Below are 244,843 nucleotides of genomic sequence, written 5' to 3'. Positions count from 1 at the left end.
AGTGGTTAGGATTCGGCGCTCTCACCGCCGCGGCCCGGGTTCGATTGCCGGTCCAGAGACTTAATAATTTTCCTTTTTTAAACTTGTGCAACCTGTCACAATTAATTTAATCGGTTATTACACATACATACCATTTACATTGCAAATCTATCAATACCACTATAAAAATATATTATAAGTCATTGTGTACTTTTGAATAAATCCATGGCTAATGCTACATTTATGACATGAATACAAAAATATCCTCCTTCGACACGGATTTGAAACAGCGATCTGAGGATATAAGCATTCGCTGTTCTGCAGTCCCTCCCGCTCTACCAACTGACTTCATTTTCCTCATTTGTGAGTTAGCTTGGATTATTTTTTAATTAGGAAACTGGAAATGCACGTTTGTTCTCTATCGGGGAATGTGCGAACAATAGGCGCATTTATGCGGTAGGAAAAAGGTTTCTTTTTCGATCCGGATTTCAGCATTTAGTGTTCTACAGTCTTCCGCTCTAGCAACTGAGTTATGGATTTTTAGAGAACTGTGGATAAACTTGAAGTGTTTTGAATTATTCTGTATGATTGGATTCGTACACCTTGACTATTCTTTAAGAAACTGGAAATGCATATAATTCTCTATAGGGGGATGTGCGAACAACAGGTAAAAATATTTTGGGGGCGCATTGATGAAAAGATTCCTCCTTCGAGCCGGATTTGAACCAGCGACCTAAGGATTTCAGCATTTTGCGTTCTACAGTCCTCCGCTCTACCAACTGAGCTATCGAAGGGACATGGAGAAATCTTTGGGCAAAAGGTACATGTTTGTATGTAGTCTTAGTCTTCTCTACCGGATGTTGATCAACGTCGACCATTCAGCAATCGTGAGATTTCCGTGTATTGAGCGCTCATCAGAACTGTCGACATGTGTCCAAACGGGTCTTTCCAGGCACAACTTTCTTCAATTATGGAGACGCTGACGACGTCTGCCGTTGCAGAGATTACAAAACTGGTCGATTACAGTTCTGCCCTTCTATTCTCGGAGATATCCCGACAACAGGAGAGAACGACGCTCTTCGGAAGGCATTGTACTGTATGCAAATCGAGCTCGGGACCGAGAGACCAAAGCAGGAGCACCTCTTCTGTTGATATATCTTTAGAAGTTCAGCTTTGCGACGAGATCCGTAAGTTCAGTGTGACGATGTTCTCTTGTAGCGACTGTAGCTAGCTCTGTGTCATCATGCATGTTGAAAGTCACTATAAGTAGCAAACATCACCATTTTATTGTTGTGTGCAGAGAATAATAAAGGCGTGGGGACCACTGGTTTCCGGACAAGCAGTTGGTTGTGAGTGAGAGGCACTATGGAGTGGATGCTGCCATCAGGTGGGAGAAACCAGTGCACCGCAGCGCAGAACAGTGAAGGAAGAAGTTGGTTGACACTCATATTTATGGTGTCTGGTCCCTGAACTGCTGCATGTCAATGTTGGCCTAGCTATATGGATGGTGTATTGTATAAATTAATTATAAGACTAGGATGGAAAAACACCTCTCATTATGTTCTTGTTTTACCAAATTGCCCACTTTAAAAAAAATCTTTAACGGCATATTGACAACCAATGAATAGCGAGTGTAGCGGTCCATGTTTTCATATCACATTAGAAACCCAGTGTGCCAGAGAGACAAGTATTGATCTAAAATACGAAGTTCCTGTCGGTCAGTGGCAGTCACTCACCCATGTTGTTCAGTTTGTGTCCACATACAACTTTAGCTTTGGAGTGCAATGGCTTGTATGTTACAGAAGTGGTATAATGATAGTTTAAACATTTAACCTACTATTTGTTGCAGTGTCCAGGCGTGAAACAGGTCATTTTACAACCTGACCTAAAAGGTGAGGACAGGCCAGAGGAGGTTGTGGAGGCTAGTCACCCGGAGGAAGCAGAGCACATCATTATCGGTGGAGAAAGGAAATGGTAGTTATATCTGACAATACTACTAACACTGTGATCATGTTGACAGTGTTCTGTTGTGTGAACTGCACTTTTTCTACCTGTGTTTACTGGCCCTTCTCTATTTGAATATGTGCATGTATGTATGCTAGGAGCACAGCAACATTTCCCAACAGGGATAAACCAGAAGTTAGCTTATCTATCTTATCTTATGTTAAAACCGACTTTAAATGAAAACTAACTTGAATGTTAAACGCATGTTGTTCTGATACTTCCCACTAAACTACGTTGTCATTGTCAACAAATGCTCAAAAACCGTCACTTGACTCTCACTGTTTCTGCAGGTGGCCTGTCCCTAAAAGATGATTTCCAGGCCATGGACGAGAGCCAGTCAGGCGTACCACAGCTCCACAGCAGAGCCCGAGGAAGAAGACACCAGCCAAGACTTCAGCGAAGAGCTGGAGATGTGGAGTCAAGTCTGAGCCGGGGTCAGAGGCGACACCGTGAGCTTCACCCCCAGTGTCGCAGAAAACAAGATGGTCGACCACCTCACAGGCAGGGAAATGCACGCCTGTTCATACTGCAACAAACGCTTCAACTACGTAGCCAGGTGATAATCCACGAGGCGGGTTCACACGAGGGGAGAGGCCGTTCGTCTGCAAGCAGTGCGGCAAGGGTTTCTCCCAGATTAACAACCTCAAGAAGCACCAAATCTGTCACAGGGGAGGGGAGGGGAATCACGAGTGCGGGGAGTGTGGAAGGCGTTCTGCCACACCCAGAGCCTGAAGAATCACATGGTGGCAGCTCACGGCTTCGGTTCAAGGTTGGACTGCGAGACGTGCGGCAAGGCGTTTCACAATCAGAAAGCTCTCATCGCACACTCCACCAGTCACAGCAGGGCTTTTGGCTGCGAGATATGCGGGAAGGCTTTCAGTACAGAAACAAACTCTTAAGACCCACCAGTTCACTCACACGGGGGAGCGTCCGTTCATCTGCAACTACTGCGGCAAGAGCTTTGCCTACCTCTGTAACCTTAAAACTCACAAGAGGGTTCACACTGGGGAGAAGCCCTTTGGCTGTGAGCTGTGTGGCAAGTGTTTCACTCAGAAACACTGCCTGGAGAAACACTTGTGTATAGATTAAAGAGCTGTAGATATACAGAGTGCCTGCAGCAAACGACCGTCTATGTTTACGTGTTGGCACCAAATGTTCAATGGCCGTAACATTCTAATCTGCGTTCTGACTAGAATGTTTGTGGTCCTGTAGTCTGGGTACCAGTCTGTTTAGCTAACGTTCCACTCCTTGTGCTATGGGCCACAGAGACTGGCCTTTCTTCAATCTCAGCGTTTAATATGCAGCTGGATTTTGTGACGAGTTGCTGATTTGTTGTTGGAAATAACGTTATTGTTTGGCAATGGCACAGAATACAAGGGTGGTATGTTAGCTAACCAGACTGGTACCCAGACTAGTGGTCTTGTGCTATCATGGGGGAAATTCTAAACCTAAAACCAAGTTTGTTGAACTCTGCGTATTCTATTGCTTTGTTGAGGAGACTTGAGTGTTTCTAGTAAAGTGTCTACATGTGTGTGGGACAGATTGACCTGTGCATACATTTATTGTTTTTTCTTATAATATCACATTGTTATTTTAGGTAATTTGATCAATGTTTAGTTAAATTTTAGCTGACATTTTAATTTGCACGATTACGAAAGTACATCGACATTTACTACTACAACTTCTATCATTACTGTGGCGGTAACAATTAGTGTGGGGGATTGACACACAAAGCCAAATCCCCCCTTCACATTCTGATTGGACAGAAATAGATCTCCCCTGTTGAGTTAGGTTTCTCTCAAAGTTTATTGGTCATCACTAGCTTCCACAGCAACAAAGTCATAAACCCGCCCGTTTCTACAGTTTCTCTTCTTACATTTTGATTTTAAACCTAACCACACTGCTATTCTTATACCTATAACCCTAACCTTAACATGAAGAGCAAAAATGAAAATACATACATTTTGATATAGCCAGTTTTGACCTTGCGGCTAGTGAAAAGTTTATTCTGATCAAGGTCGTTTTCCCTACTGACCTTTTTTACTGTACTACAAATATTAGCCTACATATATTTTATTTGTTTGTTTTAACAAATGTAATTTTGACAAATCAGCTGGTATTCACTGTGTACATTATATCCAATCCATGCTTTAACGTTGTAATGATAAAATATTGTATTCTGTCCTGATTCTGTCCACATATATAGCATAACATATACTGTTGTATTTCATTGGGAAAACAGTTCTTGACAATACGTATTTCACTTGGTCTGGGTATTAAGTATTGCTAGAATAACTTTTTATTTCTTTCACTTTCTGACCTTATATGTATGGAAATGGCCGACCATGACTGTGAAAAAAACTTGTGGTACTGTCTTACAATGGATGGGCCGTGTCTGCGCACAAGCTAAACATGCAGACGGAAAAGTGAGGAGATGGCCCACAACACTGTCTTCGTCAACTCCTACTCACACCGTCTCAGCACTGTTGACTGAAGTTGATATTTTGTGATCCGAGGTCGTTCCCCTCATGTTTGTTCCCCACCGACTGAGGTTCTTCAATGAAACTTGGAGTGAGGTGAATGCTGACCGACTACCACTGGACTACTCAGTGAGGTGGCAAACACCTACCACACATTTTCTGACACCATCAACCACATTGGGAACCTGGATTGGGTAAATGGTGAATCATCCTATGAAGCAAACCATCTTGTTTCGAAACTTGAGGATTTCAGTTTGTTCCAGCTCTTCACCTACGCCAGGTTTCTCCCAACATTGATGTTGCATTTGACACTCTGAAGCACAAAGCAATGGATGTGGCAGCCTGCAAAGCTAACATTGAGGAGCTGGTTCAACACATCCAGAGCAAGAAGTTTGACTCTGCCTTTGACAGTGTCTACCAGAAGGCTGAGAGATTGGCTCAACACCCATGCAAAAGTCTCAAGTAGACGGATGACTTAGACCCTCTGACACACTTCAAGGCTGTACTACGAAGCTCTGGAAACCGTCATCTCTCAGATCCAGGTTTGTTACGCACATCTGGATGACCTACGCTTCCTCAAGCTGCTGGATCCAGCGAAGTTCACTGACATGAACATCCATTTCGCAACAGATGTGGTGGATAGCCCAGTGAAGCTCTACGAGGGCTTCTTCAACATGGACAGGCTCAGAGTGGACCTGAAGGCATTCTACATAGGCCAAGGACAGCAGCAGGACAGCCACAAGCTCTGTGAATGGATCTGTTTCATCCGGTCCCAGAAGAACCCACTACCAGAGCTCTACAAGCTGATGTGCCTTGTGGTGACCATTGGAGTGACCTCAGCTGACGTGGAGGAAAGCTTCCCCTGCCTGAAGCGCATTCATGACTTTGTGAAAGGGGAAAAGTTGGACGATCAGCTCCACCAGAACATGGCCATGATGTGCATAGAGAATGAGGGTTTGTCACGAACTCGGGGCGCAGCACTGGTATGACAAAGTCACGAACCTCTGGGCCAGAAAGACCAAGAGAGAAGATGAGTTCATCACCAAGGTATGTCACCTTTAGAGAGTGTGGGTGTCTGAGTGTGTGCCAAACTATACCACTCTATTGTTTTTGATGAAATGGCCTGGTTATTGTTATTTAGAGCAGTATGAATGTGTCGTTACAGATGGCTGCAGGAGGGTTGAAAGGGCAGGCAGCAAGAGGACCTCCACAGCAACAGAGGAATCTCAGGAGCCACCAGTCAGGAAGCATGATGACAAGGTTTTTCTCACCTGAATGATCTGAATCTAGATTACAACACACAGGTCTTGCCATCATTGTATGATTTTTTTTTTTGTGTGGAATTGAACTGAAGCTTACGGACAATGTCAAGGTGATGAGTTATTCACCATTTTTGATGAACAAATAAGGTTTTATATGTAAGATGGCTAAATAAAGAGCAAAATTGTTGATAATTATTATATTATTTTTTGTGGCCTGGTCCTACAAGAGCTATTTGTCACTTCCCATGAGCCGGGTTGTGACAAAAACTCACTCATTCTCATGTTTAATACAAATATTGTATAGTTTGTGTGTGGCAGGCTTACAATGATGGCAAACCAACAACAGTTGTGTTTTGCTGACCCTGGTGCCAGAGGTGGTACGCAGCTGGAGGTTGAATGTTTGAAGGGGTATGGGACTATAAAATGTTTGGGAACAACTGCCTTAGACAATTACCCCCTCCACAAAAATATACCATATGTTGAATGCTTAGGCCTAGTTTTGTTTAAGTTATCTGATGGAATTAAACGCATATAAATAGAATGGCGTTCCCATTCAAGTTAATTAACCCATTCTATTCATTAGCCATTTGTTTTAACTAGGAAAGACAGTTAAGAACAAAGTATTATTTATAATTACAGCCTAGAACAGAGGGTAAACTGTCTTGTTTCGGGGCCGAATGACAGATACGTATCTTGTCAGGTCAGGGATTCCATCGGGCAACCTTTACAGTTTCTGGCCCAGCCCTTTAACCACTAGGCTACCTGCTGCCCCAAGAACCCACCTGTCGCCCCATTTAAAACAATTTGATTGCCGAAATATGATCAGATAACATTGGCGGGTGATTGGACAGATGTGAGTTCCCAGAGTTACTTTTATTTGGTTCGTAAATTATACTGATTACAGTAGAACCCTGATTTATTTCATTTTATAGGTGTAGCCAGCCTACTACAGTAGTTCAATCAACTCCCTTTGCTCTTGGTCGTTTATGCCAATGGAGCCCAGTAGGTGGCGGTATAGGCCTACACATTCCTCATTTTCATTAGTGGCTGGTGCGCTATCACCGTCACAAGAAGCCAGCAGAAAACGAACGGGTGGACATTTGAGTTAAGTTATTACAAGACGTAGATACATTTAACCTTGAGATTTATGGTTTTTCTGTGACATTTATTCATGCTAATAGTCATGTCAATGATAACCAGAAATGTACATCAGAATTTGAGTTTAACAAGTTGTCACCGTCACTTTGTTTTCGTGAAAATAAATATTGTTTTAATGACAAGAACTAGTTGCACTTTCTCCAGGTTGTGTATGACCTACGTTCATTGTAAAAAGCTTTGTTTGAATAGAACAACTTATAAAAAGGTGCCATTTTATCTTCTATGAATTCTAAAGTTAGTTTCCCCACCATATTTTGAGATTAGGTTTTTTTACGGCTCACTTTTCTGCCATGTACAGTATAAAGATGTCAAGCCCAAGACAGATCTCGATAAATGGGTCAATTGAGGCTTAATAAATTGAGGACCCTCCAGTCTTTTTGTCCTCGTCTCAAATCCTTTATACTGATCTATTTTATATGCGTAGAATTAAAAAGCAAATGTACCGGTCTTAGACAATACTGCCATCTTTCAGAAAGTACCAGCCTATACAATGTCATAGTACTTAAAAAATGTTTATTACTGGAAAACAATAACGGTTGAGGTACATAAATGGGAAATGACATTTGAAATCGCATCACATTTAGCCCTTTGGCGAACACTTAGTCATTTACAGTCAGTAAACAGTCCATGTTGAAAGCGGTTAGAAAAGGTGTCAAGCAATTAACAGTATCTTCGCAATGTTGACTAACAGCGATAGTTGTGCACGCAGATGAATGGTAATTGTCCGCCACATCCGCAGTTCCTCCACCCCTGGCCCACTACCAAAGGAAAAATGACAAAAGAAAAGTAATGTCGGTCATTTCATCGGCTTAGTTCTGGGACTATGCTACATCTTTAGGTTCATGTCTTACCAGCAGATTGCAGGTACATGCAGGAGTTGCTGGTTGCGGTGCTCTGGCTGTACCAGTTGGTGTAATACATTCCTGAGCGGTCGATCCACATCCAATATCCCTGAGTAAACAAAGAGTCATAAGTCTTAGCTGCACTACTGTCCCTTACCACTAACAGATCTGATATCATACCTAGCTACATGATTAAAATATCAGAAGCTATTTAAACACAAGGCTCAGAGTGTTTTCCGGCCATGTGCTCTGAGGGAAAACTCTAGGGCCCGGAACTGTTCTTGACGGTCACTGTCAGAAAAACTTGGGCGCTACGTATGCTTAGATGGCGGAGGTTTTCAGGGCAACCCTTTCTCTCACCTGGAGGTGAAGAATCCACCTATCCAGGCGGTGGCTCTGTTGGCTGTTCTGGTTATCTGTTGCAGGTAACGATACTCGGGGAGGAGCTGGCAGAGGCCAGGCTGGCGCCCAGTTCATTGCAATGTTCCTGAAAGAAGAGTGGTGAAGTGAGGGGTGAGACACGTGCACACACTCACACAGTAGGCCTGCACATGAACAAACGTGTTGCCCTCCCTCATAGTGACATTACATTATACAGACACAAACGCACATTTTTTGAAAGTGAACCATTTGCAGTCATAGTAACATATTCACGTCAAGATTTTCGACACTATATTACATTGAGAAGTGCGTTACCTCGGCTCCGAACCAGGACCGAGGAGTGTTCACAAACATGTAACACTTGGACTGGTAGCTGAACCATCCGTCAGGGCAGAACCTGCGTGCCGCTGTGAAGACGAAGATAAAATACAACAATGATTTGACATCGCAATACAAGGAGTTGATATTGTCAGGAGTATGAACTTTCCCAAAAAGTGATCTCATAATGTAAGACATGAATGTTTATTTAGTCATGCTGGTGATTTTCCCTCCCTGCTGATGGGAAACCAAAACATTATTTCATTGTGATCATGCATTGCACGGTATACACAGGCATCAATAGTAGAACCAGTGATGGTTAACTTAACATCATTCATCATGGAGAGTCCTACCTTTATCTTTAGGTGCTGCTGCAGCCACCTCAACTGCCTCATTCTCATCTTCTGAAAAGACACCTAATCACATAATAAGACGAGAATATCACTTTGAAAGCCACCAGCAAATCACAGACAATGAGATTCAATATATTTATTTTCATAGCTAATATTTTATACATGGACTGTAGTTTAATTAGTTTGTTTTGTACCAATGTGAAGAAATTGTTATTGATCAGGAAATTATGTGATGCTCAAAAGAGGTGATGCTCCACAATAGACATTGATGCTCTTGCTTGATTAAAGCCTATAGAGAAGAACTGACCTGGGCGTCACTCAGCTTCTCCTCTGCTACAGGAGCCTCAACCTCAACAGCCTCTTCTGCAGAAACATGGAACAAGGAAATCAATTTGACTTTCATTCAACTGGGAATTGGGAGAAATATTGATTCAGTGCTCTATTACTGCTCTCAGTACAAACATAATTAGAGCTACAAACCTGGGGCACTTTTTGGCTCTTCTACCGCCACAGCATCACTCTCCACAGGAACTTAAAGGGGAAAACACAACTATTGTCATTATTTAGTAACAATGAATTACCCTGTGCTGTATTAGTGACATTGTTGAGTATTTGGCTGACTTACCTGCTGCTGCCCTAGCAGAGAGGGCGACACAAAGTAGTGCAAAGATGACCAGAACCTTCATGGTGGTGATGATTGTGGTGCTGCTTGTCTGGATGAAAAGGGAGAGGACGTGTTGGAGAATCAACTAGAGAGAGTGATACACAATCATTTCAGACTATCACTAGACACTATTGTAAAGTGGCTGTTCCACTGGATGTCATAAGGTGTATGCACCAATTTGTAAGTCGCTCTGGATAAGAGCGTCTGCTAAATGACTTAAATGTAATGTAAATGACAAGAGTATTTCCCTACAGAAGACAACCTTAAAAATATAGCTGAAAGTTCATCATCACCACAGTAAATACATACATCTAAACGGAGAAAGGGAGAGAAAATAAGACATGTTGAATGAGTCGACACTCGGCAACAGATGCTGTAGTACCTTTTGTAGTAGGTAAATAAATTCCTCAGGTAAGCCAGTGATGGAGTGATGAGTGGAGATTCGTACTCTCTTTATATACGGTTGTGTCCCGCAAACTTTCACTTATGCCCTTGCCGTGAATGACGAAACAGCGTTGGACTTTGACACTTTATAGCTGTGTTTATACTTCAGATGAAAAATTCCAGTTTCAACCTGGACTCGGGGGTAGACATAACATAGTAAAAGTAAATCCAGGACACTGCCGTTTAGTATGGTATGTTACGTTTCGTTTTAATTTTTTGGGATGTCCATCATCCCTTTCATCTTATATGGTATGAATTAAAAATGTGTATGATATGTTACAAATTGCAATTCGTACAAAGTTATGAATTTGCAAAACATATATGTTACGAATTCCATTTTTTGTGGCTAATGTTAGTTAAGTGGTTCAGTTTAGCTAGGTTGCTAATGTTAGCTAGGTTGCTAACGTTAGTCATGTTAGGAGTTAGGTTGAAAGCTTAAGTTTAGGGGAAGGGTTAGCTAACATGCTAAGTAGTTGCTCCGTAGCTAAAAAGTAGTAAATATTTGCTAATTAGCGCAAATGGTAAAGTTGTCCATGATAAGATTTGAATACACATCCTTTGGGTTGCTAGACATTCATGTTATATGCCCACTCATCCACCCCGACCAACCACCTAATTTATTTTTTGACCAACCACCCTTCTTTCGTTTTTGCCTGAAGTAACCGTCTGTCTTATGTAACCATACAAATGTAACATATCATACTAATTTGGGTTTACTATGTTACGTCTAGTCTTTGAGACCAGGCTGCCAGATTATGAATTAAAATACAGCCTTTATCAATGTCACTTACTGTGTTCCAGTAAGCGGTGGTAAAATAATAACAATGTCCTTATTGTGATCATGTCTGGAACAGTGCCCTGGAGATCACCTTTAATTCTTTGCTGTCCATAAACTGCTTCCTTAACTGACTTGATGTCATCCAAGGAGTGAGTCGGACATGAAAAAATATTATGTTTCAGACTAACTTAAATGTATCATCAATATGTGGTGACTGGAATGGTATCAAACCCATGGAGACCATGTGTTTCCAGCCATTAATATGAGCTCGTCCTCCCCAATTAAGGTGCCACCAGCTGCCTGTGTCGTAAGTAGCCTTGGCTTCTGCGAGCCGGAACGCCTCACATGAGCAGGAGCCTATCTTCTGTTTCTGCATTGTGAAGCAGCTTGGAAAAAGATGCTAGTCTATTGCAATGGACATTAGACTACTAAGTGTATGTTGTGTAGTAGGATGTTAGTAGCCCATGTGCATCACCCTAATCATTTGGTATTTGTCCCCCACTTAATTTAGTCTACTGTTGGTGTCCACATCACCAACGATCTGTCCTGATCCAAACACACCAAGACAGTGGTGAAAAGGGCTCGACAAAACCTGTTTGACTTAGGCTGTTGGCATCTATTATGTCATGTTGTCAGTAAAGATTTATTGTCAATGTGGATTGTCTTTTCAAGAAATAAGATAAAGACATTCCATACAGGATGGAAATTGGTCTACTGCTTTTGTCCCTCCGATATACATTGAAGAGTCTGCAATCTGCTGTTGCTACATCCATTTTTGGACTAATAAATTAATGCTATGTACCCATTGATTCTTGAAGAATATAACTCCTAAATGCTGAGTTTAGGTCAACTGTCGTAACCCATCATAATCCAAATTATAAACTTGTTTTACTTCAATGAGTGTAAATAAAGTAAGTATAAACAAACACTATATAGCCTCAAAACATGGCTAAAACTATCATTGTGATCGATGGAAGGTGAATTTCCGAGTGGTAACATTTTTACAACCCCATCCCTCAGCTTTTTACAGGAACAGGGCAGGATTTGTTATTGTTTCAACTGGTGATTGCAGCTTTAAGTTGGAGAGACTGGAAATGTTAGACAAATCGCTGCAAAAGAACAATAAAGTGATTATAAATAAATTAACATACCCCTACGTTATCTCAAGGTCAATAGTGCTGAGAAAAACGTACTGTAAATTGAATCAATCCATGTCCGTATTGATTTTCCATGTTTACAATTTCCTTATCACCATTATGGTTTCATCATCACTTACTGGAACACACATTCTTGTCCTTGTCCTTGATAAATGCTGTATTTGAATTCGAAATCAGATCTGAAGTATGTACACAAAGCCATATAGTATATATAAGATGTATAATATAATGATATTGGTATTATATTGACCTTGATGATATTGCTTCAGTATTGTATTTAATTTAAGTCAAACTAAATCCTTTCATGTCTGACCCACTCCTTGGATGAAAAGGAAATGGTTTATGGTCGGGAAATAATAAACGTGACTTCCTTGGCAATGTTCCATACACGATCACAATAAGGACGTTTGTGTTATTTTGCAATCTCTTACAGGAACACACCTTCAAACAGGGGCTGGCCATGTTCTGCTGACCTTGAAAGTGCTATATTTGAATTCCTAGCATGGGATTTTTCATCTGAAGTATAAATACAAAATCATAAACCGTCAAAGTCCAATGCTGTTTCGTAATTCACAGCACGTGCGTCAGTGAAATCATGCTGGACAGAACAGTACATAAACAGCGGAGAAATCTCCACTCCATCACTGGCCTACCTGAGGAAGAGTACCTGAGGAGAACAACAGTGATTTACCTACTACAACAGGTAAGAGTCCTATAGTGTCTGTTCCCTGAGTGTCAACTTGTCTTATTTTCTCACCCTTTCTTAATTTAATGTATGTATTTACTGTGGTGGTGATGAACTTGTAGCTAGATTTTAAGGTTGTCTTCTGTGGGGAAATATTCTTGTCTAGTAATAGTCTGAAATGATTGTGTATCACTCTCTCTAGTTGATTCTCCAACACGTCCTCTCCCTTTTCATCCAGACAAGCAGCACCACCATGAAGGTTCTGGTCATCTTTGCACTACTTTGTGTCGCCCTCTCTGCTAGGGCAGCAGCAGGTAAGTCAGCCAAATACTCAACAATGTCACTAATACAGCACAGGGTAATTCATTGTTACTAAATAATGACAATAGTTGTGTTTTCCCTTTAAGTTCCTGTGGAGAGCGATGCTGTGGCGGTAGAAGAGCCAAAAAGTGCCCCAGGTTTGTAGCTCTTATTATGTTTGTACTGAGAGCAGTAATAGAGCACTGAATCAATATTTCTCCCAATTCCCAGTTGAATGAAAGTCAAATTGATTTCCTTGTTCCATGTTTCTGCAGAAGAGGCTGTTGAGGTTGAGGCTCCTGTAGCAGAGGAGAAGCTGAGTGACGCCCCAGGTCAGTTCTTCTCTATAGGCTTTAATCAAGCAGGAGCATCACTGTCTATTGTGGAGCATCACCTCATTTCCTGATCAATTACATTTACTTCACATTGAAATCTGCTGCAAATATTGTTTGTATATATTTGCAGGAAGTGAGTGTGAGATTGTGTTGTGTATTATGTGCCTCATTTGTTGATAAATTATATTTGAGGCATTCTGTTTTGTCATACTTCACATAGGTACGAAACAAATTATTTTAACTACCTGTCACCTATAAAATATACCTATGAAAACAAACATATTTATATAGTATCTATTACTCCCTGACATAGTGATTTGCTGGTGGCTAAATAGTAATATCGAGGACTGTTTTATTTGTTGTGCTTTTCCAGAGGATGATGTACAGACTGAGGCTGTTAACGAGGTGGCTGTGGCACCTAAAGGTATGTTGACACCTTTTATGGTGAATGATATAAAATAACAACTATCACCTTTATTGGTTCTACGATTGCGGACTTTCTGTACATCGTGCAATGCATGGTCACACAATGAAAGACAAGTGTTTTTTGATTTTCTGTTAGCTGGGAGGAGAAAAACACCAGTATGACTAAATGCACGTTCATGTTTTATATTATGAGATCAAAGTTCATACTCCTGTCAATATCAACTCCTTGTATTATGGTGTCAAACAATTGTTGTATTTTATCTGCGCGTTCACAGCGGCACGCAGTTTCTGCCCTGACGGATGGTTCAGCTACCAGTCCAAGTGTTACATGTTTGTGAACACTCCTCGGTCCTGGTTCGACGCTGAGGTAATTGCGCAACGGGCAATCGGGTATAAACCCTTGCAGCATCAATAGCAGGAACAAAAAACGATGAGTCTGTCGGAATTGTCTCACGAACAACTTTATTTTCAATAACTTACAAATTCTACATTTATATATAAAGTCATCAATAATCAGATAAAACCTGAGCCTATAATATTCTTTATAACACTGAATTGGCTTCGGCTAAAAACGAATAGGTCGATAATTATCATTAGGCTATATGCCTTTTGCCTACCTAACTGTAAAAATCCTAAATAGAATCAGATAAAACAAATCGATATTTATAACATACTTCATAACACTTTAAAAAAATAACATTGGCTGATGCTAAAAACGAATAGGCTTCAGGACATGCATTTTGCCTGTATAGCAGCCTAAAATAAGTAAGTAGCCTACGAAAATAACCTATATTAGTGCGAATAAATAAACAGTGCAAATAAGTCTTTCAAGGTTTGACAGAATATGTTTAGCCTATTCTATAGTTTATGTCTTTCGAATAAGACCTATCTGGATTTGAATAGGCCTAAAGGCTACATTTAAATAAATAAAAATTAAAAGTGCAATTAGGAACCATAAGGTGTACGTGTCTCACCCCTCACCTCCCGCTCTTCTTTCAGGAACATTGCAATGAACTGGGCGCCAGCCTGGCCTCCGCCAGCTCCTCCCCCGAGTATCGTTACCTGCAACAGATAACCAGAACAGCCAACAGAGCCACCGCCTGGATCGGTGGATTCTACCTCAGGTGAGAGAAAGGGTTGCCCGACATAGTGAGTTTTCACATAGTGAGTTTTTCGACATAGTGACCTGACCAGAAACAATTCTAGGTCCCAGAGCTTACCCCCAAGAACAGGAAAAACTCTGTGCCTCAGCATAGCTACTGATATTTTAATCATGCAGCTAGTTATTATATCAGATCTGTTAGTGGTAAGGGACAGCATTGCAGCTTGTGGTGGTTAATTTCTTTACTATCAAATGAGGAGGCTAACTTATCACTCAAGTCAGAGCTATACCTAAACTAAATATTAAGTATTATTAAGTATTAATAAGGGAACACACACATATAAAGTTAATCGATTGAGTGCTCTACGATAATGATGGATGGTCAATGAATCACCCTCAGCTGATTCATTGAGAGCCCCCAGATTACATTACATTACATTTAAGTCATTTAGCAGACGCTCTTATCCAGAGATAAAAGTACAAAGGTCTTTTATAGCCAAGATACACCCCTTTCAACCTACATGATGAACAACAGATGTATGGAATGGGTCACAAGGTTAAGACTAGTATGAAAGATACTTATAATCCACAGCAGACAGTATCTGCTGTAAAAACAGTTATCTTTGTGTAGAGACCAGGTCTGGCCCTGGGGTCATCTCTCCCAGGTACCATATAGAACAGAAATATTAACTCATGCTATGGAATGAGGTCTCTTTGGTTTTATCACCCAAAATACATCATAAATCTCCTGTCAGTGTTATCTCCCAGTGGCCCACTTTCAGTTCACAATAGAGTTATAAGAACCCTCTATTCGGTTGCAAAAAAAACAACCATTTGATGCAATAAAACTATTATAACATAATCTTGCAATTTTGCTCTCACAAGCTGTAGGTAAGACTTATGACTCTTTGTTTCCTCAGGGATATTGGATGTGGATCGACCGCTCAGGAATGTATTACACCAACTGGTACAGCCAGAGCACCGCAACCAGCAACTCCTGCATGTACCTGCAATCTGCTGGTAAGACATGAACTTAAAGATGTTCCGCCTGGTCTCGTGGACTAGACATAGTAAATGTAAATCCGGAACACTCACATTAGTATGATATTACCTGAAAAGTAATGACAGGTAGCCTGGTCCCAGAACTGTATGACGTGTTAAAATATGCCAGATAAAACTACTACGATTTTTGTTTGTCTTTTGTAGTGGGCCAGGGCTGGAGGAACCTCGGATGTGGCACACAATACCCATTCATCTGCGTGCACAACTATCGCTGTTAGTCAACAAGATATTGCTAATTGCTTGACACCTTTTCAAACTGCTTTCAACATTGGCTTTGTTTACTACTGACTGTAAGTGACTTTATGTGTTCGCCAAAGGGCTAAATGTGATGCAATTTCAAATGTAATTGCCCATTTTATGTACCTCAACCTGTATTGTTTCCCTGTAATAAACATTTTTTTAAGTACTTTATGACATTGCATAGGCTAGTACTTTCTGGAAGATGGCAGTATTGTCTACGATAATCTCTGGCTCTTAAAAGGGGCAATATAACAACATGGATATGGTGCTTTTTGTTGACAGCATAAAATGGGATGAGAAAAGGTCTGATATGACTGAAAGTCTGTATTTCAATGTACTTATTGAGTCTTTATTGAGCCTGTCTTTGGCATGGCTAAGGCTCTGTTAAATCGAGTGAAGGGTGTGGATAGAGGTGTGTTTGGATGGGACATTTGGCAAAGAATGTTTTAACGGCCTTATTTGGATAAGAGGGTTTCCAATAAGCAACGTTAAAAAACATCGCTGACAAATCAAATTGTATTTGTCACATGTGCCAAATACAACACCCTACAGTCAAATGCTTCCTTAACCAACAATGTAGTTAGGAAAAATAATTGTATTTACTTAAATAAACTGAAGTAAAAAATAAATTTATAATAATTAAAGGGCAACAATAAAATAACAGTAGCGAGGCTAAATACAGGGTGTTCCAGTACAGAGTCAATGTGGAGGCTATATACAGGGTGTACCAGTACAGAGTCAATGTGGAGGCTATATACAGGGTGTACCAGTACAGAGTCAATGTGGAGGCTAAATACAGGGTGTACCAGTACATAGTCAATGTGGAGGCTATATACAGGGTGTACCAGTACAGAGTCAATGTGGAGGCTAAATACAGGGTGTACCGGTACAGAGTCAATGTGGAGGCTATATACAGGGTGTACCAGTACAGAGTCAATGTGGAGGCTATATACAGGGTGTACCAGTACAGAGTCAATGTGGAGGCTATATGCAGGGTGTACCAGTACAGAGTCAATGTGGAGGCTATATACAGGGTGTACCAGTACAGAGTCAATGTGGAGGCTATATACAGGGTGTACCAGTACAGAGTCAATGTGGAGGCTATATACAGGGTGTACCAGTACAGAGTCAATGTGGAGGCTATATACAGGGTGTACCAGTACAGAGTCAATGTGGAGGCTATATACAGGGTGTACCAGTACAGAGTCAATGTGGAGACTATATACAGGGTGTACCAGTACAGAGTCAATGTGGAGGCTATATGCAGGGTGTACCAGTACAGAGTCAATGTGGAGGCTATATACAGGGTGTACCAGTACAGAGTCAATGTGGAGGCTATATACAGGGTGTACCAGTACAGGGTCAATGTGTGGGGGCACAGGTTAGTCAAGGTAATTAAGGTAACACGCGTTTAAGGTAATATGTACATGTAGGTAAAGTGACCATGCGTAGATAATAACAGAGAGTAGCAGCAGCGTAAAAAAGGGGTGGGAGTGGCTATACAAATAGTCCAGGTAGCCTTTTGATTAGCTGTTCAATTGTCTTTTGGCTTGTGGGTAGAAGCTGTTAAGAAGCCTTTTGGACCTAGACTTCTTGCTCCGGTACTGCTTGCCGTGCGGTAGCAGAGAGAACTGTCTATGACTAGGGTGTCTGGAGTCTTTGGCCATTTTTATGGCCTTCCTCTGACACCGCCTGGTGTAGAGGTCCTGGATGGCAGGAAACTTAACCCCAGTGATGTAGTGGGTTGTGCGCACTACCCTCTGTAGTGCCTTGCGGTCAGAGGCCGAGCAGTTGCCATACCAGGCAGTGATGCAGCCATGCTCTCGATGGTGCAGCAGATCACGTTGTCTTGGTCATTCTATATCTGTGGTAAAAACAATAAACATATATGATGTACTGGAAATTAATCATTTTACTTTGCACAAGATCTTGAGACTAATACAACCTCCATATAGTTTGTCTGGGGTTAAGATAACTCCAGTGCTCAGTTTATAACATGATAACATGATAACCAATAAGCATAATTTTAAAAAAAAACATTGATTTACTCAATGTTAAACGATGATTCTGCAAACCATAGGAATAATTCATTCGTTTTCCTCTCTAGCAAGCTGTCGTCAGAGATGTCCCAAGATAATATTTAGTGCTCAAAGATTTGACTCTGGATAATGCACATTCTAGTCTCCACGCGGTAGGTGGCGCTTTCTATCTAAACTTTCTGAACGCTGATCGGATGCGTGCGCAAAGACAGTTATTAAAGATGGCGGCGCATTGACAACAATCCAGGGATTCTTACAAATATTACTACTTCGTGAACAAACTGGGGACAAAATCGTTTATTAGACGTTTTGAATTCATTTGAATCGTCATAGTTATCAGTAGTTGTGACCAGGTTTCACAAAAACAAGTGTTTAAAATGTCGGTAACGCGTGTTTTGCATCAACGGATAAGCTCTGTCATGGGCATATTAGCCTCAGCTGCTGTGACCGAGATTTGCAAATTAGTGGACGATTGCTGTGGAGCGTTACGTGTAGAAGTCTCTCAAAGCAAGGAGCAAATCCTATTGCTAGAGAAGCAACTCAGCCTGGCGGAGTCGAGGTACAGGTCGGTGAGTGGCAAAGGGCTGACGCCTGTCACCGGCGACTCACCAATAATCAACAGTTCGTCGAGCGATTCACCCGCGGCGAATGCCGATGATGCGGACGAAGAGGAAGGTAGGCTACCGATTTTTTCTAAATGCCTGTTGTCAGACTTTGAGCTAATGATTTGCCAAGAATTGGTCAAGTTGACCTCTCACTCTCTCTTTTCCAGTTAACACTCTTGAGGTGGACGGTGTCAATGGCAATCAGCACGCTCTGTGGAAAGAGGTATCCACAGCACCAACTGATGAGGCTGGGCCCCTCACACTGACCCCTGGCCCCATAGTCAGTTCCAATGAGGACACTGGGCCCCCCGCAATGACCCCTGACCCCATAGTCAGTTCCAGTGACATACCCAGGAAGGTAAGAAACTGTACACATAGTAAATAACATTTTTGTGGATAGAAATATACTATATATACAAAAGTATGTGGACACTCCTTCAAATGAGTGGATTTGGCTATTTCAGCGACACCATTGTTGACAGGTGTATAAAATCGAGCACACATTTACATTTACATTTAAGTCATTTAGCAGACGCTCACAGCCATATAATCTCTATAGACACACATTGGCAGTAGAATGGCCTTACTGAAGAGCTCAGTGACATTCAACATGGCACCATCATAGGATGCCACCTTTCCAACAAGTCAGTTTGTCAAAATTTTGCCCTGCTAGAGTTGCACCGATCAACTGTCAGTGCTGTTATTGTGAAGTGGAAAAGTCTAGGAGCAACAATGGCTCAGCCGCGAAGTTGTATTCTACATAGGCTCACAGAAGGGGACCGCTGAGTGCTGAAGCGCGTAGAGTGTAAAAATCGTCTGTTGTTGGTTGAAACACTCACTACCAGTACCAACTGCCTCTGGAAGCAACGTCAGCACAATAACTGTTCGTCAGAAGCTTCATGAAATGGGCTTCCATGGCAGAGCAGCCACACACAAGCCTAAGATCATCATGCACAGTGCCAAGTGCCGGCTGGAGTGGTGTAAAGCTCGCCGCCATTGGACTCTGGAGCAGTGGAAACTCGTTCTCTGGAGTGATGAATCACACTTCACCATCTGGCAGTCTTAGGGAAGAATCTGCCTGCCCCAATGTGTAGTATGAACTGTGTCAGACAATAACGGTGGAAGAGGAATAGTGGTCTGGGGCTGTTTTCTAGTGGAAAGTCTGTTATAACAGCAAAGGGAGGACGAACAGATGTCCACATACTGTTTTTGTAGAGTAGACAGGACATGGCTTTCTGATGTATTAATGTAGGAAACAAAGAATTGTCATTTCTATACAAAACATTTTGTATCTGCATGTTGCTGAACTATTGGTCCCCAATTTGGGACCATGTAAATTTGCGTCTCTGGATTTTCGGAACATTTTCTCTTTATTATTGACTATTCATTATTGTCTTTGTTTTTCCACAGCAACATATTACCAGTTTCCGAGTTGGTGAAACTCCCAAGATACAACCGTGCACCACGTGCTGCTCCCTCTACCACTGCCCCTTCTGCCGACCGTCTGCGTTCAAACCCAACGAGTTACACCGGATCATCCCACACATCCAGAGCCACCTGAAAAGTGCAGTTCAGAATGACGGTGAGGGGAACTTTGGAAACCGCAGTGTCAGAAAATAACGATTTCCTTGTACTCAGTAATGCTTTGTAGTTGTTCAATTGAGTTGTACGAATGCCATGTTGTACGTGCTAATGTCCTTGTACACTTTACTTTTTAAAGTCACTATCTAACATTCTTTTTTTTACACTGATTGTTTTATTTTCACCCTTTTCTGTCAGAGTACATCGTCTACAACTGCAAACTGACGTGCAGAGACTACCCTCACTACCACTGCAGCTATTGTGACCATGTACTCTGCAGAAAAGCGTTGTTTATAGAACATTTCAGAGCTTGCAGAAAGCGGAACGGGACTCAAAGACCTGCCCGTGTTCAAGCTCAATCTCCATCTGTTGCTCCACCCCTCCAGCAACATCCCTCTCCAGCCCAGAGACCTCTCGCCCATTCAACATCCACACCTGTCCTGCCTCTCACATTTATACCTGCTGTCCCTTCCAGCTCCAGACCTGCCACCCCTCCGAGCTTACCAGTCGCTCTTCAAACTCTAAACACAGACACACCTCCAATGGAAAAACCAGATGCTTCTTCCAGTCACAATCCGGTCACACGCCAGGATTCGGAACCCTCCTCGCCCGAAGTGTACAGCTGCCCTCCTACGCCGCTGATTGAGACCGAGAGACCGCAAAGACCTTCCCAAAGGGACGCAGTTCCTGTACAGACTCAGTGTGACCACTGCGGCATCATCCTAAACAAGAAGAACTTCAAGGTTCACATGAAGAGGAAACACCACGAAGAGTACATCGCTGCGGAGAACGAGGAGGCCCTGAGGAGATACCTGGCCGAATCCAAGATGGACGTGCCACCCTGGTGCCGTACCACCAAGGTCCAGTGCGATCTCTGCGGAATCAGACTGAACAAGAAGAATTTCAAGAACCACATGAAGAGGAAACACAAGGTGAACGTGACGGCGTCGGCCTTCCAGGAAGCTTTCGACCGGTGCCTGGGCGAACAAGGCCTGTTGGTGGTCGAGAGCTCGTTGCCCGGCTACACTTATACTAGGACGCAGGAAAGAGGAAGGCGGAGGAAGAGCGTGACAATGACCTCTTTCCGGACATCGACATGGAAGAAGAACAAAGCGACAGGTTCCCGGACACTGGCGCACTACTGGCCCAGGAAACGGACATGGCAACCCAGCAGTTGCAAGGAGAGAGAGTGCTGACTGGAATGGTAAACTGTCAATGGTTGGGCTTAATATGTTTGGTCTTATAGAGGGTAGGGGAGAGAGGTAGGCCAAATGAAAAGACAATGTCTGATTATCTCACTGATTCAATACAGCTCAGAGATCAGTACTCTAGAACCTAGCTATTCACTCACCTCTTCTTTATTCCCAGAATGCTCAGAGGTACCATGGTCTGGGGAAACCTCATCTCCTGGAGGTAAGTACAGTACCTGTAGATTTATCTCACATAGAACAACCAGAAAATTACTTTCCTTCTTTCCTAATATCATATTTAAATCAAATCAAATTGTCACGTGCGCTGAATACAACAGGTATTACAGTGAAATGCTTACTTACAGGCTCTAACCAATAGTGCAAAAAATATATTAGGTGAACAATAGGTAGGTAAAGAAATAAAACAACAGTAAAAAGACAGGCTATATACAGTAGCAAGGCTATAAAAGTAGAGGCTACATAGAGACACCGGTTAGTCAGGCTGATTGAGGTAGTATGTACATGTAGATATGGTTAAAGTGACTATGCATATATGATGAACAGAGAGTAGCAGTAGTGTAAAAGAAGGGTTGGTGGGTGGGACACAATTCAGATAGCCCAGTTAGCCAAACCGCTGACACTGTTTTGATTCGCCATACAGGATTCAACTGAAAATAACGATTGGATTACCATTCATATAATAAATATACTTATATTATGATGATTCCTCACAAAACTAGAACCAAAAAAATACAGTGATTTGGGGGATATTCATAATGTAATCTATAGAAGGGTTCTTAAATATGATTTAAGATACAAATGTAAACAATCCTTCCTCCACGGGACACTAATATTGATTAAATTGAGTGAAAATCCCCCAAATCATCATTGTTGTTTCTAGTTTTGTGAGGAATCACCCATAAATGCCTTCTGGAGTTTGACATGTAGCCTACCTAGTGACTTTCCTGGCCTCTTTTATATACAACTCCACTGCTTTAGGAACCAAATGTTCAACAACAAACACTTCACCAAAATACGCAGCTAAAACACTGGAACCATTGAAATGATGCACTTTCTTGCAGCTTCCTCTTGAGTCGCTGGTGTGGATCTTCCGGGACGTACTGCGTGTGGATGGAAAGAGAGGCTACTGGAACCTGTCTCTGGTCTGCAGAACCTTCAATGCCATCCTGACAAATGAAATCATCAGGAAGTACTCCACAGGGAAGGTTAGTATCGACAACAACATACGTTTAAAAAAAAGCATATGGTAAACAGGCAAAAAATATATATTTGTTAATTCAATGTCATGCAGTGTTGGTTCTGAGGACAGTTTCATGTACCATATGTTTCCAGATGAAGGAATGTGTCTGACAATCTGTTCTGTGTTTCTTTTAGAGATCTGATCCTGAACCCCTGTAGTTACTTAGAGGAGAAGCCAGTACATTGTGCTTACAGGTTACTGTGAATGACATAATGTGCTAATATGCTCACTGCATACACACCTATTACCAATGTTATTACTACCAATGTTTATTTTTTTATTTACAACGTTCTCATTTATTGTAAAAACAAAAAGCAAAATGGTATCTAGTTGTTTTGCTATCGCTGAGGACTATCTGAAATCCCATTGGCTATTTATCCATTCTATATTCAGATTTTGTATATATTTTTACTGTTAGTGTTCAGAGTTAGAGTGCATTCTCAGTGTAGTGCTTCAGTTATTTTGGAGACTACTAACCCTTAGCCTACTCAACAAATTACTTACTTTTAATTGATGGAATGTATTTATTCCTTTATAATTCAGTTGTATTCTGATTTTGTATTTTTGTACTTGAACTAAATAGTAAAATCATTTTTGGATGACAGTGTGTGTTTTGATTTAATTCACAACAGGCTGGTTTTTAAAACATTTGATTGCTTTTTAGTAGGAACAACATACGATATGATTCAGCAGCAGGTGGCAATGTTGGAACATAAGTCGTATGTGTAAGCAACCTTTATTTTGAAAAGCCAGCCTTTATTTCGGAGAAATTATCCAGGAAGTAGCCGAAAATGTTTGTTTATAAAAAAATAGTGTAACGTCCATGGCCTTCATTGTGTAGTCTCAAGACGTTGACTGAGCACTTAAGTTTCAAATTACTATAACATAAGTGTTTAACATTGACATAGTGCAAAGGACATGTACGATACAGTCGCCTTTAACGCTCAGCTAGCCTCCATCGTTGAGGTTTTGGCAAATGCAGCCGTTGCTGAAATCTGTAAACTTGTAGATGATGGCCATGCTGCCTTACGTTTGGAAATTTCCCATAGCCAGAGAGAAATCGATAACCTGCGGAGGAAGCTGCTGCTGACAAAATTCCAGAATTCTCGACGAAGCGCAGAGAAATTCGGAGCCCTCCGGCACACTGTCAGCAAGCGGGACACAGATCTTGTTGCCCGGGTTAGAGGGAGCTTCAAGGAAAGTCAACAGGCATACTTGGATACTGTTTAGTTTTTTTTTACCATCTTTGAAAACGTAAAAAAAGAATGGGTAATGTATAATATATAACGTTTGAGGGTTTCTCTTTTCTGGTGCAGTGGAGAATCGCTGTGCCGAGCGTAAAGGAGAAATTTTATGCAGGATGCCACCAGCTGGAGAGACGCAGGACGCACAGCGAAAGACAAGGATGTGGGCATGCCGGTCAGTTGTCATACACAGGCCCAAATGTATTAGTTTGTTTTTATATTTCAAATGGTGGTGGGGGAGTTTTTCTATTAAATTGTTTCTGGTGAATACAAAACAGATGGCAGATATGCAAGAGATGCCTCTTATCAAAATGGAGAACCTTGGCACCAGCAGTCCGGAAGGTATTTTTGTTCAACTTATTTTGTTCAACTTAAGTCCATACAATATACACTTTATGTTGAGTAAAGCCTTCAATGTTATTGCTGGTTTTGATTAACTTCTTAGTCATAAGCCATAACTAATAAATAAGGCAAAAAATAATCCGTCTTCACTACAGGAAGCTGATGCTGTGCTTTACGTTGACCCATTTCAGAGATTGTCCAACCAGTTGGTGAGAGCAGTGAGAAGATCATTGTGGCAGAACAAGGTTCTTCATCATCTACTGAACCCACAGACCTGGACCAGCAGGGCAACAGACACAGAGCTCCAGACACCTCACTCAATATAGAACCTGAAAACCAGACGTTCCAGCATCCAGCGTCACAATACAGCAGAACAAGACAGGACCATCAGGTTGCTGAGGGTGTGACCTGGGAAACTGACCATCAACCCATAGAATACAGCCTGTCCCATTGGACAGAGAACCAAGAGACTGACAACCCAACTGTGAATGCTCCTCACAATGCAGGGCCAGACTCCAAGAGGCTGTCTGAACATCCAGAGAGGAGAGGGGCGCCTGGTAACTCTGGGGTCTACATGTCTGCTTTGGGCTCTCTGGACTGGCTGCCTGATGTGGTGCTGGTGGACTCAGTTCCCATTAAAGTGGAGGCAGATATGAGTTCAGAATGGAGCATAACTGGCCAAGAGTTGACATCTGGAGAGGTCTGTTCAGACAGCAGGCAGCTTGTGGACAACAGAGGAAGAGGGGAATGGAGTCTGGACAGACAACATGTCCCCCTGACACTCAACATGCAGAACAAGGGACAACTGTAGGATCAAGGTCCAAGTTGCCAGATTTCAACGGACTGTCCACACGAAACAGCTTTTCATCCCCAAGTGTTACTCTCCTCCAGGTTCCCGAAGAGGGAAGCCAGTCAACTTCCCGAATTTCAACAGAGGCTTCACTTCATCGAAAGGCATAGAAAAGCAGCCACAACAGCTGATGTCTCACTCCACCCAGAGGCAGCTCCGGTGCAGCCTCTGTGGAAAGCCCTTTCCCAAGCCGGCGCACCTGCAGAGGCACATGCGGGTCCATACGGGTGAGAAACCGTACGGCTGCAGCCACTGCACCAAGCGCTTCTCCCACAGCCACCAGCTGAAAATGCATGAGAGAGTCCACACCGGAGAGAAACCATTTCAATGTGTCTACTGTGGGAAGTGCTTCACCCAGTCTGGCCACATGAAGAAGCATCTCCTTGTCCACACTGGTGGCAGGTCACAGGATATTATGCTGCCCTGAGTGTTCCAAGGTGAAGTTTCCCCTAGGTTACAGATCTTGGATCAGTTTCCTCTCCCCAATCCTAAGCTTAAACATTTGTCCTAAAAAAATGCAGAACTGCCCCAAGATCAGCATCTAGGGGCAACTTCACAATAATGATAGGCAGGGCCAGGAGTTTTCCCTCACCATGTGACCAGACCAGGGAATCATTCCTGTCCCTAGTTGTAAGGGGAATGGCTCCACACTATTGGGGTTTTCATATGAAGACTGGGTCTATGTGTTTTTTAGTATTGTTTTATTGGAAGTATTTAAGTTTTCTTGTTTTTCAATCAACAAACAAAACAATCCACATTCACAGATGTGGAAGAAATAAAAAATAAACAAACAACAAATTTGCAGCAGTACTATCCGTGAACGTGTTAGCTATTTCCAGCTTTAACTGAGACAACGAGCAAATAACTTGTTTTACAGCATGTATATACACACATTACCTTAATCTCCCCATTCTGTCCAGTTTGAAATATAGTTGAGTAGTGGAGACCAGAGTCAATTGAACCTGCGCCGTCTCTCGCGGAGGTCACAAGTGAGCTTTTCAAGAGGAAGAAAGTCAACAACCTGGTCAATCCACATTTTAAATGTAGGACAGGAATTAGAAGCCCACCTTGGTAGAATACATTTTTTAGCAAAGTATGTGATAGTCATAAACACATGTTCTCTGTTTAGATCAAGAACAAAGTCCTGCTAAGCATTAAGAAGACAGCCACGGGGGCATATCAAACTACATCTAATATGTTCTATGCAGCAGGATGTATAGATTGGCAAACTCTGTCCGTCTCCCCGCAATGCCAAAACACATGCATGTAAGATCCACATTCAGACACCGGAGGTTGGTGGCACCTTAATTGGGGACGACGGGCTCGTGGTAATGGCTGGAGCAATGCCAAAACACATGCATGTAAGATCCACTTTCAGACACCGGAGGTTGGTGGCACCTTAATTGGGGACGATGGGCTCGTGGTAATGACTGGAGCTGAATTGATGGAATGGTATCAAACACATGTTTTCTATGTGCCATTTACTCCGTTCCAGTTGTTACAAATCGTCCTCCCCTCAGCAGCCTCCACTGCTTTCAGATGTACGTCTTTTACAATCAGGAGACATGTCTGTATTCTATGGAGTCTCACTGTGGTGTAATACAATTTGTACAACATTTTTAAAAAAAAATAGATTATTTCATTTTTATATTAGTAGAGGACCAGTATACCCTGTGGCAAACATCTGTCCATAACTCCTCACTGATAGTCAAAGGTCCTTTTCACAGATTATTTTCGAAGGAGTAAAGGAAGAGCCCACATTCTCAGATGGGAGTCTAAAGATATCGGAGATTTAGCCTTTGATGGATTGTGCTGTAGCAAGAAGGGTCTCAACTTCATTGAGCTGAGCTCTAAACCTCCTCTTGGAAGTGACATGAGGAATTTACGTGTCTAATTTGAAGATATTTAAATTGGATCTTGGCACATTGAATTCACTGCAGAGTTCTTGAGAGTATTCCAGCATGACAATTCCACCAGCCATACTGCTCATTCTGTGTGTGATATCCTGCAAGACAGGAATGTCAGTGTTCTGCAGGGCCAGCGAAGAGCCCAGATCTCAATCCAATTGAGCAGGTCTGGGACCTGTTGGATCGGAGGGTGAGGGCTAGGGCCATTCCCTCCAGAAATGTCTGAGAACTTGAAGGTGCCTTGGTGGAAGAGTGGGGTAACATCTCACAGCAAGAACTGGCAAATCTCGTGCAGTCCATGAGGAGGAGATGCACTGCAGTACTTAATGCAGCTGGTGGCCACACCTGATACTGACACTTACTTTTTTCAAGGACACATTATTCCATTTCTGTTAGTCACATGTCTGTGGAACTTGTTCAGTTTATGTCTCAGTTGTTGAATCTTATGTTCATTCAAATATTTAAACATTTGCTGAAAACGCAGTTGACAGTGAGAGGACGTTTATTTTTTTGCTGAGTTTATACTCTACAGTTTGAAATGTAGCTTTACTATTCTTTTTTATATATTTAACACCACTGCTTAGGGAGTGGATCTTCCAGGATGTGTTGCATGTGGACAGGAAGAGAGGCTCTCTGGTCTTTGGAACCTTCTACACCATCCTGAGAAATGAAATCCTTAGTAAGTACTCCATAGTGAAAGTTAGTATAAAATATTATGGGACACAAGCAATTTTTTGGGATAGTAACTCATCGATTCAATGTCATGCAGTACTCTGAGGAGAATTTCATTATTTATACCATACCTTTCCCCCCAAAAAATGTGGGTCGCTACATTGTTACAAACATTATTGTATGTCAACACTGCGCACAAACACCTCATGTCTGTGTCCCATAGGTTTTATATAATTTACTTGTGCATTCGTATTCCATTATTTCTATTTCTGGCTTGTCTGACAATTTGTTCATTTTACAGAGATCTGATCCTGAGCTAGCCTGAGGACTCACACTAAATTCTTCAGCTGCTGTCGTTCACCACATACTTTAGTCTGAGACTGCCATCATTGAAGTTGTTTGTGGTGATGGGGGGCACTAATAATAATAATAATATATGCCATTTAGCGGACGCTTTTATCCAAAGCGACTTACAGTCATGTGTGCATACATTCTACGTATGGGTGGTCCCGGGAATCGAACCCACTACCCTGGCGTTACAAGCGCCATGCTCTACCAACTGAGCTACAGAAGGGCTGTTGTATAAAATAAAGTTATCAGCGATTGGATCGTCTTGAATCAATCAGATTATTCAAGCCAATAAAATATGTTCTAACCATAGTTTTAATCCAGTGTGTTCTGGCTCTGGCCCAACCCATCGGTTTCTGGACCAATCAGACAGACCCAGATGCGTTTGCATTCGGTGGTGAATGTTCGGAGAGGTACTCAGATCCAGACTCATTGCGGAGAAAAACTGACATCCGTGGGCGTGGCGTAGAGTTTGGCAGGAGCAAGTAGCCTTGATAGCCAGGAAAACCCTGAGCACCAGTAGTATCTGAGAGTAGGTGAAGCCAGTATTTTGTGGTTGCAGGTTACTTTAAATGACGATATAAACCATTACATAATCGCTGCGCTGCATACAGCCCTATTACCAATGTGATTATGAAAGGGGGCTTGTGATGGAAGAGACCCCACTTTAAATATTTGTCATACTTAATTTTATTATTATTTGGAAGGCTACTCCTCTTACACCTTTTAATTAAGCTAGAAACGTCATTCAAACTTTAAATGTGCTGCGAGGTTAGGACCAGTGTGCATGCATAGAACTCTTTAAATTATTTTTTATTTAACCTTTATTTAAATGTGCAAATCCGATAAGAACAAATTCTTATTTACAATGACGGCCTGCACAGGCCAAACCCGGACGACGCTGGGACAATTGTGCGCCGCCCTATTGGACTCCCAATCATGGCCGGTTGTGATACAACCTGGATTCCAACCAGGGTGTCTGTAGTGACGCCTCTTGCACTGAGCTGCAGTGCCTTTGACCACTGCACCTCTCGGGTGCCCCTTTTGTACTTTTTAAACTACTACGCTTTTAGGCCTTTATTAACTTTCTTAGTTTTTATTCAACATTCTAAAGGTCCTATTGTGACATGTGACATCAACTCCCAGACTTCCAACATCCATTCACGGTGAAGAATGCAACTTTTGACACAAATCGGCAACTTTGACCACATTTCCAGCACTTTAGATAAAAACCTAGAGGGTATGACATTGAGGTCTACTTCTCTGGTATTTAAATCTGGAATGAGAACATAATTATCTACTACCAATCAAAAGATACAGCTGTTTGTCTCATCCTTCAGCAGCTTTGTTGCTATGGATACCAATGCATTTCAATTGCAGAAAAATGGGCCATAGACTAGAATGGACAAAAAAAATGTTTTTTGTTTTTGTTTAGACCTCCTTTTTCACCATTTTAAGCTATCAACTCCAAACCAACGTTGACAGGTTCGATCTGACCATACTTAGATTGCTCGTCAAAATATTTTTTTCTTCTTATATACTTTTTAACCATAACCATTTACAATTTGCATTAAATTAACATCGGTTTGAATGAGGACCATAGGAATACAGAGGTAGCTATTGAAAACGGTCTTGCTCCTTGGCCAATTAAACTACCAGACCAACATTAAAATGTTCAGGCTTTCCTAATTTAAAATTATTTTAAACTGTTATTGCCTATAACTATATCAATTTGCAGAAATTAGCATAAAATAACTCACCAACAGTAAACTATTGAAACGTTCAAGATAGACCAAACCAACTTTGACATGTTAAGGCCATTGTAACTTGAAATGATTTAAAACATTTAACTATTACTATATAAATAGTTAAGGTTTTATACTACTTCCACTACCACAAAATACTTTTAGAGCTAAAGAAAGCCCCACAACTTTACTTAATGTAAAGTTAGCAATGTTTTTTTTTCCATTTACAATATTCTAATTTGTAAAAACAAACAATGAAATGTTGTTAGCTAGGAATCCCATTGGCTATTTATCCATTATATTTACAGATTAACATGTGTGCTTTCTCAGTGCGGTGCTTCAGTTCGTTTTGAGACTACTAAACCTTAGCTTTTATTTACTTATTTTTAACCGAATAAATATATGTATTCTCTTTAAATTCAGGTTGTTTGCGGATTCTATATTTTTGTATTTGAACTTAATAGTGAAATAATTTTTTGGAGGACAAGGAAGGCGGATTTTCAAAACATTCGATTCATTTTAGTAGCACCAACAACATGATAAAGCAGCGGGTGGCAACGTTGACAGGTAGAACTAACAAGTCGTGTGTGTAACCAATTTTTTATTTTAAAAACCAACCTTTTATTTTGAAAAACAGTTCAGGAAGTAGCCCTAGTTTTGTTTCCGGAATTAATTTCTGTGTTTGTAGTATACCGTCAACATTGTGAACTTTAAATTCTCAAAACATTGACTGAATACTGCAAATTACTATAACATCATTATTGAATATTTACATAGTTCCAAAGACATGTGCGATAGCGTCGCCTTTCATGCTCAGCTAGCTTCGATAATTGAGGTTTTGGCGAATGCAGCGGTTGCCGAAATCTGTAAACTTGTAGATGATGGCCATGCTGCCTTACGTATGGAAATTTCCCATAGCCAGAAAGAAATTGATAACCTGCGGAGGAAGCTGCTTTTGACAAAATACCAGAGTTCTCAACGGGGCACAGAGAAATTCGGAGCCCTGCGACGCACAGTTCACAGGCGCGACACCGATCTTGTTGCCCGAGCAAGAGCGAGCTTTGTTGGAAAGTCATCAGGCAGACATGGATATTGTATGTTTTTTACCTTATTGAAACACGTTCAAAATCATTTGTAATGTAGAATATATAACATTTATGATGGTTTATTTTTCTGGTGCAGTGGAGAATCGTTGTTCCAACAGTGAAGGGGACAACTTCACAAAGGATGTCACGAACTGGAATGACGCAAGACGCACAGCGACAGACCCGGATGGGAGCATGCAGGTCAGTTGTCATAGACATGGTCAAATTGATGATTTGTTTTCTCATTTCAAATGGTGTCGGGGATATTTTTCTAATCAAATGTTTCTGATGATAACAAAACAGATGGCAGATATGCAAGAGTCACCTCTTATCAAAATGGAGAACCTTGGCTCAAGCAGAACAGAAGGTCATTTTATGCAACTAATCAAATCTATGCCATTTACACATTGTTGAGTAAAGCCTTTATTGCAGTATTTGATAAACTTCTTAGTCATAAGCCATAACTAATAAATAAGGCAAAAAAATAATCCGTCTTCACTACAGGAAGCTGATGCTGTGCTTTACGTTGACCCATTTCAGAGATTGTCCAACCAGTCAGTGAGAGCAGTGAGAAGATCATTGTGGCAGAACCAGGTTCTTCATCATCTACTGAACCCACAGACCTGGACCAGCAGGGCAACAGACACAGAGCTCCAGACACCTCACTCAATATAGAACCTGAAAACCAGACGTTCCAGCATCCAGCATCACAATACAGCAGAACAAGACAGGACCATCAGGTTGCTGAGGGTGTGACCTGGGAAACTGACCATCAACCCATAGAATACAGCCTGTCCCATTGGACAGAGAACCAAGAGACTGACAACCCAACTGTGAAAGCTCCTCAGAATTCCGGGCAAGACTCCAAGAGGCTGTCTGAACATCCAGGGAGGAGAGGGGCGCCTGGTAACTCTGGGGTCTGCATGTCTGCTTCAGGCTCTCTGGACTGGCTGCCTGATGTGGTGATGGTGGACTCAGTTCCCATTAAAGTGGAGGCAGATATGAGTTCAGAATGGAGCATAACTGGCCAAGAGTTGACATCTGGAGAGGTCTGTTCAGACAGCAGGCAGCTTGTGGACAACAGAGGAAGAGGGGGAATGGAGTCTGGACAGACATGTCCCCCTGACACTCAACATGCAGAACAAGGGACAAATGTAGGACCAAGGTCCAAGTTGCCAGATTTCAACGGACTGTCCACCCAAAACAGCTTTTCATCTCCAAGTGTTACTCTCCTCCAGGTTCCCCAAAGAGGGAAGCCAGCCCCCTTCCTGAATTTCAACAGAGGCTACAATTTTTCATCGAAAGGCAAAGAAAAGCAGGGGCAACAGCTAACATCTCACTCGCCCAAGAGGCAACTCCGGTGCAGCCTCTGTGGAAAGCCTTTCCCTCAGCCGGCGCAACTGCGGAGTCATATGCGGGTCCATACGGGGGAGAAACCGTACGGCTGCAGCCACTGCACAAAGCGCTTCTCCCACAGGCACCAGTTGAAGATGCATGAGAGAGTCCACACCGGAGAGAAACCATTTCACTGTGTCTACTGCGGGAAGTGCTTCACCCAGTCTAGTCACATGAAGAGGCACCTCCTCGTCCACACTGGTGGCAGGCCACAGGACACTGTGCTGCCCTGAGTGTTCCAGGGTGAAATTTTCCCTTGGTACAGATCTAGGATCAGCTTCCTCTTCTCCAATCCTAACCTTAACCATTAGTAGGAAAACATCTAAAACTGACCCAAGATCAGTGTGTAGGGGCAACTTCACACTACTCCGCCTGGTGTAATTATAGGCAAGGCCAGGAGTTTTTCCTCACCACGTGACCAGACCAGGGAAAAACTCCTGGCCCTAGTTGTAAGGGGAATAGCTCAACACTACTGTGTTTTAATATGCATACTGGGTCTTTGTTTTTAACAGTTTGGATATTTACCACATTGAACACTACCATCGGTGTGTAGTGGTAGTGTTTTCAGGTCAGCTGTCTTGATGCTTGGTCCGGAGTGGATTGATAATGTATAAGTTATTACAGGTGAAGATTTTAAACATCCTTATGAATTTGTATTGGTGCAGTGGTAAACCAAAGAACAGCAATTAACAAAGAAGCTCTGGACAGGTGTCTGGGTGAGCTAGGCCTGTTGGTGGTCGAGAACGCATTGCTCGGCTCATCTCGTACCTGGACATAGGGAGGAGGAGGGTGCAGGGAAGAGTGTGACGATGACTGTCACTTTCTGGACATCGACATGGCAGAAGAGAAGAGCCACAGGTTCCCTGGGTGCCAGCACACTCCTGGCCCTTGAAACAGATCTGGCGACCCAGCACGTGCAAGGCGAGAGTGCTGACCTGGAATGGTAGGCTGTCAATGGTTGACTTTATAGAGGGTTTATTATGGTTAGATTTATCGGCGGCTTTATAGAACTATCTTGATATCACTTTACACTTTCCATAATATTCAGCCTAGGAAAACCTATTCAAAGTGGCAATTTGTTTTTGAGTCCCAGAATTAGAATGAATAGAATTAGAATCCATTCAATCAGAATTCTCTCTTGATTTATTCTTTTCCATCCTGATGTGTTTCGAGTAAGCTAAACCAGTTAGGATGTGCACCAGTACTCTCGAACAAAGCTACTCACTCACCTCTTCTTTACTCTCAGAATCCCCAGAGGTACCATGGTCTGGGGAAACTTCATCTCCTGGAGGTAAGTAACAGTACCTGTTGGTTTATCTAACCTAGAACAGGCAGAACATCACCTTCCTACTTTCATAATATCAGATTTGAAACCGTTCACTCATTGTTTTTGATTATCCATACATGATGCTAATTATTTTTTGTGATAAATTCATATAATAGATTAATATAAATGTCTTCTAGACTTGGACATGCAGCTTAGGTGACTTTCCTCTCTCTATATATATATAAAACATACATACATACCACTGCTTAGCGGCCAAACTGATTGTTCCGGACTAGCACCTGAACTATAAAATATGGAAACCACTGAATTAACTTTCTTTGCAGCTTCCTCTGGAGTCGCTGGTGTGGATCTTCTGGGATATGCTGCGTGTGGATGGGAAGAGAGGCTGCTGGAACCTGTCTCTGGTAGCGGAACCTTCCGTACCATCCTGAGAAAGCTGTCATCAAGGCAAAGAGTGGCTGCTTTGAAGAATATAAAGGATATTTTATATGAACTCTTTTTTAAATTACTACATGATTCCATATGTTAATTCATAGTTTTGATGTCTTCACTATTATTCTATAATGTAAAAAATAGTAAAAAATAAAGAAACCCTTGAATGAGTAGGTGTGTCCAAACTTTTGACTGGTACTGTATATACTTTTAAAACTATAACCAATAAAATGTTTCATAAATGAACATGGGTTTGGATGAGAACTATAGGAATACAGAGGTAGATATTCAAAACAGTCTGGCACCTTGGCCAATTAAGCTACAAGACCAAACTTTAAAACATTCGGCTATCCTACCCTTAAAATGCTTTAAAACTGATGGACTATAACTACATTTGCATAAAATTCTCTGTAAAAGGAACTATTGAACTGTTCCAAGTTAGAGACACCAAACCAATTTTCACATGTTGAGGCCATCTTAACTAAAAAAATATTTAAAACATTTAAAAACTATAACTACAAATGTGCATAAATTAGCATATCCATAAAAGCGTACAGCAGTTGTCGGAGTTTAGAGTGACGAAAAGTAGCTAGCTAACAGCTCTCTTGTCTCGTCATTGAGCAGCCCAAATGTAGCTGTTGCTATCGGTACTCACACATGCAGAGGAGAGCATGGGGCAGTGCAGGAAGCAAGGGACAAACCGAGATTAGCTACTGATACTAATGGAGGAAGTTACTGTGTTTCTTATTTTGTGTTGAGAAATCGGGCTACGATAGGGTAGGTCCTGAGCGTCACCAGCATGGGTAGGGCTCGGCCTAAAATGTCATGCCCCTGCTTTTCTTTTCATTCAAATAGTTCAACTACCACTAAAATACTTTTAAAAAGATGTCATCACTAGATGCACCATCATATTTCCCTTCCCAAATAATAGCCTAAATGTTTCTAATTCCTTATGAGTTTCTCCCTTCCACCACAACAGAAAGTCTTCATTTTCTATCTCACTTTGAACAACAGACCTATGAATACTCTACTGTTTGATCATTACATCATCAAACAAAAATCAAACTTTATTGACATTTTTACCAAATGCATCTATTTATCTGAAACCCCCAGCATGGATTGAGTTGCTTTGCTTTCCTACGAGTGTTGTCTACATAATCCAGCCTTTTATTACCATCATCTGACAGATCTATGTCCTATGTCTTTCTTCTTTCAGTTTTCACACTCAACTGTAGTTTAGACATTGTGATCTTACTGCCCTACAATCCAAAGCAATAAGGTTGATATAGTAGTCTGTCAAAGTAATCAGACCAATTGTTTTACCTAATATAACTTGACTACAGTGCATTCAGAAAGTATTCAGACCCCTTCCCTTTTTCCACATTGTTACGTTACAACCTTATTCTAAAATGGATTAAATTATTATTTTTCAATCTACACACTACACTATAATGACAAAGTGAAAACAGGATTTTAGAAATGTTTGCAAATGTATAAAACATTTAAAAAAATACCTAATTTACATAAGTAATCAGACCCGTTGCTATGAGACTAGAAATTGAGCTCAGTTGCACCCTGTTTCCATTGATTCTCGATATATTTCTACAACTTGATTGTAGTCCACCTGTGGTAAATTCAATTGATTGGACATGATTTGCAAAGGCACACACCTGTCTATAAGGTCCCACAGTTGACAGTCCATGTCAGAGCAAAAACCAAGCCATGAGGTTGAAGGAATTGTGTCGAGGCACAGATCTGGGGAAAGGTACCAAAAAAATTCTGCAGCACTGTGAAGGTCCACAAGAACACATTGACCCCATCATACTTAAATTGAAATAGTTTAGAACCACCAAGACTCTTCTTCTTGGTCGCCCGGCAAAACTGAGCAATCGGGGGAGAAGGGCCTTGGTCAGGGAGGTGACCAAGAGCCGGATGGGCACTCTAACAGAGCTCTAGAGTTCCTCTGTGGAGATGGGAGTACCTTCCAGAAGGACAACCATCTCTGCAGCACTCCACCAATCAGGTCTTTAGGGTACAGTGGACGGACATAAGCCACTTCTTAGTAAAATGCACATGATAGCCCGCTTGGAGTAAACCAAAAGGCACCTAAAGTCTCTTAGACCATGAGAAACAAGATTATCTGGTCTGATGAAACCAAGATTGAACTCTTTGTCCTGAATGCCAAGTGTCACATCTGGAGGAAACCTGGCACCCTCCCTACGGTGAAGCATGGTGGTGGCAGCATCATGCTTTGGGGAAGTTTTTCAGTGGCAGAGACTGTGAGACTAGTCTGGATCGAGGGAAAGCTGAATGGAGCAAAGTACAGAGAGGTCCTTGATGAAAACTTTCTCCAGAGTGCTCAGGACCTCAGACAGAGGGTGAAGGTTCAGCTTCCAACAGGAAAATGACTCTAAGCACACAGCCAAGACAACGCAGGAGTGGCTATGGGAGCAGTCTCTGAATGTCCTTGAGTGGCCCAGCCAGAGCCCGGACTTGAACCCGATCGATCTCTGAAGAGACTTGGAAAATAGCTGTGCAGTGACGCTCCCCATCCAACCTGACAGAGCTTGAGAGGATCTGCAGAGAAGAATGGGAGAAACTCTCCAAATACAGGTGTGCCAAGCTTGTAGCGTCATACCCAAGAAGACTCGAGGCTGTAATCACTGCCATAAGTGCTTCAATAAAGTACTGAGTGATGGTCTGAATACTTATGTAAATGTCATATTTCAGTTTTATTCATTATTTTTTTTGCAACATTTTCTAAAAACCTATTTTTTATTTTTCATTATGGGGTATTGTGTGTAGATTGAGGGGGGCAGGGGACTATTTAATCCATTGTAGAATAAGGCTGTAAAGTAACAGAATGTGATAAAAGTCAAGGGGTCTGAATACTTTCGAATGCACTATTTAAAGTAAATGCTTTGCTTTAAATAGTAAAGTAAACTGGTTCAACTTCTTCCACTTTAAGGAGCTAAAGCAAGCCCCAGAACTTTACTTCATGTAAAGTTACCATCTAGTTAGTAATTTCTTTATACAGATTTGTAATTTATATAAAAAAAATATTTATATCTAGTCAGATTGTTATTTCTACTGTTACATTATTCAGATTTAGAATGCATTCTCAGTGTGGTGCTTCAGTTAGTTTGGAGACTACTAACCCTTAGCTTTCTCTCTTGATTGACTTATTTTTAACTGAAGGAGTACATTTATTCCTTTTAAATTCAGGTTGTATGCTGAGTCTATCTTTTTTACTTTAACTTATTAGTAAAATTGTTGAAGGACGACGTGTGCTTGTTATGTTTTTATTCACTTAATTGAAAGGCAAATTATAATTTGGTAAACAATTTGATTCCTTTTAATAGCAGCAACAATATGATACAGCAGCAGGTGGCAATGTTGGAAGATTGAACTAAGGTAAATCGTGTGTGTGTGTGTGTGTGTGTGTGACCAACCTTTATTTTGAAAAGCAAACTCTTTTTATTTTGAAGAACGATCCAGGAAGTAGCAGAACAAAAACAACTACAATTGTGTTCAATGCTCTATGGTGTGAACTGTGTAGTCTGAAGACGTTGACTTTACACTGCAATGCAAATTACTATAACATAAGTGCTTAACATAAACATAGTGCTAAGGACATGTCCGATACTGTCGCATTTCATGCTCAGCTAGCCTCCATCGTCGAGGTATTGGCGAATGCAGCCGTTGCCGAAATTTGCAAACTTGTAGATGACGGCCATGCTGCTTTACGTTTGGAAATTTCCCATAGCCAGAAAGAAATTGAGAACTTGCGGAGGAAGCTGGTTTTGACTAAATGTCAGACTTCTCGACGGAGCGCAGATAGATTTGGAGCCCTGCGACGCACAGTTCACAGGCACGTGGACACTAATCATGTTGCCCGGGGAAGAGGGAGCTTTGTAGTGAAGTCGACAGGCAGACTTGGATATTGTAGGTTGTTTACCTTATTTAAACACTTTTAAAAATGGTTGGTAATGTAGAATCTATAACGTTTACGAGGGTTTCTCTTGTTTGGTGCAGTGAAGAATCGTTTTGACGACATTGAAGAAGGCAACTTCATGCAGGATGTCACTACCTGGACAGACGCAGGACGCACAGCGACAGACCATAATGGGGGCATGCAGGTCAGTTATAGACATGGTCAAATGTATTATTGTTTAATCATATTTCAAGTGCTGTTGTGGATATGTTATTAATTAAAGGTTTCTGATGAATACAAAACACAGATGGCAGATATGCAAGAGGAAACTTGTGTCAAAATGGAGAACCTTGACACCAGTACAATAGAAGGTATTTGTTGTTGTTGAAACTAATCCAACCCTATGCAATGTACATGTTCAGTAAAGTTGTCAATGTTTATTTCAGTATTTTATTAACTTCATAACTCATAACCAATAAATAAGGCAAAGAAGAAAACGTCTCCACTACAGGAAGCTGATGCTGTGCTTTACGTTGACCCATTTCAGAGATTGTCCAACCAGTCAGTGAGAGCAGTGAGAAGATCATTGTGGCAGAACCAGGTTCTTCATCATCTACTGAACCCACAGACCATCTGGACCAGCAGGGCAACAGACACAGAGCTCCAGACACCTCACTCAATATAGAACCTGACAACCAGACGTTCCAGCATCCAGCATCACAATACAGCAGAACAAGACAGGACCATCAGGTTGCTGAGGGTGTGACCTGGGAAACTGACCATCAACCCATAGAATACAGCCTGTCCCAATGGACAGAGAACCAAGAGACTGACAACCCAACTGTGAATGCTCCTCACAATGCAGGGCCAGACTCCAAGAGGCTGTCTGAACATCCAGAGAGGAGAGGGGCGCCAGGTAACTCTGGGGTCTACATGTCTGCTTCAGGCTCTCTGGACTGGCTGCCTGATGTGGTGATGGTGGACTCAGTTCCCATTAAAGTGGAGGCAGATATGAGTTCAGAATGGAGCATAACTGGCCAAGAGTTGACATCTGGAGACATCTGTTCAGACAGCAGGCAGCTTGTGGACAACAGAGGAAGAGTGGGAATGGAGTCTGGACAGACAAAGTGTCCCCCTGACACTCAACATGCAGAACAAGGGACAACTGTAGGATCAAGGTCCAAGATGCCAGATTTCAATGGACTGTCCAACCGAAACAGCTTTTCATCCCCAAGGGTTACTCTCCAACAGGTTCCCCAAAGAGGGAAGCCAGCCCCCTTCCCAAATTTCAACAGAGGCTCCACTTCTTCATCGAAAGGCATAGAAAAGCAGCCGCAACAGCTGACGTCTCACTCCAGCAAGAGATATCTCCGGTGCAGCCTCTGCGGGAAGCCCTTCCCCCAGGCGTACCTAAGCAGGCACATGCGGGTCCATACAGGGGAGAAACCGTACGGCTGCAGCCACTGCACCAAGCGCTTCTCCCACAGCCACCAGCTAAAGAGGCATGAGAGGGTGCACACCGGAGAGAAACCGTTTCAATGTGTCTACTGTGGGAAGTGCTTCACTCAGTCCTGTCACATGAAGAAGCACCTCCTCGTCCACACTGGCGGCAGGCCACAGGACGTTGGGCTGCCCTGAGTGTTCCAGGCTATAGTTCAGACTAGATACAGATCTAGGATCAGCTTCCTCTCCCACAATCTTAACCTTGACCATTAGTGGATTTTTTAAATTCTTTAAATTGACCCAACATCAGCATCTAAGGGCAACTTCACACTACTCCTCCCAGTGTAATGATAGGCAGGGCCTGGAGTTTTTCCTCACCACGTGACCAGGCCAGGGAAAAACTCCTGGCCCTAGTTGTAAATGGAATGTCTCAACACTACTGTGGTTTATATATGAATACTGGGTCCATGTGTTTTTCACTTTGAATGGTTTCCTCATTGACCGCTTCCCTCTGTGTGTAGTGGTCGTGTTTTCAGGTCAACTGGCTTGATGCTTGGTCCAACGTGGATTGATCATGTATAAGTTATTACAGGTGAAGATTTTAAATGTATTTTAGTCAGTTAGCAGACACTCTTATTCATAGCAACAAGAGCATTTAGGGTTAAGTGCTGTGCTCAAGGGCACATTGACAGATTTTTCAGCTTGTCGGCTAGGTGATTCCAACCTGCGGCCTTTCAGTTATTGGCTCAACGCTCTTAACCGCTTGGCTACATCCTTATGAATTTTTATTTGTGCAGTGGGGAACCAAAGCACAATAATTAAGACTACATTTCCATTAACCTGTCAATAAGACAGATTCCCTATCAGACTGATAGACTGTAACGATGTAGATAGATTTTATATCATTGTGAACAGAGTTCCGGAAGCACTGGACAGGTGCCTGGGCGAGCAAGGCCTGTTGTTTGTTGCTCGTCTCTGTTCGTACTTGGACGCAGGGATGAGGAGGAGGAAGGCGCAGGGTTCCCAGACGCCAGCACACTCCTTGCCCTGGAAACGAACCTGGCGACCCAGCAGTTACAAGGAGAGAGAGAGAGTGCTGACTGGAATGGTAAGCTGTCAATGTTTGTTGTTTATACAGGGTTTAACATGGTTGGATTTCTAGAGTTCGATAAAGCCATCTTGATACCCCTCTACCCTTCCCATCATATTCTGCCTAGGAAAACACTTTTCTATTCAACGTTGCTGAGATATTTAGTCACATAATTAGAATCCATAGAATGGTCCTTTGGAGGATGGATTTTTGGGATATATTTGACATATGTATCCTAAAGCGTAATTAATTGAAGTTTGAATATTTATGCCATTTTGGCCTGACCAAATATTACTTTTTAAGGTTCCACGCTTCAGTTATAGGTGCTACAAAGCAACATTTAGTGTCATATACAACTTTACCACTTGCTCTGTATTTTGATTAGTATATTGATTGCAATAACACATTTCTTGCATTCATTTATGAATATTTATAAAGGAATATTAAAAGTACATGTTTTTTTATTTATTAGGCTTTAAACATTTTTTTTTACAAATATTGTCAAACATAATGTACAATTCAATTCAAAGTTCTGCTAGCTTTAAAGTTATGGCTTCTTTTATAGAGATACTTTGGCATAGTTAACAATGTAACCAATCACAGCCCTCCTTTGTTCCTAGGCCGTCATTGAAAATAAGAATTTGTTCTGAACTGACTTGCCTAGTTAAATAAAGGTCAAATAAAAAAAAAACGTTTTTTTAAAGTGTCATTGCACATCCTGCAAATCAACAGCAGAGGTGACTATTTTGAATCCATTTTCACATTCACTCTGTTGGTAATGCTTAAAAATGTGTTTATTACTCTAAAAGTAGCAGAGATTCCACTCTGTATCTTTGATATGCCCATAGTGTATTATGTCCAATAATATATTGAAAAATTAGCCAAATCAAAAGTGGGATCTTTTCACTTCATGTTGATATTTTTCTATATTCTGAAATATATGTAAGAAATGTTATTGAAATCAAAATGCATATGACAGAGCAAGCAATTTATCTTCATATGACACCATGTATTGGCATGTAGCACCTACAGATGAAACAATATGGAGTCTTACAGGAGTCCTGGGTAATGTCAAATTCAAACTAATAGTTAGTTATTTCTAAATCATGCTTTAAGACACTGTTAAATATATATATATATATCTCCTCAGCAAAAAAAGAAAGGTCCTCTCACTGTCAACTGCTTTTACAGCAATCTTAACATGTATAAATAGTTGTATGAACATAACAAGATTCAACAACTGAGACATAAACGGAACATGTTCCACAGACATGTGACTAACAGAAATGGAATAATGTGTCCCTGAACAAAGGGGGGTCAAAATCAAAAGCAACAGTCAGTATCTGGTGTGGCCACCAGCTGCATGAACTACTGCAGTGCATCTCCTCCTCGTGGACTGCACCCGATTTGCTAGTTCTTGCTGTGCGATGTTACCCACTCTTCCACCAAGGCACCTGCAAGTTCCTGGACAATTCTGGGGGGGGGAATGGCCCTAGCCCTCACCCTCCGATCCAACAGGTCACAGACATGCTCAATGGCTCTTTGCTGGCCATGGCAGAACACTGACATTCGTGTCCTGCAGAAAATCATGCACAGAACGAACGAGCAGTATGGCTGGTGGCATTGTCATGCTGGAGGGTCATGTCAGGATGAGCCTGCAGGAAGGGTACCACATGAGGGAGGAGGATGTCTTCCCTGTAACGCACAGCGTTGAGATGGCCTGCAATGACAACAAGCTCAATCCGATGATGCTGTGACACACCGCCCCAGACTATGATGAACCCTCCACCTCCAAATCGATACCGCTCCAGAGTACAGGCCTCGGTGTAACGCTCATTCCTTCAACGATAAATGCGAATTCCGACCATCACCCCATGTCAGACAAAACCGCGACTCGTCAGTGAAGAGCACTTTTTGCCAGTCCTGTCTGGTCCAGCGACGATGGGTTTGTGCCCATAGGCAACGTTGTTGCCGGTGATGTCTGGTGAGGACCTGCCTTACAACAGGCCTACAAGCCCTCAGTCCAGCCTCTCAGCTTATTGATGGAGGGATTGTGCGTTCCTGGTTTAACTCTGCCAGTTGTTCTTGCCATCCTGTACCTGTCCCTCAGGTGTGATGTTCGGATGTACCGATCCTGTGCAGGTGTTGTTACACGTGATCTACCACTGCGAGGACGATCAGCTGTCCGCCCTGTCTCCCTGTAGCGCTGTCTTAGGCGTCTCATATTACGGACATTGCAATTTATTGCCTTGGCCACATCTGCAGTCCTCATGCCTCCTTGCAGCATGCTGAAGGCACGTTCACGCAGTTGAGCAGGGACCCTGGATAGCTTTCTTTTGGTGTTTTTCAGAGTAAGTAGAAAGGCCTCTAGTGTCCTAAGTTTAAATAACTGTGACCTTAATTGCCTACCGTCTGTAAGCTGGTAGTGTCTTAACGACCGTTCCACAGGTGCATGTTCATTAATTGTTTATAGTTCATTGAACAAGCATGGGAAACAGTGTTTAAACCCTTTACAATGACGATATATGAAGTTATTTTGATTTTTACGAATTATCTTTGAAAGACAGGGTCCTGAAAAAAGGGATGTTTCTTTTATTGCTGAGTTATTTATATATTTCAATAAACAATCCTGTTGTGTGTGGAGGGGAAGTGAGGCAACTGGAACCTGTTTCTGGTCTGTCGAACCTTCAATACAATGCTGACTAATTACGTTTTCAGGAAGTACTCCACATGGAAGGTTAGTATGCTCTGAGGTCAGTTTCATGAACCATGTTTCCCCCCAAAATCCTTCCAGATAAAGGAATGTCATGAATCTCATTCTGTGATTGGTTGTTACAGTCTTGCAAACATCATTGTATGTCAACACTGTGCAAACACCTCAAAAAGGGTCTGTGTCCCATAGACCTAAGATTCTTTACTTGTGCATTCATATTCCATGTATTCCATTCTGGTTTGTCTGACAATCTTTTGTCCTGTTATGTGTTTATTTTCCAGAGATCTGATCCTGAACCCAAGTAGTTACTGAAAGGAGGAGAAGCCAGTACATTTGGTTACAGGTCACTGTGAAGGACAACATGTTATTTAGGTGTTTAGCTATTACTCAAGACTATCAGAAATCCCTTTGGCTATTTATATACAGTACCAGTCAAATGTTTGGACACACCTACTAATTCCCAAGTGGGCCGCCAGAGTGACGCAGCGGTCTTAGGCACTGTGTCTCAGTGCTAGAGGTGTCACTACAGACTCTGGTTTGATTCCAGGCTGTGTCACAACCGGCCGTGATTGGGAGTCCCATAGGGCTGCTCACAATTGGCCCAGCGTATTCTGGGTAAGGGTTTGGCCGGGGTAGGCTGTCATTGTAAATAATAATTTGTTTTTAACTGACCTGCATAGTTAAATAAAGGTTCAAAAAAATACTTTGAAAGTTTCTTCAAGTGCAGTCGCAAACACCATCAAGCGCTATGATGAAACTGGCTCTCATGAGGACCACGACAGGAAAGGAAGACCCAGAGTTACCTCTGCTGCAGAGGATACGTTCATTAGAGTTAACTGCACCTCAGATTGCAGCCCAGAATAAATGCTTCAGAGTTCGAAACATCTCAACATCAACTGTTCAGAGGAGACTGAATCAGGCCTTCATGGTCGAATTGCTGAAAAGAAGCCACTGCTAAAAGACACCAATGAGAAGAGACTTGCTTGGGCCAAGAAACACGATCAATGGACATGACTGGGGGGAAGTCTGTGCTTTGCTCTGATGAGTCCAAATGTGCAATTTTTTTTGTGAGATGCAGAGTAGGTGAACGGATGATCGCCGCATGTGTGGTTCCCACTGTGAAGCATGGAGAAGGAAGTGTGATGGTGTGGGGTGCTTTGCTGGTGACACTGTCTGTGATTTATTTAGAATTCAAGGCACACTTAACCAGCATGGCTACCACAGCATTCTGCAGCGATATGCCAGTCCCAATAAGTGCAAACGAGATGGGATATCATTTGTTTTTCAACAGGACAATGACCCAACACACCTCCAGGCTGTGTAAAGGCTATTTGACGAAGAAGGATAGTGATAGAGTGCTGCATCAGATGACCTGGCCTCCACAACCCAGTTGAGATGGTTTGGGATGAGTGCCCAGCATATGTGGGAACTCCTTCAAGACGGTTGGAAAAGCATTCCTCATGAAGCTGGTTAAGAGAATGCCAAAGAGTGTGCAATGCTGTCAAAGCAAAGGGTGGCTACTTTTAAGAATGTAAAATCTAAAATATATTTTGATTTGTTTAACACTTTTTTTGGTTACTACATGATTCCATATGTGTTATTTCATAGTTTTGATGTCTTCACTATTATTCTACAATGTAGAAAGTAGTAAAAATAAAGAAAACCCTTGGAATGAGTAGATGGGTCCAAACTATTGACTGGTACTGTATTCTGTATTACATTTCAAATATATATTTGTCTACTGTTACATTGTTTAGAATTGGAGTGCATTCTCATTGTGTGCTTAAGTTAACCCGTAGCCTACTCTTTAATTTACTAAGTTTTACTAACTTGTTTGTTTTAGATTGTATGCCTATTCTGTTTTTTTGTGTAGAACTAAATAGTAAAATAATCATTTTTGGAGGACAAAGTGTGTGTTTGATTAAATTCACTACTTCAATGAAAGTCAAAGAAGGCTGATTTAAAAAATATATAATATTCCTTTCAGTAGCAGCTACAATATGATACAGCAACCGGTAGCAATGTTGGAACTAACATACGTCGTGTGTAATCAACGTTTATTTTGAAAAACGATCCAGGAAGTAGGTGACATCTTGTTTCCGGAACAAGAAGAGTTGCGTGAAGAAGCGTAGTTTATATTGGAAACAGTGAAGTCTTAAGACGTTGACTGAACAATGCAAATTATTATAACATAAGCGTTTAACATAGAGCCAAGAAGATGTCCGATACTGTAGCCTTTCATGCTCAGCTAGCCTCCATCATTGAGGTTTTGGCAAATGCAGCCGTTGCCGAAATCTGCAAACTTGTAGATGACGGCCATGCTGCCTTACGGTTGGAAATTTCCCATAGCCAGAAAGAAATCGACAACCTGCGGAGGAAGCTGGTTTTGACAAAATTCCAGAATTCTCGACGGAACGCAGATAAATTGGGAGTCCTGCGACGCACAGTTCACAGACGCGTGGACACCGATAATTTTACCCGGACAAGGGCAAGAGAGAACTTCGTAGAAAAGCCAACAGACAGACTTGGATATTGTAGGTTTTAAACTTATTTCAAAACGTTAAAATGAATGGGTCATGTGAAATATATGACTTTTGAGCGTTGTTCTTTTCTGGTGCAGTGCAGAATTGTTTTGCCGACAGTGAAGGGAGCAACTTTACGCAGAATGTAGCCAACTGGAGAGACTCTGGACGCACAGCAACAGACCGGGATTGGGGTATGCAGGTCAGTTGTCATAGACATGGTCAAATGTATTTTATTTCCCCATATTTCCAATGGCGTTGGGAATATTTTTATAATAAAATGTTCCTGATGAATACAAAACCCAGATGGCAGATATGCAGGAGGCACCTCTTATCAAAATGGAGAACCATGGCACCAGCAGAACAGAAGGTATTTTTGTTAAACTTATCTAATCTATGCACTTTACACTTTGTTGCTTGACCGATCCTTCAATGTTTATTGCAGTATTTGATTAACTTCTTAGTCATAACCCATAACTAATAAGGCAAAAAATAATCAGTCTCCACTACAGGAAGCTGATGCTGTGCTTTACTTTTCCCCATTTCAGAGATTGTCCAACTGGCCAGTGAGAAGATCATTGTGGCAGAACCAGGTGCTTCGTCATCTACTGAAACCACAGACCATCTGGACCAGCAGGGCAACCGAGAAAAAGCTCCAGACACCTCACTCAATATAGAACCTGAAAACCAGACGTTCCAGCATCCAGCGTCACAATACAGCAGAACAAGACAGGACCATCAGGTTGCTGAGGGTGTGACCTGGGAAACTGACCATCAACCCATAGAATACAGCCTGTCCCAATGGACAGAGAACCAAGAGACTGACAACCCAACTGTGAATGCTCCTCACAATTTAGGGCAAGACTCCAAAAGGCTGTCTGAACATCCAGAGAGGAGAGGGGCGCCTGGTAACTCTGGGATCTGCATGTCTGCTTCAGGCTCTCTGGACTGGCTGCCTGATGTGGTGATGGTGGACTCAGTTCCCATTAAAGTGGAGGCAGATATGAGTTCAGAATGGAGCATAACTGGCCAAGAGTTGACATCTGGAGACATCTGTTCAGACAGCAGGCAGCTTGTGGACAACAGAGGAAGAGGGGGAATGGAGTCTGGACAGACAAAGTGTCCCCCTGACACTCAACATGCAGAGCAAGGGACAACTGTAGGATCAAGGTCCAAGATGTCAGATTTCCATGGACTGTCCACACGAAACAGATTTTCATCCCCAAGGGTTACTCTCCACCAGGTTCCCCAAAGAGGGAAGCCAGCCCACTTCCTGAATTTCAACAGAGGCTCCACTTCGTCACCGAAAGGCATAGAAAAGCAGCCACAACAGCTGACGTCTCACTCGCCCAAGAGGCAACTCCGGTGCAGCCTCTGTGGAAAGCCCTTCCACCAGCCGGCGCACCTGCGGAGTCATATGCGGGTCCATACAGGGGAGAAACCGTACGGCTGCAGCCACTGTACCAAGCGCTTCTCCCACAGCCACCAGCTGAAGATGCATGAGAGGGTGCACACCGGAGAGAAACCATTTCAATGTGTCTACTGTGGGAAGTCCTTCACCCAGTCCGGCAACATGAAGAAGCACCTCCTCGTCCACACTGGTGGCAGGCCACAGGATATTGGCCTGCCCTGAGTGTTCCAGGGTGAAGTGTCCCCTTGGTACAGATCTAGAATCAGCTTCCTCTCCCACAATCTTAACCTTTACCATTAGTAGAAAGAAATGCTAAACTGACCCAACATCAGTGTCTAGGGGCAATTTAACACTACTCTACCGGGCGTAATGAAATGCAGGGCCAGTAGTTTTTCCTCAGAATGTGACCAGACAGGGGGAAAACTCTTGGTCCTAGTTGTAAGGGCTCCACACTCGTGGATTTTCATATGAAAACTGAGTCGATGTGTTTTTAACAGTTTGATTGGTTTCCACATTGAACAGTTCCGGTTTGTAGTGGTAGTTTTTTCAGTTTACTGGCTTGATGCTTGGTCCAGAGTGGCTAGATAATGTATAAGTTATGAAGAAGACTCGATCCCGAGCTAGCCTGATGACTCTCACTAAATTATTCAGCTGCTCTGTCGTTCACAACATACTTTAGTCTGAGACTGCTATCATTGAAGTTGTTTGTGGTGATAAGGGACACTGGGTGTTGTACAAAATAAAGTCATTGGTAATTGCATCGTCTCTAACCAATTAAAAATGTCCATGCCAATGACTAATTTTAGAAACATATCTTTAATCACGCGTTTTCTGACTCTGGTCCAACCCAATCGGTTTCTGGACCAATCAGATGGCCCTGGATGTGTTCGCATTCAGTGAAAGGTCTGTGAGGTACTCCGATCTGGACTCATTGCTCTCAAGAACCTGACGTCCGAGGGAGTGGCAGGGTTTGGCCAGAGCAAAGAGTCTTGGGAGCCAAGAAAACCCTGAGCCCCAGTAATATCTGAAAGTAGAATCCAGTACATTGTGGTTACAGCTTCCTGTGAATGACGACATAAACCATTATATTATTGCTGTATGATTGCTGCACTGCATACACCCCTATTACCAATTTAATTATTAGTGTGGTTTGCTAAGCGCGAGACCCCACTTTAAATTTGTCATGCTTTTATATTATTATTATTTGGAATACTACTCCTCTAACACCGTTTAAGCTAGAAACGCCATTCAAACTTTAAACGTGCAGAGCGGTCAGGACCAATGTGCTTGCATACAACTTTATATAGCTTTTGTACTTTTTAAACTATTAAGCTTTTTGTCCCTTATTTACTTCTATGGTTTTTATTCAACATTCTAAAGGTCCTATTGTGACATCAAGTCCCAGACTTCCAACATCCATTCATGGTGAATAATACCATTTTTGACACAAATCTGCAACTTTGACCACATTTCCAGCACTTTAAATAAAAACCTAGAGGGTATGACATTGAGGTCTACTTCTCTGGTATTCAAATCTGGAATCGGAACATAATTATCTACTACCAATAAAAAGTTACAGCGGTTTGTCTGAGTTTAGAGTGACGAAAAGCAGCTAACTGAAGTCAGATGTCTCGTCGTTGAGATGCCCAAACGAAGCCGTTGCCATGGATACCAATGCATTTTAATGGTAAGAATGTGCCACGTACTAGAATGGTAACCTTTTTAAAAATAATCTACATTTACAGTATCTCCTCTTTAACCATTTAAATTATCAATTCCAAACCAACATTGATATGTTCAAACATTAATATGTTCAGACTATTCTAAATTCAAAATTTAGATTGCTTGTCAAAAGATTTGATGCTATATATACACATACAATTGGTAGAAATGAACATGGGGTTTGAATGAGAACCATAGGAATACACAGGTAGCTATTCAAAATGGTCTTGCTACATGACCAACTTTAAAACATTAAGGCTATCCTAACTTCACTCTTTAAGATCTTTATCAACTACAGATTTGCATAAAATAACTGCACCGTTCAATTTAGGGACACCAAACCAGCTTTCACATGTTCAGGCTATTCTAAATTCAAATGATTGAACTGGTATCAACTACAAATATATAAATTAGCACATCAATCAAAAGTTAGAGATCTTTGTCGGAGTTTAGTGACCAAAAGTAGCTAACTAACGTCAGCTCTCATGTCTCATCATTGAGCCGCCTATGGAGCCAATGCTATAGATACTCAGGCAGAGGAGCGCATGGTGCAGCGCAGGAAGCAAGTAACAGGAAGTTACTGTGTTGAGCAATCGGGCGCTGGTAGGGCCTGAACGTCACCGGCATGGGTAGGGCTCGGCCTAAAATGTCATGTATTTCTGCTTTTCTTTTAATTCAAACTTCTGAACACTTTCCCAATAGGTTAGACAGAAACTTAGTGTATGATGTCGTCCTCTACGTCACTGCTATTCAAGCTGAAATGGTGATCACTGTTAGCCTAAATAGTTTCTTTATTAGATACAACTACAGCTAGCTAACAATAGTTCTACATACAAACCTATTATACATAGTTCAACTTCCACTAAAATACTTTTAAAGATCTGTCAACACTAGCTGTGTCATATTTCCCTCCCCAAATAATAGCCTAAATGTTTCTAATTCCTTTTGAGTTTCTCCCTTCCACCACAACAGCAAGTCTTCATATTCAGAAAGGAAAAAAGTTGCAGAACCATTATTTATTTTCTCTCGTTTCAACAAGACTGCATTATACAACAGATCACAGCCAGAAACAAGCATGTTAGCAAAGCTTGAATTAATGAATGGATATGCAGCAGGGAAAACGACAGGGCATCTGGCTAAAGATGCACGGCATATTGCCAACAAGACAGGTCCAAAATAATTTTGGAGTTTCTGACTTTGAACAGCAGACTTCTGAGTTTCCTACAATTCGTTGTACTGTTTGATCATTATATCATCATTCAACAAAAATCGAACTTGATTTACACAATGTTTTACAAAAGGAAATCATGCATTTATTTATCTGAAACACGAGCATGGATGATTGAGTTGCTTTGCTTTCCTTCGAGTGTTGTCCACATGATCCAGACTTTTGTTACCATCATCTGACAGAAGATAACTGGAAGAAGAAAGACAAAGTTTTCACTCAACTACTGTAGTTTAGACATTTTTGTCTAACTGCCCCACAATCCAAAGAAATAAGGTTTATATAGTAGTCTATCAAAGTAATCAGACCAATTTGTTTTACTACATTTTAATTGATTGTACTATTTGCTTTAAATAGTAAAGTGAAACTTGAGCTTCCACTACCACAAAAATACTTTAAAAGCTCAAGCAAGCCCCACAACATTACTTCATGTGAAGGTACCATCTAGTGAAGTGTTTTTGTATTTAGTGTCATTTATTGTAAAATCAAATCTCCTAAATGTTATTTACACTGAAAAAAATATATGAATGCAACAATTTATAATATTTTACTGAGTTACAGTTCATATAACTGCATTTATTCACAGTCAACTGAAATAAATGCTTTAGGACCTAATCTATGGATTTCACAGCTGGGAATACAGATATGCATTTGTGGGTAACATACGTTTAGAAAAAGGAAAAATTGTGCTTATGGAACATTTCTGGGATCTTTTATTTCAGCTCATGAAACATGGGACCAACACTTTACATGTAGCATTTATATTTTTGTTCAGTGTAGTTGTTTACCCATTACTCAGGACTATCTGAAATCCTATTGGCTATTTATTCATTCTATATTCAGATATTTAAATATTTCTACTGTTACATTGTTCAGAATTAGAATGCATTCTCAGTGCGGTGCTTCAGTTAGTTTTGAGACTACTAACCCTTAGCTTTCTCTCTTGATTGACTTATTTTTAACTGAAGTAGTACATTTATTCCTTTTAAATGCAGGTTGTATGCGCATTCTCTATTGTTGTACTTAATCATTATTTTTGGAGGTCAGTATTTTTTTTATTCACTTAATTGACAGTCAATGAAGGCTGATAAAACAACATTAGATTCCTTTCAGTGGCGGATACAATATGATACAGCAGGAGGTGGCAATGTTGGAAGTTTGAACCAACATATATCGTGTGTGTAACCAGCATTTTATTTTGAAAAGCAACCCTTATTCTGAAAAAAAAGATCCAGGAAGTAGCGTAACAAACGAGATGTGTGTGAAGTATACGATATATGGTGTGAACTGTGTCGTCTCATGACGTTGACGGAATACTCAAATGCAAATTACTTTAATATAAGTGTTTAACATAAAGGACATGTACGATACCGTCGCCTTTCATGCTCAGCTAGCCTCCATCATTGAGGTTTTGGCAAATGCAGCCGTTGCCGAAATCTGCAAACTTGTAGGTGACGGCCATGCTGCCTTACGTTTGGAAATTTCCCATAGCCAGAAAGAAATCGATAACCTGCGGAGGAAGCTGCTGCTGACAAAATTCCAGAATTCTCGACGAAGCGCAGAGAGATTTGGACCCCTGCGACGCACAGTTCACAGGCGCGTTGACAGCGGTCATATTGTTCGGGGAAGAGGGAGCTTCGTAGGAAAGTCAACAGGTAGAGATGGATATTGTAGTTGTTGTTTTTTAACCTTATTTAAACACGTTAACAAATAATTGGTAATGTATAAGATATAACGGTTATGAAGGATTCTATTTTCTGGTGCAGTGGAAAATCGTCTTGACGACAGTGATGGAGGCAACTTTATGCAGGATGTCACCAACTGGCGAGACTCAGGACTCACAGGGACAGACCAGGATGGGGGCATGCAGGTCAGTTGACATGGACACAGTAAAATTGATAATTTATGTTTGCATATTTCAAGTGGTGGTGTGATTTTTATTTTACCCATATTTTACCAGGTAAATTGACTGAACACATTTTCATTCACAGCAGGGACCTGGGGAATAGTTACAGGGGAGAGGAGGGGGAATGAATGAACCAATTGTAAACTGGGGATGATTAGGTGGCCATGATGGTATGAGGGCCAGATTGGGAATTTAGCCAGGATCCCTACTCTACGATAAGTGACATGGGATCTTTAGTGACCAAAGAGAGACATGACACCTGTTTTAACGGCCCATCCGAAAATGTGTTGGGTGGCGGAATGTCCCTAATCATTTTCTTCTCATATTTAAAATGTTGGGATATTTTTCTAATAAAATGTTCCTGATGTATACAAAACACAGACGGCAGAAATGCAAGAGGCTCCTCTTATCAAAATGGAGAACTTTCACAACAGCAGAACAGAAGGTATTTTATTAAATCTATCCAATTTACACTTTGTTGAGTAAAGCCTTTATTGCAGTATTTGATAAACTTCTTAGTCATTATTCATAACTAATAAATAAGGCAAAGAAGAATCCGTCTCCACTACAGGAAGCTGATGCTGTGCTTTACTTTTCCCCATTTCAGAGATTGTCCAACCAGTCAGTGAGAGCAGTGAGAAGATCATTGTGGCAGAACCAGGTTCTTCATCATCTACTGAACCCACAGGCCTTCTGGACCAGCAGGGCAACAGACACAGAGCTCCAGACACCTCACTCAATATAGAACCTGAAAACCAGACGTTCCAGCATCCAGCGTCACAATACAGCAGAACAAGACAGGACCATCAGGTTGCTGAGGGTGTGACCTGGGAAACTGACCATCAGCCCATAGAATACAGCCTGTCCCAATGGACAGAGAACCAAGAGACTGACAACCCAACTGTGAATGCTCCTCACAATGCAGGGCCAGACTCCAAGAGGCTGTCTGGACATCCAGAGAGGAGAGGGGTGTCAGGTAACTCAGGGGTCAGCATGTCTGCTTCAGGCTCTCTGGACTGGCTGCCTGATGTGGTGCTGGTGGACTCAGTTCCCATTAAAGTGGAGGCAGATATGAGTTCAGAATGGAGCATAACTGGCCAAGAGTTGACATCTGGAGAGGTCTGTTCAGACAGCAGGCAGCTTTTGGACAACAGAGGAAGAGGGGGAATGGAGTCTGGACAGACAAAGTCTCTCTGTGACACTCAAAACACAGAGCAAGCAACAACTGTAGGATCAAGGTCCAAGATGCCGGATTTCAATGGACTGTCCACCAAAAACAGCTTTTCATCCCCAAGGGTTACCCTCCACCAGGTTCCCCAAAGAGGGAAGCCAGCACCCTTCCTGAATTTCAGAGGCTCCACTTCTTCATTGAAAGTCATAGAAAAGCAGCCACAACAACTGATGTCTCACTCCACCCAGAGGCAGCTCCGGTGCAGCCTCTGCGGAAAGCTTTTCCACAAGCCGGCGAACCTGCGGAGTCACATGCGGGTCCATACGGGGGAGAAACCGTACGGCTGCAGCCACTGCACCAAGCGCTTCTCCCACAGCCACCAGCTGAAGATGCATGAGAGAGTCCACACCGGAGAGAAACCATTTCAATGTGTCTACTGTGGGAAGTGCTTCACCCAGTCTGGCCACATGAAGAAGCATCTCCTTGTCCACACTGGTGGCAGGCCACAGGACGTTGGGCTGCCCTGAGGGGAGTTTTTCTACACCACATGACCAGACCAGGGAAAAACTGGTCTTTCCCCATAGTTCCTCTTCCACCCTAGTTGTAAGGGGAATGGCTCCACACTACTGGGGTTTTCATATGAACACTGGGTCCATGTGTTTTTAACAGTTTGCATAGATACCACATTGAACGCTTCCCTCTGTGTGTAGTGGTTGTGTTTTCAGTTCAGCTGGCTTGATGCTTGGTCCAGAGTGAACTGATAATGTATATTATTAAAGGTGAAGATTTTAAACATCACATTTGAGTCAGTTAGCAGACACTCTTATCCATAGCAACTTACATGTGCAATAAGATTTTTCAGCTTGGTTGGCTTTGCAATTCGAACCTGTGACTTTTCAGTTACTGACTCAAAGCCCTTAACTGCTAGGCTACATCCTTATGAATTTGTTACCAATCGTATTCATATCAAACAGCAGTTAAGAGTTCAGGAAGCACTGGACAGGTGCCTAGGCGAGCGAGGTCTGTTGGTGGTCGAGAGCTCGTTTTTGTTTTTACTTGGATGAACAGAGCCGGGGATGAGGAGGAAGGCGCAGGGTTCCCAGATGCCAGAACACTCCTGGGTCTGGAAAAGGACCTGGCAACCCAGCAGTTGCAAGGGGAGAGAGTGCTGACTGGAATGGTAAGCTTGCCAATGTTTGTGATACAGGGTTTAATATGGTTGGATTTGTAGAGCGTTCAGTAAAGCCGTATTGATCCCCCTCTACCCTTCCCATCACATTCTGCCTAGGAAAACTATTTTCTATTTACAGTTGCAATGAGATTGAGTCCCAGAATTAGAATGAATAAAATTAGAACCCTTTCAATTCAATCAGAATTATGGTTTATTCCTTTCCATTCTGACTGTTTTGAGCAGGCTAGACAGGTTAGGATGTGCACCAGCATTGTAGACCCAAGCTACTCACTCACCTCTCATTTATTCCCAGAATCACCACAGTTATCATGGTCTGGGGAAACTTCATCTCCTGGAGGTAAGTACAGCTCCTGTAGATTTATCTCGCATAGAACAACCAGAAAATTACCTTTCTGCTTTCCTAATATCAGCATTTGAAACCGCTCACTTTGTTTTGGATTCTCCATACATGATTCTACTGAAAATAACGTTTAGATGACCATTAATTTAATACATATACTTATATAAGGATGAATCCTCACAAAACTAGAACACTTTAAAAAAAAATATGAAATGCAATCTGTAGAATGTTCCTTTGGAGGAAGGATAGTTGGGATATATTTGACATTTACCTTAAAGCATAATTGAAAAGTATTTAATTGAAGTTGGAATATTTGTTGCTATGTTGTTGCCTTAGGTCTCTCTTTATGTTGTGTTGTCTTTTGTCGCAATGATTTTTCTTATACTGACCTGCCTAGTTAAATAAAATAGTGACATTTTGGCCTTACCAGGCCTCCTTTAAGAGTAAATATTTCAGTTGTAGGTGCTTCAAAGCATCATTTGGTGTCATATTCAACTGTACTGCTTGCTCTGTAATATGAGTAGTATTTTGATTGCAATAACACGTTTCTGACATTCTTTTTTACACGCTTCAGCACTCGGAGGTCCTGTTCTGTGAGCTTGTGGGGCCTCCCACTTCGCAGTCATTGTTGCTCCTAGATGGTTTCCACTTCGCAATAACTGCACTTAAGAGTTGAGCAGGGCAGATATGTGATGAACTGACTTGTTGTAAAGGTGCCATTCTATGATGGTGCCACATTGAAAGTCACTGAGCTCTTCAGTAAGGCCATTATTTTGCAACTGTAGCTATGGAGACTGCATGGCTGTGTGGTCAATTGTACACAAGGGTGTGGCTGAAATAGCCAAATCCAATCATTTGAAGGGGTGACCACATACCTTTTGGGTGTATATATAGTGTATTATTTCCCATGTTTATAGGCAATAGGCTATAAAGGCCTGGGGGAGTTGTATAATTCAAATAAAACCAGAGAGGAAGAGGCGAATTTGTAAGACAAGAAGACATTGGAAGATGCAGATGACCAAAACAGAGCAGCTTCTGCCTTCTGCTTCTCTCTCGTTCACGCTGGCCTGCCTGTCTCTTCGTTAATGATGCTAGTTGGTGTGTGTTCAGTCTTTGGTCTGTTGCGTGTAGAATATCCAAGCCAATTCATGGCACCGATTTCTACAGTCAGTCTTGCTGGTACGAGGTAGTCTACTCGAACTTTTTGTCTCATATGAAATTATAGTAGACTTCCGGTAGCCTGTATCGATTACGCTTTTCAGACATAATGGAATGTGACCCCTTCAAATCCCGTCGGCTACTGCATGTTTGTTTCTCTGTCTGTTCGGGTAGGTATTACACTATGGGTTTTAAAATACCGACACGAAACCTTATCTGGTGATATGAACGGATATTTTCTTTGTTAAGGAATGCCATTATGCCGCTTCTGAAGCAGGACCAAGATCCATCACTATGCAACCAGAACTATCAATCAAATAATTGCTGCCTGCGCGCAGTCCACTCTCCTAAAAGAAATGACTAACGTTTGTTAAATACCGTAATTTACCGAGACATGTTGTAGAAATAAAACGCATCTAGCTACCATACCATACAAATTAAAATCAGCGATGTTTATTGTTGTCTGGGGGAAAAATACAGTACATTTTACACCGGAGCAGAATTATACTGGCTGAGAAGGTACAGACCTGATGCGGCACTTTTTTTATTGTCTGAAAAGTTACCTGTAGCTGCGTTCTACGCCTGTAAAGGGTGGCTGTATATATAACTTAATTTGCTGGCCCTGGCGGTCATACATAGTTAATAGGACCATTATTCTGCATTGTAAATTAACGTGTTATTTTATATCTATTTTTCTTATCGTTTTAACGGAAAAACTATATAAAAAATGGCCGTTTAAACATTGAGCAAAATTGTCCAGTTGTCACATCCCTAATTCAAAGTATATATATATTTTTTTTTTGGGGGGGGTTATTTTTTTACAATTATTGTCAAACGTACTTTACAGGAGAATCAAAGTTGTGGTAGTTTTACATTTATGTCCCATTTTATACAGCTAAATTGGCAATGTAACCAATCACAGCACTCCTTTTACGTCTATCATTGCACATCCTGCAAATCCCTAGCAGAGCGCGACCATTTTGAATCCAATTTCACATTCACGCTCTTGGAAATACTTAAAAATGTAATCATAAAAGCAGCAGAGATCCCACTCTGGATCTTTGGTATGCACCGACAAATGACATAATATGGAGTCTTGCAGGAGTCCTGTGTAAGCAAAATATCACATATTCCAACAATTCCTTTTTTTTATTTTTTAAGATGCATGTCAAATATGTCAACAATACTTCCTCCAAAGAACCCTTCTATGGATTAAATTGAGTGAAAATAATAATTTTGTGAGGAATCGCCCATAAATGTTTGACATGTAGCCTACCTAGTGACTACCTATCCTCTTTTTATATATTTATATATAAAACACAACTGCTTTAGGGACCAATAACAAACACTTAATCGATATAGGCAACTAAAACACTGAAAGCATTGAACTGATTCACTTGCTTGCAGCTTCTGGAGTCACTGGTGTGGATCCTCCGGAATGTGTTGCGTGTGGACGGGAAGACAGGCTACTGGAACCTGTCTCTGGTCTGCAGAACCTTACACACCATCTTGACAAATAAAAACAATCAGGACATACTCCACAGGGAAGGTTTGTAACCACGATGACATACAGTGCCCTCGGAAGGTATTCAGACCCCTATAGACTTTTTCTACATTTTGTTAGGTTACAACCTTATTCTAAAATGGATTAAATATAAAAATGTCCTTAGCAATCTACACACAATACCTCATAACAAAGCAAAAAACAGGTTTTTACAAATGTTTGCTAATTTAATTAAAAAAAATAAGTATTCAGACCCTTTGCTATGAGACTCGAAATTAAGCTCAGGTCCATCTTGTTTCCATTGATCATCCTTGATGTTTTCTACTAATTGATTGGAGTTCACCTGTGGTAAATTCAATTGATTGGACATAATTTGTAAAGGCACACACCTGTCTATTTAAAGGCCCCACAGTTGACAGTGCATGTCAGAGCAAAAACCAAGCCATGAGGTTGAAGGAATTGTCCGTAGATCTCAGAGACAGGATTGTGTCGAGGCACAGACCTGGGGAAGGGTACCAGAACATTTCTGCAGCATTGAAGGTCCCCAAGAATACAGTGGCCTCGACCATTCTTCAATGGAAGAAGTTTGGAACCACCAAGACTCCCTAGAGCAGGCGCCCAGCCAAACCAAATTGCCAGGTCGCAAATGTAAATGAGAACTTGTTCTCTACTTGCCTACCTGGTTAAATAAAGGTGAAATAAATCAATAAATAAAATTAACAAAACTGAGCAATCGGGGGAGAAGGGCCTTGGCCAGGGAGGTGACCAAAACCCAATGGTCACTCAGACAGAGCTCTACAGTTCCTCTGTGGAGATGGAATAACCTCTCAGAAGGACAACAATCTCTGCAGCAATCGAACATCTCTGAAGAAACCTGAAAATGTGTGAGTAGCCATGCTCCTCATCCAACCTGACAGAGCTTGAGAGGATTTGCAGAGAAGAATGGGAGAAACTCCCCAAATACAGGTGTGCCAAGCTTCTAACGTCATACCCAAGAAGACTCGAGGATGTAATCGCTGGTGAAGGTGCTTCAATCAAGTGCTGAGTAAAGGGTCTGAATACTAATTTCAGTTTACATTTTTATAAATTAGGAACATTTATAAAAACCTGTTTTGGTTTTGTCATTATGGGGTATTGTGTGTAGATTGAGGGGGTGGGGGGAATGAATAATCAATATTTGAATAAGGCTGTAACCTAACAAAGTGAAAGTATTCAGACCCCTTGACTTTAAAAAAAAGCCTATGGGATTCAGCCAATTGTTTTTCATTTATTCAGAATTTCATGAACCATATGTTTCCATATGTATGTTACCATGTGTTTTCATATTCCATGTATTACATTCTGGTTTGTGTCTGACAATCTGTTTTGTTCTGTGGTTCTTTTCCAGAGATCAGATCCTGAACCCCAGTCGTTACTGAAAGGAGGAGAAGCCAGTACATTGTGGTTACAGGTTACTGGGAATGACGACATGAACCATTATATGCTCACCACATGCTTGCTGCGCTACCTACACCCATATTACCAATGTTGTTATTATTACAAATTTTTATTTACAATGTTGTCATTTATTGTAAAAACAAAAGGCAATGTTTAGCTATTACTCAGGACAATAAGCAATCCCATTGGCTATTTAGACATTCTATATCCAGATATTTAAATATTTCTACTGTTACATTGGTCAGCGTTAGAATGCATTCTCAGTGTGGTGCTTCAGTTAGTTTTGAGACTACTAACCCTTAGCCTACTATTCAATTGATTTACTTTAAATTGAAGGAATGTATTTATTCCCTTTTTAAATTCAGGTTGTATGCTGATTCTGTATTTTTCTACTTGAACCAAATTAGTAAGATAATCATATTTGGAGGACAAAGTGTTTGTTTTAATTACCTTAATTCCAAGTCAAAAGGCTGATTTTTGTAACATTTGATTCCTTTCAGTCGCTACAATATGATACAGCAGCAGGTAGCAATGTTGAAACTAACATAAGTTGCGTGTAACCAATCTTTATTTTGAAAAACGATCCACGAAGTAGAAGACATTTTTTGTTTCCGGAACAAAAATAAACAAAAAAGAGAACCTGCGAGAAGCTAGCCACAATAAGGACTAGCCACAATAGTGGAATTTACGGGTTGTCTTCAAAATAAAAGCTCTCATTTGACTGACTTCAAACGGATACAAGTGGATTCCTTGGGTGCGTATGTAAATTCACTCTGGCTATCTACTCTGATTTCAGAGCATTCTCGTTCGAGTATGCCAGAGCACAGAATAACTGAGTTTACTAACACGCAACACTAGTTGAATATGACGGGTGTCAGTAAAGGTTGACAAAAAACATTATTCAATTGTTGCTAGCAGCACTGTTAGTCACTAAAGCTCTAGATAACATGAAAACAGCCTAACTAGCTCTGCTCGGGTTAGTATAATGGTCAGAGTGAGGTGGTTTCTCATTTGTGTCTGGAAGTAGCTAGCCAACTTTAGCCAGTTTGCTTCTGTGCTTGACTGCAGTTGTGAGGTCAGAAACCTCGGATCAACCCTACTCCTCGGCCAGAAAAAAACACTCTGAATTTACAAACGAACGATCTGACAACACTGAATTTGAAAACGGCTCAGAGCGCACTTTGACACACTGAAGGTAATTTACGAATGCACCCATTAGTTTGACTAGATAATGCTAAACAAGGTCTTATTGAGAGTCACATCTCTTTTATAAGAGAGCCCTGTATACATTACAATAAAAACAGAATAATAAAACAGGTGTATGAAACTAATTCAGCGCACAATAAAATAAAACATTTAATAATAGGTTGGACTGTTATGTAAATTCAACAAAAGAGAATTGTTATTTTGATAAGAACAAAAAACAGTTAATCCCATTGTGGATCTATTAGACTAGAATTGCATTGGGGGCATACTTATATGCACTGTACAGGCTTTCCTATTCATCTTGGGTCCATGAAATGGGTTATTAGCCTACTTAGTGACACCAACAGATTACAATTCTGACGAGTTTACACATATAATAGCGTTGTAGCGCATATTGTGGGACTGAAATGAGCCACATTAAGCTCTAAGTAGGCTAATACCCCATCATTGCAAAATGAACAGTACCTGTCAAGTTTGGACACACCTACTCAGTCAAGGGTTCTTTATCTTTTACTCTTCTCTGAGTTGTAGAATAATAGTGAAGACATACTATGAAATAACACATATGGAGTCATGTATTAACCTAAAAAGTGTTAAACAAATCAGAAATATATTTTAGATTCTTCAAAGTAGCCATCTTTTGCCTTGACAGCTTCACAAGGTAGTCGCCTGGAATGCCTTTCAACTAACAGGTTTGCCTTGTTAAAAGTCCATTTGTGGAATCTCTTTCCTTAATGCATTTGATCCAATCAGTGGTGTTGTGACATGGTAGGGGTGGTATACAGAAGATAGCCCTATTTGGTAAAGACCAAGTCCATATTATGGCAAGCAAAGCTCAAATCAGCAAGGAGAGATGATAGTCCATCATTACTTTAAAACATGAAGGTCAGTTAATCTGGAAAATTTCAAGAATTTTGAAAGTTTCTTCAAGTGTAGTCGTAAAACCATCAAACGCTATGATGAAACTGGATCTCATGAAGACAGCCACAGGAAAGGAAGACCCAGACTTACCTCTGCTGCAGAGGATAGTTCATTAGAGTTAACTGCACCTCAGATTGCAGCCCAAATAAATGCTTCACAGAGTTCAAGTAACAGACACATCTCAACATCAACTGTTCAGAGGAGACTGCATGAATCAGGCCTTCGTGGCCGAATTGCTGCAAAGAAACCACTACTAAAGGACACCAATGAGAAGAAGAGACTTGCTTGGGCCAGGAAACACAAGCATTGGACATTAGACCGGTGGAAATATGTCCTTTGCTCTAAGGAATCCAAATGGGAGATTGTGTTGGTGAACGGATGATCTCCACATGTGTGGTTCCCACCGTGGGTCTGGTGACAGTCAGTGATATTATTTAGAATTCAAGGCACACAAAATATGTTTAGATTGAACACTTTTTGGGATATTACATGATTCCATGTGTTATTTCATATATTTATTGTCTAAACTATTATTCTACCATGTATAAAATAGTAAAAATAAAGAAAAACCCTTGAATGGGTAGGTGTCCAAACTTATGAGTACACCCCTAATGCAATTCTAAAGTATAATACATCTACAGTGCGATTTAAACAGAGTCACTTTTTTATATCAAATTAACTAGCTATTTCATCTTAAGCATTATCTAGTCCAAATATGTCATGTTTACAATATTTGTATCCATTTGAATCACTTCCAATGGCGGACATTTATTTTGAAGGCGAACAGCAAATTCCACTATTGGAAAATCCTTATTGTGTCTAGCTCCACAGATAAAAATATATTTACGTTTGAAGCATACCGTGTGAACTTTGAGGACGTTGATTGAACACTGCAATGCAAATTACTATAACATAAGTGTTTAAATTAGACATAGTGCCAAGAACATGGCCGATACCGTCGTCTTTCATGCTCAGCTAGCCTCCATCATTGAGGTTTTGGCGAATGCAGCCGTTGCCGAAATCTGCAAACTTGTAGATGATGGCCATGCTGCCTTACGTTTGGAAATTTCCCATAGCCAGAAAGAAATCGATAACCTGCGGAGGAAGCTGGTTTTGACAAAATACCAGAGTTCTCAACGGGGCACAGAGAAATTCGGAGCCCTGCGACGCACAGTTCACTGTCGCGACACCAATCGTGTTGCCCGAGCAAGAGGGAGCTTAGTAGGAAAGTCATCAGACAGACTAAGATATTGTAGTTTTTTAAACCACATTTCAACACGTTAAAAATAATGTTCATGTAGAATATATTTGATATTGTAGTTAAGAAACATATTTCAACACTTTTAAAATAATGGATCATGTAGATATGTAACGTTTTATAAGGGTTTGTGTTTTCTGGTGCAGTGGAGAATTGTTTTGCCGACAGTGAAAGGGGCAAGTTAACGCAGGATGTCACCAACTGGAGAGATTCAGGACACACAGCAACAGACCAGGATGGGAGCATGCAGGTCAGTTGTCATAGACACTGTCAAATATATGATTTGTTTTCTCATATTTCAAATGGTTTTGAGGATATGTTTCTAATAAAATGTTCCGGATGAATACAAAACAGATGGGAGATATGCGAGAGGCACCTCTTATCAAAATGGAGAACCTTGACACCAGTAGAACGGAAGGTATTTTTGTGCAACTTATCAAATCTATGCAGTTTATACTTTATGTTAAGTAAAGACTTAAGTGTGTATTGCAGTATTTGATAAACTTCTTAGTCATAAGCCATAACTAATAAATAAGGCAAAAAATAATCCGTCTCCACTACAGGAAGCTGATGCTGTGCTTTACATTGACCCATTTCAGAGATTGTCCAACCAGTCAGTGAGAGCAGTGAGAAGATCATTGTGGCAGAACAAGGTTCTTCATCATCTACTGAACCCACAGACCTGGACCAGCAGGGCAACAGACACAGAGCTCCAGACACCTCACTCAATATAGAACCTGAAAACCAGACGTTCCAGCATCCAGCGTCACAATACAGCAGAACAAGACAGGACCATCAGGTTGCTGAGGGTGTGACCTGGGAAACTGACCATCAACCCATAGAATACAGCCTGTCCCAATGGACAGAGAACCAAGAGACTGACAACCCAACTGTGAATGCTCCTCACAATGCAGGGCCAGACTCCAAAAGGCTGTCTGAACATCCAGAGAGGAGAGGGGTGCCTGGTAACTCTGGGGTCTGCATGTCTGCTTCAGGCTCTCTGGACTGGCTGCCTGATGTGGTGATGGTGGACTCAGTTCCCATTAAAGTGGAGGCAGATATGAGTTCAGAATGGAGCATAACTGGCCAAGAGGTGACATCTGGAGAGGTTTGTTCAGACAGCAGGCAGCTTGTGGACAACAGAGGAAGAGGGGGAATGGAGTCTGGACAGACAACATGTCCCCCTGACACTCAACATGCAGAACAAGGGACAACTGTAGGATCAAGGTCCAAGTTGCCAGATTTCAACGCACTGTCCACCCAAAACAGCTTTTCATCCCCAAGGGTTACTCTCCTCCAGGTTCCCCAAAGAGGGAAGCCAGCCCCCTTCCTGAATTTCAACATAAGCACCACTTCTTCATCGAAAGGCATAGAAAAGCAGCAACAACAGCTGACATCTCACTCGCCCAAGAAGCAGCTCCGGTGCAGCCTCTGTGGAAAGCCCTTCCCTCAGCCGGCGCACCTGCGGAGGCACATGCGGGTCCATACAGGGGAGAAACCGTACGGCTGCAGCCACTGTACCAAGCGCTTCTCCCACAGCCACCAGCTGAAGATGCATGAGAGGGTGCACACCGGAGAGAAACCATTTCACTGTGTCTACTGTGGGAAGTCCTTCACCCAGTCCGGCCACATGAAGAAGCACCTCCTCGTCCACACTGGTGGCAGGCCACAGGACGTTATGCTGCCCTGAGTGTTCCAGGGTGAAGTTCCGACTAGATACAGATCTAGGATCAGCTTCCTCTCTCCCAATCCTAACCTTTACCACTTATGGAAAAAACATGCTAAACTTACCCAACATCAGCATCTAGGGGGAACTTCACGCTTCTCCACCCGGCATAATGATAGGGAATAAGGGGAATGGCTCCACACTATTGGGGTTTTCATATGAACACTGGGTCCATGTGTTTTTAACAGTTTTGATGTTTTCCACATTGAACACGACCCTCTGTGTGTAGTGGTAGTGTTTTCAGGTCAGCTGTCTTGATGCTTGGTGGATGCAGTGGATTGATAATGTATAAGTTATTACAGGTGAAGATTTTAAACATCCTCATGAATTTGTATTGGTGCAGTGGTAAACCAAAGAACAGCATTTAAGAATTCAGGAAGCTCTGGACAGGTGCCTGGGTGAGCAAAGCCTGTTGGTGGTTGAGAGCTCGTTGCTCGGCTCTTCTCTTACCTGAACGCAGGAAAGAGGAGGAAGGTTCAGGGAAGAGGAGGAAGGTTCAGGGAAGAGCGCAACGGTGACCTCTTTTCTGGACATCGACATGGCAGAAGAGCAAAGCGACAGTTTCACGGACACCAACACAGTCCTGGCACTGTAAATGGACATGGTGACCTAGCTGGTGCAAGTAGAGAGAGTGCTGACTGGAATGGTAGGTTGTCAGTGGTTGTGTTTATAGAACTATCTTCATACCCCTTTACCACCTTCATCATATTCAGCCTCGGAAACCATATGCTGGTTTTTGAGTCCCAGAATTGGAATGAATTGAATTTCAACCCAATCAATTCAATCAGAGTTCTCTCTGGTTTATTCCTTTCCATTCTGACTGTTTTGAGCAGGTTTGGCAGGTTAGGATGTGCATCATCACTGTAGACCTGGAGTCTTCAACCTTTCCTTGCCCAGGGATCCCCGCCCAGGCAAACCGGCCAACCAGGAATCCCCACTCAGGCAAACCGGTCAACCAGGGATCCTCATCATATGTTAGCAAAACATTTTTCACATGTCTTATCATCAGGAGAATGGCAGGGAGAAGTTATCAACATTTTTAAATAAATATTATTTTTTAAGAATTTTGACCTTGCCACATTATAATTGGAAGAGGAACTCTAACATAGTCTATAAGCTAGAACGGTAACTCCAAACACATTTTCACTAAGAGCTGCTGTTTAGCTGGTTAAACAAAGGTTGACTGGGGGACTATTGACTGGGGGACTATTGACTGGGAGATGACTATATGGGGGGCTATTGACTGGGAGATGACTGACTGGGGGCTATTGATGGAGGACTATTGACTGGGGGCTATTGACTGGGAGATGACTGGATGGGGGCTATTGACTGGGAGATGACTGACTGGGGGCTATTGGGGGCTATTGATGGGGACTATTGACTGGGGGCTATTGACTGACTGGGGATGACTGGGGGCTGACTTGACTGGTGGATGGGGCTGACTGGGGGCTATTGACTGGGGGCTATTGATGGGGATGGCTATTGACTGGGGGCTATTGACTGGGAGATGACTATATGGGGGACTATTGACTGGGGGCTATTGACTGGGAGATGACTATATTGGGGGCTATTGACTGGGGGCTATTGACTGGGAGATGACTGACTGGGGGGCTATTGATGGGGGGGCTATTGACTGGGAGATGACTATATGGGGGCTATTGACTGGGAGATGACTATATGGGGGACTATTGACTGGGAGATGACTATATTGGGGGCTATTGACTGGGGGCTATTGACTGGGGGATGACTATATGGGGGGCTATTGACTGGGGGACTATTGACTGGGGGGCTATTGACTGGGAGATGACTATATGGGGGACTATTGACTGGGGGCTATTGACTGGGAGATGACTATTGACTGGGAGGACTTTTGGGGGCTATTGACTGGGAGATGACTGATGGGGGCTATTGACTGGGAGATGACTGACTGGGGGCTATTGACTGGGGGCTATTGACTGGGAGATGACTATATGGGGGCTATTGACTGGGGGCTATTGACTGGGAGATGACTGACTGGGGGCTATTGATGGAGGACTATTGACTGGGAGAGATGACTGCTATTGATGGGGGACTATTGACTGGGAGATTGACTGGATGGGGAGATGACTGACTGACTGGGGGCTATTTACTGGGAGATGACTATACTGGGGGCGCTATTGACTGGGAGATGACTATATGGGGGCTATTGACTGGGGGAGATGACTGACTGGGGGGGGGCTATTGATGGGGGACTATTGACTGGTGGGCTATTGACTGGGAGATGACTATATGGGGGCTATTGACTGGGAGATGACTGACTGGGGGCTATTGCTATTGATGGGGGGACTATTGACTGGGAGATGACTGGATGGGGGACTATTGACTGGGGAGATGACTGGATGGGGGATTGACTGGTGGATGACTGACTGGGGGCTATTGACTGGTGGATGACTGACTGGGAGATGACTGGTGGATGACTGGGGATGACTGACTGGGGGACTATTGACTGGGAGATGACTGGATGGGGGCTATTGATGGGGAACTATTGACTGGTTGATGACTGACTGGGGGACTATTGACTGGTGGATGACTGACTGGTGGATGACTGACTGGGGGCTATTGACTGGTGGATGACTGACTGGGGGCTATTGACTGGGGGCTATTAACTGGTGGATGACTGACTGGGGGACTATTGACTGGTGGATGACTGACTGGGGGATGACTGACTGGGGGCTATTGACTGGGGGACTATTGACTGGTGGATGACTGACTGGGGGATGACTGACTGGGGAGCTATTGACTGGGGGACTATTGACTGGTGGATGACTGACTGGGCGCTATTGACTGGGGGCTATTGACTGGTGGATGACTGACTGGGGGCTATTGACTGGGGGCTATTGACTGGTGGATGACTGACTGGGGGCTATTGACTGGGGCTATTGGGGGCTATTGACTGGTGGATGACTGACTGGGGGGCTATTGACTGGTGGATGACTGACTGGGGGCTATTGACTGGTGGATGACTGACTGGGGGCTATTGACTGGTGGATGACTGACTGGGGGGCTATTGACTGGTGGATGACTGACTGGGGGCTATTGACTGGGGGCTATTGACTGGGGGACTATTGACTGGTGGATGACTGACTGGGGGACTGGGGGCTATTGACTGGGGGACTGGGGGGCTATTGACTGGGGACTATTGACTGGATGGCTATTGACTGACTGGGTGGATGATTGACTGGGGGCTATTGACTGGTGGATGACTGACTGGGGGGCTGGTGGATTGACTGGGGGCTATTGACTGGTGGATGACTGACTGGGGGCTATTGACTGGATGGATGACTGACTGGGGGCTATTGACTGGTGGATGACTGACTGGGGGCTATTGACTGGTGGATGACTGACTGGGGGCTATTGACTGGTGGATGACTGACTGGGGGCTATTGACTGGTGGATGACTGACTGGGGGCTATTGACTGGGGGCTATTGACTGGGGGCTATTGACTGGTGGATGACTGACTGACTGGGGGGCTATGACTGACTGGGGGCTATTGACTGGGGGCTATTGACTGGGGGCTATTGACTGGTGGGGGGCTATTGACTGGGGGCTGGATTGACTGGGGGCTATTGACTGGTGGATGACTGACTGGGGGCTATTGACTGGGGGGCTATTGACTGGGGGCTATTGACTGGGGGCTATTGACTGGGGGCTATTGACTGGGGGGACTGGGGGCTATTGACTGGTGGATTGACTGGGGGCTATTGACTGGGGGCTATTGACTGGGGGGACTATTGACTGGGGGCTATTGACTGGGGGCTATTGACTGGGGGGACTATTGACTGGGGGCTATTGACTGGGGGCTATTGACTGGGGGGCTATTGACTGGGGGCTATTGACTGGGGGGCTATTGACTGGGGGGCTATTGACTGGGGGGCTATTGACTGGGGGCTATTGACTGGGGGCTGATTGACTGGGGGCTATTGACTGGGGGCTATTGACTGGTGGATGACTGACTGGGGGCTATTGACTGGGGGGGGCTATTGACTGGGGGCTATTGACTGGGGGCTATTGACTGGGGGGCTATTGACTGGGGGGCTATTGACTGGTGCTTTCTTAACGCCTGTGTCAGATACTCCAGTGAGTGTAATTTACTCAATATTAGGTAGAAATAAAGTTGACATCATTAGACATTCTTTTCTACTGTAAGTATATATTTTGTTGCTAGCGATATTTATAAAAACATTTTAAATATATATATTTTAATACCCCTAGGGGGTGCGGCCCCCCGGTTGAATAGCTCTGCTCTAGAAACCAAGCTACTCACTCACCTCTTCTTTAATCCCAGAATCCCCAGAGGTACTATGGTCTAGAGAAACCTCATCTTCTGGAGGTATTAACAGTACCTGTAGATTTATCTCACCTAGAACATCACCTTCCTACTTTCATAATATCAGATTTGAAACCACTCACTCGTTGTTTTTGATTCTCCATACAGATTAACATTCATATAATAGACTAATACAGTTGGTGCAAAATGTATTGTGTTTACACTGAGTGTACAAAACATTAAGAACGACTGGCTAATATTGAGTTGCGCACCCCCCTTGCCCTCAGAACAGCCTCAGTTCTTCAGAACATGGACTCTACAAGGTGTTGAAAGCATTCCACAGGGGTGTTGGCCCATGTTGACTCCAAGGCTTCCCACAGTTGTGTCAAGTTGGCTGAATGTCCTTTGGGAGGTGGACTATTCTTGATACACACAGGAAACTCAAAAAGAGAAGAGGACCAAGGCACTCTTCATATAATTGATTAAAATGCCTTTATTAGTACGGCATGTTCAATAGAAACAAAGTTTTAAAAAACCAATGTGTTTCGGCTGCATGGCCTTCGTCAGGGAGAACAAGAAAAAGGAATACAATGTCCTCTTTTGAACAGCTTTTCAATTAGCCTTAATTGGAAGAGGGAGTTGAGAAAACAGGAAACTGTTGAGCGTGAAAATCCCAGCATCATTGCAGTTCTTGACACAAACCGGTGTGCCTGGCACCTACTACCATACCCCGTTCAAAGGCACTTAAATATTGTGTCTTGCCCATTCACCCTCTGAATGGCACACATACCCAATCCATGTCTCAATTGTCTCAAGGATAAAAAATCATTCTTTAACCTGTCTCCTGATTGAAGTGGATTTAATAAGTGACATTAAGAAGGGATCATAGCTTTCATCTGGATTCACCTGGTCAGTCTATGTCATGGAAAGAGTAGGTGTTCATAATGTAATGTGTTGTACACACAGTGTGGGTGTGTTTATCTGTGTGTGTACATGTGTACTAACGTGTGGAGAATCAGAGCAGGTGGTCGGTCCAGTTCAAGTGTTCAAGCAGTCTGATGGCTTGTGGACAGAAACTGTCTCTTGAGCTTGTTGGTATCAGACCTCGTGCTCCAATACCATCTGCAGGTGGTCGGTCCAGTTCAAGTGTTCAAGCAGTCTGATGGCTTGTGGACAGAAACTGTCTCTTGAGCTTGTTGGTATCAGACCTCGTGCTCCAATACCATCTGCCCAACGGTAAGGAAGTGAACAGCTTGTGACTGGGGTGTGTGGTCCTTGATGATGCTGCGGGCCTTCCTCAGGCACCGTTTCCAGTAGATGTCTTTGATGGGTGGAAGCTCGGTCCCAGTGTTGTACTGGGCCTTCTTCACCACTTGCTGGAGGGCCTTGCGGTCATGGACGGAGACATTTCCGTACCAGGCAGTGATGCAACTGGTCAGGCCGCTTTCGATTGTGCAGCGGTAGTATTTGTAGTGGCATGACAAATTTCTTCAGCCGCCTTGACAATAGTGGTGGTGGTGTTGGTCCATGACAAGTTCTTAGTGATGTGGACGCAGAGGAACATAAAACTGTTTACTCTCTCTTCTGCAATCCCATTGATGTGGATTGGGGTATGTTCCCTCCTCTGTTTCCTAAAGTCAACAGTCAACTTTATTTGCTGACGTTGAAGGGGAGGTTGTTGTGATAACACACTTACCTCCTTCCTATAGGCTGACTCGTCGTTGTTGGTTATCAGGTCTACAACTGTGGTGTCGTCAGCAAATTTGATTACTGCGTTAGTGTCGTGCAAATCCACGCAGTCGTGGCTGAACAGGGAGTACAGCAGAGGGCTGAGGACACACCCCTGGGGGGCCCTGTGTTAAGTGTCAGTGTGGAGGAGGTGTTGTTGCCAATCCTCACACCTTGTGGTCTGCCCATCAGGAAGTCCAGGATCCAGTTTCAGAGGGTGGTGTCCAGACCAAGGGCTCTGAGCATAGTGCCAAGCTTAGAGAGAACAATAGTGTTTAATGCTAAACTGTTGTCAATAAACAGCATTCTCACATAGGTGTTCCTCTTGTCCAGATGTGTTAGGGCTGTGTGAAAAGCGATGGAAATGGCATCTTCCACAGATCTGTTGGAGCGGTAGGCAAATTGGAGTGGGTTCCGTGTGCCTGTGATTCAGCTCATACCAAGACAAGAACTCAGGACCTCTGCCTCGCTAACACACTTGACCGCCCTCCTGAAGGGTTACAGCTCATGCGCTATTGAAAAAGTCCTGCTATTACGCAAGGATGACGCTTCGGCCTGCTGAATAAGTTTCACAGATCCTCATCTGCTACATTCACCACCTTAACTGGCTCCACAGCGCCCCCAGTGGTTGAACCATCACAACTGTAGAGTCCAGTGGCACCGTTGTAAAGGACGTCACGCTGCTTGTTTAGCGAGTACAGCTTCCCCCCGATTCAGCTCATAGGGCGACTCAACCTCAGGACTTCTGCCTCCAACCCACGTGACCGCCCTCCTGAAGCATTCTAACCACAATGCTATTAAAAAAGGCCTTTAATTGCACAAGTGTTGTTAGTTTCACGTGTATGTTTGTGTTGGACGTGTTAGTTATTGTTAGAGGTCCGTTTCAATTCTCCGGCAAGGGTAGTCATTATAAGGTCAACGTGACAATGGGTTAAGACTGTGTTAGCCTGTGAGCTAAAGCCTAGGCATTGGTCCTGTGACTTGGATGAGTCTTCAAGGAGGAGGTCAAATGAGGGTGAAGTCTAACAGGTGGTTTGATGACCACGCTTTTGTGATAAGTGACTTGTCACAAAAGTGGAGCCCTGGGTTAAACTTAACACGTCTTCAGCCAGTTTGCTTATCACATGCATGGATCACCGAACCACGTCTGTTGCATTCTCATTAAATGGGTTGCACAGATGTTTCTGTTTGCCACAGAAAGTGGTCTTGTGCAGGAGGCCTGATTTGAACCCCAATCAGTTATATTGGTGCCGTGATCTCTGAGTATGAGGTCAAAGGAGAGTGAAATGTAACCGAGGTGGTTCGATGAACCACTCTCTTTTGATGAGTAACCTTGAAGACTTGTGTTAGCTTCCTGTACTAATCCCTATGGGCTTTAGTTATGTGGGCTAACACAGTCTTGTGAAATGCAGGAGACCTGGTTCTAACCCAGTCATTCATAAGAGCAAGATTAAATAGGGAGTGGAAAGGCTGTGCTTAGAAGGGCTGTGACGGGGCAATGTTTACTTATGGGAGACACTTTTTTTTGTGTCACTCCCTTCTAACACAGCATGTGATCGTCATTGAGGGGAACCGAAGATATGTCCATATTTCAGGAATGGGGTCATAATAGTTTATTGCCAAAATGGTTCAAACGGTGGAGCCAGATTCAGAGGAATTCTTCCATGATTTGACACACTGCTCGTACGACTGTTGCCGCTAAAGTTTCCATAACGGAATCTACACGCGCACGAAAAACGAAGTTGGACATCTTTGTTATTATTTAGCAAGCAAACAAACTTTCCAGAGTAAAACCCTTATGTGGTTAAACAATCTACTTCCGGAGACAGTTTACCGTAAACACTGAGATCACAGAGATGTATTTGCTGAGATAAAGCTAAATGTATTACTCTCATTCTCAAAGACAATACCTTTTTCAAATTTCCCATGAGTTGCTTTATTTCTTTTGAACTTTAACACAACCATGTTGATTGTGACAAAATCTTAGTTTCGCCTGATTATTTTCAACACTTTGCGTCACAAATACTGTAGGAATTTATACAATAAGTTGAACATTTTAGACAAAAATAACCAACATGAACCAATATAATAATTTGCAGTCAAACATTTAGTGTCACTTCTTTTTATAACATTTTTACAAAAGGCTCCAGAATACAAAATAACAGTCAGGGGAGAATTAAACAGATAACAACCTTTAAGCCAGAGCAATCATACACATACAATTTACAATCAATTCAGAAAACACTATCCCAAATCACAACACAACCTATAATTTCCGTGTGTGAACTGTCTGGTGTCTTATCAGATTGCTCAGAAAGGAGAAGTTCTTCCCACACTGGGTGCAGTGGAACAGTTTCTCACCCGTATGGACACTCTGATGCACTTTTAAATTGCTGGAATGAGAGAACTGTTTCCCACATTGAGCGCATCTGAAAGGTTTCTCCCCTGTGTGTACTCTCTGGTGCCGCTTCAGGCTACACAGCTGGCTGAACTGCTTCCCACACAGGGCGCACTCGTACGGTTTCTCCCCCGTGTGAACCCTCTGGTGCATCTTGAGCTGGCACAGGTGAGGGTACTCCCTCCCACAGAAGGTGCACCTGTAGGACCTCGCCCCATCCTCCCTAGACCCTCTGTCCTGATGAGTCCCAGTCACGTCGCCCAGGTGGGTGTCGGGGGCGCTCCCAGGGAAATCCACCCAGGTGGGGTACTGCAGCTCCTCGGTTTCCGTGGAGTATGGAGTGGCGGTGGTTGCGGGGTTCTGAAAGTTGCCGAGGCGGTTGTGGAAAGCGCTGTCCATGCCGATGGTGTAGAAGTGATTGTCAGGTGAGTTCTGTCTCGCTGCTGGCTGGACACCTGGGTGAGGATGATGAAGATAAGTGTTACTCGAATGTCCTCCAAGAAGCATGGCATCTGCTTCACTATGTCCTCCTTGATGATGCCCGTGTTCCATTATGTCACCTTGTCTCCACGACGAGGGCGTGCCATCCCCATCGTCAACAGGAAGGGGGTCGATAACTATGACCTCCGACATGACTTCTGAATCGACCTGGGAATACTTGTGTTCACTCCTCACCATCTGAGAAAGTGGGGGAATGGGGTTCAGCTTTGTGAGAGGCGAGGGGCTTCCTGAGACCGTCTCGGCAGCATAACTAGAACAAGACGGCCAATCATTCGCTGTATCACTGCCTCTTCGCTTATGGGAGTTTACAGGCAGATCGGTTGTTCTCTCGGGGTTCAGGCTACACTGCTGTTTACCAACAGGTCTTGGACCTGTGAGTTGAAACACCTGGCTCAAGCTCTCAGGCTCCGGGTCTGACTTGAAAACAGTGTCTGATCTGTTGACAGTCACTATGCTCTGTTTGGTTCTGAGCTGCTCAGTGAGCTCTGTTTGGTCCGTGTCTAGAGAGGTCGGTGTGTTTGGGTCTGTCATTCTGTGGCCACTATCAGTACCTGAAGAGACAACAAAAGCATGATGGTCATATGCAGTCAAATAAAACAATGAGGTTGTCAATCAGTATGTCATTTTTCATTACAGCAATCCATAAATCATTACCTGGGATCTCCCTCAGACCCTCTTCTTTCTTCCATGGCTGGAGGTCTCTCTCCCCTTCCACAGTAGATTTGGCCTGAAAAGAGGAGGGAGGAATTAAGTAGAGAGACATGAGCTCTACAAAGCTCTCAAACAAACAGATCTATTATAACTCAGCTATTACTAGGCTATAATATTGATCTAATGGCTTGAATTAAGTTGTTAATTTACTGACTCAACTCATGGACACAGAACATCTAAAGCTTCTCAAAACATATGAAACTAAAACTGGACCTCAATAATTCACTTGTAATTTTGAAAAATGTCCTTTCCTTACATTACATTTAGGGTCAATGTGAGAATATATATTTAGAGTCAAAAGAAGCACCATGAAATTATTTGAAAAATATTATTTATTGAGGGAATTATAGGATTTAATGAATAAACAGCAACAGCCATTGATGAAATTGTTACAGAAGACCAGACAGTTTTTCAGTCTCACAGTAGAATTTCAGTATCTGCTATAACTTTAGTGTGACGCACACAGTATTATTAGAAGAACACAACCATGATCAACCTTAACAGTCAATGTGAGTGATGCTGTTGGCCTTAAAGAAGCTAAGAAAACATAACAGTCTTTGTAGATAATTTAAATATTGAACCACGTTGTATTGTAGACGTATGAGACCAGGGCAAACATCCTGCAGACATACGACTATGTTAGAACCAATGACGTTTGAACTCATCATATTTCTATAACAGCTTTTTTTCAATAGGAATCTCTTGTTCCATGTCAGTTATCAATGATGAAGCTTCTGATGTCTTTTCAGATTGCTGGTGTGGGAGAACCTGCGCCCGCACTGTGCACAACTGAAGGGCTTCTCGCCAGTGTGGACGTTCAGGTGCATTTGGAGATGGCTGGCGCCCTCAAAGCTCTTCTCACAGAAGTTGCAGGCGAACCCCCGCTTTCTGGTGTGGATGACAGCGTGCTGCTGCAACTCACTCTCGTGGACAAACTTCTTATGGCAGCTCGGGAAACCGTACTGTCGTTCTACGGTGCCAGGTCTAACATCTGTGGCAAGATTACTCAAATGACAGGAAGTTGTGGTGCTTGGTCTAAAATGGCTGACAGGAAGTGAGGTATGAGCTGGTTGTTGAACTCCTCTTCCTGGTATTTCAGAGTGTCTATGGAGGCTTGCCAACGAACACCAACTAGCTTTGTTGGCCTCGCCTGCATTTCCTGTGTCAAGATGGGTGCCTGTATTTATCTCTGAGGACCGGAAGCCGGGTGAAACCAATAGCGGTGTGTTGTCTTTCATCAAATCATGGCAAATCATTGGTGCATTTCTGTTAAACACTCCCACTCCCTGCTTATTTCCAGTCCCATTGTCCTGTGGTGTAGTAGCTGTACCCACCTGACCCCACTCGAAACCTCTATCCACCTGCTGGCCACTAGATACACTGCTCATATCTGTGGCCGAGCTGGTCTGTGTTTCTGGGCCCACTGGGCCACTCCCTAGGTCCATTACTTTAGTGTGAGCAGCAGAGGCACCATCATCAGTCACTACTACCTCTTTCCATACCTGGTTTAAAGAATCTCTTAGGAGATTGAGGTCCCCGTTCAAGTCACACTTTGTGTCCAGACTCGGTCTCTCTGCTTTGGGTTCAAATCCTGTGTACTGCTGGGGTCCCTGGTTCACATTCCCTGTTTCTGATTGGAGGAGGATGGCATCAGATCCACTGACCTCCATAGCGGTGTTGTAGTTGTTGTTGCTTCTGGGGCCACTGGACTGGATGGCAGTGTCCTCTGTGGTGGCTGCAGCCGGTTGGGTGGTTAGTTCTCTGCTGCCCTCCACTGTTCTAGCTGGGTGGCTGAACCTAGAGTGATGGTCATCGGCTTCTCCCTCCACCTTGATGATCAGCAGGTCTGGTTCCCCTTCCTCTGTCTCTGCTGACTGCTGATGGGGTTAAGTGGGAGAGATGAGTGAGTGAGACAGAGCATACACTATCTACTGAATGGAGATATGGGCGTGAAATTCATAGTAATTGTCTTGTTGTTATTGTGTTATAATCAGTGGTGTAGTGGAGGGTAAACTCCACCTTCTGTATGTTACACATGCCTTTTACAACCCTTTGGCACAAAAATGCATTTAAAGTATAGGGACTGTTACTTTACTCACTGATCATCGTTTACCAACCATATTTTTAACCACTACATCACTAGTTATAATGTGCTGAGATACTCGTCTATACAGACATAACCTCATCCCCAGGCGGAAGGAAGTGTCTGGTGTCCGAGACTAAAACAGATATAAGTCTGTGACAGTCTAAAATCGTCTGTTAAAATTGGAACTTACCTCATCACTTGTAGCATCCATATGCTTTGATGGAGAGACATCGTCTTGGTCCACGTCTATGGGCTGTCTGTCTCTTTGAATGCTGCTGTTCCCAAAACTCCTGTTGGAAAGTCTGGCTCTGCTTTGCCAAGTAGGTCCTGGAAATAAAAGGGGGAGGTTCATTTGACCCCATCCATCAATGGTGCTTTACAAAGAACAAAACAAACATATGTTCATGATGTATGTTATGTGTCTGTAGAGCTAAAAGAATCCTAGCTGTGTTGACAGTACAAAGAAAGCATGATGCATCCTCAAATCTTATTTTATTGGTCACGTACACACATTTCACAGATGTTATCGCAGGTGTAGCGAAATGCTTATGTTTCTAGCTCCATCATGGCAGTAATACCTACTGTAACACAGTGAAATGCTTGTGTTTCTAGCTCCATCATGGCAGTAATACCTACTGTAACACAGTGAAATGCTTGTGTTTCTAGCTCCATCAGGGCAGTAATATCTACTGTAACAGTGAAATGCTTGTGTTTCTAGCTCCATCATGGCAGTAATACCTACTGTAACAGTGAAATGCTTGTGTTTCTAGCTCCATCATGGCAGTAATACCTACTGTAACACAGTGAAATGCTTGTGTTTCTAGCTCCATCAGGGCAGTAATATCTACTGTAACAGTGAAATGCTTGTGTTTCTAGCTCCATCAGGGCAGTAATACCTACTGTAACAGTGAAATGCTTGTGTTTCTAGCTCCATCATGGCAGTAATACCTACTGTAACACAGTGAAATGCTTGTGTTTCTAGCTCCATCAGGGCAGTAATATCTACTGTAACAGTGAAATGCTTGTGTTTCTAGCTCCATCATGGCAGTAATACCTACTGTAACAGTGAAATGCTTGTGTTTCTAACTCCATCAGGGCAGTAATACCTACTGTAACAGTGAAATGCTTGTGTTTCTAGCTCCATCAGGGCAGTAATACCTACTGTAACAGTGAAATGCTTGTGTTTCTAGCTCCATCAGGGCAGTAATACCTACTGTAACAGTGAAATGCTTGTGTTTCTAGCTCCATCATGGCAGTAATACCTACTGTAACACAGTGAAATGCTTGTGTTTCTAGCTCCATCATGGCAGTAATACCTACTGTAACACAGTGAAATGCTTGTGTTTCTAGCTCCATCATGGCAGTAATACCTACTGTAACACAGTGAAATGTTTGTGTTTCTAGCTCCATCAGGGCAGTAATACCTACTGTAACAGTGAAATGCTTGTGTTTCTAGCTCCATCAGGGCAGTAATACCTACTGTAACAGTGAAATGCTTGTGTTTCTAGCTCCATCAGGGCAGTAATACCTACTGTAACAGTGAAATGCTTGTGTTTCTAGCTCCATCAGGGCAGTAATACCTACTGTAACACAGTGAAATGCTTGTGTTTCTAGCTCCATCAGGGCAGTAATACAATACAAAACAATACAGACACATCCAAAAAATAAAAAAAGGAATCAAGAAATATCAGAACGACCATGGTCAGAGTCCGGAATAAATATGTATGTATATGATGGTATATATAGACAGTATATGAGTAGAAAAGGTGTGTACAGCAGTAGTTATATAGGATGAGCCTTGACTAGAATACATTACATCCATATAAAGTGGGTAAAACAGTATGTAAACATTATTAAAGTGACCAGTGTTCAATGACTAGGGCAGCAGTCACTAAGGTGCAGGGTAGAGTATTGGGTGGTAGCCGGGCTAGTAACAGTGACTAGGGCAGCAGTCACTAAGGTGCAGGGTAGAGTATTGGGTGGTAGCCGGGCTAGTAACAGTGACTAGGGCAGCAGTCACTAAGGTGCAGGGTCGAGTATTGGGTGGTAGCCGGGCTAGTAACAGTGACTAGGGCAGCAGTCACTAAGGTGCAGGGTAGAGTATTGGGTGGTAGCCGGGCTAGTAACAGTGACTAGGGCAGTAGTCACTAAGGTGCAGGGTAGAGTATTGGGTGGTAGCCGGGCTAGTAACAGTGACTAGGGCAGCAGTCACTAAGGTGCAGGGTCGAGTATTGGGTGGTAGCCGGGCTAGTAACAGTGACTAGGGGCGACAGCGTAGCCTAGTGGTTAAAGTGACTAAGTTCAGGGCAGGGTACTGGGCGGAGGCAGTCTAGTGGGGACAGTCTGATGGCCTGGAGATAAAAGCAGTTTTTCAGTCTCTCGTTCCCTGCTGTGATGCACCTGTAAAGTCTCCACCTTCTAGATGGTAGTGAGTGAACAGGCTCAGCTGGCTGAGGTCCTTGATATTCTTATTGGCCTTCCTGTGACACCTGTGCTGTAGATGTCCTGGCAAGGGTGCCCCCGGAAATACGTTGGGCTAACTGCACCACCCTCTAGAGAGCCCTGCGGTGCAATAGCAGTACCAGGTGGTGATACAGTCCGTAAGGATGCTCTCAATGATGCATCTGTAGGTTTATGAAGGTCTTTGGGGCCAAGCCAAATTTCTTCAGCCTCTTGAGGTGGATCTCAATAATTACATCTAGGCCGAACTGTATTGACAGTACATCAATCATGGCTGTATTATACTAGCTTTGAACTTTGTAAAACACAATTGATGGATGGGGTCAAATTGAAGATTCATGTTTAATTTAATTTGTATTTATTTCAGCTTTATTTAACCAGGTAGGCTAGTTGAGAACAAGTTCTCATTTGCAACTGTGACCTGGCCAAGATAAAGCTAAGCAGTTTGACACATACAACAACACAGAGTTACACATGGAATAAACAAACATACAGTCAATAATACAGTAGAAAAAGTATATATACAGTGTGTGCAAATGAGGTAGGACAAGGGAGGTAAGGCAATATAAATAGTCCATGGTGGCGAAGTAATTACAATATAGCAATTAAACACTGGAATGGTAGAATGTGCAGACGATGAATGTGCAAGTAGAGATACTGGGGTGCAAAGGAGCAAGATAAATAAATACAGCATGGGGATGAGGTTAGTGGATGGGCTATTTACAGATGGGTTATGCACAGGTTTAGTGATCTGTGAGCTGCTCTGACAGCTGGTGCTTAAAGCTTCAGTGATTTTTGCAGTTTGTTCCAGTTATTGGCAGCAGAGAACTGGAAGGCGGTCAAAATAAGAATTGGCTTTGGGGGTGACCAGTGAGACATACCTGCTGGAGCGCGTGCTACAGGTAGGTGCTGCTATGGTGACCAGTGAGCTGAGATAAGGGGGGACTTTACCTAGCAGGGTCTTGTAGATGACCTGGAGCCAGTGGATTAGCTGACAAGTATGAAGCGAGGGCCAGCCAACGAGAGTGTACAAGTCGCAATGGTGGGTAGTATATGGGGCTTTGGTGACAAAACGGATGGCACTGTGATAGACTGCATCCAATTTTTTGAGTAGAGTGTTGGAGGCTATTTTGTAAATGATGTAGCCGAAGTCGAGGATCGGTAGAATGGTCAGTTTTACGAGGTTATGTTTGGCAGCATGAGTGAAGGATGCTTTGTTGAGAAATAGGAAGCCGATTCTAGATTTATTTTTTGGATTGGAGATGCTTAATGTGAGTCTGGAAGGAGAGTTTACAGTCTAACCAGACACCTAGGTACAGTATTTGTAGTTGTCCACATATTCTAAGTCAGAACCGTCCAGAGTAGTGATGCTAGGCAGGTGGGCAGATGCGGGCAGCGATCGGTTGAAGAGCATGCATTTAGTTTTACTAGCATTTAAGAGCAGTTGGAGGTCACGGAAGGAGTGTTGTATGGCATTGAAGCTCGTCTGGAGGGTTGTTAAAACACAGTGTCCAAAGAAGGGCCAGAAGTATACAGAATGGTGTCGTCTGTGTAGAGGTGGATCAGAGAATCACCAGCAGAAAGAGCGACATCATTGATGTATACAGAGAAGAGAGTCAGCCCGAGAATTGAACCCTGCACCCCCATAGAGACTGTCAGAGGACCCGGCCAACAGGCCCTCCGATTTGACACACTGAACTCTATCAGAGAAGTAGTTGGTGAACCAGGCGAGGCAATCATTTGAGAAACCAAGGCTGTTGTCTGCCAATAAGAATGTGGTGATTGACAGTCGAAAGCTTTGGCCAGGTCAATGAATACGGCTGCACAGTATTGTTTCTTATCGATTGCGGTTATGATGTCGTTTAGGACCTTGAGCGTGGCTTGGAAACCAGATTGCATAGCGGAGAAGGTACGGTGGGATTCGAAATGGTCGGTAATCTGTAATTTAATTTATAATACGCGCACAGTGTCAAATTCATCATCATCACCAACCTGTCGTTGCAGTTTCTCGATGGTTGTGTCTGTTTATGAGGCGTATTCCATGGAAGCGATTGTGGACGGACCCCTCTGAAGACTTTGTTCTATCTGCTCGAAACCTGGTGATCTGAAGTTCCATCAATTTCATTTTCCTCCGGAGAAATTCGTTCTCCTTGTGGCTTTGGGACATCTTCAGGTGCACAACAGCATAGCCATCGTCAACAACTTTGCAGATTTCGGCAACAGCCGCGTTGGCAAGCACCTCCATGATTGAGGCTATCTGCGCCTGGAACTCGACCACGGAACCCGACATTGTCCCCCGACGCTTTTGGTCCCTTTTCAATATGTAAACAGTCTTTGTGTTTTCTTTATTATGAGTATCTAGCAAGCTATTCAAACAAATACAATAATATCAGAAACTAAACATGGATAGCTAGCTAGCTTTGTTTGTAGCTCGCTTGTGAGATTATTTTTCCTGTTCCTCATCACAGTAATGTAATCATATGCTGGACTTGAAAGTTGGACACCGCCACCTACTGTATAGGAGTGCTCCACAATAACAACATGGAGCTCCATAATAACAATGTTGGAGCTCCATAATAAACATGTTTTCTGGTGTAAACAATATTTCATGATTTTTCTAAAATAAAGCATTTAACTATTTCTGGTATTTTTAATAGAAATAAACGACAAACAGTTAATTAAAACAGTTAAATTACAACAGTATGACAGACTAGCCTACTATTCATATATATGAATTCCATCAACATCTTTACAGCCTATCAATCTGATAGTAAATCTAAAGTATATTGTTGACAGGCAAATGGAAATAATTTTTTAATTACTGTTCACCTATACACATTCATAAGGATGTTTAAAATATTTACTTGTCATAACATTATCAGTCCACTCTGGACCAAGCATCAAGACAGTTGAACTGAAAACACTACCACTACACAGAGAGGGTAGTGTTCAATGTGGAAACCATTCAAATGGATCAAAACACATAGACCTAGTTTTCATATGAAAACCCCACTAGTGTGAAGCCGAGCCATTCCCCTTAAATCTAGGGCCAGGAAGTGTTCCCTGGTCTGGTCACGTGGTGAGGAAAAACTCCTGCCCCTGCCTTTCATTATGTCACAGGTGGAGCAGTGTTAAGTTGTACCTAGATGCTGATCTTGGGTCAGTTTTAGATGTTTTTCCCACTAATGGTTAATGTTTTCCATGTCTTTGGGGAACCTGTTGGAGAGTAATCCTTTGGGATGTAAAGTGTCCTCTCCTGACACTCAAAACGCAGAGCGAGGGAGAACTGTAGGGTTGAGGTCCAAGTTGCCACATTTCAATGGACAATTCGCACCTTGAACCTCAACCCTACAGTTTCCCCTCGCTCTGCATTGTGAGTATCAGGGGGACACCTCTCTGTCTGTCCAGACTCTATTCCCCCTCTGTGTCCCCCTCTGTGACAGTAGTTTGGCCTGAAAGGAGGAGGGAGGAATTAAATTGACAGGCATGATCTCTACAAAGCTCTAAAACAAATGCAAGTCTATTATAACTCAGCTATTACTAGGCTATAATATTGATCAAATGGCTTGAAGTAAGTTGTTAATTTACTGACTAAACTCATTGACACAGAAAATGTAAATCTTCTCTGTCTTTAAAACATTTGAAAGTCAAATCGGACTGCATTAATTTCCTGTACTTTTAAAAGGAAAAAATCCTTTCCTTCCAACTTATTGAACTGATTTAATTTGGAAGCAAAGTGAGAATATATATTTAGGGTCAATCTATTAAAAGGTCAATATATATTTAGGGTCAATTTATTTGACCTGTTTATCAGGTACACCCACCTAGTACCGGGTCGGACCCCCCTTTTCTTTCAGAACAACCTGAATTATTCGGGGGAATTGATTCTACAAGTCTGAAACGTTCCACAAGGATGTTGGTCCATGTTGACGCGATGGCATCACACAGTTGCTGCAGATTGGATGGCGGTACATCCTCGCCACCAGCCTGTACTGTTGACACCAAGCAGGATGGGTCCATGGACTCATGCTGCTTACGCCAAATCCTGACTCTGCCATTAGCATGACGCAACAGGAAATGGGATTCATCAGACCAGGCAATTTGTTTCCACTCCTCAATTGTTGTTGATTGCGTGCCCACTGGAGCAGCTTCTTCTTGTTTTTAACTGATAGGAGTAGAACCCGATGTGGTCGTCTGCTGCAATAGCCCATCCATGACAAGGACAGATGAGTTGTGCGTTCCGAGATGCCGTTCTGCACACCACTGATGTACTACGCCATTATTTGTCTATTTGTGGCCTGCCTGCTAGCTTGCACGATTCTTACCATTCTCCTTCGACTGCTCTTATCAACGAGCTGTTTTTTGTTTTGTCACTCCAGCCTCGGGAAACCCTACACACTGTCGTGTGTGAAAAGGTCGGACATTTCTGAGATACTGGACCTGGCATCAACGATCATACCACGCTCAAAGTCGCTTAGTTCACTCCTTTTGCCTATTATAACGTTTAATTGAACAGTGACATTGCCTCGATGCCTGTCTGCCTGCTTTGCCTGATTCACTGTCTGTAGGAGCGTTCCATTTTCTTGAACGGGGTGGTGTACCTAATAAACTGGGCGGTGAGTGTATATTTAGGGTCAATATATATTTAGGGTCAATCTATATAGGGCCAATCTATATAGGATCAATCTATACCGAAAAAAATATAAACGCAACAATCAACAATTTCATATAAGTAAATCAGTCAATTAAGATACTTAAATTAGGCCCTAATCTATGGATTTCACATGACTGGGAATACAGACGTGCATCTGTTGTTCAGATACCTTAAAAAAAAGGTAAAGGCGTGGATCAGAAAACCCTTCAGTATCTGGTGTGACCACCATTTGCCTCATGCAGCACGACACACATCCTTTGCATAGAGTAGATTAGGCTGTTGATTGTAGCCTGTGGAATGTTGTCCCACTCTGCTTCAATGGCTGTGTTGCTGGATATTGGCGGGAACTGGAACACACTGTTGATCCCGAGCATCCCAAACTTGCTCAATGGGTGACATGGTGAGTATGCACTATGCAGGCCATGGAAGAACATTTTCAGCTTCCAATAATTGTGTACAGTTACTTGCAACATGAGGCCGTGCATTATGCTAAAACATGAGTTGATGGTGGAGGATGAATGGCACTACAATGGGCCTTAGGATCTCGTCACGGTATCTCTGTGCATTGAAATTGTCATCGTTAAAATGCAATTGTGTTCGTTGTCTGTAGCTTATGCCTGCCCACAACATAACCCCACCGCCACCAGTCCGGCCGACCAGTCCAATATCTGTCTGGCCGACCGGTCCTATATCTGTCTGGCCGACCGGTCCTATCTGTCCGGCCGAACGGTCCTATATCTGTCTGGCCGACCGGTCCTATATCTGTCCGGCTGACTGGTCCAATATCTGTCTGGCCGACCGGTCCTATCTGTCTGGCCGACCGGTCCCTTCTGGTCAGAGGAGAAAGGAAGAGTCAGAGAGAGAGACAAAAGAACATCAACAAGACCTTTCATGATGTGACGGGGAAGATAGCCAAATTGTTGGTATGGCGCAACAACACTCGTGTGCACATTCCCCTTCGATGGAATTGTGAACCTTTCTGCAAATGAGTTCATATCATATCTAATTCAATACATTTCAATTTGTCTGTTCATAGAAAGTCAGTTTTCTTTCTCTCAATCTTTCATTTACATAGGTCAGGATTGAGCTGGGCTGGACCAAGAGTGTAAAAGGTTACGGCTTGTGATTACATCACTGGTGAAAAGTCAGTGATAAAAATATATTCAGTTGACATTCATCCCACTGGGCAAAAACTGGTTGAATCAACTTTGTTTCCATGTCATTTCAACCCCCAAAAATTAATGTGATGACATTGAATCAACGTGGAAAATTGATTGGATTTTCAAAAAGTGTCACGACTTCCGCCGAAGTCGGCCCCTCTCCTTGCTCGGGCGGCGTTCGGTGGTCCACGTCACCAGCTTTCTAGCCATCGCCGCTCCATTTTTCATGTATCCATTTGTTTTGTCTTGTTCCCTGCACACCTGGTTTAAATTCCCCAATCAATCTACATGTATTTATTACTCTGTTCTCCATCTTGTCTTTGTGTCAGATTGTTTGTGTTACGTGTGTATTGTTGATGCACCAGACTGGCTTGTTTTTCCCGTTATTTTTCACAAAGATGTTTATTGTTAAACATAATTCTTGTGACTGTTTTGCACATTTTGCACTTTTGCCTAAATAAAGTGTGCGCCTGTTTCACAAATCTCTGCTCTCCTGCACCTGACTTCGCTACCAGTACACACACATCTGACAAAAAGTCATCAACGTAAGGGCATTTAGTCTTTTTTTCACCAAACTTTTAACCCAAATCCAATGACATGGTGACTTTTTTTTGGTTGATTTCATGTTAATTAACTGGACCAAATGTTAATCAAAACTAGATCAGTCAGGGCCCAGTGGGATTTTAGTCTGTCAGCCCTATCTTCTTTGACATCATCCTCTCTCCTTCCCAACTTTCTCCCCTCCTCTGGCTCTCTCGCTCTATTCCTGACACAGGCCTGATGAGCTGCTCTCAGGAACAAAATGGCCAGATAGGACCAGTCAGCCGGCCAGATAGGACCAGTCGGCCGGCCAGATTAGGACCAGTCGGCCGGCCAGATTAGGACCAGTCGGCCGGCCAGATAGTAACAGATGGGTCCGGTTTATGTCGTGCCAATTCACTCTCTGGATGACACACAAACACAATCCATGTCTCAATTGTCTCAATGCTAAAAAATGACTTCTTTAGCCTGCCTCCTCCCCTTCATCTACACTGATTGAAGTGAATTTAACAGGTGACATCAATAGGCGTATTTAGGGTCAAGAAGCACCATGGAATTCTTTGAAAAATATTATTTATTGAGGGAATTATAGGATGTTATCAATAAACAGCAACAGCCATTGGTGAAATTGTTACAGAAGAACAGACAGTTTTTCAGTCTCACAGTAGAATTTCAGTATCTGCTATAACTTTAGTGTTAGAAGAACACAACCATGATCTTAGCAGTCAATGTGAGTGATGCTGTTGGCCTTAAAGAAGCCAAGAAAACGTAACAGTCTTTGTAGATAATGTAAATATGAACCACGTTGTATTGTAGACGTATGAGACCAGGGCAAACATCCTGCAGACATACGACTATGTTAGAACCAATGACGTTTGTACTCATGATATTGCTATAACAGCTTTTTTCAATAGTGTTAGGTTCTAATTCTCAGAGTAAACAACTCAACAGACACTATGAAAGCTTAACCAAGTTTATTCTCCCAGAGGATCAATACAGCTGCATTCAGACAAACATGTTTCCACTAACGAGTTTATATACTCCAGTTTAGATGCACTCCTCCTTGTCTCAAACCCTGACATCTGTTATGGTTCGACAGGAAGACGAAGTGATGACCTCAGCCCCCTTGATGCCTAATCCAAAGCTCTCGCCCCTTATCAATGCCTGCCACATGTGATCGCTTCCCTGCCCAACTCACGGCTCTCATGGTGCCTGGTACCAGACTGTGTCTCTTCTCCTCCCAGAGGACCCCTCCCATAGGATCCCTGATGGCTAACAATAACATATTCTGAAATAATGTAAACGTTATACATTACCCTCGCTCCCTCTGTGACATATCCTGACATAATGTAAATGTTATACATTACCCTCGCTCCCTTTGTGACATATCCTGACATAATGTAACTGTTATACATTACCCTCTCCCCTCTGTGACATATCCTGACATAATGTAACTGTTATACATTACCCTCTCCCCCTCTGTGACATATCCTGACATAATGTAACTGTTATACATTACCCTCTCCCCCTCTGTGACATATCCTGACATAATGTAACTGTTATACATTAGCCTCTCCCCCTTTGTGACATATCCTGACATCATGTAACTGTTATACATTACCCTCTCCCCCTCTGTGACATATCCTGACATAATGTAACTGTTATACATTAGCCTCTCCCCCTCTGTGACATATCCTGACATCATGTAACTGTTATACATTACCCTCTCCCCCTCTGTGACATGAATAAGTATATTTCATATTCTCAGAACCCAACAATAGGAATCTCTTGCTTCTGTGTCAGTTTTCAATGATGAAGCTTCTGATGTCTATTTAGATTGCTGGATTGGGAGAACCTGCGCCCGCACTGTGCACAACTGAAGGGCTTCTCCCCAGTGTGGACGTTCTGGTGCACTTGGAGCTTGCTGGGGGACACAAAGCTCTTCTCGCACAAGGTGCAGGCGAACACCCGCTTTCTGGTGTGGATGACGACGTGCTGCCGCAAGTCACTCTCGTGAACAAACTTCTTATGGCAGCTCGGGCAACCGTACGGTCGTTCTATGGTGCCAGGTCTAATGTGATTAGCAAGATTACTTGAGTGAGAGGAAGTTGTGGCGCTTGGTCTAAAATGGCCGACAGGAAGTGAGGTATGAGCTGGTTGTTGAGCTCCTCTTCCTGGTATTTCAGAGTGTCTATGGAGGCTTGCCAATGAGCGCAAACTAGCTTTATTGGCCTCACCTGTATTTCCCGCGTCAAGACGGGTGCTTGTATTTATCTCTGTGGGACGGAATCCGGGTGAAACCAACTGCATAGTGTTGTCTCTCATTGATTTGTGGTGTACAGGGTGAATCGATGGTGCGTTTCTGTTAAACACTCCCACTCCCTGCTTATTTCCAGTCCCATTGTCCTGTGGTGTAGTAACTGTACCCACCTGACCCCACTCAAAATCTCTATCTACCTGCTGCCCACTGGATACAGAGTCAATCACTATCACATGTTCTGATGAAGAATGGAATGACTTGGGGGGAAAGCCAAGGACGACGTCAGATCCACTGACCTCCATAGCGATGTTGTTGTTGTTGCCTCTGGGGCCACTGAGCTGGAAAGCGGGGTCCTCTGTGGTGGCTGCAGCCGGTTGGGTGGTTAGTTCTCTGCTGCCCTCCACTGTTCTAGCTGGGTGGCTGATCCTAGAGTCCTGGTAATCTGCTTCTCCCTCCACCTTGATGATCAGCAGGTCTGGTTCCCCTTCCTCTGTCTGCTGGGGTTAAGTGAGAGAGATGAGTGAAACAGAGCATATGCTTTCTACATGCCTAAACATCAGACTGTTACCATGGTTACCCCGTGGATATTCAGTCTGAAAGAAGTCTGCCTAAAAAAGAAACAGCCAGAAGAGTCTCTGCTGACTGCTGACTGCTGATGGGGTTAAGTGGGAGAGATGAGTGAGTGAGACACAGCATACACTATCTACTGAATGGAGATATGGGCATGACATGGGATTTAGTGAACTTCATAGTAGTTGTCTTGTTGTTATTTTGTTATAATCAGTGGTGTAGTGGAGGGTAAACTCCACCTTTTGTATTTTGTGCAAAAGCCTTCATAAAGACATTGGGTAGAAGTAAAATAATAGACCAATACAAATATAATTTTACATATACAGTGCATTCCAAATGTATTCAGACCCCTTGACCTTTTCCACATTTTGTTACGTTACAGCCTTATTCTAAAATGGATTAAATTGTTTTTTTCCCCTCATCAATCTACACACAATACCCCATAATGACAAAGCCAAAGCAGTTTTCAGACATTTTTGCAAAAAAAAAAAAAGAACTGATCTCACATTCACGTAAGTATTCAGACCCTTTACTCAGTACTTTGTTGAAGCACCTTTACCAGCAATCACAGCATTGAGTCTCCTTGGGTAGGACGCTACAAGCTTGGCACACCTGTATTTGGTGAGTTTCTTCCATTCTTCTCTGCAGATCCTCTCAAGCGGGTTCAAGTCTGGGCTCTGACTGTGCCACTCAAGGACATTCAGAGACTTGTCCCGAAGACACTCCTGCATTGTCTTGGCTGTGTGCTTAGGGTAGTTGTCCTGTTGGAAGGTGAACCTTCACCCCTGTCTGTGGTCCTGAGCGCTCTGGGGCAGGTTTTCATCAAGAATCTATCTGTACTTTGCATCTTTCCCTCAATCCTGACTAGTCTCCCCAGTGCCGCTGAAAAACATCCCCACAGCATGATGCTGCCACCACTATGCTTCATCGTAGGGATGGTGCCAGGTTTTCTCCAGACGTGACGCTTGGCATAGTCCATAGAGTTCAATCTTGGTTTCATCAGACCAGAGAATATTGGTTCTTGTGTTCTGAGAGTCCTTTAGGTGCCTTTTGGCAAACTCCAAGCAGGCTGTCATGTGCCTTTTACTGAGGAGAGGCTTCCGTCTGGTCACTCCATCATAAAGGCCTGATTGGTGGACTGTTGCAGAGATGGTTGTCCTTCTGCAAGGTTCTCCCATCTCTAAAGAGGAACATCAGATTGTTGGTCACCTCCCTGACCAAGGCCTTTCTCCCCCGATTGCTCAGTTTGGCCGGGTGGCCAGATTTAGGAAGAGTCTTGGTGGTTCCAAACTTCTTCCATTTAAGAATGATGGAGGCCACTGTGTTCTTGGGGACCTTCAATGCTTCAGAAATGTTTTGGTACCCTTCCCCAGATCTGTGCCTTGATACAATCCTATCTCGGAGCTCTACAGACAATTCCTTCGACTTCATGGCTCGGATTGTGATCTAACATGCACTGTCAACTGTGGGACCTTATATAGACAGGTGTGTGTCTTAACAAATCAAGTCCAATCAATTTAATTTACCACAGGTGGACTCCAATCAAGTTGTAGAAACATCTCAAGGATGATCAATGGAAACAGGATGCACCAGAGCTCAATTTCAAGTCTCATAGCAAAGGGTCTGAATACTTAACAGTTGAAGTGGGAAGTTTACATACACTTAGGTTGGAGTCATTAAAACTACATTTACATTTACATTTAAGTCATTTAGCAGACGCTCTTATCCAGAGCGACTTACAAATTGGTGCATTCACCTTATGACATCCAGTGGAACAGTCACTTTACAATAGTGCATCTAAATCTTAAGGGGGGGGGTGAGAGGGATTACTTATCCTATCCTAGGTATTCCTTAAAGAGGTGGGGTTTCAGGTGTCTCCGGAAGGTGGTGATTGACTCCGTTGTCCTGGCGTCGTGAGGGAGTTTGTTCCACCATTGGGGGGCCAGAGCAGCGAACAGTTTTGACTGGGCTGAGCGGGAGCTGTACTTCCTCAGTGGTAGGGAGGCGAGCAGGCCAGAGGTGGATGAACGCAGTGCCCTTGTTTGGGTGTAGGGCCTGATCAGAGCCTGGAGGTACTGAGGTGCCGTTCCCCTCACAAAAACTAGTTTTTCAACCACTGCACAAATTTCTTGTTAGCAAACTATAGTTTTGGCAAGTCGGTTAGGACATCTGTGTTGTGCATGACACAAGTAATTTATCCAACAATTGTTTACAGACAGATGATTTCACTTATAATTCACTGTATCACAATTCCAGTGGATCAGAAGTTTACATACACTAAGTTGACGGTGCCTTTAAACAGCTTGGAAAATTCCTGAAAATGATGTCATGGCTTTAGAAGCTTCTGATAGGCTAATTGACATCATTTGAGTCAATTGGAGGTGTACCTGTAGATGTATTTCAAGACCTACCTTTGGCGCAATTTAGATTTTGTTACCTAGATGGAAGCAGTGTGTGTGCAAAGTTTCAGATTGATCCAGTGAAGCATTACAATACCGGACAATATTTTGTATCAAGTCTGCCCAAATGTGCTGAATTGGTCAATTGATACATTTTCAAGTACATAACTATAGAGAACATACAAAAAGTATATGGTACACACTACCAGGAATGTCATACATGATGGATCATTAGCATATACACTAACTTTCAAACATCTAGATGGCCGGGTGGGGTGGGTGTGGAGCCAGAGACAGCAAGGCTTCAAACTGTAGAACCCAGTCCCCACATTTGAATATAAAACTGTATTCTTATCAAACAAAACTATGCTACATTTTTATCTCTGGGACCTTCATGATGACAAATCAGAGCAAGATTACTGAATGTAAGTACATTATTTACCTTCAGAGATGAATGTATATCAAAGCAGTTGCCGTGCTAAGTTTTAAAGTATTTTTTTTTTCACTGTGAAAGCTACTGTAAATTGGACAGTGCAGTTAGATTAACAAGAATTTAAGCTTTCTGCCCATATAAGACATGTCTATGTCCTGGAAAGTTCGCTGTTACTTACAACTGTGTGCTAATAACATTAGCACACGTTAGCTCAACCGTCCGGGTATAGGGACACCGATCCCATAGAGAGTAAAAGACCATGTTTTCATTAATTTGATTATATAACTCTTGAATCACATTCAAAAACAGCAAGGTACATGATCCAGGAAGTAGACAGGACTGTCATAGCGTATTGCTATTACCTAACTGACATAATGCTAATCCATAGCTTTTTTTACATAGGAATCTCTTGCTTCTGTGTCTAGGGTTGGCACATTTACCGTATAACCCTGTAACCGATGGCTATGGATGAAGACTGTCATGAAAATGTAATAAACCATAAAAACTAAATATATATTTAAAAAAAATATATTTTGTGGATCGAACAGCTGACAGAAAACGGGACGGCCGGGCATTTGTGAGGTTGAGTCAATTTCTTCCATAGAATTAGGAATTAGAATACAAGAATGTACATGAAAGGTCTTACGACAGTATAAAAGATCAGCCATTTTGTTCAGTGAGTTGGTTAACCACGGGCAGCCAGTGTGCTGCGATAAGATATTGTGTAAAATAATGAATTTGAAGATTAACTGCACAGTATATTTATTAGCTAGCCAGCCAGTTTAAGTTGAATGATTTCCAATAATTGTTCAAATGAACTGCCAATATGCCAACATTCCATACAAACAGTGCAGTCAATCCACAGCCATACACTGGCTGAAAACAGCTGATGATAGGTCTTATACAAGTTGTAAATGCAATACGTACTGATATTGTATCATATTACAACATTCACAGCTTTCAAAGAAAACAAACCGTGAGACATTTATGGTCCGTTTAGATATATTTTAGAGACTATTTATACAGAAAATGTGTATAAAACCTGTATAAACTGTATTTATAATTTCATGACAATATTTTAGGTTAACAATCATTATATTTCTGATATATCACGTCTTACTTTTATAATTCATAAAAACAGGAAATGTATCACCTCTGCCTCTACTGCCATCCGTTCCAATTAGACCGGATTGGATTTCTCCCTGATCACAATGGCTGCCATTCTCACTCCATTCTAGAACTGAGTGTTTATGACACAGCCCCTCTAGTAATTGAATAGGATCTCCATGGTTTCTGCTGTAACATGGACTCTCTGAAGTGATGAAACGTTGTTGCTACTTGCTGAAACAAGTCAGGAGTGGAGGAGAGGACAAAATGTGCATCTTTTGCTATTCAAACGGTTGTAACGGTGACCAGAGTCATTTGGCTGACCAATTACTATCATCCAAAGTTCCTTGACCGTCACCGCCCTATTTGTGTCAGTCTCAATGATGAAGCTTCTGATGTCTTTTCAGATTGCCAGAGTGGGAGAACCTGCGCCCGCACTGTGCACAACTGAAGGGCTTCTCCCCAGTGTGGACGTTCTGGTGCACTTGGAGCTTGCTGGGGGACACAAAGCTCTTCTCACACAACGTGCAGGCGAACACTCGCTTCCTGGTGTGGATGATCATGTGATGCTGTAAGTCGCTCTCGTGGAGAAACTTTTTATTGCAGTTCGGGCAACCGTATGGTCGTTCTACAGTGCCAGGTCTAAAGTGTGAGGTGAAAGTCCTGGAGTGAGAGAAAGTTGTGGCGCTTGGTCTAAAATAGCCGTCAGGAAGTGAGGCAGGAACTGGTTGTTGAACTCCTCTTCCTGGTATTTCAGAGTGTCTATGGAGGCTTGCCAACGAGCACCAACTAGCTTTGTTGGCCTCACCTGCATTTCCTGTGCCAGGCCTGCATGTATTTTCCTCTGAGGGTCGGAAGCCGGGTGAAACAAATTGCGTTGTGTTGTCTCTCATCGATTTGGGGTGAATCATTGGTGCGTTTCTGTTAAACACTCCCACTCCCTGCTTATTTTCAGTCCCATTGTCCTGTGGTTTAGTAGCTGTACCCACCTGACCCCACTCTAAATCTCTATCTACCTGCTGCCCACTGGATACAGAGTCAATCACGATCACATGTTCTGATGAAGAATGGAATGACTTGGGGGAAAACCTGTGGTTTTCTAACCCTACACTTCTCATTTCTATGTCTGAGCTGGTCTGGGTTTCTGGGCCCACTGGGCCATTCCTAGGTCCATTACTTTAGTGTGAGCAGCAGAGGCGCCATCATCAGTCACTACTACCTCTCTCCACACCTGGTTTAAAGAATCTCTTAGGAGATTGAGGCCCTCGTTCATGTCACTCTTTGTGTCCAGACTCTGTCTCTCTGCTCTGGGTTCAAATACTGTGTGTTGCTGTGGTCCCTGGTTCACATTCCCTGTTTCTGACTGGAGGAGAATGGCCTCAGATCCACTGACCTCCATAGCTGTGTTGATGTTGTTGCCTCTGGGATGGAAGGCAGGGTCTGGAGTCGGTTGGGTGGTTAGTTCTCTGCTGCCCTCCACTGTTCTAGCTGGGTGGCTGATCCTAGAGTCCTGGTCATCTGCTTCCCCCTCATCCTTGATGATCAGCAGGTCTGGTTCCCCTTCCTCTGTCTCTCCTGACTGCTGATGGGGTTAAGTGGGAGAGATGAGTGAGTGAGACAGAGCATACACTATCTACTGAATGGAGATATGGGCATGACATGGGATTTAGTGAAATTCATAGTAGTTGTCTTGTTGTTATTGTGTTATAATCAGTGGTGTATTGGAGGGTAAACTCCACCGTCTGTATGTTACACATGCCTTTACAACCCTTTGGCACAAAAATGCATTTAAAGTATAGGGACTGTTACTTTACTCACTGATCATCGTTTACCAACCATATTTTTAACCACTACATCACTAGTTATAATGTGCTGAGATACTCGTCTATACAGACATAACCTCATCCCCAGGCGGAAGGAAGTGTCTGGTGTCCGAGACTAAAATAGACATAAGTCTGTGACAGTCTAAAATCGGCTGTTAAAATTGGAACTTACCTCATCACTTGTAGCATCCATATGCTTTGATGGAGAGACATCGTCTTGGTCCACGTCTATGGGCTGTCTGTCTCTTTGAATGCTGCTGTTCCCAAAACTCCTGTTGGAAAGTCTGTTTCTGCTTTGCCAAGTAGGTCCTGGAAATAAAGAGGAGGTTCATTTGACCCCATCCATCAATGGTGTTTTACAAAGTACAAAGCAAACATACAGTAATACCTTCATGACGTACACTACTGTTCAAAGGTTTGGGGTCACTTAGAAATGTCTTGTTTTTGAAAGAAAATCACATTAAAAAAAAAAATTATCATTAGAAAACCCTTTTGCAATTACAGCTGAAGTCGGAAGTTTACATACACTTAGGTTGGAGTCATTAAAACTCATTTTCAACCACTCCACAGATTTCTTGTTTGCAAACTATAGTTTTGGCAAGTTGGTTAGGACATCTACTTTGTGCATAACACAAGTAATTTTTCCAACAATTGTTAACAGATTATTTCACTTATAATTCACTGTATCACAATTCCAGTGGGTCAGAAGTTTACATACACTAAGTTGACTGTGCCTTTAAACAGCTTGGAAAATTTCTGAAAATTATGTCATGGCTTTAGAAGCTTCTGATAGGCTAATTGACATCATTTGAGTCAATTGGAGGTGTACCTGTAGATGTATTTCAAGGCCTACCTTCAAACTCTTTGCCTCTTTGCTTGACATCATGGGAAAATCGAAAGAAATCAGCCAAGACCTCAGAAAAACAATTGTAGACCTCCACAAGTCTGGTTCATCCTTGGGAGCAAATACCAAATGACTGAAGGTACCTCGCTCATCTGTAGAAACAATAGTACGCAAGTATAAACACCATGGGACCGCGCAGGCGTCATACCGCTCAGGAAGGAGACACATACCGCTCAGGAAGGAGACACGTTCTGTCTCCTAGAGATGAACATGCTTTGGTGCGAAAAGTGCAAATCAATCCCAGAACAACAGCAAAGGACCTTGTGAAGATGCTGGAAGAAACAGGTACAAAAGTATCTATATCCACAGTAAAACGAGTCTTATATCGACATAACCTGAAAGGCCGCTCAGCAAGGAAGAAGCCATTGTTCCAAAACCTCCATAAAAAAGCCAGACTCCAGTTTGTAACTGCACATGGGGACAAAGATTGTACTTTTTGGAGAAATGTCCTCTGGTCTGATGAAACAAAAATAGAACTGTTTGGCCATAATGACCATCGCTTTGTTTGGTGGAAAAGGGGGGAGGCTTGCAAGCCGAAGAACACCATCCCAACCGTGAAGCACGGGGGTGGCATCATGTTGTGGGGGTGCTTTGCTGCAGGATGGACTGGTGCACTTCACAAAATAGATGGCATCATGAGGAAAGAAAATATGTTGATATATTGAAGCAACATCTCAAGACATCAGTCAGGAAGTTAAAGCTTGGTCGCAGATGGGTCTTCCAAATAGACAATGACCCCAAGCATACTTCCAAAGTTGTGGCAAAATGGCTTAAGGACAACAAAGTCAAGGTATTGGAGTGGCCATCACAAAGCCCTGACCTCCATCCTATAGAACATTTGTGGGCAGAACTGAAAAAGTGTGTGCGAGCAAGAAGGCCTTACAAGCCTGACTCAGTTACACCAGCTCTGTCAGGAGGAATGGGCCAAAATTCACCCAACTTATTGTGGGAAGCTTGTGGAAGGCTACCTGAAACGTTTGACTCAAGTTAAACAATTTAAAGACAATGCTACCAAATACTAATTGAGTGTATGTAAACTTCTGGCCCACTGGGAATGTGATGAAAGCTGAAATAAATCATTGTCTCTACTATTATTCTGACATTTCACATTCTTAAAATAAAGTGCTGATCCTAACTGACCTAAGATGCCACATTTTTACTAGGATTAAATGTCAGGAATTGTGAAAAACTGAGTTTAAATATATTTGGCTGAGGTGTATGTAAACTTCCAACTTCAACTGTATGTTAGCACAGCTAAAAACTGTTGTCCTGATTAAAGCAACAATAAAACTGTCATTCTTTAGACTAGTTGAGTATCTGGAGCATCAGCATTTGTGGGTTCGATTACAGGCTCAAAATGGACAGAAACAAAGACATTTCTTCTGAAACATTACCTGACTATTTACATATCGGGGGTTACCATTCGGGTATATATTTGAAACCCAACCTATGCTTAATCCACTAAAATATGTCACATTCAATGTAAAAGGTCTTAACAGCCCGATTAAGAGGAAGAGAGTCTATACATAACTTAAGAAATGAAAGGCTGACATTGTGTTTTTACAAGAAACACATCTTACAGACAGTGAAACTAAAGAGGGAATGGGTATGACAAGGTTTTGAGTCCTCTTTTAACTCCAAAGGAAGAGGAACTGCAATTCTGATAAGTAGACACATCCCGTTCTGCGTCAACAATTAAATGCTTACCTTCTAATACAACTCCCTCCAGAGTTCTATAAAGAATGTAAGGAGCTGTTGGTCCCCTACCTTATGGAGGAACTTAAAAAAGCAGGAGAGGACAACTGCTTTCCAGAGTCTCTCTCTCAAACAGTGATAACAGTAATTCACAAGAAAGGGAAAAACCCGCTAAAGTGCACCAATCTCTCCTTAACACAGATTGTAAACTAGGATCTAGGAGACTGGAGTCATGTCTTCCCCTGTTGATCAACCCAGATCAGACTGGCTTCAAAATGAATAGATTGTCCTCCAATAATGTCAAAAGGTTTTTTGATATAATTCACCTTGCTAACAAAAACAAAATACTTAAGTGTCGCAGTCTCCCTCGACGCCGAAAAGGCCTTTGATAGGGTTGAATGGCCATATCTCTTTCACTTTTTGGAAAAAAGTTTAGGTACCGTGTTTCTAAATAGACATTGTAACTACGTAGCTAATAACTGTTGTAATGGGGAACATTATTGTAGCAACACACCTTTGGAGGGAAGGCAATCCCGCGCTGTGTTAGCTAAGTTTTAATAATATATATATAATATATAATAATATATAATATATGCCATTTTAGCAGACGCTTTTATCCAAAGCGACTTACAGTCATGTGTGCATACATTCTGTGTATGGGTGGTCGCTATAATAATTAAGGATGAAGTGTGTATGGGATCGAACCCACTACCCTGGCGTTACAAGCACCATGCTCTACCAACTGAGCTACACATGTCATCGGGTGTAGTTCGTAAAGGTTGAAGTGTGTATGTTAGGATGGTAACGTTATAATAATTAAGGATGAAGTGTGTATGTTAGGATGGTAACGCTATAATAATTAAGGATGAAGTGTGTATGTTAGGATGGTAATTAATAATTAAGGATGAAGTGTGTATGTTAGGATGGTAACGCTATAATAATTAAGGATGAAGTGTGTATGTTAGGATGGTAACGCTATAATAATTAAGGATGAAGTGTGTATGTTAGGATGGTAACGCTATAATAATTAAGGATGAAGTGTGTATGTTAGGATGGTAACGCTATAATAATTAAGGATGAAGTGTGTATGTTAGGATGGTAACGCTATAATAATTAAGGATGAAGTGTGTATGTTAGGATGGTAACGCTATAATAATTAAGGATGAAGTGTGTATGTTAGGATGGTAACGCTATAATAATTAAGGATGAAGTGTGTATGTTAGGATGGTAACGCTATAATAATTAAGGATGAAGTGTGTATGTTAAGATGGTAACGCTATAATAATTAAGGATGAAGTGTGTATGTTAAGATGGTAACGCTATAATAATTAAGGATGAAGTGTGTATGTTAGGATGGTAACGCTATAATAATTAAGGATGAAATGCCAGGAATAATAAGTGTGAAGTTTGATTTCCTCCCTTCTGTAATAAGCAGCCAATGAGCTATTTTTCCTTTATTCATGTGTTTAATCTGATACTGTTATAGCTCTGGCTAAACTGTTATGTATGTAAGCACTTCAGAGTTATAACAAGCTAATAAGTCACTCGTAAGATAAGAAGGTTGTAAGAGTGTGTTTAACTGTATTTTCATTTACTTTATAGTTCTCACGGAAGGTGATAATTCTGACTAAAACTACAGAATGAAGGCGCCAGTTAAAATCAAGGAACGGTTGTTCTCGTGGTTACTGGAGGGAGCTACCCCCACCTTTTCCCTCTCGTCATCGAATCATTGGCTTTGAGGTGGGCCCCCATACCCATAAGTTATCACTCTTTGCGGACAACCTTATCTTATTTCTAACAAAGCCAGAACATTCCCTCTCCCACTTACAGAACCGTTATAGTTCTTTCTCTGGATATAAGGTCCATTTGGATAAAAGTGAAATCTTACCTTTGTCTGTCTTTGACCATCAAAGAGTTACATCAAGCATCAGTTACCTTTTAGATGGTTGCCTATGGGCTTGACATATTTGGGCATTTTATTTATTTATTTTGTTTGACCTTTATTTAAGTAGGCAAGTCAGTTCAGAACAAATTCTTATTTTCAATGACGGCCTAGGAACAGTGGGTTAACTGCCTGTTTAGGGGCAGAACGACAGATTTTTACCTTGTCAGCTCGGGGGTTTGAACTTGCAGGTTACTAGTCCAACGCTCTAACCACTAGGATACCCTGCCACCCTGTAAAATGGTGGATGGTAATCTGAACAACCTCTATAAACTCAATATGGCCAGCTTGTTGCATAAGGTGGAGGGTGACCTGTGTAAATGGATGGACTTGCCTCTCACTCTACTGGGTAGAATCAATGTAATTCAAATAAATGTCCTGCCCAGATTTCTATATTTGTTTCAATCTCTCCCTATCCCTGTGCCCGCAGCATTCTTTTTCTCTCTCGACAAGCTGACCAGATGGTTTATCTGGCACGGCAAAACCCCAAGGGTTTGCCTGGATAAACTGACCCTTGATTACGGCCAAGGGGGCTTAAACCTCCCCAATTTCAGAATGTACAATTGGACTGCCGTCTAGATTTCTAGCTCAGAGGTTTGACAATTGTCCCTCTCCTTCATGGTTGAACAGTTTGATAAATTATTTAATTTTTGTTTTGAATCATCTTAATTGGAAAATGCAATAATAAAATATATATATATTTTAAATCAGCAGTTTCCAGCTACAATAGTAATTTACAACATTGACAATGTCTACACTGTATTTCTGATCAATTTGATGTTATTTTAATGGACAAAGTGTGCTTTTCTTTCAAAAACAAGGACATTTCTAAGTGACCCCGAACTTTTGAACGGTAGTGTATGTAATGTGTATATAGAGCTAGAGGGATCCTAGTTGTATTGACAGTACAAAGTAACCATGATACGTCATATGTGGACTGTCAATAATACAGCTGGGCCCTAACTTTATTGACATTACATAAATCATGGAAGTATTATACTTGCTTTAAACTTTGTAAAACACAATTGATGGATGGGGTCAAACTGAAGAATAACGTAATGTAAGCTATGTGCACAGTGTCAAATTCATCATCATCACCAACCTGTTGTAATCTCTCGATGGTTGTGTCTGTTTAGGAGGCGTATTCCATGGAAGCGATTGTGGACGGACCCCTCTGAAAACTTTGTTCTCTCCGCCCGAAACCTGGTGATCTGAAGTTCCATCAATTTCATTTTCCTCCGGAGAAATTCGTTTTCCTTGTGGCTTTGGGACATTTTCAGGTGCACAACAGCATAGCCATCGTCAACAACTTTGCAGATTTCGGCAACAGCCGCGTTGGCTAGCACCTCCATGATTGAGGCTATCTGCGCCTGGAACTCGACCACGGAACCCGACATTGTCCCCCGACGCTTTTTGCCCCTTTTCAATGTAACAGTATTTGCGTTTTATATATTATGATTATCTACAGTTATCTACCAATCTATTAAGACAAATAATCATAACAGAAACTTAACGTCAATTTGCAGCTAGCTTTGTTTGTAGCTAGCTGGTGAGATGTTTTATTTGATTTCCTCACGTCACAGTAATGTAATCATACGTGGACTGTAGAATTTAAAGTTGAACACCGCCACCTACCGTACAGGAGTGCGGTTGTACCTACGTAATGAACAACATGTTCTCTGGTGAAAACAATATTTCATTATTTTTTTAAATAAATCATTTCACTATTTGGGGTATTTCTAATAGAAATAAACAACAAACGATTTACAACAGTATGACAGCCTAGATATGACTTTAATCCACATATTTACAGCATATCAATCTGATTGTAAATCTACTATATCTTGTCGAAAGGCAAATGGAAATAAATGGTTAATTGCTGTCCTTTGGTACATCCCCGGAAACGATACAATTTCATAAGGATGTTCAAAATCTTAACTTGTTATAACTTATACATTATCAGTCCACTCTGAACCAAACATCAAGCCAGTTGAACTGAAAACACGACCACTACACACAGAGGGAAGCATTCAATGGGGAAACCAATTAAACTGTTAAAAACACATGGATTCAAGTTTTCATATGAAACCCCCAGTAGTGTGGAGCCCTTACAACTAGGGCCAGGAGTTTTCCCCTGCTCTGGTCATGTGGTGAGGAAAAACTCCTGGCCCTGACCATCATTACACCTGGTGGAGTAGTATGAAGTTGCACTGGAGCTGCCTCTTGCCCAAGCAAGGCGTTAGCTGTTGTGGATGCTTTTCCATGCATTTCGATGAAGTAGTAGAGCCACTGTTGATATTCGGGAACGGGGCTTGCTTCCCTCTTTGGGGAACCTGGTGGAAAGTAACACTCGGGTGGACAGTCTGTTGAAATCGGGCGACTTGGACCTGGATCCTACAGTTCTCCCTTGCTCTGCATTTTGAGTGTCAGGGGACACTTCTCTGTCTGTCCAGACTCTATTCCCCCTCCCCATCTCTCTCTTCCACATCAGATTTGGCCTAAAAAAGAGGTGGGAGGAATTAAATTGACGGGCATGAGCTCTACAAAGCTCTCAAACAAACACATCTATTATAACTCAGCTATTACTAGGCTGTAGTATTGATCCAATGGCTTGAATTAAGTTGTTCATTTACTGACGTAACTCATTGACACAGAAATCTCAAAACCTCTCTCTACCGCACCTGCTGTCTCTACTCTCTACCTTTGAATACTTTGCTATGAAAAGCTAACTGACATTTACTCCTGAGGTGCTGACCTGTTGCAACCTCTATAGACACTGTGATTGTTATTTGACCCTGCTGGTCATCTATGACCATTTGAACATCTTTAAGAACGATCTGGCCTTATGGCCATGTACTCTTTTAATCTCCACAGGGCACAGCCAGAAGAGGACTGGCCACCCCTCAGAGCCTGGTTCCTCTCTAGGTTTTTCCTGCCTTCCTAGGGAGTTTTTCCTAGCCACTGTGCTTCTACATCTGCATTGCGTGCTCATTGGGGTTTTAGGCTGGGTTTCTATATAGGCACATTGTGACATCTGCTGATGTAAAAGGGGCTTTATGAGTACATTTGATTGATCGAAAATTCCCTGTACTTTTGAAAGGAAAATGACCTTTCCTGCTTGATTTAATTTGTCAGCAAGGTGAGAACATAGATACCTACCAAAATAAAAGAAACACCAACAAAGTGATTTAATAGGGTGTTGGGCCACAACGAGCCAGAACTGCTTCAATGCACCTTGGCATAGATTCTACAAGTGTCAGGAACTCTATTAGAGGGATGTGACACCGTTCTTCCACGAGAAATTCCATCATTTTGTGCTTTGTTGATGGTCGTGGAAGACACTTTAAAAAAGTGTTCAATTGGATTGAGATCTGGTGACTAAGACGGTCATGACATATGGTTGACATCGTTTTCATGCCCATTAAACCATTCAGTGACCACTGGTGCCCTGTGGATGGGGGCATTGTCATCCTATGGGGAATAGCCTTTGTCGACAAAATAATGGCCTACCCAGCATTTTTATTCATGACCCTAAGCATGATGGGATAATAATTGATTAATTAACTAAGGAACCACACCTGTGTGGAAGCACCTACTTTCAATATACTTTGTATCCCTAATTTGTTTTCATTATTTTGGTAGTTACCTGTATATTTAGCGTCAATCTATATAGGGTCAATATATATTTAGGGTCAATCAATATAGGAGGGGTATTCAAATCTTACCCTATTGAGGTCCGGATCCTGCTGGTTTTCTGTTCTACCTGATGGCTATATAGGGTCAACCTATATTTATGGTCAATATACTGTATATTTAGGGACAATATGTTTAGGATCAATCTATATTGGGTATATATATATACAGAATCAGTCAAAAGTTTGGACACACCTACTCATTCAAGGGATTTTCTTAATTTTTTAAAAAATTTCTGCATTGTAGAATAATAGTGAAGACATCATAACTATGAAATAACACAAATGAAATCATGTAGTAACCAAAAGTGTCAAAATATATTGTATATTTCAGATTCTTCAAAGTAGCCACAGTTTGCCTTGATGACAGCTTTGCACACTCTTGGCATTCTCTCAACCAGCTTCATGTCACCTGGGATGCATTTCAATTAACAGGCGTGCCTTGTTAAGTATATTTGTGGAATTTCTTTCCTTCTTAATGCATTTGAGCCAATCAGTTGTGTTGTGACAAGGTAGGGGTGGTATACAGAAGATTGTATTTTACCAAATAGGTCCATATTATGGCAAGAACAGCTCAAAATAGCAAAGAGAAACAACAGTCCATCATTACTTTAAGACATGAAGGTCAGTCATTCCGGAATATTTCAAAAACGTTTTTACTTTCTGTGCAGTCGCAAAAACCATCAAGCACTATGATGAAACTGGCTCTCATGATGACCGCCACAGGAAAGGAAGACCCAGAGTTACCTCTGCTGTAGGGGATAAATTAATGAAATTGTTAACCTTTATTTAACTAGGCAAGTCAGTTTAAGAACAAATTCTTATTTTCAATGACGGCCTAGGAACCGTGGATTAACTGCCTTGTTCAGGGGCAGAACGACAGATTTGTACCTTGTCAGCTCGGGTATTCGATCTTGCAACCTTTCGGTCACAAGTCCAACACTCTAACCACTAGGCTACCTGCCACCCCATTAGAGTTAGAGTTACCAGCCTCAGAATTTGCAGCCCAAATAAATGCTTCACAGAGTTCAAGTAACAGACACATCTCAACATCAACTCAACAAGACCCAGCTAGCACAATTGGTTCTTTGGAAATTGTAGGAACCTAAGTTTTTGGTTTCCCATTGGTTCTGGAAACGAAGTCATATGTTTCCTGACTGGTAAAGCTTAATGTCTTTTAAACGTTCTAAAAACAGAAGTGAACATTTAGCTTGTTCTGGGAGATTCTAAAAATATTTTACTGTGGTTCCCTGAAAGTTTTACTGGGAGGTTTTATTGACGTTCTGAGAATGGAAATCCTAGTTTTCTTTAAAGGTAATTAAATAACGTTCTGAGAATGTTTCAATAATACTTTCATAACACTGCTGGCTTAGTTTGGGTTAACTGTTTTGAACTCCAAGCACAGATGGGCCACATGCAAACACATTTCTTTCTTTAGTATGGCACGGCATCAGTGAGATTCTAAACTATGATCTTCTGTTCTCTATCCATGAAATGAGTTCACTGTGCCACCATGATGGAGCTAACACGCCATGTTCATTTTTTTTTACTTATACAAAGCCGTTCATTTTAGCCTATTCAAACAGACCCCTTTCAAAGGAAACAAGCACTCATTAAGATCTGTTGTGGCCAATAAGTGGGAACGGCCAACACATCTGAATACACTTAACCAGATAGAGGATAGAGTTATGCTGATGCTAAGAAAGGAATGCATGTTTTTACAAAACATTCTTAGAAATGTTACTAATGATTTCTGGTGGTTTTTATGGAACGTTTTAGGAAACCTGTTGGAAACGTTACGCTGAAATTCACAACTAAGAAAGATATGGTTCTCAGAACGTTATGTGCTAGCTGTGGTCAATCTATATAGTGTCAATCTACATTCAGGGTCAAGAAGCACCACGGAATTCTTTGAAAAATATGATTTATTGATGGAATTATAGGAATTGACAAACAAACAGCAATAGCCATTGGTCAAATTGGTACAAATGGACAGTACAATTTCAGTAGCTGCTATAACTTTAGTCTGAGGCAGTTATATCGAACCATTATCAACCTTAACAGTCAATGTGAGTGATGCTGTTGGCATTAAAGAAGCCAAGAAAACGTAACAGTCTTTGTAGATAATGTAAATATGAACCACGTTGTATTGTAGACGTATGAGACCAGGGCAAATACCCTGCAGAAATACGACTATGTTAGAACCAATGACCTTTGAACTCCTGATATTGCTATAACAGCTTTTTTCAATAGGAATCTCTTGCTTCCTTGTCAGTTCTCAATGATGAAGCTTCTGATGTCTTTTCAGATTGCTGGAGTGGGAGAACCTGCGTCCGCAATGTGTACAACTGAAGGGCTTCTCACCAGTGTGGACGTTTAGGTGCATTTGGAGCTTGGCGCGGGACACAAATCTCTTCTCACACAAGGTGCAGGCGAACGGCCGCTTTCTGGTGTGGATGACAGCATGCTGCCGCAAGTCACTCTCGTGGACAAACTTCTTATTGCAGCTCGGGCAACCATATGGTCGTTCTACGGTACCAGGTCTAACGTCTGTGGCGAGATTACTCGAGTGGGAGGAAGTTGTGGCACTTGGTCTAAAATGGCAATCAGGAAGTGAGGTATGAGCTGGTTGTTGAACTCTTCTTCCTGGTATTTCAGAGTGTCTCTGGAGGCTTGCCAATGAGCACCAACTAGCTTTATTGGCCTCACCTGTGCCAACATGCATGCCTGTATTTATCTCAGAGGCCCGGAAGCTGGGTGAAACAAATTGCGTGGTGTTGTCTCTCATCGAATCGTGGTGATTCATTGGTGCATTTCTGTTAAACACTCCCACTCCCTGCTTATTTTCAGTCCCATTGTCCTGTGGTGTAGTAGCTGTACCCACCTGACACCACTCAAAATCTCTATCTACCTGCTGCCCACTGGATACAGAGTCAATCACTATCACATGTTCTGATGAAGAATGGAATGACTTGGGGGAAAACCTGTGGTTTTCTAACCCTACACTTCTCATTTCTGTGGCCGATCTATTCTGGGTTTCTGGGTCCACTGAGCCACTCCCTAGGTCCATTACTTTAGTGTGAGCAGCAGAGGCGCCATCATCCGTCCCTACTACCTCTCTCCACACCTGGTTTAAAGAATCTCTTAGGAGAGTGAGGTCCCCGTCCATATCACACTTTGTGTCCAGACTCGGTCTCTCTGCTTTCGGTTCAAATCCCATGCGTTGCTGGGGTCCCTGGTTCACAGTCCCTGTTTCTGACTGGAGGAGGACGGCGTCAGATCCACTGACCTCCATAGCTGTGTTTGTAGTTGTTGTTGCCTCTGGTGCCACTGGACTGGAAGGCGGAGTCCTCTGTGGTGGCTGCAGCCGGTTGGGTGGTTAGTTCTCTGCTGCCCTCCACTGTTCTAGCTGGGTGGCTGATCCTAGAGTCCTGGTCATCTGCTTCTCCCTCCACCTTGATGATCAGCAGGTCTGGTTGCCCTTCCTCTGTCTCTGCTGACTGCTGATGGGGTTAAGTGGGAGAGATGAGTGAGTGAGACAGAGCATACACTATCTACTGAATGGAGATATGGGCATGACATGGGATTTAATGAAATTCATAGTAGTTGCCTTGTTGTTATTGTGTTATAATCAGTGGTGTATTGGAGGGTAAACTCCACCTTCTGTATTTTACACATGCCTTTACAAACCTTTAGTGCAAAAATGCATTGAAAGTATAGGGACTGTTACTTTACTCAATTTAAACATCACTAGTTATAATGTGCTGGTATATACGTCTATACAGGCATAACCTCATCCCCAGGCGGAAGTGTCTGGTGTCCGAGACTAAAACAGACGTAACTCTGTGACAGCATGAAATTGGAACTTACCTCATCACTTGTAGCATCCATATGCTTTGATGGAGAGACATCGTCTTGGTCCACGTCTATGGGCTGTCTGTCTCTTTGAATGCTGCTGTTCCCAAAACTCCTGTTGGAAAGTCTGTTTCTGCTTTGCCAAGTAGGTCCTGGAAATAAAGAGGTTAATTTGGCCCCATCCATCCACAGTGTTTTACAAAGAACAAAACAAGCATAATACGTTCATGACGTGTGTAATGTGTGTATAGAGCTAGAGGGATCCTAGCTGTGGTGGCAGTACAAAGTAAGCATGATACGTTCATGACGTGTGTAATGTGTATATAGAGCTAGAAGGATCCTAGCTGTGGTGACAGTACAATATACACTCAGTGGCTAGTTTATTATGTACACCGCTCCGTTCACGAAAATGGTTTGCTCCTACAGACAGCTAGTCAGGTGGCTGTGACTTGCTGTATAAAGCAGGCAGACAAGCATCGAGGCATTAAGTTACTGTTCGACTGAATGTTAGAATGGGCAAAACGAGTGACCTAAGCAACTTTGAGCGTGGTATGATTGTTGGTGCAAGGTGTGTCGGTTCCAGTATTTCAGAAGCGGCTGGTCCTGGGCTTTTCGCGCACGACAGTTGTCTAAAGTTTACCGACAATGGTGCAGGAAACAAAAAACATCCAGCTTGCGGCAGTCCTCTGCGTGAAAACAGCTTGTTGATGAGAGGTCGAAGGAGAATGAAAAGAATCGTGCAAGCTAGCAGGTGGGCCACAAACAGGCAAATAATGGCACAGAACGGCATCTCAGAACGCACAACTCAGCCGTCCTTGTCACAGATGGGTTGTTGCAGCAGACGACCACACCAGGTTCCACTTCTATCAACTAAAAACAAGCAGAAGTGGCTCCAGTGGGCAACGCCATCACCAACACTGGACAATTGAGGAGTGGAAAAGCATTGCCTAATCCAACGAATCCAGGTTCCTGTTGCGTCATTCTGAGGCAAAGGCAGGATTTGGTGTAAGCAACATGAGGCCATGGCCCATCCTGCCTGATGTCAACAGTACAGGCTTGTGGCGGTAGTGTAATGGTGTGGGGAATGATTCCTGGCATATGTTAGGTCCCTTGATACTAATTGAGGTACGTATCCATGCACCAGAGAATTCTGGCTGTTCTGGAGGCAAAGGGGGGTCTGACCCGGTACTAGACGGATGTACCTAATAAACTGGCCACTAACTGTATACATCCTGCATGTATGCATAACGCATATAGGGCTAATGTCAATAATACATCCCTAACTGTATTGACATGCATACATCACAGCCGTATTATGCTTGAATTCTACTTTATGAAACACCATTGATGGATGGGGTCAAACTGAAAAGGATCCTAATGTATGTGCACACTGTATAATTTAGTATCACCACCAACCTGTCGTTGCAGTTTCTCGATGGTTGTGTCTGTTTAGGAGGCGTATTCCATGGAAGCGATTGTGGACGGACCCCTCTGAAGACTTTGTTCTCTCTGCTCGAAATCTGGTGATCTGAAGTTCCATCAATTTCATTTTCCTCCGGAGAAATTCGTTCTCCTTGTGGCTTTGGGACATCTCCAGATGTACAACCGCATAGCCATCGTCAACAACTTTGCAGATTTCGGCTACAGCCGCGTTGGCTAGCACCTCCATGATTGAGGCTATCTGCGCCTGGAAATCGGCAACGGAGCCCGACATTGTCCCCCGACGCTTTTGGCCCCTTTTCAATGAAACAGTGTTTTTGTTTTTCTATATTATGATAATTCACAATTATCTATCTAGCTAGTAAAATTGATACAATCATATCATAAACTAAACATCGCTAGCTTGCTTTGTTTGTAAGTAGCTGTTGAGATTGTTTTTTCGTCATCTTCACAGTAATGTAATCATAAACTGGACCGTGCAATTCAATTGAAAGTACAACACCGCCACCTACTGTAGAGGAGTGCTCCACAATAACAACAATGGTTTAGATGTGTAGAACTGCATTCACATAGGATTTACGGTATTTTTACCACTCAAGAACAGCAATTGTTCAGGTATGTAATACGGATTTCACATAGGATTTACCGGTGTGTGTGTGTGTGTGTGTCCCACAATAACAACAATGGTTTAGATGTGTAGTACCTGCTTTCACATAGGATTTACGGTCTTTTTTTCTGTACAAAAAAAGAAGGTACTTTTTATATGGCCCCCTTACAAACATGCCTATTTTATACCACATTCTTACCTGAAACATATTTTCAAAAGAATAGAATAACACATTTTGGGTTTAATTAGGCTACGTTATGTCCAAATGAATTAAATTAATAGTTAATTATTTTGTTCATTGAACAGACAAGACCTACCTACCCGATCATAGTCAACACATATATATTTTATAATAATAATATATTGGAATACGGGGGGGGTTACATTTATATTTTTCCCACACAACTGGTCACGGAAATGTGTGGAACCGGTCATATAAAAAAAGTGGTATTTTGAAACAGCCCAAGTCCATGCTTTTTTGTTCCACGTTTCATCTCTACCCTCACTCCACTTGGTTAAAGAGCAGGTGCGTAGGCTCTTACATTGATAGTATCTTCATCATGATACCAATAGAAAATACTAGCAATCTATATTTTGAAAAGAATGTGATTCTCGTGTTCATATTTTACAACCTCCGCGGGCTTTAAGAGTTGCCTAAACGCGATCGAACAAAAAAATGGTGCTACACTTGATTTAAGCTACACTATTGCATACTAAACGACTTGAGTTTAGAGCAAATAGCCCACCTGTTAAACTACTGGCAAAATACTCTAATAAATGAGCTAGACAACTAGACAAGATGATCAGAGCAGCACTCAACTCAACTATAGATAACATTTCCCTAGACTAATTGCAGCCTAACCAATATCCAAACGGAGATTCAGTGAAAACTCAAATCTGACGATGATTGATTTATCAACAGGAGTCCCCAAGCTTGTCTCAAATCACAACAGTGTTGACAATTATCATCTAGTTGACCACAGAGAGGTAGGCTATTGTTCAACATGTATTACATTGATTGGAAAGACTTTGGGAGTTTCAGTAAACAACCATTTGATTCATGCCTTCAGCTTGATACCAGCAGCATCCCATTGCTGGTTTGCCTCTGAAGCTAAAGCAGGGATGGTTCCTGGATGGGAGACCAGGTGCTGCTGGCAGTGGTGATGTAAAGCCAGTAGCGAGCACCCCCCTCTGGTCTAAGGAGATCCCCAGGGCAGTAGAGGGGACATTGCCCTACGAATGGTGCTGTCTTTCGGATGGGATGTTAAACGGGTGTTCAGACTCTCTGTGGTCATTAAAAATCCCATGGCACTTATCGTAAGAGTAGGCTCTATAATTTTATTGTAGCCTATCAGTCTTATAGTACATCAATATTGTTGAGAGGCAAAAGGAAATTGGAATTCTTATGAGATTGATCTTTATTGAATTTCGCTTGCTTATATTTCTGCGTGTTAAATATGGCTTTTAACTAGGTCTATGTATTGTAATTTACCCCAGGACGTTGCTGTAAATCACAATGTATTCTCAGTCAACTCACCTGGTTAAATAAATAATAAATACAATTCAAATAAATTACTGTACTGCACCAATAATTTTTAAAATCTTCACCTGTTATAAATTATGGATTATCAGTCCACTCTGGACCAAGCATCAAGCCAATTGAACTGAAAACACAACCACTACACACAGAGGGTAGTGTTCAATGTGGTAACAATCCAAACTAGAGGTCGACCGATTAATTGGAATGGCCGATTCATTAGGGCCGGTTTCAAGTTTTCATAACAATTGGTAATCTGCATTTTTGCACACTGATCATGGACGATTACATTGCACTCCACGAGGAGACTTTGTGGCAGGCTGACTACCTGTTATGTGAGTGCAGCAAGGAGCCAAGGTAAGTTGCGTTGCTAGCTAGCATGAAATGTATCTTATAAAAACACAATAAATCTTAACATAATCACTAGTTAACGACACATGGTTGATGATATTACTAGTTTATCTAGCTTGTCCTGCGTTGCATATAATCGATGCGGTGCCTATTAATTTATCATTGAATCATAGCCTACTTCGCTAAACGGGTGATTTAACAAGCGCATTTGCGAAAAAAGCACTGTCATTGCACCAATCATTGCATCAATCCCTATACCAGTCTGCTGTTCCCACATGCTTCAAGAGGGCCACCATTGTTCCTGTTCCCAAGAAAGCTAAGGTAACTGAGCTAAACGACTACCGCCCCGTAGCACTCACTTCCGTCATCATGAAGTGCTTTGAGAGACTAGTCAAGGACCATATCACCTCCACCCTACCTGACACCCTAGACCCACTCCAATTTGCTTACCGCCCAAATAGGTCCACAGACGATGCAATCTCAACCACACTGCACACTGCCCTAACCCACCTGGACAAGAGGAATACCTATGTGAGAATGCTGTTCATCGACTACAGCTCGGCATTCAACACCATAGTACCCTCCAAGCTCGTCATCAAGCTCGAGACCCTGGGTCTCGACCCCGCCCTGTGCAACTGGGTACTGGACTTCCTGACGGGCCGCCCCCAGGTGGTGAGGGTAGGCAACAACATCTCCTCCCCGCTGATCCTCAACACGGGGGCCCCACAAGGGTGCGTTCTGAGCCCTCTCCTGTACTCCCTGTTCACCCACGACTGCGTGGCCACGCACGCCTCCAACTCAATCATCAAGTTTGCGGACGACACAACAGTGGTAGGCTTGATTACCAACAACGACGAGACGGCCTACAGGGAGGAGGTGAGGGCCCTTGGAGTGTGGTGTCAGGAAAATAACCTCACACTCAACGTCAACAAAACTAAGGAGATGATTGTGGACTTCAGGAAACAGCAGAGGGAACACCCCCTATCCACATCGATGGAACAGTAGTGGAGAGGGTAGCTAGTTTTAAGTTCCTCGGCATACACATCACAGACAAACTGAATTGGTCCACTCACACTGACAGCGTCGTGAAGAAGGCGCAGCAGCGCCTATTCAACCTCAGGAGGCTGAAAAAATTCGGCTTGTCACCAAAAGCACTCACAAACTTCTACAGATGCACAATCGAGAGCATCCTGGCGGGCTGTATCACCGCCTGGTACGGCAACTGCTCCGCCCTCAACCGTAAGGCTCTCCAGAGGGTAGTGAGGACTGCACAACGCATCACCGGGGGCAAACTACCTGCCCTCCAGGACACCTACACCACCCGTTGTTACAGGAAGGCCATAAAGATCATCAAGGACATCAACCACCCGAACCACTGCCTGTTCACCCCGCTATCATCCAGAAGGCGAGGTCAGTACAGGTGCATCAAAGCTGGGACCGAGAGACTGAAAAACAGCTTCTATCTCAAGGCCATCAGACTGTTAAATAGCCACCACTAACATTGAGTGGCTGCAGCCAACACACTGACACTGACCCAACTCCAGCCATTTTAATAATGGGAATTGATGGAAATGATGTAAATATATCACTAGCCACTTTAAACAATGCTACCTTATATAATGTTACTTACCCTACATTATTCATCTCATATGCATATGTATATACTGTACTCTACAACATCGACTGCATCCTTATGTAACACATGTATCACTAGCCACTTTAACTATGCCACTTTGTTTACTTTGTCTACACACTCATCTCATATGTATATACTGTACTCGATACCATCTACTGTATGCTGCTCTGTACCATCACTCATTCATATATCCTTATGTACATGTTCCTTATCCCCTTACACTGTGTATAAGACAGTAGTTTTGGAATTGTTAGTTAGATTACTTGTTGGTTATCACTGCATTGTCGGAACTAGAAGCACAAGCATTTCGCTACACTCGCATTAACATCTGCTAACCATGTGTATGTGACAAATAAAATTTGATTTGATTTGATTTGATTTGTGTAACTAAACATAAACATCAACGCCTTTCTTAAAATCAATACACAAGTATATATTTTTAAACCTGCATATTTAGTTCATATTGCCTGCTAACATGAATTTCTTTTAACTATGGAAATTGTGTCACTTCTCTTGCGTTCTGTGCAACAGAGTCAGGGTATATGCAGCAGTTTGGGCCGCCTGGCTCGTTGCGAACTAATTTTACATAATTATGACATAACATTGAATTGCAATGTAACAGCAATATTTAGACTTATGGATGCCACCCGTTAGATAAAATACAGAACGGTTCCATATTTCACTGAAAGAATAAACGTTTTGTTTTAGAAATTATAGTTTCCGCATTTGACCATATTAATGACCTACGGTCAAAGGTATATGAAATACAAATGGTATAGAGAGAAATAGTCCTATAATAACTACAACCTAATACTTTTTACCTGGGAATATTGAAGACTCATGTTAAAAGGAACTACCAGCTTTCATATGTTCTCATGTTCTGAGCATGGAACTTAAACGTTAGATTTTTTACATGGCACATATTGCACTTTTACTTTCTTCTCCAACACCTTGTTTTTGCATTATTTAAACCAAATTGAACATGTTCATTATTTATAAGAGACTACATTGGTTTTATTGAAATATTATATTAAGTTAAAATAAAAGTGTTCATTGTTCATTCAGTATTGTTGTAATTGTCATTATTTCAAATATATATATAAAAATCGGACGATTCATCGGTATCTGCTTTTTTTGGTCCTCCAATAATCGGTATCAGTATTGAAAAATCATAATTGGTCGACCTCTAATCCAAACTGTTAAAAACACATGGACCCAGTGTTCATATGAAAACTCCAGTAGTGTGGAGCCAGTCCCCTAACAACTAGAGAGGAGTTTTTCCTGGTCTGATCACATGGTGAGGAAAAACTCCTGGCCCTACTTATCATTATGCCAGGTGGAGTAGTGTGAAGTTACCCCTAGAAGCTGATCTTCGGTCAGTTTAGTATATTTTTGTCCACTAATGATTAAGGTTAGGATTGGGGAAGAGGAAGCTGATTCTAGATCTGTACCTAGGGGAAGCTTCACCTTGGAACACTCAGGGCAGCACAACGTCCTGTGGCCTGCCGCCAGTGTGGATAAGGAGATGCCTCTTCATGTGGCCGGACTGGGTGAAGCACTTCCCGCAGTAGACGCAATGAAATGGTTTCTCTCCGGTGTGCACCCTCTCATGCATCTTCAGCTGGTGGCTGTGGGAGAAGCGCTTGGTGCAGTGGCTGCAGCCGTACGGTTTCTCACCCGTATGGACCCGCATGTGCCTCCTTAGGTATGCCGGCTGAGGGAAGGGCTTTCCGCAGAGGCTGCACCGGAGCTGCCTCTGGGTGGAGTGAGACATCAGCTGTTGCGGCTGCTTTTCTATGCCTTTCGATGAAGAAGTGGAGCCTCTGTTGAAATTCAGGAAGGGGGCTGGCTTCCCTCTTTGGGGAACCTGGTGGAGGGTAACCCTTGGGGATGAAAATCTGTTTCGGTTGGACAGTCCATTGATATCTGGAAACTTGGACCTTGATCCTACAGGTGTCCCTTGTTCTGCATGTTGAGTGTCAGGGGGACACTTTGTCTGTCCAGACTCCATTCCCCCTCTTCCTCTGTTGTCCACAAGCTGCCTGCTGTCTGAACAGACCTCTCCAGATGTCAACTCTTGGCCAGTTATGCTCCATTCTGAACTCATATCTGCCTCCACTTTAATGGGAACTGAGTCCACCATCACCACATCAGGCAGCCAGTCCAGAGAGCCTGAAGCAGACATGCAGACCCCAGAGTTACCAGCCACTCCTCTCCTCTCTGGATGTTCAGACAGCCTCTTGGAGTCTGGCCCTGCATTGTGAGGAGCTTTCACAGTTGGGTTGTCAGTCTCTTGGTTCTCTGTCCATTGGGACAGGCTGTATTCTATGGGTTGATGGTCAGTTTCCCAGGTCACACCCTCAGCAACCTGATGGTCCTGTCTTGTTCTGCTGTATTGTGATGCTGGATGCTGGAATGTCTGGTTTTCAGGTTCTATATTGAGTGAGGTGTCTGGAGCTCTGTGTCTGTTGCCCTGCTGGTCCAGAAGGCCTGTGGGTTCAGTAGATGATGAAGAACCTGGTTCTGCCTCAATGATCTTCTCACTGCTCTCACTGACTGGTTGGACAATCTCTGAAATGGGTCAATGTAAAGCACAGCATCAGCTTCCTGTAGTGGAGACGGATTCTTCTTTTGCCTTATTTATTAGTTATTGGTAATGACTAAGAAGTTAATCAAATACGGCAATAAACATTGAAGGCTTTACTCAACATAAAGTGTAAATTGCATAGACATGATAAGTTGCATAATACCTTCGGTTATGCTGGTGTCTAGATTTTCCATTTTGATATGAGGTGCCTCTTGCATATCTGCCATCTGTGTTTTTGTATTCACCAGAAAATGTTTTATTAGAAATATATCCTCACCAACATTTGAAATATGAGAACACAAATAATCAATTTGACCCTGTCTATGACAATTGACCTGCATGGCCCCATCCTGGTCTGTAGCTGTGCGTCCTGCGTCTCTCCAGTTGGTGACATCCTGCATACATTTGCCCCCTTCACTGTAGGCAAAACGATTTTCCACTGCACCAGAAAAGAGAACCCTTCATAAACGTTACATTACACGTCATTTTTAATATGTTAAAATGTAGTTTAAAAAAGACCTACAATATCCAAGTCTGCTTTTTGCCTTTTCTACGAAGCTCTCTCTCTCCCGGGCAACATGATCGGCGTCCACTCGCCTGTGAACTGTGCGTCGCAGGGCTCCAAATCTCTCTGCGCTCCGTCGAGAATTCTGGAATTTTGTCAAAACCAGCTTCCTCCGCAGGTTATCAATTTCTTTCTGGCTATGGGAAATTTCCAAACGTAAGGCAGCATGGCCATCATCTACAAGTTTGCAGATTTCGGCAACGGCTGCATTCGCCAAAACCTCAATGATGGAGGCTAGCTGAGCATGAAAGACAACGGTATTGGACATGGCCTTCCTTGGATTGGTACTATTTATATGTTAAACACTTGTATTATAGTCCTACTCGCTCATTTGCAATGCAGTGTTCAGTTAATGTCCTGAGACGTCACACCATAGATATACCGTATGCTTCGAACACATCTCTATTTCGTTTGTTTTTGTTCCGGAAACAAAAGGTTGTCGGCTACTTCCTCGATATTTTTCCAAAATAAAGGTTGCAACACACAATATTTATGTTAGTTTCAACATTGCCACCTACTGTATCGTAGCTGCTACTTAAAGGAATCAAATGTTTTACAAATCAGCCTTCTTTGACTTATAACAAAACAGTGAATTAAATCAAACACACACATTTTCCTTCAACAATGATTATTTACTATTTAGTTCAAGTACAAAAATACACAATCATCATACAATATGACGTTCAAAGGAATAAATCAATGTCCTCAGTAAAAGTAAATCGAAGAGTAGACTCAGGGTTAATACTAGTCTCAAAACTAACTGAAAACCACACTGAGAATGTACTCTTAAGTAAACGCTTGCTAACTCTGAACAATGTAACAGTTTTAAGAGAAAAATATTTGAATATAGCATAAATAGCTAATGGGACTGAGTGGATTGATAATGTATAAATTGTGACAGCTGAAGATTTTAAACATCCCTATGAATTTGCTTCCATGTAAGCATTTCACGGAAAGATTGTATTGGGCGCATGTGAGAAATACAAATGTGATTCAATATGTTTTGGTGCAGTGGCAAACCAAAGAACGGTATTTAATCATTTAAATTTGCATCTCAACAATATAGATGTACTATTAGACTGGTCGGCTTCAAGCAAATTATAGAGATGTGATGGATGGAATTAATATCTATTTAATGTCAGTCATGCTGTTGTTATTGCTGTTTTTATCATGAAACATGGTTTACGCCAGAGAACCTGTAGTTTATTATGGAGCTACAACATTGTTGTTATTGCTGTTTTTATCATGAAACATGGTTTACGCCAGATAAGCTGTAGTTTATTATGGAGCTACATTGTTGTTATTGTGGAACACTCCTGTACAGTAGGTGGCGGTGTCCAACTTTCAACTCTACCATCCAGCATAAGGAAACCTAATCTCACCAGCTAAAAACAAAGCTAGCCAGCTTTGTGTAGTTTCTGATATGATTCTCTTTAATTTAATAGCTAGCTAGATAACTGTAAATTCACATAACATAGCAAACATAAAAACTGTTTCGTTGAAAAGGGGCCAAAAGCGTCGGGGGACAATGTCGGGTTCCGTGGTCGAGTTCCAGGCGCAGATAGCCTCAATCATGGAGGTGCTTGCCAACGCGGCTGTAGCCGAAATCTGCAAAATTGTTGACGATGGCTATGCTGTTGTACATCTGGAGATGTCCCAAAGCCACAAGGACAACGACTTTCTCCGGAGAAAATTGAAATTGATGGAATTTCAGATCGCGAGGTTTCGGGCTGAGAGAACAAAGCTTTCAGAGGGGTCCGTCCACAATCGCTTTCATGGAATACGCCTCCTAAACAGACACAACCATCGAGAGAAGGCAACGACAGGTTGGTGGTGATGATGAATGTGACAGTGTGCAGCTAGTCTAAATCGCTAAATCGTTGTTTTGTACTTTGTAAAGCACCATTGATGGATGGGGTCAAATGAACCTCCCCCTTTATTTCCAGGACCTACTTGGCAAAGCAGAGCCAGACTTTCCAACAGGAGTTTTGGGAACAGCAGCATTCAAAGAGACAGACAGCCCATAGACGTGGACCAAGACGATGTCTCTCCATCAAAGCATATGGATGCTACAAGTGATGAGGTAAGTTCCAATTTTAATAGACGATTTTAGACTGTCACAGACTTATATCTGTTTTAGTCTCGGACACCAGACACTTCCTTCCGCCTGGGGATGAGGTTATGTCTGTATAGACGTGTATGTCAGCACATTATAACTAGTGATGTAGTGGTAAAAAATAGGCAAGTAAAGCGTGATTGCCGTTTGCGGTGAGTAAAGTAACAGTCCCTATACTTTCAATGCATTTGCCAAAGGGTTGTAAAGGCATGTGTAAAATACAGACGGTGGAGTTTACCCTCCAATACACCACTGATTATAACACAATAACAACAAGGCAACTACTATGAATTTCACTATATCCCATGTCATGCCCATATCTTCATTCAGTAGGTGGTGTATGCTCTGTCTCACTCACTCATCTCTCCCACTTAACCCCATCAGCAGTCAGCAGAGACAGAGGAAGGGGAACCAGACCTGCTAATCATCAAGGATGAGGGGGAAGCAGATGACCAGGACTCTAGGATCAGCCACCCAGCTAGAACAGTGGAGGGCAGCAGAGAACTAACCACCCAACCGGCTGCAGCCACCACAGAGGACCCCGCCTTCCAGCTCAGTGGCCCCAGAGGCAACAACAACTACAACACCGCTATGGAGGTCAGTGGATCTGACGCCGTCCTCCTCCAATCAGAAACAGGGAATGTGAACCAGGGACCCCAGCAACACACAGGATTTGAACCCAGATCAGAGAGACAGAGTCTGGACACTAAGTGTGACATGAACAGGGACCTCAATCTCCTAAGAGGTTCTTTAAACCAGGTGTGGAGAGAGGTAGTAGTGACTGATGATGGCGCCTCTGCTGCTCACACTAAAGTAATGGACCTAGGGAATGGCCCAGTGGGCCCAGAAACACAGAATAGCTCAGACATAGAAATGAGAAGTGTAGGGTTAGAAAACCACAGGTTTTCCCCCAAGTCGTTCCATTCTTCATCAGAAAATGTGATAGTGATTGACTCTGTATCCAGTGGGCAGCAGGTAGATAGAGATTTAGAGTGGGGTCAGGTGGGTACAGCTACTAAACCACAGGACAATGGGACTGGAAATAGGCAGGGAGTGGGAGTGTTTGAGAGGAACGCACCAATGATTCGCCCCGTTCACCCGGAATCGATGAGAGACAACACTATGCAATTGGTTTCACCCGGATTCCGGCCCTCAGAGATAAATACAGGCATGCATCTTGACACAGGAAATGCAGGTGAGGCCAACAAAGCTAGTTGGTGTTCGTTGGCAAGCTTCCATAGACACTCTGGAATACCAGGAAGAGGAGCTCAACAATCAGCTCATGCCTCACTTCCTTTCTGCCATTTTAGACCAAGCACCACAACTTCCTGTCACTCGAATAATCTTGCCACAGACATTACACCTGGCACCATAGAACGACCGTATGGTTGCCCAACATGCCATAAGAAGTTTGTCCACGAGAGTGACTTGCGGCGGCATGTGGCCATCCACACCAGAAAGCGATCATTCTCCTGCACCTTGTGTGAGAAGAGCTTTGTGTGCGCCAGCCATCTCCAAATGCACCTGAACGTCCACACTGGGGAGAAGCCCTTCAGTTGTGCACAGTGCGGGCGCAGGTTCTCCCACTCCAGCAATCTGAAAAGACATCAGAAGCTTCATCATTGAGACAAAGGCTGTGACCGTCATGGAGTTTTGGATGGTGGTAATTGATCAGCCTAATAACCTTGGTCACCATTATAACCGTTTGAATTGCAAAAGACAAACATTTTCTTCTTTCCTCCGCTCCTGACTTGTTTCAGCAAGGAGCAACAAAGTTTCATCACTTCGGAGAGTCCATGTTACAGCAGAAACCATGGAGATCCTATTAAATTACTAGAGGGGCTATGTCATAAACACTCAGTTCTAGAATGGGGTGAAAATGTCAGCCATTTTAGTCAGGGAAAAATCCAAACCAGTCTAATTGGAATGAATGGCAGTAGAGGCAGAGGTGATTCATAGATGCAGTAAAGAGGTCAATGGAATGCAGACCGCGGGGAATAGAAGAAGGATGCCAGATTGGCGCAAGTTCAACAAATCTTAACTAACAAAGTGGATATTCACAAATCCGTCATGATTGTGCCTCTTGAGTGGAGCAGCGGTCTAAGGCACTGCTTTGCAGTGCTAGCTTAGTCACTTCAGATTCTGGTTCGATCCCAGACCCATCAGGCAGCGGACAATTGGCCCAGGGTCTTCCGGGTTTGGGGACAGCCGGGTTGTCCTTTTCCCATCGCACTCTAGCGACTCCTGTGGCGGGCCATGCGCAATGCACCTCCCCATTAGTTTGTCTGGCTTCCAGGTTAAGCGAGCAGCGTGTCAAGAAGCAGTGTGGTTTGGCGTTGTTGTGTTTCGGAGCACGCACGGCTCTCGACCTTCGCCTCTCCCGAGTCCATACAGGAGTTGCAGCGATGGGACAAGACTGTAACTACCAACTGGGGAGAAAAAGGGGTAAAAAAATTAAATACAAATTCGTCATGATTGTTGTATTGTAAAGAGGTCCACAATGTGGTTACTAAAGTCCCATTTGGATATATTTGGCTGTTTTCGCTGCATAACATTTAGAAGTGTAGTCCCTTTTCAGATTTAGAAGAAGTGACTGCTAAATGCTAACTCCCGTTCAAATAAACTGTTAGCATCGCTAGCACAGAGCAATCGTTGATAGTAGTTTTTAACTGTAATGCAGTTGAATGATGAAGATAACATGAACATATATTGGGGTTGACATCCATACAACCATTATACTCTGATTTTTACCTCAACATAGTGTGAAATACACACATAAACAATAGCCTAAATGTAGGCTAATTTAGCTGGGTGGCAACAAGGAGATTCATTCCTTCATCTTTCACCCACACGTTTCAATGGCATTCATATTGTTTTGGTCGAATTCCATTGACCTCTACTGCATGTACTGTATTTCTCTGTTTTACTTATGCAGAACAATTAAAGTAAGGTGTGTGATATCAGAGATTGTGTAATATAATGAGTGTTAACCTAAAATATTGTCATGAAATTATAAATACAGTTTATACAGGTTTTATACACATTTTCTGCATAGTCTCTAAGATATATATAAACAGACCATAAATGTCTCACGGTTTGTTTTCTTTGAAAACTGTGAATGTTGTAATATGATACAATATCAGTACTTAATGCATTTACAACTTGTATAAGACCTATCATCAGCTGTTTTCAGCCAGTGTATGGCTGTGGATTGACTGCACTGTTTGTATGGAATGTTGGCATATTGGCAGTTCATTTGAACAATTATTGGAAATCATTCCACCTAAACTGGCTGGCTAGCTAATAAATATACTGTGCAGATAATCTTCAATGTATTGTTTTACACAATATCTTATCGCAGCACACTGGCTGACCGTGGTTGACCAACTCGCTGAACAAAATGGCTGACTTTAATACTGTTATAAGACCTTTCATGTCCATTCTTGTGTTCTAATTCTATGGCAGAAACGGACTCGGCCACACGAATGCCTGACCGTCCCATTTTCTGTCAGCTGTTCGATCCGCAAAAAAAGCGTTAATTGACATGTTTTTGCGGTTATGACGGTTCATTTACTTTTCATGATGGACTTCATCCATAGCCATCAGTTACAGGGTTCTACGGTAATTGTGCCAACCCAAGACACAGAAGCAAGAGATTCCTATGGAAAACAATCTATGGATAACCTTCATGTCAGTTAGGTTATAGCAATACATTATTTTTATTGTCATTTATTTATTTGTATTATTTTTTGTATTTATATATATTTGTATTTTTTAAATATATATTTTTATTCTGCGTCGTTGGGAAGGGCTCGTAAGCAAACATTTCATAGTAAAGGCCTGGATTCAATCACATCAAGCGTTAACCTGGCTGTGTTCAAGGTGGAACTATGTTGGAGTTGTAGCCATCAAATCGGTGAGCAGCTGGTCTTGCTCTCATTGTCACAAAGCCACATCCGCCCCACTTGCGTTAGAAGTTCGGAACGTGAAAGTGTAGGCTATTAAACAAAAATAATGAGGATTTCTATCAGCCTAATCAAGGTGTGGATTACATCTCACATTCCAGTGTTCGAACTTGTAAACTAGGCTGCATGGGATTTCTCTTAATCTAACTCTGTGCATCCAATGGCGATGTCCGCTTTAGGTATAATGCCAGGAGCCGCTTGTGGATTTGACAGCTCTAACGCAGTTCTACCTCCAACACGCCAAAACAACCACTGGGTGGATGTCGGCTAAATTGATGTCGGCTAAAGCGGATCTGATTTAATATATCCCAAAATCTACACCCATTGTATTTGGCACATGTGACTTGAAAGTCCTGCCTACTTCCTGGATCATGTCCCTTGCTGTTTTTAAATGGGATTCAAGAGTATGAAATCAAATTCATATAAACGCTGTCTTTTAATATACACTCATTACCAAAAGTATGTGGACACCTGCTCGCCGAGCATCTCATTCCAAAATCATGGGCATTAATATTTAGTTGGTCCCCCCTTTGCTGCTATAACAGCTTCCACTCTTCTGGAAAGGCTTTCCATAAGATGTTGGAACATTGCTGCGGGGACTTGCTTTCATTTAGCCACAAGAGCATTAGTGAAGTCGGGCACTGATGTTGGGTGATTAGGCTTGGCTCGAAGTCGGCGTTCCAATTCATCCCATAGGTGTTCGATGGGGTTGAGGTCAGGGCTCTTTGCAGGCCAGTCAAGTTCATCCATGCCGATCTCGACAAACTATTTCTGTATGGACTTCGCTTTGGGCACGGGAACATTGTCATGCTGAAACAGGAAAGGTCCTTCTGTTGCCACAAATTTGGAAACACAGAATCATCTAGAATGTCATTGTATGCTATAGTGTTAAGATTTCCCTTCACTGTAATGAAGGGGCCTAGCCCGAACCATGAAAAACAGTCTGAAACCATTCCTCCTCCACCAAACTTTATAGTTGGCACTATGCATTGGGGCAGGTAGCGTTCTTCTGGCATACGCCAAATCCAGATTCGTCCGTCGGACTGCCAGATGGTGAAGCGTGATTAATCACTCCAGAGAACATGTTTCCACTGTTCCAGACTCCAATGGCGGAAAGCTTTACACCACTCCAGCCGGCGCTAAGTGATCTTAGGCTTGTGTGCGGCTGCTCGGCCATGGAAACCCATTTCATGAAGCTCCCGACGAACAGTTATTGTGCTGACGTTGCTTCCAGAAGCAGTTTGGAACTCGATAGTGAGTGTTGCAACCGAGGACAGACGATTTTTACACCCTTCAGCATTCGGCTGTCCCGTTCTGTGAGCTTGTGTGGTCTACCACTTCACGGCTGAACTGTTGTTGCTGTTGACGTTTCCACTTCACAATAACAGCACTTGCAGTTGACCGGGGCAGCTCTAGCAGGGCATACATTTAAACAAACTGATTTAAAATGTGAAAAATTAAATAAAAAATGTAAACATTTTTTACCCAATTGGTAGTTACAGTCTTGTCACCGTACGGACTCGGGAGAGGCAAAGGTCGAGAGCCGCCGTCCTCCGAAACACAACCCAACCAACCCAGCCGCACCAATGTGTTGGAGGAAACACCGTATACCTGGCGACCGTGTCAGCGTGCACTGCGCCAGGCCCCCTGCCGGCTAAACCCTCCCGTAATCCAGACGGTGCTGGGCCAATTGTGCACAGCCTCATGGGTCTCCCGGTCTTGGCCATCTGTGACAGAGCCTGGACTCTAACCCAGAATCTCTAGTGGCACAGCTAGCACTGCGATGCAGTGCCTTAGACCACTGAGCTATTCAGGAGGCCACTGATGAACTGATTTGTTGGAAAGGTGGCATCCTATGACAGTGCCACGTTGAAAGTCACTGAGCTCTTCAGTAAAGCCATTCTAGTGTTAATGTTTGTCTCTGGAGATTACATGGCGGTGTCCTTGATTTTATACACCTGTCAGCAACGGGTGTGGCAGAAATAGCCAAATCCACTAATTTAAAGGGGTATCCACATACTTTTGTATATATAGGGTATATGCACAATTATATTCATATAAGTGGATTAATTTACTGTTACCCAAATTCTTTTAAAGATTTTTGCGCAAAATACAAGTATACCCTCCAGTTCTCCACTGATAAGAACACAATAACAAGGAAACTGCAATAAATTTCACAAAATCGATTGTCATGCCCATATCTCCATTCAGTAGGTAGTGTATGCTCCGTCTCACTCACTCATCTCTCCCACTTAACCCCATCAGCAGTCAGGAGAGACAGAGGAAGGGCAACCAGACCTGCTGATCATCAAGGTGGAGGGAGAAGCAGATGACCAGGACTCTAGGATCAGCCACCCAGCTAGAACAGTGGAGGGCAGCAGAGAACTAACCACCCAACCGGCTGCAGCCACCACAGAGGACTCCACCTTCCAGTCCAGTGGCCCCAGAGGCAACAACAACTTCAACAACACCGCTTTGGAGGTCAGTGGATCTGATGTCGTCCTCCTCCAATCAGAGACAGGGAATGTGAACCAGGGACCTCAGCAGCATACAGGATTTAAACCCAGAGCAGAGAGACAGAGTCTGGACACAAAGTGTGACATGAACGGGGACCTCAATCTCCTAAGAGATTCTTTAAACCAGGTGTGGAGAGAGGCAGTAGCGACTAACGATGGCACCTCTGCTGCTCACACTAAAGTAATGGACCTAGGGAGTGGCTCAGTGGGCCTAGAAACACAGAATAGCTCAGACATAGAAATGAGAAGTGTAGGGTTAGAAAACCACAGGTTTTCCCCCAAGTCATTCCATTCTTCATCAGAACATGTGATAGTGATTGACTCTGTATCCAGTGGGCAGCAGGTAGATAGAGATTTTGAGTGGGGTCAGGTGGGTACAGCTACTAAACCACATATCAATGGGACTGGAAATAGGCAGGGAGTGGGAGTGTTTGAGGGGAATGCACCAACGATTCGCCCCTTTACCCCTGATTCGATGAGAGACACTATGCAATTGGTTTCACCCAGCTTCCGGCACACAGAGAAAAATACAGGCATGCATTTTGGCACAGGAAATGCAAGTGAGGCCAACAAATTTAGTTGGCACTCGTTGGCAAGCCTCCATAGACACTCTGAAATACCAGGAAGAGGAACTCAAGAACCAGCTCATTCTTCACTTCCTGTTGGCCATTTTAGACTAAGCGCATCAACTTCCTCTCACTCCAGTAATCTTGCCACAGATGTTTCAACTGGCACCGTAGAACGACCGTATGGTTGCCCAAGCTGCCATAAGACGTTTGTCCACAAGAGCGACTTGCAGCAGCACATGGTCCTCCACACCAGAAAGCGGGGATACGCCTGCACCTTGTGTGAGAAGAGCTTTGTGTCCCCTAGCAAGCTCCAAGTACACCAGAACGTCCACACTGGGGAGAAGCCCTTCAGTTGTGCACAGTGCGGGCGCAGGTTCTCCCACTCTGGCAATCTGAAAAGACATCAGAAGCTTCATCATTGAGAACTGACATGGAACAAGAGATTCCTATTGAAAAAAGCTGTTATAGCAATATCATGAGTTCAAACGTCATTGGTTCTAACATAGTCCTATGTCTGCAGGATGTTTGCCCTGATCTCATACGTCTACAATACAACGTGGTTCATATTTACATTATCTACAAAGACTGTTACGTTTTCTTGGCTTCTTTAAGGCCAACAGCATCACTCACATTGACTGTTAAGATCATGGTTGTGTTCTTCTAACACTAAAGTTATAGCAGATACTGAAATTCTACTGTGAGACTGAAAAAGTTGTTTTTCTGTAACAATTTGACCAATGACTGTTGCTCTTTATTCATTCCTATAATTCCATCAATAAATAATATTTTTCAAATAATTCCATGGTGCTTCTTTACCCTATAGAGATTGATCTTAAATATACAGGTAACTCCCAAAAAACACTTACATAAATGAGTGATACAAAGCATATTGAAAGCAGGCGCTACTACAACGGTGTGGTTCCTGATTTAATTAAGCTATTAACATGCCATCATGCTTAGGGTCCTGTATAGAAATGCTGGGCAGGCTATTATTTTGGCTACCATGGCTATGCTGCCATAGGATGATAATGCCCCCATCCACAGGGCAGAAATGGTCACTGAATGGTTTGATGAGCATGAAAACGATATAAACCATATGCCTTGGCCGTCAGTCACCAGATCTCAACCCATTTGAGCACTTATGGAAGATTCTGGAGTGGCGCCTGAGAGAACATTTTCCACCACCATCAACAAAACGCCAAAATAATGGAATTTATCGTGGAAGAATAGAGCGCCAATAGAGTTCCAGACACTTGTAGAATCTATGCCAAGGTGCATTGAAGCTGTTCTGGCTCGTGGTGGCCCAATACCCTATTAAGACACTTTGTTGGTGTTTCCTTTATTTTGGCAGTTACCTGAATATTGACCCTAAATATATACACTACCGGCCAAAAGTTTTAGAACACCAACTCATTCAAGGATTCTTCTTTATTTTTACTATTTTCTACATTGTAGAATAATAGTGAAGACATCAAAACTATGAAATAATACATATGGAATCATGTAGTTTGACTGGTAGTGTATATTGACCATATAGACTGTAGATTAACCCTAAATATATATATTCTCACATTACTTCCAAATGAAATCAGGCAGATCGAAGAAAAGGAAATTATTGCAGTCCAATATTAGTTTTAAATGTTTTGAGAACAGATAAGCTTCATATGTTCTGTATCAATGAGTTAAATCAGTAAATTAACAACTTAATTCAATCCATTTGATCAATAATATAGCCTCATAATAGCTGAGTTATAATATACATGTATTTGTTTGAGAGCTTTGTAGAGATCATGCCTGTCTACTTAATTCCTCCCTCCTCTTTTCAGGCCAAATCTACTGTGGAACAGGGGGACACAGAGGGGGGGAATAGAGTCTGGACAGACAGAGAAGTGTCCCCCTGACACTCACAACGCAGTGCTATGGGGAACTGTAGGGTTGAGGTTCAAGCAGACACTACGTCACTGTCAAATCTAAGGGTAGAGCTCGATAAGTCAAGCCCCTTGGGTGCTGCCATAGAGTTACATTAGAAGTGCCCATCCAAGAAGGCTCAAGGTCATTGGCCACAAACATTACACAACAAGTTGGAAATCGCAAATTCAACAATTAGTGGTTTGGAAGGGATCAGTGACTGCATGCATTGCAAAGCAAATCACTAGCCTGCTATTCAGTGGAGTGGGTGTGTGTTCCCAATTTTCAGTTTAAGTTTGTCTTTTACAAATTTAAAATGATAAACATTCAATATCGGCCATACTGTCAATCCAGCATGATTTATGCAGCGCTCAAGACAACTGTTAACTCATAACTGGAAAATCTGACTTCAGTGAGTTCAAGACAACTGAGAACTCAAGCTCTGACTGGGAAAATACGTTTTGAAAGGTCATCTAACTCGGAATTGTAAATCAAGAACTCGGGCCTCTTTCTAGACCTGAAGATCACTGAAGTCATCATGATTCAACCTTGTTTTTTTTCTTCTCTCAAGTTCCCAGTTGTCTTGAAAGCACCATAAATCCAGAGAATGCCTGACTTTGATGACAAAGTTTGATGACAAAATTTGCCCACGAAGGACCGCCACGCCACCTTCCTGTTCAATTGAGCACAGCACAACAAGGTCTTGTATGCTGCTGCATAAATTATTTAATATGACAGGGAGATATGTATACTCTAGCTAAGAAAGTAATGCTCAGTGTATGTTGTATAGTAAGCTGTTAGTAACCCATGTGCCTCACCCTAATAATGTGGTCTATTTTCCCCTATTAATTTCACGTACTGTTCTGACTTGGTGGTGCACATGTAGCCTATAACCTGTTTTAGAGAAATGTAATCATTGGATATTGTAAGAGCTTTCATTGTCTGCTTATATGCCCCCTTTATTTATCCTACGGTTCTGACTTGGTGCACAGGGAGAACACTGTAATAACGGCCCATGTTCTGAAATCTGTCGCTGTACATTTCAAATGTGCTGAACAAATAGTTGACCACGTCCGTTCTAGCTTGCTCATTAATGTCTTAATCGAAATTATTTAAAAAACAATCTGATATGGCTGACTTGCTTCAACAAATGTGGTTTCTACTGACAATTGAGATGTATAAACTAGGACATAAGGGGGCGACAAGTGGATAAAAGGCAGTAAATTAAGATGGATTAGCTGTTTCGCTGCCAGACACAGCTCTGCTGATAGCCAGGTGTGGCAGTGGAAAGGTGTTGAGACTGCTATTGGGACTCTGCTGTTGGGACAGCTTTATGTAGGCCCTAACAGTTTGCGGGCCCCGTTTGTCACCGTTATAGTGCAATTAATGTATTGTTTAGCGTTGTGTTGAGTAGTGGCTTTGCTGGCATGCACCCCCAATTTTTTGTGGGGTTTGCCCAACCAAGACTTACATGCTAAAATCGCCATTGAGTTCAAGTTGCCAGATTTCAATGAATGGCCACCCGAAACAACTTTTCATCCCCAACGGTTACTCTCTGCCAGGTTCCCCGCAGAAGGAAGCAAGCCACATTCGCAAATTTAAACAGAGATTTGAAAGGCATTAAAAATCAGCCGCAACAGCTAAGGTCTCGTTCGGCCAAGAGGGAGCTCCGGTGCAGCCACTGCTCCAAGCACTTCTCCCACAGCCAACAACTGAAGATGCATGAGAGGGTGCACACCGGAGAGGAACCACTTAAATGTGTCTACTGCGGGAAGTGCTACAAACAGTCAACACTCTCCTAGGTACAGATCTAGGATCAGATTCCTCTCCCCCAATCCTAACCTTAACTATTAGTGGGGGGGGGAATCAAAAACTGACCCAAGATCAGCTTCTAGGGGCAACTTCACACTACTCCACCTGGCGCAATGATTGACAAGGCCTGGAGTTTTTCCTGTGATCAGACCAGTGAAAAACTCCTGGCCATAGTTGTAAGGGGAATGACTCCACACTTCTGGGGTTTTCATATGAAAACTGGGTCCGTGTGTTTTTGAGTTTGATTGGATTCCACATTTAACGCTACTCTGTGTGTAGTGGTTGTGTATTTAGGTCAACTAGCTTGATGCTTGGTCCAGAGTGTTTTAATAATGAGTGAGTTATTACAGGTGAAGATTCTAAACATCCGTATGAATTTACATTGATGCAGTGGTGAAGCAAAGTACAGTAATTAAGAATTGAAATGTCCCTTTGCCTCAAGATATTTACTGTTCACTATTTATAATAGAAATACTACAAATAGTGTAATGCTTTTTAAAAATTTTAAATCATTAAATATTGTTAGGCAAATATCATGTTTATAATAGCTACAACATTGTTGTGGTGGAGCACTCCTGTACAGTAGGTGGCGCATATGATCACATGAAAGTGATGGGGAACAGGAAAAAAATTATCTCAACCGCAAGCTAACGTTACAAACAAAGCTAGCTAGCTATCGAAGTTCAGTCTCTGGTATTATTGGATTTGTTTTAGTAGCTTGCTAGATAACTATATATCGTCATAATATATAAAACAAAGACTGTTTACATATTGAAAAGGGGCCAAAAGCGTCGGGGGACAATGTCGGGTTCCGTGGTCGAGTTCCAGGCGCAGATAGCCTCAATCATGGAGGTGCTAGCCAACGCGGCTGTAGCCGAAATCTGCAAAATTGTTGACGATGGCTATGCGGTTGTACACATGGAGATGTCCCAAAGCCACAAGGACAACGAATTTCTCCGGAGGAAAATGAAATTGATGGAACTTCAGATCACCAGATTTCGAGCGGAGAGAACAAAGTCTTCAGAGGGGTCCGTCCACAATCGCTTCCATGGAATACGCCTCCTAAACAGACACAACCATCGAGAGACTGCAACGACAGGTTGGTGATGATGATGAATTTGACAGTGCACATAGACTAAATTACATGAGTCTTCAATTGATCCCATCCATCAATTGTGTTTTACAAAGTTTAAAGCAAGTATAATACTTCCATGATTTATGTAATGTCAAAACATTTAGCGCCCAGCTGTATTATTGACATTCCATATATGACGTCTCATGGTTACTTTGTACTGTCAATACAACTAGGATCCCTCTAGCTCTATATACACATTACACACGTCATGAACGTATTATGCTTGTTTCGTTCTTTGTAAAACACCATTGATGGATGGGGTCAAATTAACCCCTCTTTATTTCCAGGACCTACTTGGCAAAGTAGAAACAGACTTTCCAACAGGAGTTTTGGGAACAGCAGCATTCAAAGAGACAGACAGCCCATAGACGTGGACCAAGAGGATGTCTCTCCATTAAAGCATATGGATGCTACAAGTGATGAGGTACAGTTGAAGTCAGAAGTTTACATACACTTATGTTGGAGTCATTAAAACTGTTTTTCAACGACTCCACAAATTTCTTGTTAACAAACTATAGTTTTGGCAAGTCGGTTAGGACATCTACTTTGTGCATGACACAAGTAATTTTCCAACAATTGTTTACAGATGATTTCACTTATAATTCACTGTATCACAATTCCAGTGGGTCAGAAGTTTACATACACTAAGTTGACTGTGCCTTTAAACAACTTGGAAAATTAAAAAAATTGAGGTCATGGCTTTAGAATCTTCTGATAGGCTAATTGACATCATTTGAGTCAATTGGAGGTGTATCTGGCCTACCTTCAAACTCAGTGCCTCTTTGCTTGACATCATGGGAACATCGAAAGAAATCAGCCAAGACCTCAGAAAAACAATTGTAGCCCTCCACAAGTCTGGTTCATCCTTGGGAGCAATTTCCAAATGCCTGAAGGTACCACGTTCATCTGTACAAACAATAGTATGCAAGTATAAACACCTTGGGACCATGCAGCCGTCATACCACTCAGGAAGGAGACGCGTTCTGTCTCCTAGAGATGAACGTACTTTGGTGTGAAAAGTGCAACTGCACATTGGACAAAGATCATACTTTTTGGAGAAATAATCTCTGGTCTGATATAACAAAAATAGAACTGTTTGGCCATAATGACCATCGTTATGTTTGGAGGAGAAAAAAAGGGGGGATGCTTGCAAGCTGAAGAATACCATCCCAACCGTGAAGCATGGGGGTGGCAGCAGCATGTTGTGGGGGTGCTTTGCTACAGGAGGGACTGGTGCACTTCACAAAATAGATTGCTTCATGAGGAGGGGAAATTGTGTGGATATATTGAAGCAACAACTCAAGACATCAGTCAGGAATTTAACCAGTTTTGGAGACTGGTTAATGTTTGTAATTTTGGATGACTGATGTGCCAAAAGTAAACCTTAACATTCTTATTAAAATGAAGTGGTGATCCAAATTTTTACTTGGATTAAATGTCAGGAATTGTGAAACTGAGGTTAAATGTATTTGGCTAAGGTGTATGTGAACTTCCGGTGTATGTGAATTCCCAATTCTAACAGACGATTTCAAACGGTCACAGACTTGTCTGTTTTAGTCTCGCACACCAGACACTTTCCCCTGGGGATGAGGTTATGTCTGTATAGACGTGTATGTCAGCACATTCTAACCAGTGATGTAGTGGTAAAAATAGGTGGGTAAACTTTTATCACCTATACTTTACATTTACATTTAAGTCATTTAGCAGATGCTCTTATCCAGAGCGACTTACAAACTTTCCCCTATACTTTCAATGCATTTTTACACTAAAGGTTTGTAAAGGCATGTGTAAAATACAGAAGGTGGAGTTTACCCTCCACTACACCACTGATTATAACACAATAACAACAAGGCAACTACTATGAATTTCACTAAATCCCATGTCATGCCCATATCTCCATTCAGTAGATAGTGTATGCTCTGTCTCACTCACTCATCTCTCCCTCTTAACCCCATCAGCAGTCAGCAGAGACAGAGGAAGGGCAACCAGACCTGCTGATCATCAAGGTGGAGGGAGAAGCAGATTACCAGGACTCTAGGATCAGCCACCCAGCTAGAACAGTGGAGGGCAGCAGAGAACTAACCACCCAACCGGCTGCAGCCACCACAGAGGACCCCGCCTTCCAGCTCAGTGGCTCCAGAGGCAACAACAACCACAACAACTACAACACCGCTATGGAGGTCAGTGGATCTGACGCCGTTCTCCTCCAGTCAGAAACAGGGACTGTGAACCAGGGACCCCAGCAACACACAGAATTTGAACTCCATAGCAGAGAGACATAGTCTGGACACAAAGTGTGACATGAACAGGGACCTCAATCTCCTCATCAGCATGCTTCAGTTCAGCTGGTGCCTAGCCGAACCGTACGAGTGTGCTTGCATACTCCCTTAAAAGACCTTCGCTTAAAAAACAAGAAAAATACGGCAATTGTACTGTTTGTCCATTTTTAAACATCGTAGCCAGTCTATACCTCCTCAAAATGGTCTGAATGAATCTAAGATAACTCAAGAAATCTTCATTTCAATTTGCAATTTTACATCTAACTAAGATGTTTGGTGCAGTAGTTTTCAATGAAAAAATGTGCATGAAAACGAGTCGTCTCTCTTGAATGACAACAATTACTTTATTGAAGAATCCCTATTGTTGACCAATCACCAACGAAGGGGCGTCGACTTCCGCTCTGAACTTCAGCATGCCTCCAGAAAAAAAATTATGTGCCCGAATAGCTGGAAAAAAACCTCACCGAAGTCCAAAACGAACAAAATTGTCACATAATGTTGTCCTAATATATGCACGATCTCAACCGAACTGTTTTCGACTGGGAAGCATGCAGACGCCTTAAGAGACTCTTTAAATACAGCCACCCATCTTGACACAAGAAATGTAGGCGAGGCCAACAAAGCTAGTTATTAAGCCTCCGTAGACACTCTGAAATACCAGGAAGAGGAGCTCAACAACCAGCTCATATCTCACTTCCTGTCAGCCATTTTAGACCAAGCTCCACAACTTCCTCTTACTCAAGTAATCTTGCCACATATATTAGACCTGGCAATGTAGAACGACCTTACGGTTGCCGAACTGCCATAGGAAGTTTGTCCAAGAGTGACTTGTGGCTGCATGCAGTCATCCACACCAGAAAGAGGACATTCTCCTGCACCTTGTGTGAGAAGAGCTTTGTGTGCACCAGGCAGCTCCAAATGCACCAGAACGTCCACACTGGGGAGAAGCCCTTCAGTTGTGCACATTGTGGGCGCAGGTTCTCCCACTCCGGCAAAAAGACATCAGAAGCTTCATCATTGAGAACTGACACAGATAGGGCTGTGATTGGAATTTTGGATGACGTAATTGGTTATAACTGTTTGAATTGCAAAATACTCACATTTTCTCCTCAGCTCCTGACTTGTTTCAGCAAGTAGCAACAACGTTTCATCACTTCGGAGAGTCCATGTTACAGCAGAAACCATGGAGATCCTATTAAATTACTAGAGGGGCTATGTCATAAACACTCAGTTCTAGAATGGAGTGAGAATGGCAGCAATTGTGGTCAGGGAGAAATCCAATCCGGTCTAATTGGAACGGATGACAGTAGAGGCAGAGGTGATACATTTCCTGTTTTTATGAATTATAAAAGTAAGACGTGATATCAGAAATATAATGATTGTTAACCTAAAATATTGTCATGAAATTATAAATACAGTTTATACAGGTTTTATACACATTTTCTGTATAAATAGTCTCTAAAATATATCTAAACGGACCATAAATGTCTCACGGTTTGTTTTCTTTGAAAGCTGTGAATGTTGTAATGATACAATATCAGTACATATTGCATTTACAACTTGTATAAGACCTATCATCAGCTGTTTTCAGCCAGTGTATGGCTGTGGATTGACTGCACTGTTTGTATGGAATGTTGGCATATTGGCAGTTCATTTGAACAATTATTGGATATCATTCAACTTAAACTGGCTGGCTAGCTAATAAATATCGCAGCACACTGGCTGACCGTGGTTGACAAACTCCCTGAACAAAATGGCTGACCTTTTTATACTGTTATAAGACCTTTCATGTCCATTCTTGTGTTATAATTCCTAATTCTATGACAGAAACGGACTCAACTACACAAATACCCGGCCTTCCCATTTTCAGTCAGCTGTTGCTTCCCCCAAAAATATAATTATTATATACAGTACCATTCAAAAGTTTGGACACATCTTCTCATTCAAGGGTTTTTCTTTATTTTACTATTTTCTACATTGTAGAATAATAGTGTAGACATCAAAACTATGAAATAACACACATGGAATCATGTAGTAATCAATGTGTTCGTCAAATCAAAATATGTTATATTTGAGATTCTTCAAAGTAGCCACCTTTTGCCTTGATGACAGCTGTGCACACTTGGCATTCTCTCAACCACTTGACATGGAATGCTTTTTCAACAGTCTTGAAGGAGTTCCCACATATGCTGAGCACTTGTTGGCTGCTTTCCCTTCACTCTGCAGTCCAACTCACCCCAAACCATCTTTATTGGGTTGAGGTCAGGGGATTGAGGGGGCCAGGTCATCTGATGCAGCACTCCATCACTCTCCATGATCAAATGTTCCTTACACAGCCTGGAGATGTGTTTGGTCATTGTCCTGTTGAAAAACAAATGATAGTCCCGCTAAGTAGAAGCCAGAAGGGATGGCGTATAGCTGCAAAATGCTATGGTAGCCATGCTGGTTAAGTGTGCTTTGAATTCTAAATAAATCACAGACTGTGTGTTACCAGCAAAGCACCATCACACCTCCTCCATGCTTCACTGTGGGAACCACACATGTGGAGATCATCAAATTTGGACTCAGACCAGACCAAAGGGCAGATTTCCATCCGTCTAATATCCATTGCTTATGTTTCTCGTCCAAACAAGAGTCTTCTTATTATTGGTGTCCTTTAGTAGTGGCTTCTTTGCAGCAAATCGACCATGAAGGTCTGATTCACGCAGTCTCCTCTGAACAGTTGATGTTGAGATGTGTCTGTTACTTGAACTCTGAAGCATTTCTGAGGCTAGTAACTCTAATGAACTTCTCCTCTGCAGCCGAGGTACCTTTGGGTCTTCCTTTGCAGTGGCGTTCCATTTTTGCGACTGCACTTTCAAAGTTCTTGACATTTTCCTGATTGACTGACCTTCATGTCTTAATGATGGACTGTCGCTTATTTGAGCCATAATTTGCCATAATACGGACTTGGTCTTTTATACCACCCCTACCTTGTTGTTTATACCACCCCTACCTTGTTACAACACAACTGATTGGCTCAAACGCATTAAGAAGGAAAGAAATTCCACAAATGAACCTTTAACAAGGCACACCTGTCAATTGAAATGCATTCCAGGTGACTACCTCATGAGAGAGAGTGCCAAGAGTGCAAAGCTGTCATCAAGGCAAAGGGTGGCTACTTTTGAAAAATATCAGATCTCAAATATACAGTGCCTTGCGAAAGTATTCGGCCCCCTTGAACTTTGCGACCTTTTGCCACATTTCAGTCTTCAAACATAAAGATATAAAACTGTATTTTTTTGTGAAGAATCAACAACAAGTGGGACACAATCATCAAGTGGAACGACATTTATTGGATATTTCAAACTTTTTTAATAAATCAAAAACTGAAAAATTGGGCGTGCAAAATTAATCAGCCCCTTTACTTTCAGTGCAGCAAACTCTCCAGAAGTTCAGTGAGGATCTCTGAATGATCCAATGTTGACCTAAATGACTAATGATGATAAATACAATCCACCTGTGTGTAATCAAGTCTCCGTATAAATGCACCTGCACTGTGATAGTCTCAGAGGTCCATTAAAAGCACAGAGAGAATCATGAAGAACAAGGAACACACCAGGCAGGTCCGAGATACTGTTGTGAAGAAGTTTAAAGCCAGATTTGGATACAAAAAGATTTCCCAAGCTTTAAACATCCCAAGGAGCACTGTGCAAGCGATAATATTGAAATGGAAGGAGTATCAGACCACTGCAAATCTACCAAGACCTGGCCGTCCCTCTAAACTTTCAGCTCATACAAGGAGAAGACTGATCAGAGATGCAGCCAAGAGGCCCATGATCACTCTGGATGAACAGTTATAAACTGGATGGTTCGAGCCCTGAATGCTGATTGGCTGACAGCCTTGGTATAAGAATTTGTATACCACGGGTATGACAAAACATATTTATTTTTACTGCTCTAATTTAGTTGGTAACTTTTATAATAGCAATAAGGCACCTCAGGGGTTTGTGATGTATGGCTAAGGGCTGTGTCCAGGCACTCTGCATTGCGTCTTGGTAAGAACAGACATTAGCCGTGGTATATTGGCCACATACCACACCCCCTCAGGGCTTATTGCTTAATTATATTGGTATTAGTGGATTAATTTACTTCTAGCCAATGTATTTTATGATGGTTTAAGCAAAATACAGAAGGTGGAGTTTACCCTCCACTACTCCACAGATTATAACACAATAACAACAAGACAACTACTATGAATTTCACTAAATCTCATGTCATGCCCATATCTCCATTCAGTAGGTGGTGTATGCTCTGTCTCACTCACTCATCTCTCCCACTTAACCCCATCAGCAGTCAGCAGAGACAGAGGAAGGGGAACCAGACCTGCTGATCATCAAGGATGAGGGGGAAGCAGATGACCAGGACTCTAGGATCAGCCACCTAGCTAGAACAGTGGAGGGCAGCAGAGAACTACCCACCCAACCGGCTGCAGCCACCACAGAGGACACTGCCTTCCAGCCCAGAGGCAACATCTACAACAACAACTACAACAACACCGCTATGGAGGTCAGTGGATCTGACACCATCCTCCTCCAATCAGAAACAGGGACTGTGAACCAGGGACCCCAACAGCACACAGGATTTGAACCCAAGGCAGAGAGACTGAGTCTGGACACAAAGTGTGACATGAATGGGGACCTCAATCTCCTAAGAGATTCTTTAAACCAGGTGTGGAGAGAGGCAGTAGGGACGGATGATGGCGCCTCTGCTACTCACACTAAAGTAATGGACCTAGGGAGTGGCTCAGTGGACCCAGAAACACAGAATAGCTCAGACATAGAAATGAGAAGTGTAGGGTTAGAAAACCACAGGTTTTCCCCCAAGTCATTCCATTCTTCATCAGAACATGTGATAGTGATTGACTCTGTATCCAGTGTGCAGCAGGTAGATAGAGGTTTCGAGTGGGGTCAGGTGGGTACAGCTACTACACCACAGGACAATGGGACTGGAAATAAGCAGGGAGTGGGAGGGTTTAACAGAAACGCACCAATGATTCACCCCAAATCGATGAGAGACAACACAACACTTTTGGTAGCACCTGGTTTCCATCCTACAGAGAAAAATACAGGCATGCATCTTGACACAGGAAATGCAAGTGAGGCCAACAAAGATATTTGGTCTTCATTGACAAGCTTCCATAGACACTCTGAAATACCAGGAAGAGGAGTTCAACAACCAGTTCCTGCCTCACTTCCTGACGGCTATTTTAGACCAAGCGCCACAACTTTCTCTCACTCCAGTAATTTCGCCTCACACTTTAGACCTGGCACTGTAGAACGACCGTACGGTTGCCCGAGCTGCAATAAAAAGTTTCTCCACGAAAGCGACTTACGGCATCACATGACCATCCACACCAGGAAGCGAGCGTTCGCCTGCATGCTGTGTGAGAAGAGCTTTGTGTCCCCCAGCAAGCTCCAAGTTCACCAGAACGTCCACACTGGGGAGAAGCCCTTCAGTTGTGCGCAGTGCGGGCGCAGGTTCTCCCACTCCAGCAATCTGAAAAGACATCAGAAGCTTCATCATTGAGAAGCGACACAGAATCAAGAGATTCCTATGTAAAAAAAAAAGAGCTATGGATTAGCATTATGTCAGTTCGTTTTATAGCTAGCTTTATATAACACGCTGTGAAAGTCCTGCCTACGTCCTGGATCATGTACCTTGCTTTTTTTTATGGGATTCAAGAGTAAATAATCAAATTCGTGAAAACGCTGTCATTTGATATACAGTTGGGTCCAAAAGTATTTTGTTGTTGTCGTTTTGGCTCTGTACTCCAGCACTTTGGTCATATTTATGATTTTTATGCCAAACTCTCACTCATCATTATTCACGATTCATTCATGATTATCTGCAATCATGGTAGCATCCATATTAATGTGGACGTGTTTAGAAACGCATTCTATTCTTATTTGCAATAAAAGTGACTCCAGAATGACACAATACATTATGTACCATTCACAGCTTCTACCCTCAAGCCATTAGACTGCTAAACTGTTCATCAAATGGCTACCCAGACAATTTGCATTGACCCCCTTTTTGACACTGCTGCTACCCGCTGTTTATCTATGCATAGTCACTTTACCCCTAACTACATGTACATATTACCTTGACTAACCTGTACCCCACTGTATATAGCATTGTTATTTTATTGTGTTAATTTTAAAAAAATGTATTTATTTTGTGCAAATATTTTCTTACTTACTTTAAAATAAATTCTGCATCGTTGGTTAAGGGCTTCTAAGTAAGGATTTCACGGTAATGTTTACTACACCTGTTGTATTCGGCGCATGTGACAAATACAATTGGATTTGATTTCTATTGGGTACAAAATAATCTGTAAAACAACCTGCAAATGCATCCAACAAGTTTTTGAATTTTTACCTTTATTTAACCAGGCAAGTCAGTTAAGAACAAATTCTTATTTTCAATGACGGCCTAGGAACAGTGGGTTAACTGCCTGTTCAGGGGTAGAACGACAGATTTGTACCTTGTCAGCTTGGGGGTTTGAACTTGCAACCTTCCGGTTACTAGTCCAACGCTCTAACCACTAGGCTACCCTGCCGTGAGAGTCACACATTTGATGAAGGTAGGAATATTGCACAAATATGATCAATGGTTCATTTGCCAGAAGACAACCTATCTTTACATTGTCAAGTATTGAAATCTGGCACGAATCCCAGACATTTTTTGCGATCAAAAAGTTGTATTTCTCTTAATTTCCAATGTAGTGAGAGTGGTTGTATCGCAATGGTACATCATACCGGCCAAATGTCTACCTTCTTGAACGGCAATAGCTCCTATACACATGAAAACGCCTTACCCCTGGTATCGATAGAGCATCGCTCACACAAAAACAATATAACATTCAAAATTGATGAATCTTTCCTGTAAAGTTTACAGTCTGTAATTTAACCTCCTAGTCATTGTATCATTTCAAATTCAAAGTGCTGGAGTACAGAGCCAAAAGAACAACAAAACATGTTCACTGTCCAAATACCTTTGGACCTCACTATAAGCAGGCAATGGTGTGTGAATCATGTTGGACATATTGGAATCAGAATCAAATAGATTTACACCAAAACAGTCTTTATGGGCAGAAGTGTTTTACATGATTCTAAACAAATGATCTAATTTACTCAATTCATACATTAACCACCATCAAATTATATTATTGCACCTATATTGGATTTTGGACACCATATTGGATTTGAGGTCAAATCTAGGTTGCCCCCAAAAATAATCTGTGGTTTAATTACATGAGTAGGGGCATAAGATACAAAATCCTTCAAGGAACCTTGGACCCAAAATGTTTAATTTTGATGTCTAAGCCCACTTGTTTTCTTTAGAGCCGATTTACAATAGCCACAACAACAACAACAACAACGTGTAACTATGTATTTTTATCAGGCAGGACCAAACAGAGCTGAATGAGAGCAATGACTTGGAAAGTTGTCTTATTCAGCTACCAAAAAGTGTACATTCGTCGTAAATATCTATAGTTGATATTTCCACCTATTGTATCTCTGTGTTTACAGGTCTATATTTCCAAGATACATTAAGGTATCCTGATGCTGTTTGCCTGTGTATGTGGGGCAGACAGCAAATATTGGGTTACATAAGGTTATGTGGGAATGCCACTTCCAGCCTGGCATTATTGTGCACTTTTCTTAGTTTAGGGCGTTTGTCACAATATCTATCAATTAACCACTTCTTCAGCAAAATAATTTTACACAATCACCCATTTTAATAAATGACAGCCATTATAGATGTGGAAAAAAAACATGTTTTGTAATAGCTCGGGTTGGGTCGTTTTTTTTATTACTTCGCTACAACGTTGTTGTGATGGAGAACTCCTGTACAGTAGGTGGCGGTGTTCAACTTTAATTGCACAGTCCAGCATATTGATGAAAAGGAAAGAATCACCGGCTACAAACAAAGCTAGCGATGTTTCGTTTCTGGTAGGATTGCCTTTATTTTAATAGCAAACTAGATCCTGTAGATTATTATAATATTATAGAAAACACAAAGACTGTTTTAATATTGAAAAGGGGCCAAAAGCGTCGGGGGACAATGTCGGGTTCCGTGGTCGAGTTCCAGGCGCAGATAGCCTCAATCATGGAGGTGCTTGCCAACGCGGCTGTAGCCGAAATCTGCAAAGTTGTTGACGATGGTTATGCTGTTGTGCACCTGAAGATGTCCCAAAGCCACAAGGAGAACGAATTTCTCCGGAGGAAAATGAAATTGATGGAACTTCAGATCACCAGGTTTCGAGCAGAGAGAACAAAGTCTTCAGAGGGGTCCGTCCACAATCGCTTCCATGGAATACGCCTCATAAACAGACACAACCATCGTGAGACGGCAACGACAGGTTGGTGATGATAAATTTGACCGTGTACACAAAGAACATCCTATAATCAACATTATTGAAAATAATACAATTATTATAATACTTATTTTAGAAATCCTTAGCCCTTCTTGAAGGCGCACAAGGCCCATTGTCACCCACTGTGTATGTGGTAGTACTAATTTGTAGAGTGGCTCTATTGTTCCTCACAGCATGATTTCTTTTCACTATCCTTAACGTCTAAATAATCCCTATGTTGTACTGAAATATGAACACAGAAATACATTAGAGCAGGTGTTGTAAATGTTTTGTACACTCAGTGTATGCCATGCTTACTTTGTACTGTCAACACAGCTAGGATCATTCCAGCTCTATAGACACATTATAATACGTCATACAGGTATCATGCTCCCTTTGTTCTTTGTAAAAACACCATTGATGGATGGGGTCATATGGAAGATGATCATCATTTTGTGAACATCATAGTTATTAATTTATTTATTTTGACCTCCCCCTTTATTTCCAGGACCTACTTGGCAAAGCAGAGCCAGACTTTCCAACAGGAGTCTTGGGAACAGCAGCATTCAAAGAGACAGACAGCCCATAGACGTGGACCAAGACGATGTCTCTCCATCAAAGCATATGGATGCTACAAGTGATGAGGTAAGTTCCAATTTTAACAGACGATTTTAGACTGTCACAGACTAATGTCTATTTTAGTCTCGGACACCAGAACGCTTTGCCTGGGAATGAGGTCATGTCTGTATAGCTGTGTATGTCAGCACATTCTAACACAATAACAAGGCAACTACTATGGTTTTCACTAAATCCCATGTCATGCCCATATCTCCATTCTCTCACTCACTCATCTCTCCCACTTAACCCCATCAGCAGTCAGCAGAGACAGAGGAAGGGCAACCAGACCTGCTGATCATCAAGGATGAAGGAGTCGACGACGACCAGAAATCTAGGTCCAGCCACCCGGCCAGAACAGTGGAGGGCAGCAGAGAACTAACCACCCAACCGGCTGCAGCGACCAGCAAGGATCCCGCCTTCCAGCTCAGTGGCCCCAGAGGCAACAACTACAACAACAACGCTATGGAGGTCAGTGGATCTGACGCCGTCCTCCTCCAATCAGAAACAGGGAATGTGTACCAGGGACCTCAGCAGTACACAGGATTTGAACCCAAAGCAGAGAGGCAGAGTCTGGACACTAAGTGTGACATGTACGGGGGCCTCGATCTCCTAAGAGATTCTTTAAACCAGGTGTGGAGAGAGGTAGTAGGGACGGATGATGGCGCCTCTGCTGCTCACACTAAAGTAATGGACCTAGGGAGTGGCTCAGTGGACCCAGAAACACAGACTAGCTCAACCATGGAAATGAGAAGTGTAGGGTTAGAAAACCACAGGTTTTCCCCCAAGTCATTCCATTCTTCACCAGAACATGTGATAGTGATTGACTCTGTATCCAGTGGGCAGCAGGTAGATAGAGATTTAGAGTGGGGTCAGGTGGGTACAGCTACTACACCACAGGACAATGGGACTGGAAATAAGCAGGGAGTGGGAGTGTTTAACAGAAACTCACCAATGAATCACCACGATTCGATGAGAGACAACATGACACAATTTGTTTCACCCGGCTTCCGGCCCTCAGAGATAAATACAGAAATGCATCTTGGCACAGGTGAGGCCAACAAAGAAAGTTGGTGTTCGTTGGCAAGCCTCCAGAGACACTCTGAAATACCAGGAATAAGAGTTCAACAACCAGCTCATACCTCACTTCCTGTCTGCCATTTTAGACCAAGCGCCACAACTTCCTCTCACTCCAGTAATCTCGCCACAGATGTTTCACCTGGCACTGTAGAACGACCGTACGGTTGCCCGAGCTGCCATAAGACGTTTGTCCAAGAGAGTGACTTGCGGCGGCATGCAGTCATCCACACCAGGAAGAGGACGTTCTCCTGCACCTTGTGTGAGAAGAGCTTTGTGTGCGCCAGCCATCTCCAAGTTCACCAGAACGTCCACACTGGGGAGAAGCCCTTCAGTTGTGCACAGTGCGGGCGCAGGTTCTCCCACTCCAGCAATCTGAATCGACATCAGAAGCTTCATCATTGAGAAGCGACACAGAATCAAGAGATTCCTATGTAAAAAAAGCTATGGATTAGCATTATGTCAGTTAGGTAATAGCAATACGCTATGAAAGTCCTGCCTACTTCCTGGATCACGTCCCTTGCTGTTTTTGAATGGGATTTAAGAGCATATAATAAAATTAATGAAAACAGTCTTAAGATATATGTGCAGTTATATTTGTATTAATGGAATCATTTATTTCTGTCCAATGTCTTTATGAAGGTTTTTGTGCAACATACAAAAGGTGGAGTTTACCCTCCACTACAGCACTTATTACAACACAATAACAACAAGACAACTACTATGAATTTCCCAAAATCCCATGTCATGCCCATATCTCCATTCAGTAGATAGTGTATGCTCTGTCTCACTCACTCATCTCTCCCACTTAACCCCATCAGCAGTCAGCAGAGACAGAGGAAGGGCAACCAGACCTGCTGATCATCAAGGTGGAGGGAGAAGCAGATGACCAGGACTCTAGGTTCAGCCACCCAGCCAGAACAGTGGAGGGCAGCAGAGAACTAACCACCCAACCAGCTGCAGCCACCACAGAGGACTCCGCCTTCCAGTCCAGTGGCCCCAAAGGCAACAACAATTACAACAACATCGCTATGGAGGTCAGTGGATCTGACGTCGTCTTCCAATCAGAAACAGGGAATGTGAACCAGGGACTCCAGCAGTACACAGGATTTGAACCCAGAGCAGAGAGACCGAGTCTGGACAATAAGTGTGACATGTACGGGGGCCTCAATCTCCTAAGAGATTCTTTAAACCAGGTGTGCAGAGATGTAGTAGCAACTGATAATGGAGCATCAGCTGCTCACACTAAAGTAATGGACCTAGGGAGTGGCCCAGTGGGCCTAGAACCACAGAATAGCTCAGACATAGAAATGAGAAGTGTAGGGTTAGAAAACCACAGGTTTTCCCCCAAGTCATTCCATTCTTCATCAGAACATGTGATAGTGATTGACTCTGTATCCAGTGGACAGCAGGTAGATAGAGAATTTGAGTGGGGTCAGGTCAATGGGACTGGAAATACGCAGGGAGAGGGAGTGTTTGAGAGGAACGCACCTACGATGGCAAGCCTCCACTTTGAAATACCAGGAAGAGGAGTTCAACAACCAGCTCATACCTCACTTCCGGTCGGCCATTTTAGACAAAGCGCCACAACTTCGTCTCACTCGAGTAATCTTGCCACACACGTTAGACCGGACACCATAGAGCGATTGTACGGTTGCCTGAGCTGCCATAAGAAGTTTGTCCACGAGAGTGACTTGCGGCAGCATGTGGTCGTCCACAACAGAAAGCGGGCGTTCGCCTGCAACTTGTGTGAGAAGAGCTTTATGTCCCGCACCGATCTCCAAATGCACCTGAACGTCCACACTGGGGAGAAGCCCTTCAGTTGTGCACATTGTGGGCGCAGGTTTTCCCACTCCAGCAATCTGAAAAGACATCAGAAGCTTCATCATTGAGAAATTGGACAGAAGCAAGAGATTCCTATTGAAAAAAGCTGTTCTAGCAATATCATGAGTTCAAACTTGATTTGTTCTACAGTGCATTTGGGAAGTAGTCAATCTATACACACTACCCCATAATGACAATACAAAACAGGTTATACATTTTTGTGTGTGTATATATATATATATATATATATATGGAGGTCAGTCATATATATATATATATAAATAAATACAACTGGAAATATTACATTTACATAAGTATTCAGACCGTCTGTACTTTGTTGATGCATCTTTGGCAGCAATTACAGTCTTAAGTATTCTTGGGTATGACGCTACAAACTCGGGGAGTTTCTCCCATTCTTCTCTGCAGACCCTCTCAAGCTCTGTCAAGTTGGATGGGGAGTGTCGCCCAGCTCTGGCTGGGCTACTCAAGGACATTGAGACTTGTCCCGAAGCCACTCCTGTGTTGTCTTGGCTGTGTGCTTAGTGTCATTGTCCTGTTGGAAGGTGAACCTTCGCCCCAGTCATGTCCTGAGCACTCTGGAGCAGGTTTTCATCAAGGATCTCTCTGTACTTCGCTCTGTTCATCTTTCCCTCAACCCTGACTAGTCTCCTTGTCACTGCCACTGAAAAACATCCCCACAGCATGATGCTTCCACCAACATGCTTTCCCATAGTGATGAGCAGTGCCTGGTTTCCTCCAGATGGGATGCTTGGCATTCAGTCCAAAGAGTTCAATTTTGGTTTCATCAGACCAGAGAATCTTGTTTCTCATGGTCTGAGAGTTCATTAGTTGCGTTTTGGCAAACTCCAACCGGGCTGTCATGTGCCTTTTTACTGAGTGGCTTCCATCTGGCCACTCTACCATAAAAAGCCTGATTGGTGGAGTGCTGAAAAGATGGTTGTCCTTCGGGAAAGTTCTCCCATCTCCACCGAGGAACTCTGGAGCTCTTTCAGAGTGAACATCGGGTTGTTGGTCCCCTCCCTGACCAAGGTCCTTTTCCCCCAATTTCTCAATTTGACATGGGGCGGCCAGCTCTAGGAAGACTCTTGGTGCTTCCAACTTCTTCCATTTAAGAATGATGGAGGCCACTGTGTTCTTGGGGACCTTCAATGCTGCAGAATTGTTTTGGTAGCCTTCCCCAGATTTGTGCCTCAACACAAACCTTTCTCTGAGGTCTACGGACAATTCCTTCAACGTTATGGCTTGGTTTTTGCTCTGACATTCACTGTGAACTGTGTGACCTTTTATACAGACAGGTGTGTGCCTTTCCAAATCATGTCCAAGAAATTGAATTTACCACAGATGGACTCCAATCAAGTTATAGAAACATCTCAAGGATGATCAATGGAAACAGGATGCACCTGAGCTCAATTTCGAGTCTCATAGCAAAAGGTCTAAATACTTACAGTACCAGTCAAAAGTTTGGACACCTACTCATTCAAGGGTTTTTCTTTATTTTTACTTTTTTCTACATTGTAGAATAATAGTGCAAACAACCAAAAAAAAGTGTTAAACAACTATTTTATATTTGAGATTCTTCAAAGTAGCCACCATGTGGCATTCTCTCAAACAGCTTCACCTGGAATGCTTTTTCAACAGTCTTGAAGGAGTTCCCACATATGCTGAGCACTTGTTGGCTGCTTTCACTTCACTCTGCAGTCCAACTCACCCCAAACCATCTTTATTGGGTTGAGGTCGGGATTATGGGGGCCAGGTCATCTAATGCAGCACTACATCACTCTCCATGATCAAATGGCCCTTACACAGCCTGGAGGTGTGTTGGGTCATTGTCCTGTTGAAAAACAAATGATTAGTCCCACTAAGTGCAGGCCAGATGGCATGGCGTATCGCTGCAGAATGCTGTGGTAGCTATGCTCATTAAGTGTGCCTTGAATTCTAAATAAATCACAGACTGTGTCACCAGCAAAGCACCATCACACCACCTCCTCCAAGCTTCACGGTGGGAACCATGGAAGTGAGGATCATCAAATTTGGACTCATCAGACCAAAGAGCAGATTTCCATCCGTCTAATATCCATTGCTCATGTTTCTCGTCCAAGCAAGTCTTCTTATTATTAGTGTCCATTAGTAGTGGCTTCTTTGCAGCAATTCGACCATGAAGGTCTGATTCACGCAGTCTCCTCTGAACAGTTGATGTTGAGATGTGTCTGTTACTTGAATTCTGTGAAGCATTTATTTGGGCTGCAATTTCTGAGGCTGGTAACTCTAATGAACTTATCCTCTGCAGCAGAGGTAACTCCGGGTCTTCCTTTCCTGTGGCGTTCCTCTTGAGAGACAGTTTCATCATTACGCTTGATGGTTTTTCCACTGCACTTGAAGAAACTTTAAAAGTTCTTGAAGTTTTACGAATTCACTGACTTTCATCTGTAATGGACTGTTGTTTCTCTTTGCTTATTTGAGCTGTTCTTGCCATAATATGGACTTGGTATTTTACCAAATAGGGCTATCTTCTGTATACCACCCCTACCTTGTTACAACACAAGTGATTGGCTCAAACGCATTAAGAAGGAAAGAAATTCCACCAAATAATTGAACAAAACACACCTGTTAATTGAAATGCATTCCAGGTGACTACCTCATGAAGCTGGTTGAAAGAATGTCAAGCATGTGCAAAGCTGTCATCAAGGCAAAGGGTGGCTACTTTGAAGAATCTCACATAAAATATATTTTGAATTGTTTAACACTTTTTTTGGTTACTACATGATTCCATATGCGTTATTTCATAGTTTTGATGTCTTCACTATTATTTTACAATGTAGAAAATAGAACAAATAAAGAAAAACCCTGTAATTTTGCTTTTATTTATTTAACTAGGCAAGTCAGTTAAGAACAAATTTTACCCCTAACCCAGACAACGCTGGGCTAATTGTGCCCCGCTTATGGGACTCCCAATCACGTCCGGTTGTGATACAGCCTGGAATCAAACCAGAGTCTGTAATGATGTGTCTAGCACTGAGATGCAGTGCCTTAGACTGCTGCACCACTCAGGATTCCCCATCGGGAATGAATAGGTGTGTCCAAACTTTTGACTGGTACTGTATGTTAATAAGTTATTTCCGTTTTATTTGTATACATTTGTAAAAATGTCTTTGTCATTATGGAGTTGTGTGTGTGTGTGTAGATTGACGAGAAAAAGAGCTTGTCATCAGTTTTAGAGTAAGGCTGTAACGAAACAAAATGTGGAAAAAGCGAAGGGAAGACTTTCCCAATCCACTGTATGTCTTCAGGATGTTATCCCAGGTCTCTTATGTTTTATAATACACCACGTGGTTCATATTTTACATTATCTGTATACACTTCAACCTTCTCTTCTTGCCCAGGGACCGCCTCCCAGGCAACCGATCATATGTTAGCCAAAAAAATGACATCTTGAATGATAATGGCAAGGAGAAATGGTAAACTTTTTATTTTATTTTTTCTAGATTCAGTATTTTGACAACCACATTTTATAATTTGAAGAAGTTTAAACTCTAACATGGCCTACTGGCTAGAAAGTTAACTCCAAACACATTTCTGCTAAGTGCAGCTATTTAGCTGATTTTAAACAAAGGTTAGCCATGTGTTGACATAAATGTATGTTCAAGTAAAGAACTTACTAGCAGTCAGTGGCACTTGCCACACTGGTAGCCTATTCACAGGTGCTTTTTCAAAGCCTATGCCACACACGCCAGTGTAATTGGCTCCAGTGAGTGTAATTGGCTCCAGTGAGTGTAATTGGCTCCAGTGAGTGTAATTGGCTCCAGTGAGTGTAATTGGCTCCAGTGAGTGTAATTGGCTCCAGTGAGTGTAATTGGCTCCAGTGAGTGTAATTGGCTCCAGTGAGTGTAATTGGCTCCAGTGAGTGTAATTGGCTCCAGTGAGTGTAATTGGCTCCAGTGAGTGTAATTGGCTCCAGTGAGTGTAATTGGCTCCAGTGAGTGTAATTTACCCAATATTAGGAAATGTGTTGACATCTTTAGAAATAAAATATTATCTCTTCTAATTCAAAATGTGTTTATTCTGTTTTTGCAAATGATATTCATAAACATTGTAAATACACTTTTCTCCACTTTTTACATGTGTGTATATATAATTATTATTTTTTTTTTTGCAGACCCCCCTGCAGTTTTTTTTGATCAATTCCTATAATATAATCAATAAATAATATTCTCACATTGACCCTAAAATATACAGAGAAAAAAAGGCAACATGTAAAGTATTGGTCCCATGTTTCATGAACTGAAATAAAAGATGCCAGAAATGTTCCATATGCACAAAATGCTTCTCTCTCTCAAATGTTGTGTAGAAATGTTTACATCCCTGTTAATGAGCATTTCTCTTTTGCCAAGATAATCCATCTACCTGACAGGTGTGACATATCAAGAAGCTGATTATACATCATGATCATTACACAATAGATTTTTTTGTCGATGGCAATTTGAATGCACAGAGATACCGTGACGAGATCCTGAGACCCACCTCCATCACCTCGTCTTTCAGCATGATAATGCATGGCCCCATGTCACAAGGATCTGTATACAATTCCTGAAAGCTGAAAATGTCTGTTCTTCCGTAGCCTGCATACTCGCAAGCATGTTTGGGATGGATCGACATGTACGACAGCGTGTTCCTGTTCCCTCCAATATCCAGCAACTTGAAGAGGAGTGGGACAACATTCCACAGGCCACAATCAACAGCCTGATCAACTATGTGAATGAAATGTCACACCAGATACTGACTGGTTTTCTGATCCACGCCTCTACATATTTTTTAAGGTACAGTGTCTGTAACCAACAGATGCATATCCATATATTAGGGCCAAATTTTAATTTAATGATTTCCTTATTTGAACTGTAACTCAATTGTTGCATGTTGCGTTTTATTTTTGCTCAGTGTCTACTGTGTATTCAAATCAAATTGTATTTTTCACATGCGCCGAATACAACAGTTGTAGACTTTACCGTGAAATACGATCCCTTTCCCAACGATCCAGTTAAAAAGTAAGAAAAGTTTACCAAATAAAAATAGTAAATTGTAACTCAATAAAATGACAATAATGAGGTTATATACAAGGAGTTGTAACGGATGGGTTGTTGCAGCAGACGACCACACCAGGTTCCACTCCTATCAACTAAAAACCAGCAGAAGCGGCTCCAGTGGGCAACGCCATCACCAACGCTGGACAATTGAGGAGTGGAAAAACATCGCCTGGGTGACGAATCCTGGTTCCTGTTGCGTCATGCTAATGGAAGAGTCAGGATTTGGTGTAAACAGCATGAGGCCATGGCCCCATCATGCCTGGTGTCAACGGCACAGGCTGGTCGTGTAAGGGTGTGGGGAATATTTTCCAGGCACGTTAGGTCCCTTAATACCAAAAGGCACATGCTCTTATCCAGAGTGACTTAATAAATGACTACCTGAACTAAAAGACTAGTGCCCCATAGTACTCATTTTGTCATCATGAAGTGCTTTGAGAGGCTAGTTAAGGATCATATCACCTCCACCTTACCTGACACCCTAGACCCACCTCAATTTGCATACCGCCCCAATAGATCCACAGACAATGCAATCGCCAAAGTCATCGGACTGCACACTACCCTATCCGGACAAGAGGAATACCTATGTAAGAATGTTCTTCATTGACTAGTTCAGCCTTCAACACCATAGTACCCCCCAAGCTCATCATTGAGCGCAAGGCCCTGGGCCTGAACACCCCTGTGCAACTGGGACCTGGACTTCCTGAGGTAGGAAACAACACCTCCACTACGCTGATCCTCAACACAGAGGCCCCACAAGGGTGTGTGCACAGCCCCCTCCTGTAGTCCCTGTTCACCCATGACTGCATGGCCACGCCCACATCGAAAGTCAATCTTCAAATTTGCAGACGACACAACAGTAGTAGGCCTGATTACCAACAATGACGAGACACCCTACAGGAAGGAGGTGGGGGCCCTGGTGGAGTGGTGCCAGGAAGATAACCTCCTACTCAACGTCAACAAAACGTGGACTTCAGGAGACAGCAGAGGGAGCACGCCCCTATCCACATCGACGGGACCGCAGTGGAGGAGGTGAAAAGTTCCTCGGAGTACACATCACTGACATCTGAAATGGTCCACTTACACAGACAGTGTAGTGAAGAAGGCACAACAGCGCCTCTTAAACCTCAGGAGGCTGAAGAAATTTGGCTTGGCACCTGGAACCCTCAAACTTTGACAGATGCACAATAGAAAGCATCCTGTCGGGCTGTGTCACCGCCTGGTACTGCATCGCCCGCAACCGCAGGGCTCTCCAGAGGGTGGTGCGGTCTGCCCAATGCATCACTCGGGGCACACAGCCTGCCCTCCAGGACACCTACATCACCTGATGTCACAGAAAGGCCAAAAATATCAAGGGCATCAACCACCCGAGGCAGGGCCTGTTCACCCCGCTATCATCCAGAAGGCGAGGTCAGTACAGGTGCATCAAAGCTGGGAACGAGAGACCGAAAAACAGCTATCTCAAGTCCATCAGATTGTTAAATAGTCATCACTAGCCAGCTACCACCCGGTTACTCAACCCTGCCCCTTAGAGGCTACATGTACATAGACATGGAATCAAAGTGACCAGTGTTCCATTATTAATGTTTACATACTGCATATGTATATAATGTATTCTACTGTATTTTAGTCAATGCCACTCTGACATTGCTCGTCCTAATATTCCTTAATTCCATTATTTTACTTTTAGATTAGTGTGTATTGTTGTGAATTGTTAGATACTACTGAACTGTTGGAGCTAGGAACACAAGCATTTCATTACATCCGCAATAACATCTGCTCAATATGTGTATGTGACCAATAAAATTAGATAGCTAGGTCGGACAACCTATCATATCACAGACAAAGTAAATTTTTAAAATGTTTTAGCGATCAGAGTCAGGGCTAGTAGGAGGGGAAAAGGGAAGAGCGAGTGTTAGTTCACGAAAGCCAATTATGGGAGATTCTGGAGCGTTTTCCACCACCATCAACAACACCAAATTGATGGAATTTCTCGAGTAAGAAATGTGGCATCCCTCCAGTAGAGTTCCAGTAGAATCTATGTCGAGGTGCATTGAAGCTGTTCTTGCAGCTTGTGGTGGCCAACACCCTATTAAGAAACTTTGTTGGTGTTTCCTTTATTTTGACAGTTACCTGTATATTCTCACATTGCGTCCAAATTAAATCAGGGAGTTGGAAGGAAAGGACATTTTCCTATTAAAGATACAGGGAATTACTGCAGACCAATATTAGTTTTAAATGTTTTGAGGACAGAGAAGCTTCAGATTTTCTTTGTCCATGAGTTGAGTCAGTAAAGGAGCAACTTCATTCAATCCATTTGATCAATAATGTAGCCTAGTCACTTTTACCCCTACCCACAAGTACATACTATAATGTATTACCTCAACAACCTCGAACCCAGGAACATTGAATCGGTACTGGTACTCCTTGTATATAGCCTCGTTATTGTTTTAATTGTGTTACTATTTACTTTTTTATTTTGCAAATATTTGTATTTTTAACTGTACTGTTGGGAATGGGCTCAAATAAGCATTTCACCGTAAGATCTTCACCTGTTCTATTTGAAGCATGTAACCAATACAATTTGATTTGATTTAGTAATAGCTGAGTTATAATACACCTGTATTTGTTTGGAGAGTTTTGTAGAGCTCATGCCCGTCGAGTTAATTCCTCCCTGCTCTTTTCAGGCCAAATCTACAGTCAAAAAGGAGTCTGGACAGACAAAGAAGTGTCCCCCTGACTCTCAAAACACAGAGCGAGGGAGAACTGGTCCAAATTGCTAGATTTCAATGGACTGTCCACCCGAAACCGCTTTTTCATCCCCAAGGGTTACTCTCTAACAGGTTCCCTAAAGAGGGAAGCAAGCCCCCTTCCCGAATTTCAACAGGCTCCACTTCTTCATCGAAATGTATAGGAAAGCAGCTGCAACAGCTAATGTCAGCCAAGAGGCAGCTCCGGTGCAGCCACTGCTTCAAGGGCTCCTCCCACAGCCACCAGCTGAAGATGCATGAGACGGTGCACACCGGAGAGAAACCATTTCAATGCGTCTACTGTGGGAAGTACTTCACCCAGTCCGGCAACATGAAGAAGCACCTCCTCGTCCACACTGGTGGCAGGTCACCTGACGTTGGGCTGCCCTGAGTGTTCCAGGGTGAAGTTTCCCCAAGGCACAGATCTAGGATATGCTTCCTCTCTCCCAATCCTAACCTTGACTGGTTGTGGAAAATAAAATAATAACTGACCTAAGATCAGCATCTAGGGGCAAATTCACACATCTCCGCTTGGCGTAATAATAGGCACGTGGTGTGAAAAAACTCCTGGCCCTGGTTGTAAGGGAAAAAACTCCACACTTCTCATATAAAAACTGGGTCCATGTGTTAACAGTTTGGAAGGTTTCCACATTGAACATGACCCTCTGTGTGTAGTGGTTGAGTTTTCAGTTCAACTGGCTTGATGCTTGGTCCGAAGTGGATTGATAATGTATAAGTTATTACAGGTGAAGATTTTAAACATCCTTATTATTTGTATTGGTGCAGTGGTGAACCAAAGTACAGTAATACAATTTAAAAATCATGAAAAATCATGAAATGTTTACACGAAATAGCATGTTTCTTTCGTAGGTACAACATTGTTGTAGCACTCCTGTACGGTAGGTGGCGGTGTTAAACTTTAAATGATACAGCCCAGCATATGATTACATTACTGTGACGAGGAAAATAAAGCTAGCTACAAACAAACGCTATCTGTCGATGTTTAGCTTCTGATATGATTGTATTTGTTTTACTAGATTGCTAGATAACTATATATCGTCATAATATACAAAACATAAAGACTGTTTTCATATTGAAAAGGGACCAAAAGCGTCGGGGGACAATGTCGGGTTCCGTGGTCGAGTTCCAGGCGCAGATAGCCTCAATCATGGAGGTGCTTGCCAACGCGGCTGTAGCCGAAATCTGCAAAGTTGTTGACGATGGCTATGCTGTTGTACACCTGGAGATGTCCCAAAGCCACAAGGAGAATGAATTTCTCCGGAGAAATATGAAATTGATGGAACTTCAGATCGCGAGGTTTCGGGCTGAGAGAAAGTTTTCAGAGGGGTCCGTCCACAATCGCTTCCATGGAATACGCCTCCTAAACAGACACAACCATCGAGAGACTGCAACGACAGGTTGGTGATGATGATGAATTTGACAGTGCACATAGACTAAATTACATCAATCTTCAATTTGACCCCAACCATCAATTGTGTTTTACAAAGTTCAAAGCAAGCATAATACTTCCATGATTTATGTAATGTCAATACATTTAGCGCCCAGCTGTATTATTGACATTCCATATATGACGTCTCATGCTTACTTTGTACTGTCAATACAACTAGGATCCCTCTAGCTCTATATACACATTACACACGTCATGAACGTATTATGCTTGCCATGTTCTTTGTAAAAAAGACCATTGATGGATGGGAGCATATAGAAAGTGATCATAATTGATTAAACTGTCATATACTATATATATAAAGGTATGTGGACACTCCTTCAAATGATTGGATTCGGCAATTTCAGCCACACCGTTGCTGACAGATGTATAAAATCGAGCACACAGCCATTGCAATCTCCATAGACAAACATTGGTAGTAGAATGGCCCGTACTGAAAAGCTCGGTGACTTTCAATGTGGCACCTCCATAGGATACCACCTTGGCAACAACTTAATTTGTCAAATCTCTGCACTGCCAGACCTGCACCGGTCATCTGTAGGTGCTGTTATTGCAAAGTGGAAACGTGTAGGAGTAACAACGGCTCAGCCGTGAAGTGGTAGGCCACACAAGGTCAAAGAACGGGAACACAGAGTGCTGAAGCACATAAAAAATGGTCTGTCCTCGGTTGCAACACTCACTGCTGAGTTCCAAACTGCCTCTGGACAATACATCAGCACAAAACTGTTCGTCGGGAGCTTCATGAAATGGGTTTACATGGCCCGAGCAGCCGCACAGAAGCCTAAGATCACCATGTGCAATACCAAGCGCATCGGCTGGAGTGGTTTTAAGCTTGTTGCCATTAGACTCTGAAGCAGAGGAAACGCGTTCTCTGGAGTGGTGAAACACTATTCACCATCGAGCAGTCCCACGGGCGAATCTGGGTTTGGCGGATGCCAGGAGAACGCTACCTGCCCCAATGCATAGTGCCAACTGTAAAGTTTGGTGGAGGAAGAATAGTGGTCTGGGACTGGTTTTGGCGAGGCCCCTTAGTTACAGTGAAGGGAAATCTTAACACTTCAGCATACAACTACGTTCTAGACAATTCTGTGATTCCAACTTTCTGGCAAAAGTTTTGGGAATGCCCTTTCCTGTTTCAGCTTGACAATTCCCCCTTACACAAAGCAAAGTCCATACAGAAATGGTTTGTTGAGATCTGTGTGGAAGAACTTGACTGGCCTGCACAGAGCCCTGACCTCAACCCCATCGAACACCTTTGGGATGAATTGGAACGCTGACTGTGAGCCAGTCCTAATCGCCCAACTTCAGTTCCCGACTTAAAGCAAATCCCTGCAGCAATGTTCCAACATCCAGTGGAAAGCTTCCCCAGAAGAGTGGAGAATGTTATAGCAGCAAAGGGGGTACCAAACTCCATATTAATGCACATGATTTTTGAATGAGAGTTTTGACGAGCAGGTGTCCACATTCTTTTGGCCATGTAGATCTAATTATTATTATTTTATTTCCAGGACCTACTTGGCAAAGCAGAAACAGACTTTCCAACAAGAGTTTTGGGAACAGCAGCATACCAAGAGACAGACAGCCCATAGACGTGGACCAAGACGATGTCTCTCCATCAAAGCATATGGATGCTATAAGTGATGAGGTAAGTTCCAATTTTAATAGACGATTTTAGACTGTCACAGACTTATATCTGTTTTAGTCTCGGACACCAGACACTTCCTTCTGCCTGGGGATGAGGTTATGTCTGTATAGATGTGTATGTCAGCACATTATAACCAGAGATGTTTGCAGTTAGTAAAGTAATACTCTCTATACTTTCAATGCATTTTTGCACAAACTGTTTGTAAACGCTCACGCAAAATACAGACAGTGGAGTTTACCCTCCACTACACCACTGATTAGAACACAATAACAACAAGACAACTACTATGAATTTCACTATATCCCATGTCATGCCCATATCTCCATTCAGTAGATAGTGTATGCTGTGTCTCACTCACTCATCTCTCCCACTTAACCCCATCAGCAGTCAGCAGAGACAGAGGAAGGGGAACCAGACCTGCTGATCATCAAGGTGGAGGGAGAAGCAGATGACCAGGACTCTAGGATCAGCCACCCAGCTAGAACAGTGGAGGGCAGCAGAGAACTAACCACCCAACCGGCTGCAGCCACCACAGAGGACCCCGCCTTCCAGCTCAGTGGCCCCAGAGGCAACAACAGCATCCACACTGCTATGGAGGTCAGTGGATCTGACCTCATCTTCCTTCAATCAGAAACAGGGATTGTGAACCAGGGACCAGGGCAGTTTACAGGACTTAAACCCAGAGCAGAGAGGCAGAGTCTGGACACTAAGTGTGACATGAACAGGGACCTCAATTTCTTAAGAGGTTCTTTAAACCAGGTGTGGAGAGAAGTAGTAGCGGCTGATGATGGCACCTCTGCTGCTCACACTAAAGTAATGGACCTAGGGAATGGCCCAGTGGGCCCAGAAACACAGAATAGCTCAGACATAGAAATGAGAAGTGTAGGGTTAGAAAACCACAGGTTTACCCCCAAGTCATTCCATTCTTCATCAGAACATGTGATAGTGATTGACTCTGTATCCAGTGTGCAGCAGGTAGATAGAGATTTAGAGTGGGGTCAGGTGGGTACAGCTACTAAACCACAGGACAATGGGACTGGAAATAAGCAGGGAGTGGGAGTGTTTAACAGAAACGCACCAATGAATCACCACAAATCGATGAGAGACAACATGACGCAATTGGTTTCACCCAGCTTTCGGTCCTCAGAGATAAATACATGCATGCATCTTGACACAGGAAATGTTGGTGAGGCCAACAGAGCTAGTTTGGTGTTCGTTGACAAGCCTCCATAGACACTCTGAAATACCAGGAAGAGGAGCTCAACAACCAGTTCATACCTCACTTCCTGTTGGTATTTTAGACCAAGCACGACAATTTCCTCTCACTTGATTAATCTCACCACACACGGTAGACTATGCACCGTATAACAACCGTACAGTTGCCCGAACTGCCATAAGTAGTTTGTCCATGAGAGCGGCTTGCGGCAGCATGCTGTTGTCCACACCAGGAAGCGGGGGTTCGCCTGCACCTTGTGTGAGAAGAGCTTTGTGTGCACCAGGCAGCTCCAAATGCACCTGAACGTCCACACTGGGGAGAAGCCCTTCAGTTGTGCACATTGCGGACGCAGGTTCTCCCACTCCAGCAATCTGAAAAGACATCAGAAGCTTCATCATTGAGAACTGACACAGAAGCAAGAAATTCCTATTGAAAAAGGCTGTTATAGCAATATCATGAGTTCAAACGTTGTCATATGTTTTCCTTAGTCTATCTATTGCATGTTAAAAAAATGTTTTTAGCATTTGTTACATTTTAGTAATTTATCAGACGCTCTTATCCAGAGCGACTTACAGGAGCAATTAGGCTTAAGTGCCTTGTTCAAGGGCACGTCGACAGATTTTTTACCTAGTCGGCTCTTGCAGAGCGCTACAAATTTGCAAAACGTATGACATGTTACGAATTACAATTTGTGTTGGCTAACGTTAGCTAGGTGATTAGATAGCTGGGTTAAGGTTATGAGTTAGTTTAAAGGGTTATGGTTAGGGGAAGGGTTAGCTAAAATGCAAAGTAGCTAAAGTTGTCCATAATGAGATTTGAACACTCAACCTTTCGGTTGCTAGACTTTTGCGTTGTTCACCCACCCATCCACGCCGACCAACCACACTCCTTTCATTTTTGTCTTAAGGAACCTTTTTTCTTATGTAACTGTACCAAACGTAACATATATTCATTTGAGGGTCACAGATTTTGATGTAATATAGACATCTAGTCTATGAGACAAGGCTGGTTTACAATACAAATGTTTACATTATCGGCATAAACTGTTAAGTTTTCTTAGTTCCTTGGCTCCTTCAAGGCCAACAGCATCACTCACAATCACTTTTAATGTTGTTAGTGGTTGTTTTCTCATAAGAATACTGCGTGCCTCACAACATAGCAGATTCTGCATTTGTACTGTGAGTGTGAAAAACTGTCCTTTTGTACCAATCTGTTCATTAAATCCTATACTTCCCTCAATAAATAAATATTTTTCAAAGAATTATGGTGCTTCTTATTTATTTAAATTTTTTACCCACTTTTTCTACCCAATTTTGTGATATCCAATTGCGATCTTGTCTCATCGCTGCAACTCCCTAACGGGCTCGGGAGAGGCGAAAGTCGAGTCATGCGTCCTCCCAAACCAATGTGTCTGAGGAAACACCGAAGTCAGCCTGCAGGCGCCGGGCTCGCCACAAGGAGTCGCTAGAGCGCAATGAGCCAAGTAAAGCCCCCCCAGCCAGACCCTCCTCTAACTCGGGCGGCATTAGGCCAATTGTGCGCCGCCCTGTGACTCCCGGACACGGACGGTTATGACACAGCCTGGGATCGAACCCGGGTCTTTAGTGATGCCTCAAGCACTGTGAAGCAGTGACTTAGACCGCTGTGTCACTCAGGAGGCCCCTCACCCGACACTGACAATCATACCATGCTCAAAGTTTCTTAGGTCGCTTGTTTTACCCATTCTAGCGTTGAATCAAACAGTAACTGAATGCTTTGATGCCTGTTTGCCTGCTTTATTCAGCAAGCCAGGGCCACCAGACTCACTGTCTGTAGGAGCGAACCATTTTTGTGAAGGGGGTGGTGTACCTAATAAACTCACATTGACCCTAAAATATATATTCTCACATTGACCCTACATAAATATTCTCACATTGACCCTAAATATATATTCTCACGTTGACCCTAAATATATATTCTCACGTTGACCCTAAATATATATTCTCACGTTGACCCTAAATATATATTCTCACGTTGACCCTAAATATATATTCTCACGTTGACCCTAAATATATATTCTCACGTTGACCCTAAATATATATTCTCACGTTGACCCTAAATATATATTCTCACGTTGACCCTAAATATATATTCTCACGTTGACCCTAAATAGATATTCTCACGTTGACCCTAACATATATATTCTCACAATGACCCAACATATATATTCTCACATTGACCCTACATAGTGTATTCTCACATTGCTTACTAATGAAATCAGTCAGTTGGCAGCAAATTATGTTTTCCTTTCAAGGGTACAGGAAATTATTGCAGTCCCAATTTTAGTTTCAAATGTTTTGAGGACAGAGAAGCTTCAGATTTTCTGTGTCCATGAGTTGAATCAGTAAATTAACATCTTAATTCAAGCCATTAGATCAATATTATAGCCTAGTAATATCTGAGTTATAATAGACCTGCATTTGTTTGAGAGCTTTGTAGAGCTCATGTCTGTCTACTTAATTCCTCCCTCCTCTTTTCAGGCCAAATCTACTGTGGAAGGGGAGAGAGACCTCCAGCCATGGAAGAAAGAAGAGGGTCTGAGGGAGATCCCAGGTAATGATTTATGGATTGCTGTAATGAAAAATGACATAATAATTGACAACCTCATTGTTTTATTTGACTGCATATGACCATCATGCTTTTGTTGTCTCTTCAGGCACTGATAGTGGCCACAGAATGACAGACCCAAACACACCGACCTCTCTAGACACGGACCAAACAGAGCTCACTGAGCAGCTCAGAACCAAACAGAGCATAGTGACTGTCAACAGATCAGACGATGTTTTCAAGTCAGACCCAGAGCCTGAGAGCCTGAGCCAGGTGTTCCAACTCACAGGTCCAGGACCTGTTGCTAAACAGCAGCGCAGCCTAAACCGCGAGAGACCAACCGATCTGCCTGTAAACTCCCGTAAGCGAAGAGGCAGTGATATAGCGAATGATCGGCCGTCTTGTTCTAGTTATGCTGCCGAGACAGTCTTAGAAAGCCCCTCGCCTCTCAAAAAGGTGAACCCTATTCCCCCACTTCCTCAGATGGTGAGGGGTGAACAGGAGAATTCTCAGGGCAGTTCAGAGGTCAAGTCTGAGGTCATAGTTATTGACCCCCTCCATGTTGACGAGGGGGAATATGGGGATGGCACGCCCTCGTCCTGGAGACAAGGTGACATCATGGAACCCAGGCGTCATCAAGGAGGGCATAGTGAAGCAGATGCCATGCTTCTTGGAGGACATTCGAGTAACACTTATCATCTTCATCATCCTCACCGAGGTGTCCAGCCAGCAGCGAGACAGAACTCATCTGACAATCACTTCTACACCATCGGCTTGGACGGCGCATTCAACAACCGCCTCGGCACCTTTCAGAACCCCGCAACCACCGCCACTGCTCCATTGGACGAGGGAACCGGGGAGCTGCAGTACCACCTGGGTGGATTTCCCTGGGAGCGCCCCCGACACCCACCTCGGCGACGGGACTGGGACTCATCAGGACAGAGGGGAGAGGGAGAAGTCCTACAGGTGCACCTTCTGTGGGAGGGAGTACCCTCACCTGTGCCAGCTCAAGATGCACCAGAGGGTTCACACGGGGGGAGAAACCGTACGAGTGCGCCCTGTGTGGGAAGCAGTTCAGCCAGCTGTGCGGCCTGAAGCGGCACCAAAGAGTACACACAGGGGAGAAACCTTTCAGATGCGCTCAATGCGGAAAACAGTTCTCTCATTCCAGCAACCTGAAAGTGCATCAGAGTGTCCATACAGGGGAAAAACGTTTCCACTGCACCCAGTGTGGAAAAAACTTCTCCTTTCTGAGCAATCTGATAAGACACCAGGCAGTTCACGCAAGGAAATGATAGGTTGTGTTGATTTGTTGTGTTGATTTAGGATTGTGTTTTCTGAATTGATTGGAAATTGAATGAGGTGTGTGATTGCTCTGGCTAAATGCTGCAACTCTGAATTTTTCGACTTGTTAGTTATACACGTGTTCAACCAGTTAGCAAGTCAGAGGTTTCCCAGTTCCGACAAGCACCTACAGGCGGCATTAAAGGTCGTTACCTGTTCTTTTTATTCACTATTATTTTGTATTCTGGAGCAATTTGTAAAACATTTTTATTTTTAAGAATGACTCAATGTTTGCTGCAGATTGTTATATTAGTTCAACATACAGTAAGTATCATGTTGTCTATCAAGTTTAACTTTTTATTATACAACTTCCTACAGTATTTGTGTAGTTGAAAATAATCAGGCCAGAATAAGATTGTCACAAGGAACATGCTTGTGTTAAAGTTAACGTTTTTTGTGATGTTTTGAGAAATAAACCAACTCATGGGAAATGAGATGAACATATTTTGTCTTTGAGAATAATGCATAAAGCTTTATCATCAGACGGTAAACTGTGATCTCAGTGTTTACGCCCTCTCCGGAAGTAGATTGTTTAACCCCGGAAAAGGGTATTGCGCGGGTAAGTTTGTTTGCTAGCTAGCCTGCCTAGTAAGGTTGGCTTCATAGCAATCACAGAAAAATAAAGTGGTGACAGCTGCATAGAAGTACGGTATTTGACAAGAGTTAAAGGGTATATTGGGAGGTGGTGTCCCGTCCCCCAGGCCGTTTGCATGGTGTACTGTACTACCTGATAGGATCATGTAGTGGAATGGTAACGTTAGTGGGTTTTTAATGAGTGTAGGTGGCAGCTGCAGAGAAATACCTTGGCGTACGAGATTTTACTGCAGAAGAAGTAATGGGGGATTTTATTGAAATAGGGGTATATACTGTAGGTGTAGGGTTAGTTGGTGGATTTATTTATTTTAGGAACAGGAATAATGAGAATTGAATGTTGGTAGGAAATGACTGGCCTCAATTTTTAGTACAGCAGCGGTGTATGTACATTTAAATTGTATGCGATAGGCCAATCCCGAAGAAGGAGAATCAAATCAAATGTATTTATAAAGCCCTTCTTACATCAGCTGATATCTCAAAGTGCTGTATAGAAACCCAGCCTAAAACCCCAAACAGCAATGCCGGTGTAGAAGCAATGCAGAGAAGAGGCTAGCTGGCTTGTGCTTGTAGTCAAATAATATAAAAAAATATGTTAAACGAAATCGTTTTTCGTGCGCGTGTAGCGTCCGTTATGGAAACTTTAACAGCAGCAGCCGTGCGAGCAGTGTGTCTAATAATGGAAGAAAGCTACGCTGCTCTACGTGTAGCCATGAACCGAACAGGAAGCCCCTGACGATGGAGAAGGAGACTGTGCAAGCATTTAACCCATGCCGTTCTCCTGATCGTATACAAATGGAAGGTGAGATCACAAATCAAATGATTTGTCACATGCGCCGAATACAACGTGTAGACCTTACCGCGAAATGCTTACTTAACATTACAAGCCCTTGACCTACAATGCTGTTTTTTTAATGTAAGGGGGGGGCGTGCTTTGTTAAATGTTAATTTGTGGAATTCCTTTACTTCTTAAATGTGTTTGAGCCAATCAGGTCTGTTGTGACAAGGTAGGGGTGGTATACAGAATATAACCCTATTTGATAAAACACAAAGTCCATATTATGGTAAGAACAGCTCAAATAAGAAACGACCGTCCATCTTTACTTTTAAGACACGCAAGTCAGGCAATCTGGAAAATTTCAACTCATAAAAAAGGTGCCATAGATTTTTCAACTAACCTGCTCTTGGCGATACTAAAATATAATTTCAAAATGGTCTGAGAAGAACAACATTGGCAGGGCAATTCAAGCGTAGACGATATGCAGCAATGTATTGGGCCTATAGCCTACTGCACAAACCTCATTGCTACTGAACTGTCTTTAATTGGTTAATGTTGCGTACATGGGCTTAGTCATGTTTTTATTTTATCTGAGCGCAAGAGCTCGGCTGGCATTTTGACTCAGTGATCTAGACTCAGAAAAGGTCGGTGACCACTGATCTAGAGGTTAGCTCTGCCCTGGACCATAGCTAGAAGATAGCTAGCTACCTATAACCCTGTATGGGTGTTTGCTTGGCCCACACTCAATCTTGGGTTAGGGTTAACTATCACCTAGCCCTTTTGACTCCAATATGGCTTGTGTAAATGAGAGCAAGCGATCACCCAGGTAAACACTACACATTGGGGGTGAATGAAGGAGTCAGTTGTCCCCAATAAATATGGGATCCAATGTAAATCCCTTTAAGTACAGATCATCATTAGCTGTAACACTATGCAGTCAATGTTAGGGCAACTCTTTTTTTCTAGTAAGTTAGATATTATGGAATATGGGCCTTCGTAGCTGGGGTACTAAAGGTACTGTGATTCACAGTACCCAAATCTTAACTGGTATGTTACCCCACCAGGTTTGAGAAAGACCCCTGTTGATGAACAGCAGGATGAAGACGAGGCCAGCGGTGCTGATATGGAAGATGATCCCATGGACCATGATGATCTCACAGGTCATGATGATTACACTCCACTGTTACCGATGTCATCGCAAGGACCATCACAGCCTGTTAAACCAAAGACCACATCCTCTCTGGTTAAGCTTACGGAAGATGAGGTCAGTGGAGCTTGTGATCATATACTGGGGGCCTAATTCATAAATGAGACTATATGAATTATACTCTCATTTCGTAGCAAATTATACGTTTCAACGACATGTACGGACAATACCAAGGTAAACAATGCAATTTCTTAATGTTAAAACAAATAAGAGGCATAATTTAACATTTCATAGCTAACTTGTACTAAGAGTTGGCTGGCCGGCCGGCTAACGTGAGTTGGCTGGCGGCGTTGCTTTTATGTGTTTGGGACATTGAATATATGTGAACATTCCATGATATTTGCTATCCACAGTGTGTTGCGTTGAAGCCAGTAATGTGTTATTGTCCGTGGTTGTTTGTGTGTGATGTCAGATGTATGTATTTTGTATATTAATACGCCTTACCCCTAATCCTTAATATAATCCTATCCTTTCTGCATGCACTTTAATTGATACTCCAATAAATATGGCACCATAGAACTCTGTTAAGCCCCACAATTAGCCGATCTCATTATCTTTTTATTGACATTAAGTTATTTGTAACAGGTGCACCATTCTATTGTTCCTGTCAATTCTCTACTATCACTCACAAGATGCACAACCTGCTGCAAATTGTTCCACTGTCCACTTTGTCTCAGCTTTAAACCAACCAAACGCTCAAGATTACAGCGCCATGTTGATGTGCACCTGAAAAATGCGGTGTCTTTCAAAGGTATGCGGATGTTTTAACCATGTAGTCTGGTAGATTGTATTATCATTCTTGTCAAGATGTGCTTTACTCATTTCCGTCTCATTTTTCTAGATAAAAAGATTTGCAAATGCAATTTGGACTGTAGGACAGATGGCCATTATCACTGCCCCCAGTGTGAGAGAACTATCATCAGGAGGGATGCCATGACAAGTCATCTGCTGTTGTGTCAAGGGGCTTCCGCTCCTGTTTCATCAGCTGTACTGCCCACACCTGCTGTAAACCAGCGTATTCAAATCACCACCCATATCCAACTGCCTCATAGTCCAGCCTATAGGACTCTGACGACTATGTGTGATCACTGTGGCTTTGTGCTCCTGAGAAAGAACTTGAAGCAGCACCTGCTGAGGAAACACCCGGAGATAGCCACTCCATTGGAGGGAGCACAATCAGATCCTGTGTCTGTGGCACAACAACACGGCACCATGAAACACGCTGAAGGGACCAGGCGGAGACGGAGACTGACCGCCACCTGCACCATATGTGGGCGTCCGGTGACCATGAAGAACATGCGAGCACACATGAACAGAAAACACCCTGATTCCTGGTAGATGCCTGCTTTGCAAACATAGGCATTATAGCCTGATCCCAGATCTGTTTGTGCTTTTGCCTTTTGTCATTGAGAAGCAAAACAATTTGGCCAAGGAAAAGAGTACAAGGAGTGGAATGTTAGCAAAACAGGTTCTGGATTTCAGGCTATAGGCTTAATGCATCAACTACTTAATTGATGGCTGAGTTCTATTATATATTTTTTTATAACAAATCTTGTACATTAATGTTGTATATATTTTTTTACCATACAAATAGAGAAAATTGCATTTGTTAATCTGACCCTTCAGTGTTATTGGGTTATGTTTATGACTTGGCTGCCAGTTCCATTTCCAAGGCCTGAGTTCTGGTCTTGCAAACAAGCACAACAAACAATTGGGGAGAATTTATAGAATATAATTTATACCACTATAAACATTTAGTTATTTTGAACATTTCTTGCAGTCTCTATAACTTGTTAAAGTTGACTATTGTACAAAGTATGTTGAAAAGCTGGGGAATCATGCTCCACTCACTCACACCAAATAATGGTGGTTCAAATCTAGGCTGTTATAATCAAGTTATTTAGCTTAGAATGTTATAGCTGTAGAAAGGTACATAGCAGCTCATAAGATCAAGAGGATGAGAATGTTTGAAAGTTTGTTCTGGCAGTTTGTCTTGTTGTTTTTGTTTAGTGGGAGAGAGAAAAAACGCCACTTACGCTGTTGGGAAATGTATTACTATTTTGAGTATCAAATAAATTCAACAAAAGATGTAAGAAGCTGCTAGACTCAAGGGCGTATCTAAACGTGTATTTACGGTATTTCACCGGCCCGCCCAACCTCATCAGCTGTCCGGAATTAATCCAAAGAAAACTTCCGGAAGAGGTGTGAAAAGGTGAAGCCACCATCTGATAACAAAGAAGATGTTCACTTCTTACATAGAAACAGATTAGATTGATTGTTGTTGTCTACTTGGTAACAATGTCGCACGAACTCGCTTTTCGTTGTCGCGTCACCTCCATTATGGAAGCTTTGACAGCAACAGTCGTGCAAGAAATCTGTCAATTTATGGGAGAAAGCTATGCTGCTCTTCGAGTGGAAATGTTGCATGAACAAAATAAAAAAGAGACAAGGATGGAGAAGCCAGCGAACTGCCGCAAGAACTTTTCAAAACCTGGTGAGATGTTAACAGTTAGCTATTTAATGTACAACACACATTTTAGCGTCTGGTGTACATCCATGGTTTAATTAGGTAATAATGTACGAGGGGGTGTGGTATATGGCCAATATACCACGGATAAGGGCTGTTCTTCTACACAACGCATCGCAGAGTGCCTTGACACAGCCTTTAGCCGTGGTATATTGGCCATATACCACAAACACCCGAGGTGCCTTATTACTATTATAAACTGGTTTCCAACGTAATTAGAGCACTAAATATAAATGTTCAGTGTACGGTCTGAAATACCATGGCTGTCAGCAAATCAATTATTCAGGGCTTGAACCACCCAGTTTATAACACGCAATAACCCCAGAGTGCTAAACCACCACTATAGCGGTGTCTGTATATATATATAAAATCATTAATGCGTCTATTTTCATTATTTGTATGTTAGTTAGCCCACCAAGTTTGGGAAACTTTCCAATCGTGGGGCAGATCCTGAATAAACAAGAGGCCAACTATCATTGGCTAGAAGACGGTGCTGTTTTTGAAGGCCTAGCATCACCAGTGACGGAGAGACAAGAGCCATCACAGCCCCCTGGTCAGATTACAGACAAGGTAAATTCAGTTTGGTTTGTCCCACCTACTTTGTAAGTGAGGACCACCACACGAGATGTTTGTGTTGTTGTTGCATCCCCAACATAACTGGCTGTAGTTTAGAACGTGATTCATTAATAATGACATTGTCTTTTGGAAGGTACCATGGCCAGTATGGCTCATCAAACAGGAGGAAATGGCTGATGATGATTTGGAATCGGAAGGTTAGTTGAAGCCACTATTTTCAATCAGGATGTAAAGTATTTTATTTCTCTTGTATTACATTGTGTATTTGTCATAATTATGTAAGTAATTCATTTTTGTAATGTACATTTAAAAAACAATCCATTACAAAAACAAATGTGTGTGTGTATATATATGAACAACAACTTAGACACACAAACACACTACATTTCGTCTGCCCAGACCAGCATGCTCACACCCCATCCCTCGTGCCTGGCCACACCCCCATCCCTCGTGCCTGGCCACACCCCCATCCCTCGTGCCTGGCCACACCCCCATCCCTCGTGCCTGGCCACACCCCCATCCCTCGTGCCTGGCCACACCCCATCCCTACTGCCTGCTCACACCCCATCCCTACTGCCTGCATTATTGTTTGCCACTTGGCCTTAAATTGAACCGATTCATTTTTCTTGGTCGCCCTTAATAATTCAATAATAAATCATGACATTTTTCCATTGTGTCAATGTCAGTGGATTGATTGACTTCCAAGTTTATGTATATGTTTTTGTCAAGATGAGTGATGATAAAAGAATCGTCCAGCCCATTGGGTAACTCACTACACCCCAATATGTCATGTCTTAAAATATGCAGACCGATGGATTAAAAATACATTTACATTGTAATACTTCTGACAGCCAACTTTGTAGCTCCAACCACAATTTCTGGGCATTATAGCATTCCCAGAAAGCATTATTGGGTCATTAATAGTTTTACACTTAAGACATGACTCTGCCGTTGTGCTGAATTTTGTCTCTTGTATAATCAATTATATACATTATACTGGATTAAGCGTACATTTGTTTACTGTAATTTTGGTAGTTATTCTCCATCTTTCCCTCCATCTTGTGCCAGCATCAGTTATTTTTCAAATCTTGGTTCCAATAGTTTATATTTTTTTTTTCTAAGAGATTGTCAGTTGGATATGCTCTCTGCTTTCTAACAAACATGAAGGCAAGACAAACTGTTTGATTTACGCTAATCAACGTGGTCTTTATTTTATTTTGCACTTGTAAAGACCATCACAAAGTAAACAATAGCTTTACAATGACTCATTAAAAGGGAACTGTGACATTCATTGTTGGTGACTTCATTTCCAGGTTACGGCGAGTGGGTTCCAGAGACTCCCAAGGCCAGCCAGAATATCACTGGAGAAAGTGATGAGGAAGAGAGAAGTCAAGCCTCTGGGGGATCCAGAGAACTTGGACTCGACGACTTCAAGAGAGAACAGAGTCCGTTGCTGGTGTCAGCTGAGGATGCTGTGACACCCATAAAGACAAAGTATAAAGCACGCATGTTAGAACACACTGGGAAGCCACGTTTCCGCTGCGATATCTGCGGTGAGAAATTCCAGCGTCAGAGCGGCTTGACCAGGCACCAGCGGCACAAACACAACACCGTGAAAACCTACAGTTGCACTGTGTGTGGGAAAGGGTTCACCTACATCAAATCCCTCAGCACGCATGAGCTCACGCACTCTGATGTCTCTATCAGTTCAACTATAACTCTGGATGAAGCCAAGGCAAGGAAAAGAGGTCTGACTGATGAACCCACAGACAGAAATGCAGCGAGAGATGTGAGTTGTGTAAAATGTTGCCCATTACCACTACCTTGAAGATGCATGACTGATCACAAGGCGTCCATTGTTTTGATGTGTTTTTCTAGATGATCAGTGCCATCCTTCACTCAAAGCCAGGTGGAGAAAAGGTGTTCCAGGAGTATGGGAAAACCAAAGGTCTTACGGATAGCACACGGAGACTGATGGTGAACATTATTGTGGCCGACATGATGGAAAATCATGGGTACGTATGATGACAAATGGTATAATATTTAAGTGTATGATTTGTCAAACTTAAAGGTATTAGACACCCCAAAATGAAAGTCTGCTAGATGTTTTCAGACCTTAAAAGCAGACTACTGTCAATATACTGTATGTCCACATCATTGCTTGATAGATTTTTGTTGCCAATTCTTTCCGTTCATTTTGAGGTATAGTTACTATATCTACAAACCAATGGTTCAGAATGGAAACATGGCTCGACAGTAGTGTACTTTTGAGGTATGAAAACATCTTAAAAGCTTTTATTTTAGGGTGCCCTTTGACACAAGCTCCATTACTGTGGCATTGTGATTTTAGGTCTGAAACACCAGCCATGCATGCATTCCCTGTATTTAGAGTACAAGCCTGTCTGTTGATACCGAGGGGTTTCCCTAGAGACATCCCTCCGCTTTAGATCACAACATGTGGTGGGGCTTCAGTTTTGCTGAGAAATGAATCACTGATTATCGCTTTTACTAGAATTGTTACTGTTTTATTTTATTTTCCTCAAAGTAGGATCCCCCCATCAAGTGTCCGCACCAACTACGCCCTGGGGATTGTGACTTTATTCCCGTTCTTGAATGATCCAGATTCAGAGCATGGCTATGTAAGTATGAACGGAGGACTGAATTCTCTCTCAGCGGATACCATGCCTACAGTTCCAGGATGTTAAATGAAATGGTGTTGATAATTTTGAACTGTTTCCTTTTTTGATTGACAGGAACAATATTACGACGCAGCTAGTGGGTCTGGTTATCTGACCTGGAGAATAAAGACAGTGGGGCGCAACAAATCATGTAAGACCAAGAGGAGAACCAAGTCCACCTATCAAAATGGTCCAAAGGCTCAACACAGTTCCCCTTCAGTTGTTGAGGAACTGTTAGGTGATGAATGCAAAGGCACAGCTAAGTTACTCCTGCACAATATTATCCCAATTATTTGCTAATTTCGCTCATCTGTTATCAGTTGATCGAGACATTTGGTAAATCATTGTTGGGTTGTTTTTGTAATGTCCAACAGATTGTAGTTAGAGCTCTTTAGCAAATAGTAGTAATGGTAGGGAGTTGTTTTTCTTTCAGATGAACAAGTGTCCATGTCTGAGGTCTTGATCTGCTCAGTTGGGTCTGATTCCTCTGGATCAGCTTTAACTCTGGAAAAATCCAAGGCACGAAAAAGACGTCTGACTGATGAACCTACAGACAGAAATGCAGCAAGAGATGTGAGTTGTGTAAAATGCTGCTGTTAGCTCCACTACTAGCGCGTTAGTGATAATACTTTAAAACACGTGTAGCTGTTTCTGTTCCGCCTATTTACATACCCTTGTCTTCTTGTCCATTACCAGTACCTTGAAGATGCTCGACTGATCACAAGGCGTCCATTGTTTTGATGTGTTTTTCTAGATGATCAGTGCCATCCTTCACTCAAAGCCAGGTGGAGAAAAGGTATTCCAGGAGTATGGGAAAACCAAAGGTCTTACGGATAGCACACGGAGACTGATGGTGAACATTATTGTGGCCGACATGATGGAAAATCATGGGTACGTGAATAATTCAATGTGTTAGAAATGTGTGATCACGGGGCCTACCGGGTGGCGCAGTGGTCGCTATTCCACCAGAGACTCTGGGTTCGAGCCCAGGCTCTGTCGCAGCCGGCCGCGACCAGGAGGCCCATTGGCCTAGCGTCGTCTGGTTTGGCCGGCGGGGATATCCTTGTCTCATCACACACTAGCGGCTCCTGTGGCGGGCCGGGCGCAGTGCACGCTGACCAGGTCACCACGGTGTTTCCTCCGACACATTGGTGTGGCTGGCTTCCGGGTTGGATGCGCGCTGTGTTAAGAAGCAGTGCGGTTTGGTTGGGTTGTGTTTTTCGGAGGACGCAAGGCTCTCGACCTTCGCCTCGATGCAGCGATTAGACAAGACCGTAACCACTAACAATTGGATACCACAGAATTGGGGAGAAAAAGGGGGTAAAAGTAAAAAGAAAAATTGTAATGTGTGATGACAAAAGCTGTTATGTTTAACTGCATGATTTTAGTCAAACTTCGAGTACCTGTGTGTTCATACTGGTGGGTTTCCACAGCTTTAGATCAAACCATGTAGCGGGGCTGACAAAACGTCCATTTTTAAATGTTTTATTCAACCTATTTAACTAGGCACGTCACTTCAAATAACTTCATTTCCTGATGGAACTTCCTATGTACTGATGGGTGGATGCATACAATACACATTAAAACCTAAAACAGTATTTTATTTAAAACATTTTATTTACATATTTTTTGTAATCTTCCTTGAAGGAGGATCCCCCCATCAAGTGTCCGCACCAACTACGCCCTGGGGATTGTGACTTTATTCCCCTACTTGAATGATCCAGATTCAGAGCATGGCTATGTAAGTATAAATGTAGATCTGAATTCTCTCTCGGGATACCAGGCCAAAGGTGCCAGGACATTAAAACGGTGTTCATCTTTAAAAAAAACTTTTCTTATTGATTGACAGGAAAAATATTATGATGCAGCTAGTGGGTCTGGTTACCTGGCCTGGAGAATAAAGACAGTGGGGCGCAACACGTCATGTAAGACCAAGAAGAGAACCAAGCCCACCTATCAAAATGGTCCAAAGGCTCAGCGAAGTTGCCCTTCAGCTGTTGAGCAACTTTCGGGGGATGAATGCAAAGAGGCGATATCTGTGCTTCAGCATACAACAACTAATGAGTCACTGGTTCGAGAGAAGATGATGGCAACGTTCCAATACAGACAGCAGGTGGTTCATGATCCGGGGAAGTCTTCAACTGTCCTAGATGTCTTCCCCAGATTCCTTGACACTACAGGCTTGGTAAGACTGTATGAATAGAATTCATAATGTTTTGGTGATTTTAAAAGAAAGTGGAAAGAGAATTCATTTTGAATGTTTTTGTTGTTGAATGTACTTCAGATCAACCAAGATTTCACCAGACTTTTCGGAGAGGTGGTGTCTGGGACATTTATGGCGAAGTGGCCAACATATTTCAAACCCAGGGTCATCGCAGATTGCAAAACCCTTCCCTTCAGCGAACCTGTGGAAGACCTCCTCTCATCTGCTCAGCAGGAATCCAATGATTATGGTACTAGTGCAGAACTCATATGTTCTTTGGTATTTCCAATGACTTTTCTAACTTGACCATACAATGTCTGAGTGAAACTGGCATGTGAGCTTTTACTGAGCATTTCTTGTTTTCCACTGAAAAATTAGGATGGGAGAGTGACTTGGCAGCCATTTTGTTGCTTCTGCATCTCTTACCCCCGACCTCAAAGGGCCCGAAGACTGCAAAGATCCGTACCTCTCAAGCTGCTGACCATCTGGTTAGATTTATGAAGGTTTGTGCACCTTTCTTTAGGACAGTACTTGTTAACAATACAGAGCTCCTGTTAACCCCTCCCCTGGGGTTAACAGGAGCTTTATGACAGTTTCACATAATGTTCTCCAGAGGTGTAGCCAAAGTCAATTATATCTAATGTAAATAGGATAACCATCCATTTTATGAAACTCTGAGCGCATATGAGTGAAAATATAGTTAAACTAAACCCTCATCGCTAGGTTGCTTATATTAAGATTATGATCACTTTATTGATCAATTGCATATAAAGGTCCAACCGAAATTTGACTTTCGCTTTTAACCCAACCCCGCTGAAAGACACATGCATATTCAGGTTTTGGAGAGGTGCGGGGGGGCTGCCACGCTGGGTGCCTGGGGAGCTGCTGTTGTGGGAAGTAAAGTACCCGTGGGCACAACAGAAGGCAATGGCATCTAGAATGGAACCGGCAACCCTCTGCCTGCTTACTCACCTCTAACCGCTAGGCCAGCGTTTCCCAACTCAAGTACCCTCAACAGCACACGTTGCATCCCCTGACAAACTCACTTGATTCAACTTAACGGCTTGATGATAAGTTGACATGTTTCAGGTGTGCTTGTCCAGTGCTACAATAAAATGTGTACTGTTGAAGGTACTGGAGTTGGGAACCACTGTGCCAGGCTACCTGCCTAGTGGTCATGTGGTCTGCCCTCGGGATTGTGGAACACGTTATTTACTGTTGTCTTGTACTCTTTTCCTCAGGTAGGGACAAGTATGGTGACCTTCCTTGAGACAGTTGGATATGAGCAGCAGCCCTTCCTCCTCTGTGTCGGTGAAAGGAAGAACAGCCTTCAGAAGTTTTACATTGTCGTCGACCAGAAGGCCATCCCATGCAAGGGCCAAACATCAGTGGCAGCTTTTGACGAGCTCTTTAAGGCACACTATGTCTTCAGTGTGTCCTACCATGAAGCGTTGTGTAACTTCTACACATTCATCCAGACCACCGTGTACGGTATCGACGTGGGGAAGGCAAAGGAGTCCTCAAGAGTCAAGGAGATTAGAGTAAGGCTGCTTAACAAAGACCAGGGGAGTGGTGCCGCCGGAGCACAAGGGAGCGGCGCTCCCACCCTTTTTGCAATTTGAGAATATAAGTTAGTAGTTGAATAGAATAGAGCAGTATCACCATCTGCTCTATTTCGCTCCTGAAACAGTAACTCAAGAAGATCTAAGTGTGTATCCCCATGAAGCTGATTGAGATCAAATGATTGTCATGCAGATGCAGTTTGGACATTTCACCAGTAAAACTCAAATAATTATCGTTCACCAATGACACTGATGGCCTATTTGTAAATTAGATACCCTCAAACACAAAGTTCGGTATATTACATTTTAGTGAGAGAATGTGAGCATAGGGCAGATGTTGCAGTTGGAGAATGCATTTTGTGCATATTGTATTATAATATTCATTAGGTTACATCTGTCAGTACAAACTTTGATTGTAAAATTATGTAATTAACTTTTTGGGGGTTGGCTCCCTCACCTAACAATAACAAATGGCACCATACCACTTACATAGATCTGAGAATTGAGATGTGTTTACTTGTTTTATTTTGTAAAATACACTACAGCAGTTGTGCATTGCTTTTTTGACAAGTTTCATCATGGTTTGTCAATAAAACGTCATTCAATCTGGACAGCAAGTGTTGTAGATGATAATAAATCAGTCAATTGAAATAAATTCATTAGGCCCTAATCTATGGATGTCACATAACTGGAAATACAGATATGCATACATTTAGTACATTTCACTATATGTAAAAACAAAGGTAGGGGCATGGATCAGAAGACCAGTCAGTATCTGGTGTGACCACCATTTGCCTAATGCAGCGAGATATCTCCTTTGCATAGTGTTGATCCAGCTGTAGAATGTTGTCCCACTCCCCTTCAATGGCTGTGTGAAGTTGGTGGGAATTGGGGCATGCTGTCTTACACTTCGATCCAGAGCATCCCAAACATGCTCAATGGGTGACATGTATGGAATTGTGTTTAGATCCTTGCAACATGGGGCTGTGCATTATGCTGAAACATGAGATGATGGCATGACAATGGGCCTCAGGATATCTCCGCATTCAAATTGCTATCGATAAAATGCAATTGTGTGTGTTGTCTGTAGTTTACACCTGCCCATAACATAACCCTCACCGCCACTTATCAACGAACCACATGACGCAATACACGCTATCTGCCTGGTTCAGTTGAAACCGGGATTCATCTGTGAAGAGCACATATCTACAGCCTGCTAGTTAGTGGCCATCAAAGTTGAGCATTTGCCCACTGAAGTCGGTTTCCTCGCAGAATTGCAGTCAGGTCAAGACCCTGGTGAGGATGATGAGCTTCCCTGAGACGGTCTCTGACAGTTTGTGCAGAAACTCTTCAGTTGTGCAAACCCACAGTTTCATCAGCTGTCCAGGTGACTGGTCACAGACAATCCCGCTGGTGAAGAAACTAGATGTGGAGGTCCTGGGCTGGTGTGCTTACACATGGTCTGCGGTTGTGAGGCTTGTTGGATGTACTGCCAAGTTCTCTCAAATAACATGGAAGGCAGCTTATGGTAGAGAAATGAACATTAAATTATCTGACAACAGCTCTGGTGGACATTCCTACAGTCTGCCTGCCAATTGCACACTCCCTCAACTTGAGACATCTGGGGCATTGTGTTGGAACAAAACATTTTAGAGTGGCCTTTTATTTTCCTCAGCACAAGATGCACCTGTGTAATAACCACGCTGTTTAATCTACTTTTTTGATATACCACACCTGTCAAGTGGATGGATTATCTTGACAAAGGAGAAATGCTCACAAACAGGAATGTAAAACAAATGTGTGCACAGTTTTAGAGGAATAAGCTCTTTGGAAAAGCTGGACAATTTCTGGAGTCTTTTTCAGCTCATGAAACACTACATGCTCCGTTTATATTTTTCATTATAAATTATGGAATTGAGATTCTTCTGATGTAAATCCGTTTTTTTTCTTATTTTGTATACAACACAAATATTGCGGGAAAATGGAGGCCGATGAAGGTCGTCACTAGTTACCACAGCTGCAAAGTCATACATCCCGCCTGTTTCTACAATTTATTCTAAAATTGTATTTTAATCCTAATATTAACTACACTGCTAACCTTAATAAAGTCCAAAAAGCAAATTTCGTTTTTAAAATTCTTTACGATATAACCAATTATGACTTTGTGGCGGTGGTAACTAGTGACCACCGCACATAAACGAGTACTTACGGTACGTCACCAGCGCCACCTCGTCAGCTGTCCGGAACGAAACTGCTAACACCAACTCAATTGTTCCGCAAGTAGTTAATTTCCTAGTTCACTCCTGTAAACTCCTGTAGCCATGTCTTTCGAACTCGCCTTTCGTAGTCGTGTTGCCTCCATTATGGAAACTTTGACAGCAACAGCCTTGCAAGACATCTGTCAACTTATGGGAGAAACCTATGCTGCTCTTCGAGTGGAAATGGTGCATGAACAAAATCAAAGTTCGAGGACAAAATTGCAGGCGATGGAGAATGGGACAGGGGTGGAGAATCCAGCGAACTGCATGGAGCGCATTCATAAACTCAGTGAGATTAAATATCTAACGATAATTATACCTATATACTAATTGTCTATAGGAAGTGGGGATAGATATACAATAGCTAGCTATGTCGCCTAGTTAGCTAGCAGTCGCCTATTTATGAAAGTCCGAGAGCGCTATTATTCATGACGTCGCCTGATCCTTCAGCGCTACAGTAGGCCTATTGCTGTGCTCCTAATGTAATTTCTTTAGTTTTAGTGAAGGTGCTTTACAAATACAATATATTTATCCGATAAATATCTACCATCATGGTTGGTGATTGCATATTTCCACTACATGTTTTTGAAGTTTGTCTCGTATAACCAACATTTTCAGAATCTCAAGCTTTATTTGTGTTCGTTTCCCCGCCAGGTTTGAGAAACTTCCCAGTTGTCGAGCAAATCCTCAATGAACAAGAGGCCAATGGTCTTTGGCTAGAAGGTGATCCTACTGTGGAAGACGATGGTCCACCCTCACTGGTGCCAGAAGGAGAAGAGCCAGCACAGCCTCTTAGTCAGACAACAGACATGGTGAGTTGAGTTTGCTGATTTTGTAAAGGTAGAGGCAGGTAACTGCCAAAATAAATGTGAAAATATTATGTTAATAGGGTGTTGGGCCACCAGAACACCTCCAATGCGCCTTGGAATAGATTCTACAAGTGTCTGGAACTCTACTGGAGGGATGCAACATTTATCCATGAGAAATTACATCATTTGATGTATTTGTTGATAGTGGTGGAAAATGCTGTCTCGGGTGCCGCTCCAGAATCACGCGTAAGTGTTCAATTGGGTCTAGATCTGGTGACTGAGACATACTTTAACCCCCCTCCTTTTAGACCCCTCTTTCAAGGTCCCTGAGAGTTCTTCTAGCCGTGGTAGCCTAACTAATGGGCAACTGGGCATATTTATACATTCCCTAAACATGATGGGATGTCAACAGGGCCTAAAATGAACTTTTTGGTCCACCAGCCACTGTAAGGTAGATTTAAATATCTACCACCCACTCGGATTTTTTTTACCAGCCAAAATATTCTCTTTACAATGAAACCAACAAAAAGCAAGACAATGGATGAGCATGCTTTGTAATGTTAGAAACAAATGTATTACTAGTAAGAAGTAAAGTGGTGTATTGTTTTCATTTAATTTCATACGACCTGAATCTTTTAACCAAAATATCATAGATGAGACAAATGTTTTCACCTTGCCCTTTAAGGGTGGGAGGTTACCGTGATAATGCTAAAATGAGTCATGTTTGTGCCTGTGAGTGAGTCTGACTAGTAGCAGCTGTCTTTTCCCGAGGAAGTTGAAATGCAAACATTGAAAAAAAAAAAACTTACCTTGTGGAAAAAATGTAAATATCCAAGAAACAATGTCTCACTTAAGCAGACTTTAGTTTAAAGTAAATTAGACCAACTTGTATGCCTTACTTTCATTGTGCGCACAGCCCCCAGCCAGGCAGTGTTGCAGCGCAAGGTGGGGTATGTTATATACTGTAGGATTCGTAGTTACTTGACTTTTAGTCTTACTTGCTTGTATGAACTATTTTCCTTTAGTAATTTATAACTGTGCAAATCCTTTGACATTTTGACAACTCGGATGACATTTTCTGTAGGCTGCTGCAATGAATGACCCATTGGAACCCAAACTTGGCATGAACATTTAGCTTACAAGACATTTTAAATGTAAGGTCTGGTGGATGATTCAGTCAGTGCCATTAGTGATGATATGACAAGGCACTGGCTGGTTTGTGGGTCTGGGATGAGGGCTGTGTGTGTGGCAAAGCACTGCCGTTTGGCGTGCAGCACGTTGGCAGTGCTTGCTGTGACTCGTAGTGCAGCGCATCGCGGGCTGTATGGAAGTGTGCCAAAATGACTTGACAACCCAATGTGCCACGGACCAGATTTGGCACGAGATATAGATATAGGAGAGAATGCAGATTAAATAAGTCATTTTAAGCCTTGAGACATGGATTGTGTATGTGTGTCTTTCAGAGGGTGAATGGGCAAGACAAAAGATTTAAGTGCTTTTGAACGGGGTATGGTAGTAGGTGCTGGGCGCACCGGTATGTGTCAAGAACTGCAAAACTGCTGGGTTTTTCAGTTTCCCGTGTGTGTCAAGAATGGTCTACCACCCAAAGGACATCCAGCCAACTTGACACATTGGAAGCATTGAAGTCAGCATGGGCCAGCATCCCCGTGGAACGCTTTCCACACAATCTAGAGTCCCTTACCCGACAAATCAGGCTGTTCTGAGGGTGAAAGGGGGTACAACTCAATATTAGGAAGGTGTTCTTAATGTCTTGTACACTCAGTGCATTCCATGATGTGTTAAACATATTCCATTATTTTGGTGTTATTCCCCCTGTAATCTTTTCTATTGATTTTTTTATTTATTTATTATTAAAATGACTGATGTTAGTGTTATCATTTTATTTATGATTACTAGTTTAATTAAAGGCTGTCTTTTGGAAGGGGGTGGAGACATGGCCTGCACCACCGGTCATCAAACAGGAAGAAATGGATGACGACGACATGGAGTCTCAAGGTCAGTTTCATCTTTTACTCTAATCTATGTTCAATACAAAAGCACAGACTAGCTCAACTACACTAAATTGTAACAATTATAGTCACTGTGTGTTGTTGTTGACTTCCTCTTCAGCGTACGACAAGTGGATTCCAGTGACCCACTGGGCCAATCAGAATATCACAGGAGAAAGTGACGAGCAAGAGAGAAGTCAATCATCTGGGGGATCTAAAGAACTTGGATTTGACGACTTCAAGACGGAACCAAGTCCGTTGCTGGTGTCAGCTGAGGATGCTGCTCCACCCATAAAGAAGAAATATGATAAAAGGTACACCTGTGAAATATGTGGAAAGACTGAGAACAAGAAAGCCAGAATGACGAGTCACATGCGAAAGCACACAGGGTTGCCCTTTAACTGCGATATCTGTGGCGAGAAATTCCAGTGTCAGAAATTATTGACCAGACACAAGCGCTTCAATCACTACACAGGGATCATCTACAGTTGCTCTGTGTGCGGAAAAACGTTCATGCAGGTCACATCTCGCGACACGCATGAGCGTGGTCACACTGGAAAAAACTATTGGTGCTCAGACTGTGGTGAGACATTCAAGGAGCGCCAGGAACGCGACACACATGAGTGTATTGTTTACAAGGGAGACCGGCCCTTCAGCTGCTCCGAGTGCAACAAGGACTTTGAAAGGCAGTACCATCTCAAAAAACACCAGCTGGAAAAACACTCTCAAATGGTGGAGCAGACTGTCGAACCTGAACCAGAACCTGAGTCCAAGGACATTGAGGACCAACAGAGTCAGCTTGAGTCTGAGAGTTCTGAGGCACCCACACATTTCACCTGTGACATATGTGGAATGACTATTATGAATAAAGGCAACATCAACAGACACATGTTAACACACACAAGGAAGCCCTTTAGTTGCGATATCTGTGGTGAGAATTTTAAGCGCAAAGCCCAATTCACCCGACATCAGGGCAAACACGCAAAAGTTGAGGAGAAAGTAGAAAAACCCTACAGTTGCTCTGTGTGCGGAATGATGTTTGTGTATTCTAAAATGCGCAACAACCATGAGCGCAAACATATTGGAGAAGACTATTGTTGTTCAGACTGTGGCAAGAAGTTCAAGGAGCGTCAGGAGCACGAGTGCATTGTTTACAAAGGAGACCAGCCCGTCAGATGCTCCGAGTGCAATGAGGACTTTGAAAGGCAGTACCATCTCAAACAACACCAGCTGGAAAAACAACCTCTATTAGTGGACCAGACAGTCGACCCAGAACCTGAGTCCAAGGACATTGAGGACCAACCGAGTCAGTTGTTTGAGTTAGCGGAGAGCTCTGAGACAGAGGCATCCACGCGTTTCACCTGTGACATATGTGGTATGATTATTATGAATAAAGGCAACATTAGCAGACACATGTTAATACACACAAAGAAGCCCTTCAGTTGTGATGTCTGTGGTGAGAATTTTAAGCGCCACACCTGTTTAGCCAAACATCAAGGAAAACACAAGAGTGTTGAGGAGAAAATAGAACCATACAGTTGCTCTACGTGTGGAATGAGGTTTGTATTACCTCAAATGCGTGACAACCATGAATGCAAACACATTGGAGAAGACTTCTGGTGCTCAGGATGTGACAAGACGTTCAAGGAGCGAGGGGATCGCGATGAGCACAAGTGCACTGTTTACAAGCGAGACCGACCCTTCAGATGCTCAGAGTGCAATGAGGACTTTGAAAGGCAGTACCATCTCAAAAGACACCGGCTGGAAAAACACCCTCTAATGGTGGACCAGACACGTCCCGGTCATGATACTGCGACGGTAGTACAGGGAGCACAGCCTTCAAATGACGATGACCCTAAGGCTGATATGAGTACGTTAGGTGGAAAAGTTCCAGTAACAAACTCGGGTTAAGTTGACACAAGTGAAATGGCTTCAACTGAATTAAGTTGTTTTGTTCAGTACAAAAAGGATAGACATGGATTTGAATGAAGGGGTGACTGATAGCGTTGGAAATAGTGTGTAGAACAGTGATGGGACTGGGATTCAACTCCACACAGGCAGGATATCGCATCTCCGACCTTTACTGCACAACTAACTTCATGTTTGGCCTAGATTCGATCTGGACTGTTACAGCGTGCTTCACGTTTGAAATTACATTTCCGATTGAACCAAAATATGCAGCATTTAACGTGAATAGACTGTGATTCCCAAACCACCCCCTCACCCCTACCAACTCACTCGGAGGGCCCTCTGTTGTCACGTGTTGCTGTCAACTCCCGAGGGTGACTTCCAAAGAGAGGCGAGGGGATCAATAAACTGTCTACTTCGGGACACACTCTTGGGTATACTGATGATTTGTCTGGACTTATGGTTTGTTTATATAGCAGGTTAGGAGAACCAACGCAGCCGGTTAGGATAATTAACGTAGTAGGTTAAGAAAAGGGTTAGAGTTAGGCTTAACTAAAATGCCACAGTTGTCAACAAATAGATGGAGCTGTAGGTCTACTCCGTCTAGCCACAACCATCAGCTATGTCAGGGGTTCCCAAACCCAGCCCCCCTTACAACATTGTGGAACATCCTGTGCCCCACTTCTATTTTCTAAGTATATTTCTCTGTTCACACTTCCCTTGATGGCTGGGAGAATTTTGCAGGTTTAAAGCTCATTTTTCTTATTCTATACATTTAGCCAAATCAGTGTGTTAATACGATATTTGAGTGACTCAAACATTACAACAATCTATGGCCTAAAAACGTCTTGACAGAAAGGGTTGTATTAGAGTTGTTAATCAAAATGGAATTGAGAAATATTTGTGACTCAGTGGTTTCAGTAACAGCATTTATTTTTTAAAGGTTTGTCAACTCGATATGTTCTTGTTTATTGAGAGGAATAAAAATGTGTAAAAACCTGTATCGTTTGGTTTTATTTTGCATGTACAATACAAATACTGGATATGCTTGTCAAATCGAGGAGGCAGATAAACGAGTGTTTATGGTATATCACCGGTGCAACCTCGTCAGTTGTCCGGAACCAAACGTCTATCAGCAATTCAAACACTCCAACAGTAACTTAACACTGCGAATTTAGCGTGGTTAGTGAGTTTTGTAGCCATGTCTTTTGAACTCGCGTTTGGTTCTCGTGTTGCCTCCATTATGGAAGCTTTGACAGAAAAAGCCGTGCAAGACATCTGTCAACTTATGGGAGAAACGTATGCTGCTCTTCGAGTGGAAATGTTGCAAGAACAAAATCAAAGTTCGACAAAGTTACAGGCGATTGCAAATAACATCGAGAAGGAGAAGCCAGCGAACTGCATGGAGATAATTCAAAAACCAGGTGAGCTAGCTACGTTGGTTATGCGTATAGGCTGTGTCTGTAGGAAGCTTGCCTACAATTAGCCAGCCATGTCACTTACTCACTTGAAGCCTACAGTAACTGACGTTGCACATCTCCCGGTCGAAGAGGATATCTAATAGTCTGGACAGTAACGTTAACGAGCCTCAACGATTCCGGGAGACTCTTCTCTCGTCTCTAACATGCGTCGTTAGGCTCACTTTTTGTTAACAGTCCCATCACAAATCAAGATGGTTGAATAAACTTTATTTTACAAGTTGCCTGCAGATTTTTGTCCTTATGTTGGAGGTAATCTGAGACACTACGCTGGTCTGTTTTTTTGTCTTTCTGGTTCGTATTTTCAATGCAAACACAATTCGCACGCCACTTGCATAATATGTCAACGATGGCCGAGTTTAACCGAAGCACCGACCAAACATTGTCCCACGCAGTTACCTGGTAAATTTCACAAACGCACCCAGTTGATTAAGAAGGGATGCGCTTTGGTTGACCATGTTGACATATTGTTGTATCACGTGAAATGCGTCTGGAGAAAATACAAGCAACAGAACCTACTAGTGCAACAGAAAGTCGGGTTACCACTTTCCACCGCTAAAAGGACTATGCAAAATTGCATTGTATTCACAATTCTGGCTTGTAAAGAATTGCTTTTTTTTTTTTACAGAAATTTATTTCTGACTAAATGTCCATGGATTAACCTTGGTAACAGTCTGTTGCCGGTAGCGAGGCGGATTACTATGTTATCACCTCTTTAGTAAAACGTAGCTATAGCAAATGCAACCTAGTTCTCAGAAAAACATAGTTACACCATCCTGCCATGAGTAATGATTGTATGTGTCCACTATGTTTGGGAAATCTGAGCCTCGATATCTCTTTTGAAAATCTGTACTTGTATGTTAGCTTCCCCAACAGTTTTGAGAGACTTCCCAGTCGTGGAGAAAATCCTCAATGAACAAGAGGCCAATGGTCTTTGGCTAGAAGGTCACCTTACTGTTGAAGACGAAGGTCCACCGTCACTGGTACCAGAGGAAGAACAGCCATCACAGGCTTTTGGTCAGATGACAGACATGGTGAGTTTAGCTTGTGGTTTGGCTGTCGATTTAAGATACGTCTCAGAGCTGCACTGACTACTCCCAGCCAGATGTCATTGAAAACCATGCAAAGTTTCAAGTCCTGTGTAGCAGGCCTGTAACTGCAAGTAAGGCTTTGAATGAGGCAAGCTCTATACTGTCTAGGCTACAGATGATAATATGTTTAGGGCTCCTTAAACATAAATGCCCTTCTGAAAACATTTGTGTAAAATATATTCCATAATTTGTGTCATTCCCCCTGTTTTTGTAATTTTTAAAAATGCAAGTGTTGGTGTAATTGTTGCTGTATGATCAGTTTAATAACAGCATTGCTTGTCTTTTGGAAGGGGGTGGAGACATGGCCTGCACCACCTGTCATAAAACAGGAGGAAATGGATGATGACGACATGGAGTCTCAAGGTCAATTGAAGCTATTATTTTAATATGTTTAATACAAAAATCACAACTCTGCAGCATGAGTTATTCTTAGCTTCTGTATTTGTCACTGAGAAATATCCCTGTGAAATGTATTGTTGGTGACTTCCTTTTCAGGTTATGGCAAGGATATTCCAGACACTCACAAGGCCAGCCAGAATATCACAGGACAAAGTGATGAGGAAGAGAGAAGTCAAGCCTCTGGGGGATCCAGAGAACTTGGACTCGATGACTTCAAGAGAGAACAGATTCCGTTGCTGGTGTCAGCTGAGGATGCTCCGGCACCCACGAAGAAGAAATGTAATAAAAGGTACAGCTGTGAAATATGTGGAAGGACCGAGAGAAAAAAACGCAGAATGACAAGTCACATGATAACACACACAGGACTGCCCTTTAGCTGCGATATCTGTGGTGAGAAATTCATGTTTCAGAATTACTTAAACAGACACCAGCGATTCAAACACACAGTGAAAACCTACAGTTGCTCTGTGTGCGAAAAAACCTTCCGGCAGGCCACATCTCGCGACAGGCATGAGCGTGGTCACGCTGGAAAAAACTGTTGGTGCACCAACTGTGGTGAGATGTTCAGGGAGCGCGGGGATCGTGACGCGCACGAGTGCATTGCTAACAAAGGAGAACGTCCCTTCAGCTGTTCCGAGTGCAGTGAAGCCTTTCAAAGGCAGTACCATCTCAAAAGACACCAGCTGGAAAAACACCCTCTAATGGTGGAGCAGACTGTCAACCCAGAAAATAGAGTTGAGGAGAAAAGCGAAAAACCCTGCAGTTGCTGTGTGTGTGGAATGATGTTTGTATATCCTAAATCGCGGGACACCCATGAACGTAAACACATTGGAGAAGACTACTGGTGCTCAGGATGTGGCAAGACGTTCAAAGAACGCCAGGGTCGCGATACGCACGAGTGCATTGTTTACAAGGTAGACCGGCCCTTCAGATGCTCCGAGTGCAATGAGGACTTTGAAAGACAGTACCTTCTCAAAAGACACCAGCTCGAAAAACACCCTCTAATGGTGGACCAGCCACCTCCCAGTGATGATACATAGTTTTGTATGGTTTAAAAAAAATAATGACCATGCCCAGACCTAACTGCTCACACCCCCCTCAGCCCCTGCCTCAAACTCCACCATTTTGTCTCTCTCCGTTGTTCAACATTTATTTACATTGTAATACTTCTGACAGCACACTTTCTAACTCTGCCTGTAACCTTTGGATTTTATAGCATTCCCAGAAGGTATGGATTGTCAATTTAAATATTATTCATTACTACATTTAGCTAACATTAGATAGATATTCTAGAGATTCTTACCCTTGCCTTGATTCGGCATTCCAGATCATCATGGTATTTGTAGTTTATGATACACATTAGCAACTAATTAGCATTTCATTTAGGGGTGGGGGTGAATATATTGATACACCACCTTGTCCTAGAGAGATTTACACCTATCAAAACGTCACAGGGTAAGCCTACACAAAACACAGCCCATATTTTAAGTGTTTCTAAAATCCCCAATGGGAAAAATGAATGGTGGAAAAAATGATTGGATTCATTTCTGTTTGATGGCTGGGTATTATGACATACTGTGGCACTCAGTTCTTGGTTCCAATAGTTAATATTTTTTCTAAAGGGTTTGTCAGTTGGATAGGCTCTCTGCAAAGTTTTGAATAGCTTACCTATCATATGAATATCCTTTTTTGACTCCAATAGGATTCCCTCAAGATGTTCTGATGTCCAAAAAGATTTCAAATATAAATGTCTTGATATTAAACTTTTAAGTTGCATGTATTTGAAAATCTCTACATTGGTCAGTCCAGATTTTTCCCCCCATGGACTGTCTCAATACACCGCATCCGGCGACCTTCCACATCTGCATTGGAAGGTGGCCGAGCTACAGCAGTGTAGGTCAGACCATGAGACATCCCGAAAATTGGTTTATCAGGAAAACGGCTGTAGCGTACAAAAGGTTTGGCCTGGAGAAAGATGAGACCCTACCGAACATGATGGTGGTCTACATTTACTCTGACCCCACCCCGTCCAAACTATTTTGGCTACAAACTAATATGACTCCATGGTGGAAAGGGGAGATTCTCACCAATTGGTTTCTTGGACCAATCAGAACAGTTGTTTGCGTTCTAGAAATAATCTGCAAGGCCTCAAATCCAAACTCATTAGAGAATACACTTTTTTGTTGGCGTGGCGTTTGGGTAGCCAGGCAAAGGGATCGATAAACCCATCAATTTAGAACACACTTGTGACTTGAATGATGCAATTCATGTTCCACTTAAATAATAAAACGAGCATGAAATTCAAAACAAATCCCCCTGTTTTACAAGATATAAACCTCGTAACAGTTACACATTTTCATTTGGGAAGTATTATATATTTTACATGTCATGTCTCAATCTGCCATAAATGCACATAGCCTGTAATCAGGCACCCGCCATTTTGTGTGAAATTGCACCAATTCAATAACTCTGTGCCTTATGTGATTTCACTTTGCTCTGAAGCTGCCAGTGTTGCTGTAATGGAGGATCTAATTAATTAGCAGGTTAGAAAGACTAATGTAGCACGTTAGGAGAATGAGGTTAAGGTTAGGAAAAGGGAGTTAGGTTTAGCTTATCCATCTAGCCACAACCATCAGCTTTGCAAACAAACCATAAGTCCCGACAAACCATCCAGGGGAGTCTGAGGGGAGGACGGCTCATAATAGAATGTAATTTGCTACTATTCCACTCCAGCCATTACCACAAGCCCATCCTCCACAATTAAGGTGCCACCAACCACCTGTATAACACCGGTTCTCAATTGATTTTAGGGTGTATTGTGTTACCTGCAATTCTATGTTGTTTTGAATATTGTATTGCTTTAGCAACATTGGATTTTCCCTTTTCATGTATATAAACTTCTTTTTTCAAATCTGGACAGCAAGGGTTGTGGAAGAACAGTTGATCAAAAGGAAGGAAATTAGATTTTTCTTGACTCATCAGGGGTTTCAGTAACGGTATTTTTTTTTAAAGGTTTGTCAACCCAATATGTTGCTTTCTAAGAGGAATAAAGTTTTTTCAACCTGTCGTTTAAGTTTATTTTGCATGTATAACACAAATATTCAAAGTTGGAGAAATTAAGGAGGCAGATAAGTGTTTACAGTATATCACCGGTACAACCTCGTCAGCTGTCCGGAACCAAACAGCCACCAGCAATTCAAATGTTCCACCACAGACAGAAGGGTTTCGTTTTAATTTATAACAGATTTGGCTCCACGGTCATTTCATTCTAGCACACTAGCTAACATTTACCAGGTTAATTAGCCATGTCTGTCGAACTCGCTTTTCGTTCGTGTTGCCACTATTTTAGAAACGTTGACAGAAAAAGCCTTGCAAGACATTTGTCAATTTATGGGAGAAACTTGTGCTGTAGAAATGTTGCATGAACAAAACCAAAGCTCGACAGTCACAGGTGATGGAGAATACCATCGGGAAGGAGAAGCCAGCGAACTGCTCAATTAGGTATTATGCTTATTAGGTTATTTGCCTGTGCAGGAAGCTCGGATACAATTACTTCCCCGCCTGTCGGCTAGCTCGCTAGTGGACTTCGCTCCAGGTGACTTTTGTCGTCATATCTCTCGGAGCGGAGAGGATGGCTAGCTAGCAGTCGCGTGTCTGACGGACGGGCGTCCCGGCTCCAATTCTGGCTTCTCGTTAGCGGACAAATCTCCACTCCATGGTGAAAAATTAACTTCCTCTACCAGGAAGTGGAGTTTAGTCTGATAGCCAGTAATAGGCCTATTGCTTAGCTCATAATTTCCTTAGTACCTTTCACTATGTAGCAAATACAATATATTTATCGGATAAACATAGCTATCCCATGAGTGATGGCATATTTCCATTGTGGTTATGAAATCTGAGCCTCGTTATCCCTATTTTGTGTTGAACCACATAAACTAGATAAACGCTATATATCATCTAGGCTACAGATTAAACGTTTTAGGTTTGTTACTGTGTCTGTTTTATTTTCTTTACATCTCTTCCTCACAGCGCTTTGATAAAGAGAGGCGTGGGTTGGCTGGTATATCTGCTTTCCAATGCATTAACAGATTACATATACATTTTAAGATAAAACATTGCACATCAATTATACTTCAATAATGTCATAGCCTAAACAAAAAAAACGAATACTTTTTATTTGGCCCACATTTTAATCAAATAGACTAAGGGAAATCCAGTAGATCAAAAGTGCCACTTAAACACAAGCCACATTCTTACATGCAGGAACCAATGGGATGCTTGAGGCGGGCATTCCAGCAGATGCAGAAACACCACAAATTGTTGGCCTGCAAATCAGACTCTTGAATATGGACAGCAAGGGTTGTACAAGCAATGTTGTGTTTTATATTTTTTGTTCAGTAAACATGTAAATTGTTGGTCTGATGTTTCATGAGATGAAATAAAATATCACAAATGTTCCATATGCAAAAAAAACACATTTCTCATTTTGTGCACATTTGTTTTCATCTGTTAGTGAGCATTTATCTTGACAGGTGTGGAATATTAAACAGTATGATCATTACACAGGTGACTCTTGTGCTGGGGACAATAAAAGGTCACACAACACAGTGCCACATATGTTGTCTAAAGTTGAGGGAATGTGCAACTGGCATTCAATGTTCAGTTCTCTACCATAAGTCGCCTCCACCATAATTTCAGAGAATTTGGCAGTACGTTCAACCTGCCTCAACCGCAAACCACGTCACCCCAGGACCTCCACATCCGGGATCGTCTGAGGGGGTGCTAAGGAGTATTTCTGTCTGCAATAATAATGCCTATTTAAGGTGAACAACTCATTCTTGTTGGCTGGGCCTGGCTACCAAGGGTGTAGTTTGATGCCCTCCCAAGCCCACCCATGGCTGTGCCCCTGCCCAGTTATGGGAAATCCATAGAATATAATATGTTTATTTCCATTGACTGATTTTCCCTATGAACTGTAACTCAGCACAAAACTTTGAAATTGTTGCATGTTTGGTGTATATTTTTGTTCAGTGTAAATCAATGATGGAATTGATAGATCTTTCTTCTGATTTATCAGTTGTTCCAGTAACAGCTTTCCTTTAGGTTTGTCAACTTTAAAACAACATTTGGAGAGGAATAAAAATCAGTCAGTGATATTTACATTTTATTATTTTACAACACAAATATTGATAACAGCAGGAACATTTTAAGGAGGCAGATAAAGATTGTCTATTATATTGACAAGAAATTCAAGTGACTGCTGCCCCTGTCTACGGCCTCATCACCGACCTGCCTCTCCCCGTACCCACCGCAGACTCCCAGGTAAACGCACTACCACAGGTTCATTGAAGTGTAGTTTACCCAGTAGATATCTGGCTAATACCGACATAATACCTACATGTATAAGTTAAGGAGACTACTTGGCATGTAGTTTAGACGCCCCAAGAGGTTTAATGTAGCAATGTTTCATCAGGACAGACAAATACCCACAGACTGACCTCTTCTTCTTGTTAGAATCATTGGGGGCATCTATTATACACTGCTCAAAAAAATAAAGGGAACACTTAAACAACACAATGTAACTCCAAGTCAATCACACTTCTGTGAAATCAAACTGTCCACTTAGGAAGCAACACTGATTGACAATAAAATGCACATGCTGTTGTGCAAATGGAATAGGCAACAGGTGGAAATTATAGGCAATTAGCAAGACACCCCCAATAAAGGAGTGGTTCTGCAGGTGGGGACCACAGACCACTTCTCAGTCCCTATGCTTCCTGGCTGATGTTTTGGTCACTTTTGAATGCTGGTGGTGCTTTCACTCTAGTGGTAGCATGAGATGGAGTCTGCAACCCACACAAGTGTCTCAGGTAGTGCAGCTCATCGAGGTTGGAACATCAATGTGAGTTGTGGCAAGAAGGTTTGCTGTGTCTGTCAGCGTAGTGTCCAGAGCATGGAGGCGCTACCAGGAGACAGGCCAGTACATCAGGAGACGTGGAGGAGGCCGTAGGAGGGCAACAACCCAGCAGCAGGACCGCTACATCTGCCTTTGTGCAAGGAAGAGCACTGCGAGAGCCCTGCAAAATGACCTCCAGCAGGCCACAAATGTGCATATGTCTGCTCAAACAGTCAGAAACAGACTCCATGAGGGTGGTATGAGGGCCCCACGTCCACAGGTGGGGGTTGTGCTTACAGTCCAACACCGTGCAGGACGTTTGGCATTTGCCAGAGAACACCAAGATTGGCAAATTCGCCACTGGCGCCCTGTGCTCTTCACAGATGAAAGCAGGTTCACACTGAGCACATGTGACAGACGTGACAGTCTGGAGACGCCGTGGAGAACGTTCTGCTGCCTGCAACATCCACCAGCATGACCGGTTTGGCTGTGGGTCAGTCATGGTGTGGGGTGGCATTTCTTTGGGTGGCCGCACAGCCCTCCATGTGCTCGCCAGAGGTAGCCTGACTGCCATTAGGTACCGGAATGAGATCCTCAGACCCCTTGTGAGACCATATGCTGGTGCGGTTGGCCCTGGGTTCCTCCTAATGCAAGACAATGCTAGACCACATGTGGCTGGAGTGTGTCAGCAGTTCCTGCAAGAGGAAGTCATTGATGCTATGGACTGGCCCGCCCGTTCCCCAGACCTGAATCCAATTGAGCACATCTGGGACATCATGTCTCGCTCCATCCACCAATGCCACGTTGCACCACAGACTGTCCAGGAGTTGGCGGATGCTTTAGTCCAGGTCTGGAAGAAGATCCCTCAGGAGACCATCTGCCACCTCATCAGGAGCATGCCCAGGTGTTGTAGGGAGGTCATACAGGCACGTGGAGGCCACACACACTACTGAGCCTCATTTCGACTTGTTTTAAGGACATTACATCAAAGTTGGATCAGCCTGTAGTGTGGTTTTCCACTTTAATTTTGAGTGTGACTCCAAATCCAGACCTCCATGGGTTGATAAATTTGATTTCCATTGATACATTTTGTGTTTTTGTTGTCAGCACATTCAACTATGTAAAGAAAAACGTATTTAATAAGAATATTTAATTCATTCAGATATAGGATGTGTTATTTCAGTGTTCCCTTTATTTTTTTGAGCAGTGTATGTCTAGGAATAGTCTCTGTGGGGCATAGTCTCTGTGAGACATAGCTAGTATCCTTCCACTGTCAGGTGTTGAACCACACGCATCAACTTTTGTATTTGTGTAACTATTTCTTTCGGACATGCCTTTCGTTCTCGTGTTGCCTTCATTATGGAAACCTTGACAGCAACAGCCGTGCAAGACATTTGTCAATTTATGGAAGAAACGTATGCTGCTCTTCGAGTGGAAATGTTGCAAGAACAAAACCGAAGTTCGAGGACAAAATTTCAGGCGATGGAGAATAGCAAGGGGAAAGAAAAGCCTGCGAACAGTATGGAGAGCGTTCAAGAAGACGGTGAGATGAAATATTTACAGATAGTTATGCCTATTGACTATTTGTCTGTAGGAAGCTAGGAGACAAATAATACACTAGCAGGCAAGCAAGCAGTCGCCTGAATGTGCAGCCCCGGAGGGCACTGTTATTACTGACTGAATATTAGTGCTCCCTGCTGGACCTTATGGCTATAGTCTGTAGGGGGCACCCTACTCCCTCAGTAGTGAAAAGGTGCTTTGCAAATACTATTCTAAATATATGCAATCATGACGAGTGATGGCATATTTCTACTACATGTTTTTGTGAAATCTGAGCCTTATTATCCCTGTATGACCAACATTTTCAGAAAAACTCTATTTGTATGTTACCCCCCCCCCCTCATCAGGTTTCAGAAACTTCCCAGTCGTGGAGCAAATCCTCAATGAACAAGAGGCCAATGGTCTTTGGCTAGAAGGTCACCTTACTGTGGAAGATGCAGGTCCACTGTCACTGGCACCAGAGGAAGAACAGCCATTGCAGAGTTTTGGTCAGATGACAGACAAGGTGAGTGGAGCCCTTTTCTTTGATTGGCTGGTGATTTTTGTAAGGGTAGATATGTCTCGCAGAGATGAGGCCCAGACATATTTAATTGAAAACCATGCAAGCTCACGCCCAGCAAAAATGTGTAGCAGGACTTTAACTGTAAATAGTATATTAAGGCTTTGAATGACCCTTAGATCAATTCAAATGGGCTTTCCGAGTGGCGCAGCGGTGTAAGGCACTGCATAGCAGGGCTAGAGGCGTCACTACAGATCTGGGATCGATCCCGGTCTGTGTAGCAGCCGGCTTGCAACTGGGATACCCATGAGGCGGTGCACAATTGGCCCAGCGTCGTCTGGGTTAGGGGAGGGTTTGGTTACCGGGATGTCCTTGTCCCATTGTGCTCTAGCGACTCCTGTGGCGGGCCGGGTGCAGGCACGCTGACACGGTTGCAAGTTGGGCGGTGTTTCCTCCGACACATTGGTGCGTCTGGCTTCGGGGTTAAGCAAGCAGTGTGTAAAGAAGCAGTGTGGCTTGGCAGGGTCGTGTTTCACAGGATGCATGGCTCTCGACCTTAGACTCTCCTGAGCCCATACAGGACTTGCAGCGATGGGACAAGACTAACTACCAATTGGATATCATGGAAAAGGGCAAAAATATATATATAAAAACTCAGAAAACCATCTAGGCTACAGATAAACCTTTTTAAAGGCTGTTTTCAAAGATTCTCATTTAAGCATAAAATATGCCCATCCAAATATATTTGTTTGTATTAAATATATTCCATGATTTTGGTGTCATTCCCCTGCTGCATTATGTTTTGTAATGGAAACCCCTGCAACAAGATGCTTGTCTAACTGTTGCTGTATGATCTACTCTCTTAGAGGCTGATAAGAGTTAATAACACCATTGGTTGTCTTTTGGAAGGGAGTGGAGACATGTTCAGCACCGCTGGTCATTAAACAGGAGGAAACGGATGATGTCATGGAGTCTCAAGGTCAGTTGAAGCTATTGTATTACATGTTCAAGCTCTGCAGCATGAGTTAGTGCCTTCAGAAACTATTCAAACCCCTTGATTTATTCCACGTTTTGTTAAACCCCGAATTCAAAATGGATTAAATACAAAAATTCTCACCCAATAATGACAAAGTGAAAACATGTTGTAAGAAATGTTTCCAATTTTGAGCAACTCCAGCCGCCGCTTGGCATTGCGCATGGTGATCTTAGGCTTGTGTGTGGCTGCTCGACCACGGAAACCAATTTAACGAATCTCCCGACAAACCGTTTCTGTGCTGACGTTGCTTCCAGAGGCAGTTTGGAACTCGTGAGTGTTGCAACCAAGGACAGGCGATTGTTGTGCGCTACGCACTTCAGCGGTCCCATTCTGTGAACTTGTGTGGTCTACTACTTTGTAACATTGTTGCTCCGAGGACGTTTCCACTTCACAATAGCAGGACTTACAGTTGACTGGGGCAGTTCTAGCAGGAAACATTTTTTTTTAACGAACTGACTTGATGGTAAGGTGGCATCCTATGACTGTGCCATGTTGAGTCACTGAGCTCTTCAGTAAGGCCATTTTACTGCAAATATGGAGATTGCATGGCTTTGTGCTTTTTTTATTTATTTTTTAAATGTAAAAAAAAGTAATAGTTTTTACACCTGTCAGCAACAGATGTGGCTGAAATTGCAGAATCTGCTAATTTGAAGGGGTGTCCACATATTTCTTTGAATATATAATGTACCTGACCTGCCGGCCCTACCTACCTGGCCGGCTCTGCTCCCCCGGATTGCCGGCCGACCGGACCCACCTGGCCGGCTCTGCTCCCCCGGATTGCCGGCTGACCCTACCTACCTGGCCTGCCGGCTGACCCTACCTACCTGGCCGACCAGACCCTGAGTCAGTACTTTCAAGAAGCACCTTTGGAGGAAATTACCGCTTTGTGTTGTCTTGTGCAGAGCTGATAGACGTTCCCATCTGGATTTGGGTATTTTCTCTTTTTTTCATTGTAGATTTTTTTCAATCTCTGTTAAATTAGATGGGGAGCGGCGGTGAACAGAGATCTTCAAGTGTTTCCACAGATTTTCAATGGGATTCTGGTCTGGGCTTCAGCTGGGCCACTCAATGACTTTTACATTGGCTGTATACTTGGGTTTGTTCTGTTGGATCGTAAATATTCGCACCAGTCTAAGGTCATTTGCACTCTGAAGCAGGTTCCTATCCAAGGATTTGTCTGTATTTGACTCCATTCATTGTTCCCTCTTTCCTTACTAGTCTCTCATTCCCTGCCGCTGAAAAGTGTCCCCATAGTATGATGCTGCCACTACCATGCTTCATGGTAGGGATGGTGTTAGACGGGTGATGAGCTGTGCCTGGTATTCTCCAGACATAGCGCTTTGCATTCAGCCCAAAGAGTAAAATGTTGGTCTCATCGGACCAAAGAATCTTTTTCCTTATGCTCTCTTTCACATGCCTTTTTGTAAACTCCAGCCGTGATGTCATTTTCTTTTTTCTCAGAAGTGGTTTCCGTCTGGCCACTCTTAAATAAAGCCCAGATTGGTGAAGTGATATAGAGACTGTTCTAGCAGGTTCTCCCATCTCAGCCAAGGAACTCTGTATTTATGTTGATGGTTATTGGTCACCTCCCCATCCAAGGTTCTTGCCCAGGTGCTCAGTTTGGTTGGACAACCAGTTCTTGGTAGAGTCTGGGTAGTTATGTATTTTGTCCATTGCCCAATGATGGAGACCAATGTGCCCTTGACTGTTTCCAACACTGGAAATTGTTTTCTAACCTTACCCAGATGGAATTCTTTCAGATCTACATACAGTACCTTGGACATAATGGAATAGTTTCTGTTCTGACACGTGCACTTTCCATTGTGGTAACTTTATATAGACGGAGGTGCGTTCAAAAATATTTGGTGAGCTTGAAGCAATGAGTGTGGCGTACAGTATTTAAAGGGCAGTGGCCATACTGACGAAGTTCCCCAACCCACAACCAATGACACAGTGCATTCAGAAGTATTCAGACTCCTTGAATTTTTCGACATTTTGTTACGTTACAGCCTTATTCTAAAATGGATGAAGTTGTTTTCCCCCTCGTCAATCTACACAACACCCCATAATAGGAATGCAAAAAAGTTTTATTTTTGTGTAGCAAATGTATTAAACAAAAAAAAGATCACATTTACATAAGTATTCAGACCCTATACTCAGTACTTTGACGCACATTTGGCAAAGATTACAGACTCAAGTCTTCTTGGGTATGACGCTACAAGCTTGGCAAGCCTGTATTTGGAGCCACTACCATGCTTTGCCGTAGGGATGGTGCCAGGTTCCCTCCAGACGTGACCCCAAAGAGTTCAATCTTGGTTTCATCAGACCAGAGAGAATTGTTTCTGGCTTTTGGCAAACTCCAAGTGGGCTGTCATGTGCCTTTTTAATGAGAAGTGGCTTCCGTCTGTCCACAGTACCATAAAGGCCTGATTGGTGGAGTGCTGCAGAGATGGTTGTCCTTCTGGAAGGTTCTCCCATCTCCACAAAGGAACTTTGGAGCTCTGTCTGAGTGATCATCGGGTTCTTGGTCACCTCCCTGACCAAGGCCCTTCTCCCCTGATTGCTCAGTTTGGCCTGGCAGCCAGCTCTAGGAAGACTCTTGGTGGTTCCAAACAACATACATTTAAGAATGATGGAAGCCATGTGTTCTTGGGGACCTTCAATGCTGCAGAAATGTTTTGGTACCCTTCTCCAGATCTGTGCCTCAACACAATCCTGTCTCTGAGCTCTACGGACAATTCCTTTGACCTCATGTCTTGGTTTTTGCTCTTACATGCACTGTCATCTATGGGGCCTTTATATAGACAGGTGTATGTATGCCTTTCCAAATCTTGTCCAAGCAATTGAATTTACCACAGGTTGAATCCAATCAAGTTGTAGAAACATCAAGGATGATCAATGGAAACAGGATGCACCTGAGCTCAATTTTGAGTTTCATAGCAAAGGATGTGAAAGTTTTCATTTTCAATAAATATGCAAAAATGTATAAAAACATTTTCACTTTGTCATTATGGCGTACAGTGTAGATGGGTGAGAACAAATATTTCATCCATTTTGAATTCGGCAACAAAATGTGGAATAAGTCAAGGGGTATGAATACTTCCTGAATGCCCTGTATGCTCTTAGCTTCTAATGGACAATATGACGAGTCACTGTGAAACAAACCTGTAAAATGTATTGTTGGTGACTGCCTTTCCAGGTTACAGCGGGTGGATGCCAGAGTCTCACAAGGCCAACCAGAATATCATAGGAAAAAGTGATGAGGAAGAGCGAAGTCAAGCCTCTAGGGGATCCAAAGAACTTGGACTCGACGACTTTAAGAAAGAACAGAGTCTTGCTGGTGTCAATTGTGGATGCTGCAGCACCTACAAAGAGGAAGAAATATAACATCAGATACACCTGTAAAATATGTGGAAAGACTGGGACCAAGAAAGGCAGAATGACAAGTCACTTGATAACACACAAAGGGACTTCTAGTTGTGATATTTGTGGTGACAAATTCAAGCATCAGAATGGCTTGACAAAGCACAAGCTACTCAAACACAGTGTGAAAACTTAGTTGCTTAGTGTGCGGAAAAATGTTTTTATATTCTAAAATACGTGACTACCATGAGCGCATACACGTTGGAGAAGACTACTGGTGCGCGGACTGTGGCAAGACGTTCAAGGAGCGCCAGGATCGCGACATGCACGAGTGCATTGTTTGCAAGGGAGACCGGCCCTACAGCTACTCCGAGTGCAACAAGGACTTTGAAAGGCAGTACCATCTCAAACAACAACAGCTGGAAAAACACTCTCTATTAGTGGACCAGACTGTCGACCCAGAACCTGAGTCCAAGGACATTGAGGACCAACCGAGTCAGTTTGAGTCAGCTGAGAGTTCTGAGGCACCCATAAGGAATGAACCAATACAATACACTTGTGAAATATGTGGAACAACTTGGGCGACACAAAATAGCATGCGCTCTCACATGTTTATACATAGAAAAAAACAAAGGAAACACTATACCTGCGACGTCTGTGGCAAGGTATTTAGGCTCAAATCACCTTTCACCAAACATCAGCTCAGACACAAGGGAGACCTGCCCTTCAGCTGCTCAGAGTGCAACAAGGACTTTAAAAGTCAGTACCAGCTTAAAAAACACCAGCTTGAAAAGCACCCTCTAAAGGTGGAGCAGCCGTGTTCTGATCTTGTATGGACAGCGACCTGAAGGCCGATATCGGTGCCTTTGGTTGGTAAGTTCAGGTCCCACAACCTGAGTTAAACAATGATCGTGGTGATGTCTAACGTGTGCTCTGTCTGAGAATGTCAACTACTATTTATGCTCTTCACTGAACATGACCCAATTAAAATGGCTGTATCTGAATGAACATTTTTAAGTGTAAGAATTTTTGGTTTTAATGTCGGTTTTTTTGCCCATAATTTTGGCTTTGGCAAAATTGGATTTTTCCTTTTGTTTGAAAAGCATGATTTAGGCTTCATCATTGTTAAATAGCTTGTCGTATTTGAATAAAAACATATCCAGATTTACGTTTCCATTTCATAAAAAGGGCAACTATGGAATGAGTGAGCGATTACTGATTTGTAAATACAGAGCAACTTTCTCCACCTGGAACTGAATGTGTTTACTTCTGACATGGTGAGTTCTCCTATAGAGGGAGGCGGAATCGGAGTAGAGCAGCATCCTAAATCAATTGGGTCGATAAACTGGTATTTACGGTAGACTAACGTCATGACCTCTGCCACCCGGAAGTAAACAATGACATGTTAACTGCTAGCGAGCTGAACACAAACAATATCGCCGAAGATTTTCACATACATATAGTTAGTGCTTTTTGATGACATGGTACTTTTACTCTACAAACCATTCATCCAATACACTTAATGTGTAAGCTTTGAGTGAAATAACGTTAAGCGATAATGTCGAATTCTGTACCTTTTCACTCTCAGCTCGCCTCCATCTTGGAGGTATTGGCTAACGCGGCAGTGGCAGAAATCTGCCAACTTGTAGACGAAGGCTATGCCGTGTTGCGCCTTGAAATATCGAGAACTCAGAGCGAAAACCGGGCTTTGAAGAACAAACTACACCTGGTGGAGGTTCGTTCTAGGGAACGATCTGTCAAAAGAAGCATCGTACCCCCATTGTCGAGCTGTTTTGGTGCGCAAGTAACAGGTGAGTTTCTATAGTCTACCAATGCAATGATAGACATTGAGTTTTGGTGCAGGAAATATTATTTGTGGACTGTATGTTCTCAATGCCGTGCATGTCATGAATTTATTGTTTTTCCACTCCGATATAGATCAAGTCGAAGAGAAGCAGTCCCCGAGTGTAAGGAGAAATGGAGGATCCGTGGTGTTGGGGGACAGGATCACTAGGACTGTCAGTGAAGAGGTTAATGGATTCTAAGTTACATATCTGATATAGTTGCAGACAAATATATCAGCACTCTTGCACTTTTATTAAATAGTTCCCCATTTCTTAAATAAGTACTTTGATCACCAGATTTTCCACATGGCTTATTTTTGTACATTTAAGTTGAACATTTTAATTTTAAAAAGTAAAGACGATGGCATGGATAAAATTATTGGCACCCCGGGAGCTAGTACTTGGTTGCACAGCCTTTGGCCAAGATAACTGGAGACAAGCGCTTCTTGTAGCCATCAATGAGCTTTCCACACCTTTCTACTGACACTTTGGCTCACTTTTCAGCCGCAAACTGCTATAATTGTTTAATATTTGAGGGATGCCATCAACTGCTGTTTTTAGATCTCGCCTTAGGTTTTTGAGATGATTCAGATCTGGACTTTGCTGGCCACTCCAGAACACTCCAGCCTCTCTTCTTAACCATTTGTGTGTGTGTGTGTGTGTGTGTGTGTGTGTGTGTGTGTGTGTGTGTGTGTGTGTGTGTGCTTGTTGTCCTGCTGGAAGACCTATAACCTTCAACAGAGACCAAGTTTTTGGACACTGGGTTTAACATTAGACTACAAAACACCTGAATCTGCTGATGGCTTGCGAGCTACCAGAGGTAGGGAGGGTGTTATTTTCATTGAATGCTTAATTTGGTTGTCAGTAAACACAGAGCTGATCTGTATTGCCAAAGAGTTTTTTTTATTTATTATTGGTCAACAGAACATTTGGGTGGATTTTGGTAAGTTAAATCAAGCATTTTGTGTCTCCTTCAGCAGTGTGATCATCTTATGTCTACCAAAAACCAAACAAAGCATTCAAAGAAAATAACACCCTCCCCACAATCAATTATGGGGGTGGTTTGTGGGGTTAATTTGCTGCTTCTGGTACTGGGGGTCTTAAATGTTTGCAAGACATTATCAAGGTGTTTTGGAATGCAATGTTCAACTCAGTGTCTCTGTTGAAGGTCCTCTTCCAGTAGCACAACAACCTCAAACGCACACAAAAAAAGCACCCTGGAATGCTTCAAGAAGAAGCGCTTGACTGTTCTGGCCAATGAAACTTAAGTTTACAAAAATAACATTGCAGAATCCATGTTGAAAATCCAATAAGGTGTGGTGACCAAAAGTTAGACAAAAATGTATTTCAATTTATTTTAGAATAAATGGGGAATTATTTAAGAGCGCACTCCAACTGTACTTATAGACTGTGTGGTTATTCCTGGAGTGAACTTGAGGATACAGCAGGACAGTTAGAGTTCAGTCCAATTCCTCCTGTTGTTTTGCAGAACCTTGACACGACTGAGCATCCTGAGGTAGTGGTTGTAAAAGAAGAGAAATTGGAAGAGGAGCTGAGAGACTGTGGCTCAAAGCACAACCAGCAACCCAGGAGACTGAGTAGGTACCACACTTGGTCTAGTTACAAAAAGTATACAATCGCATCATGAAATTGTTATCTTCTCTCGCTCTCATTCTTGTCCTCAGTTAGTGTGTCTCGGTCTCTTGTTGCTGTGAACGATCAAATCCTGAATGCAGAAACTTCACCTGTGGAGGTAGCTGAGGAGAAGCGGGACAGCGACAACCGGAGGCTCCAACAGACCGCGAACACACACAGCACGGCAAGCCAGCACACACACAGCTCGGACTGTGTGACATATCAGAGAGAGAGTCATACAGCAGCTGGCCTCTCTCGCATAGAGGATGGTAGAGACATGCTTGATCCATCTTGTTCTTATTTGGTGGAAACGGACTCTACTAAGCCACTTGATGCCCAGCCGCCCTTGACTCCGAGTGGGGTCACAACCTTGTGTGACAGTATGGCTTCCTCTGCCTCACTGGGCTGGAAGCAGGAGGCCGGAGGAGTTGACACTCTTAAAATGGAGGCAGGAATGCCCTCCTGGACCAAAGGGAGGGATATTGGAATGGGCCTGGCCGCTCAGTGTGGAGGTGACATCCCTGGGAAAAACAGGGAGTGTATTCAGCTGGGGAACGGCACAAACGTCTGTCCTCAGAGCAACGTTAACTTAAGGGAGAGCGAGTCATCGGAAGGGCGCAGGTCCAGCGAACCGGATGTAAAAGGATTCGATACCTCCTTAGACTATTTTTTCTCTCCTTCGGAAATGGCCGGGATACAGACTCACCACCGAGGAGACGGCGCTGGAGACGAAGAGCTGACCTCTTGTCCGTATCCTGGCGACAATGGTTTCGTCAGCCCTTCAAACTCGACACAAGGGGGCCTCCCCTTCTCAAACAGACTGGCCAACTGCCAGGAATGTGGACGGCTGTTCTCCAACTCGCTAGACCTCGCACTGCACCAAAGAATTCACATGGGGGAGAAACTCTTCAGCTGCGCCCAGTGTGACAAGCAGTTCCTCCACCTGCACCAGCTCAAGACCCACCAGAGAATACACGCCAGGGAGAAACCCTTTAGCTGTTCCCAATGCGGGAAGCGCTTCTCCCAGTCCAGCCACATCAAGAGACACATGAGTGTTCACACAGGAGAAAAGCGGTTTGGCTGCAGCGTATGCGGCAAGAGGTTTTCACAATCCTGTAGCCTCAAAGTGCACCAGAGCGTCCACACCGGAGAGAGACCGTTCAGCTGCACTCAGTGCGGGAAGAGTTTCTCTGTGCTCGGGAACCTAATGAGGCACCAGAGTGTCCACAGTAGAACGCAGGATTAAGTCTTGAATAATTCATGCACACTGTACTCTGTTTATATCATGTTGGTAAAATATTGATAATGAATTTTGTACATCGTGCATAGTAAACATTGTTGTTTTGTAATAATATCCTGACGTAAACTGTCTCTTGGTGTGATGTGAACATATTAAAACATTACCCCTGAAAAATGAATGTGGAGTTATCATGCTTGTTCAGTGCATTGAATGAAAAACTGCTCAAAGTCACTAAATGATGAGCCTATTGCTATTAAACCTACTACTTCATCAAAGGCTGCTCTGTAAACGTGGGTTGTCAAGATTTATTCACATTATTTGGGGTAAGGCTATTATGTTTTAACAATTTAAAAATGATATGAAAAATATTGGTTGTGTGTGTCAGCTCTCGTGCAGTGTAATGTTTAGAATAGTTTGTCCTGTCTACTTTCAAACTCCGAAGGTGGCGGTAATGTGCAAATCCAGGCAAACGAGAAGAGCGGTACGTCATCAACAGGCGACACGATAGCATCCTTCTAGACCCGAAGCAGTATCGTTATTCAACAATAACAAGCTAGGGCTTTACATAAGTATTCAAACTAGTATAATCATCCAACATTTTTAAGCAACGATAGGCAATTTGGCTAAAGTATTTCGGTTGTAGATCAAACGGTGCATGAAGAGCAGAAATGGCAACAATGGCGGACTGTGTTGGTTATCAATTGCAAATAGCTTCGATAATGGAGGTGCTAGCCAATTCGGCGGTGGTCGAGATCTGCAAAATTGTTGATGATGGTTATTCCTCTCTGCGTTCCCAAATGGAGCAGGAAAGAGTGCAAATTGAGAGGGAGAGAGAGCAAACCGAGAAAGAGAAATATGTGCTCCGACGAAAATTACGCGAAATGGACGTGAAGATGCGGAGCTATGAGCGAAGACTCAGAAGACGCGATCTACGGAATGAAATGCATGCAGTTAATTTGAGACCACATGAAGGTACCGACAGCTTATTATTATTTATATATATATATAAACAGGGCTGGGTTTCTAAAGGCAATCCGTTAGTTACCTGTCAGCAACGTAATGTTTGTCTTGCCCAAACTCCCGAACGTAATCTGATTACTTTCCCTTTAAGAGGCATTAGAAGGTAAAAATGAATATTACCAATTGAACGAGAGCTATTGCGGGATGAATCCATGTTAGCGTTTACATACATGGCCATAAATCGATGTTGCATTTTACTGTATGGGTTGGCTTTGTAGGTTTCTTCGAACCCATTACTTTCTACTACAGATAATAATACAATTAGGTTATCTTTACATTAACAAAGTCTGTCCGATTTCCAGTCATTCCAATTAATTGAATACCCCATGATCTTGAAGAAATATATATTAGCCAAATTATTTTACCGGAGCATAAACCCAAAACGAAGGATTTATAAACCTACTTTGTTGTTTATCTTGTCATGGAGGACTGATCGGCCTCATTGCTTCGAGTTGAAAAATAAATACTGCTCTCATGGAATGGCATGCATTGAGCACTACCGAAAAGTACCGTTTGCTTAAGAAAAATGAATGACATATGCTTTGGTATTTCCATAATTGGCATCTATCAAAAGTGCGCGAGTTTGAGCATGTGTCTGTTAGGTAAATGGACTCCCATACAAAACAAGATTTTAGTTTTGAAACGGCAGTAAAAGTGCAGTCGACTGGTATTTTGCACGCAGTGATTGTAGTTGAACTGCAGGTATACAGCACTGTAACTGCAAAATTACTGCAGTAAAAAAAATACTGTCATTTTGAACGAAGTATTTGCGACATACTGCAGTTTATACTTCCCTCTGACTGCAATCTTTTTTTGTGAGGGCAAGTTTTGGGAATCAGCACAAATTAGATTGAGCAATAAAAGCCCCACTCGTGGACTTCTTAAATGAAACTTGTGTTTGACAGTATGGAGCACAATAACACGGAGTGTAGAAGGGAGGAACTCCCTCAAACTGTTATTCCATAGGGTGGGTTCAACATTATGCAGCTGTTGCGAGAGTGCATACTTCACTGGCTGTTCAATTAAACCAGTATTGGGATAAAGTACACACAATGACAGTGCCTTCAGAAAGTATTTGCACCCCTCGACTTTGTTGTGTTACAGCCTGAATTCGGAATGGATTCAATGTTTTTTTCTACACACATCACACCATAATGACAAAGTGAAAACATGTTTTTAGAAATGTTTGCACATTTACTGAAAATTAAATACAGACATTTAATTTACATAAGTAGTCACACCCCTGAGTCAATACTTTGTAGAAGCAACTTTGGCAGCATTTACAGAGGTGAGTCTTTCTGGGTTTGTCTCTAAGAGCTTTCTACACCTGGATTATGCAACATTTGCCACTTATTATTTTAAAAATGATTCAAGCTCTGTCAAATCGGCCATTGTCCTGCTGAAAGGTGAATTCATCTCCCAGTGTCTGGTGGAAAGCAGGCTGAACCAGGTTATTGTCCTGCTGAAAGGTGAATTCATCTCCCAGTGTCTGGTGGAAAGCAGGCTGAACCAGGTTATTGTCCTGCTGAAAGGTGAATTCATCTCCCAGTGTCTGGTGGAAAGCAGGCTGAACCAGGTTATTGTCCTGCTGAAAGGTGAATTCATCTCCCAGTGTCTGGTGGAAAGCAGGCTGAACCAGGTTATTGTCCTGCTGAAAGGTGAATTCATCTCCCAGTGTCTGGTGGAAAGCAGGCTGAACCAGGTTATTGTCCTGCTGAAAGGTGAATTCATCTCCCAGTGTCTGGTGGAAAGCAGGCTGAACCAGGTTATTGTCCTGCTGAAAGGTGAATTCATCTCCCAGTGTCTGGTGGAAAGCAGGCTGAACCAGGTTATTGTCCTGCTGAAAGGTGAATTCATCTCCCAGTGTCTGGTGGAAAGCAGGCTGAACCAGGTTATTGTCCTGCTGAAAGGTGAATTCATCTCCCAGTGTCTGGTGGAAAGCAGGCTGAACCAGGTTATTGTCCTGCTGAAAGGTGAATTCATCTCCCAGTGTCTGGTGGAAAGCAGGCTGAACCAGGTTATTGTCCTGCTGAAAGGTGAATTCATCTCCCAGTGTCTGGTGGAAAGCAGGCTGAACCAGGTTATTGTCCTGCTGAAAGGTGAATTCATCTCCCAGTGTCTGGTGGAAAGCAGGCTGAACCAGGTTATTGTCCTGCTGAAAGGTGAATTCATCTCCCAGTGTCTGGTGGAAAGCAGGCTGAACCAGGTTATTGTCCTGCTGAAAGGTGAATTCATCTCCCAGTGTCTGGTGGAAAGCAGGCTGAACCAGGTTTTCCGCTGGGATTTTGCCTATACTTAGCTCCATTCAGATACTTTTTATCCTTAAAAACTACCCAATCCTTAATGATTACAAGCATACCCATAACATGATCACTATGCTTGAGAATATGAAGTGGTGTACTCAGTAATGTGTTGTTTTGGATTTGCCCCAAAAAGTGAATTACTTTGCCACATTTTTTGCAGTATTACTTTAGTGCCTTGTTGCAAACAGGAGGAATGTTTTGGAATGTGTTTTATTATGTACAGGCTTCCTTCTTTTCACTGTCAATTAGGCTAGTAGTTGTTGATCCCTCCTCCGTTTTCTCCTATCACAGCCATTAAACTTGAACTGTTTTTTTTAAAGTCACCATTGGCCTCATGGTGAAATCCCTGAGGGGTTTCCTTCCTTTCCGGCAAACGGAGTTAGGAAGGACACCTGTATCTTTGTAGTGACTGGGTTTATTCATACACCATGTAATTGTAATTCATTAATAACTTCACCATGCTCAAGGGGATATATTCAATGTATTTTCATGTTTTATTAATTTGTAAACATTTCTAAAAACATATTTCCACTTTGACATTATGGGATATTATGTGTAGGCCAGTGAACAAAATCTCAATTGAATCCATTTTAAATTCAGGATGTAGCACAACAAAAATGTGGAAAAGGTCAAGGGGTGTGAATACTTTTTGAATGAATTGTACACATTTGTGAACAACCATCAACCACAATCCGGCAAAGGTGCAAATGGCTAAATGAGAGAACAGCAGTATGATTCACATCAATGCGCTATGTAGATATCAATAATAGGTGATATCCGTGTCGTCCGTAGGCTACAACACCACTGCTGTCATCCTGACCTCAAAGGGTTTATTCAAGTTGGATAATCTTTGGATGATGACAGCAGTCGCACCATTGGAAGACATAGCTTGGATTGTAGCCTACAAAAGCCTATTCCTGCTCTTTTCCCGCAATCCATCAAACACCTTGGGTGTGTCATCAGTGGTCTCTGACATCATAGTGGTCTCTGACATCATAGTGGTCTCTGGCATCATAGTGGTCTCTGGCATCATAGTGGTCTCTGACATCATAGTGGTCTCTGGCATCATAGTGGTCTCTGGCATCATAGTGGTCTCTGACATCATAGTGGTCTCTGGCATCATAGTGGTCTCTGGCATCATAGTGGTCTCTGACATCATAGTGGTCTCTGACTTGTGGTCAGACTCACTCAGATGAAACAAACTTAACTTGCGCCTTTTTTCAATGTTGATTTGAATGTCATCGAGAAAACAGAAAAATTCACGCAAACATTGTTTCTGAATTTAAAGGTAATCCTAGGAGTAATCCTCGTTTTTCAAAAGTATCTGTAATCTAATTACAATATTTTTCCTGGTAACGGATTAGTTTGTTTGTTTGTTTGTAAGCAGTTTCACTAAGCATATCAGAATAGGAGTGCTGATTTAGGATCAATTTAGCCTTTTAACCTGAATCATAATGAATAAGAGCAGGGCACCTGATGGGCAGGGCACCTGATGCTAGATCATCACTCCTACTCTGAGACACTTTGTGGATATGTGCCCAGATCTTCATACAATGATCCTAATAATGACAATGCTTCGTAGTTTCAGTGTCTTCAATTGCCATGCCAGTGAGTAATGACCAGGCCCGAGGTCCCCTGGCTACAGTCGAGGACCATTCACAATACCACCACATACCTCAGGTGTGTTTTTGCTGTCAAAATGAACGTAAATGACATGGAATAGGCTGAAACGTAATCTGTATTTTTCTATTTTATTTACAGGAAGACAGAACTGCATTGTCCCTAATCAAGCAGGAAAGAGTGGACAGCTGTGGCGTGGACCTGAAGGTAGAACAAAACATCCGCTCAGAGAGTAGACCCACTGGTAAGTTTCAGTGCAGATATTGATTACTTAGAACACTTTTTTATTTACAATCCACTCAGCTGTTGAAATACCCAACACACAGGCTACTACTGGCCTTAACTGAAGACATCAACACTTAGCCCTTAGCTAAAGACATCAACTCTTAGCCCTTAGCTGAAGACATCAACTCTTAGCCCTTAGCTAAAGACATCAACTCTTAGCCCTTAGCTGAAGACATCAACTCTTAGCCCTTAGCTGAAGACATCAACTCTTAGGACTTGTGCTGTGTTTAAAGGCAACCTATTGTATATGATTAGGAATGTCTGATCATTGTGTTGATTACTCCTTTTTCATCCTTGATGATAGTTCCAGAACCCAAGGACGATGACAGCGAGAGACATAACATGGCTGACACTCACAGCTCGCCCACTGCAGCCACAGAGGACCCCACTGAGCCCACTAGGACCAGTGGATCGGAAGCTAACCTCAAGTCAGAGATGGGGACAGAGGGTGTGAACCAGAGACCCCAGCAGCCAACAGGACCAGATCTCAGCACAGAGATACTGAATAGCCCTGGTTTGGATCTGGCTCTGATGCAGGAGAGGGTCCTGGGGCATCTGGGACTTTCCTTGGCCCAGGCAGCAGCCGCAAACGCAGAGGCTGCTGGGCATCCATCTTGCTCCTACCAAACCCAGGCTGACGTAGAGAGCCAGTCCAGACAGTTCCCCGGCAGCGATATGGGTGTCTTCGCCCCCTTTGACATGACAGCTCCTCCTCCTCCCGCACCGCCAGCGAATCAGAGGCAGCCGCATGGAGCAACGACGACGAACGAGCCAATGGGCTGTAACTTCTGCGGCCGCATCTTCCACAGCCAGGCGTCCCTGGAGGTGCACCAGAGGGTCCACACGGGACAGCGGCCATTCAGCTGCCCACACTGCGGCAAGTCATTCGCGCAGCCCAACAACCTCCGGGTGCACCTGCTAATCCACAGTGGCGAGAGGCGGTACCGGTGCTCGATCTGTGGGAAGAGTTTCATTTCGTCAAGTCACCTTAAGAGACACAGGACCGTTCACACCCAGGAGAAACCCTACATCTGCTCTCGGTGCGGCCAGTCCTTCACTCAACTCTGCAGCGTCCGGAGACACAGACAGCAGTCGCGGTGCGGAGAGCCGCCTCACGCTCAAAACGAACTTTCTGCTTGACTGTAGAAAAGGTGTTGTACAGTACGTGTGTGTGTGTGTTAGCTGTATCTGAAGTGATTTACAATAGCTATAGGTTTCCTGATCAAAACGTTTCGCCTTTTAGTCTCTTGGATGATAGGTCCACAGATAGAAGTTGAGAAATGTATGTTGTTAACTCTAAATTAATATTTACCTAAAGATGACACTCATTAGCTTTATGTGACTGTTTAGTACAATACATCCTGTCTTACCTTGGTCATAAGGTAAGATGGGGTTGTCCCTGGGAAAGGCTTGTTTTTAGAGTAGTACTTTATTGATCCCAACTTGGGACATGGTTTTATTTTACCACTAGAAGAAGTCCAGGAGGACGAAGCAGGACATTACGGAGCCAGTGGATTGGACTGAGCCCTCGTCTGGCATGGCTGACTTCACTGTGTGACTGAATCACAGGGATGAACGATGCAACTAACAAAAAGTTTTCCTGCATGTTTTGAAGGAGTTTGCTGACAGGGTCATTTGAGACCAATGCACATTCACGTGCTAGTCGGAACTAGGAAACGCTGAAATTAATGACTTGCTAATTGGCTCTAGTTATCATAGGTGTTTATACACTTGCTGCGCTGAACCAGTTACCAAGTCGGAAATGTTTAAGTTCCGACTAGCACATGAACGCGGCAATAGGTATAACACAGGTGAGAAGCAGTTTACACAGGCAACCCAATTCTGATATTTTTCTCCAAATTGGTCTTTTGACCAATCACATGAGATCTTTTCACATCCAATCTTTTTCAGAGCCGATCTGATTTGTTAAAAGACCAATTAGTTGGGGGGAAAAGATCTGAATTAGGCTGCCTGTGTAAACGCAGCCGTTGAAATGCACAGTGCGCGGACAGTTTACACAATCAGGTATCGCAAGAGAAGGGTTAATACATGACAGAGGAAGTGCAGGTTTATGCTGTCAAATCAAATAAATGTCAATTAAATTCATGGGAAATGGCCCCCTGGATAGCTTTTTCCTGCAGTATTTGTATTAATTGCTCACACCAATCACTTATATCTGCTTCCTTGTAAGTAATCACAGCTCTCTGATTGGTTGGATTGGTTATACATATCCAATCAATTGTCTATATATACACACACAATGTATGTGCTAACCTCAAGAAACAAGAATGGATGCATTACTTAACCAAATCCCTGTCGCGGAAATTCAGCATTACAGCGTGATTGAAATGTAAAGGTCGATGTTCCTGCGTTAATGGAGACTGCATTCACTGTAAACGTTGCAGATGTCGGCGCAATATGAAATCCCATTTTAACACGCTATCTGTAATGCTTCAGCAATCCAGATTGAATAGAGCCCCTAGACCATGGTTTTCCAACAGGTACACTACCCTTCAAAAGTTTGGGGTCACTTAGAAATGTCCTTGTTTTTGAAAGAAGAGCAAATGTGTCCATAAAAATAACATCAAATTGATAAGAAATACAGTGTAGACATTGTTAATGTTGTAAATGACTATTGTAGCTGGAAACGCCTGATTAAAAAAAAAAAGAGGAATATCTACATAGGTGTACAGAGGCCCATTATCAGCAACCATCGCACCTGTGTTCCAATGGCACATTGCGTTAGCTAATCCAAGTCTTCTAGGCAGAGTTGCAAAGAAAAATCCATATCTCAGACTGGCCAATAAAAAGAAAAGCTTAAGATGGGCAAAATAACAGACACGGGACAGAGAAACTCTGCCTAGAAGGCCAACATCCTTGAGTCGCCTCTTCACGTTGAGACTGGTGTATTGCAGGTACTATTTAATGAAGCTGCCAGTTGAGGATTTGTGAATTGTCTGTTTCTCAAACTAGACACTAATGTACTCTTGCTCAGTTGTGCACCAGGGCCTCCCACTACTATTTCTATTCTGGTTAGATACAGATTGTGCTGTTCTGTGAAGGGCGTAGTACACAGTGTTCTACGAGATCTTCAGTTTCTTGGCCATTTCTCGCATGGAATAGCTTTCATTTCTCAGAACAAGAATAGACTGACAAGTTTCAGAAGAAAGGTCTTTGTTTCTGGCCATTTTGAGCCTGTAATCGAACTCACAAATGCTGATGCTCCACAAACTAAACTAGTCTAAAGAAGGCCAGTTGTATTGCTACTTTAATAAGAACAACAGTTTTCAGCTGTGCTAACATAATTGTAAAAGGGTTTTCCTAATGATCAATTAGCCTTTTAAAATGATAAACTTGGATTAGCTAACAGAATGTGCCATTTCAACACAGGAGTGATGGTTGCTGATAATGGGCCTCTGTACTCCTATGTCGATATTACATTTACAAAATCTGCAGTTTCCAGCTACAATAGTCATTTACAACATTAACAATGTCCACACTGTATTTCTGATCAATTTGATGTTATTTTAATGGACAAGAAAATAGTATTTTCTTTTTGAACGGTAGCGTATATGGCGAGCTACCAGTAACTCGCAGCCCACCTATGAGTAACTCGACAAGCAATTAATGTGTTCCATTGCAAAGCTACTATCCAATCAAAGCCACATTGATATTATCCCACCCCTGGTTAGCCAGTTTTGGCTTAAAAAGACAAACGTAACACAATATCTGCCAATTAATTTCCAGCACAATTTTTTTTCCAGAAGTCACAATTGTTCTTCTGATGTGATTTGTTCGTTGTTCCTCTATGAATAATTGTAATATTGAGTAAAAAAGATATCTATTTTTTTTTTATTCTTGGTATATTGACAGAAAACGGATATTGTACACCAAGGACCCGTTGAAGAGTTGCAGGGTAGAAGAGAATCAAATAATGTGCTATAAATTGTGTAGCTCGAAAAAATGTTTAGTTTTTTTTAAGTATCTATCATGCTCGAAAAGTTTAGATGCCCCTGCCCAAGACATTTACTGCGGATTATACCATGTGTTTACGGTAAATTAAAATGTCGTAAAAACGTCATCATTAAGCGACACCGACCATGGCTATTATTGTAATTTATGAAAACAATAATTCGCTTTTTGTTTTGAATTTAATGCTAGGGTAAAGGTTAGTGTGATGTTTAAAATCAGATTTTATGAAGATAAATTGTAGAAATAGGCGCGGTTTAGCCATCCAAGTGGGGTGCTTCATTTTGGAAGGAGTAACGTTAGTTAACTACCTACTACGGATTCCATGGACTGCAGTGGTTCAACTCAAACTTAATCTGACTGAGTCATACTACGGGAAAAAAACAGCGAGACACTGTGATGAGACCGTGCTTCCTGCCTGCCAACGGACTTTCTCTCCCCGATTTGCCACCTCCCTCCCGCTAACTAACTTTAGTGAAAACCCATGTAAACCAGCCTTTCTTAAAGTATGGGTCGAGGACCTGTTAATGTTGGGTCGCGACGTGTCAGAGTACATGTATAATTATGTAATGAATTACTGGAATTGATTTGGCCAAGTGCAACTGCGGTCTCTGTTCAGTGCGCTCTCTGCTTAGCAACGGTCTCTGCTCAGTTTATCACCTGTTTGTGTGGAAGATGCCCATGTGCTTCGCGGTGTACCTGATATTTTTTCTTGAAGATCCCTCCGCGACCCACAAGCTGCTGCGCTGTCTTTCAGCAGCAGATGATGCGCTGTGGTTCAGCGGCGGATGATGCGCTGTGGTTCAGCGGCGGATGATGCGCTATCGTTCAGCGGCGGATGATGCGCTGTCGTTCAGCGGCGGATGATGCGCTGTGGTTCAGCGGCGGATGATGCGCTGTGGTTCAGCGGCGGCTGATGCGCTGTGGTTCAGCGGCAGATGATGCGCTGTGGTTCAGCGGCGGATGATGCGCTGTGGTTCAGCGGCGGATGATGCGCTATCGTTCAGCGGCGGATGATGCGCTGTCGTTCAGCGGCGGATGATGCGCTGTGGTTCAGCGGCGGATGATGCGCTGTGGTTCAGCGGCGGATGATGCGCTGTGGTTCAGCGGCGGATGATGTGCTGTGGTTCAGCGGCGGATGATGCGCTGTCGTTCAAATTGACTCATGCTAGCAACAAGTTCTGACTGAGCGCAATCGTCATGAGAAGCCAATACACCGATGACTTTCTCGCTCTGTCATACAAACTTTGAGAAATAACGAGGACCTTCCTCAATGTGTTTTGTGCGGGAAAGTTCTTAGTAATGAGTCAATCAAAACGAACAAATTCATATAACGACACATTATACCCTGGGAATTATTTCAGAACAGGGCAGAATGCTTCAGGAAACAGTGCTTCGACTGTGGGAAAGTAAATCCGCTAGCAAGGCATTGTTGTCATTTTATAACAGGTGATGATAAGCAGAAATAAGGGAGTACTCTCTCATACTAATAGATGTGAGTTTCTCTTTCAAACAATCCCCTGGCCTTGTACACAGCTAATAGCTACCGTTAGCAAAAGCATGCTAGCTAGCTACTGATAGTGCAACCCTAACAGCACAGATGAAGATGAACAATTATCAGGCCTACTGTACAATTTACTGTAGAAATTATTGTTGAAAACAGGTCTAGATTGGAACTGTTGCTGTTAAAATACAAGTCATAATTTGTATTCTGAACTGAAAGAAACTGATTGAAGCGAGATACTTTTTGAGGCAAACAAGTTCTGGGTTGCTCATCTACAGCAGGAAGCGGTCTCCTGCCTAACTGAGAAAGCAGTAGTTTTTCTGGTCCAGTTTGGCACCACATACCCATGTCAGTCAGGGTTCTCAACTCTGGATTACTTAAAAAACAACTACTTAAAAAAAACAATAACCTCAGTGTTGCACTGTCAAAAACTGATCCCAGAATAGACATGCTTGTTGAAAACGGTCTGTATTTTCTGCTCTACATCCGTGTGATTGTTTTTTAAAATATTTTTTATTTAAATTGAACCTTTTTATTGAAATAGGCAAGTCAGTTAAGAACAAATTATTATTTACAATGACGGCCTACCCCGGCCAAACCTGGACGATGCTGCCCTATGGGACTCCCAATCACGGCCGGATGTTATACAGCCTGGATCAATCAGTTTATTCCAGTTCAGGATAAAAGTTATGACTTCTGTTTTAACAGCAACAGCTCCAACCTAGACTGCCTTTCGGGCAATAATTTCTACAGTAAGATGTACAGTAGGCCTGAACATTTGATCTGTACTGTTACTTAGGGTTGCACTATCAAAAATCCTGCTTGTCTGTTCTGTTATGTATGTATCTGTGTGATGTGATCAATCTGGGTGAAAATAAACATGAATAGTTATTTATATGGCAATTTAATTTCATTGTTATTTGTTTTTGTCTATATTGCATTTGTTTTAGGCATAAGGGCAATGAAATGTACCAATATGTACATATAGTTGCATATGTTCCTAAACTTGGGTCCCAGGAAAACATCATTTCTAATTTGGGTCTCAGGCTGAAAAAGTGTAAGAACCTCTGCTGTAAACAATCAACAGTCTACCTTTGTACGGGTTTTCAGCCAAACAGGACAGGTTTCATTCATAAACTGATTGTTTGGTAACGTTATTTTGATGTTCTGATGAAATCACGTTCTGGTTGTATCGGATTCAGACTGCATTTTGCAACACAGGTAGCGTCGATCATGGAGATGTTGAGCGAAACAGCCGCAGCAGAAATCTGCAAGCTCTTTGAGGATGGCTCCTCCAATTCATATTTGGAAATAAAGCAAAACATGGCCAAGAAATACAATGCTATGATAGAAGAATTAAACATTAATTGAAAGTAATCGAAACGAGCATGGAAGGACTACTTGCCACACAGGCAGAGTGACAAAACCAACATTTGGTTAGCAGACTACACTAAATTCCTAGATTCATGATGGAGTTGAGTGGCGAATATTGTGTGCGGACAAGTTCCAACGTCACATAAAATACATGTTTTTTTTTAAATGAAAATCAACGATTTCCGAGTCCGTAAGGGAGTTGCAACGATGGGACAAGACTAACTACCAACTGGATAAAAATAAAGATTTCAGCACACAAAGTAAATGCGTGCTATTCCTTGGGTGCTACAATGCGCAGACTGGTCTCATAGACTAGACGTAACAAAGTAAACTTAAATCCGGGATACTGAAATTAGTATATATTACATTTGGTATGGTTACATAAAATGGGTTACTTAAGGCAAAAACAACGAAGGTTGCTTGTTCGAATCCCCGAGCCGGCAAGGTGGAAAAATCTGCCGTTCTGCCCTTGAGCAAAGCAGTTAGCTCCCCCACAACAACTTCTCCCCGGGCACAGATGACAGAAATGTCAATTAAAGCATATACCCGCACCTCTCTTGATTCAGAGGAGTTGGGTTAAATGCTGAAGACACATTTTGGTTAAATGCATTCAGTTGTACAACTGGCTAGGTATCGTCTTTCCAAAACGTTCCATGTTCGAATCTCATCACAGGCAACTTTAGCAACTTTGAAACTACGTATTACTGTTTAGCTACATTGCAACTCCTTAGTATGTTAGCTAACCCTTCCCTAACCTTAACTTTATAACCTAATGCCTAACCTTAACCCCTAATCCCTAGAGCTAGCTAACGTTAGCCACAACAAATTGGAATTCATAACATATCATATGTTTTTGCACATTCGTAACATAATGTACAAATTTCATTTCGTTGTGCTGAATAATTAATGCTTTTTGAGGTCGTATCGGTTATACATTTGTCACAGTTCGATTTTGGTTTAGCATATCTTCTTCAACAATAAATGCATTATGAAATAATGAGATTACAATGATTTTAGCTTGTTAATGGAAATTCCAGAGTTTATAAACCCAGAGGTGCAACATTGTGAGACTTCTGGGAATTGTGAAACAGACCAGGCTGAGGTTTGGTGTTTGATAAGTCAATGAGAGAAGTGAAAAATTCTTCCTTAGTTGTTAATTTTCTCGAAATCTAAAGGCACAACCTAGATTTGAGCCAACATATTAAGTAGTTGAACATGTTATTACTCCAACCCCATGAAAGTTTCAAACTGACACATTTAAATTTGTCATAAACAACTTTATATCAAAGGAGTGCCTTTAAGTTCACGGCCTGCACATGCGCAGTTCGGTACGAGACGACCGTTAGACCCGATGATGTGTTTCTGTGCATGAGCTTAGCTAGCAAACATCTCCATGACGAGACCTAGAAGTGTGATCGGGAGGATTTCATACTGTATTGTCTTGGGTGTATCCTTGCAGAGATCTTTATCTGTCTGAGCCGGAAAATGTATTATGGTCATTGTAGTAAAAACTACAACTCCCTTCAGCCCAGCGTCTCACATAGTTTCTGACTTGATTTCTCTCTAGAGTGTAATTCAAGTAATTTAACTGACGTTGGTCAATTAGTTGTTTAATAACCGAACCCCCCCGAAATGTTGTTAATCGCTCAGCACTAGCAATTCATAACATATGATACGAATTGTAATTCGTAACATACCATAATAAATGGATTACGGACATCGAAAAGTACATACCATAACATATCATACTAAAGGTAGTGTCTCGGATTTACGTACAGAATAATACGAAATGCTCTGAGACCACGTTGCAATGCCAGCTATTCTTTGGGTGCTGAAATCCGTAGTTTTTTATTTAAAAAATATTTTATTTGATGTCAGAGCTCCAGTCCGCCCACAATATTCGCTGCTCAACTCCATCATACGTCTTGGAGTCGAGTTTAGTCGTCTACTGTGCGTGTACCCTATCTGGCTTGCTACCAATGAACTTGCCAGACCCATTGAATGCACCCACCAAAGTCTAAAATAGTCCTTGATAAGATGGAAAGAATGAAAATCAGCAGTAGATTTCTAGGTCAGCACAGGATTCGAGGTCCAGATTTGAATTTGCCTGAGCTAGAACCATGAACTCCAGTGTCCCAGCATAGTAGATCTGAGGAACAAAATGTTGAGTTGGCTACCACTTGCATGCTAACTTAGTCTAATGATACATTTCTAAACCAAACAACCATATCTGATCATTGTGGTCAGGTGGTTGGAAGTTGTAGTTTGTGACATAGATTCACTCACTCATTTGTCATCATTCTGACAGAGAATGGCAATGTCTCACTTTCTCCAGGAGAGGGAATCCTCTGCATGCAAACTTGCAATTTGAGTGAGGATGAGCACAACACTGTGCACTGTGCTGGTGAGCCCACTACATCACTTTATATGACTATCCATAATATTCCACTTGACAATATCAGAATAATATTCCTGAATGAAAAACTGTTGTTTATTTCTACAGGAGGCAAGCTCCAAATTGCCAGGAGTCAAACAAGAACATGTTGCATGTTGGGACGGTATTCATGAAATGAACACAATGAGCCGTGGGACCAACACTGCTCTCAAGTCAGAGGCAGACACTGAGGGAATGATCCAGACAAAACAGCAGTCAGGAGCTGAACACAGTGAAAGTGTCTTCCTAAGTCTGAACCCAATTGTTTGAATTCGGCCTCTCTGCCCCAGACGCCGAAGACTCCTCGTGTTCCTACGCCACAGACACCAGAAGATAGTCGACGCAGTTCTCAGACACCCCAGCGAGAGCAGCACCGCCGGCAGCATAGCTCCAATACAGATTCCCCCAGGACAGGCAAGGAATCGCTACACTGCAAACAATGAGGCAAGACTTTAAGCCAACGCCCAGTGCTAGAGGCACATGAAAGAGTGCGCTCAGGGGAGAAGACGTATATGTGTGAAACGTGCGGCAGGGGAGAAGACGTATATGTGTGTAACGTGCGGCAGAGGAGAAGACGTATATGTGTGTAACGTGTGGCAGGGGAGAAGACGTATATGTGTGTAACGTGCGGCAGGGGAGAAGACGTATATGTGTGTAACGTGTGGCAGGGGAGAAGACGTATATGTGTGTAACGTGTGGCAGGGGAGAAGACGTATATGTGTGTAACGTGTGGCAGGGGAGAAGACGTATATGTGTGTAACGTGTGGCAGGGGAGAAGACGTATATGTGTGTAACGTGTGGCAGGGGAGAAGACGTATATGTGTGTAACGTGTGGCAGGGGAGAAGACGTATATGTGTGAAGACGTATATGTGTGTAACGTGTGGCAGGGGAGAAGACGTATATGTGTGTAACGTGTGGCAGGGGAGAAGACGTATATGTGTGTAACGTGTGGCAGGGGAGAAGACGTATATGTGTGTAACGTGTGGCAGGGGAGAAGACGTATATGTGTGTAACGTGTGGCAGGGGAGAAGACGTATATGTGTGTAACGTGCGGCAGGGGAGAAGACGTATATGTGTGTAACGTGTGGCAGGGGAGAAGACGTATATGTGTGTAACGTGTGGCAGGGGAGAAGACGTATATGTGTGAAGACGTATATGTGTGTAACGTGTGGCAGGGGAGAAGACGTATATGTGTGTAACGTGTGGCAGGGGAGAAGACGTATATGTGTGTAACGTGTGGCAGGGGAGAAGACGTATATGTGTGTAACGTGTGGCAGGGGAGAAGACGTATATGTGTGTAACGTGTGGCAGGGGAGAAGACGTATATGTGTGTAACGTGTGGCAGGGGAGAAGACGTATATGTGTGTAACGTGTGGCAGGGGAGAAGACGTATATGTGTGTAACGTGTGGCAGGGGAGAAGACGTATATGTGTGTAACGTGCTGCAGGGGAGAAGACGTATATGTGTGTAACGTGCTGCAGGGGAGAAGACGTATGTGTGAAACGTGTGGCAGGGGAGAAGACGTATATGTGTGTAACGTGTGGCAGGCAGGGGAGAAGACGTATATGTGTGAAACGTGCGGCAGGGGTTTTCGCAAGTCGGAATTCGCAACATGCACCTAAAGTTTCACGCCGGCGAGAAGCCGTTCGTCTCCACGTTGTGTGGGAGGAAGTTCATGACCTTGAGTCACATGAACATCCATGGTAAAGGAAGCCGGTCAAATGCTGCAAGTGCAGGAAGTGGTTCCTGGATATAGACAGCTGCCAAAAGCACCAGGTGGCACGGCGCGGTGTGACCAACACCAACACTAACCTTCTCAGCTGTGACGAAAGTTGTTCACTCTAGCCTGTCATCTGAACAGACGGATACAGAAACAACGCAAGTCACAATGAACAACAGAATCAATGGTTGTCTGTCTCTATCTTTCTGTGTTTGTCTGTCTCCATCTTTCTGTGTTTGTCTGTCTCTATCTTTCTGTGTTTGTCTGTCTCTATCTTTCTGTGTTTGTCTGTCTCTATCTTTCTGTGTTTGTCTGTCTACATCTTTCTGTGTTTGTCTGTCTCTATCTTTCTGTGTTTGTCTGTCTCTATCTTTCTGTGTTTGTCTGTCTCTATCTTTCTGTGTTTGTCTGTCTCTATCTTTCTGTGTTTGTCTGTCTCTATCTTTCTGTGTTTGTCTGTCTCTATCTTTCTGTGTTTGTCTGTCTCTATCTTTCTGTGTTTGTCTGTCTCTATCTTTCTGTGTTTGTCTGTCTCTATCTTTCTGTGTTTGTCTGTCTCTATCTTTCTGTGTTTGTCTGTCTCTATCTTTCTGTGTTTGTCTGTCTCTATCTTTCTGTGTTTGTCTGTCTCCATCTTTCTGTGTTTGTCTGTCTCCATCTTTCTGTGTTTGTCTGTCCGTCGGTCATTACGAAGAGAAGGCTGATGAACGTGATAGACTTGGTGGCTCAGGGCCTGAGTCCTTGCCTTCCATTCAGACCATTCAGGCTATACCTCTGAACACCTTACTACAGCTCACCTTAGCTATCATGTGAACCAGCGGTATTCACATCTTACCCTATAAGGTCTAGAGCCTGCTGGTTTTCTGTTCTACCTGATAATTAATTGCGCCCACCTGGTGTCCCAGGTCTAAATCAGCGCCTGATTGGAGGGGAAGAATTTTAAAAAACAACAGTGGAACTGGCTTGACGTCCTGGGTCCGTATCCACAAAGTGTCTCATAGTGCTGATCTGAGATCAGTTTAGCCTTTAGTTCATAATGAATAAGACTGAATGGGCAGATACATTTATCAAAAACACATTCCACCAAATATTAATATATATATTTTTGATATGAGGAAGAAAAGCCTTATGCATGTATTTTGTTTAACTAGGCAAATCAGTTATTCTCTTATCTGTTATTCTCTTATCTCTTATTTACAATGACGGCCTAATTATGAAAAAAGATCTGAATCAAACCCATTGAATTAATAGAAGTAAATCAAAACTAGAGCTAAAACATGAAACAAGGGGAATGTTGACTTTAGGCAGGGAAAGTTACAAGTCGTTGAACTCAAATAAGAGTCGGAAGGGCCATGTTTAAGAGGACGCCAGTAAAAGGTGGTATTGTATCACCAGTTGGGTTATGAGAAGGGAGGATAGATGAGGAAGACACTACAAAAGGCAACCCTCTTCCTACGCAATAGACCACGAGACACAACAAGGTTTAATCAGAAGGTCAATGGCCAGACTATGGTGGGAAGTCACTAGCCATTTTTCAAAGTACAGCAGAACACTCGTGCTGACTCCGATGTTTAGACACTAGTGGGCAAATGGAACCCTATTCCCTATATAGTGTACTACTACTGACCAGGTGCCATTTGGGATGCAGCCAGTGTCTTCCATGGTGGGTTGTCAGGGTAGGGTGAACAGAGCGTCAGTAACACTGGTGGTTGAACAGAGCTCACACGCCATGGCAGGAGCGTCCACCATAGTAGTTTTGGGGCTTTTGTTCCTCACAGAATGCCACTCGGTAAGATTTATTTACATTTTGATTGGCTTTGTGCATAATTCTACTTCCTTAACACCCACTTACATTGTGATGATGACATTTTATGTGCCATTTTGGTGTATTCTGCATCCACCTGCATGTATGTTTGTGTGTGTCTGTTTGTGTGTGCATCGTCTGTCTCTGCATCCAAATATAGTTCATATCAGATTACATCATAACAGGTTTCTTTATTTATGTTATTGTTTAATGTACTGAGATTAGCATTTGTAGGCTAACATAAAATGAACAAACTTGTTCGTTTATCTTGAAAACTGTGATAGAACGGATCATTCTGATGACTTAAAAATCAGTTTTGTTAAATGAGTTGTATAGCCTGAGAGAGTGAAAAGGATCCCCCTCTCCCCCTGTCCGTCCTGTCCACTAGGCCCCAGTGCAGTGTGGGGAGATGGTGGGGCGTCTGCAGGCTGAGATGGAGCACCTGGTGAGGGTGATCAACGACCAGCACCACTACATCCAGGGGCTTCACTTCAGCCAGGCCCAGAAGCTGCCCCAGATCCCCCAGACACACCTCCAGACTGGGGGACAGTACAAAGGTCAGGCAGGGGGTAGAACCCCATAGCTCCTTTTGTTCATGTGGAAGTCTATGGGTAGAACATAGAATGAATGGAATGTCTTTTTACTGAACTGGATTTAGTTTTGTGTGATTCATGTTTGATTAGCTATTCAATTTTGTTTTTAAAACAGACATAAATAGTGAAAGATAATGTCGCTGTATAAGGAATGGATTGGGTGCCATTTGGTGTGCAAGCACTGTAACCATGTCCTCTGTGTGTTAGACTGTGCTGAGATCTTTAAGGATGGGAACTCCGTTAGTGGCCTGTATATGATCAGACCGGACCAGGCTCCCTCCTCCTTCATGGTGTTCTGTGACATGAGTGATGGAGGAGGCTGGACTGTCATCCAGAGGAGAAAGGACGGAACGGAGTCCTTCGACAGGTAGGTGGAAAGAAAACGTGTGATAAAAGGGCCTAAAGTGGCTACATTTAAGACCTACGCGTCTCCTGTAAGACCTTATGACCTGTGAACCATACCAGACAACATCATGGTGTCATCATACTCTTTATAATGTGATCTAACTGATGGAATATGTCAACCAAGTTATATTTAATGATATAACTTAAAACATCCTTCCTCCCAATTATATTTTTGTGAGAATTGCCAAAACAATCTGAGATACTAAAACATTTTCCGCTCCTGCTGGCGTGGAATCTCATTGGTTTCAGGTTAAGCATCACGTGCATGTGAGTGTGTCTCCCTCCCTCTACAGAGCGTGGGTGGAGTATAAGCATGGTTTTGGAGGCAGCGAGTCAGACGGAGAGTTCTGGCTAGGGAACGACCCCCTACACTACCTCACCTCTCAAGGTGAAGAGGAAAACCTACAACTAGGGCTGAGTTTTTCCCCACCACTTGATCTGACCAGGAAACACTCCCGGCCCCTAGGAACAGGCTGTAATAGTAATATGACCCAGAGTTTTTCCCCACCACTTGATCTGACCAGGAAACACTCCCGGCCCCTAGGAACAGGCTGTAATAGTAATATGACCCAGAGTTTTTCCTGGCCTTAGTCAGGTTATAACTAGGACACAGAGTTTTCCTGGTCAGGTAACAACTCTTGGCTACAAAAAACATCTAAAAGGCATGTGGCCAAATTCACATGGAATGTACCTAATAATGACAATGAATTGCTTTTATATTACATAGAGATTTTAACTACAGTAGAGCTTAATGAGCTCAATTTCCAACTTGAGGTAATTTGACTTATAATGGACTCAAGTCCAAAAATCTTTTATTGGCTTAAATCCTTGTTAAGTTTACTTATCTCAAAATGGCCCTGAGTGCTTTACATTTGCCACAGCAACTCATCCATCACCACTACTGTCTCACCCACCTGGGTGACAATCGGTGGCCATTTTGGCTCTTTATGACCGGTATTTGACTCTGTTTTCTAGGCGACTACAACCTAAAGATCAACATGGAGGACTTTGACGGAAACCAGCGCTTCGCCAAGTACAAAAACATGAAAGTTGATGATGAAAAGGTACACGTGAACACAACACCACGGTCTTCACAGCAGACATTCCTCACACGGAACAGACACGGTTTTCCCATAACATTGGGTGTCACTATTTTGTCTACTCTTGTTCAAACAGTACAAAAGGCAGTTGAGATCTTGATAGAATGTAAAGAACAAGAACGTTTGTAGTCTCTCCTTCCTTTGTCTTTTTTAACCCAACACCCCCCCCTTCCCTTTCTTTGTTGACATAAGTCCTTGTTCGCAAAAAAATCGAACCAATCTACCGTTCATACTGTATAAACTGGGGATTTCCAGGACTAGTATACAGAGCATGCGCTGATCAGCTGACATTTTCCACCTCTCACTGACCATGTCTGTAATAGCTTTTGTGTTTCAAGTTAACCACTATAGTTCCTGTGCCCAAGGAGGCCAAGGTAACCTGTCTAAATGTCTACTGCTCTGTAGCACTCACAACTGTAGCAATGAAATGCTTTGAAAGGCTGGTCATGGCTCACATCAACACCATTATCCCAGACACACTGGACCCACTCCAATTCACATACAGCCCCAACAGATCACGCCATCTCCATTGCACTCCACACTGCCCTTTCCCACCTGGATAAGAGGAACGCCTATGTGAGACTGTTGTTCATTGACTACAGCTCAGCGTTCAACACCATAGTGCCCTCCAAGCTCATTACTAATCTCAGGACCCTGGGACTGAACACCTGCCTCAGCAACTGGATCCTGGACTTCCTGTTGGGCCGCTCCCAGGTGGTGAGGATTGTCAACATCACATCCACCACACTGATCCTCAACACGGGAGCCCCTCAGGGTGCGCGGCCGTGCACAACTCCAATACCGTCATTAAGTTTACTGACGGCATGACAGTGGTAGGCCCGATGACCAACGACGATGAGACAGCCTATAGCAGGGCTCTCCAACCCTGTTCCTAGAGAGCTACCTTCCTGTAGGTTTTCATTCCAACCCCTTGTTGTAACTCACCTGATTCAGTTAATCAACCAGCTGATTATTAGAATCAGGTGTGCTAGATTATGGTTGCAGTGAAAACCTACAGGACTGTAGCTCTCCAGGGACAAGGATTGAGACCTCTGGCCTATAGGGAGGTCAGTGACATGGCAGTGTGGTGCCAGGAGCTGATCGTGGTCTCCAGGAAATGGTTGGTCGAGGACGCCTCCATCCACATTGACGGGGCTGTAGTGGAGTGGGTCGAGAGCTTCAAGTTACTCGGTGTCCACATCGCTAAGGAACTAACATGGTCCATACACACCAACACAGTCCTGAAGAAGGCTCAACAATGCCTCTTCCACCTCAGGAGGCTGAAAAGATTTGTCATGGGCCCTCAGATCCTCAAAAAGTTCTACAGCTGCACCATTGAGAGCATCTTAACTGGCTGCATCACTGCTTGGTACGGCAACTGCTTTGCATTCGACCACAAGGTGCTACAGAGGGTAGTGCATATGGCCCAGTCCATAACTGGGCCGAGCTCCCTGCCGTCCAGGACCTCTATACCAGGCGGTGTCAGAGAAAGGCCCTAAAAATGATAAAACACTCCAGCCACCCAAGTCATGGATTGTTCTCTCTGTTCCCACACGGCAAGCGGTACCGATGCACCATGTCTGGAACCAGCAGGACCCTGAACAGCTTCTACCCCCTAGCCTTAAGACAGCTAAATAGTTAACCAAATAGCTACCTAGATTATTTGCATTGACTCCCATCTGCACTAACTCTTTTGACTCATCACATATGCTGCTGCTACTTCTTATTATATATCCTGTTACCTAGTCACTTAACCCCTAGCTATATGTACATATCTACCTCAATTACCTCGTACTCCTGCACATCGACTCGGCTATGTACACGGGGCACCAGTACCAAGGTATCGCTACTCATTGTGTATTTATTATTTAGTGTTATTACTTTTCTATTATTTTCTTTCGCTCTGCATTGTTGGGAAGGACCGGTGAGTAAGTATTTCACTGTTAGTCTACACCTGTTGTTTCTCTCTGCATTGTTGGGAAGGACCGGTGAGTAAGTATTTCACTGTTAGTCTACACCTGTTGTTTCTCTCTGCATTGTTGGGAAGGACCGGTGAGTAAGTATTTCACTGTTAGTCTACACCTGTTGTTTCTCTCTGCATTGTTGGGAAGGACCGGTGAGTAAGTATTTCACTGTTAGTCTACACCTGTTGTTTCTCTCTGCATTGTTGGGAAGGACCGGTGAGTAAGTATTTCACTGTTAGTCTACACCTGTTGTTTCTCTCTGCATTGTTGGGAAGGACCGGTGAGTAAGTATTTCACTGTTAGTCTACACCTGTTGTTTCTCTCTGCATTGTTGGGAAGGACCGGTGAGTAAGTATTTCACTGTTAGTCTACACCTGTTGTTTACGAAGTATGGGACAAATACAATGTGATTTGAATGTCCTTGAGCAAAAGGTCCTGGGGAAAACCAGCTATCCTCTTCATTCACCTTCTCAGCAGTTTTCAAAAAGATACATCTCAGCAGTGCTCTGTTTAGGAGAACATTGACTGTGTTACAGTATAAGCATGTTTACATACCTTGGTCTATCACTCCTGGTCATCAGCCTATTACCTAAAGTTGTGGTGCCTTTTACACTTGGCGTGGGGAATTCTGGCCCAGGACTCTGCAGTGTGTGCACACCAACGTAGGCATTTGTTTGAGGTCTAAATTGAAGACTACAATTAGTTGAAATTTGAGATCAGGTGTTTGGTTAAAGGGGATAGTTCAGTGATTTTACATAGTTAAATATTCAAAATCACTGAATTATTTCCCCATAAAATACTTAAAAAGTTACTCCCTAAAATACTCCTCTTCCCCCTCCAGAACCAGTATAAGCTTCATCTGGGTGAGTACACTGGCAATGCGGGGGACGCCCTCTCCGAAGCCCACTCCCATCCCAGTGGGCAGTGGAACAGTCTAGGGGCCGGTCAACTGGGAGTCAAGTTCAGTACCTACGACCATCCCAACAAGGACGATGAGAAGTGTATCCGCCATGACATGTCAGGCTGGTGGTTCAGCAAGTATGACCTTCTGCATTACTGTGGAGATTCAGTAACCTCTCAACAGAGTATTGACCTTCTGCATTACTGTGGAGATTCAGTAACCTCTCAACAGAGTATTGACCTTCTGTATTACTGTGGAGATTCAGTAACCTCTCAACAGAGTATTGACCTTCTGCATTACTGTGGAGATTCAGTAACCTCTCAACAGAGTATTGACCTTCTGCATTACTGTGGAGATTCAGTAACCTCTCAACAACAGAGTATTGACCTTCTGCATTACTGTGGAGATTCAGTAACCTCTCAACAGAGTATTGACCTTCTGCATTACTGTGGAGATTCAGTAACCTCTCAACAACAGAGTATTGACCTTCTGCATTACTGTGGAGATTCAGTAACCTCTCAGAGTACAGTATTAGTATTGACAAAAACAGAGTATTCTTCTGCATTACTGTGGAGATTCAGTAACCTCTCAGAGTATTGACCTTCTGCATTACTGTGGAGATTCAGTAACCTCTCAACAACAGAGTATTGACCTTCTGTATTACTGTGGAGATTCAGTAACCTCTCAACAGAGTATTGACCTTCTGTATTACTGTGGAGATTCAGTAACCTCTCAACAGAGTATTGGCCTTCTGTATTACTGTGGAGATTCAGTAACCTCTCAACAGAGTATTGACCTTCTGTATTACTGTGGAGATTCAATAACCTCTCAGAGTATTGGCCTTCTGTATTACTGTGGAGATTCAGTAACCTCTCAACAACAGAGTATTGGCCTTCTGTATTACTGTGGAGATTCAGTAACCTCTCAACAACAGAGTATTGACCTTCTGCATTATGATATTTATGCCTCTAACTTTCTCACTAATCATTATTCACGATTCATTCACAATTATCGTAATCATGATCATAATCATGGTAGCATCCACATTAATGTAGAATTGTTGAGAAATATTATATTCTTATTTACATTAAAAGTGACAATACATTATTTGCCCTTCTTTTCTGTTGGGCACAACATAATCTGAAACACAACCAAAACAAATCAACCAATGGTTGCGTGCCATCGACAGTGTTATTGACTGATAGATTGCTATAACATATATGGTTAGCTGGTAAAATATTTCTCCAGGAGTTGTAAGATCTGGCAGATCAAGCAATGGAACGCGACCTTCTACTATGAATCTCAGATGTTGGTGTCATTCTGCGTCTCTCCACCAGGTGTGAGTCTGGCAACTTGAACGGTCACTACTACAACGGGCCGTACCAAGCGGTAATGGATGACGGGGTGGTCTGGTACACCTGGCACGGCTGGTGGTATTCAATCAAATCCGTCGCCATGATGATCCGGGCCTCCGATGTCCATCCGGCTGGATCTGATGTTTAACTGAACAGAACGCCAGACGACATCGATCCTGTTAAGAGTTTTGCCTCACTTAGGATAGGCTGAAGGTGGTGTTACATCATAGAGAACATCCAATCATAACAATCTTGATGCTAATTGAGGTAAAACAGTAATTATGCTCATAGATTATTAAAGGATTACATTTATTTTCATCGTCAATTGCAGACCAAAAATGTATAAGCTTTTAACCCAACCCCTTTGAATCAGAGAGGTTGGGGGGGGCTGCACATTGGGTGCCAGAGGAGCTGTTGTCCATTCCAACTGGCAACCTTTTGGTCATTTGCCCAACGTTTTAACTTGCTAGGCCACCTGCTGCTAGCCTATATGCAAGTGATCTACACATCCAGCCCAAAGCAGGAGGTTTAAAACATACTTTCTTAATCGCCAATGTCCCAGAGCAGGTCTTTCACTGTTAAAAATAACAACGTGAATGTGACTGTTGGCCGATTTTTACATGTTTTTCTTTTATAAATAATGGTACAATTGTGTACTTTCCACTCAAATAATTTCCGATTGTGACTCAATTTGAATAAAATGTTAACTATGATCAACTCTTACTTTAACAGAAATATTGCCTATATTTCCCCCCAGAGTTCTCACTTGCAACCAGACTGGGCACGTTCCAGGTCGTTCTCGCTGGGCACGTTCCAGGTCGTTCTCGCTGGGCACGTTCCAGGTCGTTCTCGCTGGGCACGTTCCAGGTCGTTCTCGCTGGGCACGTTCCAGATCGTTCTTCGCTCGCTGGGCACGTTCCAGGTCGTTCTCGCTGGGCACGTTCCAGGTCGTTCTCGCTGGGCACGTTCCAGGTCGTTCTCGCTGGGCACGTTCCAATCCAACGTTCCAATCTCAAAAGAGACTGCTCTATCATATACATGTGCTTCCTCAGACAAACAGTTCTCCAGACATTGTGAGATCTAATCTACTGCACAGATCCACTGCACTAAAGACAACCTGGAACATGCCCACCCCCCTGTGTTTTAAGCCAACCCTTAAAACATTCACTAGTTTCTACCTGTTAATACTGCAGCCAGAGATAACAGACACTAGACATAATATAATAAATAATAATAATAAACATGACTGAATAGACATGACTGAATAGTGTGCAAACAAACCAGTAGTACATTACAGACAGACAGACAGACAGACAGACAGAGCACCAAAACCTCACCAGTGAAAAGAGAGTGTATTACTTCCATGTTAAAGCACAGTGGTCGTAGAGGAGATTTGAGGTCACTGAGGTAGGTGTTAAATGGGAGATCTGTGCCCTCCAGGGTGGATTCCTTTCTCTAGGTACTACTGCACAACAACAGGATTGAGCGTGCACACACACACACACACACACACACACACACACACACACACACACACACACACACACACACACACACACACACACACACACACACACACACACACACACACACACACACACACACACTCTGCTTCGACATAGCGGTCAATCATTTTGACAGGTAAAAGATGTGTGTGTGTGTGTGTGTGTGTGTGTGTGTGTGTGTGTGTGTGTGTGTGTGTGTGTGTGTGTGTGTGTGTGTGTGTATAACCAATCTCTTCCAATGTATCACATTATACAAATACCTATATGTCCCTAATCATATCCACCATTTAATTATGTATTTATAGAGGGATAATAAATATAACATTGGCGTAGATTTGTATTTTTTATCGTTTGTTTATTTACCTTTTAAAATGAAACAAAATGATAGTCAGTTTGAGGCATTCTTGGAGACGTGGGGAGGTCTGAGAGAACATTGGCTCAACACAACGTTGTGGAGTTTTGGATCGGGAACATTCTGAGCGATACAGCACAGAAGGGTAAATACATTCCACACCTTTATTACGGTAGAGAGATGAAGGGTTGGGATTAAAGTTCACTTTAACTGAATATCCGCACCCAGATAGAGACTGTTTATACAACGGGTCAAAAGCTTGTTGGATAAAGCTCTGCTCTTCGATAAGTCACCCTAAAAGTCTATACCAAAGATGGCGGATAAATGAAGATGCCCCACTCGGGCCATTTACCATAGATTTTTTTTTCATTGACTGTATATGAACCAGAAAAAAAAGGGAATGCGATGTCTCACTTCCACTTCCGTCTCTGGCCTATACCATTTTAACATTTTCAAAACTACATCCAAGGTTTTTCGCACAAACTTTATTCGTGGAGCGGGGAACACGATGCACAAATAAAAGAAGGAGAATCAAAAGGAGCTGAGAAGCTATGTACAAACCCTGAATCAAAAGGAGCTGAGAAGCCTCAGGTTTAAGCTGCCTGTTCTTTCTCTCTGCTGAGGGGGAAAAAAGTGAGAGAAATCAGGCAGAAAAGAACGAAGGCAGAATTGCCCCACGCTTTAAGTAAGTGCATCTGTGCAACATTGTCTTCTCTTTCTGGGAGCAAAGAAAACGTCTGTACAAGTCATTGTGGGCAGAAGCCAAAACTGCAGCGTCATCATATGAAGTAGTCCATCCGCTTTTGGAATAGCTTTGTCTCCTTGAGAGGCTGGGGTTGGTGATCTGGGGGTAGGAGGTAAGGGACTGTAGAGGGGGTTGTCTCTAGGGTGTGTTGGAGGGGGTATCCACACACACACTCTCTTTCTCTCGGTCCCCTTGGTATCCAGTTTGGGTTATCTGCTGGGCGAGAGTGGGGCTGTGGCGGTGGGGAAGGAAGCCGAGTTGCCAGGCGAGTGGAAGGGCGAGGAGGGAGAGGCGGCGGGGCTGGCCAGGTCTCCGTTGTGCAGCTTCCACAGCAGCTCCTCATTCTCCATGGAGAGACGCTTGTTGACCTTGGATTCCTTCTGCAGGGTCTGCTGCAGCATGGCCTGTTCACTGGATAACTGCCTGCAGGAGACACAGAGAGGAGAGGAGAGAGAGGTCAGAGAGGAAGACGCACACACAGAGGAGAGAGAGGCAGACGCACACACAGAGGAGAGAGAGGCAGACGCACACACAGAGGAGAGAGAGGAAGACGCACACACACAGAGGAGAGAGAGGAAGACGCACACACACAGAGGAGAGAGAAAGACGCACACACACAGAGGAGAGAGAAAGACGCACACACACAGAGGAGAGAGAGGAAGACGCACACACACAGAGGAGAGAGAGGAAGACGCACACACACAGAGGAGAGAGAGGAAGACGCACACACAGAGGAGAGAGAGGAAGACACACACAGAGGAGAGAGAGGAAGACGCACACACAGAGGAGAGAGAGGAAGACGCACACACAGAGGAGAGAGAGGAAGACGCACACACAGAGGAGAGAGAGGAAGACACACACACAGAGGAAGACACACACAGAGAGGAAGGAAGACACACACACAGAGGAGAGAGAGGAAGACACACACACAGAGGAGAGAGAGGAAGACACACACACAGAGGAGAGAGAGGAAGACGCACACACAGAGGAGAGAGAGGAAGACGCACACACAGAGGAGAGAGAGGAAGACGCACACACAGAGGAGAGAGAGGAAGACACACACACAGAGAGAGAGAGGAAGACGCACACACAGAGGAGAGAGAGGAAGACACACACACAGAGGAGAGAGAGGAAGACGCACACAGAGAGGAGAGAGGAAGACGCACACAGAGAGGAGAGAGAGGAAGACGAACACAGAGAGGAGAGAGGAAGACACACACAGAGAGGAGAGAGAGGAAGACACACACACAGAGAGGAGAGAGAGGAAGACACACACACAGAGAGGAGAGAGAGGGGGAAGATGCACACAAAGTGAAGGTGGTTCACTGAACAGCAACACAGAGAAACAGACACAGAGGAACACACACATTCTTATAACTACATTTTGCATGCTAGAAACCCTGCTAGAAGGACAAATGGTGAAGATGAGGATTCTGGAGAGAGATGAGTCACTCCTCTCTGCAGTACGTACTTGGAGAGTGCGGTGTGTTTGTCCATGCGGGCCCTGTAGTCTTCGTTCTCCTGCTGGACTTTGTTCAGACGCTCCTCCAGCTTCACGTTGCTCTCCATCTGGCGCCGGACAGACAACACAAATGGAAAAGTTCAAATAAGATATTTCTCTCTCCGCTCCTGTACTTGAATCATGCCATGATAATATGTACTTGTTTGCATTTATACATTTGCCCGCAGCATCGCATTAATGGAAACAAAGACAGTTCTCAGGGCAGAGGCCTATGTTTCAATCGTGTCTGGGACAAATTTAGCATTTTAGCTAACCTCTTTCCTAACTTTAACCTAATTCTCCTAACCTGCCACGTTATTTCTCCTAACCTGCCACGTTATTTCTCCTAACCTGCCACGTTATTTCTCCTAACCTGCCACGTTATTTCTCCTAACCTGCCACGTTATGTCTCCTAACCTGCCACGTTAAGTCTCCTAACCTGCCACGTTAATTCTCCTAACCTGCCACGTTAATTCTCCTAACCTGCCACGTTAATTCTCCTGGAAAGAGTCTTGGTTTCCACTAATGCGACACAACGATTTGCTCACTCGATCATGTGACATATGCAATGAATCTCTAATAGAAGGCTGGTGTCTGTGCTCACCATTAAACAGTGATGACTGATGATGGCTTGATGCACAATGAATCTCTAATAGAAGGCTGGTGTCTGTGCTCACCATTAAACAGTGATGATGGCTTAATGCACAATGAATCTCTAATAGAAGGCTGGTGTCTGTGCTCACCATTAAACACTGATGATGGCTTGATGCACAATGAATCTCTAATAGAAGGCTGGTGTCTGTGCTCACCATTAAACAGTGATGATGGCTTGATGCACAATGAATCTCTAATAGAAGGCTGGTGTCTGTGCTCACCATTAAACAGTGATGATGGCTTGATGCACAATGAATCTCTAATAGAAGGCTGGTGTCTGTGCTCACCATTAAACAGTGATGATGGCTTGATGCACAATGAATCTCTAATAGAAGGCTGGTGTCTGTGCTCACCATTAAACAGTGATGATGTCTGTGCTCACCATTAAACACTGATGATGGCTTGATGCACAATGAATCTCTAATAGAAGGCTGGTGTCTGTGCTCACCATTAAACATGTGATGATGTCTGTGCTCACCATTAGACATGCACAATGAACTGATGGTGTCTGTGCTCACCATTAAACACTGATGATGGCTTGATGCACAATGAATCTCTAATAGAAGGCTGGTGTCTGTGCTCACCATTAAACAGTGATGATGTCTGTGCTCACCATTAGACACTGATGGTGTCTGTGCTCACCATTAAACACTGATGATGGCTTGATGCACAATGAATCTCTAATAGAAGGCTGGTGTCTGTGCTCACCATTAAACAGTGATGGTGTCTGTGCTCACTATTAAACACTGATGATGGCTTGATGCACAATGAATCTCTAATAGAAGGCTGGTGTCTGTGCTCACCATTAAACAGTGATGATGTCTGTGCTCACCATTAGACACTGATGGTGTCTGTGCTCACCATTAAACACTGATGATGGCTTGATTCACAATGAATCTCTAATAGAAAGCTGGTGTCTCACCATTAAACACTGATGGTGTCTGTGCTCACCATTAAACAGTGATGATGTCTGTGCTCACCATTAAACACTGATGGTGTCTGTGCTCACCATTAAACAGTGATGATGTCTGTGCTCACCATTAAACAGTGATGGTGTCTGTGCTCACCATTAAACACTGATGATGTCTGTGCTCACCATTAAACACTGATGGTGTCTGTGCTCACCATTAAACACTGATGATGTCTTGATGCACAATGAATCTCTAATAGAAGGCTGGTGTCTGTGCTCACCATTAAACACTGATGATGGCTTGATGCACAAACAGTTGTGTTTTGTTTTCAGCTTTTATTTATGCACAATAAACTTCTGGGCCCCAGAATGTCCCAATAGCTGTGGATGATCTCAGTGTGCAGGTCTCCACTGCTCCTATAGGCGGTTTAGGCCCAGGATTCTAATCAGCACAAAGGTATTTGTTTTACTAGGTTGCTCTGAAGCCTGCGGCGAGGCAGACTCAATCTTTCCAATCATGACTCAATATTCGTGGGGGTATTTATGCAGTTTTGTTTTGCAGCGAAATGACTCTCTATGTGGTGACTCCCAAGGCTGAAGACAATCTATCACGAGCTTGAACGGCAAAACAAACCCTTACTGAAACACTCCGCCTTCACAGGAATGTGTGTGTGTCTTATAAGGGATGACATAAGATGGCGCACCCTTTCAGTGATGTACAGAGAGAGCTAGCGAAGACAACAGCGAACATACACCGGGGCAAGCTCAGGGCATGCGTGTGTTTTCATCGACATGTGTGTGCGTACGTCCTCACCAGCTTGTCCATCTGCATGAGTTTCTTGTCCTGTTGATGAAGCCGTTTGGTCTTTATCTCCAGAACCACCTTAAGACTCTCCAGCTCCTGACCCAGATACAACACATGGGAGTCCTTCTATAGGGGAGAGAGAGAAAGATGAGAGAGAGGAAGAGGGAGGAAGAGGGGTGAGGAAGAGGGGTGAGGAAGAGGGGGTGAGGAAGAGGGGGTGAGGAAGAGGGGGTGAGGAGAGAGGGAGAGAGAAAAATGGGGGAAAAAGGGGGAAGAGAGAATTTCATTCACAAACCAGAGTCCTATTCCTAACCTCTTCTATCCCCTACAAACTGTTGTTCCAGACAAACAGCAGTCTTTCAATAACCCACTTTAAGATGGATGATTGCAGTACCAGAGTGGTGGGTTTGATTCCCAAATGAAACTAAATGTGCATGAGTCACTGTGGATAAATCTCCAAACACTGCCATCTCAGAAACGGACACAATGACCAGTGCTGCATGTCCATTAGCAACCAACAGGGGGCAGTATTCCACCAGTATAAAGACCATAAGGCCCAATAACAACAAAAAAGAAGCAGTAAACTGGGACATCGGTCTCACATCAGTAGTATTGTTGACTGAGGTACACAGTGTACCAGAACAATAGCATTCTTCAGCACCTTCCTGTGTCCATGGGGCTCTGGGCATAGTTAGGCCACTACATAGGGTGTCCATGGGGCTCTGGGCATAGTTAGGCCACTACATAGGGTGTCCATGGGGCTCTGGGCATAATTAGGCCACTACATAGGGTGTCCATGGGGCTCTGGGCATAGTTAGGCCACTACATAGGGTGTCCATGGGGCTCTGGGCATAATTAGGCCACTACATAGGGTGTCCATGGGGCTCTGGGCATAATTAGGCCACTACATAGGGTGTCCATGGGGCTCTGGGCATATTAGGCCACTACATAGGGTGTCCATGGGGCTCTGGGCATAGTTAGGCCACAGATAGGGTGTCCATGGGGCTCTGGGCTTAGGCCACTACATAGGGTGTCCATGGGGCTCTGGGCATAGTTAGGCCACTACATAGGGTGTCCATGGGGCTCTCTAGGCCAACATAGGGGTCCATGGGGCTCTGGGCATTTAGGCCACTACATAGGGTGTCCATGGGGCTCTGGGCATAATTTAGGCCACTACATAGGGTGTCCATGGGGCTCTGGGCATAGTTAGGCCACTACATAGGGTGTCCATGGGGCTCTGGGCATAATTAGGCCACTACATAGGGTGTCCATGGGGCTCTGGGCATAGTTATGCCACTACATAGGGTGTCCATGGGGCTCTGGGCATAATTAGGCCACTACATAGGGTGTCCATGGGGCTCTGGGCATAATTAGGCCACTACATAGGGTGTCCATGGGGCTCTCATAGTTAGGCCACTACATAGGGTGTCCATGGGGCTCTGGGCATAATTAGGCCACTACATAGGGTGTCCATGGGGCTCTGGGCATATTAGGCCACTACATAGGGTGTCCATGGGGCTCTGGGCATATTAGGCCACTACATAGGGTGTCCATGGGGCTCTGGGCATAATTAGGCCACTACATAGGGTGTCCATGGGGCTCTGGGCATAAGTAGGCCACTACATAGGGTGTCCATGGGGCTCTGGGCATAGTTAGGCCACTACATAGGGTGTCCATGGGGCTCTGGGCCATTAGGCCACTACATAGGGTGTCCATGGGGCTCTGGGCATAGTTATGCCACTACATAGGGTGTCCATGGGGCTCTGGGCATAATTAGGCCACTACATAGGGTGTCCATGGGGCTCTGGGCATAATTAGGCCACTACATAGGGTGTCCATGGTGCTCTGGGCATAATTAGGCCACTACATAGGGTGTCCATGGGGCTCTGGGCATAATTAGGCCACTACATAGGGTGCTGTCATATTCCTTTTACCAGGTTCTTCTCTGCCAGAATCCTCCTCCTCTCCTCCTCCGCTCGCAGCTTCTCGCTCAGCGCCTCGTTCTCCAACGTGAGGTCCTGGATTTTCTCCTGTTGTGGGGTGAGAGAGAAAGAGAAAGTGGTTGAGAGAGAGAGAGTTAAGTCAACGCTACAACAGTGTTCCTCCCTGATACTGAGTCTATAGAAGACATGAAGATAGTAGTATCTGTATTGGGTAAACGTGTTGGTAAGGCAGGGAGGGAGGCACAGGGAACATGGATCTTACAGTGAGAGTGGCCTCCGTTTCCTTTAGTGTTTTGTCCAGGTTCTCCAAGTCCTGTTCCAGGGTTTTCCTGAGTTCTGCAAAACAACAACAACAACAACAACACACACTGAGTCAATGGAGGAAAACTAGTCACTTATTCAACAATTAAAACACTTTGGATTAATCCTTTCTCATGTGAAAACCAACCAAGTGTGTGGATGCCTGAGATGGATGGATGGATTGATGGGTGGGTGGATGGGTGGATGGATGGATTGATGGGTGGGTGGATGGGTGGGTGGATGGATGGATGGAAGGATTGATGGGTGGGTGGATGGATGGGTGGATGGATGGGTGGGTGGATGGAAGGATTGATGGGTGGGTGGATGGATGGATGGATGGGTGGGTGATGGATGGGTGGATGGATGGGTGGAAGGATTGATGGGTGGGTGGATGGATGGGTGGGTGGATGGAAGGATTGATGGGTGGGTGGATGGATGGATGGGTGGGTGGATGGAAGGATTGATGGGTGGGTGGATGGATGGATGGGTGGGGGTGGATGGAAGGATTGATGGGTGGGTGGATGGATGGAGGATTGGATGGATGGGTGGATGGATGGATGGAAGGATTGATGGGTGGGTGGATGGATGGATTGATGGGTGGATGGATGGATGGAAGGATTGATGGGTGGGTGGATGGATGGGTGGGTGGATGGAAGGATTGATGGGTGGGTGGATGGATGGGTGGGTGGATGGAAGGATTGATGGGTGGGTGGATGGATGGGTGGATGGATGGGATGGGTGGGTGGGTGGATGGATGGGTGGGTGGGATGGATGGATGGGTTGGATGGATGGAAGGATTGATGGGTGGGTGGATGGATGGATGGATTGATGGGTGGGTGGATGGATGGAAGGGTGGGTAGATGGATGGAAGGATTGATGGGTGGGTGGATGGATGGGTGGGTGGGTGGATGGAAGGATGGATGGGTGGGTTGAAACATGCATTTTAGGACAGAAGAATAGAGGGATGAATTTCAATGAGTTCTGTGAAGGTGTGTGGTTGTGTGTCCTCACCTTGGACAGCGGTGTCGTAGGACAGTCTGAGCGTGTCCATCTGCTGAGCGTGGCTGGCCTCAGAATTTCTCCTCAGAGTCTCCTGTCTGCTCCTCATCTCCTCCAGCTGACAGAGAGAAGAAGAAGAAAATGGATTTGATTGACCATTCTAATTCCATGGGCTCCTCTCAGTAACACAAGTACGCCATTACAAGCTGAGCATCAGTTATGGGGTGAATCTCAATAGTCCAAGGTTTCCTCTTTATACTTCAATTCATACTACTAATATCCCCCCACTATTATGACACATTTCAAATCAAAGCTTATTGGTTGCGTACACAGTTTATCAGGTGTTATAGCAGGTGCAGTGAAATGCTGGTGTCACCAGCTCCGAACAGCGCAGTTCAAATGAGAAATAATAGAATGAACTATGTGGAGAATCCAGTATTTAAATACACAGTGTGAAAGCAGCATAACAGAAACGAGAAGTCTTTTATGTCTCTATATACATAGGGCAGCAGCGTTGTGTGTGTGTCTGCATGTGTGTGTGTGCAGGAGTCTGCGTGTGTGTGTGTGCAGGAGTCTGCGTGTGTGTGTGTGTGTGTGTGTGTGTGTGTGTGTATGTGCAGGAGTCTGCGTGTGTGTGTGTGTGTGTGTGTGTGTATGTGCAGGAGTCTGCGTGTGTGTGTGTGTGTGTGTGTGTGTATGTGCAGGAGTCTGCGTGTGTGTGTGTGTGTGTATGTGCAGGAGTCTGCGTGTGTGTGTGTGTGTGTGTGTGCAGGAGTGTGTGTGTGTGTGTGTGTGTGTGTGTGTGCAGGAGTCTGCGTGTGTGTGTGTGTGCGTGTGGAGTCTGCGTGTGTGTGTGTGTGTATGTGGAGTGTGCGTGTGTGTGTGTGTGCGCAGGAGTCTGCGTGTGTGTGTGTGTATGTGCAGGAGTCTGCGTGTGTGTGTGTGTGTGTATGTGCAGGAGTCTGCGTGTGTGTGTGTGTATGTGCAGGAGTCAGGTGTGTGTGTGTGTGTGTGTGTATGTGCAGGAGTCTGCGTGTGTGTGTGTGTGTGTGTGTGTGTATGTGCAGGAGTCTGCGTGTGTGTGTGTGCGTGTATGTGCAGGAGTCTGCGTGTGTGTGTGTGTGCGTGTATGTGCAGGAGTCTGCGTGTGTGTGTGTGTGCGTGTATGTGCAGGAGTCTGCGTGTGTGTGTGTGTGCGTGTATGTGCAGGAGTCTGCGTGTGTGTGTGTGTGTGTATGTGCAGGAGTCTGCGTGTGTGTGTGTGTGTGTGTATGTGCAGGAGTCTGCGTGTGTGTGTGTGTGTGTGTGTGTGTGTGCAGGTGTCTGTGTGTGTGTGTGTGTGTGTGTGTGTGTGTGTATGTGTGTGTGTGTGTGTGTGTGTGTGTGTGTGTGTGTGTGTGTGTGTGTGTGTGTGTGTGTGTGTGTGTATGTGCAGGAGTCTGCGTGTGTGTGTGTATGTGCAGGAGTCTGCGTGTGTATGAGGTGTGTGTTTTGTGCAGGAGTCTGCGTGTGTATGAGGTGTGTGTTTTGTGCGTGGGAGTAGGTGTGCTAAAAAGTATCTGATTTGGAACAAGCTGATGTGGATGATTTATCGCTAATTGAATTACCAGTTAGATGTGGGCCATAGAGGACTCAGGAAGTAATACTACGTGCCAATTCATATTCATCCATGCCGCCCCGTTCTACCGCTGATGACATCAGGGAGTAATAACCATGGCAACGGCCATAAATCTCGGGAAGCGTTTAGGGGCTGGGCGCTGTGTGTGGTGCGGTTGAGAGCCAGTGGAGTGTTTCAGAAGTGCTCGAGTGCTGTGTTCACGTGCTAGTCGGAACTAGGAAACTCCGACTTGCTAACAGGTTGTAGTTAAACACGTGCCCCGTTCAACCAGTTAGAAAGTTGAACATTTCAGAGCCCGGTCACCACAAGCCCGGTCACCGCCTCGACCACTGACCTGCTGCTCCATGAGGGCGCGGCATTTGTCCGCCTCCTCCTGATAGGCCTGGTGCACCTTGTCCCACTCTGCCTGGTAGAAGGCCTTGAGCCTCTCCTCCAGGCCGGTCAGCTCAGCCTGGTGATCCCTCTGGACCCTCCGCACCACCTCCTCCAGAGACACCCGCACCTCCTCCTTCTCCTTCTGCAGCCGCTCACAGCACTGGGACGAGGAGACTGGAGAGGAAGGGAGGGAGGGGGGAGGAGAGGGAGGGAGGGGGGGGGGGAGGGAGGGAGGGAGGGAGGGAGGAGGGAGAGGGAGAGGGAGGGAGGGAGAAAGAGAGAGACCATGTCATTGTCACTTTGTATTTTAGAATTCACTTTCAAAACACAATTACCCAGAATGAGGCTCTATGATAAATAATGACTCCACTGTAATAAGAGGGCGACAGCGTTGGAATAACATCTAACGGCCTATTGGTGTTTTGTAACAGCGTTGCATAAACACCAATAGGATGTGACCATCTGACGACGCACTGGAAAAATGCACGACTGTTCCAACATTGCGCAATCCGACCCCGACCTCTAATCCTGATCAGAATCATATGCACCCTTTCACTCAACACTTCACATGTCCGCTGAAAACTAAGGGCCAGATTCCAGGACCCATTAAACCAGGCCCTGAACTAAAAGCCCCTTCAACAGCAGATCTCCATTGAACGTAATTGTTTTGCCCAACCAGGAGTAGAATTCATTTGGGTCTAGTAGGCTATAACCTACTTAAATCGACATCTAATGACAGGATTATATTTTAATACATATGTAATGATAGACCCATATATGTAATGATAATAGCAGATTCCCACAGCGCAGCACAGAGCAGCCTGGACAGTTGATATTTCCTCATATCCTCCCCTGTGGGATTAACTCTGAGGCCTGTTGCCACGGTGATGTTGTCATAAAGGCCGGCAGCTGTGAGCCGGTTAACAGACGGGTCCTGTCTTTATTATGGGGTAACTAACAGAAAGGTGTGATTGTGTGTTAACAGACGGGTCCTGTGTAACTGTGTGTGTGTGGATTAGGGGCAGGTGTGACTGGCATGTGGCCCCCTGTATTATGACATCAGCGCTGCCCCCACAAATTGTTTCATAACACGACATCATGGGTCAAGAAGGAACAAAATGGGGGGGAGCTGGAAAGAATGTGTATCTAAGGGCAGATCTAGGATCAGGATTTACTCAAGCATGTTACTGTAGCCATTATCAGCTCAAGATCAAATTGATCTAGGATCAGATTTAATGGGATAGTTCAGGATTTTAACAATGAATCCCCTTTATCTACTTCCCCAGATTAACATGAACTCGTGGATACCATTTCTATGTATCTGTGTCCAGTACGAAGGAAGTTGGAGGTCGTTTCACAAGCCAACGCTAACCAGCAGAGACATACAAAATGGTATCTATTAGTTCATCAGACTTCGGGGAAGTAGATCACGGGCTTCAATGCCAAACCTGAAATATCACCAACTTAAGCCACAAATTTGAACTGTGACCATTACCCACTCATTTTAAAGAGCCTAGAACTGTGAACTGCAAAACTGTCAGAAAGACAAATAAAATCCCTGAAGTCAGACTGACAATGTTCTTTCACTAGCTTGAAGAGAAACGTATTGACACAGGTTCTGCTGGTCAAACATACAGTAGACATAGCAGAGAGACTTGTTAGCACTTCTCAAAGTCTGACGTTAACAGACAGAGTTTTGAAGGAGGTGGTGAGAGTGAGATTCATACATTCCACAGTCATGTGTAAAAACAGGGTCAAGGTTCAACAAGCACACCAAAGCCCCCGCTCATCAAACAGATGGTAGTCGATACATTTTCTGCTGAGGTTCGGTGGGAAAGAAAGTGCATCTATGCACGTGTTTGCTTTTAGGGGAGAGGGCTTGGTAGGGCAGTTAAAGGGTGTGTCCGGGCTTACAGGAGGAGTGTGTGTTGAGACGGAATGGTTTTCACTGTGTAGTAAAAGTATTGTTTGTATAAACGTGTGCGAGAGAGAAAAGTGTGTGAAAGAAAAAAGACAGAATTGTAGTCGGAGTGTGTGTGTGTGTGTGTGTGTCTATCATGCATGCGAGTGTGTGTGCCTGTCTGTTTAAAAGAGAAGGGGGCTTTCTAGCTCTCTATATCCCTGACAGCAGGCGGCCGTTGGTATTATTCATCAGAACCACATTGTACAGGCATTCCAACCAGATGTCTCTAAGGCATCTTGCACAGTTGGCGAGGATTGACGAGGTCTGGCAGGACGTCTGAGACGGTCATGGGGGCACTTGGGTAAAGTGAAACGGCGCACGTTTCCTCTCCCTTTCGTAACACATTACAACATCTGGGGTCTGGGCCAAGTCGAAGGAACAGAACTGAACAAGCCCATTCCTCTGGAACGCCACTCTGATGTCATTGGCGGAACAGAACTGAATGCCTTGTAATGTTTGAAACACATCCAAAACAATGAGTGTTTCAACATGTTCACAAACACCTTCCGCCCTGTTTGAAATGATCACCACTAAGACAAATGGAAAGCTGTAAGCTTGGATTCTATCACATATTATTGACCTATCCAGTCGTGTCAGATCAGGGATCATCTTGAAGAGAGGAAGGATGCATCTTTTTACAATTGGAAGTATTTGAAATTCTGGGGAAACATGGATCGAAATGTTGTCAAAATGTCAGATTGCACTACAACTAAATTTGGCCCGCAGATGATTTTATTTGGCCCCCCGTGTAAAATAAAATGTAATAGTGACTAGAAACACCAGCAAATCAGCTCCAAGTGATTTTTATTTTGTTCATAAGGATACCGAACGGATAATAGATATATGTGATTGTATCCAAATATAAGCAAGGTTTGAAATGATTGTGTTTTAGTCAAATATAATATCGGCAGTCTACAAAGTATTTGTAATTATGCTCTGGCCCCCTGACCATCTCCTTAAGAAAGAAATCGTCCCGCGGTGTGATCTAGTTGCTGATCCCTGCTCTACAACAACCAGACGTTTCTCCAGAATTAGAGTCTGAACATTTCCTCCTAAAGAGAACAACCCCCTTCCCTGACAAGCAGTTTCACAGCCCCCAAACCCATGATGTTAAGACTATTGTCCTGCCACGACAGTGATGTAGCAGGTCTCCATAAGGGTAAACAGAGAGGATGCTGCAGAGAGACTACCACTAACTACTGTTGGTGAATGCTTGGAGGGAAGACGTTAAGTCCTGCTTGAAGGAAGACTTTGGACAAAGGAAACGGTCTGTAATTATGAAGGCTTTATGACCGCTGCACGGGCTACCAATAACATCAGTTCAATGCATTTCCCTGACACGTGCAAACACACGTACTTGCATGCTAACAGGTGTACACACAGGCACACACATTTTTGCAAAACATGCCGAGGCTTGCATTCAGGCCTCCCAAATACAGCATGCCTAGGGGGTGGGGGCTAATAATGTCTACACAGAGGCAGAGAGTTGGCCAGCACACAGAGCTTTGGAAGGCAGTTGACGACCTGATAAGGCCTTAATGATAAGCCAACAGGTTAGGGAAATGAGAGTGAAAGAGGGAAGGTTCATTCACATTGAGTGTTGTAAAAAATAAAAAAAATAAAAAAAAAAAAAACTTGTTGGCTTCACTCATAACGAGACAGAATTGTCAGATTAAATGTTTTCGTTGATCATTTTCTTATTTACAGATTTTCTGCTTCAGACAAACACTTTGCTTCCTTGAGCAAACGACGTGCTGATAAATGTGCATATGTAAGGGTAGACACGAGGTCGAGGGGTAGACACGAGGTCGAGGGGTAGACACGAGGTCGAGGGGTAGACACGAGGTCGAGGTCGAGGGGCAGACACGAGGTCACGAGGTCGAGGGTAGACACGAGGTCGAGGGGTAGACACACGAGGGGAGACACGAGGTCGAGGGGTAGACACGAGGTCGAGGGGCAGACACGGAGGGGCAGACACGAGGTCGAGGGGGACAGACACGAGGTCGAGGGGTAGACACGAGGGGCAGACACGAGGTCGAGGGGGTAGACACAGGTCGAGGGGCAGACACGAGGTCGAGGGGTAGACATGCTTGAGGTGGTGTTTTTCTTACTGAGCTCATCGCGCAGGGTAGAAAGCTCCAGGGACAGTCCTTTCTTCAGCTTCAATGTCTCTTCACGCTGTTGGGGGGGAGACAGAGAGAGAGACAGAGAGAGAGAGACCATTAGTTATTAAGTCAATGGAAAAACTATTCCTAAACTATGTGAGACTTTTGTTTCAAGTGGAACCAGACAATCGTTTTGCGTCAGACATTATGACTCGACTGACAGTCATCTTTCCACAACTTCGTTCCTTGGCAACAATAGCTTCTTAGACTTCGAAAAATTACAGGCTTCAGTATGGTGACCTAATAACATATTCCTATAGGCGTGTCGAGGAATGCTGTAACTTCTAACAACAACCTACTACAACCTACATTAGCCCGCTGGGTAGGCTACAGAGACAGCACGTTTCTGAGAGCTGCATTTTCATAGCCTGGTCCCAGATCTGTTAGCGCCATCTGCCATCTTCTATGGTGCCGTAGGAGTTGACGAGACAGCACAAACGGATTTGGGAACCAGGCTAGCGTTTTCAGCAGCTGTCTCGACATCAGATACTGTTTTCCTTATGACACTGTATCCATATCACGCCGTTATCATACTGTGGAGAGACGACTTATAGGGTGACTTAGAAGTGACATTGGGCATCTTAGAAACAGGGAACACGTGCCATGAAAACTCACCTGACAGGCCTACGCATTAATAAGTAGATCGTTTGAATCTAAAACACACACGCTTCCTCTCAGACGTCACGTACACAAATTCTCTCATGAACTTGATCATTCTTCTGGACTTACACTCTCATACATATCAACATTGTCTCAACATCCTGAAAGGATGGAAGGCTACACCCTGCACTAATCACACACACACACACACACACACACATACATTTCTCTAAAATGGTCAAACAGAGACGGTGCTATAATAAATGTTCACACTCTTTAAAACAGAGACACAACGATCACTGCATAACCGTCTCTATTTGACACATGGCATGATGCACACACACACACACACACTTTATAGTCATGAATCCAGTCGGTCAGCTGTAAGGATATAGAGAGAGATAGAAAGATAAAGAGATATAGAGAGAGAGATAGATAGAGAGAGAGATAGATAGAGAGATAGATAGAGATAGAGTGAGAGAGAAAGAGATATAGAGAGAGAGATAGATAGAGAGATAGAGAGAGAGATAGAGAGAGAGATAGATAAAGAGATAGATAGAGAGATAGATAGAGAGATAGATAGAGAGATAGATAGAGAGATATAGATAGATAAATAGAGAGATAGATAGAGAGAGATAGAGAGATAGATAGAGATAGAGTGAGAGAGAAAGAGATATAGAGAGAGAGATAGATAGAGAGATAAAGAGATAGAGAGAGAGATAGATAGAGAGATAGATAGAGAGATAGATAGAGAGATAGATAGAGAGATAGATAGAGAGATATAGATAGATAAATAGAGAGATAGATAGAGAGAGATAGAGAGATAGATAGAGATAGAGTGAGAGAGATAAAGAGATATAGAGAGAGATAGATAGATAAATAGAGAGATAGAGAGATAGATAGAGATAGAAGAGAGAGATAAATAGAGAGATAAATAGAGAGATAGAGAGATAGATAGAGATAGATAAATGAGAGAGATAAAGAGATAGAGAGAGATAGATAGATAGATAAATAGAGAGAGAGAGATAGATAGATAGATAAATAGAGAGAGAGAGATAGATAGATAGATAAATAGAGAGATAGATAGAGATAGAGAGAGATAGAGAGAGATAGAGATAGAGAGAGATAGAGAGAGATAGATAGATAAATAGAGAGATAAAGGCCAAACAGCCGCCAACAGATGCGCAAAACAAAAACAACAAAAATAAAGCAAACGGAGCGAGAAAGAAAGAGAGAAAAGAAGAGAGAGAGAAAACAAACACACCTTGCCTTTCTTTCTGGTATGTGGAGGAGTCTTCAGGCAGGCTTTGCTGCCAGAGGAGCCCATGTTATTCCCCTGGGCTGCTGATGGGCCAAGTGCTACATCTAGGAGCTCCACTACAATGTGCCTGGTCAGAACCTCCCCTCTCCAACCACCTCTACCACTCCACTCTCTCGCTTGCTCAGGAAACTGGTCTGTCTACATCAAATAAACCTCCCTCCCTCTCCTCTCCAAGGAGTACTCAGCACATCAAGCCCTGCCTAGCAGTACCTCCCCACCTCCAACCCAGCCGCCCTTGGCCAAGCTCCAGCCCACATATATTTCCCCTAGAGACAGGGCCTGGAGCTGGGGGTCTGGGGGGAGAGGGCTAGATGAGCGTGAGGTCAGGCTGGGCTAAGGCCCTCTGCTCTGGGCCTCGGGGGCTGCGTGGTCAAGCCTCTCTGGTTCCTTTAACCTTTAAAAAGAGCCAGTGGTTGTACAGTACATGTGTCTGTGGGGCTAATCCATTCATAAACATTAGCAGCACTAACAACACTCACTAGATTCTACTTTTCAAAGACATGACCTATAGGGAATCAAATAGAGCTTGGCCATTGCCTATTAGTTTGCCTGCTACATAGTTACAGTGGAGATTGTTTATTTTTTATTTTATTTCACCTTTATTTAGCCAGGTAGGCAAGTTGAGACCAAGTTCTCATTTACAATTGTGACTTGGCCAAGATAAAGCAAAGCAGTTCGACACAAACAACGACACAGAGTTACACATGGGATAAAACAAACATACAGTCAATAATACAGTTTAAACAAGTCTATATACGATGTGAGCAAATGAGATGAGATAAGGGAGGTAAAGGCAAAAAAAAGGCCATGGTGGCAAAGTAAATACAATATAGCAAGTAAAACACTGGAATGGTAGATTTGCAGTGGAAGAATGTGCAAAGTAGAAATACAAATAATGGGGTGCAAAGGAGAAAAATAAATAAATAAAATAAATACAGTAGGGAAAGAGGTAGTTGTTTGGGCTAAATTATAGGTGGGCTATGTACAGGTGCAGTAATCTGTGAGCAGCTCTGACAGCTGGTGCTTAAAGCTAGTGAGGGAGACAAGTGTTTCCAGTTTCAGAGATTTTTGTAGTTCGTTCCAGTCATTGGCAGCAGGGAACTGGAAGGAGAGGCGACCAAAGAAAGAATTGGTTTTGGGGGTGACTAGAGAGATATACCTGCTGGAGCGTGTGCTACAGGTGGGTGATGCTATGGTGACCATCGAGCTGAGATAAGGGGGGACTTTACCTAGCAGGGTCTTGTAGATGACATGGAGCCAGTGGGTTTGGCGACGAGTATGAAGCGAGGGCCAGCCAACGAGAGCGTACAGGTCGCAATGGTGGGTAGTATATGGGGCTTTGGTGACAAAACGGATTGCACTGCGATAGACTGCATATTATTTGTTGAGTAGGGTGTTGGAGGCTATTTTGTAAATGACATCACCGAAGTCGAGGATTGGTAGGATGGTCAGTTTTACGAGGGTATGTTTGGCAGCATGAGTGAAGAATGTTTTGTTGTGAAATAAGAAGCCAATTCTAGATTTAACTTTGGATTGGAGATGTTTGATGTGGGTCTGGAAGGAGAGTTTACAGTCTAACCAGATGCTCAAACTGCTGTGGTATAGCAGAGTCCTATTAGACCTAATCAACTGTTTTTATGCCACCTTTGACTCGTGTCCTTCACGTCAAAGCTGGCTAATCCATCCCATTTCTGGCTTGGATTGCACTGTAGAATCTTCTACGTGGCGCTTTCAAGTGGTCTCTGCAGGCCAAGACAGCACTGGCATTCTCCTTTTAGATTAGACTCACACAAATACAGAGTCTGGCACTGTAGAGTCAATAGAAGGCTTATAATGCCATAAGTGTGGAGATATTTCACTGCCAAGACTCTCTAAATATACTCCTAGCTAGCCAGATGCTAGCCAGGAAATCTTCCCTATGACGGAAATGTACTCGGATGGAGGGATGAGACAGGAGGGCTATTCTCCACTCGTTTACAGCTCAGAGGATTCATCCCTCCTTCACAATCATCCACACTATTACACTACAAGTCAACACAGTATGTACACCAGGAGATATCCACGTAGTCTAATCTAAAATAACTGATGGCACCAGATCATGGGTGTGTTCATTAGGCACCAAATGGGAGAAAACATACTGAAACAGGTAGGGACTATAACAAGGCTTTAGGTTCCCCCCCGCATTTTAAATATAATTGTACTAATCACTCATTAGTATTACTACTCTGTTAGAGAGTTTTAAGTTTGCTCTCGTCTTTAGTTGGCTTGACATCCTCTACTACATTCAGAGAGCTCATTGCTGTTCCTCAGATAGGAACCTCTTCTCCCTCTATCAGGAGGATTACGGTAAGGCTCAAAGCTAGGGGCGGGGTTATTGATTCCCCAGATGTACAGCTCACAGGTGATGTGGTGGAACGCAACAGACTCCCTTTACCCTTCTCTCCCCGCTCTGCAGGGAGGCTTGAAACTGCAGCCGGTGCATTAGTCCCTCTCTCCTCCCCAATCCCTCCTCCATTTCTCTCCCTCCCCCGTCTCCCCCTTCAATCCATCTCTCCAATCAATAGAAAGCCAGAAAAGCATTCCAGAGCTGTCTGTCTTCTCCACAGAGGGGTGTTCGGTTAGAAAGTGGAAAAGGAAACCAACCGGACTGAAGCAGGAATCCCTTGACTTGATGCAGTACTTGACACAACGAATGATTTCGCCTAGCAACTTGATACAGAAACCAACGTTGTCTGATTCAGAACAGCATAGTGGAGATGATTTTCTACCATCTAAATGACCGCTCAGTTCACAGTCTGTCAGCACCTGTGGAGAGTAATGTTGTGGAAGGTGAAACCACATGGTTGTTCTTTTCTCTAGGAGATGAAACCAGGTTTACAGGAGATAGTGATGGGAGAGAACACAGTCTATCACACCACTCAGACAGAGAGATAGTGATGGGAGAGAACACAGTCTATCACCACTCAGACAGAGAGATAGTGATGGGGAGAACAAGTCTATCACACCACTCACAGAGAGAACACAGTCTATCACACCACTCAGACGATAGTGAAAGAACACAGTCTATCACACCACTCAGACAGAGAGAACACATTGAGAGATAGTGATGGGAGAGAACACATCTATCACCACTAGACAGAGAGATAGTGGGGAGAGAACACAGCCTATCACACCACTCAGACAGAGATAGTGACCCAGGAGAGAACACAGTCTATCACACCACTCAGACAGAGAGATAGTGATGGGAGAGAACACAGCCTATCACACCACTCAGACAGAGAGATAGTGATGGGGAGAGAACATAGAGAGATAGTGATGGAGAGCCCATCACACCACTCAGACAGAGAGATAGTGGTGGGAGAGAACACAGCTCACCACACCACCCACAGCCTATCACCACCTGACAGAGAGATAGTGATGGGAGAGAACACAGTCTATCACACCACTCAGACAGAGATAGTTGTATGAGAACAGTCTATCACACCACTGGGAAGAGCACAGTCCATCACCCACCACTCAGATCAGCTGCCACCACTCATAGATAGAGAGATAGTGATGGGAAGACACAGCCCTATCACACCACTCAGATAGAGAGATAGTGATGGAGGAGAGACACCACTCAGAGACAGAGAGATATAGGGAGAGAACACAGTTCATTTCACCACTCAGACACAGACAGACGGTGTGACAGGAGAGACACAGTTATACACCACTAGACAGAGAGAGATAGGATGGGAGAACACAGCTCACTACCCAGACAGAAGTAGAGAGTGATGGAGAGAACACCTCTGGACAGATAGGGTCAGTAACACCTCTGGTCAGGTAGGGGTGAGCGTGGTCAACATCACATCACAAGGCTGTAGACCACCCTTTCCTCCATCTCCATGTATCCCATCTTTGCCTCCCTCCCTAGCCCCCTCCCTAAACACATAACTGTGATGTTGGCAGTTCTTCATTCATACCAGATGTGGGTGGCATATCAGATACAACTGGGACTTGCTGTCATGTTGTAAGTGTGAGGAGAAACTAAGGACCAAATCAGCTTTAGGACATGGTAGAAGGAATGAGAGAGAGAATGAAAGAGAGAGGAGAGAGAGACGGAGAGAGAGAGGGAGAGACGACGGAGAGAGAATGAAAAAGAGAGAATCTGGGGAAAAAGGTTGGGAGCTGCACATTCCCTAGCCAGTTGTCATACAGATGAAGAATTTGAAAAGTTCACTATGCCCCCATAAAACTGTTAAAGCAAGGTGAGCCAGTATACTTTATAAACGCCCAGGGATTTCGGCGCCTGGAGCAGATTATCACTGCTATTCCAAACATGTTCCTGCCCCGTACCAGAACAATTAAAGTATGACAAAGATTGATGTGGAATTGCCTGTCATGAAAGGATTTACAGAGTAGTGAAAACCTCACTCTCTCTGTGTTAGTAGATTCTGGTCTATAATTCGTTTCCAAACGTTCGTCCTGAAGACAGAGGGTAAAGATCTCTGCAAATATTTACACAGCAGCCTATTCAAGTCCGGATTCTGTGAGTGACATGCGGTATTATCCACACAAGCCACACCCCGCCTGGCTGGACCAATCGCTGGCTTAAAACACTGATAGAACACACCCTCGCAAGACATGAACCAGGAACTCAGTTTGGTTCAACAGGATCCTCGTCTAAGAAAGCCAAAGCCACGTATAGATGGACACTATATAAGATATGGATGAGATTTTGTAGGATATTGATAGGGGATAGCAGTGTCATGATTGAGAGGCTGCTTTTGACTGGTGGCAGTCCACACACACACACACACACACACACACACACACACACACACACACACACACACACACACACACACACACACACACACACACACACACACACACACACACACACACACACACACACACACACACACACAACACACACGAACTGCTTGTTTTAGTAGTGGACAACAGAAGACCACAGATACTTCATGCATGCAGCCATCCACATTCAGCCAACCACAGCGTACCGTTGACACCCACTCATCAATAGTCATACATAGTTCTGGATGGAAAGGTCCTGTGTATTTGATGACAGCCATGGACCCTAAATGGTGAGTGGGTGTGGTGAGATTTTACGGTCCTTCCTGCCTCCTCCTCCTCAGTCATGTAAACAGAAGCTCTGCAAGTCAACCAACCAACACCCACTAGATCTATATTGCTACATGAATAATATCCATGGCACCACTCAAACACACACAGAGGACAGATCTGGTTCTCTGCCCTCTATAACAACAAGGCCATAGTTACTACAATAGACAGAGGACATTCCTTTCAGCTCACCAAGCACCTAACTACAACAAACAAAACAAATCACATTTTATGTCACATGCGCCGACTACAACAGGTGTTACCTTACCGTGAAATGCTTACTTTACAAGCCCTTCATTAACAAATAATCCAGTGAAGAAAATATTGACTAAATAAACAAAACAAAAACAAATAATAATAA

At 43.1% G+C, this 244,843-nt stretch overlaps 22 protein-coding genes, 1 non-coding gene and 3 pseudogenes across 56 annotated transcripts; 20 read left to right on the top strand and 6 right to left on the bottom strand.

Annotated features, from left to right (window-relative positions):
* Positions 1 to 684: 684 nt before the first annotated feature.
* trnay-gua lies at positions 685 to 773 on the bottom strand. Its single transcript is given in 2 exon segments — positions 685 to 720; positions 737 to 773. It is a non-coding gene; the product is annotated as a tRNA-Tyr (tRNA).
* A 4,018-nt stretch (positions 774 to 4,791) lies between these two features.
* On the top strand, positions 4,792 to 5,702 carry LOC124017853. Its single transcript, XM_046333087.1, has 3 exons — positions 4,792 to 4,925; positions 4,963 to 5,510; positions 5,629 to 5,702. Exons 1-2 carry the CDS (start codon positions 4,792 to 4,794, stop codon positions 5,450 to 5,452), a joined length of 624 nt encoding a protein of 207 aa, XP_046189043.1. The 3' UTR covers positions 5,453 to 5,510; positions 5,629 to 5,702.
* Positions 5,703 to 8,081: 2,379 nt separating this feature from the next.
* Positions 8,082 to 9,897, bottom strand: LOC124017852 (annotated as a pseudogene).
* A 2,490-nt stretch (positions 9,898 to 12,387) lies between these two features.
* On the top strand, positions 12,388 to 14,696 carry LOC124017891 (CD209 antigen-like protein 2). 2 transcript variants are annotated; one of them, XM_046333151.1, is made up of 7 exons: positions 12,388 to 12,523; positions 12,708 to 12,819; positions 12,913 to 12,963; positions 13,081 to 13,137; positions 13,514 to 13,564; positions 13,842 to 13,933; positions 14,566 to 14,696. In XM_046333151.1, the coding sequence occupies exons 1-7, from the start codon at positions 12,416 to 12,418 to the stop codon at positions 14,692 to 14,694; spliced, it is 600 nt and encodes a 199-aa protein (XP_046189107.1). In that variant the 5' UTR covers positions 12,388 to 12,415; the 3' UTR covers positions 14,695 to 14,696. The 2 variants fall into 2 exon arrangements, with proteins under 2 accessions (XP_046189107.1, XP_046189106.1); XM_046333150.1 differs by having other exon boundaries at positions 12,401 to 12,523; positions 12,744 to 12,819.
* A 3,522-nt stretch (positions 14,697 to 18,218) lies between these two features.
* Positions 18,219 to 23,250, top strand: LOC124017866 (annotated as a pseudogene).
* Positions 23,251 to 23,378: 128 nt separating this feature from the next.
* LOC124017883 lies at positions 23,379 to 26,687 on the top strand (annotated as a pseudogene).
* Positions 26,688 to 30,025: 3,338 nt separating this feature from the next.
* Positions 30,026 to 39,619, top strand: LOC124017874 (Krueppel-like factor 12). Of its 3 annotated transcripts, XR_006835537.1 has the most exons (6): positions 30,026 to 30,848; positions 30,937 to 31,040; positions 31,143 to 31,206; positions 31,380 to 33,177; positions 33,481 to 33,525; positions 33,846 to 34,125. XR_006835537.1 is itself a non-coding variant. In XM_046333127.1 (4 exons), exons 1-4 carry the CDS (start codon positions 30,542 to 30,544, stop codon positions 39,524 to 39,526), a joined length of 1,566 nt encoding a protein of 521 aa, XP_046189083.1. In that variant the 5' UTR covers positions 30,033 to 30,541; the 3' UTR covers positions 39,527 to 39,619. The 3 variants fall into 3 exon arrangements, 2 of the variants coding, with proteins under 2 accessions (XP_046189083.1, XP_046189082.1); XM_046333127.1 differs by lacking the exons at positions 31,143 to 31,206; positions 31,380 to 33,177; positions 33,481 to 33,525; positions 33,846 to 34,125 and adding exons at positions 38,196 to 38,259; positions 38,436 to 39,619 and having other exon boundaries at positions 30,033 to 30,848; XM_046333126.1 differs by lacking the exons at positions 30,026 to 30,848; positions 30,937 to 31,040; positions 31,143 to 31,206; ... (1 more) ...; positions 33,481 to 33,525; positions 33,846 to 34,125 and adding exons at positions 37,448 to 37,899; positions 37,990 to 38,093; positions 38,196 to 38,259; positions 38,436 to 39,619.
* A 1-nt stretch (position 39,620) lies between these two features.
* LOC124017876 (zinc finger protein 777-like) lies at positions 39,621 to 48,270 on the top strand. 3 transcript variants are annotated; one of them, XM_046333130.1, is made up of 5 exons: positions 39,621 to 40,439; positions 43,416 to 43,506; positions 45,760 to 45,858; positions 45,963 to 46,026; positions 46,205 to 48,270. In XM_046333130.1, the coding sequence occupies exons 3-5, from the start codon at positions 45,853 to 45,855 to the stop codon at positions 47,287 to 47,289; spliced, it is 1,155 nt and encodes a 384-aa protein (XP_046189086.1). In that variant the 5' UTR covers positions 39,621 to 40,439; positions 43,416 to 43,506; positions 45,760 to 45,852; the 3' UTR covers positions 47,290 to 48,270. The 3 variants fall into 3 exon arrangements, with proteins under 3 accessions (XP_046189086.1, XP_046189085.1, XP_046189084.1); XM_046333129.1 differs by having other exon boundaries at positions 45,755 to 45,858; XM_046333128.1 differs by lacking the exons at positions 39,621 to 40,439; positions 43,416 to 43,506 and adding an exon at positions 44,722 to 45,668 and having other exon boundaries at positions 45,755 to 45,858.
* Positions 48,271 to 51,217: 2,947 nt separating this feature from the next.
* LOC124017851 lies at positions 51,218 to 64,901 on the top strand. The gene is made up of 8 exons (XM_046333086.1): positions 51,218 to 51,669; positions 51,781 to 51,884; positions 52,302 to 52,365; positions 52,528 to 53,603; positions 61,774 to 62,074; positions 62,254 to 62,357; positions 62,462 to 62,525; positions 62,707 to 64,901. The coding sequence occupies exons 1-8, from the start codon at positions 51,375 to 51,377 to the stop codon at positions 63,795 to 63,797; spliced, it is 3,099 nt and encodes a 1,032-aa protein (XP_046189042.1). The 5' UTR covers positions 51,218 to 51,374; the 3' UTR covers positions 63,798 to 64,901.
* A 6,887-nt stretch (positions 64,902 to 71,788) lies between these two features.
* LOC124017862 (zinc finger protein 219-like) lies at positions 71,789 to 80,521 on the bottom strand. 5 transcript variants are annotated; one of them, XM_046333102.1, is made up of 6 exons: positions 80,017 to 80,521; positions 75,755 to 75,891; positions 74,981 to 75,355; positions 73,422 to 73,494; positions 72,827 to 73,318; positions 71,789 to 72,721 (listed from the first exon to the last, which is right to left on the bottom strand). In XM_046333102.1, the coding sequence occupies exons 1-6, from the start codon at positions 80,312 to 80,314 to the stop codon at positions 72,135 to 72,137; spliced, it is 1,962 nt and encodes a 653-aa protein (XP_046189058.1). In that variant the 5' UTR covers positions 80,315 to 80,521; the 3' UTR covers positions 71,789 to 72,134. The 5 variants fall into 5 exon arrangements, with proteins under 5 accessions (XP_046189058.1, XP_046189056.1, XP_046189057.1 ...); XM_046333100.1 differs by having other exon boundaries at positions 71,789 to 73,318; XM_046333101.1 differs by having other exon boundaries at positions 71,789 to 73,318; positions 74,981 to 75,352.
* A 5,288-nt stretch (positions 80,522 to 85,809) lies between these two features.
* Positions 85,810 to 114,238, bottom strand: LOC124017872 (zinc finger protein 629-like). 6 transcript variants are annotated; one of them, XR_006835534.1, is made up of 8 exons: positions 113,740 to 114,238; positions 113,552 to 113,655; positions 113,380 to 113,443; positions 112,097 to 113,200; positions 98,614 to 100,009; positions 93,143 to 93,279; positions 92,541 to 92,729; positions 85,810 to 87,135 (listed from the first exon to the last, which is right to left on the bottom strand). XR_006835534.1 is itself a non-coding variant. In XM_046333122.1 (4 exons), the coding sequence occupies exons 1-4, from the start codon at positions 98,906 to 98,908 to the stop codon at positions 86,185 to 86,187; spliced, it is 1,392 nt and encodes a 463-aa protein (XP_046189078.1). In that variant the 5' UTR covers positions 98,909 to 99,107; the 3' UTR covers positions 85,810 to 86,184. The 6 variants fall into 6 exon arrangements, 3 of the variants coding, with proteins under 3 accessions (XP_046189078.1, XP_046189079.1, XP_046189077.1); XR_006835535.1 differs by having other exon boundaries at positions 85,810 to 87,132; XR_006835536.1 differs by having other exon boundaries at positions 92,541 to 92,726.
* On the bottom strand, positions 103,111 to 108,942 carry LOC124017892. The gene is made up of 3 exons (XM_046333152.1): positions 106,475 to 108,942; positions 105,074 to 105,210; positions 103,111 to 104,706 (listed from the first exon to the last, which is right to left on the bottom strand). Exons 1-3 carry the CDS (start codon positions 106,770 to 106,772, stop codon positions 104,479 to 104,481), a joined length of 663 nt encoding a protein of 220 aa, XP_046189108.1. The 5' UTR covers positions 106,773 to 108,942; the 3' UTR covers positions 103,111 to 104,478.
* A 57-nt stretch (positions 114,239 to 114,295) lies between the features above and the next one.
* Positions 114,296 to 125,296, top strand: LOC124017865 (zinc finger and SCAN domain-containing protein 2-like). Of its 6 annotated transcripts, XM_046333113.1 has the most exons (5): positions 114,949 to 115,607; positions 115,728 to 115,864; positions 116,282 to 116,494; positions 122,128 to 122,343; positions 124,774 to 125,296. In XM_046333113.1, the coding sequence occupies exons 1-5, from the start codon at positions 115,310 to 115,312 to the stop codon at positions 124,846 to 124,848; spliced, it is 939 nt and encodes a 312-aa protein (XP_046189069.1). In that variant the 5' UTR covers positions 114,949 to 115,309; the 3' UTR covers positions 124,849 to 125,296. The 6 variants fall into 6 exon arrangements, 5 of the variants coding, with proteins under 5 accessions (XP_046189065.1, XP_046189066.1, XP_046189064.1 ...); XR_006835533.1 differs by lacking the exon at positions 124,774 to 125,296 and having other exon boundaries at positions 114,296 to 115,607; positions 116,282 to 118,342; positions 122,128 to 122,259; XM_046333109.1 differs by lacking the exon at positions 124,774 to 125,296 and having other exon boundaries at positions 114,903 to 115,607; positions 116,285 to 116,494; positions 122,128 to 123,742.
* A 1,955-nt stretch (positions 125,297 to 127,251) lies between these two features.
* On the top strand, positions 127,252 to 136,406 carry LOC124017863 (neurotrophin receptor-interacting factor 2-like). Of its 3 annotated transcripts, none has more exons than XM_046333106.1 (4): positions 127,252 to 127,766; positions 128,090 to 128,226; positions 129,764 to 129,982; positions 134,414 to 136,406. In XM_046333106.1, exons 1-4 carry the CDS (start codon positions 127,469 to 127,471, stop codon positions 135,647 to 135,649), a joined length of 1,890 nt encoding a protein of 629 aa, XP_046189062.1. In that variant the 5' UTR covers positions 127,252 to 127,468; the 3' UTR covers positions 135,650 to 136,406. The 3 variants fall into 3 exon arrangements, with proteins under 3 accessions (XP_046189062.1, XP_046189063.1, XP_046189061.1); XM_046333105.1 differs by having other exon boundaries at positions 127,255 to 127,766; positions 129,761 to 129,982; positions 134,414 to 136,355; XM_046333107.1 differs by lacking the exon at positions 129,764 to 129,982 and having other exon boundaries at positions 127,253 to 127,766.
* A 1,595-nt stretch (positions 136,407 to 138,001) lies between these two features.
* LOC124017868 (zinc finger protein 426-like) lies at positions 138,002 to 147,662 on the top strand. 3 transcript variants are annotated; one of them, XM_046333117.1, is made up of 5 exons: positions 138,006 to 138,488; positions 138,991 to 139,127; positions 139,356 to 139,568; positions 140,996 to 141,211; positions 146,635 to 147,662. In XM_046333117.1, the coding sequence occupies exons 1-5, from the start codon at positions 138,191 to 138,193 to the stop codon at positions 146,758 to 146,760; spliced, it is 990 nt and encodes a 329-aa protein (XP_046189073.1). In that variant the 5' UTR covers positions 138,006 to 138,190; the 3' UTR covers positions 146,761 to 147,662. The 3 variants fall into 3 exon arrangements, with proteins under 3 accessions (XP_046189072.1, XP_046189071.1, XP_046189073.1); XM_046333115.1 differs by lacking the exon at positions 146,635 to 147,662 and having other exon boundaries at positions 138,005 to 138,488; positions 140,996 to 142,263; XM_046333116.1 differs by lacking the exons at positions 139,356 to 139,568; positions 146,635 to 147,662 and having other exon boundaries at positions 138,002 to 138,488; positions 140,996 to 142,265.
* Positions 147,663 to 149,767: 2,105 nt separating this feature from the next.
* Positions 149,768 to 158,007, top strand: LOC124017869. The gene is made up of 5 exons (XM_046333118.1): positions 149,768 to 151,262; positions 152,821 to 152,957; positions 153,342 to 153,554; positions 156,693 to 156,765; positions 156,869 to 158,007. Exons 1-5 carry the CDS (start codon positions 150,968 to 150,970, stop codon positions 157,852 to 157,854), a joined length of 1,704 nt encoding a protein of 567 aa, XP_046189074.1. The 5' UTR covers positions 149,768 to 150,967; the 3' UTR covers positions 157,855 to 158,007.
* Positions 158,008 to 158,616: 609 nt separating this feature from the next.
* LOC124017889 lies at positions 158,617 to 162,739 on the top strand. Of its 4 annotated transcripts, none has more exons than XM_046333146.1 (4): positions 158,617 to 158,662; positions 160,537 to 160,736; positions 161,312 to 161,430; positions 161,521 to 162,739. In XM_046333146.1, the coding sequence occupies exons 2-4, from the start codon at positions 160,558 to 160,560 to the stop codon at positions 162,015 to 162,017; spliced, it is 795 nt and encodes a 264-aa protein (XP_046189102.1). In that variant the 5' UTR covers positions 158,617 to 158,662; positions 160,537 to 160,557; the 3' UTR covers positions 162,018 to 162,739. The 4 variants fall into 4 exon arrangements, with proteins under 4 accessions (XP_046189102.1, XP_046189101.1, XP_046189103.1 ...); XM_046333145.1 differs by lacking the exon at positions 158,617 to 158,662 and adding an exon at positions 158,673 to 159,496; XM_046333147.1 differs by lacking the exon at positions 158,617 to 158,662 and adding an exon at positions 158,673 to 159,496 and having other exon boundaries at positions 161,357 to 161,430; positions 161,521 to 162,738.
* A 117-nt stretch (positions 162,740 to 162,856) lies between these two features.
* On the top strand, positions 162,857 to 170,836 carry LOC124017859. 4 transcript variants are annotated; one of them, XM_046333094.1, is made up of 14 exons: positions 162,857 to 163,173; positions 163,613 to 163,776; positions 163,916 to 163,979; positions 165,096 to 165,571; positions 165,661 to 165,797; positions 166,331 to 166,421; positions 166,536 to 166,713; positions 166,894 to 167,033; positions 167,215 to 167,351; positions 168,108 to 168,201; positions 168,310 to 168,645; positions 168,745 to 168,913; positions 169,042 to 169,166; positions 169,905 to 170,836. In XM_046333094.1, exons 1-14 carry the CDS (start codon positions 162,978 to 162,980, stop codon positions 170,283 to 170,285), a joined length of 2,688 nt encoding a protein of 895 aa, XP_046189050.1. In that variant the 5' UTR covers positions 162,857 to 162,977; the 3' UTR covers positions 170,286 to 170,836. The 4 variants fall into 4 exon arrangements, with proteins under 4 accessions (XP_046189050.1, XP_046189052.1, XP_046189051.1 ...); XM_046333096.1 differs by having other exon boundaries at positions 166,328 to 166,421; positions 166,536 to 166,611; XM_046333095.1 differs by having other exon boundaries at positions 166,328 to 166,421; positions 166,536 to 166,698.
* A 1,614-nt stretch (positions 170,837 to 172,450) lies between these two features.
* On the top strand, positions 172,451 to 178,210 carry LOC124017861 (zinc finger protein 221-like). Of its 2 annotated transcripts, none has more exons than XM_046333097.1 (4): positions 172,451 to 172,772; positions 173,138 to 173,295; positions 175,221 to 175,308; positions 175,423 to 178,210. In XM_046333097.1, the coding sequence occupies exons 1-4, from the start codon at positions 172,547 to 172,549 to the stop codon at positions 177,210 to 177,212; spliced, it is 2,262 nt and encodes a 753-aa protein (XP_046189053.1). In that variant the 5' UTR covers positions 172,451 to 172,546; the 3' UTR covers positions 177,213 to 178,210. The 2 variants fall into 2 exon arrangements, with proteins under 2 accessions (XP_046189053.1, XP_046189055.1); XM_046333099.1 differs by having other exon boundaries at positions 172,452 to 172,772; positions 175,236 to 175,308.
* A 99-nt stretch (positions 178,211 to 178,309) lies between these two features.
* LOC124017881 (zinc finger protein 135-like) lies at positions 178,310 to 183,243 on the top strand. Of its 2 annotated transcripts, none has more exons than XM_046333137.1 (4): positions 178,310 to 178,633; positions 179,552 to 179,721; positions 180,069 to 180,141; positions 180,274 to 183,243. In XM_046333137.1, the coding sequence occupies exons 1-4, from the start codon at positions 178,411 to 178,413 to the stop codon at positions 181,215 to 181,217; spliced, it is 1,410 nt and encodes a 469-aa protein (XP_046189093.1). In that variant the 5' UTR covers positions 178,310 to 178,410; the 3' UTR covers positions 181,218 to 183,243. The 2 variants fall into 2 exon arrangements, with proteins under 2 accessions (XP_046189093.1, XP_046189094.1); XM_046333138.1 differs by lacking the exon at positions 178,310 to 178,633 and adding an exon at positions 179,066 to 179,287.
* A 4,083-nt stretch (positions 183,244 to 187,326) lies between these two features.
* Positions 187,327 to 193,695, top strand: LOC124017895. 2 transcript variants are annotated; one of them, XM_046333153.1, is made up of 4 exons: positions 187,327 to 187,616; positions 187,981 to 188,138; positions 189,042 to 189,111; positions 192,368 to 193,695. In XM_046333153.1, the coding sequence occupies exons 1-4, from the start codon at positions 187,433 to 187,435 to the stop codon at positions 192,553 to 192,555; spliced, it is 600 nt and encodes a 199-aa protein (XP_046189109.1). In that variant the 5' UTR covers positions 187,327 to 187,432; the 3' UTR covers positions 192,556 to 193,695. The 2 variants fall into 2 exon arrangements, with proteins under 2 accessions (XP_046189109.1, XP_046189110.1); XM_046333154.1 differs by lacking the exon at positions 192,368 to 193,695 and adding an exon at positions 191,583 to 191,638 and having other exon boundaries at positions 187,333 to 187,616.
* On the top strand, positions 192,747 to 193,379 carry LOC124017850 (zinc finger protein 570-like). Its single transcript, XM_046333085.1, has one exon. It carries the CDS (start codon positions 192,747 to 192,749, stop codon positions 193,377 to 193,379), a length of 633 nt encoding a protein of 210 aa, XP_046189041.1.
* A 195-nt stretch (positions 193,696 to 193,890) lies between the features above and the next one.
* On the top strand, positions 193,891 to 197,483 carry LOC124017870 (zinc finger protein 696-like). Of its 2 annotated transcripts, none has more exons than XM_046333120.1 (4): positions 193,891 to 194,342; positions 194,470 to 194,561; positions 195,865 to 195,973; positions 196,112 to 197,483. In XM_046333120.1, exons 1-4 carry the CDS (start codon positions 194,090 to 194,092, stop codon positions 197,254 to 197,256), a joined length of 1,599 nt encoding a protein of 532 aa, XP_046189076.1. In that variant the 5' UTR covers positions 193,891 to 194,089; the 3' UTR covers positions 197,257 to 197,483. The 2 variants fall into 2 exon arrangements, with proteins under 2 accessions (XP_046189076.1, XP_046189075.1); XM_046333119.1 differs by having other exon boundaries at positions 193,896 to 194,342; positions 196,061 to 197,476.
* A 229-nt stretch (positions 197,484 to 197,712) lies between these two features.
* LOC124017882 (zinc finger protein 792-like) lies at positions 197,713 to 204,605 on the top strand. Its single transcript, XM_046333139.1, has 4 exons — positions 197,713 to 198,222; positions 202,156 to 202,253; positions 202,335 to 202,437; positions 202,783 to 204,605. Exons 1-4 carry the CDS (start codon positions 197,919 to 197,921, stop codon positions 203,616 to 203,618), a joined length of 1,341 nt encoding a protein of 446 aa, XP_046189095.1. The 5' UTR covers positions 197,713 to 197,918; the 3' UTR covers positions 203,619 to 204,605.
* Positions 204,606 to 214,997: 10,392 nt separating this feature from the next.
* Positions 214,998 to 222,348, top strand: LOC124017888 (fibrinogen-like protein 1). The gene is made up of 7 exons (XM_046333142.1): positions 214,998 to 215,269; positions 215,673 to 215,841; positions 216,085 to 216,244; positions 216,576 to 216,670; positions 217,258 to 217,346; positions 220,188 to 220,384; positions 221,585 to 222,348. The coding sequence occupies exons 1-7, from the start codon at positions 215,123 to 215,125 to the stop codon at positions 221,748 to 221,750; spliced, it is 1,023 nt and encodes a 340-aa protein (XP_046189098.1). The 5' UTR covers positions 214,998 to 215,122; the 3' UTR covers positions 221,751 to 222,348.
* Positions 222,349 to 223,437: 1,089 nt separating this feature from the next.
* On the bottom strand, positions 223,438 to 239,368 carry LOC124017886 (microtubule-associated tumor suppressor 1 homolog A-like). Its single transcript, XM_046333140.1, has 9 exons — positions 239,302 to 239,368; positions 237,384 to 237,450; positions 233,269 to 233,483; positions 231,329 to 231,434; positions 230,280 to 230,353; positions 230,009 to 230,104; positions 228,084 to 228,200; positions 225,676 to 225,773; positions 223,438 to 224,627 (listed from the first exon to the last, which is right to left on the bottom strand). Exons 1-9 carry the CDS (start codon positions 239,362 to 239,364, stop codon positions 224,414 to 224,416), a joined length of 1,050 nt encoding a protein of 349 aa, XP_046189096.1. The 5' UTR covers positions 239,365 to 239,368; the 3' UTR covers positions 223,438 to 224,413.
* Between the last annotated feature and the right edge of the window lie 5,475 nt (positions 239,369 to 244,843).

The sequence above is a fragment of the Oncorhynchus gorbuscha genome, unplaced genomic scaffold, assembly GCF_021184085.1.
Source record: "Oncorhynchus gorbuscha isolate QuinsamMale2020 ecotype Even-year unplaced genomic scaffold, OgorEven_v1.0 Un_scaffold_346, whole genome shotgun sequence".
Classification (NCBI taxonomy): Eukaryota; Metazoa; Chordata; class Actinopteri; order Salmoniformes; family Salmonidae; genus Oncorhynchus; species Oncorhynchus gorbuscha.
The sequence above is the reverse complement of the archived record's forward strand: the minus strand, read 5'-3'. Positions and strand labels throughout refer to the sequence as shown.

What these genes read in the sequence shown, in the direction of transcription:
- LOC124017876 (XM_046333128.1), top strand. Translation starts at nt 45,353, where the DNA reads ATGTCCGATACTGTAGCCTTTCATGCTCAGCTAGCCTCCATCATTGAG. An exon ending in ACCGGGATTGGGGTATGCAG is followed by an intron (nt 45,859 to 45,962) that starts GTCAGTTGTCAT and finishes TACAAAACCCAG; the next exon opens with ATGGCAGATATGCAGGAGGC. An exon ending in TGGCACCAGCAGAACAGAAG is followed by an intron (nt 46,027 to 46,204) that starts GTATTTTTGTTA and finishes TCCCCATTTCAG; the next exon opens with AGATTGTCCAACTGGCCAGT.
- LOC124017863 (XM_046333105.1), top strand. Translation starts at nt 127,469, where the DNA reads ATGTCGGGTTCCGTGGTCGAGTTCCAGGCGCAGATAGCCTCAATCATG. An exon ending in TCGAGAGACTGCAACGACAG is followed by an intron (nt 127,767 to 128,089) that starts GTTGGTGATGAT and finishes CTTTATTTCCAG; the next exon opens with GACCTACTTGGCAAAGTAGA. An exon ending in ACTACAACACCGCTATGGAG is followed by an intron (nt 129,983 to 134,413) that starts GTCAGTGGATCT and finishes TAACCCCATCAG; the next exon opens with CAGTCAGCAGAGACAGAGGA.
- LOC124017872 (XM_046333121.1), bottom strand. Translation starts at nt 114,049, where the DNA reads ATGTCCAATACCGTTGTCTTTCATGCTCAGCTAGCCTCCATCATTGAG. An exon ending in ACCAGGATGGGGCCATGCAG is followed by an intron (nt 113,444 to 113,551) that starts GTCAATTGTCAT and finishes ACAAAAACACAG; the next exon opens with ATGGCAGATATGCAAGAGGC. An exon ending in AGACACCAGCATAACCGAAG is followed by an intron (nt 113,201 to 113,379) that starts GTATTATGCAAC and finishes GACCCATTTCAG; the next exon opens with AGATTGTCCAACCAGTCAGT.
- LOC124017870 (XM_046333119.1), top strand. Translation starts at nt 194,090, where the DNA reads ATGTCGAATTCTGTACCTTTTCACTCTCAGCTCGCCTCCATCTTGGAG. An exon ending in TTTTGGTGCGCAAGTAACAG is followed by an intron (nt 194,343 to 194,469) that starts GTGAGTTTCTAT and finishes ACTCCGATATAG; the next exon opens with ATCAAGTCGAAGAGAAGCAG. An exon ending in CTAGGACTGTCAGTGAAGAG is followed by an intron (nt 194,562 to 195,864) that starts GTTAATGGATTC and finishes GTTGTTTTGCAG; the next exon opens with AACCTTGACACGACTGAGCA.
- LOC124017869 (XM_046333118.1), top strand. Translation starts at nt 150,968, where the DNA reads ATGTCGGGTTCCGTGGTCGAGTTCCAGGCGCAGATAGCCTCAATCATG. An exon ending in TCGAGAGACTGCAACGACAG is followed by an intron (nt 151,263 to 152,820) that starts GTTGGTGATGAT and finishes TTTTATTTCCAG; the next exon opens with GACCTACTTGGCAAAGCAGA. An exon ending in GCATCCACACTGCTATGGAG is followed by an intron (nt 153,555 to 156,692) that starts GTCAGTGGATCT and finishes TCCTCTTTTCAG; the next exon opens with GCCAAATCTACTGTGGAAGG.
- LOC124017891 (XM_046333151.1), top strand. Translation starts at nt 12,416, where the DNA reads ATGCTGGACAGAACAGTACATAAACAGCGGAGAAATCTCCACTCCATC. An exon ending in TGATTTACCTACTACAACAG is followed by an intron (nt 12,524 to 12,707) that starts GTAAGAGTCCTA and finishes CACTCTCTCTAG; the next exon opens with TTGATTCTCCAACACGTCCT. An exon ending in AGAGCCAAAAAGTGCCCCAG is followed by an intron (nt 12,964 to 13,080) that starts GTTTGTAGCTCT and finishes ATGTTTCTGCAG; the next exon opens with AAGAGGCTGTTGAGGTTGAG.
- LOC124017889 (XM_046333144.1), top strand. Translation starts at nt 159,433, where the DNA reads ATGGAGAAGGAGACTGTGCAAGCATTTAACCCATGCCGTTCTCCTGAT. An exon ending in TTAAGCTTACGGAAGATGAG is followed by an intron (nt 160,737 to 161,264) that starts GTCAGTGGAGCT and finishes TATTTGTAACAG; the next exon opens with GTGCACCATTCTATTGTTCC. An exon ending in AAATGCGGTGTCTTTCAAAG is followed by an intron (nt 161,431 to 161,520) that starts GTATGCGGATGT and finishes TCATTTTTCTAG; the next exon opens with ATAAAAAGATTTGCAAATGC.
- LOC124017859 (XM_046333093.1), top strand. Translation starts at nt 162,978, where the DNA reads ATGTCGCACGAACTCGCTTTTCGTTGTCGCGTCACCTCCATTATGGAA. An exon ending in CAAGAACTTTTCAAAACCTG is followed by an intron (nt 163,174 to 163,612) that starts GTGAGATGTTAA and finishes TTTGTATGTTAG; the next exon opens with TTAGCCCACCAAGTTTGGGA. An exon ending in TGATGATTTGGAATCGGAAG is followed by an intron (nt 163,980 to 165,095) that starts GTTAGTTGAAGC and finishes CTTCATTTCCAG; the next exon opens with GTTACGGCGAGTGGGTTCCA.
- LOC124017862 (XM_046333100.1), bottom strand. Translation starts at nt 80,314, where the DNA reads ATGTCGGGTTCCGTGGTCGAGTTCCAGGCGCAGATAGCCTCAATCATG. An exon ending in TAAGAGATTCTTTAAACCAG is followed by an intron (nt 73,495 to 74,980) that starts GTATGGAAAGAG and finishes TCCTCTTTTCAG; the next exon opens with GCCAAATCTACTGTGGAAGG. An exon ending in GGGTCTGAGGGAGATCCCAG is followed by an intron (nt 73,319 to 73,421) that starts GTAATGATTTAT and finishes TTGTCTCTTCAG; the next exon opens with GTACTGATAGTGGCCACAGA.
- LOC124017868 (XM_046333115.1), top strand. Translation starts at nt 138,191, where the DNA reads ATGTCGGGTTCCGTGGTCGAGTTCCAGGCGCAGATAGCCTCAATCATG. An exon ending in TCGTGAGACGGCAACGACAG is followed by an intron (nt 138,489 to 138,990) that starts GTTGGTGATGAT and finishes CTTTATTTCCAG; the next exon opens with GACCTACTTGGCAAAGCAGA. An exon ending in TGGATGCTACAAGTGATGAG is followed by an intron (nt 139,128 to 139,355) that starts GTAAGTTCCAAT and finishes TAACCCCATCAG; the next exon opens with CAGTCAGCAGAGACAGAGGA.
- LOC124017851 (XM_046333086.1), top strand. Translation starts at nt 51,375, where the DNA reads ATGTACGATACCGTCGCCTTTCATGCTCAGCTAGCCTCCATCATTGAG. An exon ending in ACCAGGATGGGGGCATGCAG is followed by an intron (nt 51,885 to 52,301) that starts GTCAGTTGACAT and finishes TACAAAACACAG; the next exon opens with ACGGCAGAAATGCAAGAGGC. An exon ending in TCACAACAGCAGAACAGAAG is followed by an intron (nt 52,366 to 52,527) that starts GTATTTTATTAA and finishes TCCCCATTTCAG; the next exon opens with AGATTGTCCAACCAGTCAGT.
- LOC124017861 (XM_046333097.1), top strand. Translation starts at nt 172,547, where the DNA reads ATGTCTTTCGAACTCGCCTTTCGTAGTCGTGTTGCCTCCATTATGGAA. An exon ending in GGAGCGCATTCATAAACTCA is followed by an intron (nt 172,773 to 173,137) that starts GTGAGATTAAAT and finishes TTTCCCCGCCAG; the next exon opens with GTTTGAGAAACTTCCCAGTT. An exon ending in TTAGTCAGACAACAGACATG is followed by an intron (nt 173,296 to 175,220) that starts GTGAGTTGAGTT and finishes GTTTAATTAAAG; the next exon opens with GCTGTCTTTTGGAAGGGGGT.
- LOC124017850 (XM_046333085.1), top strand. Translation starts at nt 192,747, where the DNA reads ATGTTTTTATATTCTAAAATACGTGACTACCATGAGCGCATACACGTT.
- LOC124017874 (XM_046333126.1), top strand. Translation starts at nt 37,590, where the DNA reads ATGTCCGATACTGTCGCATTTCATGCTCAGCTAGCCTCCATCGTCGAG. An exon ending in ACCATAATGGGGGCATGCAG is followed by an intron (nt 38,094 to 38,195) that starts GTCAGTTATAGA and finishes TACAAAACACAG; the next exon opens with ATGGCAGATATGCAAGAGGA. An exon ending in TGACACCAGTACAATAGAAG is followed by an intron (nt 38,260 to 38,435) that starts GTATTTGTTGTT and finishes GACCCATTTCAG; the next exon opens with AGATTGTCCAACCAGTCAGT.
- LOC124017888 (XM_046333142.1), top strand. Translation starts at nt 215,123, where the DNA reads ATGCAGCCAGTGTCTTCCATGGTGGGTTGTCAGGGTAGGGTGAACAGA. An exon ending in GGAACGGAGTCCTTCGACAG is followed by an intron (nt 216,245 to 216,575) that starts GTAGGTGGAAAG and finishes CTCCCTCTACAG; the next exon opens with AGCGTGGGTGGAGTATAAGC. An exon ending in ACACTACCTCACCTCTCAAG is followed by an intron (nt 216,671 to 217,257) that starts GTGAAGAGGAAA and finishes TCTGTTTTCTAG; the next exon opens with GCGACTACAACCTAAAGATC.
- LOC124017853 (XM_046333087.1), top strand. Translation starts at nt 4,792, where the DNA reads ATGGATGTGGCAGCCTGCAAAGCTAACATTGAGGAGCTGGTTCAACAC. An exon ending in CACCCATGCAAAAGTCTCAA is followed by an intron (nt 4,926 to 4,962) that starts GTAGACGGATGA and finishes ACACACTTCAAG; the next exon opens with GCTGTACTACGAAGCTCTGG.
- LOC124017886 (XM_046333140.1), bottom strand. Translation starts at nt 239,364, where the DNA reads ATGGGCTCCTCTGGCAGCAAAGCCTGCCTGAAGACTCCTCCACATACC. An exon ending in GCGCCCTCATGGAGCAGCAG is followed by an intron (nt 231,435 to 233,268) that starts GTCAGTGGTCGA and finishes TCTCTCTGTCAG; the next exon opens with CTGGAGGAGATGAGGAGCAG. An exon ending in AAACGGAGGCCACTCTCACT is followed by an intron (nt 230,105 to 230,279) that starts GTAAGATCCATG and finishes ACCCCACAACAG; the next exon opens with GAGAAAATCCAGGACCTCAC.
- LOC124017895 (XM_046333153.1), top strand. Translation starts at nt 187,433, where the DNA reads ATGGAAACCTTGACAGCAACAGCCGTGCAAGACATTTGTCAATTTATG. An exon ending in GGAGAGCGTTCAAGAAGACG is followed by an intron (nt 187,617 to 187,980) that starts GTGAGATGAAAT and finishes CCCCCTCATCAG; the next exon opens with GTTTCAGAAACTTCCCAGTC. An exon ending in TTGGTCAGATGACAGACAAG is followed by an intron (nt 188,139 to 189,041) that starts GTGAGTGGAGCC and finishes GTCTTTTGGAAG; the next exon opens with GGAGTGGAGACATGTTCAGC.
- LOC124017881 (XM_046333137.1), top strand. Translation starts at nt 178,411, where the DNA reads ATGTCTTTTGAACTCGCGTTTGGTTCTCGTGTTGCCTCCATTATGGAA. An exon ending in TTGGTCAGATGACAGACATG is followed by an intron (nt 179,722 to 180,068) that starts GTGAGTTTAGCT and finishes GTCTTTTGGAAG; the next exon opens with GGGGTGGAGACATGGCCTGC. An exon ending in TGACGACATGGAGTCTCAAG is followed by an intron (nt 180,142 to 180,273) that starts GTCAATTGAAGC and finishes CTTCCTTTTCAG; the next exon opens with GTTATGGCAAGGATATTCCA.
- LOC124017865 (XM_046333108.1), top strand. Translation starts at nt 115,310, where the DNA reads ATGTCGGGTTCCGTGGTCGAGTTCCAGGCGCAGATAGCCTCAATCATG. An exon ending in TCGAGAGAAGGCAACGACAG is followed by an intron (nt 115,608 to 115,727) that starts GTTGGTGGTGAT and finishes CTTTATTTCCAG; the next exon opens with GACCTACTTGGCAAAGCAGA. An exon ending in ACTACAACACCGCTATGGAG is followed by an intron (nt 116,495 to 122,127) that starts GTCAGTGGATCT and finishes TAACCCCATCAG; the next exon opens with CAGTCAGGAGAGACAGAGGA.
- LOC124017892 (XM_046333152.1), bottom strand. Translation starts at nt 106,772, where the DNA reads ATGTCGGGCTCCGTTGCCGATTTCCAGGCGCAGATAGCCTCAATCATG. An exon ending in TCGAGAAACTGCAACGACAG is followed by an intron (nt 105,211 to 106,474) that starts GTTGGTGGTGAT and finishes CTTTATTTCCAG; the next exon opens with GACCTACTTGGCAAAGCAGA. An exon ending in TGGATGCTACAAGTGATGAG is followed by an intron (nt 104,707 to 105,073) that starts GTAAGTTCCAAT and finishes TAACCCCATCAG; the next exon opens with CAGTCAGCAGAGACAGAGGA.
- LOC124017882 (XM_046333139.1), top strand. Translation starts at nt 197,919, where the DNA reads ATGGCAACAATGGCGGACTGTGTTGGTTATCAATTGCAAATAGCTTCG. An exon ending in TAATTTGAGACCACATGAAG is followed by an intron (nt 198,223 to 202,155) that starts GTACCGACAGCT and finishes AATGCTTCGTAG; the next exon opens with TTTCAGTGTCTTCAATTGCC. An exon ending in CTCAGAGAGTAGACCCACTG is followed by an intron (nt 202,438 to 202,782) that starts GTAAGTTTCAGT and finishes CCTTGATGATAG; the next exon opens with TTCCAGAACCCAAGGACGAT.